This window comes from Dromaius novaehollandiae, chromosome W, assembly GCF_036370855.1.
Source record: "Dromaius novaehollandiae isolate bDroNov1 chromosome W, bDroNov1.hap1, whole genome shotgun sequence".
Lineage (NCBI taxonomy): Eukaryota > Metazoa > Chordata > Aves > Casuariiformes > Dromaiidae > Dromaius > Dromaius novaehollandiae.
Window position 1 is genome coordinate 32,657,326 of NC_088130.1, and position 262,559 is coordinate 32,919,884.

The 262,559-nt window shown below is 38.0% G+C and overlaps 3 protein-coding genes and 1 long non-coding RNA gene across 30 annotated transcripts; 2 read left to right on the forward strand and 2 right to left on the reverse strand.

Annotated features, from left to right (window-relative positions):
* Positions 1–707: 707 nt before the first annotated feature.
* On the reverse strand, positions 708–53,562 carry LOC112992421 (inositol hexakisphosphate and diphosphoinositol-pentakisphosphate kinase 2). 15 transcript variants are annotated; one of them, XM_064500320.1, is made up of 32 exons: positions 53,435–53,562; positions 50,637–50,702; positions 41,518–41,918; positions 39,796–39,991; positions 38,960–39,050; positions 37,586–37,671; positions 36,242–36,396; positions 35,597–35,698; positions 33,167–33,328; positions 31,929–32,050; positions 30,320–30,421; positions 29,691–29,777; positions 28,581–28,656; positions 28,371–28,480; positions 27,220–27,305; positions 26,474–26,599; positions 26,229–26,350; positions 24,553–24,735; positions 22,891–23,032; positions 21,680–21,903; positions 19,916–20,043; positions 19,608–19,722; positions 17,921–18,028; positions 17,720–17,836; positions 16,750–16,923; positions 14,241–14,414; positions 12,947–13,016; positions 10,771–10,890; positions 9,812–9,874; positions 5,776–5,922; positions 4,114–4,242; positions 708–2,546 (listed from the first exon to the last, which is right to left on the reverse strand). In XM_064500320.1, the coding sequence occupies exons 3-32, from the start codon at positions 41,659–41,661 to the stop codon at positions 2,443–2,445; spliced, it is 3,765 nt and encodes a 1,254-aa protein (XP_064356390.1). In that variant the 5' UTR covers positions 41,662–41,918; positions 50,637–50,702; positions 53,435–53,562; the 3' UTR covers positions 708–2,442. The 15 variants fall into 15 exon arrangements, with proteins under 15 accessions (XP_064356390.1, XP_064356394.1, XP_064356388.1 ...); XM_064500324.1 differs by lacking the exon at positions 53,435–53,562 and adding an exon at positions 53,197–53,274 and having other exon boundaries at positions 5,791–5,922; XM_064500318.1 differs by lacking the exon at positions 53,435–53,562 and adding an exon at positions 53,197–53,274.
* On the forward strand, positions 53,311–67,742 carry LOC112992423 (gypsy retrotransposon integrase-like protein 1). Of its 4 annotated transcripts, none has more exons than XM_026115487.2 (8): positions 53,311–53,448; positions 57,264–57,409; positions 58,367–58,560; positions 60,042–60,347; positions 61,036–61,224; positions 61,332–61,499; positions 61,943–62,231; positions 65,442–67,742. In XM_026115487.2, the coding sequence occupies exons 2-8, from the start codon at positions 57,271–57,273 to the stop codon at positions 65,738–65,740; spliced, it is 1,584 nt and encodes a 527-aa protein (XP_025971272.2). In that variant the 5' UTR covers positions 53,311–53,448; positions 57,264–57,270; the 3' UTR covers positions 65,741–67,742. The 4 variants fall into 4 exon arrangements, with proteins under 4 accessions (XP_025971272.2, XP_025971270.2, XP_025971273.2 ...); XM_026115485.2 differs by having other exon boundaries at positions 53,387–53,524; XM_026115488.2 differs by having other exon boundaries at positions 53,387–53,524; positions 61,096–61,224.
* A 7,908-nt stretch (positions 67,743–75,650) lies between these two features.
* LOC112988498 (peptidyl-glycine alpha-amidating monooxygenase-like) lies at positions 75,651–223,728 on the reverse strand. Of its 8 annotated transcripts, XM_064500294.1 has the most exons (28): positions 223,562–223,726; positions 222,640–222,853; positions 163,322–163,836; positions 162,035–162,155; positions 153,262–153,319; positions 145,745–145,832; positions 135,181–135,266; positions 133,390–133,473; positions 123,899–123,947; positions 123,315–123,382; positions 121,623–121,703; positions 121,427–121,503; positions 120,445–120,548; positions 116,739–116,926; positions 115,453–115,524; positions 101,646–101,951; positions 95,953–96,082; positions 90,080–90,196; positions 89,516–89,588; positions 88,774–88,981; positions 87,887–88,087; positions 85,071–85,189; positions 82,171–82,227; positions 81,990–82,089; positions 80,564–80,617; positions 78,690–78,887; positions 76,987–77,043; positions 75,651–76,485 (listed from the first exon to the last, which is right to left on the reverse strand). In XM_064500294.1, exons 3-28 carry the CDS (start codon positions 163,411–163,413, stop codon positions 76,304–76,306), a joined length of 2,970 nt encoding a protein of 989 aa, XP_064356364.1. In that variant the 5' UTR covers positions 163,414–163,836; positions 222,640–222,853; positions 223,562–223,726; the 3' UTR covers positions 75,651–76,303. The 8 variants fall into 8 exon arrangements, with proteins under 8 accessions (XP_064356364.1, XP_064356363.1, XP_064356365.1 ...); XM_064500293.1 differs by lacking the exon at positions 222,640–222,853; XM_064500295.1 differs by lacking the exons at positions 222,640–222,853; positions 223,562–223,726 and adding an exon at positions 173,656–173,774.
* A 26-nt stretch (positions 223,729–223,754) lies between these two features.
* Positions 223,755–232,262, forward strand: LOC112988499 (uncharacterized). Of its 3 annotated transcripts, none has more exons than XR_010385671.1 (4): positions 223,755–223,820; positions 224,299–224,556; positions 224,968–225,046; positions 226,954–232,262. It is a non-coding gene; the product is annotated as an uncharacterized LOC112988499 (long non-coding RNA). The 3 variants fall into 3 exon arrangements; XR_010385673.1 differs by having other exon boundaries at positions 223,788–223,814; XR_010385672.1 differs by lacking the exon at positions 223,755–223,820 and adding an exon at positions 223,842–224,072.
* The last annotated feature ends 30,297 nt before the right edge of the window (positions 232,263–262,559 follow it).

Consider the following 262,559-nt stretch of genomic DNA (forward strand, 5'->3'; position numbering starts at 1 on the left):
CTATTAGCATAATTATATAGAGAACTCAAATTTATGTCTTTATTATAATTTAAGAACATAGATAATACAAGACTTTTAAAATTATATATGATTAAACAAACATTTTTGGATTTCATTCCAGGAGATCTCTGGTAAAGATGCTTCATTTTTTGAAGGAAATACTAAATGTTTCCTTAAATTACATATCAGGGTGGTAATATTTCCGGAATTACAGCCATATTCAAGCATTGACTATCTGTGAACTTAATCTTTGAGACCTCTAACTGTCAAATCTGGCTGGAACAGGGTGTACAGTTCAAAGTTTAATGGGAGAAAGAGAGTCCAATTGCCTAAATAAACTGGACTAAAATAGGTTCTGAAGTTCAGAACACTCAGCCAAGCAGCCAGATACCGCCCACACTCTTCCTTATTGCCAGAGTAAAAAGAGGAAAAAGAAGTGCTCGAAATACTCACAGTTGTTACATACTTAGTGTTACCATGCAAGGCCTTTAGAAAGCACTGCAGAACAAGTGACTGTGTTCTGTCTACCTTTTTGAGGACTGATTTCAACAATAGAGAATGATAAACCCTAATTTCTTGTAAGCTACTTCACCCACCCGCAAAAGAAATTATGGCTTATTTGTATGTTAATGGCTAATTCTTCTTCACTGAGACCACTCAATGTACTTCAAATATATTCATAAAAGAGAAAGCAAAATGGACAGAAGTTGCCAGTGACCTTGGTTTTTATTTAGGAGCACATAAAAAAAGTTATGCCACAGCTTTGGTTGACTGGAATGATATGCATACTTAAGTTTTAACATTTTTTTTTTTTAATTGTAAACATAATATGTACATTCAATTGTGTGCAGGACAAACACTGTCAATAACACATTTACACTACAGAAAATGAAATGTTTTAAGTACAGAGCTGTGAAACCCTTCGTATTTTTGGTATTTAACCGGTATTCTATAGAATTAGTCTGTTGAAGCCATTTCATGTATCATCAGTCTAAACACTCAGACTCTGTGGCAAGGTGAACGTAATTATAGTTGCACTGACTCTGAAGAAGAGCAAGAGCCTTACTTGCTTAAAAATACTACCCTGAAGCTGTCTTCTGCAACTTAAATGTGAAAGGAATTATCTAACTTGTAGTTTATTAAGTCAGTTATTAATAAACAGCCACTTCAACTTACGAAAGTGGACAATATTTTGCATACATTTGGGATAATTACAAACATTCAAACGTTTGTCATGCCACAGATAATCACAAGGACCGCTGAAATAGGATGATTACTCTACATAACCCAATCACTCAAAGCACCACTGACTTACTAAAGCTTCTCACAGCTCTTGTAAGATCTTTAATGACTTTTAATGAGAGCTGTTGACAACCGCCTGAATTAGGAGAGGTACAAAAATCCCAGTGGGTCCATCCTGAAGCCTGAGTATTCTGTTACATGGCAGGACCACAGTCTCTCTCTGCTCTGAAGGGCTAATAATAAAGCACAGATGGGATATTTACAATTTTCAGGATAAACTTACTAGCAGACCAGCTGTAACCATTTCTCTTTTTATAAACCCTGATTTTTAATGTCACCTTTTTGTACGAACATATGGTGAAGCAAATAAAGCTGTCTTTTTAGTAAACAAAAGAATTTTTTTGATAAAAACATATAAAAGACAATTTTATCAGCTGAATGACATACAGGTAGCCACATATAGGCATGAATACTAAACAACAAAAGAGAAGGTATATTAGAATGTTATAGGTCTGATGTAAACATAGAATAAAAGTAAGGAGACTCAAAAGTGAAAATACATTAACTCACTCCATCATGCCTAATTATTGCAGCATATATGATAAAAAAAATCATTCAAACACAGAAAACACCTGCTTACCTTCAAGAACAGGCAGAGTCATTTCTTTGGAAAAGTAGTTAAATTAAAAAAAAAAAAAAAAAAGGAAAAGAAAAAAGCTCCTAGCGAAGACATGTGTTACCTTTCAGCCCCCAAAAGAAACTCACAGGCAAATTATAAACTCCTGAAAATAGAAGTTTATAATGACAACAGATAATGCTTCATTACAGTGGCATCAACAATGCCACCATAATATACCACTGGATTGGTATTTTCTTTTTTCTTTTTTTTTTTTTTGTACAGGTTTACAGTAAATATTTGAAGACACCAAAAAGGTTCTTGTACAGTTTTTCTGTTAAAGTTATGCAGTTTATCAAGCTGATAAATAAATATTTCCTTAAATGTTTTTAAAAAATGAGATCTTTGACCTAGATATGTAGAGTGCACACTAGTTGTCTTTAGTCTGTATGGGATTAAGTGCACTATGAGATGCAGACATGAATGGCTTTTGAAAGCTCAATCATCATTTGGTTTGTTTCTCTACAACCAAATGCACACTAAAGAATTGTTTAAGTAGTTGCTTCAGATTTCTCTGATCAACTTCATTTCTTCTCAGAAAGAGTTTCATCACTAACTTTTACATCTAGTGAGGCCTCTTCAAGAGATAGCTTAACATTAGATATGCAACCAGATGATCCACTGGTAGCTGCAAAGGTAAAGAAAAGAAAGAAATTATTGTATTTTATACATAAGAACATCCATGCTAAAAAGATAACAAGCACAGCAAATGCAACAAAAGTTACCTAGCACAGAAACACACACAATGCTACAATAAGTAGAGATCTTAAAGTAAACAGATCTTAAAATTACAGGTTTAGCAATTCACCACTATTAAAAACTCATTATACTGACACTAAAACAGCAAAACAACCCCCAAACCACAGACATCAGTAGGATAAATAGTTAATTTTACAAAGTCAGACTAAGAGCAGAAGGAACACATTGTAATAGATAAAACAGATGAAAGCAGATTTGAAAACTCTAGAAAGAAAGAAATTAAGAACAGAAAAGCCAAAGCTGGTAGGCGTAGGAAAAAAATAATCCTCTTGGAGTTGCAATAAAAAAAAGTTTTAAGTGTGAGCTGCTGGACAGCATTTTAGAATGATCTATATATCTAAAAAAACCAATGGCAACAAAAACACTTTAGCAAGTTTATATAGGAACTGGACATTAAATTTACATTTTCTTATTCCTAAAATACTAAACTAAAGCTGAAATATATTTATCTGAACACGTAGTTTCAGAATCAAAACCACCTTTGGATGAAACCAATATACCAAGCTTGGGATATTAAAAACAAACTGGAGGGCATCCACAAACAGCAAAACTCAAAGGAAATGAAAAATCAAACAGGGTCATGTTATTAGTTTCAAGTCAAAAAAAGGTCAAAAATTAACTGTAGGAATTTTTTTAAGTTCTTTTTCAAGTAATGTTGCAAATTCCAGGATCATATGCCAATGAGCAGCAAAATTCCAAACTATTCAAAAGAAGAAAAAAAAGAAAAAAAAGAAAAAGAAGAAAGCTTTTAACTGTAATCACACACACACAGCTCATGCGTGTGACGTTTAATCAGTAAAGGAAGTATATCTCGTGTGTGCAGTAAGCTAATGTTATTATCAAAGCATAAAAAACCCAAATCACTTTCTTTTGATCTCACTGGTCTTTTTCTTCTTTTTTAATTTCTGTATCTACAAGCTCTGTGAGGAATCCTGCCTTTCAACAATCAATTTCCAGATGCATGGCAGCAACTATTTGAATTACCTGGGTCATTTTTCTTCCTTTCCCTGTTTTGTAAATAGCAGATCTTCAGTTAGGAAATGTTAATTTTTTTTGGTTCATTACTACTATTCACATTAGCAATTCTGCCATTTAAATAAATACATTTCCTCTGTTCATCTCAGTAAGACATAGCTGGAAATACTGACATACTTAAAAGCAAAACAAGACAAAAAAACCCCATGAATTTTCAGATCATAACATTTCTTCCAAACACTTCAGAGCATAAGAGAAAGCAACTATTAATAAAGTTTTACTGCTAGAAGCACATGGGCAATGCTATGAGTTCTGGATGATTACTAAAACGATCCCACCTACATAGACAGGCAATGCTATGAAATAGCTGCCCTAAGAAATTATGCAATATGTAAGAAAAAAATACTGCTATAAGAAATTAAATGAAGTTAGCTATTCTACTTCTGACAGAAGTTACTTACATATGGTTGGTTTCTCTATTGCTAGCCTTTCAGGCAAAGCTTCAAGTGGTGTTGGCTGAATTTTTGCAGGGGTGTATGTATTTAAAGAAATTTTTCTTCCTGACAGCGGACTCATATAAGTTGGAGAAGCTGGAAGGGGGGGGGGGGGGAGATATACATCACAAATATTAAAAATATGCTTGTATTAGCAAAATGCTAAAAATAGTAGTCACAGAACCACATATCTGTCTAGTACTACAGAAGCCTTAGCCATAAACCCTGCAAGTCAGTCACAGATTTTTGACCCTGTGTCAAAACTTCGAAGCATGAAAGACAAAATCGCCTTTTTACCTCAGCAAGCGACATGACAGCATCTTTGGCAGTGTGAAGCTAAGCCAAGTTTCAGTAATGGCTGCCTTGCCAGAAGACGACTGGCAACAGAATTAGTGTTACTTCTCATGGGTTGTGAAAATGCCACTGGAACTGACATGCAGTCCAATAGGTCTAAGAAACAGGTATATAACAGATTACTCTCTAGACAACTCCCAGATGTGGTAAGAAAGCAGAAGGATCTACATACAGGTGATCTCTACATAAGCAGAATTGTGAAAATTCTGCTTACCAATCCACCCCAATAGTATGACTTTGGGTTTTTCTAGTATTTTTTTTCCTCTAATGAACGGTAAATTCTTAACTGCTTTTAAAAAGACACCATCTTTCCAAATCCTAAGCAGTATAACAAAACGTTTTAAATACCTAAGAACTTTAAAATACATATGAGCTCCCCTTATTTCCTTTTCAATAACACCAGTTTTCTTAGATTATCTTCCTTCCCAGATGTAGGAGGCCTATGCTATCAAATTAGCTGCTGATTCAAATCTAAAGCATATAAACTTAGAACAGCAAAAAGAGGCAAAACCCCTAGCATTGCTATTATTTTTGTATTAGTACTAGCATGCACAAGTTTTCTCATCAAAAGTATGATTCTTTAAACATTTCCTCAAGACAACTGTTCTTCACTCACCTGACACACAAATTATAACCATTCTATTAAATGGTAAATCTAAACCAACTGAAAACAGTTTCCAGAGAAACAGCAGAAGAATCACAATGGGAAAAGCATCTTCCCACACACATGCACATGTACAGAACTCAGTTCGCATCTGATTTCAAGATCATGTAAACATGAAACATGCAGCACAACTTATTAAAAAAAGTAATTGCAAGGCACTCGACATGTGAAACACCAAGTAATATTGAAAGACACAGGAAACAGCAGCATAAGATATAAAAAGCAACACTACTCTGCTGAGGTTACTGCCAGTACAGCAGTACAGTATAAAGCTGGAAGTGCATGCTCAGTGTTAGTAAAAAGCATTCCCTATAATCCAGCTAGATTTAATGTGGACAGTACTGAGAAGTTCTTAATGTGAGGAAATAAACCTATTAATATTTCGTAAAATTTTTGGTTTATTATACCAATCAATAGGGATATTACCTCAATGGATCATGATAATGTTCATATAGCAAGAGAATACTCCAAAAATTAAAATTACAGTTAATCTCTATATTTTTTTTCTTTTTCTCTTTTAAATAAGCAATACTCTTAGTTTATTCGTTTGCTATAAGATACTGGAAAGATTAACTAGACAATATTTAACAATTAAAGATAAGCATAATTACAACTAAAAGCAGTACATGTCTCCTGTAGATTTTCACTTGATGGAGCAGCAACAGAGGCAAGAAATTCATCCACCTGCTTTAAAGACAGGGAATTGTGTAGGGTTTCCAACGGGCAAATAGAAGGCACCATGGAATACAGTTCAAAACCTGCAAAAAATAATAATAAAAAAAAAATTTCCAAACATAAGACAGGATTTAAGCTATTGCATGGGCAAGCATTAATGCATAAAACACAATACTTATCTTAAATTCAATACATGCAGACATAATACTCTTGAAATCATGACATTAATAGAACATGGAGTTGAAAAAAGGTGGGCTGATTTCCAGAACATACTAAACTCAAAGTACCATGTAACATACCATGGGATACAAGTCCCATGTAGACATGAATTGGTCTACAATCAGTAAGCTTTACTCTCAAATCAGTTCATGAAGAATAACTTTCTTTTAAGACTAAATCACTAAAAAATTCAAGAAATTGTAGTATTTCTCCTACTCATTCTCATATGAGGCAGAACACTGAATAGATAACTCATTCATGCAAGTGAAGTAGGACAGCTATGTTGTCAACAGCTAGCTGAGACAGAAGAGCTAAAAATGCTAGAACTCTCAACAAGAAAAGTTTGCAGAAGTCACCTTCTATCATCTCAAGCATTCTGTGAAAACAACTGTTGCCTTAAGTATCCACAGAAAACCACTATCAGCACTTGTGTACTTTGAGGTTACACGTTTTAATTTTGTAAGACAGATTTACACCTACCTTTAGGCATTTAAAAATCAGCACTTAAAACACTAAATGTTTCATATATTAGAGCAGGTAAGTATACCAAACCAAAATCTAAAAATTTATTCGACTCTACTTTTCTACATTAGTATTAATCATAAACCAACCATGCATATTTGTATTACTAACATATCAAAAAGCATTTAAACACATCTTAGCATAAAACTGCACTTCTGTAAACTGATGCAAGTTTGATAACTCAATGAACAGCTCTCTTCATCCAATTGCATTTCAAAAGAGGAAAATGTGTCCATTAGCGTTTTCACATACAGCTGTAACATTACAAGCTTGCAATTCAATACTGTAAATTTATAGTTGCTACATTTCTTTTAAGATATTTAAATGAAGAAACAATAGTGAATGAAATAATGTTTAGAATTTCAGTTCAAGGTACATTTTTTAGAGATAGCAATATAACTGTGAACTCTTCCCTCCCCCCAAAAAGTAAGCATCAATATTCCTCTGATATCCAGTGTTCCCCATTTGCTCCTCATTTAGTGATTTACATAGAAAAAATAGTTTCATGAAATTTCAACCCCAAAATGTCTATATTTATATTTCAATCCACCATGGTCATACTCAAATTTGAGAAAGTCACTCCAGATACACAATCAACTGAAGTGTGCTTATGTCAGCTTCACTTATACTATGAATAAAACATTGCATTTCAGGGAAACTCAGTTTTCATGTGCAAAAGAAACACCAACGCATTCTTCATTTGTATTTTTTTCTTAAAAAGACAGCAGCTAAGCTTCAGTGTCAGCACTAAAAAATGTTTGGCATACATGTTAATATCCTATATAACTATGCATGCATGCAAAGCGCAAACCCTTTCTTTGCATTACACTAAAATACACAAGATTTTATTTATTTACCCTGACATAAGTATTGCCATCAGTTGAATAAGATTTTTTTTTTTTTTTTTTAAATCTTACTCTTGCAAAGAATGCAGTGGGACAATGTCAGGTTAATTTTTTAAATACCTATTAATATTTCAGTGCAATGTTATAGAAAACCAGAAAGAAAATTCAAAACAGACCAACCCCTTAAAAAGAAAGAAAAAAAAAAAGCATTTTCCTTTTAGGAATTCCCTGTCTCCAGGCTTGGGTTCAGATTTGGGAACTCTGCTCTCAGATAGCCATACCCCAGCATGATGTTATAAAACTTTTGCATCTAAGGGATATGACTACAACAGATACCCTGAAAATCTACCTAATGTGTTTTATTTGAATATTTTATGATAAATTATGGAAGTAATTAATGAATTTGATAAATATATTTGAATATGTAATGGCAAAGCAGCCCGACAGTATCCCTTTAATAAAGCAATGTCCTGCAAACTAACAGCCCTGGAGTTTGGGCTGTATTTACTCGTAAGGCACAGTCCCCTTCAAAATGCAAGACAATGAAAGGGTTCACGCAGCGCTTCAGAAAGCCACCCTGCTGCCTTCCGTTTAAAAGCTACCGAGCGGGACCACGGGAGCCTCTCAGAGGAAACGCACTGCACCTGAAGAGGTGTGGGTGTTCTGCACAGAGGCCCAGAAATAAGGTACAGCACTGTCAGAAGATGCTTGTTTCACCATGTTCCTTGAACTAAAGATGAGGGGGAGGGGGAAGTCTGTGAAATGAGTTAGAAGGTGCGATAACAACAGAAAAGTAAGAGGAAGAGAGTGGAAGGGACAAAGAGAATCAAAATGACAGTCCAGAGGACAGACAAAATGATACCTATATGCTGGTATGTTAGTAAGGAACTCGTAGAAACCTGTCAGATATTTAGGTTTCATAGGAGCTCATACAGCATGCATTATCTCGTGAGAGATGTGTGGTAAAACTTCTGTATTAAATGAATCAGAACAATCAATGCATTCGGTAAAAGCAATTTAGATGGATCTATTTTTAAAGAATGCAGTCACAGAAGATAGTGCTAAACGGAACAAAGTAATCCAACTATTAAATATCCATATTCAAATGCAGTTCTTACTTTCTGACTTTGTAATGTTTTGGAAATATTATCTGATTAGATTCTAAAGATAAAAAATAGGTTCCCACATTTCCTATTGGAAATAGGACACTGGAGTTGGCCTTTTTAGATCAAATACAAGCTCACTGCTATTCTTTCAGCCTTATTATACCACTTTTCCTTCAAGAAACACTGCAGTGCAACTCGCTATGGATTCCAAATGAATACAGTAAAGTACCAGTTTGCTTCACGGCAACACAAAGCAAGCACTCACTTTTCTTAAACCTCATTCCTAAACAAGTGCCTTTCAAATCGAACATGACAATGCTGATAATTTCCACTGCAGTTTCAATATCATCATCATCACTGTACTGGGCCAGCAGTCGTGCACTCTAAAACTGAAATTAAGGAATCTGGAAAAGCTACATTAAGGTCTGGTGAATGCTGAAGACCGAGTCTGGTCTCCATGAACAGCATATGTTTGGGGACTATTTAATCACGTAGAAAGTTAAGCGCAAAATATTTTGCTGAGGAAGAGAAAGATATACCTCTGTCCTGTGTGTTAAAACAGACTTTACTTTTTTTTTAAATGCTAGACTGATAACAAGTTAACTCTCACCCTTGAAGCTCAAGAGGTCTATGTAAGCGAGAGGCAACACTCTCACTGTGATTTTTTAGTGCAATATTTAAGTAATTTGCACACCTGATGAACAGAGAAGTATGATCAGGTAAATTTTTTGTTCATTGATAGATATTGCAATTTAGCAGGAAAGGAACCAAAGCTTTTTTTTTTTTTTTTTTTTTTTTTTTTTAATTTAGTGTCACTTCAAGAAGATGGTCATGAAATCCATTTGTCAACTCCATTATTTACTTTGGAATGAGGAGGGAAATAGCTCAGCAGAAGGAAGACAAAGAAGAAGCAGCAGCAGCTATTAAGAAGTGTATGCCCAATAAAGATCAGATATAATTCTGTTTTTGTCTTGTACCATACAGTCTGATCACATGAGAAATTGGGGAGAATAATTTATTAGAGATCATAATTAACAGTAGCATTTCAATTTTTCAAAGATTTTTCTGATGAATGAATTTTGACGTCATATTTATACTAATGAATGGTAAAGAAGAGATTTAAGATATCTAATGATCACAAATATATTTGCAGTTGTGCTTGAAGTTAGGAACGACAGATGGTTGGATGATAGTGTACACCCCATATTTGAAATAAAAATAAAAGGGATGAAGCAAGGAACCTTTTGTTTTTGTTTTTTTAAAATAAAAGCAAAACGTACCATTGGTTGGGTGTCGAGCAAATGAGATAGAAAACCTTTTAACAGCAGAACCGCGTGTGGTGTCTGAGAAAGAGAAAAACAGGTACCTGAAATTCGTAACAGCTACCAAAAGGGGGACATTTTAAAAAAGGAGAGGAAGAGGAAAGAAAAAAAAAAAAAGAGATGAGAAGGTGTTAGAACTGAGTGGCATGCAGAGGGGACCAGGGAAAAGGGCTAAAATCTAAATAGATGTTAAAAGAAGAAAATTTGGGCAGTTGGTAACTACAAGATGTGTAATGAAGTGTATGAAAACAAGCAGAATGAGCTGGTGATTCTGGCATACGAGGTTATATCATGTTAGAGTTGAACATTGAGTAGTGAATTTCAGGGGAAAACAGCATGAATACTGCTTCGCCTCAATGTTATAAAGGTAAGCTATCACATATATACATTCTGAAATCCATTGAAAGAGTTTCTGCTCTACCCCAGATTATACAAAACTGAAAACCTCCTGCTCTTCTGTAAGCCAAACCCCACCAGAAAAGGAGTCAGGAATCCTAAAATTTTCACCATCAGTATTTTTAAGTTATTAGTTTATCATTTCTCTCATTCCTTGTATATGCTCTAAGCAATTTATTTCAAGATGAATAAGAAATGATAAAAGCAGAAGTTTAAAATGAGAAAAAGAATTTCAAAACTAAAATTTTAGCATATTGAAAAAATGCACTTGCTGAAATCTCTTGGCATGTATTACAAGTCTGTGAGCTAGTGTTCAATTCAAGACAGTAACAAGAATTAACTATGCTATTAAGTTAAACATAAGCAAGCTACGGGCCATAAAGAAGCAACAGAAACTCATACAATTAATACTAAGGCAAAGGATTCTAGGATTCCATGAAAATCAGTAACCTAGGATTTATCTTTAGAAGTTTAACGTGGCACATGGGTTTGTGCGTGCATGTGCGAGAGTGTGCACATACCATCTATGAAGCCAGAAGAAGTCAGCTTTTTACGATGAGTACGAGCATAATCCTGTAGGTTAGGTGCACTTGAAGAACCCCCGAGCACTGAGGTGCTAAACAGGCCCGCACAGTGAGACCCTGATGGGAGTTAGAGAAAATACATACAACAACCAGGTGTTCGTCCATTCACATTGGGGATGCATGCAGCATGCAAGCACAGGGCTCTTACCACACAAAAGGCAGCTTTTGGCAGTGCCTTGGACAGGTTCACAATATGCTTGTAATGTCAAAGTGGTACTTGTAGGCTGAAACTATCATAATTTATTGTGCTTCTACTCATGAAACAGCACTCTCTGCTACATGGGCAGAGAGAACTGACTTTAACAAAGTGACTTCATATCCTGTTTTCAAGTTTGGTAAAGAAAAGTTACCAGTTAGCGTCAATGTAAACATAACCAAAACAACAAAACAAAAACAAGATGATGATGTAAAAGTTGTGGGTTTTAAAACTTGCAGTCCTGAAACAAATAAAAACTGGAAAATACTGCTCATTGCTTTCATCCAAATCAACCTTTGAGATGACAGGCTGCAATGAAGTACTCATGCATTTCCACAGATTAATATGGAAACATTTTCCTTTTAGCCTCCATGAAATGTTAACCAAATCAGAAATACTCTATCACTATTTCAACTACCTTCATTGCCAATGGTAGACACTGAAAACACCTAAAATTTTCAGCAAGTTCAGCTCAACTTCCTTCCTAGAGAAAAGACTTCTGTACGTTTCCATGCAATTGAGAGTACTTTTGTTACCACTCGTACAGTCCTGCCACTAGGAGTTTTAACATATCACTGAAAGCCATACGCAGAAATCTATTTTTTATAAACACCATATATGAAATTTACATACACCAGTGAGTAAAATGGAAAAAAATGCTTTAATTTTTTTCCTTTAATCTTCACTACCACTTGAAAGGAGAAATGATTCACTAGAAACTTATCTTTTGTATTTCAGATAAGTAGCACCAGATTTTTAAAGACCAACTATTCGGAGATATTTCCTTTCATTACTTTTGAAGACCCAATGAGGGAAACATTACTAGCACATGTGACCAATCACAGCCAAAATAAATTGGTGCCTGGTCTGTGGCAAAAGCACCAAAAGTAGTATCTTGACCTCCACACACAAATATATCAACTTCCACAAGCCATATTGTGTCACACTGACAAAAGAAAAGTTGTTTAACTTTAGCAAGCACACATTAAAAAATGACTTCAGTAAACAAGAGCACCTGATGAATGCATTTTACTAAGGAAAAAAATATAGTAGGGAGAAAAGTATCACAGAAAGATTAGATAAAAATACAGATCTTTACAAGGAAAGGAAAAGCTACTAATAGCCTAATATATACAGCTTATGCATTTTCTACACTGCATTTTTCCCATGAAAAGACATTTTACATTTACAGAAAAAAGATACAGTATTAATTTACAGTAGTCCAAAATTTCATATTTTTGCATATTGGTCAAATGAATGCCTGTTTCAAAGAAATGACAGAAGAACATCACTTGTATTAAAAGAGTTTGAAACAACTCATTGAATTATAGCAAAATTAATTCTAACACTGAAAGAAAGAAATTGATTTTAGGAAAGGGACTGTGTGCAAAAGCCCTGATACACCCAAGAAACTTGAAGTTTGTTCGTTTTTTTTCCCCAGCATTGGTACCACACCTTCAATTCCATCAACTGCCCACAGTAGGAAACATTAATTATCTTCAATAAAAGTGCTTTAATGGTTTCCACAGTAGGCCTTTTCAATCCAAAAGATTCTGCAAAAACCAACAGCTCAGTCATAAACTAAATAATCTTAAAGATCTATGTTATGCTAAAAATAATCCTGTGTACCTGTTTTGGGCAGTAAAGAGTCAGTAATGTTAACAGTCTCAAACAATTTGCTCTTTTCAATTATAATTTATGTAAAAACTTTTGCTGCAAAAAAAAACTGTCCAGTTCAAAAGGCTGTACTGTTTCAGACAATCAGCAGATATTATTGATTACAAATACTACCTGGTCCTGTTCAATGTAAAAGCTTTCCCCCCCCCCCCCCCTTAAAAAAAAAAAAAGTACAACTGTACAGAACAATGGGCAGAGGAAAAGCTAACGTGAAACAAAACGTCAATTATATGCACATACCTAGACCGCTCTGCTTTTGTTCCAAAATAGTTCTTGGTGTTCGTAAGTTACTATTGCTTTCTGATAGGACCTGGATATAAAAAACAGAAAAATAAGGAAAAGTAGAACAGCAGCATGAAACATCTATTTAATTTGATACAGCAGCCTGTTTCAGACAGACAAGTGTTAATAAGCTGTATGATAAGTGTTAGTAAAAATGTGTAAAGGAAATATGAAAGATCATGCAATATCCCCTTCTGAAGGGAGTCCATTTCACATATGAGTTCCTTGCAATGAAGTGGTGCAAAGCAAGCATTCAGAATGAAAAAGGACACAGACCAAGACATATATGAGAACAGACATTTGAGACAGATTTTATTTTATTTTACCAAATGCACTCTCCTAAACTGCGCCTGTATTGAAAAAAGGAGGGGAGGGAAGGAAAGACAGACAAACTATTGAGGACACCATACAATCACTGATCCATGCACGGGCTCAATCAGTGTAATCTTCAGATGCTCACAGCCTTTACCGATATATACTTTTCCTACATAAATAGTTTTAAGTTTTCCACAATAAAAAGAAATTACAAAAATTTTTATAAAGAAAAAGGGTACGGTTAACAGAACACCATCCATTGCCACATACGTAAACAATATCTTGAAATATTAAACAGTCTTTAGATCTTCATTGATGCTTCAGAAATATTTGTGTCTTTTTTCCTGCTTCTTCCCCAACATTTAGAAAAATCTTCAAAATATTGTACAATTCAATGGATGATGTACTGTGCTGGGAGTTTCAGATACCTCCAGATATAGAAGGCAAGAATTATTAGTGCTAGAGTTTGTTCCCTGCAGTAGTTAATACCAGGCCACTGAAAATATGATATATGCAAAACAAGTTGAGTAGCAATATGAAGTTCCAAATAAATTATTTTAAATGGTATTGTTTGCCATTATAGAAGTTTTTCAATTTACCTACCACCAAATTAAGCAATGCCATTTTCAAAGTCTTAAAGGACAACTAAGCCAAAGCAGAAATCTGTTTCATTAGGCAGTAGACTATGTCTTTTCTGCTGTGTTAACATTTGCATTTCCTATAGAGGAACCAATTCTTCAGGGAGATGTACAACACATTCAGTGGAAAAACAGGCACTTGCTCTTTTTTTTCCCCCCAAACATTCTCGGGAAGTAATTTTAAGAAGTGGAAGAATTTGCTTCAAATGTAATCCATAACAAGGGATTAGATGTCCTTAAAGACAGTTGGTTGTTGCTCGGAATGCATAATAATGTTGAATGAAGTAAAGTTTAAAAACCTGTTGCCATGAGCCAAAAATACTGGATGTGAAAGCCAATGATTTAGGGGAGACAGGGGAAGAAGTGATTTGTTCCCCTGATCTGCGTCTTCGACGCCCAGTACCCACACCACTGGTGTAATGCAGCCAGGTACCAATACACTCTGGGCTAGACACACTCAGGGGGCTCTCTTCCTGGAAGTGAGAAAGGGGGCAAAAAACAGCAAAGCATGCAAAGTTAGATTCAACAGAGCCAAATGAACAGAAAAGAAAAAAACCCAGTCTGCTTGCACCCTTTTATATACTGCTTTTAAAACTATTAAACAGTGACTAGGGAAGAGTAATGTTACAAAATTACCAGTTCTGCTCATAATCAATTATATCTTTAAATACAACGGTTTCATCAAATTCTGGTGGACTAATTACTTAGTAATGGCACGAAGCAAAAATAACTGTGGTCAATAATTGGTTCAAAACTTTAAAAAATTCCCCTACAAGTTGGAAACAACATCTATTATTCTTGACATACTGTTTAATAGTTTCCCCCTCTAAGTACATTAACCTTTTCCTATTTACTATTTAATAGTTTTCATTTCTAGTCTGTAACCTTATCTAAAATTTTCTAATGATTTTTAGAATTGCCTTGGAGATTTTACAGCCGACTGTCTGGTAGTGGCACCATGGGTCTTCCAACTTAAATTATATATATTTTTAATTTACTGATGCTGGACAGCTATAACACTTCAAGGGACAGTGTCAGGCTAAGATTCCTCCATGCCCTACATCACTATGTATTACTATAATGACTAGTAACAAACATTTTTAGTAATACAGAATTTGATTTTCAATGCTGATGAGCCTTACTTTCTCATTTTACTGTTAGAACTCTGTTTGTTTGTTTTCATGACTCAATGCAGAATTGCAATGCTTCTTCTGTAGATTCTGCTGGACTATAACCCAGATTAAAAGTTACATCTAATATTACCTGACAGTGTCCCTTTAATTAACGGACATAAGTGAAAAGAGAATTGTCTATGGGGGGGGAGAAAAAAAAAATCAAGGCAGTTGCAGTTTAAGTTGCAGTAACATTTTAAAAAACACCTGAAAATACCATTTGGGATAAATATTCCAAATACTGGTTTTGCAGATTTCAGTTTGCCAGATGAGATTTCCAATTTTACATTTTCAAAAAAAATTTCATAGTGAATGATTTCTTTAAGTAGGCTATTTCCTTCCCAGAAAAAAACGCTGAATGCTGCAACACATTCTATCTGAACATGCATTAGCAACACAGTCAAAATTTAGCAATTTATGTCATTAATATCTTTTGAAAGTAACTTGTAAATAATTTACAAGAATGAAAATGGTTAAAAGTTGAAAATACTATTAAGTTGTGTGTGTGTGAACTCATAATGAGGAGGGGAGTTTGCATGATCATAGTGAAAGCAGCTTTTAAAAATCCAAAGTACTGATGTTGTAAGCATTTGTTTATGATAAACTTGTAAATAGAAAATGTAAGACATTCACATTTATTACCTTTGTTAATTTATGGAAGTCATGTGAAGTTATAAAGATATACTTGTAGAAGAAAACCATGCATCTTTTTCTCTCCACTCTACTAATAACCAAGTTACTTGCAAATCTTACTTCCATAATACTCGCATAGTGTACAAACAGCCCATTCCCAAAACAAACACAAAAGGAAAAGCATTTGGTGCAGGTCCTAAGTTCTGATGGTTTTAAGCAACAGAAAATGAGGTAACATGAAGCTGTTAGTCTACTTCTAGCATTAAAGTCACAGAAGTGTCACTATGCACCAATTGAAGCTTTGCCACTCAACCACACAAGTGGTACCATGACACTGCTGTGCATCCTCCACTGCTGTGACATTAAAGCCTTATCTGTGAAGCACACCTAGATGTCATGGCCTTCGAAACTGGAGACTAGACTGTTTGGGTTATCTAGAGACTTCCTGAAACGCAAAACCCACCCACTTCAAAAAATACTGCCAGTTTGTTCTCTTACCTTCAAATGCTGGACTACTGGAGCCACTTTCACCCCATGTGAAAGCAAAGACAGCTGAAAACATTTCTCTCACCTCCTGCACCTCCCCTACCACCCCAAACCCTCCTCCCCTCTCAGCATAATCACCCTCAAGGTTTGCTTTATTCCCAATAGCAGCTGTCTTGTAAAGATGAATACAAAAGCAATGTGCGTTAGTTTGAAGGAGATGTGGGCTTAGACTGAAAAGGCCTTCATTTTCAAATAGCGGTTTTTCTAATACGGTTTTAAAAGCGGGGAGGGGGGAAGGAAAGAAGTATTTTAGGGCAAAATAATCACTCATTTAAAAAAAAATTCACTGAGACAGATCACTGCCATGGAAGATTTCCCGTAGAATTAAAGCAATCCTTTTATGATGCATAACATCATTCTGTTTTTGTGTAACCAAAAGCAGAATTGCCTTTTTTTGTTAAAAGCAAGCAGAAAGTTAATTTCTGTAAAAGACGTGCTCTGGAACAGAAACACTTACTTCAACAGAACCAATCTTCCTGGATCTTGGAAGAGGTGACTTTCTGTGTATGTGAATTGGGTCTGATACCATTGGCTTGAACATCACTACTGACCGGTCTGTTTCATCCCTTTTAGAAGCATGTGCCTCCTCATCACTATCATTTCTATGGGAGGTTTTCTTTGAGCCTTCATTCTACAAGAAATAGATAAATCCTTTTCAATTTAGCTACACACTTTGCACCATGTAGACAGAAGTGGTCATTAAGTAGATTTTTTGGGCAAACCAAAAGCAAGTTGATTTTAAAAACACATTAAAAATACAGATTAATCATATATTATTTAATGACTAGTCATAAAAATATATATTGCTTGGGACTTTTATACATCTATGAGTATTTGCTCCTGACTAGCCACTACATATGACAATGAGGTCCTAATGAACCATACTGCTCAACCTCCATATCTTACTCCAGTTTTCTGTTGACACAGTAATACAAGTCTGGCACCAGAAACCAATCGCAGAATTCTCACCAAGCTTTACTTTCATTTATTTCTTAGAAAGCAGGTAACTGTATGGATCTACACATACAACTCTGAAAATATCAATCCGTCCTCATCTATCTGTATTATCAAACATTCCAAACTACCCCATTTTCTTAAATATTTCTTGCATTTGCCATAACATCATTGACATGGCAATACCTGCTGACACCACTTTTATTACAAGTACTTTGCATTTCTAGCAATACAGTTGGGCAAAGCCAAAAAAGGCCCAAATTATGTGTCCATTTCCCCAGCGTCTATCCAAAACAGACCAGTATGTTGGGATTACCTTTATTTTCTTAGATATTTTTCTACGAAAAAAAAACCAAAACAAAAACCAAAGACCACATTTTTATTTTTCATCTAACAATCTTTCAGTATTCATTTTAGGCATATCCATATCTAGAAACATCAATTTTTGTTTTAAAGACAGACACAATTACCACCTCTCGGGAGGCAGGTCTGTATCCATATCCAGCTGGTAAATTTTTATCTTCCTCACAGCCTTTCGCTCCTGGACTAAAGTGCAGCTCTACATGAAAACGTTCCTCTGAAGAAAGTTCCTAAAGAAAAGGATAAATACGTTTACACTTTAATACACAGCTTAGAACTACTCATTTCTGAAAATATTTACCAATTTTAAATACCTTGTTTGGATCCTCATAAAGCATGATAACAATCTGTGTCATGTAATTGAGTTCATTGACAACATTCAGATAATCCATAGCTCGCTTCCATTGGTCATCTTTTGATTCCTTATGGGGGGAGAGGAGGGGAGAGAAAAAAATCCTTTGTGAGCCACATTTAAATCTCGAAAATTAGAAGTCAGCGATTTGCTTTAAAAGGACTGATAATCTCTGTGTCTCCCCCGCCATTTACATGGATTTTATTTTCATAGCAGAAGTATAAAGCTCTTCCCAAGTAATGAAAAAGAAATACACACCCTCATGAACAACTAGAAAAAGATAAAAATGACTGTAAAACACTCAAATGAATAAAAGGTGGAGATCCGAACTTTTCATATTTAATTCATTTTATTTTTCATGTTCTTTTGGTAGTGATAGCATATGTAGACTTGTAGAGAAAAGAAACATTCTAAATTCTCCTGATAGGAATCTTTGATTTTGCTATAAACCAGTTTCAAGCAGTGTTTGCTCGAAAAGTGATAAATATGTATACACACACACACACACACACACACACACACACACACACACACACACACACACACACACACACACGTATCTTTCTTTCCACCCCCAAATTTAGGCTTAACAAGGCAGAGGACAAAAACGAACAACTGGAACTATTAAGCTGTGTTTCTAGATATTTCTCTACTAGTCAAATGGACAGAGTAAATGGAGCCTTTAGAATATAGAGAGGGGAGAAAAAAACCCCTACCATACATTCCCAAGCCATTTAAAATGAACATTCACCTTTTTCATGCTCTAGAAGTGGTCCAGTAATTATGAAACACACTGCATTTATAAATCCATCTTATAAAAAACTTAAAAGTGTATCAGCCTAAAACTAAAGGGTTATCTGCTATACCATCCTGTCACACTGAAGTCTGGGACTAACAGTGCTTTTTGGCTCAATGAGTTTAGTTATCTGCTACCAGAAGCAAGTATATCAATACAACTATTTCAAAAATTAATAAATTAATCAAGCTCTAAGAAGCAGCTATATAGGCTCTAAGGTGCTACATTTATCCTCTCTATGCAGCTCAGTGCCGTCACATGTGAATTTGGGGAGCTTGTCTTTTTTTTATCCTTGGTTTCAAGGCCAAAAAGATGAAGAAAAATGGGCCACCTTCAAGTGCTCTACAACAATATGGGTAAGCAAGACTATCCACTGAGCAGTGCAAAAGTTGCACTGTAGAGTATTCTTGAAGCCAGGTAGCAAGGTCTTGACCATATGCCAATGGACAAAAGTTATAGGCCAATCCAAAAGTGAATTCAAGAGAAATTTGATCTATAACTCAAAAGGGGGGGGGGGAAAATCAGAATTAATTACAGGTGAGAATTTAAAACAAAAGACTGGGTTATCTGCCCTTTCCAAATCCCTTGAGACAATGACATATACAGCTGAACAGGCCAAAGGAACTCGGCATTACTTTAAAAGGTATACTCAAGCCACTGTTTTCCACAGATAAGCATCCTAACCATTTGAAATATGTCCATCATACATAACTAGAAATCAAATGTTTCAAGAAGTGTGACAATTTTCAGAGCCACCTAAGAAAATTAACTGATATAATTTTAGTGGGATCTGGTCATTTAGGTTCCTCTCAAAATACCAGAGTTTTAACAGAAGAAAAAGTCTTCAACTTACATCGCATAAGGCACCATAACGAAGGGTGGATAACAAGGAATGAACATGACTCTCGCTGGTGAAATATAGCCGTGTACGAACATGACGTTCGGGGGACATAACACCCCTGGAGTAGCTTAAAAGTCAAAAAAGTCTTATTAGACCATAATGAGATGTGACCCCACTTTAAAAATAGCTGTTAACGAATAAACTATACTTTTTAAATGACTGTGAGCTGGTAAGACATTTCAAATATGAAAGCTATGCAATACCTCCAGTAAATCTTACAGAAGTTAATGTAACTATATAAAAAAAAGTAAAAGACTTACAGAGGGTGAAGCTTATTTACAGTATCATCATCTTGAGTTCTCTGAAGGTCAGAACGGATTTTTCTAACTAGAGGAGTGCAGTAACCTTTGGCAATCTCCAGTTTCTCAGCCTTGGAAATACCATATTCCTGTATAAGAAGAAACTGACTTTTAAAAATCAAGTTAAAGATAAAACAACTTTGCATTCAAGGCCTGTACATTAAAGTCAATTAGTCACCTATTATTTTGCTTTGGTTGCAAACTGTTTTTTAAAGTGTTTTTAGTACACTTTTATACTAACTTTCCTTCAAGTAAGACAGGGTCTGCCTTTATGCTGTTTGAGATGACACAGAAAAAACCATTCGCTAGTTCACTCGTAAAGTAGCGAACTAGTCATTCACCAGATAAGCCACAAAAGTGGATTAACCTTGGTATGACGAAGCTCTTTTCCTGAAGCAAAACACCTAGAGAATTATTTTTTCCCCACATGTTCAGACATTTATGATGAGTTTAATCTCACCTGATTTTAATTAACTACTCTTTTTACAGTCAATAAAGAGAGATAGGCACATTATCTATTTTAGCTTGGAGTAAACCATCCCACAGGAGATCCTAATTCACCTCAAACAGTACTGAAAACAAAAGATTCTTTTAAAAGACAGACAGACATTCGGTAGTATAACACAATTGGATAATATTGCATTTGTTACAATATGTATAACATTTAAAATCTCCTTTTTCAAAAGCTTCATGCTTTATGCTACATATCAAATGAAAGCATACTCATCATTATGATGGACATCCTGGTTACCTTGTTACCCCAGAAAGCAAGATAGGTGTTTTTCCTTTGCATTGTGCAGGTCCTCCAAGTTTTGTTTTAATTCCTTCAGTATTTATCCTTATTTTATATCCACTCTGCTCTGAAACTCTATTCAAAATTAACCTTTTAGTGTCATTGCTCTTTTGCTCTCCCTGCTATCAGGGAGTTTCAGAGAGGTGGAGGGGAAGAAGCTCCCTCACCTGCTATGTAAGATGTGGATCACACTTCTCCAGCATCAGTGCTCTGTAACTGTAGGGATACTTGGGGACAGTTTTTGTCTGTTCTATACCACAATGTAATTTCATGTCCTGTAGCCCACAACATTTTAGACTAACCTGAATTTAATAGCCTGTAGTGTAAGGAAGTTCAACTTGTCTACCTGTGACTTTATAGTCTGTGAAATTCTTTTTGTGTGTGTGTGCGTGTGCATTTTTATATATATATGTATGTATTTTAAACAAGAAATGTTACTGTTTTAAAACAGCAGAAAGGTCTTTTAAAATTTAAATTACTTAATAAAAGTGAAATTAGATAGATTAGGGATTAACAATCTCTGTTTGCAACAGCCTGAAAATAAAGTTTCTAGAAGCAGGAAGAATGAAGTTAAATAAAATTTCAGAAGACACAGGCATTCACACTGGCTCCACTTAAATCTATAAAGAATAACCGAGATGAACAAGTTTATTTCAATACACTGCATTATAGGAAGCATATATGTTCATAGTTTAGAGATGCTAGAAAAAAAGTCACTCTGTACACATTAAATTTGATGAATTATGAATCAAAACTTCTCTGATGCTAAATAATCTGCTTACTGCCAGAAAATAAGAGGTGAAATTTACGGCTTCTATTACTGCAAAACACAGGAACATTCAAAAAAAACCCCAAACATACAATAGGCATCTTTCACATAATTTGATTAAACATTTATTCTACAAGCAATCTACTTAATTGAAAATGCTTACCTGAGGGATCACAATGTCAGCTAAAGCCTTTGAAAGCCTGTACAATTCCATTGTGTTCTCTAATTTTAAGGAACCATTGTGCTGAACATCATATTTTATACAGTCATAAATATCAGGAATTTTGCTAATATCGTATCTTCCGTTCTTTGTTTTAAAGTCTTTTTCCAGCTTGGCCCACCTGCGCAGCATTAGTTCTAGTGTTTCACTATGGTACAGCTGAATATCTGGACAGACAGATACCTCATGTAAGTATTCAGGATCATCCAAATAACAAAAGCACAATTTTAATTACATTATTAACACTTTAAAATAATTTTAACAGGAATTAATAGAGATTTAGTTTAGTAGAAATACACAACTGGCTTTGTAAGCAAAACTACAGCGCCAAGAATAAAGTGTCCTAGAGCACAAACCATATAAAAAACCAACCAAATGAGAATGCTTCAGAACAGAGTGCATATCCCATTTCTCTCTTTCTTGCATGTGTCAACAGCAGAAGCCAAGAGAGTGGGAAGAAAGGATGGGTAATCCCCATTGACAGGATAGAGGATTGGACCAAACAGACGGAACACCAACAGTACCTATGGGTGAAACGTGTAGTGCCCAGCTTCCAAGTAGAAGCTGTTCACATACTACACCCTCTGGAGAACAGTGATGGAGTATGTTCTAATACTTAGCTAGTATCAAAAAACCCCAAAAAACAACAAACAAAAAAACTTGTGGTCAATCCCAGTACTAGTTTTCCTGTGGTAGCTGTTCACCACCACTAATCAGAGCATCATTCTCTGCAATATTACTGTGTATCACATAGAGTAAGCAACAGATCTTCATCAAAGATACTTAAATAAAAAAAAGTTTCTATCCAACTTAGCTTTACTACCATTTGCTTTTCCCATTCCTTTTGCAAACTGGTGACTCCCAAACTATTATGACAAGAATTTCTGCAGACATTTGAAAGCTACCCTGAGTTTCTAGACACAAGAGCCCTTTCCTCCAATATGACCATGGGTTCTTCCTACTGCTCTCACATAATTTTGAGAGCAGAAAACTTTTATTCTAAAATCACACATACAAGATCAGATGTGAAAATCCCTAAGGTATTGTTGATCAAAGTTCTGCTAAAAGCCAGTTTAATGAAGAAAGGTTATATTACGATTCTTTCTCAAATGTAAATGAGAGAAACTAAATATAATTACAAAATACTTAAGTACCTGCAGACTTTGGATCTTCCATTCTTTGCCTGATCTGAGAAGTCAAGCTCTGGATTAAGGAATAGACCTTGTCACATGTCTTTACAGGATTTTTGATAACCTGCATTGATTTTATCAAAGAGATGCTTCCAGACGGGGTAAGCTGCAATTTCAGATAAACACAAAATTATCTCAACAAATTGGTTAATTTTGAAAGAACTGAGGAATCAAGATAGAATGTACTAAAGATTCCAAGTACTGCAGGAAAGGTATTCAAGCACATTGTTATTTTTGAAAGCATTTCTCAATTATCTACTCCCTTTAGAGGAGCTAACAAAGAGATAAATTGAAAGGTAGTAAGATTTACTAGAGATTCAAAAGCTTACAAGAAATTCACAGAGTAAATAGTTCTATACAGCAGAGTTAAGCAAGTTTCAGGAGTTGATTTAACTCTCTCTTATTCCAAAAAGTGCAAATTCTGAGGATGTGTAAGACTTCATATACATTTAGTAATTTTCCAAAATTTCCATTCAGTAACTATTGTATTTAAAAGCTCACTAAAAATTTTATAAAAAATGTTACAGGAAGCCCTGTGTAATTCAAAAGTAATCCGAAAGAACTGGTGCTCTGATATAGGAAAAAAATACCACATTGTTTCCTCCAAACCGCAGGCAAGTAAAAAGAACAAACCCCAACAAAAAATAGTATTATCACTTTAAAAACTCTAACGTTAGTACGTTTCAGTGACTTTCTTTTAGAAGAGCATGCTCAATCGTTTCAGGTGCCTTTCAAATCCCATACCATTTATACAGGAAAAGAAAAAAATAAATCCTGGTACCATCTACTACTTTCTCCAGCTCCTGCTAAATTCACTACTAACAGTGATTTGGATGACATTTTCAATCTATACATTTAAATGAGTTCACATAGAATATATGTGCAAATTAATAAAATTAATTTTTCAACAATTTGCTGTCAATACCTTTTAGAGTATAGCAGATTAAGCTTAAATATCATTTTGAGGATTTCTTTTTAGTTGTTATACCAGGCAGAGTAAGGGCATTTGAAAATATTAAAAAAAAGTTTCCTAACTATTTTCTAACTGTTCCTAACAAATGATACTTGCATTTAAAACCAGGAATAATTATTTGTATTTTGTACTAAGTCAGAATAAATTTTATTAAGAAGCACTAATTTAGCATGTTAATGAGACATTTCCTTTCACTGTTTAGAAAGTATTCCACTGGTTTTCAGCATCTTAATACTCTCAGAATCAGAAAAAGGCCTTGTAGCAAGTTAAATATTGGTACAAACTTTAATCAGCCAGCAATATATTTTGCAATACCACACACCATCAAAGTAACTATTACCAAAAAAAATAAACATACTTAAATCTCTTGAACAATTTTAAAAAATTTATTGTAACAGTGAAAAAGATTTACTAATGTGGTCCCTATCAACAATTATATTCCTATTTCAAAGTTTTTAACTATTCCAATAACTCAAATTGCATAAAGGGAAAAAATACCTGAAACGAAATTCCTGCAGATTCCTGCTTAGTTCAAATTATTTGCAAGCAAATAATTTTTCAAAATACATAAACAAAATCCCTGCTTATTACTTCAATACAAATATTTGCTTGATCTCTATTTCATTTCACAGAAAAAGTAATCATATTCTAACCTTATCATAATCGTCAGCAGTAAATTCTCTGTCTCTCTGGAGAATTTCATGGAGTCTTGCTTTAACACGATGCTGACAGCTGCTTAAAGAATCACTGTCACTGTCCAACAGACCATTCATATTAGCACTTTTAACCATCTGGACAAGAATAGGAGTCAGCTCACCCTCTAAGGCCAGTAGTCCCTGAAGCAAATAATATAATTAGCCAAATAGATAAAGATGAAAATGTAAAGAGTACCTTAAGAAAACAAAACAAAACACCAACAATTTAAATCAAGGTTATATCACTTGCCTACATGTTTGACATACAGAGACTTGGCAGATAATTTTTGCAGTTTGCCTGCAAGTGACCCCCAAAATGCCACTTTAGTGCATAGGATAGCTAGAGTCAGTGCAACAGTGGTGGTGACGTGCCCTGAGCATGCTCCCCAGCACCAGCTGAAGCGACCCTGGCATGTCAGAAGGGCTGCCAGAGAAGCCCTGGCTGTCCAGGTCTCAGACCGCAGGGATGCCTGGCGCCTCGCCCCAAGGCTGGGAGTAACAGCAACCTACCTATGGGAAACACGCTCTGGTCAAGGTGCTGAGCCATCAGGTGAAGAGCTATGGGAAGAGTTAGCAGGCTGAAGAGCATCAGAGAGGACACACAGAAGATAGATAGGGGCAAAAGACAAAACCCACTGTGATATAAAAGGAGACAACCAAAGGCTATGCTTGAGCAAGAGGTGGCTGAAGACTTCCAAAATGTAAACAGACAGAAACTAGAGATGTTTCTGGCAACAGAACGAACGCTCCTCCTCTGCCTGCAGATGTGCATTTACAGATTAAGGATGGCACACTGGCAGCAGGTGTGGAAGATCCAGCTCTGTCAGAAGTGGCATTGGTGTTGGGTGAGCCTGAACCATGCCTTAGCTCCAATAAATTGCTATAAAATAGTAAGATGTGCACACGCAGTACTGTCAGCATGTCTTACCTATTTGGTGGTTATTCTGAAAGGCCAACTATAAAAGCATCCTGTAACAGCCTTTTATTCTAAGAAATTTTTTCTATTAATTCTAAAAAGCCATGAACATAGAATCTGTATTGCAATTTCCCTTTTAAAGTAGTTTATTAATTCCACATTTGTTATAGCTTCAAGCCTCCTGTTTTCTGTATACGATTACAAAGCAATATGCAAAAGATGGTTTCAATGACAGTGTTGCCTCCTGAACTCCAGACCCTTTGGTCCAAGTGACTGAAAATGGATTTTTTGCTCATGTAAAATGAATGCACAGTTAAATCAGTTCTAATATCTGTGCTTTATGCATCACACACACACACAATTTGTCAAAGAAATCTGCCAAAATATGTGGAAAATAAACCCAAAATAGGCAAGGTAAAACTATACATGTTTCTCTCTTTTGGAAGTGGTTACTGGAAAAGACTAAGGTGTATTGCTATGGTTGCATAAGTTAAACCCGTCTGCAGAGAGCTGCTCTCTCAGAGATTCACGTGCCAGGCACATTAATTGGAAACTTATCACACTGCCCTAAATACTTTTTGAAAATATATTTCTTTTGAAATGCAGCCTTGTTACTCTGCGGACTGTAATAAACCATACAACTCCCCCAGTCTTCAGCAGAACAAACAGTCCTCAGAACATCAGGATTCTAAATTGAAATTGCAATTTCACACCGTACCTTTGCAAAAGCTGCTGCAGTCATCTGAACTCGTCCCTCATCAGAAGCGTAGATTTTGAGATCATGTCGATAAGTGCTATGTAATCTAAGTAAACCACATCCAGGAAATCCAGCATAATCTCCTATCAAACAAACATTCTGCTCAAACTCTCATTTTGCACTTGATCAACTTCAGAAGTGATTAGTATACACCATTCAACACTTTTTTTTTTTTTTTTTTTTTTTTTTTTTTTTTTTTTTTTTACCTTGTCCACCTGGATACATGCACCTGAAAGCCCTTCCAAGCTCCTCTGCTTGAACCCTGCCTGCAGGGGTCAGTTCTCCTCCCCATTTTAGAACCAAAAGCAGGGATGGCTCATTTCTTCTGTTATCTAATTGTACACAGAGAGAGGAGTTCAGTAGTGAACTATATTACAAATCTTTTTTGTTTATAAATAAAAATACTGGACCTACACAGGGCTTTAGTAAAGGATCTCTTCAACATTATAAATTTTTAATAGCATTCTAGCATTAGGAAAACACTGAACTAGAGGACAAAATGGGCACTTAAACAGAGAAACCTGCAGTAGTTCAATTACAGAGAAAACGTAAGTGAAAAATATTTTGTAGGAAATCTGAGGGGGGGAAAAAAAAATCAAAAGCCAGAAAGCTAAAACAAATGGGATGCTAAATATCTAGAGTTATTTCAGTTAACACCCATAAAAGCTTAAAATTTTTTTTAAAGATAATAGTAAACAGTGCGTGGGATTTTCCCCATATCTGCCCCAGGATACCATTTCTGGCGAATCACTGAAGCTTCTTCTGTTACAAAAAAAAGCAACGTTAAAATACAAATTTACTACCTAGTTTTGGGTGTACTACTCAGCAGATTAAGAGACTGAATATCTGCCATCAATACAAACATTCAAAACAACATATTTCTCTTCCTAACATCAAGAATGTAAATGGACATCCTATTAAGACAAGAGTACATGCTAAAGTAATACCATACCTTCCTCTTCACTGGAAGTTTTTGGGCAACCATGAGGAAGATATGTTAACTGGACTTTGCGATTTATCCCTGAAAAATGCCCATACCTGAAGTAGCAATTATTGGAGGAAGGGGGGAAGAGAGAAATAATATTTCAGATAAGAATATGTATTTTTCCAATAAATATTCAGAATTACTGTGCTCCTGTAACAGTTAGGATATAATAAAACTATGCTGCCCATTGATTCATGCATGTGGCTGCCCATATACTGAAGCAGTGCTTGCAACAAACCTTATTCAACAAGCACAGAATGACTACAAAAATAGCAATCATCCCACGATGAAACATTTCAAAATATTACCCACTATTTACTGTTCACTGCACTGAACACAAAACTGAAAAACTGCTTATGCATAGCAGCCTAAAACAACCTACATTTTCAGACTGCATGAGTAATTTATTCAGATCTATAACCATCAGTATCTAGAATCTGATCTGGCAGTGTAGATGGCCAATGAAGTTTTCAAGCAGGACTCAATATATCTGAAGAGTAGAAATCTGCTGCATATATCTCAATAACTATTGGTTTTGCCCTGATTTTTTAAAATTAAAGTTATCTACTACCATGTAGAATTTTAAGACCCCAGGTCTGTAACAAACCTTGCAACTTTAGTTTCAGTTAAAAATGTTTCGTGTTTTATACACAAAGCCTTATCTATTTGGAATCTGCCAAGTCTGCTAAAAGGTGGACAGTATACAAGCAGCGTAAGTGCCTACAGGCTCCAGCAGACTTCATTATGCCACACACTGCAAGAGACAGACCCTACATTCAAGTACTTTAGGTTTAAAAATATACAAGAAAATGAAACTCGAGATCAAAGGAAGTAGTACTTTCATAAAAAGTGTACTGAGACGCATACTAAATTAAGCATTAAGTTCAATAAAAAAAGATAAGGAGAAAACATGGAAAGAGGCTGGGTCTCCTTGATCCCTCCTTAACATCAAACATGAAGCCATCCTTTCTCTTACTAATCTTTATGCTTTAATTAATATATCATTGCATATTATTTGGTAATCATTGCAATTCTAAGCAGTAACTGTAATAGTCAAAGAAGTCAAAATAACAGAAATCTGTACCGCTATGAAGCATTAGACAAAATTAGATACTTACATTTCTAACACAGTCTTTAGTTGTTCAAGTTTTGCTTTACTTTCTTCAATTTCAGAATCATTGTTTTGCCCAAGTTCTACAAGAAGTTGCCTTGCTATATCAAGCACTTCCTAAAGAAAGGAAACAAAGGAATTCCTTAAAACAAATTATTTTCTAGTTATAAAATAGGGGTGGGGTGGGGGTGGGGTGGAAGGATAAAGACAAACTTGCCTGCAACTGTTTTGGTTTTTTCAGTTTTAGTTTTCCAGATTTATATCCATCACATTTTTCAAAGAGATCAAAAAATCTTTAGGAGAAAGCATATTGATTAAAACAAACAAACAAAAAAACACAATAAACCATATTTGGTAAGAATGTTAGATTATTACTTAAAGAAGTCATGATTATTACTTAAAGAAGTGGCTTTTAAAATTAAAGCGGCCTGAAATTAGCATCCTTACATTATAAGGAAAGCATGTGAAAATCTGAACTTCAGAGCTCAAGCCAACCTTTACTCATTCAGATCTTATCTCCCAAGAAAGTCTTCAACACATTAGAAAAGTCAGAGAAAAACTGACTTGCCAAGTGTTAGGGAAAAAACAAACAAAACAAAAACAAAAAACAGCTCCCCCCTCCACAAAACACCCTACACATCAAATGACAAAATATTTTTGAGTATACAGCTAGGTCTAGTCTTATATTCAAGAACAATCCTTGACAGAAATGGAGATTATAAGTATCATATATACAGTTCTACACATTTACAACACATATTGCTGAAAGCAACAATCTAGTCCCAGTATGAAGAATAATTATGTTTTATTGAAATTGCACATAACTGCAGGACTGCTAGGTAAGGCACTTTACAATCTCCACCCTAAAGATGGTATCTACCAGAAGTATCATATAATCATATGGCAGAAGACAAAAAGGTGGTGCAGCAAGACAGTTCATGCAAGAAAAACAGTAGGATAAAAAGAGAAAGCCAAAGAAGACATAGCATCATGGTCAAATGCCGAAACAGAAATACACTTTGCTACAATATTTGGAGTAAGGACACTTATAGAAACAAAGGCATTTTCAATAAGTTTAAACAGGAGCATTTACAAATCACATGGGATGAAGGAAGTCTGCACAATTAATTTGATTGTCTTGTTAGAAAGAGAGGTGCATGCTTATTATTTACCTAGAATAACACTGGTTAGATTTAAAAGAAAAAAAAGAAATACAAACCTGTGTGCATGCAACTTCTGCTCAATTCACCGCATGACCTCCACATGCCCATGAAATGAGCATGGTTCTAAAGTTATGAAACTAATTTTTTATCAAAAGTCAACTTACTTCTGATGTTTTACTTCCATTTTCATTTTTTGTTTTGGTGTTCGGTCCCCATGACGTATTACAGCTATAACACATCTAAGCTCCATCCTGAAATTTTAAGAGTTTTTCTTCAGTTCAATGTATGGGTTTTTTTTCTTATTAAAAACACCGTGAATCAAGACAGTTGACACAATTATATCTGACATAACTACAGAAGTGACGGAAGGATATGCAAGAATATAAGGTTAACTGAAAATGATGGAAGGTATAAAAAATACTGATTTTAAGACTTGGGTAACTACAGAATATCTATTTTAAGTAGTTTTTAAAACAACAATTTTGAGGTTTATTTAATGAAAGAGCATGTTTATTAGAAGCGCATATTAAGTTGGTGCTGAACAATGATTAGCAGTGAAGGAAGCTATGTGTAGAAGATGCTACACTTGAAAATCTGCTGTTCTATACTCAGCTTGACTAAGGGTCAGAAACTCTGATTGCTGGCATAGCAATTGTGATTCCTTCCTTGTTTTCATCACACAAAACAAGTGTTCATAGGCGAAAGTGGGCACACCTTTTGAAGAGAAAAAAAAATTCACACAAAAGTTATATTAGGACTTGACACAATTCAGGTAGAGCTACTATTCTCTTACATTGTTCCAGAGGTGGTTGGCACAATAGGGATGTCTTCGGCTTCCAAAGGAATCGACCATGGAATTTGAAACTGGGGAGCAAGTTCTCTCATTATGATATTTCTAAAAGATGAGGGGGGTGGGGTGTTAAAAAGGAAAAAAGACTATTTAAAGTATGGCTTATACAACATAACAACATATACAAGCCCCAAACCAAATAGACATATGCATATACTTTTAACCAACTCAGTTTTAGAATACTAGTGACATTAAGTCTCTAGACATGTTTCAGTAGTGCATTGTATTACAATTAAAAGAAAAAAACAACAAATTTAAGGCTACTATAATCCTTAATTACATTTGTTATAGAAACAACAGAACCCTAACTTGCTCAGGATTTGTAAGAAACCTCAGTCTATGTACTCCAATTCCTAGAAAAATTCCTAGGCTGTGATTTGGTCTCGTTAATTGAAATATTAGGATACCTGACTCCATTATCTAACTGAAAGTCCCTGAAAACCAGCAAGCCATTCTAATCAAAGATTAACTGGTACTTTTAGCAGTAATTTTATTTCTCAGAAGTTTATATAGTAAGAACTGGAAGAACATGTAAAGTCTCTGGTCATAACTACAAAATGATTACGTTACACCAACATACAGAAGATTTTAAAACTTTGTTAATGTCCTACTGCCTAAGTATTTCGTCAAATACATTGAACTTCAGATTAAAATCTACCAAAGTAATAGTACTGAGCACTTAAAATAATTCATTTTAAATTAGCTGAACCCCAAACATTAATTTCTAAGAAGCTAGGAAAAAATGTTTTTTGTTGACTTAATACTATAACTTATTACTTTTTAACATAATGAATAAATTGATAACTTTTTGCAGAAATCACAAGATCTACAGGAACTTGAATAAAGAGAAATCAAAATGGGTCTAAGAGTTCTGACTCTAACTCAAGAAGTGACCTAAAACAACAGACCTACAGTTATTATCTAGAATTTCAATCTAGCTATAAATTCTTTTTCACCATTTAGATAAGATGCTAGATCATTTGATAATGCAGTAAGGTCATGCTGTATGTCATTAGCGCAATCTTACTGTAAAGCCAGTTTAACTGGCCAAAATAGGATCAACTGAGCTTGAGGGCAACATTTCACTGGCATACTGTTCAGTACCCAATTCCGCATAATCCCTTATTATCCCTTTTTTTGCTCCCAGTGTAACAGACAGAAAATGGCATGACAGGGTATCTTGATGCTACCTCAGCTTGTATATACCATTACAAAATACACAAGTATAAAAATATATACTGGCATCAGATGAAGGACAATGTTCATAAATTTGGGCACATATTAAACAGCAAGAAACATAATCACTAAGTGGTGCTTGCCCACTTGGAGAAAAAACAAACAAACCAACCAACCAACCCTCAAACCCAAACTCAACCACCTATAAGAACTCAGTCCTGCTTTGAAAATATTTTTTCAATTACCTTTAAGTGTTCACAAAACACTCAGCTTAGATGTTTCATAAATAATTTAGGAATAATGGGAAAGTAGCACATGAACTAGTTACACACAATACAGTGAATAGGCAAAATGCCTGAAGTCAATAAACTCTTACCCAAGTATCTTAGCACAATCATCATAGTATTTCATGGAGTTCTTCACAAAACTGAAGCCATTCACATCACAGACATAGGATTGTCCATTAGCACGCAATAAATCAAAGCCACAAACTGTTTGCTGTTTCAGAATAAAAGTTCAAGTCATTTCTGTCAGAGATCACCTTCCTTAGGTTTGCTTATTATAAATATTCATTATATTTTTACATGGTAATTATCCAAAAACGTGACAAAAATGTAATAGATTTAATACTTCATTCCTTTTGCCAATTCCATGTAAGGTTTGCTCACCTTACGCAACCATTTTTCTATTAGCTTTACATCCCCAGCTTTGCTTTAAACTTCCTACATATCCGTAGCAACATCAATACTGCAGGTCAAATTCATACATTCACAAATCTAACCCTCGGGACCCTCAGTGTACGCAAAGATTGGCTTACAAGTTCTCCATTCTTAGAGATTTTTCTCTAGACACTGCTTTTTGAGGGTGGCAGGCAAGAAGAGACAAAGCACCAATAAAACCTTTTTTGTACAAATCTTAATTTGATAGGCTATTGCTTTGACATTGACACGATATTAACATTGTTAATTTAGGATAAAATGCTGTTTTAACAGATTACTTTTTAGAGCTCAAAGCCCACTTTGCTTGGTGATAATGGTCCATACCTTACAGGCTCCTGAATACCACCATAGTTACATGCAGGTAACACATGACAGACTGAAAGGCAACCTTTTAATAAGGCTGAAGGAGGGCAAGAAATTGAGTGAAGTTTTAAAGTACCTTGAACTATACAGAAATGGAAATCATCAAAGATTTAAAACCAAGAAAAACTAGTTGTGTCAATACCAAATTAATATTAATCGGGCCCAGTGTAAACACTAGTTAACAAGAGTTACATAAACTTGACTACTGCAGTTGTGTTTCCTTAACTTAGAAACCATTAACAAAGTGTGCAAATGTATGATGCATAAAACACACACGCTGTGCACTGGCAAACCACAATAGTAACAGGAAACCTGCACAATAAAAGTATCCCACCCAGAACTTTTTAATGCAAAGGAAGAATTCTTCCAGATTAAACAAAGTGTGGATGCAGAAGTTTAACTCTTCTCCCTCTTGGGAGTTCTGCAGCAGTGTAACTACTGGCTCTGTACACTTAAATGCTAAGGAAATTTCATGTGCTAAACAATTAATTAGCACTAAATGTTTGATCAGATAGCAAAGTAATCAGCTTACCTTGAAGGCAAGGCATACTTTCCAAGCAATTAACTTCTCTCTTGCATTCAGGATGACTGGATACCTCACTTCTTTTCCTTCACTATCTCGTTCTACCTTGCCATCCAGAGCTGGAGATTTCCGGGCTTCAGCATGAGCATAGTCTGGACCTACTGTGTACACCTTTATTAAAAAATAGGAACTCTTGATTCAGTGTAATTAAGTTACATTACATGTATGCAAGAACCTTACTAAATTTATCTCAACTGTGGTAGTCCACGCAAAAGATGCTAGCAAGTTTTCATCACTGATGAGATGGCTCTAAAGTAACTTCCTCAATGGTACTGTGTTCAGAGGACACTGATCACTTACTGACAACCTAGGATGAAACAGGAGGGGAAAACAGCCAGAGCCCAAGTGAACAGGAAAAATTAGAAGTTGCTGAGTGAAAATTAATTTCTTATTTTTAAACCAAATCATCTGCAAAGCCTGGATAGATTAATACAAAAAAATATTTGAGCTTACTTGATAATTGAAATTTGGCTGTAGGACTAAGTGATTCCCGTTATTAAAAGATATTTTCATATTTCAGGCAAGATTGAACAAAGATGATCTGCCCCGTTTTACTGTGACAAGACAAGGGATTTAGAAAATAAGAGTGCTGTCCTCTCTGCTAGAATTTCAACTGGCAATACTCACTAAAAGAGGAAAGTATTGGAGCCTTTAATAGAAGAGATTTGTCGAAAGCTCTCAAGACACAGGTTACTCTTACTTTCCTTAAAAACAAATCTGCAAGTTTTGATAAGAAAGTCTTCAACTGAAAAGGTGATTGTAAATACTGTCAAATATCGCATCTATTCTCAAACAGGAATGAAGAAAGCTGTGGTGAGAGCTCTCACAGAATCTCAATACCTTCTTGGTTCTCAGCAGATGGAATAAGTACCTGGCTAAAGTCACAGAAACCTCTCCAAGGCTAAAAATCTAAGCTGACAATACCCCTTCCCTGTGCTACATTTAACAACGTGTGGTTGACCATAAGGCAATACTGACTCACTTGAAAGTCTAATGAGACTAGACATGACTTCTCTCTAGTGGTTTTATCTTTACCAGTAGATTTAAGGGAGCAATTGTAGGCAGTTGCACTTCTTCAAACAGTTCTCAGATGCAAAACCCTATAGGACAACATGTGGAAGAGATGGGGTGACAAGTGTCTTATACCTCTATTGTAAGGCATGGCATGTGGTATTATCAACCTCCTGCAAGACTAGACTGCGTATTTCCTGCTTGACTGATGAATGTAGTATCTCAGCCATTGGCAAGCTGAGATTAGAATATGGGTGACAGAAACACCTGAAAGCCGGTCAACTCAGGTAAGAGGGCGAGTTGGGTGAAGTTGCCTGATACAAAGATGACATCAGTCTTTTTACTTGAAGAAAATCTATTTACTCAGGATGCTTAAGTCCACAGTTGCTGTTCAGTAACTACACTACCACAGTAGTCAAAGCAGTCCCCATCCACCCAAGTATTTGCATCTCTTCAGATGACTACAAACTTTTATTTTTGGAAGTAGATTGTAAAGCTTTTACACAGGCTTCTATAACCTCAGGTTAACCTACTGCAAAGTGTTCTGCATGGTGTTGCACACTAAAATCATCTGAGGAGTATGGCTCATAAAAGCACAGCAACTTAGAGAACAGGGAATTTGTCTGCAAACATAAAAACAGCGTTCCTCTCATGCATCTCCAAGTGGAAGAAGCTGACTGCTAAATGTCAGACTCTGACTTCCACTCTTGGCCTAAATATGATCTCCCACGCATATGGTAAAACAATTGTTTGACATGTTTTGTGATGGGTTTAGAATTGACTTCTGACAAAAAGGGAAGGAAAGCAATTTCCATAGATGACTGGCTGAGTTCCCATTCTGTTATAACTGTATTTTATTACTCTGTTATGATGCCTGATCTTTGTATCTGCTCAAGTAAATGAAGAAAAGATTGAAAATAATATACAGGTATGTTCAATGCATTACCTTTTCCAACTTCATATCATTTTAGTAAGTAACTAGCGTTTATTAATGATAAGATTAAAATATTTGGTAAAAATATATTTCAGGTACAGATTTCTTTGCAACTTGCAGACAAAATATCAAGGTAGCATCTGTTTACATAGGAAAGTATGTGGTGTTCTGGCACTAATACATTACAAAAAAGACAGATGATGAGTCAGGTAATAAACATCCAGTACTTGCTTGCAAAGACATAAGCAAAGATACTCTGAATTACAAGTACTGTGTTTTGCTAGAATAAGAACGACATTCTCTACTTATGAACTGTACCAAAACTTTATTAAAGCTAATCCTTGACACACAGATACACTTTCATCTTTAAAGCTGACAAACTCTTAGAGCACTTGATTGTTCTAAATATAAATCAGAATGCATAGTTGTCATACCTTCACATCAGTGCCATCTGTAGGCATGAATTCCTCATAAATATAGGAGCCTGTTTTTCTCACACTGCTTTCAGGAGAATAAACACTGCTTCTGCTGCCAATCTGAAAAAAATATTTTTCTATTAATAAACTCATAGGCTACTGAGAGACTTTTAAAACTCCTTGAAGTACCACATCTGTACTGATAGAACATATTTCCTGTCCTAAGTGAAGCAAATAGTTTTTTGATAGCTCTCAGAAGATTTTTGATATTCTAAACATGCACTGACAGTGTATGCTTATTTTATCTATAAGAATAGGCAGCAGCTGACAATCTACTAAAAGGAACAGGGGCCTTAATTCATTCTACAAGTTTTCCTGAAACTCATTTTTCTGATCTGCACTACTCCTACACAGGCCGAATGTGACAAAAGCAAAGATGCAGGTCTCAGCTAACATATGGACAGGACAAAATTACTCTGCAATTCTCTGCCGGGCATCAACTTCTTTGGGAGGGATGTGGGGGGAACAAAGGCCGTAACTTTCTTACAGAATCTAATTTTATGTTCTCACACCGGGATACTGATTCCACCCCACAAGAGTTACTTTCACCAAGTTTCCACTTAGCATGACAGAATTTCAGCATTTTTAGTATACTGTCCTCACCTTTCGAAAGAGCCTCTGGCTTCCACCCCCAGCAGATGTTGGATAATAAATGTAAACATTGTGGTCCTCAGCACTAACTGGCTTTTCTACAAAAGGCTTTTGGAAAATTTCCCCATTCACTTCCACATGATCTTCTCCTTCAATCAAACTGCACTCTGAAGAAACAGCGCAAACAACAGAGATGCAATGATATACTCATGGAAAAAATGATTAAAGGTGATATTGGTGGTTGAAATAAAGATTACAATGAATCTTCAGTTGACTGGATCGTTATTGACTGCACGAAGACTTCATCATCACGTGCTGAACACGTTTGCCGTACCACGTCTAAATGGTATTACATTAATCCTGTTTTTCAGGATTTCTGCTGATTCCTGCAGCATTGGAGAGCAAATCATCCCCTACAGATGCATATTCTTGTATATGAGCATGTTTTTTTGTGGGTTTTTTTTTTTTGAAATGTTTTGAAGGGAGGAGGTAGGGCTGTTAGTTTTTCTTTCAGTGCCCTTCTCTGAAATACCAGAGCAACCACAGCTTGAGAGTGAATGTGGGGCCAGATGCAATAGTACTTTTAGTATGCTGAGAACTCTCTCACAATGTGTGATTGGATTAGGTAACTCTGCTGTGTATAGGATTGGAAATCTCTTCACTACAGGTTGGCTGGGTGCAGCAGCTTTCATTTGACTTCAGTAGCATAAAATGAGTCTTTTTTTCCCCCAAGGTTAGGCAGACTTTTTCACCTAGAATTCTCTACCTCTCCTGAGAGCTACAACACGGTAATGCTCCAATTTTCCTTATTGTTTCTTATGTCTTATTCTTATGTCTTGATCAGTCATTGCAATCTCCTAAGAAAAAGCTCTTAGGTTGGTTTTAAAGTAGAGAAAAAATTCATTGCAAGTGATATCCAGAGGAGATCATCTGCAGAATCTCTCTGGACTAAGTTTCCTTTACGTAGTTCCTTGTATTTGAAAGGGAAAGGATTCAATAGCCTGAGTTGCTTTTGCCGATCCTACTATTCTAAGCAGGATTACTAATTATCACGGGTAATGGAAGACAAATCACAAATGCTGCTCTCCTTCGTTGGTAGCATATTTCTACATCAGTTTGAGTTTGGAAGGCCTCATTCTAGCTGGTTTATGATTGCTATAAGAGAATTCTGACCTCAGACTTCAGAATCACTCTTCTTAAATGCGTACTTTAATTAAATACTGGAGAAGAAATCAATCTCTGAGCCACTGAACCAATTCTCTAGGAAGCAAAGTTTAGTTTTCCTGTATGAATCTACTGGTCTCCAATGGAAATCAAAAGATGCCAATGGTTGATATTTTTGTCATCAGTTTTTACCTTGGGGATTATTTGGATCACGGTTTAGAACTGCATAACGAGGAAGTAAAATGCCTTCAGCTTTAAGAATACTGTATACTTCTCTCCTAGAAGAAAAGAACAGAAGTTGCATAGTAAGACTGCAGGTCCTGACAGTATTTGTATTTTCTAGTCCATGAGTGTGTGGAAAGGAAGAGGAAACTATATAACCACACCGCAAAAGATCACGTATATACTGTTAACACTCTGTGTATACAATGCTTCAAAAGGTTGTTGATGGAGAGCTGTACCTTCGCAGGGATCTCATCAGTATCAGTAAAACAATCACATTTGCAGTGCCAGTGCTTTCCCTCCATCCTCATGGTGCAAGAACAACTTGCACAGAGCAAGTCTCTCAGTAGAACAGATTAACAAGAATGGCTGGGAAAGTTCTTACAGTACAGCAATTGAAATCATCTAAAATAACAAGCCTGTTCACTGTTCAGAAAGCTCTGTTTATTTTGCTTACTATTGTTTTGTTAATATTTGCTAAGCATGATTGCAGCCCAGAAAAAATTCGCTTTGGTATTCAAAGATCATGTGGTCATTCAACAACCCCCAAAAGTTTTTACTTTACAGAAAAAGCCTTACATAAGCCATATGAATTCTACAATATGGAATGCTCTACAGTTGCAGAGAACAGTTATGGCCCCAAAGTCAAATGTGCTTTTATTTCCTCATCTCAGAGACAATTAACTGTTTAATATGCTTCCAATTAAGCTTTTCCTGTTTCACAGCTAACATCATCTTGCATAATGACTATCTTAATTGACGCTGCTAATCTCTTTCGACACATACAACTGCAAAATGCAATGCTCGTGTAAAATTAGCACTCTACAAGAAATTGAACATTTCAGGACAACTTAAAGTCATCAAGAAACTCTCCTCTAAACTTCCATAGCTGGCATCAGGGTCTCACTGCTTAAGTTTCACAGTCCCAATGACTTGAATAAGAGGTGATCAAATGCATATCAAAAGTCAGATTAATGAATACCAATAGATAACCAAATGCTATGCCACTTCACGAGTGCTTGACAACAGAGGATTGTACAATCCCAAACCTATGCTATACGTATTTTTCAGACTTTAACCTTTTTTATTTGCTAGGCATTAGACAAATGTATTACCAAATTTCTATCTTGGCAAATCTTCAGAGCCATCAATATGAAAGCAGTCAAGGAAAAAAAGCATACCTAAACACACATCACAAAATTATACATAAATTAACAAAACATAAAATTCATTGTAATTTAAACTAGTGTACAATACATTGAAACTGTTGTGCAATACCAGCAGATTCTCACAGTCCCTCACTTAAAAGTGGTTTGTTCTTGATAGGTAGTTATCATCACTTACCTGTCCTGTATGTGATACTGCATATTCAAGTCATTGATTACAAATGGATTCCTGAGTTTTGCATAGGCAACTGCTTTGTCCAGTGGAAAACCTAGAATATTTATTAAAGAATATAAATTAAAATCATGATACACAATGCTAGTACATAGTTTGACACCTTCATTTTCAAACTTTAGAGTATAACCAGACATACGGCTTTGGGACGATGTTCCCTCCCTCAACTGTAGACATATATAATGTGAGCTTAAGACAATCACGAAATCATAGGCCAATTTCAGTGTACACTGCCAGAAGTAGTGGTCGTGTCTCCCATTCCCTCCTCCTCACTCCATATTCCCTAGTGCCAGAACTAGGGTTTGTGTTGCCTTTGCCTGAAAATGTAATTTTTAACCTTAGCCCACTCACCTTTGGTTCACTGCATAGTCCCACAAAAAGCTTAGAGATTAAGTCCTGCAGAGATGCAGGAACATGTAGCTAGAGACCCAACACGCCCATTGAGAGAGCAGCATGCTTTTGCAGTTATTGGTCCAAATTAGTATTAGATCAATAGCGCTTACCATTCCACTGGCATCCCAAATATTTACTAATGGAACAGCTATTTTAAAAGTCATGTCAGAACACGACTTTCTCACACAATAAAAATAGCATCATTTTAAGAGCTTGCATTTTAAAAGTCAGCTGTATTACATTAAACAAGAAAAGGGTACTGCTTCCTAGGAAAATCCAAGAGAACTACAAGGCAAAAATAATTTAAAAAAATCCACAGGCTGGAAGAAATATATAGTTGTTGAGTTTAGTATTAGTAAAATTGAATTTAGTATCAGTAAAAGATTTACCTTTAGAATGAAAGGAAATGAGACAGTCACATGAAGGCCAGTTTTCTACTGGCTCATTCAAAATAACATCCTCTTCAAATATTACAACAGTTATGTACTTAAACATGGAGAGGCGTTCAAGAATTTCTTTCATTGGTTTGGACTTGGATTTCTTAGCCATTGAACAAATCCCAACTAAAATTTGTCTTTCTGGTGGCTGAAGGGGGTGGGAAAAAAAGCAATTATTAAGTCTTCTCAGAATGCAACAGTGTTTTAGCAGCATAATACTAGTGCAGACGTACTCTGTTAAAATTCACATACATGATTAAAAGCTAAACTAGAGGTAGTAAATTGCTAGCAAGGAATACAATCCGGTATGATAGCAATTTGCCCTGCGTCCTTATGAAACATGCTTCAAGAAATTAAGTTGTTCAACAGCACGATACTACTTTAAAATATTTTTGTGAGCATCTTACCAGGAACAAATGTACAGGATCAAAAATTGAGTCAGAAATGCCACACCAGAGCGAGATCACACTTGTGACTTGCTGTGAAATTAACCAGCAATTCTTTTTTAAACAATTTAATTTTTCTAAACCTATTAGCCACAAGGCTTCTCATTTTACTACCTATTATTAAGAAGTGAACTATGATAATGAAAGCTAATCAAATGGAAAATATTACTTTAGATTTCTCAGAGTTATTCTGTGTATAGCTAGTTTCACTCTTCTTCTGTATAGTCGATATTCTCTTCCACTTTATAAGCCTTTAAAAAATTTTTTACTTTCCCCTGTGGTCTTAACTGTGACAGCTAACCTGCTCATCTGTTTAAAATGAAACAAGAACCCCACAAAAAAAACCCCTTATTTTAAGTTATTGTTCTTTTAAAATATAGCCAGTTACTTTTTCTTGTTAAAATACACTGATTGCATTAAACAGCTTCAGTGCTAACTTTGCAGTACGTGGTTGCATTCCCATTAATCATGATCAAGTATTTGATTAACATTTCATTTAAATTTTAGACATGCTTGCAATCGATGAAAATTTAATCTGACAATTCCCTAAAGTGAAAAGTTACAGACTAAAAGATGAAGAAAAAACGCAATTTAGCAGAGATGTAACATGACTCGCGCAGAATAAAATTAAGAGTTTCAGCCTTAAGCTAAAAAGCGGTAAGTACAGTGTTAAAATACAATTCACAACATTCCGCAAGTATAATAAACTAGAGTATAATTTAAGATTAATTTCACATGCACTTTCTATAGACCAAGATAAGAAAGAAGGAAAGAATAAAAACATGTCATAGCCTCATGAAAACAACAGCAAGATGATTATAAGATGAAAATAGAAATCTTAGGAGTCTGTTCAAACTGAAAATCAAAGGTAATCCCACAGCAGTTGACAATATATACCAAAGATAAACTCTCCATCATCTTATGCCCTGAAATTCAATCCCAGAATCCAAATCAAGCCTGCAAAACTGGCACAACCACCTGAACTGCCCTCAAACTCTGCATTAAGGTCAATCACATCTACTTCCAAGTTCAAGGCATACATATTGTAACTTATTTTTCAAGTGTGCTGCATTTCCAAATGTAACTGACAGGCCATTATCCTAATACGATTAGACATTTCCCAGTTTAAGTCTAATACTGAAATGGTGATCTATGTGAGCTAATATCATTTCAAAGGTAAAATAACACTAGAAAACATACAAGGTGTATGTGCCCCTAAAGTACGTACAGAGTCATATTCCTCCTCCTCCTCCTCTGCATGGCCATAGAAGTGATCATAATCTGTAGATCTGGCTGAGTCCAGCAATTCCTCTCCATCTTCTCCACCCACGAAGAATCGAGGAGGATCGCTCTCTGTTGCACTAACAGACATGGTTACAAGACCTATAGAGATCTAGGTAGAAACTGCAGCCGCTTCGGTAGCTGAGATACTGGGCATATTCCCAACGACTTGGGAACACAGAAGTCCCCCGCTCTTTGATGCTGCTTCTGCAGTGTTGTTACCGTGATTAAGCTGTCTGCCAGGCACAGTTTAACAGGTATCAGCTGTCCATTATTGGTTTGAGTTGTTGCTCCAAGAAACCAGCCACGGGTTACGGTTTCCCTGAGATGATATGGCAACTTTTTATCCTAAAAACCAACACACACAACTTGATAAAGGCACATAAAAAAAGCTTATCAAAAAAGAAAAAAGGCATTTGGATATCAATACACCTCTGATCTAAGACACAGTGTCCAAAGCAAAGAATCAGAAATAAAACCCTGCAGACTACGTACAGTCTACAATTCTACATGTATATTTAGAGCTGGGGAAAGTAATTTCAAGATATTTCAAACTGCTGACTCAGACATTTTAAAAATACCCAGTACAACTCTGCAAAGTAAAAAGCATTAAATGCATTCTTTCCAACTTAGGAAAGGCAAAGCATAGAGGGTATCTTTTATACAAAGATAAAGGAACAATAGCCTTCTCCAGTATTTGAGATATTTAAATACCAATTTCGGTCAGCTGTTTTTTCTAGTTTCCTGATAAAACGAGCAGCGACAAACAACTAAAACTAATAGACAAAAATTCCAAAAAAAAAAAAAACCCAACATATAAAGCCACCATTAAGGCTATTTAAGAAAACTATTCTTTCAAAAACAGAGTAAGACTTTGGTTTGAAAGTAAAACATATATGCCAACTTGATGTTGTGTGCTTATTTAGTTCAATTAAGTGTTGCTTCATTTTCACACTGAAAAAATATTTACAGAGGTACCCATTAGCACTGCCTTTGATCAAAACTACTTCTAAACATCAGCTTTCGATGTCCCAGTGAAACGAACACATATTAACCAGCCACATCAAAAGAAAGTCTTGGCCAAGTAAGCTGTATATAGAAACAAAGAGACTTGATGCTCAGTCTTCTGTTATATTAACTAGACAACTGTTACTTTATAAATTGTGCATGGTTTTATACTATTAATTATAACTCATTATTTGGAATTTTAATAAGCAGTTATTTGTTTAGAAGTTCATCTGATCATGTGGCTTCAGTGAGCTGGAAGAAGCCATTTAAAGGACTGCAAGTACCCAGTAGCTACACAGACTGAGCTGCGGCGTGGCTGTTGCAGTTTGCCTCTACTGCTTCTTAAACAATGGTTTTAGGCAATGAGAAAGAAGTCAGTATAATGCATAAATGTTCTAAATTAAAGAGACAGGAACAGAAATCATTTAGGTTGTTTACTAGTCAGATCATTATGTAAGTGCTGTTGAACAGTGATGTCTCAGCAGAACTGAACTTGTCTTTTAATCTGCCAAAATAACTTTGATTGTTCTATAAACCAAGTAAAGCAATAGGAAATTTCCAATGGTAACCAGTCACTCAGCCTCCTGCGAAAGAGGGTGGCAAATAAAGCAGAAAGGATCTGTCATAAGCCAGAGAGTGACAGATTAAGCATGGATAAACAATATAGCTGCTTCAGATCTGGAAAAGCTGAGGTCTGAACAGACATGCAGGGATCCTGGAGCCACAGCAAGTGATTCCACTCTTAAATTTATTTGTTATGTATCTGCTGTTTCAATCCCACTAATAAAAATTACTTTCCCTTATGTCAAACTGCAGCTGTTTGTGTTTCAAGCAACAAGGACAAAATGAAACTTCAAACAATTCATTTTGCTCCCACATGAGAGTTAGAAATTAGGTATTGAGAGAATTCCATTTATGAAAAGGGGAAGAAAACAAACTGTCCAAATCCTGCCTCAAGAAAGATTCAGCAAGGCAGAGGTTACTGGCAACTAATACAGAATTTTGAAATAGTACTAAAGATTAAAAAAATTGGCAGTCTGAAGAATTGGATCCAAACTTAAGAAAAATGAAAAGTTTAACAGCTCCTCTCAAGACAGTCTGTCCCCCCCCCCCCCCCCGTTCTGTAAATACTCTCATATTTAAAAGCATAATTAATTATGCAGGTGAGTTCCTCACCAGACCAAAGAAAAAAAGATCATCAACTCAGTCAAGAGGAACAGAAGGAGGTACTGCAATATTTTACAGCTATTCCTTAAGAATAAGTGAGGCAACACAGAAGAAAAAGCAGAACTCTTTGTAAGGCTATGGTACAAATCGTGGCGCAACACTGCAGCACGTACAACATGAAGTTCTTGTCACTTCCTCTTTAGAAAAAAAGAAGAGAATGTAAAGAAAAGGATAAATGATTGAGGTATGACAAATCTGCAAAATCACTAGCAATGGAGAAGGAAAATAGGGTAGGACTCTTCATTATCCTTTCTAATATTTTGCTTGAGGGCAAAGACTAGCAGATGGAAGAGACAAAAAGAACAGTTTTTTCCCTCACAATATACATAATTACGTTTTGGAAATCCAGATGGTTTTGATTCTATAAGCTTGTATGGGTTCAAAATGTGATTAGGCAAATTCATGGATGGAAGAAAATAGCAGATATGATACCATCTCTTGAAGTCCCCAAGCTGCTGCAAGATGAACGATCATTCTTGAATGACCAAGAGAACAGGCCACATGTTCCTCCCTAGACATTTCGTTATCAGCTAGACTTATCTTTGGTCTGACTTTAGAACAACAGTTCTTAAGTACTTTTGCTAGCTATACTGCTGTAGTAACTCCCCAAAAGGAGAAGTATCATAGTACCTAACCTTTCAATACATTGGACCCATGCGTTTCCCTGCATGTGAGACATCCAGGATGCAAAAGAGATGGGTAGAACAAACAAGAAAAATACTATACCATACAGGCTGTCTCCTGATGATTTATTTCACTAGCACAAATTTTCATATACAGAAAACCTCGAAAAGAATATGTCAAGAAAAGAAAAACAGATGTCCTACCAAGTTCTTAAAACTTAAGGTTTTCTCTTAAAGAAGAAAAAGCAACCACTTTAAGCAGATAAGCAGCAGGTCATCAAAAGGGGGTTGTTAGTTTTCTTCCCCCTAAATATTCCTGTAGCGCCCTTTGTGAAAGCGGTAGAGTTTGTGAAGTTAAGCAATTAAAGACTAGGCATTTTATTCCTGGTCAGGTAGTGAAGTGTTTACATAGTGTTTGGTAGCACCACTAACACTCAATATCTGTTCCAAATCTGAGCAGTATTTAATGAATTTCAGAATTAACAATTACATTGCAAAAATATCCCACAGGTCCCGTAAAATTTCACAAAGGAAAAGAATTAACTCCTCCTAGACATGCACAGTATTTAGCATAATAAGACCTTAGTTCCCAAAGCAGGCTGTTGGGCACCATTTTAACACACAATTTCTCTTAGAAGGAGAATGAAACATGCCTGGATCTCCTTAGAAAACTGCAGTTAACTCACCTAAAAATCTACTAATTTTGGATGACAAAGCTTATTCAGTTAACTTTAGTATGTCAAAAAGCCGTGTTATTCTGCGCCTAGGATCATGATGATTACAGTATTCCTAAAAGCACAGCAAAGAATCTGACGTTAATATCAAATAGGCACAATATGAGGGTCTCTGGCAGTACTTGAATCTCTCTTACCTGAAGCAATCACTTCTCAAAGCAGTTAGCTAGGAAATCATACAAATAAAGATTGAAGGGAAAAGCACAACCCCTCTACAAATCAAAGACAGACTGGCAAATGTAATTCCCCAACAGGACAGATCAGCAAGTCTATTTGAAACTTAGCGTTTCTTCATTTTACTCACGCAAGAATCTGGAGAGTGTTTGTTGGTCTTACTGATGGCAAGAAGATCTATCAAAGGGAGCTTCACTTGTGGAAGACAGACTTTGAGCAGTCACCTTTGTGGTTAGCAGATTGCTTCCTGCAAGGTTCATCACACTGTTCACCCCCTGAAGGTGGCATCTTTTGTGTCTTCTAACAAGTAAGTTGCAAGGCACCACCTATCTTAACACAGTGCTAGAGGAATTTATCTTACACAGGTGTCTTAGACCAGTTGACAAAACTCCCAAGCTATTAGTCTGAAGAGCAAGCATCCTCTTCATGAGCACATACTTTCCAGCTGCAGATGAGCCCCTCTAGCTCTTGTGGAGGAGTGCATTCAGTGTTACTACAGCAAGACTGGTAAGAGCATGCATTTATAAATCTAGAGAAGAAAAGACAAACTGCAATTGTGAGGCAAACACTGATATATTTTGTTTGGAAAACCATCCTCAGCCTACCCCAGAGACACAGGAAATGCAGCTTGGCAAGATGCGTCTTGCAGGGTTCCAGCTGCTTCTTGGGAGCTTTCTTAAGATTTGAAAACTACAGTTTTCAGAAATATCAAAGGATAGCTGCATTAATGCCAACTCAGAATACAGATCTCAGCTGACCAGATAGGCGATTACGGTTATTTTGTAATTTACTTTCTCCTAAGGAGAGAAAACTAGTGTAAGGACTATGGATGAAGCAACAGAAATCTTGGGATGAACTCACTTTATAAATCAATTATCCACATAGATGAATTGCTAGATTGCTATTCCCTACTACTGCAAATGGGACCCAGAATTTTAAGTTTGTAAAAATAAGAGCAAAGATACAAGATCAAGAAAAGGTACCGACCCTTTTGCAGTCTTATAACCTACTACTGCATGGACTAGCTGAACTGCATATAAATTGGCATTCTGACAGCTGATGATTACCAGCTTATCTTTCAGACAGCAGATGCTGTAAACTACTGTCATTAGCATAAATTTGTGTCATGACAGAAGTGAGTAAATTCTTTATTTTTGGAGTAAATGCTTTTAGAGATAAGAATCAAGATCCTTCCCCTCCAAAAGCTTTGGCTACTATAAAAAAATAAGGAATCCACTTCTTTCTTGCGGTGTGTGACATAAGAAGTCCAAGACAAGGGGCACAGAAAGAAAAATCTGAAGAAATGTGAATAATTTACAGAAGCCTTCTAAAACATCTACAGTAATCTGCAGTCAACAGAAAACGCAGCAACCAAGTAAAGAGACAGTCACTGGATTAATACATGGTTCTCAAATTGTATGCCAAGGAGAAACAACAAATGACAGAGCAAGAAGATGGAGCTCGTCTGAAATGAAGTCTCAGTTCCTCTGGAAGCATTGTCAGCGGTGTCTCGATGCTGATCGGAGAAGCTTCTAACACACCGTGTTCTAAGCAGAATTCCATCTTGCTACCACAGACAGCAAGGAAGAGTCCTTCCAGCTCCCGCTTTTCTGTATTAAGTAGCGAGCAGCAGCAGCAAAATGGAGGTAGAGCTGCTCTATGTCATATCCTCTCATATCGAGTGCATGAGCATAAGCCTCACCAGACAACAAAGATTAAAAGATTACATGCATACCTCAACCAGAGAAGACTGCAATCTAAGCAAGACAAAACCCAAAGCTTTCTGCTGGAACATACACTGATCCGTTTCCAGTGAGGTAACGGCAAGAAGATCCAGGCAACAATCTCCTCCTGTGCAATAACCTCTCAAGGTAAAAACGAATTAGATTGTGTTCCCTTTAAACCTCAGCTGTTACGCAAGGGTTCTATTTTACAGTTTACAGATTAAAAATCTCTTATTTTTGAAAACCATAGTTTAATAGTGTTGTTTCTTTAAAAGAACCTTCAACTAAACGTATGGTCTGTTCATTCTGCCTGCCCTAAAACCTTCTATTCATGACCACCATACTATAAATCTTTGCCAAAAAAGGGGGGAGGGGCAAAAAAAAAAAAAGAAGAAAAAAAGTAACTGCTCAAAGAAAACATCAGTAAATTTGCTCATTGTACATTCTTGAAATAAATCAATCTCAGCTTTTCCCTGAAAAGGTAAATGGCACTAAAACAGCATAATGCAAAGGAGAAAGAAAAAGCCTTAAGTTTGACTCCTATTATTAATGCTTACTAATAAAAGCTATACCAAGGTAACATTCTGAATATATAAAATCATACACAGACAAATTTAATAATAATAAACAGATAGGGTTGTACTTGAATCATAGCCCATTAAACACTCAAGTCCAGTGTTCACTTCAGGGGTACTCTGTAGGCTTTTTCTAACAGAACAGTTCTCTACTTTCACAAGTAAAATCTTAAAGAGGTTTCACAAACCAAGAAGCAGCCCCTACTAAATGTTAAACAGTTATTCTCTCAAATAGTTTTCCTGTCCCCACTCCACACGTTACAGCAGCTCAGGAATCCAGCCTTGGTACTTCCTATATTTACTCAGACCATAAAGATTAGCATTCCAATAACTGTCAGCAACAAATCAGCTCAATAGAGGAGCAATGATCTGAACAGTCATGTATAAACAGCTCAAAGTTTTAACAGCTCTGTATGAAACACTTATATAAATACGACTTTTGTAAAACGAAGCAAGCATTCCTCCAGCTTTTCTTTTGTATAGGTATAGCTACCAAAAAAGCAAACTACCTCTACTGCACTCTAATGAAAAGTAATAGGTCAAAACTACAGTAAAAATGTTTCTCATTTGTAACCTCAAGAAAAAAACATATCATAAACTAAACAGCCATAGAACACTTTCAAATCAGGAGCCACACAAGAAAATTTCTTTTGGAAATGCCATTATAACAAAACAACTCAAAAACACCTTTGCTCCATTTACATTTTGGAATTTAAACAAACAGATAACTGTACAAAAAGTGTAACTGGAGATCATCTGTTATATGATTCTATTAAAAAATAAAACAACACCTTTCCCCCAAGTATTGCCCCTTTTTAAGTCTCAGTTCTTACCATTGTAAGTTTATTCAAACTGCCAGGAGTCTACTATCGGCTTCCTCCAATTCAAATTCAAAGGATTGACAAACTGAATAGCTTTAATAATTTTTGGGTAGTCTCAGTAAGATATCAAAAAAAGTTTGATATCTTATTTTTAGAACTGCTATACCTAACATGTTCATTAACAGCCTATATAACATTAAGCAATACGCAGTATGTTAGATGGTCTGAATAAACATCATCTAAACAAAGTCTTCAAAAGCAAGCTGGAAGTTGGTTTTTTTCCAAGGAATTTTTACGTTTTTCAAACACATTTATGCTTCTGATCTAAAGTACAGAGACAAGGCACATTTAAGAAGCCTGAAAATGGAAAGGTTTCTCCCTCGGCGGTAGTCACTGAATACGGCAACGACAACGTCCGCCTCACGATTGCCGACACATGTTCTGTCTGTTTTGGAACCCCAACTACGCGACGCGAGCACTGGCGGGACAAACCACGGCAGCCGGGCAGCCCGTTGGGTTGCTGCTCATGTAGAAACAACACAGGGGAGGCGGGGGGAAGCGAGGGGGACACAGGAAAAACAAAAACGCAGAGTATGAACGCTGAGACAGCTGACACAAGCAAGTATGAGAGCTGCAAGTAAGGACCCGAGTACTTTATCCATATGTATAATACCTCTTCAGGGATGAGTCAAACAAATTTGGTGATAATTCAGATTTAAATGCAGACTCTTGAACTACAAACAAAGCCCATGTTTGGTAACAACATTTCCTTGGGTCTGACATGTGATCAGGAAGAGAAAGGCAATATGACATGGAGAAGGTGGAAGAACAGGGAAAGGATGTGAAGACAGGGAAATTGCCAAAGACAAGACTGTGAGCAAACCAGAAATTGCTTGTTGGTTTAGTACTATGTCTTACATAGCAACAGATACTTGGCTCTCCAATCTACTTAAATATTCAACGTCTACTGTGTCACATCTTCAGTATTACATAACATTAATATTTACACACAAATGTTGTTCTGTTCTACCATACATCCTACAAGGTGGCCAGTAGCAGCTGTCAGCCCATTACAGACATAGACTAAACCTAAGAAAAGATGTACAGCAGCTACATCGCCAAGTCACAAAGAACATTATAGTTTTAGCCCGCTGATAATTTGCACGGAAGAAGAGGACTACATCAAATGAAACATAACAAACAGAAAATACAAAAGGATATAGCAGTTTCCAATAACTACTGAAACATACAAAGTCCAGTGGCATAAGAGTCCGGCTGAGAATTGTGAAATTACGAAAAGCCTTTAGCTCTCATCATCAAGAGCTTCAACCCACCACAACTTGCTCTGTGCTCCAGCACAGGGACAGCCACAACTTTACCATCTTCCTTTCCGCACACCCTGAACCCTGCACCTTATAGAAAGACTTTTGCCCTGTCCAGACTCCCAGTTGAGTGTGTCACCTCTACTAGCTCTGCCTGCTCATCCCAGTCCCCTTCATTCTGGTGATGGGGTAGGGCAATCGCCACAATCAGCCAGGAAGAGGTGACACAATAGAAGTTTTACAAAGCAGAAGTCGAAGAGTACTCTTTTATTTGTTGCTTTTAGCCAGCCACTTGGTTGCACCTGCAAGCCAAATGTGGCTTTCAGACAGTCAGATGAAGAGCCATAATCTAGGTTTAATGACAACTGTGAACATGCTAAATTTTCTTTACAGGAACATTATAAATATTTTGTAGTGTTCCAAAAACATTCTTATATACTACTTTATGCACTACTTCACCAGAAAAGCTATAGCAGCCCCCTTTCTAAAATTGAGACTAATCTTTCATTTTCACTCCTCTGAACTCTGAGACTTGAAGAAACATTTTGAAGAGGAAGCCTTCCCCGCCAGTTAAGTGCTCGAAACATTTTTCCTGGCCAAATCACTCTTGCACTGTTACATCTTCAGTAGTAAAGTGTACAAGTACTTTTATTCACACTTTTTTTTGGCTTGGTGGTTAGGACATTTTTCTGATAAACAGAAAAGAGGGACTTGAAACCACTGAGACAAGACGGAATAGAAATGATATTTCTCCTGCTCCGGTCAAGCGTTCTCACCGCTAGCCTGCCATGGTCTAGCTCCACTTCCCCCACATGCCAGCAGTTTTCTTCAAAGGAGGGCCATTGAGCTTCTACTTACAGGAGGGGGCTCGGTGCTCTGAATCCAAAGCAGAAGGGACCGAACGTGTAAAATCTTGCCAAAGATCTAAGGAGACAAATTCACAAATACCCATCTTACCAGCATTTACTTTACAGAGGCACTTAAATTTCTTTCAATACTATGTAGCTCAGCTAGCCAACTAATTGCAGTTGCCTAAAACTTTTCCCAGGGACCAGAATTATTTTCCCAGAACCATGCTACCTAACTGGTGCACCTAAAGCAGGGTTTCCATCTGACCCTCCACATTACAGTAGCCGAGCCCAAGGTGCTAGAAGTTCAGAGCAGTAACCTGCCATGTGAACCAGGACTGCGCTAATAAGCCAGCTTTGTAGAGTGGGAAGATACGCCTTTTAAGCTGTGGATGAATGAAATGTCTAGCCTTAAAAGACAACTGTTACATTTTTCAAGCATTAATTACTTGGCTGAGTTTCCCATGTTTGCTTTCTTCTCTAGTAATTCTACAGAGTAAATCAAAATATTTCTAGTCATTTAGAATTACCAAACTTTAAACAAAACATCTTTTCTGTACAAATACCTTAATCTTTCCCGTACAAAATTCTTTGCCTAAAGAAATTAATTTTTTCACCAACATCTCACCAGCATACTCAGTGACATCCACTAAAATTCAGTCGAGCATGAAGAAGCCCAAACACTGCTTTATCACAGTGCTTCATCCTTCCACCCTTTAGCAGTCATAGGGTCTAAACTGCAAAATGAACCATTGCAGACCTCCAGCAGCAGTGTCAGAACAGCTTTAGAGGTCTAAAAAAATCCCAGTCTGGTCAATATCACTGTCCTCCCTTCAAGATGGAAAGGAAGTATTTTTTTAGTACTGGCAAACACCACTACAAACTGACATGTGGCATGCACTGCAAGTGCCTCCTGCAGAGCCACAGTACAGATAACCTTCACGTCCTCCAAGCGCATTTCTAAATCAAAGCTTGTCACGCACATCACATGCATCAGCCATGAAAGATGGCTGTATTAATGGCAAGTCTGAAAGTTTTAAGTAAAGCTGATTTTTGATCTTTTAAAGCTCCCCCTTCAAAGACATCACAACAGCTTCTCTATATTCTCCCAGACAGTAGAACTAGTTATTTCAACCTTTCGGAGAGAAGAATTTTTGCAAAGATGAGAAAGTTGTTGCCAAAAATTCTGTACCAAAGTTCCAACATACTCAGTCTCGAGAGGCCTGATCCACTCTAACCACAACTGCAGAAGCACACTTCCACAAAACATGTCAGCCAAACAGGATAAGCCAACCAGTGCAAAAAATCATATTTCTCCAACGTGAAACACAACAGGCATATTATATCAGTTGACTCCCTCATCAAAAAAAGTTTTACATAACAACAATAGTTTTGTTATGGGTTGAATTAAAACCTCCTGAAACTGATAGGTTTAACTGCCTCCCTTCATTTAAAATAGCTGTGAGACAATCACACATGTTTCCACCAAAGCGAAGGCAGAGTTCTTCAGGAATTTTGATACCTTGCACAGAAAAGGCTTGGCCTGCTACCAGTTTACAAAAAACAAAGCAAAAGGGATCTCGAGAAGATATGACAAGCAGCAGCTCAGACAATGGGAAACAGCACTCAAAGATTCAACGTGCTGCAGAAATACTATACAAAAGACTATACAAAGGATAAGGAGTAGCTTTCCAGCTTAGACAGCACTAGATACAAGCGGTCTGGAAGAGCGAGGAAGCCACTTATCTCACTGTGGTTGTGACACTAGGCTCCCCCAGTCTCCCAGCTTTGTGAGGAGAGTCGCTAAGTACAAAAAGCATCACTGCTAGCCAAACACACACATCAGGAAAGCAGCATACTAATACTCAACACTCAGAGCTTACTAAGACTCCGTAAAGCTCCCAGGTACAGGAAAACACCATTAGCACAGAGATATTACAGAGGCCCCCTACCTATATACCACCCACTTCATCTCTACAACTTGTTCCCAGGTTACAGCTGGAATTCACTGCCAGTTTTCAGTGCATTAACACGGAGCCCCGCGCGGGGCTCTAGGAGGCGTAACACGAAAGCCGCCCCGGGAGCGCTGCCCGCCGCCCCGCGAGCTCCCGCGCACGCAGAAGCTCCACCACCCCTCCGCACAGCGCGGCGCCGCGACCTCGCGGCGGGGCTGTCCCGGTAACGCTGCTCCGGGGAAGCGGCGGCTGCTGCGGAAACAAAGAGCTTCAGCGCTCCTGCCGCCGCGCAGCGGGGCTGAGCCCGGCGGAGGGAAGGCAGAGGGACCGCCCGGCCGAGCCGCTGGCGCCCGCGAGCCCGGCGGCTCCGCGCTTCCGTTAGGGCCGCGCCCGCCGCCCGGCTGCCCGCGGGGCTCCCCCGCACCGCGCGCGGCAGCGCCCACCGCCACCGGGCTGCGGCGGGCGGCGCCGAGCCGGCCGCGAGAGGCAGCGCGGGCCCCTCCGCATCCCCCGCGGCGGGCCGGGCCGGGCCGGGCCGGGCCGGGGGCAGCGCGGGGCGCGGAGGGGAAGGGAAGGGGGGGAGCCTGGAGCGGCGCGCGGCAACAACGGCCTCACCTGCGCGTGCCGCCACGCATGGCGCCGCCCGCGCCCCCGCGTCCCATTGAGGAGCCGCCGCCACCGCCCCGCGGCCCCGCCCCCCCTGCGCCGCGCACGGCCCGCCCCGCCCCCTCCCCCGCACCACTTCCGGGGGCGCCACAAAAGTCCCGGGTGCGAGGGTCGGTGCTCCGGCTCGCCGCGCGGGGAGGCAGTGAACACAGCGGGCTGTGCCCCGGGGGACGGATTGCGCTGATACCTCTGCGGCAGCAGGTGTGTGCTCAAGAGCCCAGCAGCTGCCTGCAGCGCTCGGTGTGCTGCGGCCTCGCTGCCGCGCCCAGAGAAGGGGGTAAGCATCGGCGGGAGGGAGGGAGAGAGAAGCGGGGGGGGGGGGGAGGAAGAGATCGCGCCAGTGTCGCCGGGCGCATGCGCAGATTATGCCGTCCTGGAGACGCAGGTCAGCGCGCGCCCTTTCGCCCGCGGACTGTGGTTGGTGGCTCGGGGGGCGTGGCGCATGCTGGGGGCTGTAGTCCTGGCGGCGGCGGGGCGGGGCGGGGCAGGGCAGGGCCGAGCGAGGTCGCCTGCCGTAAAACCTAGTGAGGGACGTTAGCGGTGGTGTCTCTGTTACTTACTGAGTGTCTGGACACTTGGCTTTTAAAAGATGTATTCAAGAATATGGGGAATTCCTCTGGTACGAATTGCAGAACGAGGAAGAGGAAGGGTTCAAAAGCTGGACTAAAGAGATTTGCAGTTGTGAGTGTATTTAAAAAGGGCAGTAAAAAGAAAAATAAACATCACTAGGTGTGACTACTACTGCTGAGCAAAAGGAGTCCTGCTTATATAGACGTTTGTCTCATTACCCAAATATTTTGTCTGTAATACAGTGTAGTCTTTCCCTATTTCAAAGGCATTGAAGACTTGTTTGCTGACTCTAAAATTCTTTGAGTTTTAGAGAGTATATGCTATGGTTATGATTGCTAATAGCAGCACATGATTGATCTGAAGTAACATGGTTTATTCTAAAATAACAAAAATGGGAAATAATGTAATTTGTTGTCTTCAGAAATTTTTAAAAAGATGAGGCCAAAAAAAATACTTGAAGACTGAAATAAAAAAAAAAAGAGACATAAGAAATATCCAGGAAGGAAACTCATGTCCTTCTGGGCATCAATCTAGCAGTGTATTGAAGCACTTAACAGTTTGCTGGATCAGGATTTTACTGAATATACTAAATGTACATGGATAGTGTGTTCTTCCTTCATCAGCTAGTGCACGTGCTTCCAAATGTCCTGTGATGGAAACTGCCATTACTGGCATGAGGGCAGAATCCCCACTGAGCTGAAGTATAAGCACTGTGGTCCCACTCTGACGTATCTTACTGTTGTGCAACCTCATCTTATTAGAATATTTGTTACCAATAACCATGTACTACATGCGGAACATGCATGGCCTGTGGCAAGATATACATGATGAGTTAAAAAAACCACTGAAAGAATAAAGGCTGCTTTGCTCTGCCACATCTTATTTTCTCACCATATGTGAAAGTCTATGTCAGGCCAAAACAGTCCCTCATCCTGATGGTTAAGACACCCAAGTTTCCACAGCCAGGAAAAGCAGTGGTAACATATTGCCAATCCTGAATTCCAGCTGTGCCTGGGTAACTGCAGGGCTGGCCTCTGGCAGAAGCCCTGAGTGAAGCTTGAATGCCTGTCCCTGATGTATGAGTATGAGGGGAAGAGCAGTTAAGATAGGCATATCCTTAATGCCTTAACTGCTCTTCCCCCATACTCTTGTGCTGTCAGAAATGCTAGTTAATCAACTGCTTTACAAAAACAGGATAAATAATGTTATCATGGTAGCCTAACCTTCTTCCTTGCTATTAGTTATCAAATCAGCAACTTGGTCAATTGCTTTGGCTCCTGCTACCAGATTAAAAACTTCCAAGAAGCCACTGTACTGGTCGAGATCCCCAGAAACAGGATTATGTTCTGGCTCTGCTCCTTTCCCGTGCTGAAATACCTTCTTTCCTGGTGTAGAAGAATGCAGTGGTAAAAAGCTTATGTGTGCCAGTTCTCTGGTCTGTGAGAATTTTGCTTTTGCTTTAAAATAAAATTTTAATGTTGTGTGTCAAGAGACTTGGTTGTTTGTGAAAGCCAGGTCTTACTTGTGCAGAATTAGATATTCTGTGGAGCAAAGGTCTCATCTTTCGTAGAACTGTGAAGTTCCTGGCACGCATTTGACATTGATAACAAAGTGATGTTTAGCCCTGCTAGAATATGATATTCTATAAATAACACTAGCAGAAAATACACATAGCATTTGATTTTTTTTTTCTTCCCCTGGGAAAAATAGAGTAAATGTTCAAGCAGTCATAATCAATATAGAGCTATTTACCCCTTCCCCACCCCCAGTTTAATAAAGGCAGGTTAGAATCTGTAAGCTGAAAAATAAACATCCTGATTTACACACTTAGTGTTCAAATAGTATTGGCATATAATGAAATGATATGGGTTTCAGAGTGCCTGGATACTGTCATTTCCCCATAATCATATGCCACTTAGCAGACATGGCAAACATACTGATTATTCTTTCTAGCAGGCTATGTGTTGTCACATTGTCTAATTTTGGGACATTGCAAGGATAAGGGGGAAATTTGCTTAATGCTGTGGATGACCAGCATTCATTAAGAAATTATGAGATGTCAGTCTCCAAGCCTGATCTTGCTCTTGCGGAAGTCAATTAGAGCAAGATCAAACTGCTATTCCATCTGTGTGTTCATTGCTGCTGGAGCAGATTAAAAAAAAAAAAAAGGAAAAGAAAAAATCACCAAAATATTGAAATATTGATGGCGCCTGCATGAATATTTCTGTCTGTTGCCTGTCATTAATTGGTAATTATTCTGAAGCTATTATTTCCAGACCCAAGCTTTTCCTACACTAATGATGCACTTTACTAATGACATTTTAGTTTATTATTGTAGTCAGGGAAGTGAGCCCAATTAATTCTTACCTTAAATGCAGAATCTGGTTTGGGATTTCAGAATCTAATTGCCAGATGAATTAATGAACAAAATAAATTTCTGTGGTAGTCTCCATCTGGGGAGTTACTTTTCTCCTATTTATGTGTTTTTTTTCCCATCAGAATGACTGTTTGGACACATCTAATCTCCCAAACACCTATGTTTGGGAGCTATCCAACTGCTAAAGACAGGAAGAACAATTTTTTTTTTTTTTTGTCTCTGGTAACTTTTTTCCCTCTCCAAAGAATACAGTGGAAGGCCTCATTGCTTAGAAATGTTAAAATATAAGTTGATGAATCTGAGTCTGTATACAGCTGGAGAGACTGATTATATGCAGCAGATCTTAGTTGTGTTTGGAAGTGAATTAAGAACAGGGTAATAGCATGACATAATGGCCAATAAAAATGGAGTAAAGCAGAACGCTTCCAGGTTGGGACATCAAAGGGGATGTATTAGGGGTGTGTGGGGGCAGGATGTCCGTGCTAGTTCAGCTGCTCTTATGATGGCAGGTCACAGCTTTCACAAGGTGACGCTAGAAGAAAAGTCCGGGTTTAGCAACCATGTGTGGTGCTGGGGTCCGTGCCTGGACTCCGCGCGAGGTATGTGTGTCCCACTTAGCCGAGCACAGTGCAGAGGCCCCAGAGCAGCAGGGACGGAGCGGGCTTTGGGAGCGCTGTGACTCCGTCGGTGTGGTGCTGCACCTGGACTGGCTAAACACGCTTTACTTCCCACGTGTGAGTGCTGCAGGCAGTCTTTCTCAGAGACTGCCTTGTCTCTGGACCGACCTGATCCGCACCGCGGTCTGTACGTGCTGAGCGGAGCACCGTATGCTCATCGGCTGCGCTGAGGATAGCGTGGGGTTCAGATGCAGAAAGCTTAAAAGCACGTGGAGCTATGCATGGGATTAAAATATAGCTGACTTAGGGTTTGGGGAAGGAGAGCTCAATTAGATTAGTGAATGTGCTACGTTATCAGGATGCTTCTCTCTGAACTACAGAGGAGCCAGTAAAAACTGAAGCTGTGCTGCTGTGGCCACTGCTCCATCTAACATGCTGTGTGTATTGTTCAGGTTAGCGATGGTCCGGAGCGGGAAAAACGGTGGGCTACACCTGAAACAGATTGCGTACTACAAACGGACAGGGGAGTATCATCCCACAACGTTATCGAGTGAAAGAAGTGGAATCAGAAGAGCAGCCAAAAAATTTGTTTTCAAAGGTAAAAGATGTTCTCTCAATCTACTTTGGAAGATGGATTTTTAGGTGAAGACTTGCTGATATTAAAAAAAAAAAAAAAAAAAAAAAAAAGCAAAAAGGTGTCTTGCTCTGCAGCATGCTCTCTGATCTTTGTACATATGCTCTATAAAACAAACACCCCTGCCTATCCCTTGTTAATATATAACAATGTTTGCGGAAATAGAAGCTCAATCTGCTTTAGCCCTTAGCAGAAGGATTTATGTATCCATCTGAAAGCCAAACCTTGTTTTAGATACTGGGGCAGCATGTGGCAATTGGACTCCCTGATTCAAGGACTTCAAAGAGAGGAGCGCTGATCTGCAGCGATAGGCGAGGAAAGGTCGGCCCAGCCTGGGGCGCTCTGTGCGCGGCTGGACACAGACGCAAGGATGGCTTTGCCATCTGTCCTGCCTCTGTCACCTCCGAGTCGCCCTGCCCTGCCCGGTTGTGTTGTAGCCCTGTGAAGACAGTTTGAAGTGTGTCAGTCTTTGGTCAGCTCTCCTTTTTCAGCCCCAGCAACCCTTCCAGACTTGCACACGGAGAAGGCAGGGAAGAATTAAGGCTATGGATCGCAAAGTGAGGTTGCTCACAGGCAGGCAACATGCTTTGTCTTACAACACTCAGTACTCCCTCTCCCCCTGCCGCCCCCCTGCATTAGCTTGTGTTTCAGCGCAACTTTCCATGGGAACACAGTCTGCCTTCTGACTTACCCTGGTGACAGCTTGATTGCCTCGTGTCCAGGTTAATAAACTTGTAAACAAATGGTCTTAGGAAGAAATTACAATATTTGTAAACAAAGACACTATTTTTGCACAAAATAAAAAATAAAGTACATTTAAAAAATCCATACTGAATTGTGCCCAATGTTTTAGTAAACTAAACAACTGCAAAAGACTAAGTGCTAGTATATAATTTATTGGTATTTTCTTTTTCCTTTCAGAAAATAAATTGTTCTATGTTGGAAAAGACAGAAAACAAATGCGCTTGGTAATTCTTTCAGATGAAGAGAAGAAAAAGGTGCTTGAGAAATGCCACAAAAATGCTGCAGGCACTCATCATGGCATATCAAGGACACTGACTTTAGTGGAATCTAATTACTACTGGACCTCTGTAACAAATGATGTCAAACAGTGGGTATGGGCTCATAGCTACAGGATTTTTTTAAATGTATTCTTTGTTATAAACATTTTGTAATTTTTCCACAAGATTCATCTCTCTTGGGTGACACAAAAATACCGAAGTCATGCTTTACCTAACATTCGTTTACAGAAGCTCCTGAGGGACGTAGGAACACAAATCTCATCAGGAAAAAGAACAACTTAAGCATATAAGTATTTGTACATTTTGAACAGTCTGAACTCCACTGGCTTTTACTGAGTCATGCAGGGGTTTTGAAAACCATACCCCAGATCAGTGTTTCAAGCCAACATGTATAGTCAGCAGGAGAGGCTTTTAAAATATTTTCCTGAAGTTATGAGTAATTAAACACTTTGTTAGAAGCTGAGTCATGGATAAATACACAGAATCATATATTGTGGGTTTGGCTTTGATACAGCAAGCACCTTTACCACTCAGTAATGAGGAAACACAAGTTTATAATCAAATTTTAAATGGTTGTCTTGCCAATTCATAGTGCTTCCTATTTTTTCCTTTTACTGTTTGACCATGCACCCTGCACATTGCTGTATACTATCCAACAGGGAGGAATCATACTGCCCTTCAGTGCACAGGGCACATTTGGTCTTTGAGAGGGATTTCTCCTGCATGGCCTCTTACATAACTTTGTTAGGATTCAGTTTACCATCCCCAATGTGTACAGCTGGCCAGAATGGCAGCTGGCAGATACAAAGACAAAAACTGTGTCCCTGCCTTTGAATTAGGTATGCTTGGGAAAAACTATCAAAGAAATAACTGCTTGGGACAGTTCCTTTTCCTCTTTCATCCGAAGATACATTGACATACTCCCTGGGCATAATCTGATCCCTGAACAAAATGTGTGTAAATGCTGTCCTTTGTGGCCAAGTTATTGTTGCTATCAGATGGTGCATCACCTGAAAATCTGGATTCTCTCTGCAACAGTAACCTGCACTGAAAATGAATCTTGGCTTTCAGGTCAGACTTGGGCAAAGAGGACCTGTCCTGTATATAAAGCTAGTCTGCAGATTTCTGTGCATACCACCAATGCTTGTCAGCCACACCATATAGAGTAGAACTAAAGTATGGGAATGATTAGGACCTTCCTCTTCTGATCCCAAATTGCTGTGTAATGCCTTTGATATTTACATATGGTAAAGGATATAAATCTATGCTGTGGACTTGAAAGAGCACAGTGCTTTCAGAATGAGGAGAGTTCAGCTATGAACTCCTGTATGTCTCCTTCTCCTGGCTTTTGCTGTTGTTCGGTTGGTTTGGTTTGGTTTTTTTATCCTGGGGCTGAAAAATCTAAGGGTAAAAAATCATCATAACAAAAAATGCTAAAATGAATTTGTTCAGCATAGCCAAGTCTGACCTGACTTACAGAGGAGTAATGGGGATTTATATTATTATCCTATTGACTGTTTTAAACCTGCACCATTACTCTTTACTGAGAGCTTCTTCCCTGCTTTCTGCACTAGGTGTATGCTTGCCAGCATTGCCAAGTGGCAAAGAATACAACCATCACAGCACCCAAATCACACCCTATCAAAGCAGAGGACCCCTGGGTGGCAGTTACTATAGACCTAATAGGACCTTTTAATGCAACCAACAGAAGCCACATGTACATCATTATCATGACAGATTTGTTCACAAAATGGACTGTTATCCTACCATTGTATGATACTTCAGCAGCTGAAATAGCAAAGGCAATCATAAGTGTGTTTTTCTTATATGGACCACCTCAAAAAATGCCTATTGATCAAGGGAGAGAGCTTGTTCATCAGGTAAGTTTTACTTGGATGATCTCTTTTTCTCAAGAAAAGTACAGTTTTGCTTGTATTAACTTTACTTTTTAGACCATTCTTGAAGAATTTTTTTTAACCTAAGTACAGTATGTGAATCTTTTTTCCTTTTAAAAAATAATTAAAGTCAACATAAAAATGACAAACCAATTATTTGTAATTGTAACATTGTTTAACATTCCTCAGGGATGTATTCATTGCATGAAGAATAAAAGCAAAATAACTTCTCAAAGGCCATAGTCCAGGTTTTGTCACTCAGTAGAACGGGCACAGGCTTTCACTCTCGAACACTTTGCTGTACTTCATCCATTCGTATTATATTGGCCCATATAATAGACAAACCAATGTCAAAAATACCCTAAGACATAGTGATTCTGAAGAACTTTACACTTAGTCCTCTCAAAGATGATGAAATAGCAATAGAAGAGACTACGATATGGAGGTGATGACAAACTGAGTGGCAAAACTGTGTTTAGAAACCATCAATTGCTGCTCCTAAGCCATACTTTCACTCTTAAATTTGGACTGTTATGTGGGTATTTGTATATAAGACTTTTGCTCAATCACTGTGTTCTCAATAGAGTAGTGGAAAGCAGTACTGAACTTGTTTACTAGAACTGTGATACAGAACAGGGGAACATTCAATAATTATGTTCTTTTATTTTTAAAGATAAACAAAGAACTGTTTGCGCTCTTTGGAATGAAACAAGTAGTATTGTCTTATCCTCAGACAGATGATGTAAATGAAAGAACATGCAAGACAATCAAAGCTTTCCTTAACAAGCACTGCACAGAGCATCCAAATGATTGGGATGAACATTTATCTGCTATTGCCTATGCTTTTAATTTGACTAACGTGGTATGTGAAGGCTCTTCCTCTTTTGATGAGGTTGGGACTGAAGTCCCCAAAAGTACCTGCAAAGCTGTATGCTAAATGTGCTTGCTTTTTGCTCCCCACTTAAATAGGAGCCAGATCAAAGCATCCCGTATTTCCAGATGTTTAATCGTAACCCATATGTGGTTGAGTCAACAAATGTGTGCGTGGAAGGAGAAGACAGTATGTTTGCCAAAATATTTGAAGCAACTAAAAAAGCCAGTCAAGCACTGGAGGAAGAGAACACCTCAGACTGCCAGGTAAATATTATATAGTCTAATGTTATTGGCAAGAAGACTGGAGAGACATCAGGTGGAAAGATTTGAAATGTGAAGTGAAACAAACCTTTTAGAACAGTGAGGGTTTTTTTCTCACAGTGTGATCCCTGGATCCGAGTGTACACGTGTGTACGTGGAAGGCCTAGACAAGAAAACGGAAGGTTTTCTCCTTTTGCCAGGATGTTCACGTTTGGCTTAGAGGTCTGCATATCAAAGGAGGTTTAAAACCGTTGCCTGTGGAGTGTTGATTTAGAACATGAAAATAGATAAAATCAGTTTCTTGAAAACTTTTCAGTTTTACATGCTACGAATTACACATATCCAAAGACTTTTAGTGTTACGCTTCTGCATTGTTATTCAATGTTAGTAAAATACATGGTGGCTCTTAGGAAAAGGAAATGCAATTCATTTGTTTCTTCTCGCAGATAGTGAAAATCACGTCAGATGAACAGAAAACCAGAAACAAGATTACTGTCAAAAGGAAGCCAAAACAGTTAAATCCCCTTCGCCTTAAAGTTGGGCATGAAGTCCTCAGACAAAGAAAAAACTGGTGGAAGGATGGTCGTTTCCAGTCAGAATGGGTTGGTCCTTGCATTATAGATTATATCACAGATAATGGCTGTGCAATATTAAGAGATGCCACAGGATCCAGGTTGAAAAGACCCATCAAAATGTCTCACCTTAAGCCATACATAAGAGGGTCCAGTGAAAAAGGTATGCATGTTTGTGTGTGTATAAATATATATATTTAACTTTTCTGTCATGTATTAGGTGAGGTTATGATGGTGAACAAGTATCACTCACCAGTGTGAATTACAGGGACACAGGCTAATAACCTAATCTCATAAGGAGAACAGTGAGCGTGACTAGCTTGAAACCTGTGCAGAGCAGAGCTAATGAATCGTGTTTAAAGTCTCTTTAAAAATAGCTTCCATTAAAGTTGCTTCTGCTATGTGGTTTGGCCCTATTCGTGCTGTCTGGTAAAAACATGCTAAAAGCAGAGCTAGCCTGAACAGTATTCAAAGACTGTTTCCTGATTTTGTTCCTGGCTTGATGTAGGTGGGAGAAAAATTTCAGGATTCACCTTTTGTTTCCTTGTGAAATGGAAACCTAATTTTTTTCCGCTTAGTCTGACTAGTGCAGATCGTGCATGTTTACATCCCCGCTCCCTTTTTTTTTTTATTTTGGAGGGTAGTTTGTTGTTGTTTAAAAAAAAAAAAAAAAACTTAAAATGCAAAGACTACCTCAAAGAACTGATTTTTGAAGAGTTGATTTTAAATTGTGGTACTGAAAAGGTAAATATGCTTTTCTTACTGGAGTAAATAAAGTTACACTCAGAAGTAGGATTTCTAGAAATTCCCAAATACTTACATAATCAATTGCCCCTCTCTCTCTTACACATTCTATTTTTTTTTCAATGGTGGCAAATTTTTAATCAACATTTTAATCATTTAAAAATAATTTTAATTCAAAATTAAACTCAAATATAATCAAAAATTTAAATCCAAAAATAGCAGCCATTTCTTTCCTGCTAATGCTGTCTTTAAGTCACTTCAGATATGCAGAAAAAAATTAATAACTCAGTATTTGGAAGACCTCTGTCACAGAACAAACTACTTCTTGGTTTAGGATCCTTGAAAAAAAAAGTAGACCAGTTTTCTCCTGTATGACGTATGGGGTTAAGCTTTAGTTCTTGAAAATGTATTATTTGTACTGGGATGGTCATCTCTTCCATTATCTCTTAAAACTGAGGGATTTGCAAAGCTAAAACTAATGCTGGAACTTATTGGGAGAAGCAAAGTTGTCAGACGCCGTTGCAGATTACACAACCAAGACACCAATTTCACGTCATTTCTCCTGGACAACACTTGTACTGTTACACAATCGCTCTCTGGCTTTCAGTTCTTCATAGAATTGCAGAGCCATAAAGAGAAAGTTATGTGCATGATTTCATGCATGCAAATAGCACTTCTAATTTCCAGCTGTTACGAGAACTTTGGTAAAGTGAATCACAGCATAAAAAAGTTTACTCCAGATATCTTTGTAGGATCAGAGTCTAATATGTTCACCACTACTAATGGATCGTGTTTGAAGTAAATGTACATTTTCTTCCCCTTTCCCAACAAGTGGTTAAAGATTAGTTGTCTCATACAGGCAGAAAATTCAATGGATTATAAATATTTACAAAGCTTAAAAATCTAGATTGATGTTCATACATATTTAAATTGTGGGTGGAAGTAAACCAGGCTTTGCTGAAGTAATTGTCAGCCTTTATCAAATGGCCTAACAGAATTCAAGAAAGCAAGCATTATTTCACTTGAATAAGAGAAGGGGAACCTGGCAGCGAATGACAGCTTTTTCATCCAGAAGGAAACATGCATGTCTTTATAACAAAGAACTTCTCTGTGTTAGCAAGGGTGGATTTTTTTTTGTCTGTTACTTATTTACCGTAACTACTACTGTGGCCTAACAATCTGTTGGCTATCCCTTTGCACAACCTTGAATGGGAAGAAAGCATTTGCAGTGCTTTCTGTGCAATAAATGTGAAAAAGTGCATCTTGGGTGAGGATATTTGTCATGGCCTTGCTTAACAAATTTAAAGGTGTTGTCAGTACTTTTACACATATGATTTTGGAGCAGGGCCTCTCCTGTATGTCATACTTTCAAAGTGTGGTCTCGCTTTTTTGAACAATAAAGACAAAGCCTGAAAATGCAGTCCTCATTTTTTAGGTGAGAAGTGCTGATACTAAGGTAAGAAAGGGCTAATAGTAGCAAGAGGTTTTTTGTTTTTTTTTTTTTCTCCCATAAGCTAGTCTAAATGTGAAGCCTAAGTCAATGCACTGACAGAGCTCTTGGTACAGGCATTGCAGATTCACAGTCTGGGTGAACCTGGGTTGCTTGCTACCTGGCTAACTCTGTAGTTAGAGAGAGGTTACAGGACCCCTTAAATCACACATACACATCTGTCTGAAGTAGCATTTTTCTTGTTTGAATGTGGGTTAGTTTAATATTAAACTCTGGGTCAGTGCTTAAATGTTTCAGGAGTGCAAATAGGCAGATTTAGGACACATCTATTGAGAAACCTAGCCAGAGAAGTGCAGAGTCTGCTCCCACAAAGGTGCCTCTTTGGACCTACATCTCAAAGGAATTTGTAGCCCCCATACAGAGATACTTACCTGCTTAATGGCTCTTCTGATTTAATGGAACACCTCATTTTACCCTACGGTCCTCATGTGCCCAAGAAAACAGGCCCTAACATCATCTTGCAACACAAGAAAGTGTTAATCCTGCATTAACTATTACATTTCTAATTTGACAGGTCAGACTATTTTCATTTTATTGGAACTCACTTGGAACAAATCAAACACTTCAACACCTATCAGATAGACATGTCCAGTAGTACTATAGAGTGCCAATCAATATCATTGTTTCTAATTTCTAAAAAACTGTGTTCTCAACACATACAGTTCATAATTTTATGTTTCTTAATTTCTAAAAATAAAAAAACAAACACCCCCCCCCCCCCCCCCCCATACCTGGGACTTCGTAGCAAGAGTCTGGAGTAGCTACCTTTTTCTGTGTGGGGTGCACAGAATAAAAGAAGCTACATATCCATTCATTTAAGGTTCAGTAGGTGACTGCGACAGACCTCAAGCTAGTTTACTGACATTGCAAAGAAATACTGCTAACATGAAGCACTGCAAGCACTATTGTGTGCATGTACCAGATGTAACTGAACATTTGATGCTTAGTGAAATTAGGAAATCTGTATTATCGGACTGCTGTCCCTCAAGCATTCTTGCCTTATTATTGAAATTGCTTTGGTAAGTAAGTTAACACTTCACTATCATTTTGTGTTTAAGTACATCAATAACTTTTACTGAACTAGAAAGGTCTGCTTTAAAAGCTACTTTTCTTTTACAGACAACCATTACTTCTTACAAGGTTCAATAGTTGTTGACCACGACTATATTGGCTTTTCCAAAAGATCATATAATCCATGCCAGCAAGATTCCACTGTTGAGGGGGAAATCAATGCCTGTGCAAGAGGTGTCATGTCTGCTGTGCAAATACCACCTTCAGCCTGCAAAGACCAAGAATCAACAGAATGCAAACATCAGTCTGAGCTAACGAAAGATCACAGCATTGAGCCGAACAACGCAAATCCAGAGCAGTGGCCTTCACCTTGCTGGACACTTCAGACCAAGATAGAGGATACTTAAGCAAATAATTGCACATTGTATTTCATTGGCAAACAGTTTTAATAGCTCCAAGTTCCTCAGACAAATTCACTTCACTGCTGTATGTATTTAAGAATACTGCACGTGTCCAGTGGTTAATTGAAATGAGCATTAAGAAGCAATCACCCTGTTATCCAAAGTATGGGCACAACCTAGAAAAGGCACGTTATCATCATGCAGTTGAATTACAGTATGTTTTACAATAGCAATATGGCCCTACCTCACTGTTTATCGTCTCAGGGCACATCACACCATTTCATTCTGATGACCTTTTCATTAATCCTCAGATGACTCATTCCTAACATGCACAGATACTGTGGGATGAATGTAAGCTAAGCAACTTAACATAAATTTTGCCTCCAGTGCAGAAGGGTAAAGAAGCTCATGTCCTCCTTTTTGTTGTAAAACTGTTTCCCATTCTTTCTGAGAAGTTGCAAACTTTGACCCTTACAGCTTTTATTCTCTAGTTTAGCCCACAGCCCTAAGATCTCGCAGAACAGTAAAGCTGCCAGAATCAAGTGCAGGTAATGTTCTGCATATGAAACAACAAGGCCTGCAGCTGCTCCCTGCTCATCAAAACTGTACTAGGGAAAGCAATTTTAGTCTCTCAGGCAAATCAAAATCTTAAGGGTGCTCAGCATGTGCTTGTGCTCTCTTCACAAGCCTCTGATTTCCCTTACTGTTATTTCTCAGAGCTACAACAGGTTTGGATGAGGATTCCTCTTCTTCCACTGACAGCGCTCTAGGAAAGGTGAAGGACTGATGTTATTTATTCTCTGAATTCCTTGACCAAGTTGGTATTGGCCTGGGCCTCCTGGTAAGAGGACTGCATCTCAGAGTAATAGCAAAATTTATCTACTGTTGAAGTCAGTTGAACAATAATTGATGAGAGCAGGAGTTTTCAGTTAATCTTAGATAGAAAGACTTAGTCCTCAAGGCTGTTTAGATACTTAATACCTGTGTTATGGGTTGGCCTATCACAGGCCAAGGCTATGTAAGAAAAGAACTCGGTATCATCATTCTATTCTCTGATTCCATCCTAAAATGCCTTTGAAAAAAATACTTTTATATTAAGAAAGTACTTTGTGTCTTCCAAAAATCTAGCCCTACATACACACTTTTTCCCCCACAGAGAGAGTGTTTCACAAAGAATGTACCTAACAAAGACACTTGGATATTCTGTCCTAATAGGCTCCTCCTATATGTCAACTCCACCAAACACAAAGATGAACAAGGTTTGTGTTATTCATTGACAAATATGCTCAAGCTTGAAAGCCCATCTTTATATAAATTGCTTTTACCCCCAAGCTATAGTGTCCTCTGAGGCAAGTAATCTTTATAATGATTTTTCTAATGCAGTTGAGCAAGTAAGTGGGCTTGGTGAAATACATTTTTCTCACTTTAAAAAAAAAAAGACAAGACTTGCCAAGAAATTCCATCAAACAGCATTCTGTTAAACTATACGTAAAACAAAAAAGACAAATAATGCATGCTTGTAAATAGGAAATAGCCAGTAATTGTGAACAATAGTCTCACCTTGATTTTCTTCTGTAATGAGCTGTGTGATCAGATAGTATTCTTCTCTGGGAATACGGATTTAAGATCTTCCATTTGGGAGTTGTGGTGAGATCCACAAGCTCAGGAGGCCCATGTCATGGTAATGACCTGGCAGGTAATCTCTTACTACACTAATCCTTCTTAGCAGAGGGCCCGATTCTTTGAGCCAGCCCTCCTGCTCCCTATGAACCTTTAACTCTTTCATTGGGATTGCTACCCTAAGGGACATCTTCTGCTAGGATGGACTTGTTACGACTTAGTCCTGTCTAATAGTACGTCTTTAGCACAAACTGGCACGTGGCCATTTCCTGCTAAAATGTGGGGTCTTTCAGAGTCAGAGAGAAAATCAGATAGAGAATAAGGGAGCTGCCTCCAAGATACCCATCTGCTCTGTTAGACCAATAAAAACCTACCCCATTTGGTTTTTTCCAACTGGTCAGTTCCCTATTTGCACACAGCACAACGAAGCTGTAATGCAGAGCAGGGCAGAGGGAGGAGGAAGCTCTAACGTAACATAAGTGATGTGTGCTGCTTCTAGCTACGCTGAGAGAAAGAAAACGCTAAGCTGACTGTGGAATAGGAAAAAACAGCAAACATTTAACAGACCGTGTAACGCTGTTTCCTAGTAATTGTCATCTACTGTATTAGCAGGCAAGCATTTGTGCCTCCTCAGTTCACCTAAATGGGGCCTTCTCTGCATATAAAAGGTTTATTGAGATAAAATACAACAGTCTCAAATTAATGATGCCAAAAACCACCAGGAAGAAGAAAAAACACAATAACAGGCAACCTGAGAAGTTGCAAGCAGCACGACGTGCTCAGGGAAGCTCACGGAAACCCCTCGCGCCCTTGCTGTAGCTAGGCATTGCTCAGCGGCTGCTCGTGATGGTGGGTGAGTCCTGGCTCGCCCGCTTCTGGTTTGTATTTTAACGAGCTTGGATAAATACACAAATGCCCATCTGTCATCTCCGTCACTGGTACACGATGGCACAACGGCAAGAGGCTAGTTCTCTTAACAAAAGTCTCGGGCATTAGAATAGAGGCTGTGCCCCCTTGTGGTGCGTTGCTTAGGGAGGAGGAATAGGAGGGCGTACAGCGCGGAAGAAAAAGTGCAAGTTTACTTACACCTCCCAGCACAGAAACACAAACATTTACCCTTTGGGTTTGCTAGAGAGATTAATTACCAGGTCATAGTCAGTTGAAAAGTGTGCCCCAAAAAACCACCTTCTGTCAGCAAAAAGCTTCTCTACAACCATTGAGGGTTAAGTATGGAGTAAAAACCACAACGCTCTTACTTGGCTACTTTCTGAACTTTTGTGTAGCGCTTGCCCATCCCCTGCTAAGGTGCTCTTGCTTTTCAGGTTAGACAATCTATGACATTTTAAAGTTTCTCTCTCCTTCTTCACAGAACTAAATGTTCCCTGCTGGAGGACACTGATGAGTCATGATTTGCTTTTCACAGCAAGCAGTTAACAAATCTTCTGGAAATGTCACTCTTGAGGACTAGATGAGTTTATTCATTTGTTTGGGTGCAACGTCCATATCAATGACCTTTTGCAGCAGACATCATTATTTTAATGACCTGGCATCAGAACATGTTCCCACAGTAACCTTCCTGGCATTTTCAAAATAGATAATGGAATTTTTTTTCTCTTGGGAATGCAGTGGAGGCTTTCAATTAATTTATTAGACTAGCTAAAAATAAAATGTGCAACTTCTAGAATCTCACCAGGCAGTGGAAACTCAGCAAGGCACATCAGCAGCTGTCATCTGTTGGCCTAACCTGAGAGCACACTGCCAGCCTCTTACTTCAGCAGAAGGAGACATCATTATTGTTCAAAGTCACTAAGAACAGATGCTGTTTTAAATTAGAAGGGTAAAATTGACATGAATAAACAGGATTTAGCAGTGTCTTCAGGGCAATAGGTATTACACTGGTCTACCCATATTAAGAGACCTGCAAGCCTACTGTGGAAACTTTGGTACTCAAGTTCTGCAGACGTTTGGAAAGAAGAACAGTACCAAACAAGCTTTAATTTAAAAAGGAAGCATCTGCTAGAGAGAAGTAACAGCAAACTAGACAGTAACTTAATTTTAAAACATTTGATTCAGCAACTATTAATCCCGAGAGATGCATTCCCCGGTCAGTTCTCCCTTCCTCCTGTCTGACTGCTTGTATGGAGACACATGCTACATTTGCAAGCAGAGAACACCAGACTCAGCTTGCCTGAGCTGCCTGTTAATTTGTCCCATCGTAATGGGCATTACTGCAGGCTTTGAGGATGGGTTCACGCGTCTTTCTTCCGACAGGGCTCCTGGCTGCAGCTGGGTGCAGGCCGCGTTACCCTGGGGCTGCACGACATGGTACAGCGAAGAAGCGGTCTGCAGGAATCCTGCCGCGTTGATAGCAGAAATAGGTATGCCATAAAAAAAGGCAGGAAGATTCAAGGTTGTAGGAAAAACATCATTCTGAGTCTGCCAGGCGATGTTGCCGCCACAGATTTTCATTGCAGTGCTCCACAAATCACTTGGATAAGGCCTTTCATAACTTACCAGTTGTTAATCGCCAGGGTGTTTTCTGACTGTTTGATTTGAACCTCTGAGCCTTGATCAGCAGAACTGGAGTAGTCAGAGCTGCAGCTGATGGCAGGAACTGCCTTGAACATATGAAGTGATATTTAAGACTAAGTGGGTTAAAAAGAATAAATCAGATTTCACAAATTCAGTACTCCAAGTTAGTTGACACTTTTGACAATTTATGCCTGAAATCTCTTCATGCCTCACTTCCCCTTCTGTACAAGTGAGCAGCACTCTGTCAGTTCGCAGGCATGCTGCAAAAAAGTACTCATAACTCTTTACGAAACTGGCAGGCATAGCAATGAAAACCCCATAGAAAAGCCCAGAAGAAAATGAGTTCTATATTTAGTGCAGAGTTTCAGCGATATGCGGTAAATAATGCATGGGATACCCCATCCAGTGGATAAACTGAGTCTTGAATGTTTGTGCAGTCAGAGACATTCTCTCACCACCACAAATTAAAGACCTAGAAAAAGAGCAGACTAAATAGCAACAGAACCGAGTTTAGCAGATAGTTATGGTGTTACACTGGCAAACTTCATCCTTTAGTTTCATAACTGCCAGATGCTTGACTCCACAAACTTGAGGGATTTTTCTAGTATACAGGTACCTAAAACAGCTTGCACTTAAACGTCACCTTTGCTTCCCTCATAGCGTGGTCACAGGGTGGCAGTGTCTCCCTGCAGGAGCTCGCTCCGCACACCAGGCACTGGGTCGGCCACCGGAGACCGTGAAAATGCAGTACCTGTAGAAACTGCTGTGCCGTGGTTTGTTTTCCTAAGCCTTTCTTTGCCAAACTACATTCTCAGCAAAGGTACTTTAATATTTTGGGATTCTTTGTATAGTTCTCAGCAATTTTTAACATGTTAGCTAAAAAGAAGTTCTGCTCTTTATTTAGCACATTGATTTCGAGCCTACTTATAACCCACCACACAGTTTTTGGGTTTGGCCATTTCAAAACGTTTCTGATTTTGTCAGCAGGTTGGATTAGAAGAAACAGAGAAGGAAAATCCTTTAGAAATGAGGAAGGAGGCAGAGGGAGGATGGTTATGGCCAGTACCAGCAGGTTAAGAACAACCTAAAGCGTTCTCTTTCCTGAGGGTAGATTTGCCAATAGGAGCTGAGAACAGCTAATTCAAGGGCTAATTCACAAGGTGTCTTCATTTGGAGGAGTGGGGAGAAATATAGTATGTCCAGGTAGATAGAAAGGTTCCTTGAGAAATAGCACAGGCATCTGGCCATCAATTTTGTGATGCTGGCTGTTTGCTTCTTTGGATAGAGAGGAAATTAGTATAAACTTTGGTGATGGTTTGGGAAACCAAAACAGAAACTGGAACCAGATGCTAACTGTGGGAGTATAAATGCATTTCTGAGAGCCCTGTTTGAAGGCTGTATGGCTGGCCCTTCATTTAAGGTACGATACAAAACAAACTGTGCATTAGATAGTTTGTACCGTCGCTGCCAATTGCTCCAGACACTGGCTATAGTGTTGCAGTGTCCCTAGCACCCTGGTACCTGCCAGTGCTCACTTAAGCCTCAGTTGCTCTGAGCAAGGTCTCATATACAGGTGCCTGGAAAAAGGCCACCCCTCCAGCCTGATATGCGTGGCACAGTGTCCAACATGAGAGACCCAACCAACTCAAGAAAAAATGGCAGCATTGTGAGATTCAGTCCTTTTCATTGCAAATAATTGTTTCTTGAACTGCAGTTTTAGGATATGCCTTGGCTGAGGAGAACAACAGTAAACATGGGGACAGTTTTAGGATACACCACGGCTGAGGCAAACAATAATAAATGTGGGGGTGGGTAACAAAACGCTGTGGAATGGAACTGAAGCGAGTGGAGCAGCGTTATGCTCTTAAAATCTACATGACGATTAGTACCAACTTCAGCCTATTACTGTTACGGCTAGGAGGGTGGGTGGCCTAACTCCGTCTTATTTCTTACACTCTAATTTAAACAAAAGATTTAGGTTTAGTTGACAATAATCATTTCCCATTAACAAGCTTGCTCGACTGCTATCACTGGCTATTTGCTAGGAACAAGAGGTTCTGCTGCATCTTCAAAAAGATAGCTTTGGCCCCGTCCTCTAGAAGACTTTGCTCCTGCATCTCCTGTGTCTTTTAAAGCTGTACAGTGCAATCAGCCAGAACTTTGGTTGCAGAATGTGCTGCCTCAGATGCAATTAATTAATAAGAAACCCTGGTAGAAAGGAGCTGAAGAAAGGGCTAGTTGAGGGAAGGTGCCTTCGTGACCAGTAGCACTGAAATTCTAGTGCAACTCCCACAGCGCCTCCCACACACCTCTCCCAGGTACCTCTCCACATGCTTGTGCAGCAAAGCCAGCTGGATGCTCCTTTCAGTTTTCCATCCACAGTGTCCAGAAACAGCAAGGAGTTTGCAGTTTTTGCTTGGCTAAGTAGCTGTCTTTGCAGATTGAAAATCCTCTTCCATACTGTTAGCTCCCCTCTTTTCTCCTGCCACTAACGTTTAGCTATGCAGCTAAATTTTCTCAGGAACTGGAGAGGAATTTGAACAGCAGTTATATCACAGTGTAAATTTTGCTAAAACGTTTTGATAACTCATAAAAGAGCAAAAATATTTTTGCTTTTAAGAATTAAAAATACACTTGTTTATAAGTAAAGGAAAAACAGGGTACTAAAACCCTGCTGTAGGGTTTACTAGTGCCTATTGTAAATAGAAAATACAATGGCCTTTTTTCTGCTCTCAATTTCAATTGACGTGAACATTTTTGGTACTCTTTGTATCATACATTAAAGTTTCAGTGTCACCAGCATTAGTTTTGCCTCCCAAGACCTAGATTCAGAAATCATTCCCCCATTTCAGGTTACATCAAATAGTCAGTACATTACAAGAGTCCAAACAAACTGTGCAATGTGTCATAACACACTATTTCAAAATTAAAGCTGTGTCATAAGTTAAATAATAAAGTTACTTTTGAATTGCTCAGCAGTGACCTCAACCCCCCCCCAAACTGTATTACTAATACATAAGTAGTATAGTTCACACACGTGTATTTCAATGGCAACGCAGAAATCCCTGAAGTCCCTTCTCTGTATTGCAACCCACACTTACTCCTAATGCTCTGTAGCATGACAGACATAACTGACCTAAAAGTTCTGATAAGACACAAATAAATCTAGCTTTGGCAAGCAAGAAACTGTTGCAATTTACTGAATTGATCTATAAATCTTCATTAACTACTACAGTGCACTGCTTAATTAGAAAACTCTACTTCATCAAGATGCTTCCTAAGGAATCAATTTATACCTGATGATACTTATGGCAAGGACAGCTGCTTAATTGGGATGGTAATTCCATTTAATTGGGACACCTTCAGATGACTTAGTGTTGCTTAGGCCTACACACGTTAAAATTGAGTTTGTCCTCTTCATGGCGTTTTGTATTTGTCTCAGGCTGCTCTCCCATATAGCTGCTTCAAAGTGAGCTCCTCAAAATTGCCCATTGCCAGTGACGGGAGGATAGCAGCCACCTTCCTGCCACCCTGGGGGACTTCCAGTATGGCAGACTGTTCAAAACGAAGAGATGCTGAATACAATAGATACAATGAAAGATTTTTAGCTACTTAATCAGCTTAATTTTAATGAAAATATCCAGCCCTTGCAACAGGGCTTAATTTCTTCCAGTTTATAGAGGCTTGAGAAAAGATTTTTAATTGGCAGTTCTTGAAAGTTAGTGTCATGACTTTGAAATGTTAAAATGGGCAATTAAATGTTGCCTGCTAAAAAACATGGCTTTCTTTGGGAAAATTGCTGTAACTAAAATAAATACATTTGCTGCGAATCCACTATCTCAGATCAAATAACTAATATTCAACATTTAATATGTAAATAACAACATTAGCATATATAACCTGCTGGGATAGAAGATGGTCTGCTAGCTTATTAAAATTAGAGCGATGAGAAAAGCAAGCATGTGCTTTTCTTTTTATGCAAATTTTCTATTGCATTATGAAGTAACTGGTAGATTATATTCTTAAATACAACTTTGATGAGAGTAGAAGATGAAGAACACTCGGTGCCTTGAAGCACCAGGTGTTCTGCCATCCTACCCATGTGAAATTAGAGCATACGACCTACCTCCAGAGGCACTGAAGTGCACTGCTTGCTGCTGGAAAGCAGTTGGTTGCCACTCAACCAGGTTGTCTCCCCATGGCTTCTTGCAGAGACCAGCTTCTGAATCTTAGAGAGCAAGGACAATGATTAATGCTGAATTAGCTTGTACTTAGCTTGGACTTGCAGTTAAACTGTGTTCAGCTCCTCCCACTGTCAGTAAAACATAGCTTGTTTAAGTGGAGATAAGGATCAAGGAAAGGAGGAAGGAGGCAGCTGCATATAACCTTCATGGACCTAGTACACCAGAAGCAGAGAACACCCAACATCAGATGGACAGACCATGAGTTATTCAAATGCTAGAAACATCGACCATCATCAATCGCATCCGACCAAAGGCTATGATCTTATAGAGCTGATGCCCTGCACCACCACCTCTGGTAGCTGTGACACTACAGCTTTCTTAGAATAAAGTTAACTGCTTAACTGCTCTCATAGAAAATTTCCTGTAGGCTGACTTTCTTCTTTAAAGATCGTTTTAAAAGACCCTTCCTAACTGCCTCATTCCCTTTTATTCATATACAACGTGATCAAGTCCATAGCTAAAAATAACGCTGCCTTTCTTACACAAATGAGACAGAAACAGGATGCTTTCCTTGCAACACTAGGAAAATATAAAATAGCCGGAAAAGAAAAAAAACTGTAGAACATGAGCTAATGACAAAAATCATGAAACAGAAACTGTACTCCAGCGTTTTAGAAAGCTATCTGGAAATTTTGCTATTCTTGAGAAATAACAACCTGCCATGGATTTTAAGTTTCATCCCCAAAAGAAGAAAGTTACAAAAATCTTGCTGGTTGGAGGAAGAATCTTATCTTTTGCTCCAGTATCCCTGCCCTTCTTCCCCCAAAACCACCTGCTAAAGATCACTGTCCTCTCCCCCCCCAAGAAAACCCCAAACCTATTTCTCCAGCTCTTTTCAACACTAGCAATAGCCTGTTAAACACCTGTACTGACAATAATGAAAGTCACTTCATAAAACCCTGTAGCAATTGCAGCTGTATACACTGCTCATAATACAGGTTTTTAAAAGGAGATTAATCATGCTCTGATCCTCAAAGTAGACTGATAAATCATGCTGATGTCACACCATGATTCACACTTCAGATGACTCATACAGCCACGGTAATTATCCAGCAGGTCTTCTGCAAACCTCCTATTCCGTGAGCGAGCGTATTACTGAAATGAGGATTCTGGTGGGAATGAATAAGGAAGTGCGGAGAAACAGGAAAACCAGTACTACACATCAGGTAGTATTAGATGCCTACCCTGACTACTTTGCATATGTAATTTGAGACACAGGTTTCCTCTTAGCTGTGACCATGTTTTATTAAAGTAAATACCCTGCAGTTTTAGTATACAAGTAAAATTTCTTTTTAAATGTTTAAGCTTGATTTTGTACATGTATGGAAATTATTAGTCTTGCTTTAAAAAAACTTGTGACATAGGAAAATATTTTCCAGCTTCCATACAAAATAGCACTTTTTCTCTGCTGGTAGAAGATATTAAAATTTTCACTGTATTAAGTGGTCCGTGCAACTTTTACAAAAGTTGTATACAAAAACCTTAAAGTATGCAAAAATTCCAAAGTACACTCTGACAGCTAATGCTCTGCGAACACTTTATTACACAAATTACATTCAGCTTCTGAAAATAGTGTTCTAACAGTGATACCATCTAAAAATAAGACATCCCGGAAACACATCAAGTCAGAAAGAAGAAAAAAATTAAATAGATACTTTTTTCTTTCCTTCAATGCAATATAACGTTAGTGATTTTAAAAAAATAGAAGAAGATTTAGCAGCTTCATTTTCTTGTGGCACTGTATTTTCTCTGTACTGCAACAGGTTAAGGACATTGAAGAGGAAAGGCACAAAAAAGAAACTGGCAACTAAAGAGTTATGGGGAAAATATCTGGATAAAGCAGATAATGGGACTTATTTACAAATACAGAAAAGGTCTCAAAATTGAGATGAGAAAATACTACTGCTTTAAATTAGTGCTGCAATTAAAAGAAGACTGTTTGCTTTATTAAGATGTTCACATAAAAACAACGGCACTGATATGAAACTTCCATACACTCCTCCACTTAAAGAAACCAAACTAAAACCAAACAAAAAAATAAAGGAACCAGTGTACAGCCCCACACAGACTAGTACAGTTTACAATTAAATACACAAAATCTTAAACGTGCTTTAGGAAAAAGGAATCTGACATTCTGGGTGGAATCATATAATGGAGAACTCAAAGGCTGCTTTCAGGATGATGAAGGTGCTGGGGGGGGTGGAGGTGCCGAATACTCTTCCTCTGAATCTGTGCCATCATCTTCATCTTTTTCTTGATCACTTCCTTCAGTGCTGAGCCGGTCAAACCCTTTTCTGCTGTAGCCCTTGTGACTTGCAAAGAAGTTACCAAGGTTAAGGCCACCACCACCTTTCCCTGTGGAAAGGAAATACTTGTCATGAGCTTTGCTTTATTGTGCAAGGGGGGAAAAAATGTATTAATTCAGCACTATACTGGAAATTATTCTAAGTGTTTTCCTACAAATTGTTTTAAAAGGCCAGCACATGAGCCACAAATTCACCTTTGGGGAAGGAAATTTACCTTTGAAGTAAAAGTTTCAAAGGATATTTTTTCAGCATCCATGATTTGATTAAAAGCTGTTGCCCAGGCTATTTGTGCTCCCACCAGTTTGCCCGTATTCAGTTTGCCCATAATGCCGAAGTTCTTCATTTCGTTCACCAGACACACAGATAAATCATTACAACAGCTATTGGTCTCCCACCAGCAGGGACATTTCCTCAAAGTATCTGAGGTTTGCCCCTCTCTTTGTTCAGAGAAAGTTTTATTTCCAGATCTCAAATCTCTTATCCAACTAGAACCAAACACAGAAAGAAACTCTAGTTACTGGGTTCTTAAAAGCCCTCAAATGTTACTTACCCCTAAGTCTGCCTAAAATTCTGCCTGAACTTGAATCAAGTTTGTGTTCTGCATCGGCTGAAAAATAAGGAAGATTTCAGAAATAAATTTAAAATCTTATTCTGTGTTTAAATAATTAACTGTATTTTCTGATACAAAGAACGGACACTCAACAAATTGATCAGCAGTTCTAAGAAACAAAATTGATACTTTCCAGCTTCTCTGCTAAGGTGCGATTATGATTCCTAACAAAAAATCGTACCATGAATGTTCAGTTTATGCTGCTTCAGCCTTAAAAAGATTCACATGTAAGTTATTTCTCAGAATGTCACTTTTTCAACCGTTCACTTATGTTACGGTGAAGATTTTATGGGGAGAACAAGAACCTTGTCATTTATCGTGGACAACTACTTTCCAGCACACTGCAGAACAGAGCTTTGCATTTGAAAACAGTACAGTTTTGCTTCAGAGAACATTGGTTTTCTGGAAGATAGTGATTGATGATTTTCTTCAGGTAACCTGGGGGAAATTCCTCTACTCCCCCTCCACCCCAACAGACAAAAAGACCCCAAAACAAAACCAACAAACCAAAAACAACCCAGCCCCCCCCATCCTGGTAATTCCTCCCATCCTTCATCTGAAGGAGGAAAAAAAAAAAGCCATGACCAAACTATCTTTTTCTATATACTACTCAGCTTCTGTAAGTCTGTGCAAGTAGTTTACTTTTACCAATGTAACTATATTACGCTCTTTCACACAGAAAGCTCAGGCACTGCATGGTTCAAACTGGAATGCAAAGATGCTATTTTAGACCATAACTATGAATTACAGTACTGCAATAGTTTAGAGTGTTAGCACATTTGATGCTATACATGTTTGAACTTGAAGAAGCAGGAAGCTACACACTGAAATCTTCAAGTAAAACACATCAAGTTCAATTACACAATAATATTACAATGTTGAATTACCTACTCTTTTATATTATGTCCCAGACTATGATATTGGCAGAACTAATTTGTTTATTCCCTCTCCATTTTTTCCCTTCTTGATAACAACTTGATAAAGCTATTTATGCCATACAAAATAACAAGTGCAATGATCAAAGTCTTACTACAGTCTACCAGTTTCTCAAAAAGTGTATTATTATATGATATGAATTAAGGACAACTTTACATGCTTAGCACTGTTACTCATAATTAAAGCCATCACAGCAAAGGATGAAAGCACATAACGGAAGCATGTTTGACTCATAAAATGCACAAGATAGTAGTGAACAATAATTCATACTCCCTCAGAAATGTTAAGTTTGCATTTTGCTTATACCTTGATAATACCCATACAGTAGGGTCCTTTGCTCTCAATGATTTAAAGATCCCAAAATGAAAAAGCAAACTATGCACTGAATGTTAAAATGAATACTTTAAACAATAACATGACTCTACTGTAGTTGTTACCGAGATACCGATTTTTACCTTGACACCAAATAAGGGAAAATTTAGGTACAAGTTCTGGAAAGGTGGTGGCTTGAGGTGCAGTGATAAAGGCACAGGGGAATGCAGCTGCTTTATGCACACCGAGTCTTAATTTGCATGTGGTGCCGCGGTAACTGTATCCAAGAGTAAACACACAATAGGGCTCTCGCTCCATACCTTCATCCCTTAGTGTTCAGTGATGTGGTGAATTGGGATAATAAAAGCCTATTCTCTAGAGTTACTCATTGTTACCTCCATAGACTGCTGTCTTCCTCCACCGAATAAATACTAAAATTGCCAGCAGGACAACGACAGGGATAACCAGAAGAGTTGTAATAAGAACAAAGGAAACTCTGGTGCTGGCCTGTTGGACCACATGCTGTTTTTCCTCCTTCTTTAGAGGCTCTTTTGATTCTGGATTGTTTTTCAGGCTGGTTTCTATAATTGTTTCTGAGGAAAAAAAAAAAAAAAAACAACCCACATTAGGATACCTGAAGTGTTGAATAAGGAAACAAAAGACAAACATTTAAGGAGATAGTTTTAATTCTTGCTGATGTTATCCCCAAAGTAAGGCAGAGAGTCTGAATGATACCACTTCCTAGCAAGGATGCCCTCTCCTTTCCTCTAATGAGGAACCATCATTTAAAGTATGGCCAAATCCTGAAAAAAAATTCATTTTTGCAAACAGGCATATGATTTAATATCAATTAAATATCCCCTTTTGATAATAATACTGCCACAAGAAATATAAAAATCCAGTATGTTGTATCATCACAAACAAAAAGGAAAGCATTTATAGTTCTTTCAAATAAATTTGTGACAAAGGGCTAAACCTCCAGAACTGCTACATCCCATGGAAGAACTTTGATTCTTGAAGTCCCAAGAGTTTTCAAAAATTGCATCCAGTGATTCCTGACTAGCTTAACTTCTTTACCCTAGGCAGTTTCAGAGATGGTTATTTACAAATTGTTTCTTATCCATGTGGTACTATTGCATTACTCTGTATAACATTACAAGTGTCAGGTAGCATGGTATTGTCCTAAAGAAAGCTCAAATGCATTAATCTATCCCTAGATTTGTTCTACCGCTGATGCTGTAATACTTCTCTTCTGAGTGCTTCAGGAAGACTCATGTACCAATAGAGATGAAATAGAAGGATAATAGTTTTGGCAATAAGAATTTCACTGTTTTATACTGTCAGTCTACTTTATTCTACTATATGCTTGCATTTGGCAATTTGGATCTTTTCATATATTTCTCTGCATCTACATGCCTAAAGCAAACCACAGAAGCTCTGAATTCAATCAAAGAAAAACAGTTAAGAACAATTTAACATTTTACAAAGGCCTCTCTACAGCCAGGTACTGCTTTTCTGAAAGGGAAATGAACATTTCCTCTTCCACCTAAGAGACTTATGAGACATAAGATTAATGGTTTAAAATAATTACTTTTCATCTTCCTGAATTATCTTATCCCTTTCAACCTCATCTATACATACTTCCTTATCTCCTTTGATTAATTCCCAACACGTTTTTTTGTTCTTTTTTCATTTTCATGCAGATAAATTGAAAAAAGAAAGTAGTAAATCTCAGGAAATAAATCTGAATATAAATAATGTTTTTTTTTTTGTTACACAGTATAACTGGCAAGACTGTGCTGAAAGATCATGCAGAGAGATGAACCAATTGCTGTTTCAAATAAACTTGGGGGGAGGGAGGGAAGGGGGGAGGGAAACAGCCCTGGGGAGTAACTATCATTGTCATATTTCAGAGTTATTTCTGCATCTAAGGGAGCTGACACAGATACCAATCTGGACATACCAGATGGTGATACGGAAATAATGCACTGGTTAAACTTTCATTTTAGTGTCTGTGAAGCACTAGTCACCAATAGAAATGAAATGTTTGGATTGGCTGTAAAATAAGTGTCTACAAGGTAACACTGCAACAAGATGCTTTCTATTGCTTCTTATGCTCATTTTATCTATAGTAACTGCATAAAATGGTGACAAACAAAAACAATAGTCAAACTAGTCAGCATTTTTCCCTCCAACAGTCCTTAGTGCAAGCAGTCATAGTATATGTGAAAACAGTGGTTCCTTGATTTCCATTATGTATCATACTAACCTTTTACCTCCTGCACCTCAATGCCAGCCTTTTTAACTGACCGATGTTCCATTTCTGTAAGACACAATTGTTCTTCAGGACAACTGACATTTCAGAAAAACATTCAGTGACATTTTACTGCTAGCTTTCTCTAATGTACCATACAGTCCTACAGTAAACAGTCAAGTTAGCATCTGAATTTCACCAAGAAGAATCAATATAAGCCATTCAATAGCTCAGAACCCCATTAAAAAGAAAAAAAAAAAAGGCTTGATTCACAAAGGCTGTTTGCAATAATAATTAATTCTCATGCTGTAGACAGGTTTTACAGGCATGTGTAAAGGCTCAGGGAGTCCCATAAAAATAATACTGTTAATTGCAATCGGAATCATGATGGATTAAAAGCTAGCTGAATAAAGACCACTTAGCTACTGCAGTTTTATACGGCAGTATATGCTAAAGAAGAAAATAACACACAAGACTTCTCATCTAATCTTTAAGTGGTGAGTGAATCCAGTATTTTTGTGTTCTCATATATCTTTGAATAAAAGCCTAGAAGTGTTCTTGTTCACATCACTATATGCAGAAACAACCACATCCAGACAGACTTACAGTTTATCTGGTCCAGTTTCTTTTTATCAACAGTGGCCGATACCAGATGCCTCAAAGCAAAATCCATGAATTATAAACAGACAAATATGGAATAACTGGCTTAGCCAGAAGTTCATTTATAACAGCAGACTGTTCAACTGGTTGACTAACGCTCTGAAGCCTGAGGCTTCCTCTCTCATATGTTTTTTTTCATATATAACTTAGCAGTGGATTATATTTTTATGCCTATGAAAGGTCTAATCCCTCTCTGAATCCTACCAAGTTGATGTCTGACTAATCAGGTTCCTCTCCCTGAAGTCAAGCTGCTCAGTTTGGGGGTTACTAGATTAAACTGGGAAGTACTTCCAATTAATGGGAATAGGACTTCAAATTATACTGGATTCATTTTCTAATGATAAATACTCCCAATGAGATGAAGATCTATTTATGTTGACTTGTGTCTTTATTTCAGCCTCTGAGAGTTTCCTATATGGCAACTCCTAAGGAAGCAGTGGGCTTGACAGCAAGCGATACATTAAAAAAAACCCTAAAAAGCTAAAGAGTCATGCTTTTGTTTAAACATGTATTAGCGACATGATAAGGGATACTGTGAAGCAAGCGCATTTTGATCCCTCCTTCTGTGACAAATCAGTTTATGTGCCTAGGACTCTTTTTAACAGAACGCACTGTTATGTAAAGAATGGTCCTTTAAAGAAAACTGAGCTGTAACATGCAACTTATGGCAGAACTCCCAGTATACTAAAATTATCATTAAGCCACCAAGTTCTTTACAGTGTTTACTTATCTGAAGCTATATAATGAGAAGTAGTGACACTTAAGAGCAAAAAGAACACACTTTCTGTGGATGTGAACTTCCATACTGTTCTAGCATGAACATCTCCAACAAATACTGTTTTATCTTCTGAAGCAACAACATCATGTGGCATCTCAAAAGTCTGTAAAAATAAACAGTCACAGATTACTGCTAGGAGCCTACACGTTCACAATCAGACAGACAATAAAAAGGCTTGCTTAACCTTGAACTTGAGACTGGTCCTTAGACTGGAAATCATAGGAGATCCTGATGTGAAGGCCTAATATGAGCAAAGGGAGAGGAATTTCATATCTATTGTGCGTGTTTGCCTTCTCTAGGGACAACAACATGGAGATTATTAGGTATATTCATGCTAAACAATTAATTCTTACAATCAATTTTATCCTTTGAAATACTCAATTTAAAAGCTAGTAGAGATGCACACACAGATATAAGTTATAGTGGTAAACAGACTACTACTATGTAGATAAAGTATTTTTATTTTATAGAAATGTAGCTTACCAAAGGGGGATTTTGTGGTAATCAGATATGGCTATGCCCATTGTAAAATGACATTTTTTAAACTTTTAAGCAAAGAAAGCAATTTTAACATTCTTAAGCATCAATTTTCCAGAGGTAGCATACAAATATGCCATCAGGATAGCAGCTGTAAGCATTGGTACACTGATACCGTACTGGATCACTCATTCTCTATCAACTCTAGCACAAGCCTGAGCTGTTCCTTTTTCCAAAGCAGCTTGTTGGCATTCAATGGAAATGTATCATTGCTTACAAATGTTTCACATGGAGTAGATGAACAGAGGATCCTATTTTGCAAGCTAGGAATTTAATGGATGACATCCCATAATTTACTAAAGACAATATATTAGACTTTTTTTAGGGCATATTGTACACAACCGATCATGAGAAATATCAGAGACATAAAAGACTTTTATTAAAATCAGTAACTTAAAGCATTATATTATTAATAGCCCCTTACTCATAACCACAAAAGCTACAGACAAGTTTGTGGCACAGGCTGGAGAGAAGCAGCTAAAATAAGAGGTGGGAAAACAAAGGGTGTCCAAGATACTAATAAATTTGGCCACCTATAGCCTTTAGTTTTTGCAGACTGGGCTCTTTTCTTGGCTTTATACTTCAAATTCACTTCTTGCCCTGAACCTTGGTATCTACAACTAATTAAATGAGGAGCTTCCACGAGAAGCAATAAACTGCTGTTTGCTGAGTAAATTCCAACGTAACTCCTGTCTGTGCTGCAATTTAAAATTAGTTTACTGAAGACCTCAAAAATATCTACCTTTATTCTGAAGGAATGTCTCTTCCCAACTACTAGTGCTGCTCCCCAGAGCAAGGGTGAGGAGAGTTTCACTTTCCTAGCACTGAGAAACCAAGGAACCTGGAGTAAGAAATCAACCCATGAAGGTGGCGCCTTTATAGAAGCATGTTTCGTTCTGGCCCGAATACCTTTCCTGAAAATCTTCTGTATTAGTCTAGATGTAGGAATTAATAGATACTTCCCCCAAACAAATTTCCTATCACCTCCAGGTGCATAATTTCTTTTACCAATGACTGAGGGATGCTCTGACTTATAACAGCAGACCTTAACAAGAAACTAGCTCTAGATTGTGTTAAGTAGGACTGCAGTATTAAGAATTTTTCCTGCTAGTAAGTAAACCTTAAATAAGGTGAACTAACTTGTCCTTGTAAGTTATAATATGTGATCTGTTTCAGACCTCAGAACTGAATACTGCATCCTTTATCACAGCATTATCACAATGAGTTGTTAGTTACTGAACCCCCTCCAATACACACCCCCCAAAAAAATAACCAAATAGGCATTTCTATATGTGAGAAGCTCTTCATAGACCAAATGGGACGTAAGTGATGCAGTAGTACAGATAATAAATACTAACTATAAGTTCAGTGTAGTCATCCTTTCAAAACACTAGTAAATGAGATAGAGTTCCACTGTTTCAATTTTTCAAAGTATTTTTCAGTGGAACTGCTCCCAGATGAATTAAAATAAATGAGTATTTTACTTATGTATATATTGCTTTTTAAGAATATGAAAAAATAAATAAGAAGTTTGAACATGAACTGTTTTCATTTATCCAATCTCTGAAGATATTCCTGGGTTCAAGAGTGATATTACATCACCCTGTGAAGGCTGTCCACCTGGTTTACCTTACAGCCTCAAAACTCAAGTTTATAGCAATTTTTCCTAGAAATATCTAAAACTGTGCACAAATACTTGAGAATATCTAACCCCCACTAATTCTGAAAATGATAACAAATATTTTGGCAATTATAAATGAACTCTCTGCTAAAAACCATTAGAGACAAACCCTCAGAAGAACTATTATGTATAAATGCCATGCAAAATTTTCTTGTATGACTTTATATAGAACCATAAATCTTGGTTTCAAGCCCATATATTTAGTTTCTGCTGGAGTTTGTATGCAATACAACAATTTACAATACTTAGAAACATCCTTCTCTGGAGTGGCTTAAAACTGGACTGCAAACAGCAGAGTATATGTGCTACCCAGAATGGGATGCCTAGCATTCATTCTTCAGTCTAACACAATTTATGGGAACTTGCTTTTTTTTTTTTTTTTTTTTTTAATAATAAATGTAACTTATATTTACTTTTATGCAATACTGTGCGAATGAAGTTTAGCCTTAACTTCCACACTAACATTCTGCAAAGAAAGGATGTGGCCATACTGTTCAATTTTATTTCTGCTCAGGAATACACTCTTTCTTTTTTGACATCCTACTAGCATCTAAATATAAGAATATTTCCAGACCTTCATTCTTCTCTTAAATTAGCTTTTAAGGAATGTCTGCCAACAATAAAGTAGACTTATCCTGTCTGAAGGGTTATCTTGAGGGTGGTGTAATTTTCAAACATGTAGCACATGTAGAATGCAAGACTAAGTTCAAAGGTCTTTATCAAGTTCATATTATAAAGAATTCCTTTTGCACACCATACAATACATTATGAAACATCTCATTTCCTTAAGTGTCCTAAAAAAGGTGGAGAAGTAGGTTGTTACCAGCATTAGTTATATGCACCAGGCAGTCTATGCAATACTCTACCTTTCTAATGGGACTGAAAGTATCAATTATTTCTCCAGTAGAAAAGTTCATCACAAATCCTTGCACTGGTTCTGTCTCTCCAGGATAAGGCATTCCATTAACTGCAAAGAGAAGACCACCTGCAACAACAACATTCACATTTACTTTAACAACCCATACATTGCAAACTACAGATGAGATGAACTGTAACAGTAGAGATGAAAGCAGCCATCTCCAAGAAAGACAGCGAGTGCACCAGGGGCAACTCAGTAGAAAACCTAAGCACAGTTGGAAAGTCATAGGTGTAACTTTGGCCTTTAAGAAATGGAAAGCTTGCCAAAATGAGAAGAACAAGGAAGCCAGTGTTTTACAAATTGTCCAAATAAAAACAGGAATGTAAAAGGATTAACAACAACAACAATCTGAAGAACATTTGGCTGAGGATGCTTAAGCTAATAATTAAAAGTTCTTTAAATGCATAAAAAGTAAAAAGTCAACTAGGGAATCAGTGGGACCACATAAGGAAAAGGTGTGAAAGGGGCACCCAGGCATGATGAGGCCACAACAGAGAAGCTCAGTCTTTGTGTCATTTTTTATTGCTGAAGACACTGGGGAGATTCTGCCACTCAATTTTTTTTGTAGCAGAGAGGTCAGAGGAGCCATCTCAGTTAAAAGAAGATATACAGAAACTATTAGACAAGTTAGAGGTTAATATTCCACCAGGACTGAATGGCATTTGCCCGAGTCCTGAAGGAACGCAAATGTGAAATTACAGAACTCGGGCCAAGCTGAGTAACCCAGTACTGCAAACAGCCACTATTCCACTATAGTACCAGACTGCCAAAGTAATTCCTATCTATAAAAGGGGCTCGAAAGAGGCATCTGGGAGCTACAGACCAATGATTCTGGCTTCCAGCCCCAGTAAGATGGTAGAGTCCATAATGAAGAATAAGATTCCTGAGCACATGGGTAAACGTGGTCTGTTGGGAACAAGTCAGCACAGCTTCTCTAAAGGGAAATTCTGCCTTGCCTCTCTGAGGGGTTAATAAACACACTGATAAAGGGGTTTCAGTAGAGGTATTTGGATTGCCAAAAAGCCTTTGACAAGGTTGTGCAAAGGTTATTAAAGAATTTGCGTTGTCACACGATCCATTAGTGAGCAGGAAGCAAAGGGCAGCGCTTAATGGTCACTTTTCAGGATAAAGTCCCAACAGTGGGGTCCCTCCAGAAATCAGTGCCAGAAACAATTTTTTTCAATACTCTTCATCAGTAACCAGAAGAATGGGGTGAACAATGAAATCTCCCAGTCTGTGGAAGATACTGAAGTCTGTGGAGTACTTAAAAGCCTTGATGACAGCAAGAAGGTCCAGAAAGACTTTATAAAAGTAAGTTGGAAAAAAGGTGACAGAAGAGCTTCAGTGAAGACAAAGATAATGCCTCCAGGGAAAAATAATCTGGATCACACCCCTGTAATGTTTAACTTGGAACTGGCAGTTACAACTCAGAAGAGAGATCTTGGAGTCATCACTGAAAGGTCTCTGAAATCTTTGGCTCCACATGCAGCAACACCCAAAATTCCAAAAAAACGTTGGGCATCATCAGCAAGATAATCGAGACTGGAGGAGACAATCTTGCTGCTATGTAGAAACATGCCCACATCTTGAGTACTGAGTGCTGTTTTGCTCTCTGCACCCCAAGAAGGACATACTGAAGTTAAAGATGGTACAGGAGAAAGGCAACTATAATGACCAAAAGACTGGAACAATTACTTGGCTTGTGAGGAAAGACTGAGAAGGCTGGATAAGAGGCAGCAGATACATGGAACGTGGAACTGTTATTCACCAAATCCCACAATACTAGGACTGAGAGGCACTCAGTTAAACTAGGAGGTAACTTTAAAAAAAATACGTTTTGGTACAGTGGTTAGTGAACTTTCGGAGTCTGTTGCTGCAGGAGGTCAAGAAGGCAAATAGTATAAACTAGTTCAAAAAGGGATTAGACAAATCGATGGACAACAGGTCTATAAAATGATACTAGGAAGAAGAGGCAGGGCGCTACTTCCTAACACCCCCTAATAAAGTGGTGTGGATGCTTGGAGAGGAATGGACCACAAAATGCAGCCAGACTCACACACTCTCCCTAGACCCCATCTCTTGCTGCCTCTATCAGACAGGGCACTGGGCTACGGGTATCAAAAGCCTGACCCAGTATGGCATTTCTTAAGTTCTTGACAGATGCAACGGAGATAATCCTGATATTAAACTTGATACCAACTACATAGTCAGGAGCCGGACATTCCTGAGTTACGGTCTAGTTCTTGAAACGTACGCCATCTTAGTATTAAATGTATAACCTAATAACTTAATACCGTAATTCTTAGTCAGGTTTTGATAGTAAAAAACCACAACTTTAAAAAACCATTTACTTTCAGATTTTTTCTTTTCAGAAGCTCAATACTTTCCTTGACAGTTTGTAAGCCTTTTATTTTGCTTTCTTCAATGGAGCTTGAAATGAATATTTTAAAACATTATTATTAACTAATTATTTGACTGCGTAATCACTAAGAAGCAAAAGAGTATCATCTATTGTTGACAGCATATTTATGGAGTCTAATTAATCATTTCTCAGGAGTAGATGTTATATGCTAAGCTTTTTTTTTTTCCTTCTCCTTCCCAAAATAAGATCTAAAATTTTCCATTACATCAGCACACCTTTGAAAGAGAATAAATATCTTACGTAAGATACATGATAGCACTCTTAATGGAATAACATTGTATATTGTGGTATACTGTCAGTAAACAAGTGCTAGAAATCCGAAGAACATGAAAAGCAATTACCTCGAACATATGAAATGGCAAACAGCTCCCTTCCAAATGAGTTGTGCTTGATCTCTCTTATGAACTCCCCAGTCTCTAATCTAAAGCACTGGATTCGACCATTTTCCCTGTCTGCGACACACAGCTGACTGAAGTCAGGGATCAGGGCTAAGCTATGAGGGATATGGAACTGCCCAGGTTTGGCTCCATCTAAAGAAGTCTCTGTAATACAAAACATGCAGATTTGTGTTAAGGTACACACTGAAGCTATCATCTCTGCCTAGAAATAGCAATATTCCACATAATGCAACATAATTGTGGGAAAAGAATAAACTCACTTGGTTTGCTTTTTTCCCCTTAACAATTTTATTCATTTAGGTAAACTATGGCACTCTTCCATGTTGTCTTTGTAAAATCTGAATTTATGAATTAGTTATTTCTCTATAAATACTTGCAGTAGCATAATGCCTGATACATAAGTCTAAGTCAGGCAGAAATGTAATCATTCACAAAATTTTAGATGGATGCCATCATGGCATAAGCCTAAAGGAAAAAAAAAGTTAATCTCATACTATTTCATCCAATTTTAAAGAAAACAATTAAAAGTTTTTCTGAAAGTCAAAACATTTTATTGATAAGCTAGGACATGCCAATACTTGTGCTGAAAGCAGGCCAACAAACTGTTCAAAACTATTTTTTAGGGAATATAAAAATACCCACTATGTCTATCTGTATAACCAGAAGCAAGAGAATTTGAAGGCAGAGACAAGGCCAAAACTCAGTCAGGGCCTTGAAGGTATTACAGTAATAGATTTAAATAAGAAAAACATCAACAATCTCGTGGTTCATGATAACACGATTTCACGACAGCAGCAGTATCAGTTAAGTACCAAGAGCTCTGACCGTACCTTCTCCCCACTGCTGGATGTACAACCCATTCGGAGAGAACCGAACGATTCGGCTGTTACAGTAGCCATCAGATACGTAAATACTGCCAGTGATCGGATCCACAGCCACATCAGTTGGTTGACAGAAGTGATTTTTGTCACCGCCCGGTTGCAGAGCAGTTCCTAAGATCAGTAATGGTTCTTTATCATCTGCTCCCAATTTGAAAACCTTTTTTAGTCAATGGGAAAAGATAAGAGGTTTCACAATTGTGGAAGATGATATACAGGAGGGATGACTGTTTATGGAAAATATATCTATTATTTTGTATAAAATAAATGTATATACAAAACATGACCCTAACATATTGACTATGAAATCTACTATCAGCTTTATAATAGTGTCAATTCCAGGAAATTTCTGCATAAAATAAAAATATCCTGTGATTACTGTAAATGGCTTAGCTTCACATTCAGGGTATGTGAACGCAGGAATTGCCAAGCACAGCTGTAGCAGAATAATCTGTTCTTTTACAGAGGAGAGATTGTTTTAGAAGAGCAACTTTTATTTCTGTACATCCACGTAACAAATTACTCCACACACCTCTATTCCACTAGGGCCATGAGGGTCAATATCTTCAGGCATATTCTGAATGTGCATCTTAACAGCCCTAGCTAAATAACCGGTATCAAATCTCTGGGAAAATGTAAAAATTTTCTTTGGCAAAAGTTTTAAGGTCTTGGCATCGAAGCTTCAAAAACGTACCTGATGGAGAGCTACATCAGTGACCCAGTAGTTACCATTTTTGTCTATACTCAAACCATGTGGTAAATAAAATCTGCAAACACAAATAGAGAGGGATCAAGTTAAAAACATGTTTCAGGAAGAATGATTTAAAGGAGGGTTTTCAAGATTTCACTTTTTAATCTACAGGTCACCAAATGCTCTACATGCTAACAACATGTAGCATTTAATGAAGACACCTCTATAAATATAATTTTCTCAACAGGAATCTCAGCTCTGGAATTCCCTCCATCTCTGGTACCTCACTGGGGCTAACATTTGGTATCTTTAAGGACAATATACAATACTCATCAGATCTGTGTTTCTGTTAATCTGGCTAGCAGATGAAATTATATGAATTGCTAGAAAGCAGAGGTGGTGAGGATGCCAAATGAGTTTTATTAGTTAGTCATTGTTTTGTTTGTTTGTTTGTTTGGTTTTTTTTGACTGAATAAAGTCAGAGGCTACAGTCATGCAACATAACTTACAAACAAGAAAGGCGTTGGGGACTCTCCAGGGTTAAAAATAACAGCAAAAACAACTTACAGATTTTTGCCCATGGAATGAAGCAGTTGAGCATTACTTGGATTCAGCACCAGAATGGTGTTCTGTTCAATTGGTCCAACTCCTCGTTGCTGATAAACAAATTTGTTGTCAAAAGAGCTACACAAAAACATTGGAATACAAAACAAGTGTTAGCATGTTCCACTGATGAACACCACATACAGCTTAGGCTTGAGTTTTGTAGACTAATTCCAGTACGTGCGTGTGTTTTTTTTTTTTTTTTTAAATAAACCTTATTATACTTTTGTGTGATCATGCAAGAGTTCTACTGTTGGATGCCCAATCTTCCTACCGAGGTTATGACTTCCGCAATAAAGAAGCACCAAAGCAACACAGCAACAGTTAAGACAAAGCTAAGTTTTCTCTTATTAAAGCAATCAAACAAACAATCCTTGAATTCATGAAACAACATAAGCTAACTAAAAACATAGATAATCGTCAAGGCATAATTATCAGTATGAATTAGTAAACTTAGTATTACCTGAGGTTTTGGGGTTGTTGTGTTCCCCTCCACCTTTTTCTTTTTCTTTTTTTTTTTTTTTTTTTTTTAAAAAAAAAAACAAAGTTCAGTATTTTGCCAGAGCTTCCTACAGTAACATCAAGGTCCCAAGGTTCTTACTCTTTTCAGAGTACACTTGGAGGCTATGGGATATGATGTGTATTTCTTTCCCCTACAACTCCATGTACAATTTAAAATGTACATAAGAGATATTAAAAAACAATATTTAGTTAAACACTTTAGCATTTATTTCAGAAGTTAAGAGCTCGGTTTTCTTAACTTTCCAGAAGACATTTTACCTGACATAAAATTATCATATACCTAAAAAAGAATAAAAAATTCAGTCATCTGTATCCTACAAAAGAGTTGGCTGTTGTTCCAACCTGTTGAAATATGCATTCGGCATTCAGTGAAAGTAAATATAGCACATGTAAACACATTTTGAACAAAATTTAAGTCTAAATGTTAGAAAATGGTATTTGATTGTGGACTAAAATGCCTGAATACAAGACATGCTCCCCCTCTCCCACCCTCAATTTCTTAATCTCCTAAGAGAAATCCAACCATGATTGATGCAAGTTGGTAAACAAGAATATACTTGTTGTAACAGCGAAGGCTATGAATAAAGCTTTTAAAACTTTATATCGTACACTCCTAGCAGCCTATCCTCTCCATAACATTAAATATTCATGTGTTGAGAATTTTCAAAGTGGAAAAGCAATTCTGGTTTCATATATAACCAGCAAAATATATGAAATGTTTAAGTTTCTGCAGACTACAATTAAAAAGCAATGTTTAGACATTACCATTATGTACAGTAACTATCTACTGCTACTTAATTTCTGATTGAAATCAATAAATCCTTTTTACTATGAACGGTTATGCACAAGGTGATAGCTACTTTAACTCTCTGCTAAGCCCTCCTCAGAACTGTTTGTCAGACTCTTATAAGGAGATGCAGGGTAAATAGTGCTGGCTCACATTAACCTAGTGATGTTAATTTGCTTATTTGACCACGGTTCTGCAGTTATTTCATTCGTTATGATTATTGAGAGTCACTGCCTATGACAAGGTCTCTTGGTTTTAAATGGCTTTATTAAAAAACACATCCCCTTCCCCTCTGCCCGCCCCCCCCCCCCCCCCCGATTCCATGCTCGATTTCAGTAAATGACAGGGATCCAGGGGTTTAATACTCTTAAGGACTTATTCTAGGAGTGGATGGCAACAACTGGAAATCCAGCACTGGACAGACTAAACTCATGTTCGGTAGCAGTACATAATTTCCTAAGATGCTTAGCTAATGTTGTAACTTTATGGATGTTTGCAAAGAACTAGATTTGGGGCCAAGAATTTTCTTCCAACTCACAGATGATTTTCTGCTTTCCACAGCAGCATGACAGATACTTTTGCAAACCTGATTTATCTTTGCTAAAATGTTTCAGTCTATCCCACATTAATGGAGTCACTTAAGACAAAACTGAGCGAAAATTCATCCTATCTAGCCTCAAGCTATGTGCAAGCTACATATTACTATTAATCAGCACAACTAATCACAAAACAGAATCTTACCGACTGACAGGTACTGTACAAAACCCCCAGAAAAGAAGACGGTATCTCTTTGGAGAAGTGACTTGCTAAACAGCTTAAAAACTGTGTCATCTTTCCTTGTTATGATTTTGGATCTTAATAACAGCCCTATTCATGTTTGAAGCATTCCCTGTTCACCATCACCTACCTTTTCTGGGAACTGAGTGCTTTTAGTATAAATGTGAGATGATGTAGTATTTTCAGAAAAGGTCTAGCGATTTTCAAATGAAGTTACGGGAGAGGTCTTTCATATATCTTCTCCCTGTGAAATCTCCTTGTCCAGGAGTAGCATGCTTCCTTTCTTAAGAGTAATGTGCTAGAGAATCACAGTCCCTCTTTCCTTCCTCAGGTTTGAGACCAGTTTCCAAAGCAATCAGCGTTCCTCTGTTTCAACTGATAAAGGAGGACACAAACTATGCTGACTACTGCTAGTTTAAAAAAAAGTAAATAAAAACTGAACAGCTCATTATTACATGCCATATTGTTCTGCTCTCAGCATGATTTTCTAAAAGGTTTTGCAGTTTGAAATCAAAGCACATCTAAAATATGCCGCATATGTTACTACTTCTCATTTCAAACCTCAGTATATCTCCCTTGTTATTTTTCTACCTTCTCAGCTGGTGGCTTACCACAATACAAAACCTTTATGGGCTACATATTAAATTTAGACAGACCACCTGATCCCATAGCCCTGGAAAGCACAACCCTGAGCTCTGTTCTTGATTGATATCCATCATTGTTGCGGCACTGTGCTCAGCCTAAATTATCCTGTCTAGCCGTTGCTTGTTAAGAATGCAATAGCAGACTTCCAGGAATGCAGTTTATATTCTTTATTATGTCTTTTATAGATTGCATAAATAACATACATTTTTCATCACAAAATCCAGAAGAACTTTCAACTAATTCATTGCTCAACTGGCTGAATAGTTCTAATTTTTTTTCACTTTGAATAGCATGTGCTGCATACAGCACAAAACACTGTTCTGTAATGGAGGAGACTGTGTGGTAAAGGAAAATGACTCATTTAAAAGGAAATTTTTTTTTCCTCCTTTAAAAATCATTCACAGGAGGAATGTTAAAGCAATTGAAAAGCTGCTACTATATTATAGGCCTGACATTGTATAACTGTTTTTGTGTTCTATACCAGACTAAAGATGCATTATAAAACAGCACAGACCATTCACTCAGCTACATTTAGTTGAATAAGGATCCAGCTTTTATAGCATGTATTAATAATGCATTGGCAACATTTCTGCAGTGTCTAATAGCACAGATAATTTGTTTACTTATTTCTATACTGTGTTGGTGAAGCACTGAAACAGAAAAAAATTCTGGGCCTTGGGGCTAGATTCATCACATTTATGATTTGCTAAGGAATATTATATACTCACTTAATTGCGTATTTGCAAGCTAATAATAAGCATTAACTTACAAGGCTGATATCTTCCTATCCCTCCCCCAACCAAACTCAATAGTCACCCCTCGAATAACCATTTCTTATTTCTTTTTACTGAAAAATACGAACAGATATACTCCTTCCTTTTCAGCACAGCCCATGAAAAGGTCTCTAGCGTATTTCATGCACCCACGTCATAGCTGAAAATGAAAAGGGAAGGCTTGCTGACTGAGCACACAAAAGGATGCATCTTCTTTGTGCCACAAGATCTGGAAGACGAGCAACATGGCTTAAGCACAGTTGTGTTTACCAAATACACTGTTTTAAAGTCACAAAACTCTAAAATTTCTGTAGGCCACTTATGTAGCCTATCAGATCTAAAAGTTCTTCCTAGCACTAACTCTCCCATATATTTATCAACTGTGCTCCACAAGCGGAAGGGGAAGAAGGTAAGACTTGTGGAATGAAACCTGCCTGAGAAGAGTCAGGGTTTCACGTATGGATGTCTTTACGGAAGGGACATAACAGACATTTACTTCAGATAACAACAGTTCCTTCTCCATCTTGGTTACATATCTGGGTCTGAATGTTTCTGATCATATTCACAAGGTCAGACAACTTCACTTTCTTCCAGCCTCAATCACTGCATCATGGCAAATACAGCAAGCTTCAAGACAGAGTTGATGTACAGACTAATGTGTGCTAAATCCACCCATACGGTTATAGTAAAACAACAACGTTTCAGACAGTACTCAGGATAACTAACAATTGACAGAAAGAAGCTTCTTAAACAGATCATGTTTTCATTTAAATAAAATTGTTTTTTTGATCTTGCTTTCTGCCACTGACTCCTTTCCCCAAAGTGAGTCTCCTCACTCTGCCCGCTCCCTTCCCACTTCTAATAGTTTCAGCTGTAAATCTTATATGGGGTCAGCCCGCACTACATACGGCAGAAATAATTTACTAATAAATGCACTCCAACTGTTTAGAAGGTTTGGAGGGGGGAAGGGGGTTGTTTTTTGTTTGTTTTTAAACTCTAAGTTTTCCACACACTGCTTGGTCTCAAATTCCAGTTTTGTGCTCTGGGCTGTAGGTATCTCTCTACTGTCAGACTCCCAAAATACACATTTTAGAAATGAGAAATAAACACAATTGCCAGTCTATCCTGAAACATTTCTGATTCAGTTCTTTCTTCAATGACACAAAGAACAGCATTTATGTTCATGTGCAGGAGGATGAGAAGAGCCAAATCAGTATCAGCTTTTACCTGGTCTGAGTAATACAAGTTGCAATATGCGTCATCCTTTCAAAATTGTACAGTCTATATTTGTATACACTTGAGCTGGAGAGATTGCTGATATAATGCACAAGAGACGTAAACGACTGCCTTATCTCCTGCATTATGTTATTTATCACTCCCCCTCCCCCCACAAAAACCAACAAAAAAAAAAAAATTACCATAAAACAGTACTCTAAAGCATCATTTGTCATTATAAATTTGAGAAAACTGCCCCATTTTTCAGAAGTTACTTTATGAATTAAATAAATTAAGATAAAAAAAAGTAGATAAGTACGAAGATAAAAAGAAAAAAGCATATTTAAGAGGGAGACTGCATAATATTCTCTTACAAGCTAAAATTATTCCCTCCCAGTGTTCTGTTACAATTTCATGGCATTTTTTCCAAAATGTCCATCTAAAAGTAAAACATACTGTTTTAAAATGCATAGATAGAAGGGCACTATATAAATCATACTTATTTGGAATCTATTCTTAAAATAATATACCTTTGGGTATATTATTTCATAAACACTAGAGAAATCATCATTATAATGTCTAGACTTTTTTTTGAGATACTGAATGTCGTCTCATCAACTGAGTACATCAAAATCTTTTTCGAGCAAGTGCCCTCTAACATCCCAGTTCTGTTCAATGAGAATAAATGTAAGAAAAACGAAACTATACTAGAGCTAGCTTTGCACATCACAAGCTCAGGTCCTTCAAGTAGTATACTATACTAAACCATCATTCTTCCAGGCTAATTAGTCCTGCTGAAAGATATAGAGAAGCAAGGATAACTAACTTAGGTGAAGATCACATTAACACGGTTCTACAGTTTTGGGACCTAACATACTACGTTTTCTCTGGAGACACATTCTTACTGTCTAAAGATCTAGCAACCCCACAATCTTCAAACTGTCAGTCACCCCTTCTATTACAAGTTTCCCGAAGGCACTTTCAGCCAAAGTACAAATAAATCTCAACTTAAATGGAAAAGGAACTGCAATCTGTATATTCTTTTCTTCAAGAAGAAACACAAACAGCATACACCAATCTGATCTTCTAACATGTCACTCCACGGAATATCTACTCACTTTTCATCCCAAACGTGATCACCTCTGTGGAAGATAACAAGGTTATTTTCAGGGTCCACGGCCAACCCAGAAACTTGGCCCAGTTTGAGGTTTAACCCAGGCCAGTCGACAACCTCTTCTATGTGGAAATCTATCAAAGAAAGAAAGAAAGAAAGAAAGAAAAAGAAAAAAAGAAAAGACACATTCATATGATTTATTTACATAAAACCATAAAATTGGTTAACTGGCTTTTGGTGCAAAGATTGTTGGGGAACGTACGGACATTTTATTACATGCAGTATTTCTATCAATGCATTGCAATTTAATTCCAAGCATTATTTTAACATAATAAAGCATATCTCATGCACAAGCACTGGCATCCCGATATGTACAGGGTGACAAACTTCAAAACCACTTTTGACTGTTCTTTTCTCCATCTTATCAGCATACAGGTGCACAGACTCTAGATGTCTGTCTTAGGAGCTGTGTGAATACTTTCTATATTGAAAGACTGTGGAAACATACAATTACCATTCAAAATCAGCAGGCAAATCTAGATACTTCTATTATTAACCTATCAGTGTTTATTTAATAATAAAAAAAATGTATAACAAACTAGGAATCACTGAAGCCCCTAAATATCAGAAGGGGTTGATTCAGGACTTTGCTTTTTTTAAAAAGCTTTTAACATAAAGAAGAAAAAAAACACAGGAAAGCAAGAAAAATTTAAAAACAGTGATGAGAAACAAGTAAAATGGTAATTCTGTGAATTTTGCCTATGACATTTCTTACAGCAAACACATCCATTAGCTCTAGTAAGTGTTCATATCCTAAGTCAAATAATATTATATACATAAATAGGAAATAGATGTCTAAAGAAGAGATCAAGCAGGGTAGAACACCTGCCATTGCTTATTTCTTAGCACACTATTTTTAAGAACAAATATTGAGTAGTTTTTGAATAACACATATCTGATTTTTTACACTATATATCAAAAGCACAGTATTTAGCAAGTGAACCACTACTAAAAGGTGGATACTTCTTGTGTGTAGAGTCCTTAAACCTTAACACTCTTTGAGGAGAGGAGAAAAGTGAGACGAGCAAAACCCTGAAAGCCTTTCTGCTTCTTCCACAGCAGTTCAGTATTTCTTTTACCTCTTTATTTGAATAGGGAAAAAAAGGGCATTCTTTTCCCTTGATGCCCCCACCCCCCAAAAAAACTAGGGTCCAGTGCTTAATAGTGATGGCAAGTGAAAGGAGAAATTTGCAGTTGTGGAGACACAACTCTGCTTCTCCCAAGGCTACAGTTTAAAGTATTATAGAAACCAAAAGTACTGATGGCTATTACTATTATTATTGTGAATCTTCCCTATAGTCTTTCAAATGTTTACTAACAATTTCGAGGGAGAAAGGAAGAACTGAGCTGGGAAGTGAGGAAGGAAGACCTAGTGAGGGCACAGGACAAAAGGCAGCTTCCTTTCTCTCAAAGTGGTTCATCTAGTGCTCATGTAAAATGATTAAAGGTCCATACAGAGAAGGCTAGAACTTGAAAAAATTGCAAAGTTTTGGCCACTTCACCCAAACAGACTGCTTAACATGCTGCTTGGGGGAAGTGGGGGTGGTTTGCTCTGGCATTTTTGAAAGATAGCTGGACTGTATCCCCCACACACACCCTCCCCAAAAACCCCCACCAATGGCAGGGCTAATATGGTCATATCACTCATTCTGGTAAAAGAAAAAAAAAAAACAAAATCCAAATAAAGTCTTCTGCGTGTTAGAAAATCCTTCACTTCTTTTTTTTTTTGACGCAAGTTAGTTCAGATTAATTCAGGTATTTCTGACTTACAGGCTTTTTACATAGGTATCTATAGTAGTATGATAATAGTATTCGTACAGTAATAGTATTCCACTAGCATTCAACGTGTTTCAGCACATGCTGCACTTTGCGCCCTTTGGTTCGGCCCTGAGTTTGTGCTTTGCTGTGATCCTCAAAAGCAACCACGAGGGCACCACCTCACTATGTGCAGCGTGTATCCCCTTCTACACCTCACTATGTGCAGCGTGTATCCCCTTCTACAACATGCCAAAACACCTGTGCTTTGAAACTAGGCAAATCACAGAGGTTAAGACATAGCACCTGAGCAGTTTGAGGGGGCTCAGTTGGAAGTGATCTTCTAATGAGAGGAAAAAGGAAAAGGGACACGACACCCCCAAATCTGCAGGTCACATCATGCAATCCAGCTGCTGTGATAACCATTCCCCCGCTTCCGTTTTACTCGGGAGAGAGACAAGCTGAGGACTGCAGCAAGGATGGGGTCAGGGAAAGCTATTTCCCACAGTCTACATAGGGAAAGACAAAACAGTGCTGAAAAGCTACCATGGACTAGAAGATATATTTCACTCGTGTAGTTTCACATACCATAGGTAGAGCAGGTGCTAGAGAAACTCCTTAGCTAGCAACAAACCTAAAATCAGCATCTGTAGTGAATCCAAGGCAATTATCAGAAACACCCAGAAGAAACTCTACTGTGTAGTGATTTTAGTAAAACAAGAGTTCCAAGCTAGAAGAATCATTAAGAAAAAAATCATACATCTTCATAAAAGCTGCAGTACTTCTGTACAGTTCAGTTGGTAATGGCAGGTGCAATACCAGGTGCATTCACAGACAGTGTCATTTTTGAAAGGAGCAAAAGGATGGAAATTTAGTGTCTGCTTGGTAGCTGCTCATCCAAAAATCGGTCTAAGCTACCCTGCATAAAACTTTTGTACATGTATGCTACACTGCTCCTCAGCCTTTGAGCCTTTACCAAAAAAAGAAAAAAAATTAAAAGGCTAAATGTAGAAAGCCAAAATTTTGGCCTTTGTAAAATTCAGTTTCCCAGAAGGCATACATCACAAGATGCGAAATCCTTATACTTACATTGTAGGGAGGCAAATATTTCTGATAGCTTAAATACAATACTGTCACAAAAATCCCAGCCCTATTACAACCTTTGTATTTTCTCAGTTTTTCAAAATTGGTTTATTATTGTTATTTTTTCTTTCCCCTTTGCAATTCTCATACTGAAAGTCCTTCCATACAGGTACAACTTAGGGGAATTTGCTATTTAAAAAAAACTTAGTTATTAAATTCAGACATCATATATCTACGACTGATAATTAATTCCCTATAAAACTGAGCAGACCATGAAACAGTTACACATGGAACTAAATAGAAATACTTTTTCCCATTAAAATGATTTACAAATACTGTTTTTTTTCTTTAAATCACTGGTTTTGTTGCTAATGAGATTTCTAAACCAAGAACCAGGTCTTCTGTCTTGCAATTTAAAGTAATTCCTTTGATTCAATAAAGCTACATAGATTTAGAACATGCAAATCAGCCTCTAATCTCTGTACAAGTGAAAGGATAAATCCTCTATTTACTGATAAATTATAACTTACTGTCCCTAAATCCCTGGCAGCTCTTGTTAGCTCTTGACTTCACAAACTTCATTCATGTTGGTTTTTATTCGCGCCAGTCAGAATAGTCAGTTAAATTTTGACAAATGTAAGTAAGCACTACACAAAGGAGTTTTTAAAATTGGAAAAAATCACACTGCTTGCTGTAACTAAAAGGTATAATCCCATCAATTGCACCAGTGTTGAACAACCTACCAACTGGTTAGTGGCCAGTCACAGAGTCATAATATAACAACGCTGCAGTAAGAGCAGGAGTACAAGGTTATAAACGTAAGATTATAAGATTATATATATTGGTCGCTTGTTATTTCAGGCTAGCTAAATGAGAAAAACTGGGATATTTACAAAACTAAACTACTTTAATTCTGGTAATTTTTAAACAGTTAAATAAATGAATGCTATACCTTAACAGAAACTAGGATCTGATCTTCAAAGATATTTAGAAATCTTTTAAGTTCTTGGTAACAGAAACTGGTATCTAGCCTACGAATTTAATATATCAAAGACTGCACATACAGTCTCATGAGAGGGCATGATTATTTTTTTTAAACAAGTTGAAACAACTTTGCATTCCAATTCCTCCTCTGAAGGAGAAGGTCTGTTAGAGAAGCAGAGTTCTTTCTTCTAATATGTAAATATTTCCCAAAACAGAAACTGAACATGTGCTTGAAGATTTTTTTTTATTGCTATAGTATCCTTTTGCCAAAAGATGGCGCCGACAGCTTCTGCAGTTATGAATTTCTGTAATGTTAACATTACAAAAATTAAAAAACAAAGTTTTCAGTGCTAAATATTTAAGATCATTTCAGTTCTGCTTTTTGCTGCAATTTAAATAATCTTTTAAATGATGTACTTTTATTAGCCTTCCCCTCCCACCCCCCTCAAAAAAAAGAATATCTCTCTACTAGGGTAACATAGTAAACTGTTCTTTTCTACAGTCAGGATTTCTGCCATATTGTGTGCCAGCTAAGGCATTTATTCAGCTCACTGACACTCATTCCTCTCAATGAGTTAAAACAGAAAGGCAGTTTCTAACTTTTTTCCCCCCTTTCTCTGCATCACATTTTTCAGGCTCACCTTAAGAAACTGGTCTTGTAGAAATACATACACATTACTCTTCCAAACATTTGGGTAATGCCAGTCGCTCATGGAGTTATTTATGATTTACGCTTATGTCAGGCACATGACAACATCCCACTTGTTTTCTGCCTCTATGCCAATCGCTTGGCAGGCTCTCATTTAAACCAGCTAGCATAACGTAACATTGGAAAGTCCTCATCTTTGGTCTTTGATTAAATATACACCCAGAATTTTGCCGTATTTGAACACTACAACAGAATCTCGTGTAAGCAGAGATGCTACAGGTTAATACCTAGAACTGAAATAAAAATCAAATGGATGATGAATGATACATATTTTTGCAAAACACTTGGAAACATCAAGCAACATAAAAGCAAGCATGTGCTGCTACACCTCACATATACTGATGACTGCCATGCATGCATATCCGTTTCTCTTATGAGATACTTGTCACATGCTGTATTATCTGGCTTTCCACATTAGCGAGTAAGACTAAGCACAATCAATATCACAAAGACCAAAACGCAAGTAAAACAAATACAATACTTCTATGGTTTTTGCTGTCATAGAAACCTGAAGGGAACGAATTATTATCCTGGTATAGTAAAACAGCCAGTCAGGGAATATTAGGCTAGCCAATATGAACAAAATATTATTTCTGAAGAATATTTCAGTATTAACTACCACTCTTCCTAAATAAGAAAAAAACAGCCTATAGGATTAGAAAATATAAATTTTACAAAATCTGTTATCTGACAAACCGAGTCATCAGAAAACAACTTATAAAATATAAAAGGTTACCCCAGTGAGCCATTTCACAATAGCTACATTAAGAAAATGCCTCCCTTTCTGTGACAACTATATCCTTCTTTGTTTACCTGGTTTGAGCATAACTGATATCAAATTGTTAAGCAGAAGTCTTGAGAGTGGAAAAAATACTCCATGTTCCAAAATGTAGGGGGATTTTCCCATCTGTATACATTCTTTCTTCATAAAAGGGGATAAAATCTCCCACTAAAATACCTCTAAAATAGAGGAAGACCATTTTCATAATTAGGAAGACTCGTGTAAAATACTTTCAAATATCAATTGATATTCCCTTCAGATTTTGCTAATGTGGATCACAGCTCTTACACTGAATTTCATTATTTCAAATTAACTCCTAACCTACCTCCTGTATGTTCTTTTTCCCAGCTTCCCTCATCATGTTTAGGCTGTTGTAAAGAGAAACGTCTGTTCTCTGATGGCCTCAAGGTAGATTCTAGTCTGTGAAATTTGTGAATTCTGTCTCTGACAAGAATAGCATTGCCCCTCTCATCGTGATTTGTGACCTCTCTGGCAAGATCCTTCTTTTGGACTACATTAGTAATCTCAGCTACAAGATCTGATTCTGCCTTTTCTGTAGGGTTATACTTATGCACATGAACAACATCTTCCCTTTCTCCTAGCAGCTTGGAAAGGAGTGAATAGAAATCACCTGCACAGAAAAGAGAAAAGATGAGAGGAGAGGGGAAAAAAACAATTATAATAGATTGCACAGTTTTCTAAAATTTCAGCAAAGTACAGTGTAATAAAGTTATTCAAATGGTCATTGTCAGAAGCAGTTTAAGAGGGGACTGCTTCAGTCTCATGAATTTGAATGAGCCAAGGCTGTGGTATGAAAAGATAATATCTAACCTTCATCACGTTTGATTTACATATAAATGTCCACTTTTACTTGACATTTTGACATCAAAAAATCACAACCCAGCACAGGTATTTTCCAGGGAGGGAGCACCCAAACCCCCCATATGTGGATACTTTCTGAAAACAGTATTTATAATGAGATTAATCTGGATTATCAGACTACTGCAGAGCTTTTTTAATACAACAAAGAGATAAAAACTCTACAGTTTCATCAATTTATTCACTTATAAAAACAGTAAGAGGCAGCTATACATTTGAAAATATATTTCTTTAAATCTGTCATCACACATAAAGCTTGGGCTACAAGAAAAATCCTCACACTTGCAAATAGATTCCATACAACATGCTGCAGAGAGAAGACTGTTAAACACAACAGTGGTCTATTACATTTTCAGTTCATGAAACTATCATAGAACCACCCTGCTTCCCCCCAAAAATAGTAATAGCCCTCAGTCACAACATCAGGTGGGAATGCAGGGAACAATATTTTCTCAACTTGCTTGTGAGCAAAGCAGTTATCACTATTGTTTTCTTATAAATCAGCAGGTATTTCAGCAAGAACAACAGTCCCCCTCCCCCCCCCACCCCCCCCAAAATTAAGTGCACAAAATCGACAAGCCCTACTTTCTTGACAAAAATTTCAGACTGTCTGAACTGGTTTTAATCAAATCAGTCTCCCTTTAATCCTGGAAATAGGATTTAAACGATAACAAGTATATCCCTCACCTTGGATTTTCTACTAACCAGCAGGTGTCCAGCTTGCATTTATTAACCAAGTGTCTTGGCTGCCTTAAACTACTAAACCAGCTGCAATTACACCATCTGAATGGAAAGAGACATCCAATATGCACTTGCAGCTAATCTAAATAATTATACTTTATTTTATTTCAAGTACAAGTTACTCATAGCTAAGAATTTGTATTATTTCATTATAGGGTGTATAAAAGTTTTAATAGAGAAGTAAAACTATAAACTTTCACCAAAAAAACCTCATCAAAAAGCAAAAACAAACAAACAAACAACCAAAAAGACCCTCAAAGCAAACCATCACTAGCAGCTTGGGAGAGAGGATATTAAGTCTTCTAAAAATGACCGAAAGAGGTTCTGTCATGTTTATAAACAGTCCTAGTTCAATGATTTTGACTAGGCTTCCACTCCTTGCCCTTGAAAGTGAAATATCCCTGGTGAAAACTTCTGTCAGAAAATAATTACAGAAGTAATAGGGCCAATTTCAATTTCAATGAACAAAGCAAATTAGATCAGAGAAAAATTTGTTAAGCTAGTATGCTTCATAATCATAATACTGGCATTCAACTAGTCCAACTGCTGATTCAGAACAAATCCAGACATTTGAAAAGTATGACAGGCTAGAAGCTTTGGATGCAAACCATAATTATTCTGAGAAAGGTTTATAATTACTTTAATCAGGTTCAGTAGTCTCTATTTAAAGCAGCCAGGAATTGGCGCTGATGTAGGAACATACTTGGAATTTCCTTTACCTAGAGTACCACATGCAGAATTAAAGTACTCTTCACTGGCCTTATCTGTTTTTTTGCTTTATTTTAAAAATTAAACCAAGTTCATAAGTGCTTTGGTTTCATTCATGAGTGCAGTCCAGCAGATGAACAAAGCCTACTGACCTCTCTGCATGCCACCATTTGCAGAGGAGAGGTCTGAATGGTAAAAGCTTAACGTAACCAGAAAATCTCCCTAAACCAGCAAGCCTGGTGGTATTTTAAACATTGCACCTTTTTAAAGCAACTTGAATACTTTTTGCACAGTTCACTCTTGGTTCTGCATCAACAGCCAATTCAAATGACCAATTTGTTCGTCATCCTTGGTCTCAGTAAGAACAACTTGCTGTATTTTGTACCTAAGTATCAGGTTCCTAACTCAAACTCACATGTTCATTTTGTTTGAACAAAAAAGTTTACCAGCTTTCTGCTTGAGCCAACGACATTGTACCTACTCTTTTTTGTGCAGTGGCTGCCACAGAGTGATTGACTTACCATTAGTACTCGTTGTTGATGTAAAAACAAAAAACCCAAAACAAAAACAACAAAAGACCCCCACCGCCAACCAACCAACCGACCCATCCCACACACCATTAAACAATTGCAAGGATAAGGTACTTCCAGGGAAAATTCCAGTGGTCTTTAAGGGAGATATATTAATTGGAGATTGCTCCTACCTGTCTGCAGGCAGGCTGATCAGACTTACTTTTCTCCCAACAGTGAGCCTACCATCGTAAGAGATAAGAACTTCATAAATATTGGAGGGTTGAGTGAGGTGTTTTGAGTAGGTTTGAGGTGGCTACAGATGAGTCTCTGACAGAAAAAAGATAAGAACCTGCTGCAAGCAAGCTGTCTTCCAGTGCTCAAATGGAAGTAATGTCGCTGAATTAAACTTAAAGCTTGCAAGGGAAGATTAAGGTTGAGCTAAAGGAAAACATGTGCAAAGACCTTTCATATTTTATCCCTTTGCTCAGAGTATGATGTACCTTCAAGCAATGAATAAATAAGACAGACCTTGTTTTTTCTGAATCACTTTAATCATAGACTATTGGCAGGGCCCAAGGGAAAAGATTTTCCAAATTGGGCTTGCCCTATCAATGCTTTTAGTAAGCAGGGGTGCTGTAACCTGGATACTTCGGAAGCTTTAGGAACTGTATGAATGCATGAAAACAGGTGTGCCTGAGAGACTGAAAGCGGTCTGAGTGCAGCTACTCTGCAACTGTGCTGTAAGTAAATACGGTTCTTTGAGAAAGTGAATTTGGCATCCCTACATCTTAAGTTCATAAGGTCCATGAGACCTATATATCTGCCCAACAGCTCCTCATGCTTGTACAAACAGGAGGCTGAAGTCCTCTGCCAATTTCTTGGCATCTTGACACTACTCACAGTAGTTGCAAAGCAGAAAGGATGGATTTGGATCCAAAAAGGGGAAATAATGTCTTGAAAACTGCTGATAACTGAATGTAACCAACTATTCCCTAAACTCTGCACATCTGAATGGAGGCTCATATTATCTGAGGCCGACTTCTTTTAACTGCCTTTGTGATCCCCAGCTGGATACCAATACATTTGTGAGCAGCATTTTTGCAAGAAGTAGTTCAAAATTCATCATCGATAACTGGAAAACAGCAGACTCATGTTGCCTCTGATTAACAGTTACTATCTGCGGAGCAATATCCAGCAAATATCAAAACATGATGCTGTGTTACTATCATACAGATGTCTCGTACTAGCTGGAACAGCTGTTGCTTGCACTCTGGTGAAGTGAAAATACTCACTGGGAAAGGAATACCAGCAAGACATACTGCGTTATTCATCTGGTATTGTCTGAGTTGAGATAGCTTGACCTTTAGAATACCTGGATATGACTAGAAAAAGACATGGGGGAATGAACTGCTTACTCCTGTTGAAATAATTAAAGTTCTAGCACGCATAATTTATTATCTTCTGGTACCGAGTGCCATCTCAGGAATAAAGCAGGGAAGCTGACTGACTCTGATAGTTTTAGAGAGGCTACATACATGAACTCCTTATCTTGTGTTAACTCCCAGGATTCTCCTCTATGTAATACAGTATAAGGTGATCAGCTACAAATAGCTAGAGTTTACTCTCTGTTCTGGATGAAGCAATAGCTATCAAGACCACCATCTCCAGAACACGACAACACAAAAACATATTCCAGTAAGTTTAAACTTATGTTCTATTGTGGTATGTTCTATATACTAGGAAAATTCTTTTACAGAACAGCACTTTGAAAAACAGCTATACAACGAAATAAAATCATATTATCAGTGACTTCATCACAAACTGAGCTGAACCTCAACCTGATAAAAGTTAGTTACCTGATTCATTTAATGGCAGTACAACAGTTTTGTAACTTGACCACCAAGGTCTGGCTAGGAGCCAGATGGTATTGAACTGTCCAGATCTGGAAACAGTCCACATTCTTCAGCTCTCTACTGTGATTTTCCCCATTTGGAGACAACAGCCCCTGTCCATGGTTTTCACACAGCCAGCAGTTACACTGTTCGATGGGTCGATTCCCAGCCTGGGTGAAGCATGTGGCCACAGTGCTGCAAGATCAACTTGAGAGGTGGGGAAGTTCAATCAAAGCCAGCCTGGCAGAAGCTGACAGGTTTAGGCCATGAAAATGGTATAGGTTTGTCTGTTCTCACCTAGGAAAGCATTCTGGAAAATAAGCAGCCCCCGAACTCCCATAAAACAGGAACATTTTCCACTGCAATTTCCCTATGGAAAAAAAACCATCTAACACTTGCTATCATCATTAACAACACAACAAACATTTCTTACAGGAGTTTCTAGTAGTAAGAGTATTGCTCTGTTACAGATCGGTGCAAAGACTTTGTTTGGTCACGCACTGTTTCCGCGGCAAATCTGCTAGTATCATGCTAGAGTAAAAGGTCATCAGGATTACCCCTTCTGATGGCCCCAACTACTTAATTCTGTTTCTTCAATAGGAAGGCAAAACAGGTAGTCCAGACATCATATATACACATATCCCCCTCCTTTATACGCATAGGCAGGTATGAATGCACAGCCGTCAATATACAGATGTGAAAAATAATTTTACCGCCTTTTAGGAAAAAAGACTGGAACACCCCTGTCGGTCTGATAACCCTCATCTCCAGAATATGCATTTGTCTAACAAGGCCTATGCAGTGCCTGAGATAGTCTAGATAGGCTCCCAAGTCTGTCCTTGACTGTTTTAGGTTTTTGTCAGGAATCAAACCAAATGGGCTTTCAAAATGCCAAGCCACCACTGCAACCTTCTGACCAGAGACCTTCTGACAAAATGGTATCTTGCAGGGAAATAACCAGAACTGACAGGGTCCTGAGCAAAAATCTGACAGTGCTCTGCGTTGACAAGGGTCCCAGTACTACAAAGGATGTTTGTGTGTTGCTGCAGCTCAGTTGGTGTTAACTGGAGTATGAATGCTTCTGTTGAAAATCACCTCTTTGGAGCATGACTGATCTGACATGGAGGCAGTGTGTTGGTCCCTCCAAACTAAACTCTGTTGTCTCAGTTCTGTTATGATGGAAGTAAGGGACAGTTTTTCATAGTTAGCTTCAAGCTTCCTAACTATCCAGGAATAAAAATGGGAATGCATTCAGAGACAGTATGGTTTTTTTTCCTTATTGGGATGTGCCTCTGTGTAGCCTGTTGTCCAGGAAAGAATAGCAAGTACTTTGCCTTTTCAGATGGGCTGAAATCAGGTCCAAATGACTTGGGCTCACCTAAAATCTCAGGTAATGCCTACAAAATATGTTAAGAATCACATAGCAGAATATGTCCTTCAACTGGAGAACATCTTCCTGATGAAGAAATGGAAATCCAGCTGCAAATATCTTGAATATTTTACCCTTACATCCAAACACCCTGCCCAAATATTTATCAAAACCAGAAATTTCACTTACTGTGTTGTTAAAGACTTCTAGAGCTCCTAGATGAAGCTAGTAAGCTGATCCTAACAGGCATATATAACACAACACTGCTGATATGGAAGAGGGGTCAAAAACATGGAAAGGCATAACAAAAGTGAATAAATTCTACTATCTATTTATTGGAAGTAACATTGGACCAAGTTTGACATAATGGGCCAAAATAACTTTCAAAATGGCGTCTAGTCTGCTATCATTTTTCATGCAAGTCCTAACCATACTGATTTAATCTTTTGCTTCTTTTTTTTTTTTTTTTTTTTTTTTTTAAACCTGCTAGGTTAAAGGATCTCATAACTAGCAAAGAGAGAGTTAAAAGTAGGAGAGAGTATGAAATAAAATTCCACTTGAAGAGTGAAAATATTCACTTAAGATTACTTTTTGGTATAGATTTGAGTTCTTCATCAACCTTAGGGTACGTTCACAATCAAAACTTGAGGATCAAGTCCCAAGCCTGCTTGAAGTTCAGTCTGCAGTCAAAAGTCAGTGCTTTCTCAACTTCAGAAGTGTATTGGCACAGCAAGTTAAGCTTCTGTTGGTTCTTCACAGGATTAGATTTTTTTTGTAATGTATCCTTGTTATTTGGTCAGGAGAGGTGTATTTGCTGTATATTTTCCCTGCTTTCTCTATACTCTTACCCTTAGCTAAGACCTCCTGTACTATTTCAGAAGTTGTCTTAGCGCTTACTCAAGCACTGAAAAACTAAGTCTCTCTAATATTTTAAATTAAGAGTTAGCAGGCAGCAAGAGATTATATCTCTCTGTGGCTATGTACAACCATAATGGTTAATACATTATTGACTGTTACAAAATACAGACAACAAGTTTGCTAATTTCCCACCTGCCCTATCCTTTCCTTTCCTCTCCTTCCTCACCAATAACAACAAGCACTGATCATTTTGTTACAATGCAAAGTATTTATCAGCTCCTTCTAAATGATCAGCAGTAAGCACACTGGTTTTACTATATGTGATTTTGCTGTCCTCATTCAGGTAGATTACACACTTCTGCAGTTCAGGCACAGAGTATGCCCATTTCACCTTCAATTTTTATTTCATGCAGTATGAATATACCTGCAAATATATTTCTTCACACAAAGCAACATATCTGAGACTATGTTTATTAAAGAGTCATTCTGCAATCTTCAACATGTTTCTTTCAAAGGTCTAGCACCATCATGCTTTAGTTTAGAAATGACATTTAAATTATATAAAACAGAAAACATTTTGTCCAGAATAAATTTTTTTTAAACATATTTTATCTATCTATCTATATCCATCCTTGCTGGTGTGTTTCATATTTGTGCTATGATTTCACTGGAATATCCATCAAAACCACAATCGTTTCTCAGAACCCTTCCTGTATTAATTCAGTGTCAACTTCCATTTCTCCAGACAAGTTATTTATATCACAAGCAGTTTTTGCAGTTGTTCATTGTTACCTAGCCTTTTAACATCATGGAAAATAACCAGGGAAAGTCCATCTACAATATAAGAATGAGAGAATATAAGTCAGATGAAAAACAGTGAAGACTGAAACATTCAAATTGAAATGTCTTCTTTTCATGCCTATTCTGTTCTTCTACTGCTTAGGCATGCTTTCTGCAATTCTCAGTCTTCCCAATTCTACTTCTTTAAGTGTAAATGTTGCTTTTAACATCTTTCAGTAGCATGTTTTTCCAAGGTTTAATTCAGTCACATTTCTCTTACTTTTATACTGTTTAACAGACCTCATCAAACCTCTAGCACCAAAAAAAGCATCCCAAGGTGGAAAACTTCCAAAAATTTTCTCAGGTGTTTGCCATTAATCTAAAACTGCCTCTAACACTTCAATCTAGGTATCCCACGTCAGTGCTGGAACACAAATTTGTCTTCCCTTTCAAGCCTCATTCTTTCTCCATCAACAGAAGAAATTTTAACCATCTAGCATAATGAACTCCTCTCTTTTCCTATGACCACACACAATAACGAGCAAAGCTAAGCCTTTAAGATGAATTACGCCAAATTTATTTCAGAAAGCACTGTAACTCATGGCTATATGTGCTGGCACAAAACATACATCAACTCTAATGGTTTGATGCTGCTGCCTTGGTCTTGCTATTTAATACTACGACAGGAATACACAGTATCGCTATATTACACGAAGGAGAACAAAAAACCAAGGACTCTCTTCCACTTTTTTTTTTAAGATACAAACAAAACAGAAATGAAAGAAAGGGAAGGAGAGCTATTCCTCCTCCTCTCATCTTAATCAATGGGAAATTCTATCCCAGATGCAAAAGGCTTTGTTCAGTACATTTGTGTTGTAACAAGCTTTACAGAAAAATACACAACACTGGACAGACATTTCAACTTTCTCTACTCAGATTCAGCCACAGCCTAGTAAAATATTTCCAGCAGTGTTACCAAAATGTTGTGGAAAAGCATATGTACATGTGTACACATACCAACTGAAAATAATTAAATATCAGTCAGGCATCTAACAGTTAATAAATAACACAATTATGTGCAAATGTAATTCTGCACCCTTTTTGTATGCATTATGCTATAAGTTCTTCTTACACGATCCATACTATTTTCCAAAGAACCCCCCCCATACAATCAACAGGCAGTCACTATATATTTATTTAACCTGATTCAAAGAATATCCTCAAGCACTCCCGAACAAGTGTTCAAATGAACAGAAAGACTTCTCCTTTCCATTTCTATTCTATCATCTTTGTTTATGAAACACTTATGCTAAATTACTTCATTATCGCAACCTGTCCTGTGAAAGCAAGGGCCATTACTACTGCTATTTTGCTAGAGATTACAGCCAGAACTGTCATTTAGCATGCATTAATTTTGGGTACCCACCTTGAAACATCTCAAAGTGTGATTTTACAGGGTACTTAACATTATTTTACACCCCATATGTTCAAATCATAACTACAGCCAGTTTCAGTAGGAACCGTGTATATGCAGCACTACAACAAGATTTAGCTTCAGTTGTTTTGTCCATCCTGAAAGATGAGCACAGATCAGAAAAATAATCAGACTTCTCACAGGTACCCAGTTACCTAGAATCATTGAGTAACTCTGCGATGGAGACTAGGGAAACATACACTTTTTTGAGATGGCATTAAACCGCCTTACACCATGGACACTTTCTAATCTCTGAAACAATGAAGCAGACAACCTATGGGGTCTTTCTCTATACCACCCATCTCACCACCTGGACACCAGTAAACAAACATACATACAAAACATACAAACTAAACTTCTGATTGCTGGTCTCAAACTGTAATATTAAACGTAGGCGGCTTAATGAGATTTCAGTTAAAAAACATGGCTGTGGAAAGCGGATGTCACATGAGCCAAACTGGGTTATTCAAAAAGACAGATCTTAAGCATACCTGTACTGAACTCCACCATTTGATTTCCTGGGATAATTTGTGCTCATGCAAATCAGGAAATAGCAGGAACTGAGAAAAAGTATATTGCCGGTACAACTGGCCAATACTGACAGCAAAAGAATGGCAATCCTGACTTCTGCTTCACATTCCATCACAAGAGGCAAAAATATACAAGCTGCTTTTTTGGTAGTAACTTAAGTATCTTAAGCTGGACACAACCAAGAGTGTACTTTTGTTACTGTTACAGTAAACATTAATAGCACAAGCGAGATGAAAATCCCATCTCTTTCTTCCTTGTGTATGTGTAAATAAATAACAAATGGATGTGTATGCACATGCCTTTCTGAAACAAAAGTCTAATCTAATTTTTGGTTAGCATTTTTGCTTTCTGTGCTGCAAGCAAATTTTCAGTTCAAGTCAGCCTTGACAGTTTTTAAAAAACTGTTTAATTACACTTGCTTTACTAGAAAAAATACTTGCCCTTTCTGCTTCAAAAGAAAGTTTGTGATTACATCTAATGCACAAAAATGAGATACAGGCAATAACGAGCACTTGATTAATCATCACCTATATCTTCTGTGTTTGTCATTAAGACACAGTTCCTTTCATTGTGTCTATACAGCTTTCAGGTACAGCACCTGACTATCTTGATAGTAAAAGGTGCCTTACTGCTTGTCTATCAAAACAAACCTAGCTCTTTGTAGTATGTGCTAGTCCAAAAAAAAAACAAAAAACAAAAAACAAAAAACAAAACCATGCCATTACAATAAATGTTGGTCAATTATGTACCTTATTTTTCACTTAAAGTAGCTAGCATATATTATTCAAATATGCAAATGACTGAAAAAAGTATTTTACTGCATACATTCACATCTTTTAAATAAATACTCTTCTACGGAAATTGTGTCTTGGCAGTGTAACTGCTGTAGCCCCTTTGGTTCAGTACAGCACACCACCTATAATTCTTTAGTTAGCATAACACCACTGCTGAATTACTCTGCTTCACAGAAGGTGTTTGCAGACCTTTAACTACCAGAGGTCACGCACTGTTTTCCTTCTACAAATTGTACTTTTGTCATATCCACTGCATCTTGGGAATGTAGTAGCTCGCGTTAACCTTTGAGAAGAAAGATTGATTATACTATGCCACACAGACTACAGCAGGGATAGTTTTGAACAAACAGAATGAAACACATTGAGGCCTTTTTTCCACAAGAAGAGATAGCTAGCAGACAGTACGGTGAATGCCATGAACAGATAAGTTTTTCAGTACTCTATTGAATCCAATCTATTCAAGCTTGTATTGATGAACAGAAAATAAATATAAATAATATCCACTTTGCTGAAGAGAAGGCACTTCGTGCTTCTGCAGGAACAGGGAACACTTAAATATGCACAAATGTCTCCGTCAGTTGCATTTGCTATAATAATTAGCTTTCTATCAACAGTTTCTCCTCATCTGACAGTGTCATTGATGCTTCAAAAACCATATAACAAGGTCGGCTTCATTAAGGTAAGTTTTGTTTAATTTTAACATTAAAGGAATTTAGCTTTGTCATCTTTGCTCATGTTGAATGATGGCTCTCTTTGTGATCACTGCCATTTATTTCAACATATTTACATGGCTTATTAACGTGCTTTTGATTAGCAAAGGTGGCAGAATAGATTCACGTGTGAATTGAGAATTCACACTAAAAGCCATGGTAACTCCTGGAGTTGTCAATATAACAAACTGACTGTACACAGAAGAAAATATATCTTTTAAACCTACACATAGGTAATTCTACTTTAATTTTATGTATTATATACATACTCATTTCATTCAATATTCAATATATTCTTTCATTCAATTATATATGCATTCTATATAAACATTCTTAGCAGAGAGATTTTCATATAGCAGGCTTTGTTTTTTCTCTCTCCTTTTTTTTTTTCCTCCACTCAGGGAAAACTTGTTTTGAGGCAAATGCATAGATTTACTACCAAACTTTGTCTCATTGATCATCCCTTTATCTTTTCTATTCACTAGATTTGTAAGTATTTCCAGGACATTATTTAACAGTATTTCAGCATTTCAGAAGTAACAGTGCTTATTTCAGTTATCTGAAACTAAGAAGGCAAAAATGAAGTTGCCACAATGAGTCATCAAGGAAAAAAAAAAGAGAAAGAAAAAAGAATCTTCTTTTAAATATGTGAGGCAAAACACAAGAGTTATGGAAAAAACAATCATTGAAGTGCTATCTCCAGAGCTAATCAAAGGCTGAATTTACTAAGCAACAGCTCAGCAGCAGTAGAACTAATCAAAGCCTGAGTTTTCGTGGATTTGTGTCTTGAAGATAAGCTTCTCATATGGAGTTTTTCATGCCAGACCATAAATGGAAAATATATTCTATAGCCTTTACCTCAGCAGAAGTATTTATTTGCCTCTGTGTGCGTGCACACACGCACATATGGGTGTGCACAAAGGTTGGGGTTTTTCGCTTGCTCCCAAGCTGGGGAACATTCACGTCATTAAGACCTCTTTCAAATTTGGCTGACACTCATTAAGGTTACTGGAAGATATGGACAAACTGGCAATGCAATTACATAAACCGCTTTGCCCCACGAAAGTATCCTAGAAGCAGGACTCCAATTTGCATGCAATTTTTACAGGCAGTCACTAGCACATCACTTTCAGTGTCCTGATTTTCCCGGTGTACCTTGCCAGCTGCTTATGTGCTCATAGGGCCAAAACCCACTTTCTTAAACAGTAATAAAACTTTCTCTCTTCGAAAACAAAAATCACCCCAAAACAACAACAACAAAACCCCTGATCTGATTTTTCCTTCGCTGTATCTGCTTACATGCACATAAGTCAACTGAAGTCAGAGCTACAGTGACACAGAAGCAGAGCTAAGGTACTATAAATGATGGGAGAATTTACCTTGAACTAACAATTAAGAACACGGAACAAAATTGTCTCATTGAGACTACTGTGTTTTCACCTCGCATCATCAACCCAACTAACTTCAAACGGACAACACAATGAAGCCCGTTTCCATAGAAACATGTTAGATGAGGATGTATACCAAGTAATGGTCTCAGCAAACAGGACTGCATTGCAGATACTGGGCTTTGAAACACCTTTTAAGATAACCAAAAAAGATTTTTAAAACAGAAGTTTGTTTTAAACTGATTTTGTTTCAAACATTAATTACTTCAGTCAAATACACTGATAACAAGAACTTCAACCAAATACTAATGCACTTACCAGTAACATAAGGTTGAAGCTGCTTGTCAGCATAAATCTTGATATGTATAAGTGGGTAGCTCATTCTCCACTGGAATGGGCTTAAAAATCAAAGATAGTATGCACTGATTTTTGGAATTACATTTATTTCTAGAAATATTCATCTTGAGTAGACTAAGGTAAGTTTTAAATACAGAGTTGTAAATATTGTCTCTGATAGTTCAAGATACTTTTAGTTAAGATACTCTAAAACTCAAGAAGCTAGACTTTGTGTAACTGCAACTTAATTATTTGACCTAACTTTATACAGTGGCTAACCCCTTTGGGAGAAGTTATCAAAAACATTAAACACTGGCCTGATCTTTGCTCTCACTAAATGCAAAAGGTATTTTACTATTTAAATACCATGAGAATAAGACTAATACTGAATATGGTTTTCAGAATATGCTTTTCATAAATATTTTATGAATCCATTCTTCCTCGGCAGTCCAGACTCATCATTTTCTTTCAAGCCCAACAATGTTCAGTTAAAACACTATCAAACCAGTATCAAGCAAGGTCTTCTCCTGGTGAAGAAAAATCTCGATACCAAGCCAGTATGTACCTATTGACATATAATCCAGAAGAACTTTAAAATGCAGTCATATTTTAATACATCTCTGAAACCTAAATAACATTCAGCATACTCCTAGAAGCATTATAACAAGAGTCACGGGCTTTCTGCATTTATGCATCTATGTTTATGCATATACATACGCAAAGATAGTGAAAAAGGATATAAACTAAGAAATGGCAGGAGAAGAGCTAATAGCAGATCATATAACTCATCACATTAGAGAACAGTTATTGAATTCTCATTCCATAGGACTGCCACTACTTCTATGTGCCCATTCCTTAGGACATCTACAGATAAATTATAATAGTCTTCAGAAAATTAAACCAAATGCAGGAAAATCTAATGAGATTAAAAGGCACAAATAAATTCTACCTACAAGGCTAGAGACCAGTGGTAGATTAATTTTTGATGAATTATTTGTTATATAACATTCAATATCATTAATTGTACAGAAAATTTTAAATTGTATCAGTTAAAGGAAAACAGATAAAAACTACAATGATTGTTAACAATCAGAATATGCTTTACCAGTATTTTCAATTTATGAATCCCTTATTTGACAGAAAAATAAACAAATACATACCCTGATCCAAAACCTCCTCTTCTTCTCTTTTGGGCTGCTGCAGCAAAGAACTTTTATCAGCATCCTTGCTTTCTAAATTAAAAAAAGAATATATTGTTAACCTCTTTGCATGAATGGAGTTGACCATCTTTCCTGTAGGGAAAAAAACTCTTCTGTAATGAACATTTGCTATTTTTGTCTATGTGTACTAGGGGCACCAAGCAGTGCAGTAGCAAAACAACCGAAATAAAAGATTTGTATATTTAACAAGGAAGCAGGAAGGGCATGGATATAAATTTAGATTCTACAACTACGTATTGATCTATCTCTATGTAGGTAGACACATTTTACAGCTGGAGTAAAATATGTATGAAACTATTTATCTGAAGTCATTAAATTAACGCCAATATACATGACATAATTGCCAAGAAATTTTGCGTAAAGCACTAATTTTCATAAAAATTTTTGGAAAGGGTAGCATAAACCAGTTTGATCAGTGGCTTAAAACCTAATTTAAATGGCAATCTCAAGTCAATAAAGTCAGTGAAAAAAAACATAGTGTTTCTGTGGTTTTCGATGGTCCTACAATTAGGCCCTACCTGGTATGAGATACATTCTGACCTTTAGGAGTCTTAGCACCTATAGTATACAACGGACTGCCCAAAAGATATCCCCAATGATGCCAAGAGAGTTAGTTCTAGAATGAGCAGCAATGTAGTTCTGTCCCAGGCAGTATTTTGCCATAACTACTACTTATTTTTCTAGGCTGTTGATGCAACTGCAACTATACTGTCTCTGATATTTAGTGCTCTGCATAGAACTGTACTTTACTACACAGATATACCAGACAGTTTATTTCTGTAAAATACTGCTGAAGCAACATATATGCATGCTAGTTTTTAATGTAAACAAAATCTGTTCCATCAACGCAGCAGGACCCAGGATATTACAAAAATGTCATGCTTCAGGTTCACAGGAAATAGATAGGAATTAAAAGTACTATGAAGAAGTTATTAATATACTGAGATTTGGCATAGTAAAGAGGCCAACATCTTGGGTAAGTAGCTCATGTAGCCATAAAAATCTGTTATAAGTTGGAAGATGACAAAGGAATGAAAAGGACAAAAGATAACAGCAGACATTTTCCCCATAAGAGAAGCAGGATCCCGTGATGCTCTATCATTAGGAACTTGGGTTTTATTCACAACTGCATTTCCTGTCTATGAAAATTTAGCACACTAAAGCAATACAGACAAACACATCAGTGAGAAAAGACTTAAATAAAATGGATTCCGAATTTTTTTCACCTTCATGATGTCCATGTGTCATCTTTAGCATATCAGACTCGACCAAAATAGGAATATTTGCCTCCTGTGGTATGTTCCTGAACATCTCAGGGTTTGCATTCTGTGTACAGGTCATATATGAGACAGCATGTTTGGCTTCCATATAGTACATAATGTAAAAGTTGCACATTTCATCATTGGCTGTTCCCCTAAACAGCACAAAAAAGAGCAGAGAGGAAAAAAAAAATACAAAAAAATAGCTCTGAGTATATCTGTTATTCATTTCTAACTTGTTTAACCTAGTACTAAAAAGTTGCAATGAAACATTAAAGTCTCATGATAAAATACTGCATAGCTTCATTGAAGGGAACCATAACCAAAGCTGCTTTCGATTTATACTAGAGAAGACCAATTTAGAAGAACTTCTCAGCTTTCTCAGAAATTCTTAAGATTTAGGTTTTGATTCTAAAGCAAATGGCATCAGCATGTATTTGGATTGTTCTTCCTTCTCTTTTCTCCAGCGCAAGGCTTCCCTTGGTGCCCTGTCAACTATGCGTATGTTCTGATCGAAGAAGATGAAAGTGTATCATTCATTCTTCTACCATTCATATACCTCTCTGTCAATCTGGAGCTAAACCTAAATTAAAATCCATGCAAATAAGGTCTACGTTTAAATTCAGCAGCTATCATTTAAGATGGTCTTTTTCCACATTCAAGTGCATCCATTTATTGCCTGGCCACCTTGGTTATAATGCAGCAACACTTAATTTCATTACGTATTAAGACACTAAGTGTCTCCTAATAAGGAGATAGCACTGCCATCCTGACGATAACTTCGTCACAATCTTCTGTGAGGAGAAACATTGGCGTAACAGGAATGATTCAAAGCTAGCAAAATTAAGCTCTGTGATATGTGTTATGTATGGACTTGAAACAGAAAAGGCTCTTCTGTATTGCTACGTAATCCTGTCCTTAAGGGAAAATACAGCTGGTGTGAAATAGAAATTATTCTGAAAAATATTATTTTATGAAGCAGACAATACATGGCCTCTTTATACATGCGATTTGTTTCTGTTGCTTTCCTGTGCCATATAACTTGGTATCTTTTATACATAGCTACAACCCTGGCAATGGAATAAACTAGGTCTTATAAAGAAGGGTTCACAAAATAAAGGGTTTTACATTAAGATTTTTAATTAGCTTTCACAATTAACCAGTAAGCCCACGCTCATCAGATACGGGGGTGGACTATTAGCTGCTTGCAAAAGACGTCAATGCTGACTTTTCCAGCAGCATCATGCAGCATTCATTTATTCTCCATAGCAACAATAATGACACCAGCCAGAGGGAGGGAGGGGGGAACACGGGAGTGGAGATGGTTTCAAAAGGGGAATTGGTTTTTTTCCAGGCTTTGAAAATTTAGTGTCCCTTGGAGACCAGAAAAATCAGTCTCTGACTTGGCAGGCTCTGCTTAAGCTTTTAGAAATCATTCATTTCACCGCTGGACTCCAATATCTGTCAGCATAATTGCCTCCTCTTTAAAACACCAGTAGAAAGGGGATGTGCAATTCAGATGAACCGTGGTTCACCTGACACATTTTGGTTGTATCTAAACACTTCAAAGTTGATCATTTGAAATTTTTACAGTTAAAAAAAGACTACTCCGTCAACAACAGTTTTAGTAAATCATCCTAGACAGACATCCTAGATTCTTTTCCTTAGATACTGAACTACTGAGAAATCCAAAGTTTTGTGAATAAAAGTGTGTAATGAATAGATATGATGATGAGTAAGTAAAAAAAATAAATAAAATCCCTGTCAACCACCTTCACACCACAGCCACAGAAATCTAGAAGGGTGTCTAGATCTTGGTATATTATCAACACAGAGTACAGTATAATGAAACAGAGGATTTAGCATCCAAAAAAGAGATAATATTTAATCTTAAATATTTAAGTTTTGTTGCAGGCATGTGAATCTAATATAGGGATCTTCTCTTGAATGTGCAATTCTTGTTAAACATATGTTGAAAGGGGAATATGCAGCTTGCGCTGTTTCCAGCCTGTTGGAGCTTCAGACAATACATTACATTCCAACTGGATTAACAAGCAGCTACTGTGGCCGGGGTGTTTTCCTTACCAGGTCACATACTATTTGCATTTCCTGATTTTTCACACTGCTTACATTTGGGACTCTAAGGTTCTTTTAACGTATATTTTGGATGGATAGTGACTCTCCATGGCAATAAGGCAACTGCAACATCAGAGCAATATTTTCCAGATTTAAACAATTTTCATATGTTTTGTTTCAGCTGTATTACTGCATCTTTCCATACATCCAGCAGTGTTCTGAATACAGCTGTATGGATTTCATGCATCTATTTCATATTATGGTGATACCTGTCTTGACATATTTTCCATCCATATATACTTCCGCATTATCCAGTCTGTAGCGTAATACTTTAAACACTTGCTTATAATGCTCATGTTTTTTTCCTTAAAAAAAAAAAAGGCAGAAATTATGTAATAAAAGTGTAAAGGTCTACTTGCGCATTTAACTTCTCTTCCTGCCACTTCTTTCCCATTGAAAGTATACTAGCAAATTGAAAAAAAAAGACTGTAATCATCCTAGGACAGTTTTCTCAATTGTAAAGATTATTTGGCAAACAGGATGCATTTTGGGGAATGTCACAGAAACAACAGAAACTTCTAGAGCTTTTTAAAAAAGGTTTATGGTTAAATTAAGGTTTCAGAAATATTTTTATTAGTTTTATGACCTTTGTGAAAATTTGTTTTCAAACACTTGTTTCTACTTCAGCTGCTACTCATAAGTACTACGAGTACTACTCACTGAAAGGGGTTTCATTTGTGTCGAGCCCTTAACCCTCTATTGAGATGTAAGGCAAGGGTGCTCAGCAGATTACAGGATTTGTCCCTTGAGCTGCTGCAGCATCTTCTTTCAGAATGGAGCGATTTCTGCAGGGTATCTTCATATCTCTATGTATCCAGTAAGATACAGTTTAAAGAATTGGGCTCATTTAAGAGAAAATTGCATCTATTTTTACTGTAATATGCAAACTTTATCTTGTAGAGGTCTGTCATCTTCGACTGAATAGCATCACTGACTAATAACAGTTCAGATTTTTCTATTTATTATCATTAGTTATTTATGGTTTAACTGTTCTCCATAAAAGCCTGTAGATTGTTATATCGAAAAAAGGGAAACTGGCACTTTATTCTGATTTTTTTATGGTTAGATTTCAAGATGGGCCAAAATTATAAGAAATTTAGAAAATTGCATAAGCTTTCTTTCTGAAATAACAGAAAACAGTTGAGGATTCATTATTTTGTTGTTTTAAGCAGTCAATATCTTCAACTTATTAAAAATACATTTTTAAAAACTGAGATTCTGAAACCTACTCTAACTGCAGAATAGTTCAACTTTTACATATCTGAGCACAGTGTTTGGCAGGACAGCTTCACGTGAGAAATGTTCTGAACATTTCAGAAAAATGATCATTCACTAAAGTAAAGGTTATGAATTTTGTAGAGAGTAGGCTTAAAAGTTAAACCTTCAGGGACTAAACAGCAAAACAGACCATTCCAAGAGAACAGAACAGCTTGTTATCATTACCTTGGCAAAAGACAAGAAACACCAATACATTTCCACACATACTAAATACTTGAAAAAAGTGACTAGAAGAATGGAGCAAATAGAGAAAACTTACCCTATATGTGTCTCTGTAGTTCTGCCTTCACCACTGAACACACACCTAGCTGCTAGGATATCATCAAAGTGAACATCTACAGGATGCTCCACGGGATAGAACGCCTGAAAGACAGCACGATCCACCAGCATTAGTGACAACGTCTCACGTTATTTACATGAATATACACACAAGGACAACAGTGCTACAAGTCTGAAAAGTGATTTCAAAAGTTTTACTTGGACTACTCAAACTCCCTCTACAAAACCCTGAACCACCCTCCTCTTCCTTCAGCCCAGAAATGTTAAAAGACAAAGCTCGTGGAATACTGAAAACTTGTACTTGTGCATTACCAGCTCTTACCCGATCCAGCACCCTAGCACTAACCCGTCTGACAACATGGATTAGTTTGTCCCTCCTGAACATTTTTATAGGTCTTCTTTTGTGAGATAAGCATTTGCTGTTCTTATGTTTAGTCTTCAAGAGAGCTTTACAAAATGCTACAAAATGTACATGGGGTATAAAATGGAAGATTCTCAATCCTGCTCACAAGGTTTTTCTTCCTGCACTAGCAGCTTTCTAAAATGCAGCACCAAGCAAATAGCACGCAAGTAGAGGGAGTGGGAGAGAGCAGCTAGGATACTCTTTCATTTTTCTAAGCAGTCAGAGAAGTAGACCATGAAGAAAGGAAAAAAAGGGGAGAAGGATGCCTCTTTCCTGTGTCCTAACCTCTTAGCTTCTTAGGCACAGAGAGTGAGTGACAGAGGAGAGTATAACAGCTGTAACAGTTACAGAAATTGATAACAGTTATGAAAAAAGTATCATTATTTTTGGATCATAATGTCACAATACTTGGCAGTACTGTAGTCACTTCTAGTGGCACAACACCATACACCAGAGGAAATGTCATGACACAAATCCTGTGGTATATAAGTGCTAGTGAAACTGCTTAGTTTTAACTAAATATAATTAAAGTTAGAATGAAAAAAAAAACCCAACTAACCTGTGGTAGTTGTGGACTCTGTCTACCAATCAATGTCCATTGACCATTTCTCACTCTGTATCCACTTACTACTTTACCTATGACATACAAATGTGTTAATGAACATCAGATACAGTTCAGCAGAAAGCCAATACTGTAGGTTTAGTATTTTTCTAATAAATGCTTGATATTCCTAGTATTGCAATAAAACTCTTACCTAGTCTGTGTGTATGAACTCTGTAGGCAAAAAGGTGCATTGGAAATCTTTTGTAATGGCAGGCAATATCTGCATCAACCACTGTTAAAATATGATGGCAATAAACAAGTTTAAAATACATTACTTGTCTTGGTTCGGCAACTACTGTATTTCATCCAATGTGGAAGTAATACACAAAAAGTATACCTACAGTGGGCAACAGACCATTTTAAAAGATGCTGAATAGTATCTTGCATTTCTGTAGTCACTACCTCAAGACTTGTTAAGAAAAACTAATAAATATACTACAAGTTACTTGCAAATAACTTTCTGCGATGATAAACATTCAAAATGTGGCTGAAATTCACAGTGTTTTTTCCAGTGTACAATACCACTAGTAAACAAAGTAAGACTTGCTTACAGACTGTGTTGAGGGACACTTAACACTTACACATGACTGATAGTCTAATCGAGAGGAACTCAAAATGAACTGATACGGATTATAACGAACGCCTGATTTTAAGTTCATGTAGTCACAAGCCCAATCTTAAAGATTCAGAGCGAGATGCAGACTTGGGCAGGCAAGTGCTGCGCAAACAACGTCTGCAGGCCGGTTGTTGTGTTAGGTGCAGAAATAGTAGCGAAGGGAAAGTCCAGAAAAACTCCTCCGCAGATACCTCCCAGAGATATATCTGGAGACTGGCTGACTCATTACTGATCTATCAAACTTGATGCATTACTTAAGAATAGCAAATTTGATTGAACATCAAAAGACAGAGCTATCAACAGGTACGGAACTATTTTTGTTCCTCCTCCTTCACATACCCCCTACAGCTTAAATGTAATTACTGCATGAATCAAAAACTTCTACAGAAAAAAAAAAATCAGTTTGATGTTTTTATATGAAAGAGCAAAATATGTTAAGTTTCAACTCAACTTAAAAAAAGACTTCAAGGTGCTCAATTCACCTAACAGAGTCAGTTGGGCATTTGACTACTTTTTCCTATTAGGCAGCTAAGCTGTACCTGGGAGAAGTGGAGTCCTCAGATATCTAATTTAAAACCCCAGTATAGCACAAGAAGATACAAGTTACTTAACTTGCTTAAAATACAACACTCCAAGCCAGTCTGAAGAAGTGATATTGGGAATATCCAATCTCAATTTCAAATAAAATTTTGTTCTACAATATTTTTTCAGCATTTTGACCTTTTAACCCAATAGGAACATGGGGACAAAATTTTTAAAGAGCCGATCCTTACTGGCAGAGATTCATTTATTAAAACCGAATCTTTAGAAGTCAAAATTTACAGCACAAATAACAAATGCAGATGAAGAATCAAAAAACATTTTACAAGTTACACACATCCGTATTTTATGGCTTTTAGGGGGAAAAACAGGGATTTTTTTTGCAAAGTATTGTTGAAGAAAATAAATCAAAGAAATACTCCTAAAAACTTAAAATTTTCAATATTAACAGGTGATTAATCTTTTATGCAAAACTGACAGCTGCTGTAGATCTAATCACCTGGAAACATGATACCATTTATAAAATATAACTTTTTTTTTAATCATTTGTTTCATTCAGCAATTAACTCTTCTGTCAGCAAGTCTCAGCTAAGTTTTCTTCCACAATCAGCAGGTGAAAACAAAACAAAAACAAAACAGAAATCGGATGCTCAAATTACATAATCACTTTGTAGGATTATAGCTTACCTTTCTCACCTGGTGGTATTACAGTGTTCACAGACATCATAAGATACATTCCAGCAATCAAAGGCTGCCTGTAATTCAAAACCCAAGCTCTGCTAAACAAGTCCTTTGTAAGAGCAAACTTCTGCTGTGAGTGATAGGATGTGCAATGCTACTTAACAACACCAACTTTTAAATGTTGCACTGTTTCTGACAAACAGAAAGGAGCTGTTGCATAGTGCTTTTCCTTCCCTCCTCCTTGTAGCTCCATTGAGCTACAATTTTTAAAGCATCTTCTACAAAGCATGTGAATTTGGACAAAATAACCATCTACTTAATTTCTATACTTGTCACAAATTTCTAAATATGAAACTTCCAAACTGGTTTAATTCAACACTGATAGCATTGTATCAAAGTTTCTTAACGTGAAAGAAAACTTTTTACCAAGAGATAATACATGGTTTCAAAAACCGTATTACATACATCACAGGATTAAGCATTATTTATTATACTTTTATTTCACATCTTTCAAAGCAATCTAAAGGGGTTCCAATGCCTTCTGTTCTGATGAAAAGAATCAAAATAGAAAAATTTTCATGCATACGTACTTTTGACGTGTCAGATGTAAAGTTACACCAGAGCAGTCCTTGTGTTTATCTGTACAAATCATGAAACAGTTTAATCATTAGCATCTGAAAGTCTGCCAAATTATTCCACATTAATGACATTTCCCGACTGGATTAAAGAAATGCAGGAAGACTATAGAAGTTTTATTCTTGCTGTTTGCAGTAAAACTATTGAACCCTCATATGGTGGAAACATTACCTAAATTTACACAGACCCGAACATCACAGTGCTTTATTTAAAGTGAAATCTGTAATATACAGGACAGCTCTGGTAAATGAAAAACTAACTGCTCTTTTGGCACTAGAAACTGCAAATCTTTATTTGCATCTGGGAATACTGGCATCTAGGAAATGAAACCGTGTCATTTTTACATCAGCAGAAAAAGTGATTTTGCTTCAAACAAATTTGTATTTCGACACAAATTAGTAAAAATGAAGGATCTGTGGAAAAGCATTAATTTTAGCCATTAAAAATGAATCAGCCAGCAATCCTTATAACAAAAGTCAGCATGTGAACTTGAGATATAAAATAGTCTCTCTAATGAAGTTGGATATTCTAGAAGAATAGTAAAAATAGCTATATCATTTATTAATGTACTATATCACCATTCTCTAATGTTTGACATTTCAATTTACTGTTGTCTTGATAGCCACTCAATTTCAAACACTGATTTAAAAGCAATCTTAAGACTTCAATTTTCACTAAAAAAAGCTTCCTTTCCTTTTATGTTTTATATCAAAATCAGCTATAGCTAGACAACAGATACAACTCTAAAGCAAGTAAACAGAACAAACTGAAAAAAATATCCTTTAATCACATTAGCTTGAGGTAAGAAGGAAAACAGCTGCTGCAGTTGACAAGTGCTAACTCAAGAGAGATTTTCCTCCCATCAGTACCTAGATTCAGACCTGAAACAAATGGTGTATTTGAACAGAAGAAAGGATTATGACTAAAGTGGGACAAAGTAGTGAGACTTAATCGATTAAAAAAAATCAGCTTCTTTTTTTTTTTTTTTTCTTTTTTTTTTTAAGATAGATATTTTGATCATACAACATTTCATTAACAACTGATAATCTTTGGTTTGGCTTTTACCACATTGATACTAGACCTTACTTATGAATATGTTCATAAAGTAGACAACAGTTTAGAACAAACAAACAAAAAACCAAACAACCCTGTCACTATTTTTACATAATGTATAAATTAGGTGAATAAAAAAGTTGTTAATCCATTTTTGCTAGGTTCTCATAATGCTCATCATCATGGCATCTGAGAATTCTTATGTTTCTCTAGCTCTGCCTCACCCGAGAGACACTTCCATATTCAACAATTTGATTCAGTAAATCACAGCAGCTGTACCTGTAAAAATAGCAGCAAAGAAAGAAAACCCTTCCCTGTATGTGCAGAAGAAAAATTTGGATGTAGCTTCTCATTTTGTGACCAATACTACCCACGTACTGTAGTCGCACTGGATGTTCGGAAAGCATGGCTAATGCGAATTTTCGAAATCAAGTGTGATGAAGCAGCAGGAAAGCAGATGAAAATTCAAGTTGTAATGCAGAAAGAAAAGCATTTCGATTCCATGCAGATGGAATTCCCAACTCTGTCTTAAGCTACATGTAATATTACCTCAAATACAGAGAATTTGATACATATATTCTGTATAATGTATTGAATACAAGTTTGCTAGTGTATTAACACACACGAAGGTCACTCATAATCAAAATAAGAGTATTTTAAGACCACAAATGCAAAAACAAAGTAACGGTAGTTAGCCAGTTATTGTTGCCCTATTTTCCACACTATGCCTGTTCTATAAAACAGCCAAATGAACAATATACTGCAGAAAATAAACATTTTCTGTAAAATAGCACACATTATTTATCATTTTTTGTGCACACATACATGCTTGTACTAGACATAGAATAATTAATCCAAACATTAAGAGCCAAATTCTCCAATTTAAATTATGACACATTTAAAAATAGTCTTCAAATGCCTTTTTTAAAATTATTTTTTAACAATAAAAATAAGTCCTTCCATAAATACATTCAGCACATGGCAAGCCTGAATTAAACTCTACATGAGACTCATCCCAATCACCGAGCTGTGCCTCAACAGCTATATGGAAAGACACCAGCTGAGAAATGGTTTTATGTAGTATGGAGTGAGAAATACAGACACAATAATCACTCAAGCCATATTTCTCCGATGTATCGATCATTTCTTCAGTAATAAATTTTTTTTTTTTTCTGGGAACATTTTTAACTTCATCTCATGATTTTTTTTTTGAGTTTCCATGCAAGAAGTTTGTGTTGCTTTCTATGTTCCATTTGAGGTGAGAAGGAGGGAAGCCAAGAAAGTGGTGAAAAGGTTGAAGAGGAAAAGGGACAGGACCAAATAACAGACCACGGCAGGGCGGGGGAGAAGGTGAAAGAAATCAAGATATGGTCAGCACAGTCTAGATGGAAAGAAAAAGAAAAAACAAAATTATGCCAAACCAGAATAAGCACTAGCTGTCAGTCGCAAATAACAAATGCTGCTTCCAAAGAGCCAAGTCATGGATCAAAAAGCAGCAGAAAGACTAAGGCATTACACCAAAAGTAGGAAAACTGTAGAAAAACATTTGAGGAAAAAAAAAAAAATCAGTTTCCATCATTTTAGAAAAAGTTCATGATAAGGAACTGTTTGCGCTCCTCCCCCCTTTACTAGGAAGCTTCCCTTACGGTCTCAGTATCTCTGTTTTTGAGATAAAGGTCTTTGTGATGTCTCTTTTGCCTCACCTTCCTCATTTCCAACTGTGCTCTGGACTAAGCTTTTGTCTATTAATATAGCACAGATGTCACTGCAGAAGTTGGCTTTAAGGACAAGTTTGACATTGGTAGAGAGTTTGCACTACTTCAATTATTAATGAGAGTTGGGAAATATTTGCTTCCTTTGAGAACATTTTACTTACTTCATTATTTAATGTTATAATTTAAAAAGCAATTTGCAGTTTTGTCTCTTTCAGTTTTGGAATTTACAATTCAAAACATCACTATGCTGTCCAACTTTTAAATAGTGCTGACCACCACCCACCCCAAAAAGCAATAACAATAAACCTGATGCACCCCAAACATGAGTCATTTTTGAAAATGTAAGCCTTATTATATTATCATATCCCTTTTAAAAATGGGGGAAGGAGACTCAAATATATTTCAGTTTGTCTGTATTCAAGCATTTCCAGACTTTTAAGGTTTTCAAAGTACTAAGAAGAAAAGGTGAAATTCCTTTTTTTTTTTTTTGGGGGGGGGGGGCAGGGGGGGTCCCTATTGGAGCAATGTCAAAATGAGCTGAAGACTACCGGCGGGAGGTCTATTATTGCTACTATAGAGGCCGATCATATCAATTTGTACCTGCAATTACCTGCAACAACATAGTCAACTTCTGGCCTAAGAATCTGACTCGCGGTGCTTATTATCAAGACTAAAGTAATAGGTGGACAGATTGCACTAGATGCATAAGAACTTATTACAGTATGTTATAATTTTATCCATAGCTGTATTTAGCCATGCCTGAGCTAAACATCTTTTTGTAAACATATGCTGGAAATTCTGCTTTCCTTGCTAGTCTTTCCCTACAGCTCACCTCCTTGAAACATCGAAGCTGCTGAACACTATACCAAAGTGAGCTGACGACAGTGGGGCAGTGTCAGCCCCCAGTGCAATCTCTCTTTTAGAGCATCACTGTGAGGCTTAAGTGGAAAGATCCCTAAAAGTCGCACAAACCAAACAAAATCTTCATCTTCTTTCCCGTTTGTCAGCCCAGCTTGCCTAACTACTTTGATTTTTGTATTGCAGCTATCCAGCAAATGTATGCCGACCTAAGGCAAATAAATTACTAGCTTTTATTTGCCATGCAGCAAAGAGAGGGAAACACATTTATGTAACTCAAACACGTTTATCTCAAAGCTAATTCTCCATGAAAAGTTTCCATCAGAAATCAATCCAGCAGCAGTGCTTACCACTGCCTTTTGCAGGCTGTATGCATATAACAAAGTCATTTTAAAATATTCTCTGTCCTTATTTACCAATGTCAAACAAAATTAATGGTGCAAGTTAATGCCTGACACTGGCTTCCAGTATTTTAAATGCATCTTTTGTTTTAAAATTTGAACATGATAACTTGATAATGGTAATTTTAAGTTCAACAGCCAAAATACATATAGATTAATAACAAATAAAACAACAACAAAAAAAATTGCCTATGCTACTCCTGTTAGGAAGTTTTCTAGGAGAAACACCACAAATACCAGCCACAGTCACAAGTTGTCAAATGAAGCACTTGTAATCGAGGAAAAGCCAAATTATCCTAAACAGAGATGCTCTCTTTCTACAGGCCAATTTTGATACGCCTTGCAGTGCAAATCTGCCAGTCTCTCTATCCAAACGCACGATCCCAAGGGGGTTAGTTACACCAGGGATAATCCACCATAAAGGCGGAGGCTCGGAGGGCTGCCCCACAGCTACCGAGCTTGCTCCCGCGCAGAAGGCAGCCCCCGAGGTTTTCCAAACGACGGCGACAGCCTGGCGCAAAGCTCAGGACTCAGCAGCCCGCCCTCGATGCTTGACTCCCTGGCAGCTCACGCCACAAAGCCTGACTGCTGCGAGTGCTCCCACATGTAAATACTTGAAAATTCACAAGAGGCCGAGAACTTATTTTGCACAAGTGATATTCAACTTGCCATCACGTTTGCCTAGATACCAAAGAAAATCCTCGGTTTTTAATTTAGAACTAGAAAAATAAAGCCCTGAGACACCTATTTTCTTTGCACTCTGGGTACATGGATTCTGAATGACGGAGCACACTATTTAAACTCTATATTCAGTTTTTTCATTGCTTTAGCTCTAATATTTAACAGGCACAGTATAGAGTTTACAAATGGCTACCAGAATACTTGCAAGCTTTCCTGTAGCAGAATGCTGCCTTTTCTTAAGTGCCAAACCCTTTGCTATTTAAAAGTCAACTTGTTGATTTTTTTCAGAATCTCCACATACGGTCTCAAAATTGACTTTGCCTCATCAACGATGTGAGGTAGCCTCAGATTTGGAGCACAGGCTCTATCTGAGCTAGGGAATGCCTATGCTAATGCCCACTGGGAATTAACCCCCTCCAAGTTATATTTAAAAGACAAAGGAATACAGTACAAAAATGAACCTAATCCTTTTAAAGAAAGCGCCAAATTCAATACACTGCATTTGATTTTGATACCTAATATTTGACACCAAAAGAACACTAGCTGAATTCATTTTTTCATGCAAGTCAGGGGATTAGCTATTGCTGATCTGTTCACTCATCCAAAACCAGTTCAGCAATATTCTTTTAAAAATCTAGTAACAAACAGAAGGGAAAATATATCTTTATTCAGTTCTGAGTTAATCATGAAAGCTGAAAAAAAAATTTCCCTCTTTTAAACTAACTGGTTTTTTTAGAAACAAAATGTAAGCACAGACTCCCCACTGTCATTTTTACAACCAACTTTCCAAGCAGAAAAAAAGAAAAAATATTGTTGATCCTGGTCACGCATAATTTTTTTTTAAATTGAAATAAATAAATACCCTGCAAAAATCACAAATGATTGATTTGTTGATACAATATCATGGACATGACCATCTAAAATGGCAAATATGCAAACTGAATTAAATCAAGGCACTCTAATGTCAAGCCTTCTTGTTATCAGAGAAGCACATTGTATTCAGTGTTCAAATAGTACTAATACTCAAATGACAGCTTACAATTCACATTTTTATGAATAAGAGACAGCTAAGACAATTCCCAGTTGGGTAGCCAAAATTAGACTCCCCAATCAGAAAAAAATCCAGGTGTATCTGTTTTTCATCTAATGTTGGTAACATAAATCTTGTGAGGAATGACAGGTGGAAGAATTTATTTTTAGCAAAGAAGTGAGTGGATTAAGAGAAGGAGCTGAGAGCACAAACGTGGGCCTTTTGCTTAAACAAACAGCACCCCAAGATGAACAGAAACAACAGAACTCCCCCCAAAGTCTGCTCCAAGCATACTGACAGACATCATCAGCTGCTTCAAGCACAGCACCCAGTTACATGCACAGAAAATGACACAATCTCATTATTTTTCTTTCAGAAAAAGTAAAGACATCACCACTGATATGTCTACTTTACCTAGCTTCTGACTACTTTTAATTACTTCAGTTCTTGGAAAGGATTAAGATATTGGTATGGCAGGTTAGAAGCAACATTAATCTTCGCTGCAAGGAGGACAAGGGAAAAAACTCTAGAGATTCGAAGAAGAAATATATATATACATATATTTTAATCAGATCTGAAGCCACTTATACTAAAGAATAAACCACGAATAGCATGACAACTGCACTGCATATCCCTACAGGCCAAACAAAGTTATTTGTGTGCAGTTATAGATCTTAGGATTTACTTTCAATTGAATCTGAACCCTGAAATACCTGGGAGTATATAAAAAAAGACAGACAGTTTTCTGACCTACTTTTTACTTGTAACATAATTGTACCTACTATCAACCATAACTCCAACTCAAAATAATTTTTGCTTTAGTAATATAAGTGAAAAAAGTCAAACAGAACAATTATTTTCCTAGAATGGCTCTTCAAACATACCTCAAATTTCATTGGTGAATTCATTTTTGTTTTTCCAGCTTGTTTTATTTTTTAACCTATGTGTATTTTAGACAAGATATAATATGCTTTATTTTGATATTTGAGCATTACATGCATATCTAAATGTGAAAACACTTAAATCCGGCTAAGGAGGGAAGGAAAAGTAAGCATAATTAACTTAATAACTGGTTAATGAAATGAAGAAATATCCTTTCTACAAATAGTTGAAAATGAGTTGACAAATTTTTCCTAGGACATTTTTTCCCCAAAATTGATAGGAAGCAGAATTGGATGCTAATACATAAATAATTATTACTTCAAGTCAAATATTTTATATTTGCAATGACTTTTAAGTCAGATAATTAAACTCTGAACAGTGCTTCTGAATCCTTGATGTGCTGCTGAAAACTTAGTATTTTTCATCATTTTTCCGCTATTCTAAATTGCGACAACTGCACGTACTTACGAAGTATAATGATTATATTCTTACATTCTGAAAAGCCACAGTTATCAGCTGACATCTCAGCAGATATAAAGAAAGCATCTTTTAGATCATTCCTGAAGTGTAAAAACATCTCTAAGGTTCTAAAGTTCTGTATTAAATAGCCTTGAATATAGCAATTAAGGTTTCAGAGATTTAAATTATATTTTTCTCTACCCAAACCGGAGTTTTGACAGCCAGAAAAAATTAGAAAAACATTTTCTTCTCACAAAAATGATACAGAAGATAAATTATTTTTTTCACTTTAAAAATAGAAGATCTGATTACCAAGTAAAACAAGATAAAAACAGAGGGCATTCTGTCATATTCTTTAAGTGTTGAAATAACATATGACAATAGTATTTCCTAAGCTACAGCCGCCTTAACAGTCCACACCTCTTTAAACTCTCATCATTTCGCGGGTTCGTTTCTATGACATCCTTCCACCCCCCGCCCCGTCTAAAAGAAGGTCTGCTGAGGGGGCAGTGGTGCAAAACTTTTAATTTCAGGTGCTAACTTATTTTAATACAGCTTCTGTTATGTGGACAAGGTTGGGTTGTGTTTTTAACTAGGAGATTTGCATACCAAATTAATTTACAAATTAAAATTTCCCAAACACTTCCTCAACTAATGAGCAACAGAAGTTATTCATCTCATGTTTCTTTTCCTCCCCCCCTTTTTTTTAAACTATATACATACAAATTGTACTTGAGTGAAGATTAACTCTCACTGTCCCCAAGCAATAACGAAGAGCAGGCTCTCACCTAATACGTTTTCTTTAAAGGTTAGCAGCTTTAATTATAAGTTATTTTGGCAGGTGAAGAAGCTCATGGCTGTACTAGTCCTCTGAATAGTCTCATGAAAACTCAGTCTTTCTGATCAACCTCAGTTGTGCGTATGCCCCCCTCCCATGTTAAGAGTTGCAGCACGCTCACTCTGTTCCTTCCTCCACCTCCCCGCCACTTAGTGTTAGTGCCATTATGATACATTATATTTCGTGTCACAATAGAAACCTTACTTTCAACTTTAAGCTAAACTTCAAGTTATTAAAGATAGTAGGACACTGCTGCTGAAAAGCCAGGCGAATTTTGCCCAAACCTGCAAGAGGCGCACAGAAAAGAGGTGCTGTGGCCCAGGGGAGGTGCCAACTACAGGGATACTCGTGTATTGAGAACTCGTACAATCTGCAGATCTTTTATCACAGCAGCACCGCAGGATACAGAAGCCACTGGCACAATTCAGGAATTACTCTCATGTAACGCATATCCCTCCTTGCTCAGCACACGCGCTGCAGTTTTCATTTTCCTTTTGTGACGTAACTTCTATCGGCGCTGGGCTGGTATTCTCTTTTGTAGTAATACTACAGTCAAAGATTTTTAAAGCTTATTTCTTGCTATGCGCATTTTGAAAAAAAAGCTAAAACTCTTGCTGTTAGTTTTTTCCTATTATTTTACTTCCCCTTTCTTCTTCCAAGGCCAACATTTTCATTCATCACTCAATCCATGAGAACCTCCACATTCCTGTTTCAGCTCTATGCACTAATGAACTACAGCAGAGCTCAGTAAGACTGATGATGCAGTTTTTCTTCTTTAGAATAAAACAGAGGCCCTAAAGTGAAGATGCCACATGACAAGTGATTCACAAGAGTGGAAAAATAGAAAAATTCATGCATCTGAAAGGTGTCAGAATAAGGCATTTCTGATTTAAAGATCATGGTACAACACAAAATATAAATCAGAAAAGCGGTAATTAAACTTGTCCAAAACAGCCCTTCATCAGATCAACAACGTATCTGCATTAATGAAATCCAAACACTCATTGACAACAACAGAAATATTGCCATGCTTGAGAGGATTACTTTTCACGTTGTTTTAAGATATCAGAAGATACCATATCCACTAGTTACAATTTTTAGAACAGATACTGTATCCAAATACAGATACTGTAATTGACTGGCAAGTATATCTTATCTTTCTCACCAGGTAAGACAGAGTAAGGGTGTTCATGAGTATTTTTTTTCCATTCAACTTTCTTAAATAAAAACACAGTATTCTACAGAGAAAAAGAAGTTCCTCCCTCATCTTAAGATTATTAACTTGCCTCTTCATTAGGTAAAGTCATCTGCCACAGATTTTTTGAGGAAAAAGATATCCTTGTTCACTTTCAGACATTTAAAGATAAAGCAAAGTTATAAAAATCTCGAGTCAATATATTAACTTTATTACAAGTATGCCTTTATCTTTACCAGTGAAATTTATTTCTTCAGATAATGAACGTATTTTTAAATGCTCTGAATTTCTGTAACTGATATGGTCAACAGAATGAAGTTCCAAAATACGTACCTCTAAATGCACTGATATCACCATAGTGTACCTGGAGCACAAAGTATTTGCTACCTGTTTCTCCTCCAACTCTGAATCCGACACCTTAAGAGAAGGAAAACGCATTAAGATTTCAGAAATAATACAATGTAAAATGGTTCATCATTGCTGACAGTATCTAAAAACACAAATTACTGTAGTGGCTTACAGTGAAGGCATAGAAAATGTCCCTGAGATATCAGTGAGGAAAATGCTGCTCTGAAAACTAGAGAAAAACACCACCATACATTCCCAGACTAAGAAGCTAGGACCATAAGTTAACTATTACTGAATAGATTTATACTTTAAGCAAAGAAGTCTCTCATTCCAAGAACCTGAATGCAGATTTGACACAACTATTAAAAAAATTAATCAAAAAAAAATAATAATAATAAAAAAAAAAATCACAGTATTGGCCACCCCTCTAGGATTTGGTAGAATTTTCATTTCTTACACTACTTGGGAAAGATAGTATTAAAACTAACCTAAGAACACACTGAGAATGAAGAAAAGAAAATCTGCAGTACAAAACTAATTTCCATCCCAAAATATCTAACTCTGGAAAAAAAAAAGCCTTGTGGAAGTTATGAAACTATGTCATTTTTTGACAAAAGTAACAATATAGATAGAGGAAGAATTTGAAAAAATGAACACAAATTGCGGAGTATCACTACCACCAAAAGAGATTTTTCTACATTGATTCTGTAATGAACACACTTGGAAAGAAGCAGAAAAAGCAATTTCTGCTTATTCAGCCAGTGAATCTCACTAGATTAAAAACTGCCAATGCTAAAGCCTATCTGCAAAGGCAACTGCAGCATCTCTGTTCGCAAATGTAATATCATTATAAAATAACCCATTATATTTATGGGCATCTTAGAGACAACAAAATTATTACTTGCTGGAGTTTAACACCAGAGTAAATACCAGGCCTCCACAGAGTCCAAGCAACATTTTTTTCTTTTTAAATTAACATGCCAAAAACCAAATCAAATAACATTCCTGCTGATAAATGTGTAAATGCACAGTGCACTGCTCCAGGTTATGAAAAGTAGTAGTAAAAATGCAAGAAAAAAAAAATCTCAAACTCAAGGTATTTTCAGACTTAGGCTATATAGTCGGTAGATATTCCCCGGACCCTTGGGAAATTAGAAAGAACTACTTCTCACTGTCTTTCAGAAGTACCATTCCTACTAGCCTAGAAAATTTTGATCACATTCAGCAAAGTCATTTATTTATATAAAACCATGGGTATGAACATGCTGCTGTCCAACTGCATCAAAACATCAAGAAATGAAAAATGGGTAAAATTATCCAATATACTTAAGAGCACAGAAAAATTCAATGATCGGATGAAAACCTTTATGTGCTTTCCTGAACACATGAAAATATGTTAACAGTTTCAGAGGGATGATACAAACTGTGCCACTGAACAATGTATAAATAGCGCACTTTTAGTAATACATTGTAGGAAATGCAAGATTAATGCTATATAAAAATCAAGCATTGTATTATTATTCTCTCCTTTCGCCTTTTTTCCCCCCTACTGAAGCCCATAATGTTACAGCAAGCAGGATGCCAAAAAAACCCTCCCTAATATATTATCTAGCATGATGTATTCACAATTTATGAGGTTACAGTTTATAGAGTTTCAATCAAGTAAGACTTAATAAAACATTGCAGGAGCTTCCCAGAGATGCGAGGTGCTTACTTCCACATCATCTTCTCTCCCTTGCCCCTGCATGCAAGAACTTCACATAAAAGGCACCATACCTTTGGGCAGCCTGGTAGGTGGAGCATTTCTTGCCCAAGCATACAAAATATTAGATTTGTCCTTACATGTTCCTTCATCACAGTCCCTAAAAATATGAGGAAAGAAAACAAGAGGGAATATGATTTTTTTTTTCCATTTTGAGATCTGCAAATGCCAGGCGAATTACATGCATAAAATGTTGATTTTAAGGCGTATGAAGATGTTTTTGGATGTATTTTGTTTAAACACAGTTCTCCTAATTTAGGATGTATTCCTGGCTGTCACTAGGTCCTCTGTCTTAACCTCTTTCTCTCCCCTCCCTCTGTCTTAAGATAATTTTAGGCAAATGGTATCAAATCTATAGAAAGTTCTGATAGTCCCTGTCAGTCTAGTTAGTAACCAGTGGTGAGAAAACAAAGGAAACTTATGAGGATGAACCACCAACTGGAAGTTTCTAGTGCCTCAAAATGACATTGGCTGCCAGATTTGCACAGAGGGACAGAGGCCGTATGTAAAGCAGCAAAAAACAAAAACATTCAAGCTTTTTGGTCCAAGTTTGACATTTAAAATCCATCTAAAAAATAACTGGATAAAATAAATAAATAAAGTATATCACAAAGGCTCTCTATGAAACCACAGATAGGAGACACTCACACTCTTCCCTCTACTAGACCCAAGCTTACTGCCTCAAACTGAGTTTTCATTTCACTGCATTGTTTTTTTTTCCTCAATTTTTCTATTTATGAAAAACAAAGTGTGTGCCAAGCTGCAGACCACAAACAGGTCACGGCCACCTACAATAACCGCGAGCTCCAGAGCTGCTGTCCCCAGCCTCTGCAACTAGAAAGCTGCAGGTGACATGCAGGGTTGTTTTCCTTTGCCAGAAGAGCTACTCCAGGGCTGAGGCCACGGAGCAGACACACACATGGTCACGGCTCCTTCTGTGTGAGTTTGTGTGAATTTTGTGCGTGTTTGTTTTAAAAGGTACTTACAGAGCTGTGTGGATAAATGGTTACCAGAAAGCAACAGCTTGTGTGACCTGGACCACTTCCATGGGGGTGTGGACTGCTATATGCGGATGTGGACTCCAGGATCATATACACAGATGAGGAAACTAGGGACTCCGAGGGCCTTTTCAGACACCTACCTAAAAGCCACTGCTACATCAGCGTGACCCTTCCCTTCCAAGTAAACAGTTGGGTTTGGCCTCCCAGATTGGGAAGTCACTTTATTTTTGTTCACTATACGAATGCGTTGTGTGAGCGGAATTAGTAGTAAGGTTTGAGTGGCTGCGACCTGTGCACCCTCCCTCCCTCAATCCTCTCTTAGGAAGAAGGGTTATTTGCAGGGTGCATTTGCATCCTCTGCAGTGGCCCAGCAGAGCTGGGCTCAAAGCACTGGGGGCCTGAGCACCGCAGTCAGGTCATGAATGCGGCACCACGGCTTCCTACAGATACGAGCTTGAGGAGGCCTCAACCTGCAACTGCACTGAACACACCAACCGATCCAAGACAGATGCAGTAATGGCTGATACCCAAGCCAAGGTTTCAACCCGAACCAGAAGCCTTCCGTCTTTTGTACTACTGGTAAAACAGGATCTGAGAAAATATTTGTACACACAAAATAAGCCCAACTTAAATAGTGGGGAAAATAAAGTTTCACACAGCATGAGGAAGGGAATAAGAGCATAAAAGACGAGGCCTTTTAGGAGATGCAGGCTCAGTAACCTGTCTGTGGAGAACACCTCAACCATCCATGTTAACCCTCAGCACAGCGGTGACTCTGCAGTCCAGTCCGTGCTCCCATGGCATAGGCATTTAGGTGTAGGGAAAACCACTTCAGCAGAACATTTAGAGCTCCTATGATCCCTCAGAGCCTTACTGTAACACAGGTGTTGTGTATTCTTCTGGCAGGAGGCATTGCCATAATCATTAGACTACGGAGGGAAAGGGAACACTTCACTTCTTCCCCTTCACCAGTTTTGCTCAGAACATCTACTGGTCTGCTGGTCTTGTCCCTCCCCCCCTCCCAAAAGAAACATGCCATAAAGAGAAGCTGCTACCTGGACAAACTTATTTCAGGATAGGTGAAATGTTTCATAATTAATGATTCATACAGCTGCAGGCAGAACTCTGCAGCTTTCAATTGCTACTGTCTAAAAACACAAGAGATTTTAGGGATCTAACCAGGTATTAAGCAGCACGCTCCAGAAGTACGCTGAAGAGATTGGTTAGGAGGAATAACAACAGAAACCAGAATTGCAGCCTCACTTTTATCACAACATACTGGGCCCGCAACCCTTCATTTACACCACAGCATTTGTTAAAACCTTAGGAAAGATATTCTATCACATCAGTTAGGTTAAAAAAGAAAAAAAAGTAAAATAAGAATAATTTAGAAAGGTATGTAGGCTGTTCTGAACTCTGTTTCTCTCTTCTCTCTGTCTCCCTGAGATAGAAACGGGGTAAAAGATAGCGAGGGGGAGAGAGCTAAAATACACACACTGTTCTTCCGTGATGCTTAAAAAAGTCTACTCTCATACAGGCATCAACACTGACCTTGAAACTTCAAGCTTTCTCAAAACAAAACCAAAGCCAGAGCAGATTACAAAAAAGAATAAAGATGACTCATGAACACATGAAAAAAGCAGGAAGCTAGTAAAAAGTGTGAATTTGCAAACCAACATGAAATATTAACCACTCACTGAAATTCATAGCTTCTATATGGTATATGCAGAAAATCATGAGATCAGAACAGAGCAGCACCAAATACATATAAATTCAATATAAGTGTATACAACATAATAATACTAATAACTATAAATCTGACTGTTGGTCAAAAAATTTTTTTTTTTTTTTTTTTTTTTTTTTTTTTTTTAGCAATATCTATAGTCAATTTTTCATTTTGGGTGTTGCGGGAGCAGGGCTTACTGAATGCTTCTGCCTATTTCCTCCCAGCTCCTCCCCTCTGCTTTCCTGTAAGCTCTTTTAGCTCCTCTGAGCCCACCCGTGGCATTCTCCTCCACCTTGGGCATGCCAGGGAGCTGCGTTTCTATGACACTGTGGTTCTGACTCATTACCTAGATTGAAGGCAAAATGTTCCGCCATGTCAGCGAGAGAGGTCTTTCACTATTCTTTTAGGGCTGCGTATACATAGTTAAGACTTTGAAGTTTAGGAAATATACATCTACGCTAAAACACAGAAATACATGTCCATGCGAATACAGCACACTGAAACTTGCTGCTCGTGCCCAAAATAGACAGACACGCCAGCCTTCAGAAATAAATGATAGCCAGACCTTCGATGGCACATTTTGTGCTCCTGGAAGAAGAGGAGCTTAAGTTTTGCAAATTCAGGTGCTGCCACCTGCAAGATCTTGAGTCCATCTTGCAGCACCTACCCTTCTGCCTCCTCCAACCTCCCCCATGTGGTTCTGAAAAAAGTCGAGTCCAAGGGGAAATCTAAGGATAATCCATCCTAGTTACAGAGGTGGCAATATGGAATCAGTTAAAGTGCCTAGCATGCCAGAAATAGCTACACAGAACATCTATTTAGCATTACATTAATAAAGTTATCTGTTTCTTATCCCTAAGTGTCAATTATTAACTTGCCCCCAAATCCTGATTAATGTTTCTTGACTGCTGTAGCCTCCTTTCTTGCACTATCCCTTTTCACATCCTATAAATTGACATGTAGATAAACCTCTTCTAGTTTCTTTGGAAGATACTGATAACTGTTGTAAGCTATACCTAAACAGCATTAATAAATCTAAAAAAGGACAAGAATAAGTCCTGTCCTCCAACCCCCCGCAAGAACCAAAATTTACTATGTCTGAGAAAACTAAAATATAGATTCTTTGAAATGCTGACAGACGAACTTTAAGATTTTATTTTAAGAAAATCAGCTGAACGTGAAAAAATTTGAAAGTATGTGTACAAGCCACACCACAGGATTGAAGTATGCATACTCATTTATGAATGAAAGAAAAAAACCGAAACCATGCAACTAGTAAACAGCAAATGTACTACACAAATCAAAGCACACTTCACATTTAGCCTAAGTTATTTCATACCAGAAGAGGGATTATTACAAAACAATAGGAAAATAACAACATTTAAAAGCTTAGGACAGTGTAAATCACTTCCCAACGCTCATTCCTGGCAGCCCCGTTAGAATTTCTGGTTGCTACATTAGGGATTCTGTGCTAGATTGTATTTTTCAAATATTAATGTCCCCATCAAATTGAGAAGGTGCTTCAAAATCCCTTTTGACTCATCAACATCCAAACCACACAGATGAAAACCAACATCTTCAAATTTAACTCTTTTGAACCCAGGCCCATTGATATACAACCCTTTAACCTCCAAGTCAAGAGAATGCAAAAGAATTTTTTTAAAAAATAATTCTGCATATGATTCAGAATTGTTTACAGTATACTCAACTGGATTGATAATTTTGGTTTTCCATAGGGAATGACCACTAGGATGCACACACGTTAAGATGTATTAAAAATTGTGGTTAGAAAGGTAAATGAAAAGCTAGATGAGTTTAATAAACCTATCATGACATTTGAATGACCTTATTTGTGGCTGGCAATAACATTTAAATATTAATATAGAAATAAGACGAGACTAAGGGAAAAACAATATATGAAGTTTCTATGGGAACAAAACACCAGTGTTTTAAGACCAAATATATTTGCATTAAGAAAGCAAATAATTTTTTGTATTTCTGTCTCTATTACACTCTTCTTCATCGATTCTAGCCAAGACTTGTAAAAGAAAAAAAAAAAGATATTTTAAATGTTAAGAAAAATGATTTTTTCTTCTTGAGAACTGGTCTGCTATATCTTTGCTAGAAAGTTTGCCCAGAAATGAAAATTAGATTAGTTTAAAAGACTTTGGGAAAATCTAGAAGTTGTTTTAATATCAATTTTTTAAAGAAGTTACACATTTCTGAGTATATTATTTACATTTGAGCATACTTCATTACTAAACATACTTAGAAATGCTTGAGAAAACTGGGAAAATTTGATCTGTACGACAGAGATTGTGTGAATTAACACTCTTTGTTGTCAGAGCTGAATGGTGCAAGCAATTCTGCCGTAGTGACAGTGGTGGGAAACTACACTGAGAAATATAAATCTTTAGATTTCCCCCTCCCAGGTAGAGAAATGTGTCTGGCTGTTCCCTTCTCAACATCTTTGGCAACCTTTACGGGAATGAACGATACCATTACTTCCAATCAAAAGCTTCCAAAAACATGCCCTACTTCCAACAGAAGTAGCTATTCTGATGGAGGACTTAGTGGGTGGTAACCTATGGCCTGTTTAGACAAGACAGCTATTTAAAATTATTCCTCCTGATCTCAATAAAGGCTTTGTCTACAAATCATCTGAGATGGGAGTTCATTTCAGGGGCAGTTTCGATGCAGGGTGAGACTTGTCCTGCTAGGAAGCTAAGAAGTTCCACAAAGTTCACTAACCCCCCCCCCCCAGTTTATTCAGACATTCTTGATTATCTATGGAGAATTTATTAGAACTTTTGGTTAACCATTTCAGACATATATACTTTGGTTTGAGCATGGTTTATCAACTCAGACAAAACTGCACGTGATAGTGGCTGAATTGTTTCTAGGGCCAATTGCAATCAAGAAATAGAAGCAGCTACAGGATTTTTTTTTTTTTTCCTCCCCACTGGGCGAAACCTGAGCCCTGTGAATCTACCTTGTTTCTGTGGAAAGCTCTATGGGCCTGTGCTGTTTCTGTGTAAAGCCTGGCTATTTCTACAACGGACACGGGCATGCATCCCTTCAGATGGGACGTTCAGGTAGAGATCATCTCAGCAGCTTAGCAGTGGGAAGAGAGTTGCAGGAAACACGTCATTCTGCGCAGAGCCAGCTCAGGTCCAGCACCACCACACAGCCTTTTGGAAGGCCAAACAGCATAAAGTTATCAGAAAAGGAGTGTGGGGGTGGTCATAGCTTTAGCTCAGCACTGCCATGACCACCAGGCAGCTAACTCCAGCAGAGTTACTTGGAAGCTGTATCCTTCCCTGCTCCATTCTCCCATACTCAAAATAGGCCCAGATAAAACTCCACGCCCAAGAGAAATCAATTCTGTCCTTGCATTCTGAATGCTACTAAAGGCTTACTTCTCCATAATATAGCTAGTGCAAATCAACACAGTTTGAAAAATAGCTTTGATTTCGTATATTTTAGTGTTCTTACAATTCTGCAAAGCAAAGGCTAGTGCTGCCCAGAATTTCGCTGAAGAAACTAAAATAACATAAAAATTAACACTGCATGCCTCAAAAGAATAAAAAAAGGTGTGATACGCTGTCCATGTAAATAGTAAAGGGAAGGATCCTTGCTAAACAAATCTAATGGTGAACTTATATGTCAGTTTTTAGACAGCCATTCTTTCCCCTAGTAGACGGAAGAGCAAGCAAAATCATCATTGTTAGTCTGGAGGTAAGAAAACAGAAGGAAAGAACAAATCAACAGCACAGAAACAAAAATATACATTACAGAGTCAACAGAATAACAAAATTGTTTCCAACAGTTGGAAACTAAAGCTAGCAAGTTTAAGCTAGTAAGAAAACATCTGCTTTTAAAGGTGATTCCAATTACTCTCTGAAACAACTTAAATGTGCAACAGATGCTCCACGTCTGAAAGTTTAAGTATACACATTCACATATATACACACACAATATTAACTACATATACACAGACACAAAATAAACTTAAGACATTTACATAAGCGTGTGTGTGTGTGTGTGTGTGTGTGTGTGTGTGTGTGTGTGTGTGTGTGTGTGTGTGTGTGTGTGTGTGTGTGTGTCAAACAGGCATAAACTCAGGAGATCTCTAAAGCCTGTTTCATATAAAACAGATGTGACGATCCTTCTAGCCTTACAGATGGCTATGGGCAAAGCAAGATGAACTGTTCCAATCTACTGCAGTAAAGGAGATGTGAAATGGTGAGCCCCTCGATGAAGGGTTTGTATTCTGAGAATATAAAGCATATACCATAGCTCAGAAATTGTTTATAGAAAAAGATAGTACAATCTAATTGAAACCAGCATACAAAAAAAATCAGGAAGGTCAGATTTAAATATGACATTAATTATGGGTCTCAATCTGACAGGCAGGTGATAGGTACAGCCATCAAAAACAAAAGCAACATTAACTGTCAATTCACGCACACTCTCACTGACTGGGTGATCGCTCTCATCTGGGAAAAATGATGATACAGCCAGTGAGATCACACTACCTGAATCCAAGTCAAACCTAGGATTCAAGTCTGATCCAGCCTGGAAGACCTTTATGATTTTCAAGCTATTGACCTGCCTCTTCACATCTAAAAGCTCAGGAACCAGAAGTTTCACATAGACTCTCAGAACAACTGAGCTGACAGCTGAACTGACAAGTTGCTTGGTCTGCCATCACTAGGCTAACAAGTCCTCCCAAAATACCTGCCAGGCTGTTAGACTTGCATCCTGATAAGCAGTTTGTAGCTTTTCCTCGATAGTGCAGAGACCCCACCAATCATAATTTTTGAGGCATGGTTAAGGTACTTCTTTTTCCCTAGAGGACTGAGCCTTAGACAAAATAATCCGTATAGTGCCAAATGAAGAGAAACTAGAGGACTTTTCTTTTTTTTTTTTTTTTTTTTTTTTTTTTTTTTAGTACAACAGAGGAATCAATTTTCTCCTCAGACGTGCCTTGAAACAGCCTCATGACTTTATCTGAAGTATCTGATCAATCTATAAAAGGACAATTCTATCATGTACTGAACATTTCAGATTAACAAAACTATTTCCAGACATATGAAAGCAAAACACATTAGAAATAAAACCTACTCGGTTTTAAATAAGACATTCAAGGTGTGAACTAATTTGAAACACATGCAAACAGTTTTTATCTTGGTATATTTTTCACATAAGTTTAAACTATTCAAGAAAGTATACTCTAAACATTAGCAAAAGACACACTGGAAAGAAGAAAGAAAAGCAGTCTGCTGGGAAAATAAATCAATAGAAACTCTGTGCTTTCATCATTTTATTTTTATCTGCTTTTCTTGCAAGACAAGATCACAGCATTCATTATAAATATTCAAACTCCTCGTTGATGAGTGCAAGGGAAATAAAACTTTCGACAGAAGTTTGTCGTATGTTTAAATACTGATCAAATAATTTCCCAAAAACCTATAGAGCTGATTAGGAGTGCTAGATTTGTATTTTTTCTGAAAAACACATTATACTATCCTATTATCTCTAAATTCCATTTCTAGTTATCTTATTGGTAAATTTTTAAAAGATAAATTCAGAATTTAGAACTGCATTAGAAAATCTGTATTAAAATTGTTCCACAGATCAGATTAAGTTACATAAGCTTTTATAGCGTCGGTAAAGCTTCACAACAGGTTCACTCTCACAAACCTCTTAAGGACCAGTAACCTACCCAGTTAACCCCAAATGCAGCTTCTCAGCACTTTGGCTCCTCACATCTATTCTAGTGGCATGGTGAACTTCCCTCTGCCTTCACAGTTTTGGCACTTTGAAAGACAAGTTAACTACCAAACCATCTGCCACAGAGAACCTTCTTTAGCTTGCTCTTAACTCAATTTTCCTCTAGACACCTGATACAACACTTCTCCATACACAGAAAAGGACAAACTATAGAAGAAGAAGCTAGGTCTCTGGTCTAAAGCTAGCACTAGCAACTACCCTCTAGTAAACTTAGGGATAATAAAGATAAGAAGAACAAGGAATGTACAGAACCTCTTGCTCAGAAAAACATAACAGAGGAAAAATACTAGATGGAATGGGTGAACAAAGCCAAAAGCAACTACATCGCTACTTTCAAAGAACTCAAGAAATGAGGTAGTTTGGTTACTGAGACTGCCGACCCAAACTGTTTGAAGGATGAATACAAAAGTCAGAAACAATTCCAAGAAAGCCTCCCTGAATGTTTTTTTTTTTTTAATCAAATACTTGACAATGCTTTATATCCCTATCCTACTCCAGTTTTCAATTCACATCCATGTGCAAACTATGATATGGATTTTGGTTTATCAGAACTGCCTAGAATTTGGATTATGAAGTGTCTCTTGAAGTCTTTATGACTGATATTTCCAAGGTACAGTCTGTCCTCAGTAGAAGATTCTTAACTTCAAGAATTAAATCACATCCACTCCCTAGGAATAGTAGAGACTTTACATCTTGTCCCAGTCTACAAAGTCTTTTCTATAAAACAAGATTTCTCAAGCATGACTCAAGGGACGAGATAAAGTTTTCCTGCAACCAAAAAAAAGCTTATTATAAACATCATCTTTAAAATTATAAAATAGTACCACTTGCATTCAGATTATTCAATATTTTTGCTGTAATTTCATCTAGATATTATAATTAGCTTGTCTGTCAGAACACAAAAAAATGCTGCTAGTGTCTAGTAATTTTGCAAATAGGAATATTTCTTTTCCTCAAAGTTTCTTTTCTTTCAGAAGTTTCGTATATTTGTCCCTCATTCAGCACAATATCTTTTCTAAATATAACTATATTTATCTCATTAGAGGAGCTACAGCTGCATTAAAGTTAACTGGCAACTTGACTTAGAATAAATATATGCAAAGCTTAGCATTTTTATACTCGCTGTCAACTGAGCATCATGGTAATTTTTTTGGAGAAGCTATATCCTGCTTTTCCATTCTCACAGATAACTTAATTTCCTCAAGAGCTGCAGAGACAGCTTCTCAGTATTCACTTTTGAAAAGTAGGTCATTTATTTGGGCTTCTAAATATGAATTAGAAGTCTAGATTTCTTGGTATCCAGTAGTACCAGGCCAGAACAGCTCTTCGAGTTTCAGTGCTCTGAATTAGAAATAGTATTCACAAGGTTAGTGCAAAAAGGGCATCTCAAGTTCCAGGTCCTGTCAAACATCTGGACTGTCTTCATTTTGGGCAATTATGGCAGAAATACGCACCTTTAAACCTTCTTTAAGATAGTCAACTATGCATCGAGAAGCAGAAAACAGACCACTTCCCCTTCCTTACAGAGGGCTCAATTAAAAATAAATAAATAAATCCAAGACTATGCTGTGTTGCAAAATAACAGTCATATATATCACAGCTCTAAAAGTCTGACAGCTGCATACACCAACATATCGTTCACAAATGTAGTAATTTTTTTTGGTCTTTTCTCTCAAAAATGGTCTTTTTTCCTCTCTCTTTGGAATACTACACTTCATTCTTCAATTTATTTGAATTCACTACAGAACACAGAATATAGACATAATCCGTACACAATCTGGAAAACGTATGCTGACCATCACACTGAGAAAGACCATCCAAATTATTCTGTGATATTTAAGAAGTATTGCTGATGTATTTTTAGTTACAGTTCTTAAAGCTTTAACTAAAATTATCAAAACAGAAGCGTGGGAAGATTAGAATGTTACACATTTCTTCTTCCTTCAGTTTTTCCACTTTTTTTTTTTTTAAAGTGACACTTTAAAAGGTTTATTTGGAGGCAACCAATACAGGAAAAGTTAGATACAATAATAAATACAAGCCTGCAACTCTTACCAGTAACTTTCAGTAGAAGAGGGTTCATTACATCCAAAGAGTAACATGTGATGGACAGTGTCCATGCTGGCATGAGGTTTAAAGTCAACTGAAAGACAAAATGATAAAAAGAAAAAAAAAAAAAGCTATCTTTACTCTCACCATGTATTACATAAGGAAGAACATTTTGTGCCATCACTGCACCTTGTGTGGAGTGTTACAGAGCATGTACCCCAGTCACTTCTTATTTACCTTCTGCGTTCCACTTACAATTTTACAAGCTTTTGACACATTTCTACGCGATGGCCTTTCTGCCAAGCTAAAGTATCACATCTCATTTAATAATTAAAAATAAAAAAAATCCAAGTTTCCACACAAAACTGTTGCATTTTTCTCCCATGTTAAATATGACACTTAGTAAACATTTCAGTGTAACCCAACAAATTTTAGCATAACCAGTCTTTTGACTACTAGCTTCAAAATTTGCACTGGTGACTGAATAGTACTTTTTTTTACTTCTTTTTTTAATTTCTTGCCTCCATCAAAAATTCAAAGAAACAGTAACTTAGAGTTAAGAGCCATGCATTGGTTGGAGTGATGTCTTCTTGCCATGTTCCACTTGTAGCAAAATTTTGCTACAACATTCTTAGGACAAAAGTTCCAAAGAAAAGTATTATGATGTATTCTCACTCACATGTGAACTCCTTTGAAATGGAAACCAAGACTAAATTAAAGTTAACACAATCACATTGACCAAATATTCCTCATTACTAGAAACTCGGATGAAGGTGAATGTTCAGTATTCAAACGTCTCTGTTCTTTGTATGATGCCACAAAACCACCAGTTTTGCTTCTCAAATGTTAGTACTCCTGTTCAGTATAGGAGAAAAGTTACTGACATTATACTGTAATAATATTGACTACAGATGTACAACGACGGTGTTTCTAGAAATAAAAAAAGCTATATCATAACTTCCTTTATTCATACTGAAATATGTCAGATACAGGGAATGAGAAGGAGTTTTCCTTCATTTGAGATAGGGATGGACCTTGGAGGGTTTTTAACCTTATTCTTCAGCAGAAATTCCAAAACTTGGTAACTGAGCCACTCCTGGCCTTACATGTGCATAGACACTTACAAGGTGAGTGTCTTCTAGCTCTTGTAAAAGCCTTACATAGGCAGACCATGAAGCTGTAAACCACAAAAACACTATTCTAATGTTCACAGATTTATCTGCATCCCTCAGTACGTGAGGTATGTTCTCAGTACAGCTGAGGAAGAGTTCCTGAAGTGAGTGACAATGTGAATTACTGTCCCAGTCTTACAAGGAAAAAACAAAAACAAAAAACCCACAACAGGGTAGTTTCTAGCCCTGTTTTCTGAAGGCGAGGCGTGCAGTGAGAAATGAGGAAAAGCAGCCAGAAATTTCGGCACAAAACTCAAATTCTAGCTTGAACACATACAGCATGCAGTAGATTGTAAGGGTGTGAGGACATAAGAGGGGCACCCATATATCCTGGGAAGCTGCTGTAACCATCGGCAATGTGAGCTCAAAGGCAAATTCAGTCTGAAAGCCTGTTAAGCAGCAGGCTTGCTAAAGCAGGTGGGAGGAGCTGAATGATGAAAGCTGCCTGCCTCCCTTTGGGACTTTGGGTCACAGGAGAGATGCTCCAAAAGAAGGGCTGAAGCAAGGTTATTCTGCACACTGCATATCCTTAAAAATGGATTCAGAACTGCTAAGCTTGCCAGTATAACTAAAGTCCAAAGTCTACGTAATTTTTTTTCCCTACCAGCAAATTCTGCTCATTCCATAGCCATAAAACAAATCTGTGTTACAGCAAGACCTTTTGTTTCAACATTTTTATCACTAATATTTAATAGCAAAACTATGACTAACTTTTGCATGGGATAGACAATGTGTCATTTGTGTGGACTTTCTGTCTTAGTTTATAGGCTTTTTAAGCTGCTGTTACCAATTTAAGTGAGAAATGAAATTTCTGAAGGAGTTCATAAGCAGTTCATAAATGTGAAATATGATGATCTTTATCACAGAACCTGACACCTGTACGAAATGGACTGTAAGTAACACCTACAAGGACAGCCTTGAAGAAAGGCTGCGTTAAAGGTTAGGCCCCCGTCCGCCGAAGCCACTGCCCATCATGCTGGTCAATGCTGTCTCATTGCTTCTTTTGACGCCCTCTTTTGTACTTAGTTGGATGAGCGAGCCAGGAAGGCTTTAGCTCTCTCTGCTCGGCATCCATTACAACAACATTCTAGTGTATGGATGTGACCTTCAAACACTATTGTAAAATTTATTACAAGTTACAAAATACTACTACTGCTACTAATGGGAAATAATGCACCCCAATTAAAGCAAAATTAGGTTTGTGTGTGAAATATTTGTATACAACTGTTTTAGCTCACATATCTGATCATTCGCACTGAAAGAGTCTTAAAAACCTCTCAGTCTGTCTGTGAGCTTGAGAGCGCTCTGCAGAGTCAGTTATTCTTCTCTTTGTATAGTGATTTTCTTAGCAACCCTCCCAGGCTTATATCAATCTTCCACAATGGGGGGGGGGGGGGGGGGGGCGTCGTCAAAGAACGTCATTAAAAAGAAAAAAAAAAAAATCTGACATTGTAACTATAGAACCATACAAATGAGCATGAAATTCAAGGCAAATGCAGTACTTGTCACTACCAAGGCAAAAACAAATCAACCAGCCCACACAAACTATTTTCCTTTACAGCTACAGATACAGACAATTAGCCAATACCTGTATACCGTGTAGGATAGGCGTCGGGCAGCACATGAGAGCACTTGGAGGCTTCCAAGAACTCTGGACTACATAGCAATTGTTCTCTAGATCAAAGAGTTTGTGAGATCTTCAGGTATGCGGCATCACAAGGAAAGAATGGATGAGCCAAAGACTGCTGGCATGCAAATACTCTTTCCACTTGTATCTTATAAATCCTAAGCCATTAAAGGACTACTAGAGAGCAGGAAAATACCAATGAAAGTCTCGTAGACAGGTTCTTCCTCTTTCAGCTTTTTTGCCTCCAACTCAAAGCTCCAACAATAAGACTGAACCTCAAATTTGACTCAGACGTGAGGAGTTCAACACAGATACTTTAATTTTCAAAGCTTTAAGTCAGAAAATATTAAGATGGTAGTGTACACTTGCAAAAATCAGAACAGTGAACAAAAAGCAAAAGGAATCCACAAAATCCCCAAACCACTTCCACTTCAGGTTTGTTCACGTACAGATGTCACTTAAATTGGAACCTATTTTTTAATGCATGGAAAAGTGGCATAAAGTGATTACTGATATGATAGAAGAGTAACAGTTTTAGTGTATATACTAAACCGGAATAAGGTTTGACTTACTTGCCTAACTTGAATTATGAACTCCGTGAGAAACAGGAATGAACAGATCAGAAATGGATGAAGAGGACATCAATTTAATCTTAACAGTGTTTAGTTAAACTATGTATTTAACCAATTCATTTCTAACATGTTCATCTTTGCAAATAACAACTCAGTCATATAACGTCAACACCCTTTTTTTAATGGCTTCCTTCTAGATAATATGATTAAATTCACTTTAAAGAAATATATCAATACATCAATGTTCAGTATAATGGATTAGAGAGACATTAGAGACCGTCAGTTCAGTGAAGCCATTGTTACTACACATTAAGGAAGTTTATATAAGCCATACTAGGCTAACAAACCCACAACTATCCCACAGTCATGTATGGAAGAGAAGCAATAAATCATCTAATTACTACCATCTGTGCTGCTGAATGTAACAGGCTCCCTCTCATTTGTAGAGTACAATTTGACAGATAGGGACTTACCATCAGTCAGTAAGAAAAAGACATTTATTTACTGGTCAGCCATGTGAGTGAAAGTAAGGAGATGAAGATGACAGTCAAATTTCTTGGCTGAGTGGCTTGCTGTCAGACTCGATTCTTATGAGTATCTGTAGAACACCCTTTAGCTATCACTACAGCTCTGTAGTCAAAAGCTGATTTTTATCAAAGCCTGCACCATTAAAGACTCAATCTACTTTCTGGTTTAGCTATTTATCCATATACGCTAATCAAACACGAGGAGGAAGAAGAAATTCTGGTATGTTTTTTTTTAAACGTGACTGTAATCATACTTCCTTAAAAATTTACATATTAATCTCATTCACTGATATCTTTTACATATTAAATTCATAATTGTTTCATTTTAGAGGAGCAAAAGGTATGTATCTAACATTAATGTTAAGTCTGTGGCACAGTTTATCCAAAAAAGCCCCCCCCCAAACAAACACCCACCCCCCGCTTTGTCAGCATTTACAGCCCTTTTGGAACAGAAAAAAGGCTAGTTCAAACAGAAATCTCAAACTTGACAGTTTGACCCTCCACTAAAGAATTTCATATAGTAAACAAACAGCATCTGCCAAAACGTACAGATGCATCCCTGAAAAAGACCTCCAGCGTGCTCTACTCCTACTTTTAGTTGGTAGCAGTTTATCAAAAGAAGCAACTAAGCAATGTTACGTACATAGCCTTAAAATTGATTCTGAACAAGTTGGTCAAGTCTGGTACAGTACTACCCCAGACGTATGGCATAAAGTTATACCCTCTGTCCCCGCGCAAGCATGACTGTCTGTCTACTGGTTGTAAATGCTCAGTGGAATAACAAAACTAATTGTCCATAACTCTTTGAGTATTTTTATGGAATTTACATTTGTGAGCTTTGAATTAACAATGTTTTCTACTTATTAATGAATGTAGTACTGGCCACACGCAATGTTAAAAAGAAGTTCCCTCTTCCAAGGTATTTAAATTTCATCAATACGCAACAAGGGGGAAAAATAGGAAAATAAAATAGAAAAGGGTAAAAATCACAGAAATGAGAAAATATTTACTTGGAAGCACCACATGCAAAGACCTGAACTGGAGGCAGAAAATGTGGGTCCTGTTCTAAGCACTACCACTGACCCATCACCCACACTCAGGTAATTCACCCCTCCGTGTTTCTCCTTCCCTTCCCATGCTTATTCTGTTTTCATCCTGTGTATTCACAGCTGTTCATGGTGCAAGCTCTTCAGAACATATACTGTCTTCTCAGTAGATGGCTGAAAAGCAACCCAGAGCAACAGAAGCTCGTGTTTTTAGTTTCAGAAGCTTCTATCATAAAGTAAAACAGTAATCAGTGAAAGTCAATTCACACACAGCAGTTTCCCAAACAAAACCAAGTTAAAAATCCTTCTTTCAGGCCTTACCTATTTAGGTAACATTGACTATTTGTATAATTTCCCTTGTATTTTTACACTATTTATTGGAAATACAGTGAATGCAGAATCTGCTTAAACCAGATAAAAAACCAGAAGCTACCATTTTAAAAAGAATGATTTCATTCTATGTATATCAATCTTTTATGCTTATTTAAACAACACAAAATATAGGTACGCAAGCAAGCTAATAATTAGTTCCACAATGCTTAAAGATATTAAGAAACAGTTAAGGAAAAACTCCATTAGGCATCTTATTTCTTAGATGATACGTACTGTAAAAATCTCTTACTCCATTTTCGTTCCTGAGAAGTTTTAATTTGCTATTCATGTATTTTATGATAGGTCATTTTGCACTTTTATGTATTCTACAATTGGATAAGTTTGTGCCTAGTCTTTCCAATCAATACACAACTTCTGCTGATTGCAAAAACTCCAATCTGACAAATCATTTTCCACTGAGATCACTTTCCAGTGATTTCACTGAAGTCAGATGGAACTGATCACATGCTAAAGATTAACCACATGCTTGTGTTTTCCTGGAAAATACCAAAAAAAGCATAGGCAATTTTATTTGTTCTGTTTTTAGGACACACAAATATAAGTTTCTAAGTAATGCTATTACGGGAAAACTTTATGTCCACAGAATAGGATTCTTTTTAATTTGCTAATCGAGTTCTTGCTCTCCCCAAAACTCCAACTGACAACTGGAACAGTTTCTTCATGCAGACCTTGTATTGTTTTGTGTTACGTGTACCCAAGCACAGTGATCAATGGAACAGTGACTAAACCTGATAAAAGTCTGATGAAGAACATATAAGCATCTAAACTAAAAGTTTCTCAGTCTTCAGAAATATAAATGGGTTGCCTCACATAAGTCACATTCAGATTTTGCACAAATTCCACTTTTTTTAAGCAAACTCTTTAGTAGGTCATTTTAGATGTATATACCACTGAAAGTATTTCATATGGATTTAATACTGCTAAACACCAAATTACAGAACTACATGTGCAGCCTAATAAAGATTTGAACTGTGGACTCTTGCAACCCAATGAAGCACTAAATATAAACTGCTTAAACAGCAGGTTAGTACACCTTTTTATGAATTACATAAAAGAAGAAAAAAAGCAGAAGAGTCCACTGCAAACACTGCATAGTAACCATAGGCGATCAGACACTGAACACTCAATCCCTTTTATGCTAATCTTTCTTCCCAGGGCCAAGCTCATAGCCAAAATGTAATATTGCAGTTAGGGCCTGACTCTTTTATTAAATAAATATATATATAGAAAGCTTCAAATAAAGTTTACCTTTTTTTCCCTCCCTTTTTCTTAGTTACCACCATACAAATGTAAACAAAACACTATTTTGGGTTAAAATATCAGTTTATGCAAGGAGATTCATGTGTAACTATAGTCTCATAACATACTACAATAAAAACTATACAAGATTTCCACCGTATTTGTTGTATGTGTAGACAATAGCCTAAAATTTACTGTCAGAGTCAAAGGAGAAAAAGAATATCTATATTTTTCACTGTATTCTTTTATTTCATTCTATAGTATGTTATGATAGTGAAACTACCTTCAGTAAAATCAACCATACACAAGCCTTCTCTCTACCTAAACAACTGGATGTTCGTAAGCAAGGCAAAAATAAAATTAAGAGCACCCAGACCACCTTCTGAACAGATGGCGTTGCTTTCCAGATCTATATGACCTAAGCACGGGCACACTATTACAGTGGATCCTGTTCTTTGCCTGTCATCTTATTCATGCCACAACACTAAAAAAAAGGGGAGGGAAGAGGTGTTGATTGTTTTTGTTTTGTTTTTTCCCCCGAAATAGGTAAGATCTTACTGCATTCAATACTGACTGTAAGCGTGGAGGATTTACAGCCTATACCAGCAGGTAAATAAACAGTCTGCTCAGCAGAATGGAATTAAGCATCCAGCCAGAGACAGAAAGCCAATACTTTACAAATGCGACTGTTTGGTATCGGCTGCCAGAGGCATCTGCATGCAGCTCCTTAACTACTATTACTCATGAATCTCTCCAGACACAGTTTGTTATCTCGACTTTAAGTAGCTCTCTCTAGTTTGTTTCTGCATTAGTCATGATGAATGCATTTTAGAAACTGACAGGCAAAGATTAAGTTGAAAAGAGTCAAAAAAAAACCCAAAAAACAAAAAACTTCTATTTCACTCTTCAGTGGCTTACTTAGGTTTTTCCAGTCAACCAACACTCACCTACATAGGCTTCATCATCCACCAGGAGGGGTAGTGACATGCAGAGGTAGGTATCAGACTATTAAAGACACAAAAGAACAGAAATTACCTTAAAAATCAGGCATTCTTAGAATGAACAGAAGCATCAAAATTCTGTACATTTTCTGAAGATGACTGTGGTAAAACTAAATAAACTGGTATGAAGATTGCACTCTTATGAAACTTAGCACTGAATTTATTTTGCAGTGGTTAAACAGTCTGCTCCCACCCCCAAATTTGAAGGGGGTAACAGCACTCTCCTGATGGTTAAAAATATACAGGATAAATCAATGGGCATGCTATATAAAACAAAAAGAACTATTCAGCTTCTGATTTAATTTGCTCAAGATTGGTATGCTCCACTCTCTCAGTATTTATAAGCTCACTGCATTCTAAAAAGAAATGGCATTTAATTGCTAAACACATTTTTACCTAAATCAGTATTTCACCCTATTCCAAGATCCACATCAACTAGCCCATAAAAATGTAAAAATGTTGTGCCATTGTAACAGCAATCACAGAAGTATATTTATTTTTGATTAACACATCTAACTCCAATTACAATCAACAAAAATATTCTTCACCGGACATTCTAACAAACTTCACATACCTCTTAAAATAAGGAAAAGGAGTAGAATTAGTACAAAAACTAATTTGATTTGTGATTGTCTTTGAACAATATATAGGACTATCAATTTCCAGGGGCAACTGCACAGATGATCCCCCATAGGTATAGTGTAATGGGCAGTCCAGGCAGAAAACATATCAAGAATACTGTCTTCAAGATGCTACAGTTGCCTTGGTTGGCTAAAAGGCTTTTGGCTTGAGTTTAAAATGTTCGACCTGTCAACTCTAGCAGTGTTTCAGGATTAAAAGATGAATGAATTAAAATGCAAACACAGTGAACTCTGACCAACGGCCACAAAGAAAATCCAGGTTTTCCATGAATAAGCACCATGACTCTTTAGGAAAGAACTCACAATACCAAATACAGTCCTTGAAAGCAGTAAAACCATAACTGGGCAATCCTATTGAAAGGCTCTTATGCTGTGGTCTTCGTCCATCAACAAAACAGTCAGTAATGTGCTGGTACAACACAGTTACAGTTTGCAAATGCATATGAACTACCTGAAACCAAGCAATGAATATCTTTGTCTCCTGAATGCAGAGCAGGTCCTACAGGAGTATCTAGAACACCATCTGCTTTACTAGGACATTTTGCTGAAGATATTGTACAATATATGGATTTCTATTAAATGAAATTAGTTCACTGCCATGTTGTGTTTATATGCAACAGAGTAATCTATAAGGCCAGCAATATGGCTTTCAGGGTAACAGCTTCACTATTAACTATTTTAAACTTTTTTCAATCTTAAGGCTTTTAAAGAAAAAAAAGATCATCAGTACTTGCATCAGGTATAGCACATCCACAAACTGCAAATCTGATAGGACTTTCACAAGGTTTGTGCAAAACAGATGAAGTTCTTGCTACAAGAAGCTTCAAACCTAATTTAGAACAGGATGCTGTAAATAGACTTAAACAGTTAGATGCGACTGAGGGGGAAGGACAGGTACAATGGTGATAACAGTATGTGATTTCACAAAGCAGTGATGTACACAGATAAGAAGCAGTTTTTTGTGTTTCTTTGCTAGAAGATGAGAAAGATGAGCAAAGGTCAGTAGACAATTCATGTAAATGGCTTTGTGTACCCTAGATATATGCATTTACAGAATGAAAGTTGAACATTTGAAAGCTTTCAAAGAAACTGAAAAGGAAATATTCTACCTTTTTTATTTTCTAGGTTCAGAACTACATTAAAAAAAAAAAAAAAACACACATTTAGGACCCAATACCCAAACTTTGAAAGTCAACAGCAGCAATGCTTGGCAGTGTGGTAGTAATAAAATTGTAGATTTTCTATTTTTATCATAAATTGAGTTTAGTAACGGAGACAGTCTAGGCTACAAACAAGGACTAGATGTATTTTTGGAAAGTACTGTTTGCCCAAATAAGAATTAAATTAGTTAAGAAGAAGGTATAAGGGCTTAACATAGGTGTGATGAAATGAGATTCTATACCTTGTGTCATAACATCTGCACAGGTAAGAGCCTAGATCAACTCTTATTTTCTTCTCTTTCATTTTTTAATCAAAAATTGTTAATGGGAAATTGCAGGTGTATTAAAATAGGCATCATGCTACTCATTTATCTTAGCTATTACAGAAAATCAATGATGCATCTCTAACCAAGTGCTCTAATACATTGACAAGTAGTAACTGTCCCAGTTAAACTTTTTTCTTTCATGTTCTTTCTCCTCCCTCTTTCATACTGAAATACTCTATGTTGTATAGCTTAGAAAAGTGCTCTTAGGTAATCTGATGTGTGTTTAGGAAGGTTCAGATTTTAAAGAGAGCGAAAAACTAAAAAGTCAGTTACACCTGCTGCTCTGGAGAAGAAACTGAAAAAAAAAATCTAAGTTTTTTACTTTCCCCCCATTCTCTATCACTTGTATTGCCTTATATCAGCTAGTTCCTGGCCAGCAGTTCCTTTAGCATAACAAGCCTACAGATGATCAGCACAGGCAAACCACTGAACTGCTACAATTGCACATCACTCAGTATCGTTCCATCTCCCTCACCCCCTTCTACTGCTCCAGCCTGCCAGCCCATATTATTTCCCAGCAAGTCATCTCCTCTTCCTCCCTATCCAAATGTATTTTTTGAGACCAGAGAAACTAGGATATAACCCCACAAAATCAACCTAAATGTATTTCCTTTCAAAATGCTTCCAATAATTTCTAAAAAGCCAAGGAGCATATTTGAAGAGGAAAGAAAAAAAGCCAAGATTATAGATGGGTTAAAAAAGGAATCTGATAGATTGATGACCCAAAGAATGACCAAGATCTATTAAACATGATTGTCTGGACCAAACCTCAAAGCCAGGAACTTTTCTTATTATTGGAAGCATGAGAGCATGTTTTAGTTACTGCAGTGCCTACTCTCTTATCCCACTTCTTATGCTCTTTCCATAAATATCTGCTATTAGGTCTAGTCAGAAAAAAGATTGCTGGGCCAAATGCATAATGCAGTCAATCAACGTGATCATTCTGAAGTCTTCACCGATACCGACATGAAAGCTTGCCCTGGCATAGTCAAGCGTTTTCAATTTTATTTCTGATGTATGAGCCAAGTACTACTTAGCTACCAAGATAAGATAAACAAATGAGTAATCAGCTACTGGATCCAGCAAAACAGATTCTGATAGTTGATCTCAAATTGTCAAAATTATAGCCTTCACACACAAAAAGAACACAAACATCCTAACATTAAAGCATTAGAAGAGGCATTCAGTCTAGAATCAACAATAATTCTGCCCCTCTCTCTCTACCTCATCGTACGTATGCCTGTGAGCATAACGGCACATATTTGATCAGCCTTCAGAAAGAAATTACTGCTATGTAAACCTCAAGTATTTAAGAAACAAGCAGAAAAAAAAATTAAATGCAATTGCTCCAGTATGCACAACTCCACCCCATTCAAGCGTTTTCAAAAAACATGGAAAGAAAGTGAGCAGAACTCTGAAAGTGCCACAGTCTGACTTTTAAAAGCATACTGGCAGAGGAAGAGGAAAAGAATGCAACAGTATTTCCTTCCCATTTCCTGCCACCACCACCCTTCTTTAAAACCATTAATCATGGCCATCACTAAAAATTGCATTGCTTCTTAGAAATTGCTGGTATTGATATTTGCTATACCAGCATCCAAAAATCAGTCAAGTAACCAAATTTATTTTTTGTAGAATTTCACCAAGTTATTCACACAATTTTCTCCAGAGTCAGTGCAAGTCTTAGGATCTTGGGATAAGATCCCCACTTGTATTTTGATAGTGAAGGGAAAGAAAAAGGTGCCAATAATTTCTCCATGCTTGACAGATCAAATTTTCTCCTTGTTTTATTACATTTATATAGTACGCATCTGTATTATAGGTATTATACAAAACAGTTTTAACTGTAGTTTTTTATAAGTATAGTATATATTTATGCTTTATAATATTTATTATAAATTGTAGTTTAAACTAAAAAATGAAATCTACAGGTATTCAAATCACGACCTATGGGTGGAAGCTCAAATCGAGTAGTTTATAAAAGACTTGCAAAGCCCATTAGACAAGAACTTCCCCCCAACACATACCCTTTCCACACTAACAGTATCCCACCAAATAACATCTTTTATCACTTTTTACCAGTTCAGTAACATTTATGACATTTTAACTGTACATTTAAGAACTGAAACGATACTGTAACAAACTAATTGAGCAAACTGAGTTCAAGTGAAAGTAGTTTGTCCAGCCTCAAATACATAATAGTAATTAATTCAAAAAAACCCCACCCCTTTTAACCAACACAATAGCTTGAGATACAGTATCCACTGCTCTACAGTTTTTTTTAATCATTATTTCATATCTGATTATTAGCAAACATATTCACAACAGCAAAACAGCGTTACTGGCTTGCAAAGCTGCCAGAGTAAACGTTTTCAAACTGAGCTGATCGCGTCTCTTCTGGGAAAGGAAAATGCTATCACTTTATTTTTAAATAAACCATCCTAGCGCACTATTAAGCTAGTGTGCAGAGGCATAATTTTCTTATAACTATCTTAAAGAATGATTATAGAAGGTTTTCCTCAGAATTGAAGGAGGCCTCTGGTTCTCCTCTCCACAGCTCCTAGATGTGCTCCAGCGCCACAGCACCCTGAAACTATTCTTTGCACTATATACTTTGCTGGATTTTTCCCACTTTGTAACTGGAACAACCATTAAGAAAAAACATAAAACATTTAAGTACTGCGGATATTTTTTCGCCACTTAAGAGAGGTGGTACTGTTCAAAAGCACCAATGAACGTAAAACACATTTATTTACCAAGCCAGAAATCTACTTTACTGATTTTCAGATGTGTATTGCTTGAATGCACACTTCAGTGACCCCCTGCTCACAAGGAGCACTTGGGACAGTTTCACATGACTGCTCATGTTGGGCACTTCTGCTGAAAGAACGACCTTCCCAACTCAGGGCCAGATTTTCACAGCTAGAGGACTCTTCTCAAGCCACGTAAGGGGGCACTTCTAATGGATTCCCCCAAGGGGTGTTTCCAGCCATAGAACATAAAGCAAAAAACAGAAAAATCAAAACCTAGAAAGGTCACCATATTCTATAAGCTGGAAAAAATTTGAATTATTTAAGAGAGGGCACAAAAAGCACTGCAACCCCTGCCATGCCTGAAGTACCAACATACTGCACAGATTGTTTCACACACCTATTAGCTCTAGTGGTCACTGGAAAAAAACAAAACAAAAAAACAAAACAAAAAAACCCCACATTTATCATAGCAATCTTCCCCACAGCCTAGATAACACGTGATACATATGAACTGAATTTAATGCAGCTTTAAAAGATATATTTGAAAAGCTAGACCACAAATTCTGTTAACGTAGGGGTGCACAGATAACCCACAGATACAAGGGCAGATGTCAACCTTAGCTCTGGCCATGTTCAAATCATCAGGAATTATACCACCATCACCATTACATGGTGTTCTCTAAGCAGGTCATACAAAATCTCCTCCTCCCCGCTTCTCCTGCTATTTGAACATTGCCCATATTTCCTTTGAGGACCAGGCTTACATTTTACAGAGTTGAAGCTGTAGGTTAGCTGTATGCCTCTACACTAGGAGAATTCAGTGATCCCTACAGTAATCCTTCTGAAACAACATGAATGCTTGTAATACAGAAACACCCTTACTGGTAGGGCCAAAGATTCATCTCTGTTTCCAAGGAATACACACAGATGGTTAGGCTTTTCAGAATCCAAAGAGGTTAATTTTCAGTATCTGTTTTCAACCCACAAGAATTATCCAGGAAGCTCAAGGGAATAAGGCTGTGCTGGAATATCAAGGACTTTGGAAAATAAAATTAAATGTGCTTGCCTACAGTGATGCTATGGAAGCACTCAACATAGCAGTAAGGTTATTTCAGTACTGTCCTTTCTTTTTCCAGCTTGGAGCTATTTTTGACTAAACAGCCAAGAAATTAACCCCTTCTAGAACAACTGATGTTCACGTGACCCTTCTGACCACGATTTCATGAATTCTTTGCTTGAACACTACATTGACTTGTGCCCAACTGAACAACATACATTGTTTACATACTCAACATCTTCAGTTACACAAAACAGCATCACAAATGAGCACAATATTTTACTGTATCTTTGTATAATTTTCTTAAAAGATAAATTATTAAGATATATAGACATTAAATGAGCAAGTAGATGTTTTTAATCAAATAGGAGACTAAATTTATCTTGATTTAACAGATTCGCTAGCTTTTATAATGAGTTTAATCTCAGTAATCAATACAGCCTTGTTTTTTGGCACTGTAGCTATTCAGTTGTCCTCTTGAAGCCTTTTCCATCTGCACTATTACTTCTGTATCTTTCATGCAGAACATTAAAGAAAGTTCTTTCCCATCACATAAAATACATCACTCCTGATTCCTCAGATTAACCAGTTGCTGATCTGAATAAAACTTCTACTTCTCTGCATCAAATTACAGCACAGCAATACAACCAAAACACCAGATATTCTCTTCACAAAAAATGCAAGGGAAGAACAGATAGCATTAAATATACTGATGTGATTCTAAACCTACTATTTTTAATTCATTCTCATATTCAGTAATTTATGCTTTCCTTCCCCCCCCCCCTTTTTTTTCTTTCCTACACAAATAGTTATGATTGAGAACTCAGGAACTGGAGTTGGGTATTACCAAATAGTGACACGTCTCCCAAGAGCTCACAATAAAGCACTTAAAGTGCCCCTGTCCATTTCATTTCATGTTTAATTTTGGCATCTTTCACAACGGGAGACAAACTTGCTGACAGACCCTGGCAGTATGAACCCCTCCTTTTCCCATATAGGCTCCTATATAACAATCCATACGGACAACTGGAACTCGCAGCAAAGCCACACTCACTAAGCCCACACATCTGTCCTCAATTAGGGCCAAGAGGTACACAAAAAAGATAGCTAACAAGCAAGAAGGCACTACATAAAAATTTCCTCTGTCAAGACAACTGCTTCCCTTCCATGATTTTTCTGCTGCAAAGACAAACTAGCCATGCTAGACCTATGAAGCTGCCGGGAACTCCCTGCTGTGGAGTGCAAGAAAATGAAAATCGTCTTTTCAGCCGTTACTTCTTGTTGAGCATAACAACATTTAACTCATCTAAATAGGAGATAACTTTTCTGTGTAGTTAGTGTGTGGCACTGCGTGGGGGGCAAGGGGGAGGATAGAAGACAGAGAGCACGTGAAACATGAGCAAAACTTAGAATATATAAAGCTAGTTATTCATTATTTCCCTTACCTGTTTAAATTGTGTCCTGCTGCTCTTTTTTGCCATCCCTCCCCCAAATCTTAACTAAAGCATAAATGTTAAGTTGACTGTCTGCATGACTTCTTTTGGATACAGGTCCACATAAATGAAAAATTTTTTTTCTCTTATTAACCTACTACAGTTTTCTCAAAAGAAAAAGGGGAGGGGGACAAAAAGAAAAAGTGAAGTAACCTAACTCTTCATGGTTAATCGTGTTCTTAGCTCTTCAACTAATGGTTCCTAAGGCTGGATCACAAAAACACATGAAATTCCACATATGCAGCCTGATAAATGGAGAATAGTTTTCACTCTTTCTGAAAGATGATTAACATTTTGTTGCAGATAGAGATTTTCTAGCAGAAACTACATTTCTGTTCTGCACTCACTGGAATGACACAGCTTGCTCCAAATTACGTTTCAGAGGGGTGCTCCCCAATAACCAAACCCCTCATTTTTCCCTTCTGTTTTTTTTTGAAAGTGCTATCTGCAACAATGAGTCATCAGCTACTGCAGCACAACATCATGTTCTTTCCAAGCCTCTGCAGCCCTTTAAAAGAAAAGTAAGGTCTTTTAATGACATATGTAATTCCCTGCTTTGCCAGGCTGTAAAAAACAATCATTTTCATCTCACTTAATGAAACTACCTGCAAAAGTGACACTAGAAACTCAGAATTTTATGTGATTCTTAAGAGATACTCATGTTAAAAATCTCAATTTTCCTCATTCTTACAGATTTGGCTCAGTAGAAGATAAGCAATTTAATATCAGAAAGAGTATATTGTTCTAAGTTGTTTACAGTAGTTTTCCTAGGATATTTTAAGAGTTTAAAATGCTGGGTCATAATTATTATCCTAATGAAATGCTTTCATCAGTCTCTCTCAACTTGCCTAAGCTGTGGCAATGTTCAGTTTAACGTAACTAAATGCCGAGGCAGCATTTGAGATTTGGTGTCACTGACTATAAAAAAGAACAACTATGTCTTAGTAGCACAGCTGGAGATATTTCACTTTAAAAAAGTCATTCTCCTTGTTTTAACATATTCTGCATTGCTTTCAATATTATTCCACTGCTATGCCCTCAGAATAAACTTCAGCATTTCAGTTTATGAAACCAACATACTACAAAAAGTTAATCAAGCGAAAAGACTTTTCTTTCATTTGAAGCAACTTTTCTGATCTCTGCTCTTCTCTGGCATATACTGGCATATCTACGAAAGCTACCCTGTTTTATCCTGCTCATTTGCTATTATTGTAGGCAAAGTTTTTTTTTTTTTCCTTGCTTACAAAATGAAGAATAAGTGGCAATAAGGAAAACTGCATTTGTCTCACCTGCTTAGGAGTCACCCCAGGCATACGAACGTCCAGTGCAAAATCTGACAGACCAAGTGAAATCACTGGCCTGTTGCTTCCGAGGCATTCATTGGAAAGAGACCTAGTGGTATCTTTATACCTTAAAAAGAAGAAGGAAAGATTTCAAAAATACTGACTTTTGTTATATCCTTCTAAAAAGATGGGGCTTCAAAACAAAGTTTAACAACTCTGAGTGACTCCCAAAGTGATTTGGGAACTTCACCCCTCCGTCAACTCAGGAAAAACATCTTCGTTATCAAGCATATTTTGAAGCAGCTCCGACGAACAATCAGAGAGACTAGCTTGGAAAGCATTAGGTTAAAAATAACAGAATATTAAATGTAACCTGGCAGCTCATCTAAATAATAGTCTGAGATACATCTGTGTACAGATAAAGAATCAATTCACAAAAATATTTCAAATGCTGTTAATTATTCAAGATTTTTTTTTCTTTATGACTACATACCTGATGTAGAATTCAATACAGATTAAATCTAAATAATGTGCAAAGGGGAAATTTTTAATTCCAAACACTATGTCATTAACAGCAAGTCTGTCTTCCCATTAAATGCCAAAGTAAAACAGTAAGTTTTACAACTTCACATGATTGTTAAGGAGGTCTGTACTGAAGGCAGCATAAAAGGAAAAAAAAGTAGATCACTATGAAGAATAAAAGATCTGAGACATGATGCAACCCCAATATCAATTCTGAATAAATACATATAAATGACACTAAACTACAATGCACAATGTACCTCATACACAATAATACACTTTTTTGAAGAGTTAAGAGGCTATTTCTCTTGTATGTGCTACCTTCAAATTTGTCTACGCAACTTTACATTCAAGACCCCAGAAAACCCCCGGAATTCTCTCATTTTAAGCTAGTTAATGCTTTCTCATTAAAGCGCCATCAGTTTATACTGCAAATTAACAGGGTAGGTGACATATATTTACTCACTGTGTAAAGTCTCAAATACACCTGTGGGGGTCTATGAAAATTTCTGTTAATTACTGTTTAATCATTCTAATACAGAAAATTCACATTTTAGAGAGCAATCTGAGGATAAAACAATAGACTTCCTGTCTTTCACATGACAAAAGAACGCCATTTCAAAATTACAGAAAAACTGTTCAGAATAAGCCAACAAATATCATGCACATTTTTAGGCAGGACATACTTTTTCATACTTCCATTATATAATAACGGACGGCAGCCCTAAGAAAGCATGCATTCAAAACACAAGGTCTTCCTGCATAACCCACCTCTTGAAGACAGAAAGTGGGCTCCTGAACCCCAAACAGCTGTTTTGAAAAACAAGAAACAGTATTAGCAGGTTGTTAACGAGGCCAGCCATGTCCACCCTGCTGTTCCTGGCCCGATTAAGGGAGCAGAAAAAGGGCAGCGCAGCTCTCGGCTGTGATCCTGACAATTAGGCAGCAGCAGCGATATCAATTCACTACTTCATTATTGTGTGCTCTGCAGGCATCCTACAGCTTTTGACAGACCATCTGTCTTGGAAGGTGATGCACTGTAAATCAGGAAGGTGGATGATGCTATGTTGTCTTTATTATTAGCTGTAAAAATCTGTTGAAGAATCTTCCCTTGCAGATAGATGACACTGTACTTTCGTCCACTTAAGGAGCTGAAGCGGAGTGGCACTCCTGATGCTTTCTCCCCATGTCGTACGTACAGTGAAATCTGCAGGTTACTTATCAGTCCAGAGTGACAGAGACTCTAAGTGGCATCACAGAAACCCACGTCAGTCATCCTTCAGAACCTGCAAAAATAGAAGCAGATAAAGGATGACTAACACATTACAGCATTAGTTCTCAGCAAATCCCTGCTGAGGCTTTCTAATACATTAGTACTTTCACAAGCTTTAGCCCAGCCCAGTGAAGAATGCACCAAGTCTGTTGATTCCTCCCTCTCCTCCCCTCCCACCCATAGAGACAGAGAGACTGATATGTTTAATATTGATAGGCAAAACTCCCACTGGAATTCCTACTCTGCATGGTAGGAAAAACATCAGAAAGCCTAATACGCAAAAGCGAAAGCCTGGAGTATTTCCACACACACAAACTGCAATGTGCCCTACAAGCAGCAAAAGCCAGCCAAACAAAACACCCCAAGAACCACCACCCACTCGCAGGGCAAGAAACAAGATTTCTAAATTCTATCAGCTAAGATTAAACGTTTCAGCACTTCTTGCAGGCTGACAGAATATTTTATTTTTAATACAACTGGAAATGCTGCACAAAAGCTACTACTGAGATCAATCAAGCAGCTTTACATATTAGTTGAATACTGCTTTTATCGTTTGTGTATTAAGGTTACTTCAGCTTAAGCCATTACTCTCCTCACTGCATTAACTTTAACCTTAGCTGCCCGTACATCTCCTTCTAGTTGATTACGCCTTTTGTTTTTATTTTTAAATTTTTAAATTTTAAAAATTTTAAGTATGCTAAAAAATAACACTGCAGTAATGAGTGTGTTACCAATGACATATACTAGTGTTTTTATTAAGCACACCAATTCTGGCAGGAGACAAATTTCAGATCGTAAGTAAGATCAAAATCTTTAAAATGTATTATTTAGTAATTCTTATAAAAATAAATACTTAAGGAAAAAAACTCCAACCCTATCTTCCAGTCCCTAGAAACCATGGTCAAAATACAACTAAAAGATCAAATAGCAAAGAAGAATCCTGAAATGAAACAGAATTATCACGTTTAAGTAAATCTCTTCCATCTCAATGTGAGGGCGCATGCACTGAAAAGGCTTCTAATGAAACGGAAGTGCTCAGATCTATACTAAAAGCCATGCTGGCAACTCACCAACTGTTTGGCAGCTATACTAGATCTGCATTCAAGTATTCATAAAAGATGCACATAAAAAAAACTTGATTATATTAATCATCATTAAACTTGGATATTTCATTAATTTAAGGATGACACAAAAGATTCCATCACAAACAACTAAATATAGACTTCATCTTTGTTTTCAGCTTGTCAAAAACAGACCAAAGCTGTCCAAAATCATTCATGCAAGCAGTGATGCAAGACTCATTCTTTCCATTTACATAGAATTGAATCTCTTCACTTCTGTGATCTATTGATCAATCAATGAAATTGAATTCAAAAATGAATTCTGAGATATTACAGTATGCTATGATTTGATTCATTGGTTTCTATGCAACAATTTTGAGGGTTTTTCTGTTTTTTTTTCCAATATGCTTTTCTTTTACAAGCATAACATGGCTGAAGTGCTTCATGTTTCCCCAGACATATCTAACTAACTTTCCAGCTATTTAGCTCTTTTCTTCAGAAGAAAAAAAAAAACACCTTGCACAAAGTAGAAATGGTGAAGAAACTTTAAGACTTGAAACCGTATTTAACACATTTACTAAACAGTATGAAATCAGGAGCTGCTGATGCTTAGAAATCATGCTTTCTCTTACAGTACATATGGTAGGTGCATTTGACAGGCAAGAGCTCTGAAGAACAGTGGCAGAGAGAACAGATTACATTGCAACATTTACAGAGTTACAATGCTTTAACTTAAAGTTTTGGAATCTGAAAATATATTTTTGAGTGACTGAGAAAGAAACAGGTGCTTCCTATTTTGTCCAACTTCATGGAGTCAGAAATCATTTATACCGAGTCTCTTACAAACATCTACTTGGCATGTGCATTACCAGAAGGAAGCTACCGAGAAACCTGATCATTAATATGGGTGTTTCCATGCAGCAGCTTTCAATTCCCACTGTAGAGTTAAGCATGGTAACAGCCAGAACAAATCACCAGAATATAGCTTAATATTACAGGGAAATGTCTGGTGATCCATACCTTTCAGAAGACTGCTTGCAAGAGTAAAAAAGAAAAAAAATAATAATAAAAATAACCTGAAATTTTCTGACAAAGCAAAGAAATTAAATCTCTAATGAGATCATTAGGCATGCATGCTTAACATCGGTATATTCTACTTAAATATAGGCCTACTTCATCTACAAATTTTGTTTTTAACCACAGGTTCATCAATTGGATGGAAATTTTAAATGGATAAAAATTAAGTATATCTGGTACTTAAGATCAGGCCCTTACACAACATAATTTTACGTTTGGGCGAAACAGGGGGAGGGGGGAAAGGTAGCTCAGTCCTGAAGAGATTTCAATCTAATTTTAGATATGATGCAATGAGCAAGAACACCAGACAGTGAGGGAGAAAAGTGAAGATGAGAGATTCAATAATAAGATTACATGGTTACTTAGGTTCATTATATGGACATCTTGATACCACTGTTTTGCTTTCAATTTGGAGTAAGAGATCCTGAGGGAGCAGGAGAAGTGAATTTAATAGAGGTAATTAATGACAGAGACTAGAGTGCAAGGGAGACGAAAATTATTTTGGGCAAGGTAAGCATGTGCTTTTATCTCCCATACCCCGCCTGGCATGAAAGAAAACAATGACAAAAAAGCAGGGATGGACGGACGGGGACACACACACACACACGAAAACCCAGCCATCTGCATCTAGTAGGAAGAGATCTTACTGAATAGGTTGAGAAACGAGCTGGCCAAGCAGCTCAAATTCCAGATACAATGCAAAAAAGTATGCAAATAACAATGTTTCACTGTGATTTAAATCAAACAGCAAGCCTTTTAAAAAGAGAAGCTAACTGATCAATTACCAAAAACAAACTACAGAAAAAGCTCTATATTAACTAGGAGTTCATAGAGCAGGCTATAACCATTTCTTCTTCTCAGGTTTAGTGATTAGAAAATTTTGTGTACAGTACAAATTGAACAAAGTCACAAGCAGAAACCTCACCTTCAGTCATCACTACCTGCAAAGAAAAGAAAAACAAACAAACAAAAACACAGTGGAGTGATGTGAAGGTCTATCACAGGTGATAATTTCTCATTGGCAATTTTTTTTCTTGTTTCTTATGCATCAAAATCATAGGATTGCGCAAGGATTACTTGGTTCTGTCTTCACCTATAGCACAGAGTCTATGTTTCATCTCAGACAAAATTTTCAGCTTGAGCAGCTCAGTTTTGCCATCATTGGATCACAGGCAATGAAATGTATTTAAGCATGCTTAACTAACTTCACAGTCAGAAAGCAAGACTCCCAATTTCTCAAAGAATGCTAGTTACTCTTAGGGTCTCTGCTTCTTCCCCCACACTTTCCAACCCTAACAGTCATTCAATATCAGGATTAACAAGCAGCACTAGCGGTACCACAGCATGCTCTAAATGGAATATCAAAAACTTCACCATCAGCTGAGAAGCACATGGGTACGTGGCAATACAGGAAGGCCATGTAGGTAACCTTTCCAACCATCAGTACAGCATAGTGAAGAGTTGATGGAAAAGGTGAAAGAAGAAAAATCCCCCAAAAGTGAGAAGAATGTTAAATAGAAAACTAGACATTGTATTTGTCAACATGTGAGAAGGCAAAGTTAAAAAAAATAATCCTCCCCAGACTGATGTATTCCAATTCTTAAAATACATAGAGATATGGTTCAAGTGCATGTCATAAATCTTTGGTAAGTAACTTCAAACTAAATCAGCCCAAACGTGACACTGGATAAGATAATCATAATTTCTGAACACCTGCCTATTTGATTAGCAGTCTGTTTGGTGCCATCCTCATAAAGAGCAACGACGATATTGTTTGCAACCCTGTAAGTTCTAGCATGTGTTATTTAAGAACTGGGGTAACTACAACAGAGTATTTTGATTCCCTGAAAAATCAAAGCAGATCAGAAGTGTATCTGTGACATCAGGCATTTGTATTTTATAATCAGACATTTATAGTTTTTCTACTTGTATGTCAAGAGGACATGTTAGGCCTTCACGAATTAATTACACAAGACATCAAAGAAGATATCTGATGACTGGATATGCAGGCATGTTGTTGTACCCTGGGTACACAAACAGCAGCCAGTTCAGCCACTGAACTGTAACCAGGCCTCCGGTTTGAGGTAATTTGCTTCTAACAACACAGCAAAATCAGCATGTTGTGGGATCAGTTTGGGCCACATTTATTAATGCACAGACTACTGCCACTTATGACACCTTGGTCAAAGATGAATAGAGGAGCAATTTGGCAAGAAGCCAACAAATCAGTCCCCATCAGAGCGCAACATCAATAACACCCCACAAAGCAGTCAGGGTAGTCAAAGGGTTGGGAGAGCAGTTATCACAAACAGATGTTTAATAAACTCTTTCATCAAAAGAGAACACAAAACAAACCGCAGCTCAGCATAGAGGAAACAGGCACGCAGGACAGACCGACCAAGGACTCTTCCCTTGGACTGTGGCAGCAGGTGGTGGGAAACTTGTCTTTGCAAACTGAGGTCTCTTGGTTACTGTTAGCACTCCGGAGGAACAAGTGGGTAAGAAAATGTGAGGAAAGCAGGGAAAAGCCTTCCCCAGGTAATCTACTTTTACAGTATAAATTTTTTTGGAAACCAATGGAGCTATGACTACAAAGAACATACAGCTGCTTTAATGTCACTATGTAACTTTTAACGTAAGGTATGTCAGCCAAATGGAGCACTGTATGTAGTTTTTTTAAAAAATTATAGAAAAGAATATCCCCAGTTACAACAATTTATTAACCAAATGTTTCCAAAAACCAAGAGGAATTTATTACAGGAGGAGAAGTGGCTTCAATCTGCACTTCTGCAGGACTGTTCCTCTAATAAGAGCTGAGGAGGAATTTTCACTATATGCCCAGTCTGTTGTGACAGGTGGCTCCCTTATATTTTCCTCTCCGCCTTGCTCTGGATCTGCAGAGCAAGCAGGGGCCTCCCTCCTCCTCCCTCGCCCCAGCAACGCGTTAGTTTTCCATCGGACCAACTGGCTGACATGTCTGCCTGCAGCTGCCCAAACCGCACGTTACTCCAAAAGAAATGGTGCAAGCACGCGGCTGGGACGGGAAAGCACACTCCTGCCTCAGCAGCAGTCCATGCTGCATTAGGTATAATATGAAAACATACTTTTTAAAAATGAAAGTAATAGTCAATGAGAGTTCGTTTCTTGGTTTAATTTAGATTTTACAAATTTGTATCTTCTATTGCCATAATCCTTTCAGATACAGATACCAAAGAGAAATATGATTGCTTTTATCATTCTTCTTTTATGAACAATCTTTTCTACAGTTTGATCTGTTGAGCATACACATATGGTGGATATTTTTAAAATAAAAACTTCACAATGAAAGGAAAACTATTATCTCTTCCATTAGAGGAAGCACAGTATTTATACTTGTTATGAAAAGTTGCGACTTGAATTTTGTTGCATATATTACAACAAACTAATTGGATGCTTTGTAAATAGATTTACTCCTTTCATGCTTTTAGAATATATTGAAACTGTACAATAAATATGTATCTTTTTCCTATTTCACTAGAAGTGTTACATGAAAATTCACATTAAAAAGTGCTTACAAAGGTAATTTATAAAGGGCACAAAATTTGCAAGAGAGGTGGATAACTGAAGAGTCAAACTTTCCTGATGGATATTGCTGACTTGTTAATCATTTGTGTGTTCTTTGCTAAATGGAGCATTACTTGCAGGTTTCCCCCTGGGAAGAGAGAGTAGCTTTAGGAGAGGGCATAACAGGGTACTGCACCTATCTGAGAAATCCACTACACAGGCAGCAACAGTATGAAATCTTTCGAGGGTATTGAATCCAGACGTATAGTTCACAGAAAGCATTGCCTGTTAAAACAAGAGGGTGTTTGTCTCCTCTGGAAAGCATGTTCATGCATACTTTTGGTATAAAAAATTATGAAATAGGAGAAAAAAACCTAGTCCTATTAGTTAAATTAGATTTTGCAAAAATTTTTTTTTTTTTTTTTTTTTGCTGTCTGAATAGAAACGGTATCTTCAGACAGCTCTGAAGACAACTCAATACAGTTACTGGCATTGATACAATTGCCTTTGAAATAAGTTATTATTATATTTATGAAGGACAGACAAGCACATGAATAACCCCCAAATGATGCAATTTTTAAGTAGCAGGCAGTATTACACTGCTTTGAATAAAGACAGAAGCATGCATGCCTCACAGATAGGTGCAACTCTGACAGTCTTCAATTGCATGATAATTACTATTTATTTTTCAGGATATGAGACAAACTGGAGAGAAAATGGAGATTCTGTAGAAGTCCAGAGTCTAATTGCAGATATGGGAAGGTGAATAGAGAATAGGGTAGGCCACTTGAGGGAAGGAAAAAACAAAACAAAAAACAAACTAACCCCTGTGTAATTAAGGTAACGTGGTATCACCCACAAATCCTACTCTTCTCCTAAAATTTCAATAAGGGAAGCCTGTGCAGCTGGACAAGCCATTTAAATTATTTTCATAAATAATTCTAATTGTGAATTCCACATTTTCTAAATGAGGAACTTGAGATGCTTAGCACCAATTTTCAATACCAGCATTCAGTATTCACATGCAGGTGACTACAGACTCTACAGAGCTAGGGATTTTCAGCATTACAGCTTCAACAACACAGTAATACAGTGAAACTGGGAAAGAGCCAGAAGGTCTAAGTTCAAAACCTTTTTCTACACAAATTCCCTTTGTGGCTTTTGGCAACTTGCTTGATCTTTTTTCCTCAGCTTCCCCATCTAATAACAATACTTGTTTTTTCAGTGAGTTGAAAAGATCAAAATCATGAATGTTTGGGAAACATTGACACAGTAGCTGCCAGGAAATCCCAAACGAAAGAAACAATTTTTTATTCAGAGTACAATGCAGAAGACAGGTAATAGTCCTGTATTCAATTAAGATTAATAAATAAATATTCAACAGCATCTAACACAGGCAGTAGTGCCTTCAAAACAGAGTCAGAGATGGAGTACTACAGAGTTGTGCTGCAAACAGTGAAGATTTGAGAGCTGTCATTTAAAAATAACTAGATTTCAACGCTGGAAAATGCTCTCACAACTGGGGCTGGAAGGAGATAGAAATGCAAACACCAGAGTTGTCAAAGGATGGTGAGGTAAATGCTGATGCTGACTGTTTGGGTATTTAATGCCTTTTTTTTTTTTTTTTTTTTTTTTTTAAAGTAGGCTTGCAGCAGTCAAGACTGACGACCATTCAAGCTTAGTATACTCTTCCCTTCCATCACAGTTTTCTCCATGAAAAGCCTAACCTGTACCTGAATTCTCCATCTATATCATTAAGTTCTCTGTGCCTCTGCTAGATCAAAGAATTTGCCTCTTCACGCAACTTTCAAAGTTCTCCGATGATGAAAGACACCCAACCCCTCCCATGCCAAGATGGCTGGCAATTTAAAATTCTTAATTTGATTCATACCAATCCAGTTGTTTCTTGCTGTGAAAACCTCCATTTCACATCAACCACCATATATGGAAGCATTTTTATTTAACATACATTTTCCTTATTTCCACAAGAAGCATTTTGCTTTTGAACACCGATTCTAGAAGAACAAAAATTCTAAGGTAAATATAAATGTACCTGTCTACTAAATCACAACAATAATAATACATCTGGTGCATTAACGTTTCTCAGATATCTGCACCTCAGATGCAACACTATGAAAACACTAGTACAGAACATCTCTTTCCTTTCAAGCCCCAGATAAATCCTTTAAAATCTCAAGCCAGATACCAGAGAAGATATGCAAAATATAGTTCTACAGAGATGAGACTTTCAGAGAACTAGATCTACTGGTAAGTCATACAGATACTGAATTTGAGAGGCGCTGCAAGGAACGAGGTATAAGAATAAGAGGGATATATTACTGCAGAAACTTCAGTGGAAGGACAGCTGAGCAGCAGGACGGGTTGCCCAGAGGGGCTGAGCCATCTCCCCCACACAAAGCTTTTCCAGCCCTGGCTGCACAAAGTCCCAAGAAAGCTGGTCCCACCTCGGACCTGACCCTGCTGGGAGCAGGGGGTTGCACTGGAGACTTCCTGATGTCCCTTCTGGCCTGAATCACCCTGTGACCCTAGCCTAAAAGTAATGGAAAACTGGAGGGGAAAAAAAAAACCCATGGGAAGTGTATTAATCAAATCTGATGGCAATTCAGTGTTGCCAAACATAATTTCATTGTGAATCTCAGAAAGGTCATCAAAACTATAGTTCTAGGAGCCATGTTACTAATAAAATGAAATAATACAAAAGTTGAGATTATTATTTAAAAACATCCTGCTCTCATGTTGTAAGAAAAAGGTAGGGAGGGCACTTCATCACAGGCAGAAAATAATGTGTACTACATCTAGGAAAAAGTTCCTCTCACTGTCTGCAGGCAAGCTATCTGTACTGAAAAAAAGAATAAAAGAGAAATCCTTGGAAAGCACTGTCATTTCAGTATGTATGGAGAGTTTTACCTACTGGACAGCTTTCTTTTGAGATTAATTAAAGTTTTCTACAGCCAACAGATAAAGAATTGCCATTTATATTCTGCTCTTTGCTTTTGGAGATCAACAGGTTCACAACATTACATCAGTTGGGAACCTGGAAGTTAAGAGCAAAAATCTCAAAGATATCATAAACCCTATTACCCAAGCCATGAGCTAAACCCTCCTTACTGAACAATTCAAATCGTACTTCGTAAGCAACTTCTACAGCAAAAGCAGTCTTGGAAAATAAAAATAAAGTGAGCTAAGAAAAGGCTATAAAACATGTTTACACAGAGAAAGAACATGGGGAGATTTAGACAAAAGATTTATTTTCCTCTAATAATTTTGCAGAACAATCAGTCATAAAAAACAACCTCAACATCCTTTTGTGAACATTAGAAAACACATGAAGAAAAAATGGGAAATCTAAAAGAAGCAGAAATCATACATATTAACTTTTTCATTAGACTAAAGCAGCACATTCAGATCAATACTATAGTAACACCAATTAAGCAAGCACAAGTATTCAAACTATACTCCCTTTTCACCTTGACATCTTCTTGACATGGATGCAAAACACTGAGCATTAGAAAGGAGGTTTTCTGGAAAAGGAGTTGCAGGTATACATCACAGTGACAAAAATAAAAACCTGCATACTGAGAGTATCAAGTGAGAGTTATCCTGAATTTCTCATCTATAAAAATGGTCTTCACATGGTAGAAGATGAGTAATTTGGAAATTTTGTGATTAGCCTGGCATCATTAAATTCTTTGATGAGAGACAGTAACATTCAAGAAGAGAACGCTAACAGACAGTGAAAGTTGAGCACACCAAAAGGTTCAGATACAGCCTGGGCCCAAGCACAACTGGTTCATGACTCGGAGCCACCCAAGGCTCCAAGCTCTACATACACTAGTGCTGTGAGCTCCTCAAAGGAGGCTGAGAGGCAAATTTTTCAAAGCCTGAGTAAGCCTGATTTTGTTAGAACAACTGCTAGAATAGTTAACTTTTTACCAGTGAAAACTCAAGATCCTGTATAAACTGATGAAACAGTTTCAATCTCTGTGAAAGTAGCGAAATGCAAAAACTCCTTTCCTTTTTGCAGGAGTCACATACCTTCTTCAGAAGTTTAAAGTGCAGAGAGAGTGTTTTAGTTCTCCCATTCTGTAATTTAAAAGCGTTTAAATAGCATTTTATTCGTAATAAATCACCTTGTAATCCTTCTGCTTTGACCAGTAATCAAAATAGCTAGAATTCTCTTGTCAAGGAAGATCAACACTCTTCATTGAAAGATGACATCTTGACAAAATGTTAATTTCATATTCTGAAAAAATGAACAAGTTGAATTGTACTAATTATTTGCTTAAAAGGGAAAACACATGAGAAGCTTCCTCTTTACATTTTTATATCCAGATCACTATCAGTAGCACAATGTAATAAGGATAAAGGTTCACTGAAGTGCCCTTTATTTTCCCTTTGTCATGCAAAAAGGGAAAACACTAAAGGGAGAATATTTGACTGAGTTAGGACTAGCCTCCAAGGATAAGGCAAATGAGAGATCATTAAAAATATTTAAGTTCAATTATGCAGCACACACGAACAATGAATTAAATTCACGACATGTTCCTTCACTAAAAGGACTTCAAATCATGCTCCCTGAATTCTTTATGTACAAATTACATACTCAAACAAGAACAAAAGCAACCATTTTTCTCCCCAGTCAAAACGTGTAGAACTTTGTTAATGCAGCTATTTAATCTATCATGAACTGATTCATTCTGACCAAAACACATGAGGGAGCGATGGCGTGAGCGGCTCAACTCCCGGCGCAGAGCACCGGAGCAGGCACGCAGCTGCAGCTAGGAGAGCGGCCGTGAGCATCGCCGGAGGGCATCGCTCCACAAGATGCTGGAGGCTTGTCATTGGGTAGGATGGTCCTTTTCCCTCCTGTTTTCCCATCCCTGGCCCCTGCAGGAAACTTTTTTTTTTTAATTGATAAACTTTGCTAGTTTTCTGTCAGATTAGTGAGTTGAACAGGCTCACTAAGATATCACATGAATGGACACTGGAAAAAAGAAGGAAACAGGAGCAGGCAGCGGGGAGGGAGGACAGCAGTGGGAGCACAGCTTCTAACACTGCAGACTTTCAGCTTACCCACACAACTGCAATGCACTATCTTCAATAAAAGGGAAAAAAGTACAATTACCAATATTTGAGAATGTACTTTGAAAATAGGCTAATCTTATTAACAAAAGGTGTGGGTTCTGGACAAAATAAGAAAATGCTTTTATTAAATGAACTATAGAAATACTAATTCAGTTGTAACTTATTTTGTTACGAGTGGTCAATCTTCTAGAAAAAGATTTTCTTTAAGAGAAATCTAGGGGAGAAGGTTCTTGATATTCTCCCCCCCCACTCCCCTCAATTTTTTTTAATTTTTTTTTTTTTTTAATTCTAGCAGGACTGCACTCTTAAAAGCAATTCCTGATCAAAATCTAAAATGTACTCCCACAGATGCAGCTTAAGTGATGGCAGTTAAGCTGAGGTTTAAAGCATGTTATGTTGGCTCCATTAAAATTACAAGCAACTTCAATTAATAAAAACAATTCAACAAAAGTTTGAGTTTATTACAAAACTAATCTTGTAATCTTTCCTTGTTCCAGAAGACTCAGATAGCAGCACTTTTTAATTAAAGAAATGATAACAAGAAGAGTGAAAGAGGAAAGAAGTTATTTCTGTCCAAGTCAATTTAGTATTAGTTAACAATTGAGCAACAAAGGATTCACACAAAAAGGAGATAAATGAATTTTCAACTATTAAGGTTCCTTTTTTACAATATAAGCTTTTATTTTAGTTGAACACTAGATTTTCCTCAAAACTAATCCTGAAGAAAGGAAAAAAAACCCCAACTGTAGTCATCAAAAAATGCCAGAAACCTGATAGTAGGAAAGAGTTCCAGATTCTCAATATTACAAAATACAGCAATGCTAGTACTAAGGAAACTGCACACAATAAAACAGCTTAGTATTTCAGCCAAACACAAACATCAAGCAGAATTTTTTAAAAGTACAACAAGTACAACATAGTACTTGTGTTCATAAGTACAACACAGAAGAACTGCCTGTGATTACAAATACAAAGGAAATTTTTACTTTTGAGATTTCACAACACACTGCTGGATATACATTATTCTTTGTAAAAAATAACTTGGACAGCAACACCCTGTGATTTTTTTGTCAGTTGACAGCTAAAGAATTGAATGCACACAAAAAAAAAAAATTGCTTGATGCTAGGCATTTCTGTTCTCACAGACATCTAGGCTTTTCCTTGAAAATATCTATAAAAAGACATAGGTGGAGAAGCAAAGAGGAAGCATAAGTTTTTGTGCTAGCAGCCACTGTTAAATATGCGAAAGTAAGAGTAGTTCACAGGAGAATGTAGAAGAAAAACTAGGCACAGGGGGAAAGGAAGAGTTAATAAATAAATTAAGAAGCTCACAACAAACCAGAAGCCAAAAACCAATGTGAGAAACAGAACTAGGTTGAGAACATGCTAGGATCTATTTCTTAGCACCAAACATGCAACTCCATGGCAGGAGTCAGTATCTATTCTTTTCAAGCAAAGAGTAAGTCAGATAAAATGATCATCTCATGTTAAGGCACAATCAAACTTAACTGAGCCAATTAACACTCACAAAAGGTCAAACTTTTCATAGAAAAATGTTTATCTCATGGATACCTCTCACTAAGGATGATCTCTGAAAGCACACAACTGAGATTTTGGTAATTCAGAGTTTGTGAAAAAGCAATCTACAATATAACCAACCTGCCATAACAACAGGCAAGATTTATTTATTAGAGAGCAAAGTCCCATGAAAACTTATAAAAAACAACAAAACAATAGCTATCAATTACCTGGAAAACATGCAGGCTGGTCTCAAAAATCCAAGCTTGAAAATTAGAGGAATGCAACAGACTGCATCTATCGGGCACATCCACATAGAATTAATACAAAAACACCTTGCCTTAGGTGTGGGCAGGTTAGATACAGATAGTACAAAGAAAAATTGGTAAGAGAATCCACTAGGAACACTGCATACTAGTTAAAAAATAATAAATAAGTAAACAGTGAAGTAATCTGAACCAGGTTTTAACCAATTAAGAAGTAGTTGTTGTTGTTTTTTAATGTAATGCAACTGTTTAAGAGTGGCTCTGTAAAGCTGTTGATTATTCTCCAGAAACAAAAGCTTGTCAGGAATCGCACAAGTCTATCACAAGCTTTTCTGTATATGTGCAAAGAAAATGCACAAAGTAAAAATTTTTCTTCAAGCCTGTGCAAGTCTTTGGCACAATTCCAACTCCCAGCCAACTTGATCACTACACAGACAACACTATAAAAGCTATGTTCAATCACATTGACTTTGTCTTTGTCTGAAAAACCATACAGAGTGGCAGAAAATTAACAGTAATTTGCCTTAATAGAAACTAAAAAGAACCTGAAGTTCATGACCCATACTGGTTGTGCTGTATTTGCCATCTCAGTGAAGCACAACAAGGCAAAACAGAAACAAGCTTGAGAAAAAAAAGCAAACATCAGAACTGTTATCTCAATGACTCTCAACACTTTCCACCCCTGCAAAATCTTTATCTATAGGGCCCTGCTGAAGCTTCCCTGTAAAAGTGTGCCGTACTCTGGTTACTGGACTATGAAGGGGGATTCCAGCATATATGTATACATATACGGTGATCTCCAATTCACTGAAGCTTGCTCATTTGCACAGTAGTGGAAACCAAATATTCCCATTTGGCAAACATCATTCAGCTATATATCAGTAGGAATAGCAAAGATAATCCAAGAAAAACAGTAAGGTGCTTTGTTTTTTTTCCTCAAAACACACCTGAATTTTAGGCTCAATCCCTATATAAATGGCATTGCTGTCAAAAGGAGAGCAGGGGGGAAAAGGTGTAATACTTGTAGGGGAAAAGGATATGAAATTAGATGTATCCAGGATTGGGAAAGATACCTTATTCTTTCTGGATAATGGGATTTAAAAAAAATGTTTTAAAATCTATTTATGTAGAAGAAGTTTTTTCAAAATCTAGTAAGTCTCCAGAACTCAACTGAATGACAGTTCAAACGATATTTTACCTCCCTTTGCTCCAAAACTAGAAAAGCCTCTAAATCCAAGATTTACTAGCAACTCCATTGCCTGTCTTGGTCCATGTAATTGTAATGTTTGCCTTCTGAGGAAAAGCATTTTGCCTTACATTTCTTTCACTTTATTTTTTCAGATGAAAGCGCATACAAGGAACAGGGAAGATGGATGCAATACCTACAGTACCTTGGCACGATAAAACAAACTATTTATCTATCACATACTTGTGAGATACGTGCCATTCTAGCAGCTTGCTGACATACCAGTTACTCTTGCGTCGTTACGTTTTGTCATCTTAGCTGACATTAAAAACAAAGGAGCCACCCCCAAAACCAAACACCACACATTCCCATAGTTAAAACTTTTGCCAACAGCCATTTAGTCACATGCTTCCTTTCTCTTCCACAGCCTGTTCAGTAACTTCTTAGTCTACAGGTTACCGCAGTTTTCAGGATCACCAGAGCTAATTCATTATTGTCAGTTTACTTGCTCCCTGCAGCGTAAAAGCAGATCTATCTGTGATTACATTGAACAGAAATCAGACACCTTTGAGCACAAGAATGAGAGACAACTACCAGGGCAAGTCTTCCTCGCATCAAGAGTAGGTCCTTACAAGTGCCAAAATTAAAGACATACTCTTTTACACATTGACTCTCCATTAGATTAAAAAAAAAAAAAAAAAAAAAACCATGGAGGCAACATATAATACTCTAAGCTTAAAAATGTACTAGCTTTCTCATTATCAAGTTCTTAAAACAAATCTGTGAGTACACATTTAGTCAGTTAAATTCTGAGTCATAAAAGAAAAAATCATCATAACTATTTCATTTTGACCCCTAGCGGGTAGCCGTTAGCACCCGAGCCCTTGCTGTGTGACAGACCAGAGCGGCCTTTGCGAGCACAGAGCTGCAGAAAGCACTGCTGGGCAGGGGGAACAGATACGGACATTCACCCAAAACACTCAGTGTCCAATTCTACTCAACAATCCGCAAGAACAGCTATTTATTTCTCATAAAACCATAGTTTAGCTCTAATATACACAGAAGAACCAATAAAAACAATGAGAAGACAGTAAGGATTTAAGAAGTTTCACTGCACACCAAAGTTGCTCAGAACCAGGCTTTGCTTAGCACATGTGCTGCGAGAGGGTGTTTCAGTTCAGCTCCTGCCAGCCTGGTCGGGGTACGGTGTTCACAAAGCAAATTAAAGCCATATGGAAAACACTCACATAACTTGCATGGGGCTGCAGGGTTGGATGAGAAAGGTCTATGAAATCACCTGCTCTCATGCCCTGCACAGCAGTACATTTCACCTGCTTACCTTTGTGTTGAACTTAGTAATAGCATTCCCTGAGACTATTTTTGTTAAACCATGTTTTGAATACAAATTTGAATAGGCACCTGCATGCTTTGTACCAGTTGCACTTAATCACAAATGGATCTTTTCAGGAAAATATCTCCTACAGCTTAGTTGGGCTATCACATATACATATTCTTTCAGTTTATCTGAAAACAGTTAGTTTTTACGTAAGTTTTTTTTTAGGGGAAGGGTTCATGTTTTAAGAGAGAACCTTGCAGAGAACATACAAGAACCATAGCACCAGATTTAACAGCAACAGCAATATACCAGCATCAAGAAAAGCTATTTACCACATAAATACTGATAGCGGTAAAAAACTGGTTCTCACACTGCCTTTCCTATATTACTCCATAGAATGCTTTATATATAAACACACACATGTATTTTTTTCAGTTTATTTGAAAACAGTTACTAAAGATGTATATATTCTGGAGTCTAAATACTGAAAAAGAATCTTAATCGACTTCATTTAAAACCCAAATACGGACAAGACTTAGAACTAAGAGAGGACATTACACAAATGATCGGCTATTATCAATATCATGGCTGAAAAACGCGATGATAAATGTGATGATTCAGCAGATGTAGGTGCATTTTGTTTTGAATGACAAAATACTGAAGATAAAAATTACACACACAATAAACATCTTCAATGGGATTCATGAGGCATACTATTGCTCTGTTTTTCTTTATTGTTTACAATGGACAGAAGGAGCACTGTTGTGATATAAACTTTTAAAAAGTGCAATGAAAGTCTTAAAATAAAGGAGGCAGAAAGCACTGATCAGTTCCCTGTATCAAATCATGGCACTGAATAGCAATGAACAGCAAGCTGCTGCCAGGCAAGCAGGGTCATGGGCTTTGAGAGTTAAGAGTCTTCCAGCTACCAACCCAACCCTATGAGGCAGCACAGGGCAGGAGGAGCTTCACCTTTTCCCTTTAGAAAGGGAAAAGAGACTTTATGACAGGCATGTGCTTAGATTCCTACCTCAGCCTCCATCCTCAAGGGGGTCATCATTGTTTAGAACAAAAAAGTCCTGGAAGATTTCAGAAGGCACAGACGCTCTGAAAGTCAAAAGTATGATGGTGTGTCTAGAAAGATCTCATCAAAATGTATTTCAACCCCTCCCCTATGGATATCATGTTTCCCCCGAAACCCAGGCAGCTTAATCTTACCACTCAGATGCGGAAGCAGCGCCTCCACCTGCCAGGGCGCTGCCAGGGCCCTACAGCCCAGCTGCTGAGCAGGTGCCCCCGGCCGGGCCTTGCTGGGGGACCTGGCAAAGCCCACAGCATGGTGCTGCCCTTCCAGGCTGGCTCTCCAAGAAAACCCAGAGGCAGAAAGAGTGGACAAAAATCTCAGCTCTGAACACAGCTGGGAGTTGAAGGCACTTCGGGAATACACAGCTTAGACCCCAAGAATTTTAGTTTAATCCCTTTTGAACAGCATATCAGAAGGCAAAAAAATTATGCTTAGCAAGGGAGCTTTTGTAGTCAAATGCTAAGATCTGCAGACATCTGGCGAGAGGTATTGGAGCAGGCTGGGATACTCTTAGGCCTTCTTAGCTCTCAAAGTACAACTACTGCTCACTGAAAATTAAAATAAACTCTAAATTGAGACATACAGGAATCTCTTGGGAAATACCAAGGATTGCTTGCTTCTCCTTCCTGAGTACATAGGAATTCTACTTATCTCAGGGCTCTCAAATTCTGCTATTATAGGGACAGAAACAGAAGAAAATTGAAGAGTTGTAATAACGTCTCTTCAATTTTTAAAAAAGGATTTAGTTCTTTCTGATAGCTGTCTCATTGTTTATGACTATTGTTTTAGGCTCCATATCGGTATTGCACAGAAGTCTTCCCCCCACCAAAAATTCAATACAATGCCAGCTGGGTAAGTAAATGCAAAGTTTAACCTACTCCTGCATAATAATAGCCAGAGTCCCAAACTGCAATAAAATAATTGTCATGTAGTCTTACTTTTTTTTTTTTGTACGTTGTTTGGATTTTTTTTGGAAGGTGATTTCTCTCCTGTCCTCTTGCATTTATCAGGTGATTATTTTGATTCTCTGAAAGAGCAGAAATTAAAACAACTGGTTCTCCTGAACAGCCTCAATTTCTGTAGTGTCTTGTCACGTCAAAACACTGTCTTTGTTAAGTGCCATGTAACCGATTTATGTCAGTACTCCACTCCGAATGACGCTTGTTAACTAACAGCTGCTATAGAAAAACAATCGAACCAGACAAGAGTCGGAATCTCCAAATTTACCAGGAGGGTATTAAAGTCATTGACAGGAGGAAGAGAAGGACGGGGCTTGACAAACAATCCCAAACTAAATGTCACAGCAAGCAAGCGCTTAAACACCCATAAGCCTTTAAATGATTGTTTTAACAATTGGTCAGGTTTTGAACAAAACCATGAGTTTTTCCCCCGAATACCATTCTATATAGAGAGTTCATTTTATAACACAGAATTATGAATAGCCTGAACATAACACTTTACCGCTTCAGCTAGTGGCTACAATGAAGTTTTATCTTTCCCCTGAATAGACTATTGTTCTTACTGGACATAGCAGTGTCCTTCCTCAGTCATGAAGTACACAATAAAAGCAGCAAGGCAGAAGTCTATACTGCTAGAATCTTTTACCTGTTCTTGTATTGGTATTCATCTAACAGTAATAAATTATTCTAAATATATAAACTGTAAAATAACCTCTTAAGGAAAAAGAGAGAAGGGTGTCTTCAATGATGATTAGCCTTGTTACAACATCACACGCAAAGAGAAACACATACACTTTTCAGAACAGTAATAAAAAAAAAAAAAAAAAAAAAAAAAGAAATCCTTGAGCTCTAGATTTCCAGCACTGGATTAAATAAAGCCTTTTATTATATTCAAGGTCAAATTAGTTTGCTCCTTCAAACGAATTCTAGAAGCAATACTATAAAGCTTGTTGAGATTAATTACAAAACATACTGGAATACCATACTTGAAACAATACAGAGACCAAAGAAATTTTCACCTTGAACCGTATCTCTAAGAGAGATTCAAAACACTTTAGCAATAGAAACAGCAAACCAGCAAACATTCAAGAAATTTAAAGAACACAACTCCCTCGTATTTGTATATACGTCCATGATGTAAAACAGCTTTCTTTTACAGCAGATATTGCTACTAAGTTAAGCTTTTATGAACATATCAGGGCTACAAAATTGAAAACAAAAAAGCAGCAGGAGGAGGACATTCATCTGCATACTTGACGTGGCTCCTTTTTCCACATATGCTTTATAATATAGCCTTTTGTCCAGCTCATTGAAAGATATGGAAATAAAATGTACAAGTACTTAATTCCATTTCTGTCACTATTCCTCACACAGAAGTGCTATAAACTAGAAATACACCACCACTGTTTCATAAATGCATGCTGAAAATCTCACTTGAGGTTTGCAAAAATTGAAAGCTGCAGAAGAATCCCATGAATGCAAACAAGTTAGTCCTAGTTTTACAGGGTAGAGCAGACTTCAGACAGTGCAAACCCCAGCAAAAATTACATTGCAGGCTAACTGCTTTGTACTTTTAATCAAAAGCCTGGCCTTTGTCCCCAATCCAATCATCAGTTCTTTTCTTCCCTTGTGATGCCTTCAGAAGATTTATGATGATACAGTCTCCAAAACCTCACCTTTTGCTATTTCATGTGTCACAGCATTATTTTCTGAATGATCCAAATAGATTGTCAAGCAGTAAATAAATAGACAGCTAGAAAGCAGCCTCGTAAATGAAACTTCAAAGGGAGTGCCTTTTGTGAAATAGGCTGGAAGCGTAGAAATCAAAGTGATATTACGTAGGAGGCCTTTAGTATTTACACTGGTAATTCAACAAAAGAGTCAGGCTTTTAAAAAAAATCTGTGCAGAATTTCACACATTTAAGTTACAGTCTCTACCCTTGAGGACCATGAATGACAGAGTGATTGCAAACTGTATGAGTCTATTGTACAGTCACATAAGCTGAAATTTAATTTCACTCCACTGGTTGCCTCAGTATCACCTGCAGCCCATGCAGTATACAGCTACTTGAGATCCCGTTACACACTAGTCCAATTGCACTGTTAACCCCTCCTTCCACCCGGTGCCTTTCCAAATGCAAGCACGAAGCTCTGCCTCTCAATATCACTGACTTTACAGCCTCATTCTTACCCCTTTCCCTAGACTCTCCGAGTAATGCCACACACTTCGCCTCTACACATCCATTCTTCAGAGCTGCCCATACACGCCAAGTTACTTGCTCACAGTCAGAAAACACGTAAGCTTCCTGCTTACACCTCTTCTGCAGGTTAATTTGCTTTTAAACTCCATGAAGGATAACAGAATAAAAGCTTGATTCAGAACAAAAACCAGTACTGTCCTCAATTTCAGCAGGCACTAGATCAGAGCTGTGTTTACTTACTTGAGCATGCAGATTGCCTCAAAAAATAATGATCCTTATAGGAAAAGAAATGGATAAATATCAAGAGGGCATAAGGCCACCAGCACAAGGCTGATTTAAAAATTACTACACCACTGCACAGTTGGATGGGTTTTTGGCTTGTTTTTTCTTTTGCTAATTTGACATTCTGCAAGACTAAAAAACACACCTCGCTATCTCATGACGGTCAGTCTTACCGAGATCTAGACTGAGGCTTCTCTGGAACAGAGCAAGGACCTAAACCTAAGGAATTAGGACCATATGGCATTGCAATATCTGTCAAACTGGTCATGGCAACAAAGAACGCAATCTCGCATAATCTCAAAAAGATAGTAGCCCAGGAAAAACAATCTCAAGTAGGATAACAGTGGAGTGGGTCATTATTTTGCTTAAATCAGAGACCCAAAGATGTTACCATGCTGGAGGAATATATTAAAGTCTTCTGGGATGCCTGCAAAATATTTTATAACTCAAGACATCAAATAAAGTTGTTCAGCACACAACAGATTTCCAGCATATGAAAAACTCAGCAATAATCAAACAGTAGTCTCTCATACACACCTAGCATTGTGTTGAATCAGTGTATGTTGGAACAGTACTGACACTGCGCTGCTAATTTGAAGGAAACAATTCTGTGCAAGGAAAAAAAACAAAGCAAGCAAACAGATAAAAGCTGTGCCAAACTTATTTCCAAATAAATTCATTCTGCCTCTCTGCCCATCAGTCAGGAACACCAGAGGGGGGCAATAAAAGCAAACAGCTGATTTGGTTGCTCTCCTCTTGGTGCTTTTAGAGTATCGTATACATTCAAAGCATAGCTACCTATGACTACAACTGGTGTTCCATACTGCCGACCACCAAACTACAGTGTTTGTAGGTAGGAACAATTAGGGACGACCGAAGCACGTGTAATCAGATGATTGTCCTGCATTACTAAAGAACTCTGGAGAACAAGTTTGACTCGGACTCAGTCACAGAGCAGTAATAAAGCTGTGGCAAAACCAGCATAAAACTGAAGATATAAGAAAATAGCGGATACAAAGAGCTGATTTACACACTTTATTCCGGCACTTTTCTTATATTGAGGTTGAGTTTACAGTCTCTGCAATACTGCAAAGAGCACCATAAGCTAGAGTTAGAACTTCTAAGCAACTAATAGTTAAAGTCAGACAAAATACATGTATGTAGTCACAGATGACTAATTCCATTTACAGGAATATTACATGCTGGAAAATAATTAAATATAACATTTAAAACAGAACTTTAAAACCAGAAAATGAAACCATACAATTCTTATGCTCGCTACTATCACAGACTAAAACAGTAAAAACTTTTACTGTTTTACTGGTTAAGAGATAGCGTTATGCAATAGCATTGTATGTCTACTTGTGAATCGCCTCACAAGTTTGTTTGAATATGGTCAAATTGGAAGTAGTTTCAGAACTGTCCACACAGAAGAGAGGGATTCAACCATTGCTCCCATTCAGGGGAAGGCGCAGCACGGTCCTGTTTGGCCGACTGGTCAGCACATGGTAGCTCAGCCCCAACAACACCCTGCCCTGCCTCCGACTCGGACAGCAGTTAGGGGACAGCATGGGGACCAGTCCCAGAAGCGACCTGGGACTACTTTATGGGGAAGGGGAAGTGAAAGTACTATGGCAGTAGCCAAGCTATTGAAAAGAGAGGAGAGCATGGTGACAGGTGAAGACAGATGCACTTTCAAAGGAAAGCAGGGTATGCTATTCAGCTGTTCACAAGTTCATTCAGAAAGTTATGGCCATATACTAACAAAGGGAAAAAAAAAGGTACGATACTAGGCATTCAGAAAATATGGATGTGAAAGTTGATGAATAATCCATATGCAAACTCTTCAAATGCACAAGATTTTCTGCATAATAATCAGTAATTTTTCCAAGTTCATTTTTGAGTAGCATTGCTCCTCATTTCCCATCACATTTTTCTTGATTAGTTAATATACCTGGAAGACAGTAATCCAATAATACAAATGCATTCTTCCTTTTCTGCTTCAATTACAGCCAGCTTTACCTGAACTAATCCTGAGGAGAAAAGCAGTCTGACAAGCCTTGGATAGAAACAGAGGCAGCTTTCTTTTACCTGGGCATTTACTTGCACTGTTTTGCAGACCTAATCTCTTTAAACTTTATTTAAAGTGAACTATGAGAATAAAACCATCTAGCCTATTTTTTCTTGATCATATTAGAATATCTTAATTATATACAGGCTTATTTCACAGTTTATAATGAATTTCTCTATTTTATCTTTATTCTTATACATAAATTTTTTCCTGACATGCAAGACATTTTTACATAAGACAAAAATATCTGGCATTATGGCCAGAGCATTAATTCCCAAGCCAACTGGAATATCTTTAATAGACAACTGCGCCTGGTGGCAAGTCCTAGAGACATGAGAAGGAACAATGAGATCCACCATGTTCCCAGGCTTGTCAGAGATGACAAGGACAAATTTTACTGAGATTATAACCAGTGAATTTACACTGGTGATAACCGGTGAATTTTTATTTTATTTTTAAAATCACAACCCATGAAAGGCTACTACAGGTACTGCATATCACTGACTCATTACTTTGTCACATAAGAAAAAAAAAAAAACCTACTAAAACATAACTTTCATCACAAACTTTTATTTATACATCAGATGCCAATTGTTTTGCGCCTCTATTTTCATAGTTTAACAAAAGAAGGCCCAAGTGTAAGAATGACACATCTACTAGCCAAATTTCAAAAATGCTCATAATTTCCTGATGCCAGATTCTTCAAGACAATCATCTTATTGAATGCTGAATACTTTTGAAATTACAGTCCATAGGGCCTAAAAATCAGCAAACACAGGATTTGCCCACATGAGCTCAAGGAAGATCCCATGAACTTAGTGGGATTACTCAGGAAAAGAATCCTTCATGGGCATCCACGCTACAAATCTGGTCATGATGCTAGCTGTAAAATCTTCACAAGGTGGTACACACACACACGTATGTTTGTTTGTAGGAAAGTTGGAATGATTTTTGTTTATACTATAACAAATACTATTGTTTCTATTCTGTATTTTAACAATCAAGTTCCCATTATAAAAGTGTTTTGGCATTAGTTTGGTAAAACCTAAGAAAAATACTTTGCTATCAACAACTTGTACCAATTTGTTGTTATTAACATATTAATTATATATTAACATAACAGCATGTGAGAAATATGCATTACAATTAAGAGACAGCCATTCCACAAGTTATGAAGAAATTCATTGACAAAGTTGCACTTTGTTTATCTAGTTCAACTATAAAAGCTTCATTTTAAGTCTGTAAACTTTCCAAACCTGCAATAAAAGCCAAGTTTTAGACTGGAAAAGGGAAATATTACTTAAATAACTGATTAATGTTTATTACTAAGGGCATACTACAGAACCGTTTGATATTGGAAAAGTGTTTCTTGGAAGGTTTTTCAAGTGCAACACTGTCTCATTTACCACCACGTGACAATTCAACTTAGTAGTACTTTGGTTCCTCCTAGCAGGGCAGTACCCCTTACTATCGCTAGATGTAGCAAACAACCTTGTGAAATGAAACTACAACACAATAACCCCCCGTCCCAACTCCCAGTTCCCCCCTTTGCAGAACAGCTTTTCTGAGAGAAGATCAAAACTTTTATTTTTAAATGGGGCAAAGCGGAAGTGCCACTCACATGAACAGAGTATTTAACATTTTTAGCTTCTAGTAATTTTCAGATGTCTACTACTCCATAATATATGAAAATGATATTTTGTTTTCCTACATAAATTCCATCTAGGTCAAGAACACCCATTTTTGCAGGGGAAAGAAAAAAGAAAAAAATCAAATCAGTGTAAAATTTTCCAAAAGACTCAATAAAAAGAAAAATAGTCTCTGATACTATGGACTGATCTAGTTCCAACAGTTTTTCCCTACGCCTAACTCTCAACTGTTTAACAAAACATGACACAAATTTTTAGCATAAAAGCTTTTACTTTCAGACATGTATTTTTACTCAGAAAGTAAATTATCCAACCTAAATCCACAAAGATTTCAAAGATGATGTACAGTTTAAAGTACAGAGACGAAAAAAGAGAGTTGTGAGCAAAGTAGAAAATTTCAAAGGCTAAAGTTTTTACAACAGTATTGAAAATTGTGCATAGAAACATTTCACTGTCTTGTTGCAAGTCCTGCTTTACCATCGATAAAAAAGACCTTGTCATATATTTAGTGTGAAATAGTGCAATAATTTTGCACAAGAAAATTCATTCAGTTTGTGGTATAAAAGCAGCAGACTAACTGTCAAAAAGACTTCAGCGCACTATCAGAAGAGCCCACATCTTCATCAGTTACTCAGGAAACTTTCTGGTTTTGAACACTATTATTATCTCAAGAGAGAAAACACTTTTTTCCAGTGGATTACAATAATTAAATAGTTTAATGTAAGGCAGGTTATTTCACTGATTAATAAACCAATATAAAATAAAAAGATATAATGTAGCAATTGCCATAAAACTTTTGCAAAAATCTGACTGCACCAACTAGACCATAGAAACTAGAAAGCCTAAAAACGGTAATGGGAGTGGTAGATAAACTATCAGAAGAGGAATAGATGCATAATACTGATTCTTACAGCTTGGCAGGAAACATAGTATAGCACACAACACTCCAGCCACTCCTTGGAGTACAGTGCTTACCTGCACTTACCATTTCAAATTATATTTGTTACTTCCAAATTCCACTGTCAGTTTTATCTGAACAGCGCTCTGACACTATCAGGTTTGAAATCAAAGCACTAAAGAATCTATTGTAGTGAGGCAAAAGATTATGTTCTAAGTCAAAGATAGAAGCTAGGTGACAAAACAACAAGAAGAGACTGTAATTCGAGATTAAACAATCAGATTTTCCTAATTGCTATGGCATTTTTCAGCCAAAATCCTCAAGATATTCCACATGTTAGAAATGGGGGAACAGCTCGTACAGCAGAACCTCCATACAGGGGAAACTACGTTTTGGCATCCAAACTACACACATTTGGATTTTCCTATTCATCCCTTTTTCAAAACAGGCAGTTCAAATAAACCTTTTATTACTAATTAGTTATCTAGGTTACACTGGGCATAAGTGTTTTGTATCTGATGAAAAACAGCTGCATCTTCCCCCCCCCCCCCCAATTTTGGTGTTGTTCCAGACAATCAATTCTGATTCTGCATTAAATTGCCAGGAAAAATAGTCCGCGTTCTTAAACTATTTAGCAGTCAGAAATCTGATATAAAATAATTTGATAATTGCTCTGATGTTATTAAGAAAAAAATTTTTTCTTCAGAGTTAATACAGGTTATATCTGGCACTCTATGAATGAAAAGCAAAATATTGTTCTCAACATCAGCTACAACTGCCCTCCCAAGATACCTTCTAAAAAGAATGGAAGCATATGGTTGAAGGTTGCTTTTCTGTTGAGCTTTTGTTGGTTTTAAAGAGAGGAAACAGATCAGTCAGTCTACAATCCATTATTATACAGTGTTAAACCAAGTATTCAGCGGTAGCTCTAATTCCAGTTTTGTCATTCATAATGCTGCACAGACGAAGAACCAGAAAAGTAAATAATAGTGTTCATAAAATGAACAGACAAATTAAAATTTGACAGCTTTCTTTTGATTCAAAGGTAGAGTTAAGCCATACCTGACATTCAATCACGATACAAAATATATTTACACAAGTGACACGAAGATCACTTAGAATAAGGTCAAGTGGCTCCATTGTTTGAAGCAACGTTTCCAGAACAAACATTTTCAATACTTTATCTCCCTAATTGCTGAAGTTATTCCTATTAAAAGTCCAAAATCAGAGGTTGCTTCATACTCTATTGCACTTCACTCAAAGCATGAAACATTTGTTTATATTATCTGAGAAACATTATGCACAAACATCTTCCATCCTTACAACAGCTAGCTGAATTCACTGAAGAATTACTTTCGTTTTAAGTAGCAGTTCCTTTAAATTTAGGTAAGTCCATTTCTTCATCCTGCACAGAGCGCTCAGCCTAGGAGGAAACTGTTCCCGTCCCCAGGACTGCAGAGAGGACACCAGTAAGCTGCAGAAGGAGAGCACAGTTAAACCGCTTCATGCTGTTTGAAACAAGATCAAACGTGGATCACATTTAAATAATGAAAGCTATCTGTCTGCAAACTCAACAAACCCAAATTAGAACTATCCAAGCTGCAACTCTAAATTTAAGTCAGCTAATTTGTACAGTACAGGGTACGGGTTTTCCTACTTAAATATTTCATTATTCGTAGTTTAGCCCATTTTGAAAACTGCGTTAGAGAGCAAGTAAAAAAATTAGTAATGGCAAAGACTGCTTTAATTTCTATAGCAAAGACAAGTTTGTAATGACAGTGAACATGCTTGAGTTGAGCAAACTCAGGCTGCCTGAGAAAACAAATCTGTCCTCCCAGTTCCTCCTCCCCTAGCTCTAAGCTAAAAATCTACACAACCAATGACATTTTGAAAAGGGAAAACACAGCAGCTGTACTGCTTGAACCTTTGCCTACAGCATCTATCTTATGTCTCTTCTGGTCAGCAATGAAATCGAACTTTTGAAATTTTAATCATTACACTTCAGAGTTAATTCAGCATTTGCTTGAAATGAAAAAACAAATACTTCAGAGTTGTCTTTTGTTTCAGGCTGTCAACTTTAACAGACACAACTGCATTGTTTCCACTTAACTCCCAGTTTTGTGCTTGCCAGGAGATCCTTAAAAAGGACAGAATCATATTACATAAATGAAGTTTGCGTTTTGACTATGTGAAGAAATTAAGAAAAAAAAATCTGACAAGGAGTAAGTCTAAAGATAACTAAGATAGTTCCTGACTTAAGGAGGAGGGGAGAAGAAGGAGGAAAAAAAAAAGCATTTCCCCCCCCCCCCCAGGTAAAAATGTAAACATACTTTTCATTAATCTGAACTTGATCTTAAAATATCTCAAAAACCAAAAGTTCTCTTCCATAAAGAAATTACATTATTCCTAAAGTTAAAAACACTCTCATGGCTACTTTATTGTACTACAAACTTTACTTTTATTAGATGCAACAGTAGATATAAAGTACTAAAGAAAAAAAAAATGCTACCACTACTGTCACTAAATTGCCACCTTAGTAAATGCTATGACTCTAAAATTTCTCACATATCCAACAGTGCAGTCTTGTTTCCCAATTATCTTTAATATCTTTTGGCAGGAGGTTAAAATTGCCTTATGATAATCACAAAAAATTATACCAAGACCACCCCGTACAAGCAGGCTTAGGGCAGCTGGTGCCTGTGTCCAGCACCAAGTACACTGACCACAGCTTGGCTGTCACTCAAAACACTGGAAGGAGCTCCGTCTGCGTTTCAGTTACTACAGCAAAATCATTCCTATAGCAAACTCATCCATTTTATAACATTGAAAGATAAACACTTAATTAAAAGAGGTTACCAGGATTAGCTATTGTGCAGTATTTGCAGTAAAAAAAGATAAAATATTACAGTATGAATAAAGCTGCACAGCTTCCTGGAAGAAGGAAAGAAAAAAAAACAGAACAAAACTGAAAGTGTATATTGAAGAGAGCTATTTAAATAAATTCTCTCTCACTAAAATAAAAATGAAAATTTTAGGTTTAGATTTTACACTGAAGTACTGAAGACAATATTATGTTTGGGAAATAAAAAAACCCCTGTATTTATTTTCCTTTCCATTTTTCAAGCATTCTTCTCTAAAATCCAGCATAAAGCTTTTAAGGATACATTAACACTGAAGAGTCTCATACTCTGCTGTCATACATAAACATGACAAAAAGAAGCACAGGAGAAAAGATGTTACCTATTTGTATTAAATTCAACATAGCACAAAGAACTGTGCATTATTAAATCATACTTGAGAAGTAAAGCATGCACATTATGGAGCCCTGAAATAGCAAATAAAGCTAAGGTGTGTGTGGGGGGGTACTACACTGACTGTTATGAGTCTCGAAAATCATCCCTAAAGAGTACTCTTGAAGAAGGGTATGAAAGGCTCATGAACAATTTTTTGGTGCTTCTTTACGTATATGGATATCCCAACAGCTATCTTTATATCTAACAGACTATTTCACACGCATTACTGAATTTTACTCCTGGTGCTTCTGCAGCTCTAGGAAGTAACCGATTCACTCGACAGCTCGGCAGCTGAAGCCCAAGCTCACGCGAGGCATCATGTAGCCATGCAAAGAGCTAAAGCCAGGTCCACCCGCAGCAGGGCTCTCCCCAGCCAGTCATCATCACACCACTTCTTGTAAAGTCACCTTGCCTTCAATAAAGCTCACCACAGAGACAGCAAACTCCACGATTAAATTGGAAGCCTTTCATTTTCTAGAAGCCTGTATTTGAACAGTGAGTGACCAGTGCAGTATTCTCCTCTTGGAATATTACATTTGAATTGCAGGCAAACAGAAATAAAATATTCACAGTTCATAGTTTTTACATAGTAATTTCCATTAATGTTGGGCTACTGTAGCTGATGAGTAAAGTAAATTGCACACCATGTACTTAATTCCTTGGAACAGGATAAATTTATATAACGTCACGTATTGATCAGAACTGCTCAAAGTTTTCATGTTTTAAGCTGATGAACTGTAAAAGAGTTTTCATCAAATCAAGCTTTCGCCTTTTCCAAAGAAACAAAAAATACCTGCGGCAAAAAAATCCATTTGGTCAAAGAAAAAAAAAGTTGATTCAGTAAGCGATTCATATACGAACAAAGGGAAGCACCACTTACAATCTTCAGCTGTCTCGGAAGCAAGTCACTTTCTCAGGATGAGAGAAGTGGATTCAACTTCTTTTACTGCCCCAAGTATGAAGGCCTCTCACCTCCCAGGACACCACCTGCCTTCCCATTTGACACAACCATTTATGAAAGCAGACACTCCTCTTCCTGAGATTTCCTGAAATCTAGGGTATGCTCAGTTGTTTGGGTCTCTCTCTCCTCCTTCCTCCCCATTTTTTGCACAACATTCATTTGAGGATGGAAGATGACCTTCAGGTAGGAGAGGGAGCTGAACCAGCCTCCTTCCTCCGAGGCAAGCACACTGCTCAACACACAGCCAGTTAAGAGGGGGCAGCTACTGTTATTAGCAGTTTTAAAATTTTCTACACTGATATACTTTCCTAGTCCAGCCAAATTCATCAATTGTTTCAGGATTATTTAGGTGATTAAACTACATTAGATACTAAGCTATTAACATGAAAAGCACCCTGCTTTGGTCATGCGTGAAAGAATTTTCACATTCAGAAAGACTGTGGCAGTGGTTACATGGACGTAACTGCTGGGCAACCTGCGAGTTGTCAGCCAGGGCATTTCTGCCTTACAGAACTGTTGAACCATCCCCGCTTCCAGGTATGTTCTTCGAAGCAGCAAAGGGAGCAATGCCATACTACTGAACAGGGAATTTCACAGCTCTTCAGATCGAGGTTTAGGTCCTCCAGGGCAACCTCACATAGGCTGTAAGGTCAGGGTCTTGCTGTTTGAATGCAAAACCCAATTTCAACACCAAGTTACTGCAGTACTGAAGCTCTATAGTACTTTTTTGGAAGAAGGTAGCACGCTCCTTTCCTGCTCTTCAAATCAATGTATCCCTCCCCTTAAGAAATTTTATTCTGTCCAGTGCTAGGAAAGAACTATCACCCTCATTCTTCATCTCTTTATCAATATGGTGAAAGTGTTTAATGCACAGTTCTGTTAGCTACTAAAATAAAGACAATACTGTGATCATAACACTACTACTTTAATTATAAAACCCTGATCTCCTCCTCCACTAGCCCTACAGCAGCATTTCTCTGCTGTTGCAGCATTGAAGGAACAAGTGTGACTGATCTTTCTCCACTGTGCTCTTCATGCACTAGGGCTTCTTTCAGGTGTGCTTATGTAAGACCATAAGCAGTTTGTAAGAGACTTCTTGCAAACTATTAAGAGAAAGGACTCAGCCTAATTCTACTGCTCGACCCTAAAAAAAAAAAAAAAAAAAAATTAAACAAGCTACTAACTTGTTCAAACAGAAGTCAAACATGGAAATCTTGCGGAGATATAAGACTGCTTCGTTTCTGCAGAAATTCAAGTCTGATTTAGTTCTAGAATTAAAGTACCTTTTTGATCCCTCCCCCTTTCACATTGGAAATCACTTACAGAGCTACACTGCAAAAAAATCAAGTCAAATTCTTTCCCAGTATAACCTGTACACCTTTCACTAACGTCAACATAATTTATTTTCAAAGAAGATTCTTTGCAACACCTCCAGCTGCAATCTATTTACCTTGATGGAATTTTAGTGTTAAAAAAAGGTACTGCTTAAGAAGAAAAAAGAATAAACCCTCACCTACAATCTCTATGAGGTAATAAAAGATATAACTACAGAAACAGCTATACTTAATTGAATCATAAATTAACGCCTCTGCTACAAGCATAGCACTTCTATTTTGAGGTTAAACAGTCAAAAGACTGAGAGCAAGATGGCAAATTAATGGTGCAACTTCATGAATTTGACTTTTGTTCTGGAAAAGATATATATATAGAGATAGATAAGATACCACAATGACTAGATGACTTAAAACAAACACACACACCACCAACAAAACACCACAAAAAAAAAACATACAAACCCCAAAAATCAAATCGGGGGGGGGGGGGGGGGGGGAAATCAGTAAAGTCCTATCTCCTCCTCATGCAGAACAAACTAAAAGCTGTTTGGGAATTATTTTGCTTTTTAAAAGTTTCTCCAAATTAGGTGATGTAGTTAAACATTGTAGTCACAACATACCCAGGTCAGGGTAACACAAGCTCTTTAGAATACTAAAGCATTTTTCTTGCTATTATTACTTTTGTTGCTTCTTTGCCTTTGTATTTTTTTCCTCCTAAAGAATAATCAGCTAAGCTACCCACCACTGCAAGATATCCACATTTACAGTGTATCACAGTACTCCTGAGACTCGAAAGCTATAGGAGAATATCACTTTAGAAATAAATGCACTAGCGGAAAGAAAATAGGTTACCAGTCAATATGTAATGTAAGTATTTCTAAAAAACTCAGATCTTTAACGTCCTCTTTAAAAAGAAAATACCACTTCTAGCTACAAGTTCTGTTTTCTTTACCATTATTTTAATCTATCTGACTATTATTTTGTTAAACACATGTAGACAAACATGCACATGGTCCTGGGCAAGAGAAACTTAAAAGAACTTGAAAGAAAGCCTGTTGTAAGAATTTTCTGTAGACTGTTCCTCATTTTCCTAAGGCTACAGAGAGGAAACTCAGAGAAAGACACACAATGTGTTGAATATTGATTTTTCTACGTTTGTGACCCTCCTGATTAAAGAATCCAACCTTCCAGAACCTTGCACTTGCTTATCTTTAAGTAATTTCATTTATTTTGACAGGGCTAAAAATATTCTGTGCATCCAGTCAGCAGATCTTGGCAATATTAGCATACAATTCCTCTCCTATTGACTGAAATGTGAGCTGCATGGCCTTCTTCTCCACATCCCACATATAATTATGCATAAAGTCGTAAGAGACTGGAGGTGGTTGAGTAAACAGCATTGATTGGTTTCTTCCATTGTAATTAACTTGGGGGGGGGGGGGAAGAGGTGCTCCAGGCTTTAAAGATCTAACTATGCAAAACAGCTTAAAGCTTTGGATTTTCACCAAGCAGATAAAAAAATAAAAAATATTAATATTAATGTTGCTGCAGCAGTCTTCCACACTTTTTTTGCATACTCTTGATGTCAGAACTGCTGATGTCAGATCTTGAAATGAATTCTCTCATTCCAACAAGGTCAAAAATTCCTCCAAGATTTCTATTCTTTATAGTAATTTTACTAAGTTTTAGGAAAAATATTCAGAAATTTGATTCATATCAACATGTTAACTAAACCTTCACATGCCAACTAAAAAGTTCTTCTACTTAACAGTTATCTTTAAACAAGGAGATTTTAAAAAACATAAACCACCCACACCACTTTAGGATACAGCTTCATGTTACACGTAAGGCAATGACACAGGGCAGTGCTCAGACACTCACACCCTGCAAGTCAGTTGATCCTGTCAGACTTCACAATTCCATAGCTGCAGATGGACTAGATGCATCTCACTGATTTGGTTGAAAAAATACTCTTTTCGTCACAGATTTAGCTTTCCATCACATCAGCCAGCTGGATCAACTGGCCCTACAACTACTGTAGTGGGCGAAGGGCACCAGGAGAATGAGGTCAAGGAAAGCAAGAATAAAACTACCCTTTTCAGCTGCCGCCAACCCTTAAATTGACTTAGCATCTTCAAATTTATTAGCATTAGCTTATGTAATCATGTTCTCTTGTTATATGATAGAAACAGAAGAGGTTCCTAGTTTACCCTTTCCTTCCTCTTTTGTTTAATAACTTCTTCAGGACATTTCTTTTTAAGGTAAATATCCCAACCTCTTCATTCTCACTATCCTTTTCAAAGTCCCTCTAACACAGTAATGCCATTAGACTGCAGGGCCAGTATCTTAGATCTGGAAGAAAAACGTGCATTTTTAAACTGGTCTTCATCCTTTTCCTCAGGCCCCCTAACATCTTGCCTCTTTTCTATTCAGGTGCAGAAAACAAGCCAATGATTAATAACGCCACTTTATTAGAGGACCTCAAGTACTTTTACAAGTATTACAATATAAATAGAGTTCCCTCAAACATGTACGCCTATAAAAGACCTAACAGGATTTAAATGGAAGAACAAATACAGATCTTGCTCTGCTTAAAGAACTGTTTGATTGTGAAGTGTGAATATAGAGTCTAAAGCTCGGAAAAAATCAAGATCCTCCTGCCTAGAAAATCCACCCAACACCAAACCACTGCTATCTCAGGCAGAAAGAAGGCATTAGAGAAACAGCTGTGCATAGTGTAATTACTTCTCTCTTCTCATAGGTATTACTTACTGGCAAATTTGGCACAACCATCCAAAGTAAAAAGCTTTCTCAAGACTGCTTTTCAAAAAAATACTACTACGTAAGTTACCCTGGATACAGAATTTCATTCTGCCTCCAACACCAAGGATACAAAGCAAAAAACTTCTGAAGAGAAAAATCAGGAACCCTCATACAATATTTCCCAGATATCTGCCACTAGCAAAACACGGCTTACTTTTCCTCGCTTTTTTAAAGTCACTTGAAGAACTACTCAAGATATGATTTGCCAGAGCTAAAATTAACTAGACCTGGAATTTCCTCTCCAACTATGTACACAAACCATCAGCAAACTGTCCACGTGAACTCTGGCCAGATCATCAGCCTTTTCAATAGCATTCACTGACAAGAATTTCCTTCAAAAGCCAGAACGACCTCTTTTTTTTTTTTTAACTGTGTTTCCTCTAAGTGATAAGCACGTAACATTGTTTGCATTCACAAGTTATTATGATCAAAGCAGTTTAAAAGCAAATTTAAGTAATGACGACTCTTCAATAATTAACTGTTGTCTTAACAACTTTCAGACCTGTAGCATGCTACTTTTAATTGGGACTGTAGTTACAAGTAAATGCATATGGCTTGAGAGAAAACACAAAGACAAAAAAAAGGATTTAATACAGTGGCAACAAACAATCTTTTGGGATAAGAAATACAGTCCTAAAGACTACAAAAGTGATTGTTATCCCTGCTACCACATATTACAAAAATAAAACTTGAAAACTGCTATTTGCATTGCATGGGTTAAATACACTACAACAGTAATTGTTAGTATTTGGATTACATAGGATGGAATTATAAACTGCATTTATAAGTCATTGTCATGATCTGAAAAAAACATTTTGAATAACTACCTCATTTTTATAACTTTGCAAACTTTGTTATATTCAGCCTCAAACATATGACTGGACCTGGACCCATTTACATTTAAATGCGATAGGCATTCAAGGTTTATTAGTGTGTAAAAAGATTCAGTATTTATGTTAGTATGTAAAGTTTGCATTTCTTTTTCCACATGTAAAGTGGTTATTCAAGAAAGGTAAACAGGTTACACTTCCTGTGATGTAATTAACATCAGGCAGTAATTTTCTATCTCAAAAATGACAATTATACTGTTTCATGCTAAATTTAGAATACGGTTTTTGTTTTGAAGAATTAGACTCCTTTTTTCCTAGCATTTGGTTTCTTCTTTCATATATGACATCTTAATTTGTAAACCACCTCTATATCAACAGGTTTACTTTGGCCTGTTGAAAAACAAGCCAAAAAGTACACAGAAAATTGCTTTATGGAAATAATTTACAAATTCACAAAAACTGAACACATGGTTTACTGTAATCACACAAAATCCAGAAAAGCACCCCCTTCGCCCCCAGCCCCCTACTGAAATACTATTCCTAATTTCCGGGATCATAATCTTATTTGCACATAAACCCACTTAGCAACCTCCTTCTTAACTTGATGAGGAGCTGCATCAAACACACACACACCTTGGAATACATTCTCCATTTCCCTTTTGAGTAGTTCCGTATTATAGAAAAATGGAAAAAACCTAGAGATTCGTCAGAATCAGCTTTTTTGCCACCACTGTCAGGAGGGGAAGTTATGCGTGGATCTCCAGGCAACTTCAACTTGAGCATTCTACTTTTTCTTGGCCTTACCTGCCTGCTAGGTAACCTGTCCCAATTAAGACTGAAATAGATAATAACACCTAACACCATGAAATGAAGGAGGATATTGTGACCAAGCTGAGATTGCTTTTAGTACTTAAACAACCCTTTGTAAGGATCAAATGCAACACTTGAGGGGGAGATGGCTTCTTCAATTTATCAAAAATGTTGTTCTGTATTAATATCTAACTAATAGTTAGGAGGTCAAGTAGAGGAGAAAAAACAGCACATGTACTTTTCATTAGAACAGGGAAATGCTTCAGTCTACATGGACTTAAAATAAGCAGAAAATGCCCCCAGAAGACTGTCAATAGACATTCCTCTAATACATCATGTCTATTGCCATTAATATCACTTCCATATCTGATCTCCTGTGTACTATTAGCCTGGCCAAGTGCCTTATTTAATATCCAGCACATACTAAATACTTTGGTGAAGAAATGTCACTACAGGACCCCAATTCCAGAAGATTTACAATCTAAACAAACCAATGGAAATTGTAGCCAGAGCATGTATAATCCAAGCAGGTAGACTGAAAGAAAAACTATCATGCCTTATACTATAAGCTTAGCAGACAAACAAAAAATGAAGTGTAAATTGATGGGCTTATACATTTAAACCTGTACAACAAAATGGCTGTTTCAAATAATGTACCTTAACGTATAACTTCCTGCAACACTAAACTCCTTTTACAAACTTGTTTTCATTTGCACTGATAGCTCTTTCACCATTCCCCTACCAATTTCTTTTTTTCTTTTTAACTTGTAAATATTAAATGTATAGATTATTATTTATATAAAACCTCACAGAACTCTCAAGGCAGAGAAAAAATATAGTAAATCTAAGTTTAAGTTACAAGGCATTAAAAGATTAAAGGACATTCATTAATTCTGCACGTCAGCTCCTGCAGCTGTATATCATGTTAACGACAGAATCAAACACACTAAATACTGGCACGGCCAATTGCAGTCATGATCATCTAAAACAACACGGAAACTGGACTGGGAAAAGGAAGGAAAAAAACAACAACTTTGAAACCAAATAGTTAACAGCTTAGCATCTCATGCTTACAAAGGAACTTAGCTTGCAAAGCCAAAATATGACTGTAACCCCTGTAAGTTTCTCATTAAATCATTTTCTTCAGTATTTTGTATGTTTTTCCACTACTCAAGATGTGAAACAGAACCTCTGCTTGCTAAAGATTGATATAACAGATTTCAATAAGAATTCACAATTACTTATATAAACAAAATTGCCTGCAGAACAGTTGCACATAAAGCATATTTTTCCACTGTTCCATTACCCAGATATTAACCCCGAACTCACATGTTTGCTTGAACATGCTTCTCTGGGGGTGGGGAGAACTACTTAAAGAAAGTAAAAGCTTTCGGAATTTTAATTGGTAAGAAACTAATTACTTAATAATCCAGTTTTTAACTTCGGGAATTCTCAGTTTGCATGTTCTGATATTATTGAAGATTAGCTAGACTTTGCTAAAAGTCTAAATTACATAAGCCATGTAACTCGTTCAAGAAAAACCCACTTTACTATGTATTTAGTGCACGATGCAACAGAGGGCACACAAAAAAAGAGCAACCCTCACCTCACAGCATAAGCACAGGTAAAAATTACTAAACCTGAAGCAAAAACCACTTACCCTCCAGCCTCATGAATCTCTAAAATGATACTAGACAATAGAACATATGGAGAGAAGCTTATGATCCCAAGCAAGGGCTGAATCATCTTCATGCAGATGCTCTGAATAACCCCTGTATGCATACTGACATCAGCAGGAAGGACTTGGAGGCAGAGGATACTATGGTAACCATGCAATGTGCTCAGAGAGAAGCCTTTAATTGCTTTAACAACTTCCTGAGGCTCCAGCTACCGGGCTTCGATTTGCTAAGTAGGAAATGAAGGTTGTCACAGAAGCCCCGAGTGTGACACTGTGCAGAAAGAACTCAATGAATCCTCCATCTATTAATTGCGATGTGACTTTTTAAAGTGACAAGTGTCATAGCCTGAATCCATTACTGGTATTTCCTGACATCTGCAAGCTCTGCCAGAAGTCACAGGTCAAGAAATAATACTGTCAGGTAGCAATTTTATAAGCATTCATATTTTGTTTCCTCTGTTTGCACATATTGATATCATTGCATGAAGGAAGACACTCTTTTCTCCAAGTAATGGCACTGTTTTAAGCACAAAGTGTACTTCTATGTTGGAGGGTCAATAGACTGATCACAACAAACTGAAGTCCAAATACTAGTGGTCAGGCAGAGTATACACAGACATGCTATAAAATCTTTAGGCCATCGCATATTTATCCAAGTGTCACATGTCTCTCAGCTTTGATGACTATCTGCCAACACACCACTTATGAAGGACAAAGCTCAAGCAAATATTTTGAGTAGTGAGATATACAGCTATCCTTTGGATTTATCAAGAAGTTTTGGCTAAAGTTTTAAGAAAACTTCAATATTATCTCTTTATTTTGCATACAAATAGCTCACCTGGGATTTATTCAGTTCTTCAAAATTGTAAATAACCTCATGACTAAAAAGCAAAACAAAATTACATAAAAACAAGACAGGTGACAGATGGGGGGAAGGCAAGAAAAGAAAGAAAACCCTCAAGTCACATTCATTTTAGTTTTTAGTTATGGACACTTTGGCTCTTTCTTGGGAGGGAGGGGGAGAGGATCACTTCCTGTAGCTTTGCCTTAACTGTGATGGCATTACTGGCAACTGCAGTCAGTTTTACTGCTTTAGTACAAATATGATACAAATGACAGAACAACGTAGCAGGCATCCTTGTGAATCTTCTGAGCACTCAAGTTCTCTGCTTAAGCAGATACGATCAATTAACAATTCTTCTAAAAGATGCATTACTATTTCCCACAGAAAAGAAAGGGTCAGTCATTTCATCTATTGCTTTTGACTCAAAACTGCAAGTTAGAAACATAAAAGTAACTTTATTTTGCCCTTAAAGATCAGACTACTGGAGAATTTTTAATAGTTTCTATTCCTGTCTAATCTTAACCTCCCCTTCCCCACAGGTGCGAGATGTTCACTAAAAAATGAAGGCAGTCCTCAGTGTCATGTTATATATTATTGAATGTTATATATATAATATATTAAATGTTGCAAGAGTATTGTTATTGTAATTCCACTAAGTTTTCAGAATACTTAGTGTAAAAACTTGACCGGGAAACCCATTCCAAGGAAGCACTAGTTCATAGGTCTATTCTGGAACACAAGTTCTTGAATATCATACCAGGGACAGCCTGGGTTCCTACCCCGAATCTGTGGGAAAAGAACAGAGCGTACCACACTGAAGCACATGCATGGCCAGCAGCTTGACATCCACATGGACCATATTGTTTGGTATCAAGCACAAGTGGCTGATAAAAATGCCCAAACTTCTGTTTAGCTTGCAGTCTGTCTGTGCAAAACTATCCATTTCTTTCTACTGAAATGTAAACCACCTCCTACAGCAGAGGCTGATGCCAGCTTCCTACCAACACACAGAGACTCTAGACATATGTAATTAGTTAGGATTCCCATGGCTTGGAATATCTGGAAGAGCTGCCATAAAAAGGTCATGTAAATGAATAGCATAGTTTCAATTCTAACACAGGACCAAATACTTGTGAAGAAGAAACTATATTTTCCGTAAATAGCTGGAAATTTCTGACCATGACATGGTAGACTGAGAAGGCTGCTAAGCCTCACATTCCATCTATCTCCATTTGTCCATCCATCCGTTCCTCCCTACCTTCCCTCTCCTCTTCCAGAATTAGCTGCCAATCAGGATGACCAACACTGCCGATTAAATTTTGCACATCTGTTTTTAAAAACTTGGTGGCTCCTTTTCAAATAAAAGTGCAGAGCCCTTCAGAAATTTCACATACACAGGCTACTTTTCATAGCAAGCTTCCTGCAAACTCTCTGCACAGATAGCCAGTTTTAAAACCACTGATCTAAGGTACAGAGGAGTGTATTGCTCTCCATCAAACTTTTTGCTGCTATGCATATAATATGCACATATTAGGGAGGGGAAAAAAAAGGTAAAGAACAGAAATAAAACACAGTTGAAAAGTCATTATCCTGAAGTTGTATATTTTCTCCAGTAAGTTCCCTCCAACAGCAACAATGTAGAAAGCAGTAACTAGTTGGGGGTTTTTTCCCCTCTTTTTTTCCTTTTTGGGCTTTTTGGTTTTCTGTTGAGACAGTTATTAGGACCCAATAGCACTCATCTCTGCAGACACACAGAGATAGATAGCAGCTCAACAGAAGGAGAAAGCTGTACAACTATTTTACCCTCTCAACTTCACCTTTACAGAATGACATAAAAAGCTAACAGAAAAATCTGGATGACTCTTGTAAAGGTGCCCAGAAACCAGAAGGGCCACAGCACTGTGTTGTCAGTGACAGAAAGCGTTCTTTCCGTTTTGTTCGCCGGCTTCCTTGACAAGGTAGTTACGGATATAAGCCACAAAGAGTATCACATGATGTGAAGCACAAGAATTACTTCTAGTATAAGAAAGTACACAGTATTTTTCAGAAAAAAAAAGAAAAAAAATCAGAAAGTGTCTTTAACAGAGCCAGCATCTATAATTTTCACATTTCAGAAACTTTTAAACTATCATGCATCTACATGTTTCTATGTTGATAGCGCAATTTTGTTCTGATTATCTGAAGTGGATAGCAAGTTTTTCCTCAACACTTTCCTTTTTACTTCCAAATTTGACATAATCCCTTGCTTTCTTCCTTGCCTTCTCTTCAACCCAGTCCTCTCATTTCACGAATAAATATCACAATTACTACATTATTGGCCCTTTCTTTCCTCTTTATGTTTTCTTTCATTCTATTTAGCCTTTTTATCTTAGCTACTGTATCACGGCAATATGCTACCAGGTAGGAGTTTGCGACACCTTTGACAGAACAACTGTGATGATGAACAAGGAGCTGCCTTAATCAAATGGCTCCATCTCAAATTTTCACCACTTACACAGTGATAATTTAGCAGTATCTAATGACCAAGCATCTTTCTACCAGTGGCACACAGTGAAACTTCTTCTAAAGCCAGGGTGTGGAAGATAAAAAGGTGTGTGCCATTGCCAATTTCTTTTCAAGTGAATTAAAAACAACAACAAAAAACTCCACGCAGACCATCCTGAAGCCAAACATAAAAGCTTACTCTAGCAGAAGTGAAGCATTAATCTCTTGACTACAAAATTGAAAATATAGTTACAAAAGATAAAAATGAAAACCTTTACCATCTTAAATTGCTAAATGACACATACAGCTTTTAAAGTGGCATTTATCCAAAATGCCTTTCCCACCATCTTCTTTCAGTCTTGGGAAGGGAAGGAATATAATATTCCAGAGCAAACAGCATCATGCCTCTCTAATAACTCCCACCCATCACCTCAGAGGTCTTGGTTTAGTAATCAAGTGACTGTCTCAGTTTCTTCAACTTGTATCTCAAAAGAAAGTATTTCTTCGGGCAAGTTCCACAACTTCCTCTTCCATCTCAAGCTCACTCACTTGATTGCTTTAAAAGAAAAATAAAAGGAAAGGCTAGCTTGTTCATTCCTTGCACAGTAACTTAATTTGCTATGGGAAGTTTGTACTGTCAGGCAACAGTGCTTGCTTATACAATGCTTCTTGCGAAATCTGAACAAAAATCCACCCAATTTAGGTCAAGTTATGAGCCTACTGGAAGTCTGGCATGCTTCTTAGAGCCTTGATTTGAACTGAATAAGATATGGGTTCCAAGACTAAAAAAAGACTAAGCAATCACATTATTTTAGACTATGACTGTAGACAGGCACAGGGTCAGGATTTCAGCATATGCTAATACAGTAATTTGAAATTATGACAGAAAACAGCAGCACACATTTAAGATCAAAAGTCAAGTATTGAAAAGTTATGGCTAGTGTATTTTAAGATCAAACTTGGTTTTGTTTTCATAGACACATATAGTGGTGGTCTCATATGCTCTTACTCATTCTTCTAAGACTACTTCACCTTGATTCTCCCCTCCCCCTCACTTCCGTGGTAATATAAAGAATGAAAAGAAAGAGCAGGAGTTTAAGCAACGATGGCATATTCTAAAGTTCTGTTCATATTAAAGACACTTCAAGTTATTTGCTCCCATTTACTTCACAGACCTCTCTCCCCCTTCCAAATTTCTGTAAAAGAGATGGGGGGAGAGTAAGCACAAAATTCACCACTGTTTATCCAGGTATTTTCAACAACTTTTACCCTCATCCATACTGAAATCTGAGCTTAAGCCATTTCATGTACTGGTGGATGAAAATCTTTGAAATCCACCATCTTCTAAAGTGGAAACATTCACCATGTTAACACTGTGCAATAATTAAAATACCACTGACAAGAATTAAATAATTATTTAAATGGGAAGCAATAAATTTGTATTACGTGAAAAAAATACTATTAGCATGATGGTATATACGGCATTATTGATGGAAAATTCAATTAGAAGGTAGTTTGAACTAAGAGATCATTACGCTTTATTTTACACAGGTGTATCCTCTACTGAAGGGTTTCTCTAGCTCTCCATAGCAATAACAGTTTTCCAAAAAAGCACTGGGATTCTTGCCACAAGCGGTGGTGGTGGTAAAGAGGCGGCAGCAACTCCCTGCTCCACTGTGGGGATTCCTGAGCTTGCCCATATCATGGTACACATATATATGTAAATAACACACTCAGCAAGCTTCAGGCCAAGCATCTGATTCTACTACCAAACCTAAGCAAATCTAGTTCTTATTTGGCACCAGTCCCACTTCAAGACCATTATGAACTGAGTAGTCCTAGAAAGTGTTCGCAGAAGTATCATAAATAGCAGAACGCTGATACAGCTTTTTTTTTTTGCACACCATGTCCAGAGAGCACAACTCTGTTTTCAACAGGTTCTCTCTGTAGCTACCCAGTCCTTTTTTTGTTGATACACTTGAAATACATTATGTTTTTCTAAATCTATGCATTTTTAATTAGAATTCTGCTTAGAAAGACTCCTGGTTAAACACATTTGCTTTATACAATACCCAGAGATTAGCTACAAAAAAGTGAAATCAAAAAGATACAGAACTGCACTACTGTTTCTAAAATAGTTATGGTGTAATGTATTTACAAACAGGGTGCACCCAGACACTTGCATTGATATATTTATGTTTGAAAAAAAGCAAGAGACACTCAGTAACACAGTTCAAGCACAGCTCTGAAGATTAAAGTCATCATATAAATACAGGACTACAACACCCACCCGTACTTTATTGCTTGTAAATACTGATCCTTGAAACACACAAGCAGTAGAAGACATTATTTCTTTAAAAGGAATGCCAATGCACACAGTAGTATCTAGTTACATGTGGAAGGGTGAAGCAGTTCACATTACATTGTTTGAGATTAAAAAGCAGTGCATATTCCAAGAGTACTGCATTTCAGACAAATTCCAAAGTAAATCCCAATTTTCCATTATCTAAACATCCAAGTATTGCTCTGTCCAATTGCTCCCCCCAGAGACATTAAGAAATGCATGTTATTCTCCTCTAAACCCCCATTCTTGATTTTATGTATATGCATGCTTAACTATCAGATAGCATCCACAGCCCTGACACTGGCGTGACAACACAGCTTTTCATAAAATATTCACAGCAAGATTTCCTGCTTTGCCCTAAAAAAGGGTTATCCCTCAGTTATTGAATGCCAGTCTTTCTTTGCTGCTTTGCTGGCATGAGAGCTGACATGCGTGCACTGAGCATCAGCAGGATGTTAGAGAAAGCCAAGTATCTATTCTTTTAGATTCCTCATTCCACTGCACTGTCCCCCAATAATTTTAACATCACTTCCATTCCAAGGAGCATGCTGGATCTTACACTGCTTCGAGATCTCAAAAAGGCCTGCAACAAAAGTTTCTCTCTAGAACCAGGCACCCACACTTACAGGTGACTCTAGCTTTTTCAGGGCAAAGTGAATTAGGATGCAAAACACAGAGCCTCCAGCCCGCTCGTGGCACACGAGTTACCTACTTGCTATAGATGCTCCCAGCTGCAAACACTATCACTGTCAAACACTAATAAGACAGCCACTGTCTTGAACCCTGTGGATTATTCTTCCAGATAAGCAACACCCAACTGAAGAAAAACATAAGAATTTTACATGGCAATTACAATTTATTTTCTGTAACCAAGAGAAGACACAGAGAAAGAGATGGTAAAAGGGATTAGAATATCTATATTTATGCTGAAGAGATTTGTTGTTTCCTAGCACTTTACCACTGGCAAATCTCTCCACTGAGTATTTTAAACATGGAGCATGTTATGTCTGTATTTTGCACTAGCTCCTGCCTAGTTTTTACACAGAAAAATGAGAGGTAAATTCTGATTAAGAAACATTCATTGTTTAATTAGGGTGGAAAGGTAAGAGCCTGTTTCCAGAACACCTCGTGGGCCAGCTCGCCAAGGCGAGCAGCGTTCCCTTCGCTCCGTTAGCTCAGCTGAGGCAGACTTCTTGGTGAAACAAGCACCTTACACAGCCATTTGTTCTTCCATTTTGGCCCTACAGGTGAGCAAACACAGACTGTGTTGAAAGGCTTATTTTTGTTTAAGGATGACTCACAGTGACCAATTTTATTAAAGGAGGACAGACATGCTTGAATTAGTCAATTCAAATAAGGGATTTGTACATAACCATTAATAATGACATGATAGCACAAAGTTATAGCAGAGATCTCCACAAAACGGTCACAAGAACAACAGCTGTAACACTTACCCCAAGAAAGGATGGTTAACAGAAAAACGGATATAAAAATCAAAGAACCACCAGTTGTCATGTATCATATTTTACTATAGGTTTACTTTGCCATGTGCATAGGAATCTAGTTGTGAATGAATGTGAAATTATAATTCTGTACCAGAATACAGAACATTTAGAAAATTGATTCTGATGGGGATTTTTTGCTTAACTGGAGCTTTTTGGCAACATGCAGAAGAGTTAACAAAATTAGTAAAAAGATTTTCTTAAAAGTAAACGGAAAAGACAGAGCATACGGAAAATTAAGAAGCAGGAGTGAAACAGGTCATCAAACAAAGCACTTTTTTTGCTTATCTGCGTGCAAGTCTATTAAGAGATCTTCTCTGGTATCTGTTATAATCCTAAATCCCTACCTACTAGTCGCACATGCAACTTCTGTCTTTAATACTGGTTTAAATAAAAACAGAAAGCCCTCCGTAACAACCAATACAAGTTTCACCAAGAAACAGCAAACAGTTCTCAAAAGTATAAACATACAAACAACAGATATAAAGCTATAGCTCCTAAAGATTATCAGGAATCATAGACTGTTCTGAGGGAGGGGAGGAAAACAAACAAAAAAACACACACGCAATGAGCCAGACATACAACACGAGCTAGCAGATCTAGTCTAGTACATGGTATTTCAGTGCTGTTTCAGAGCAGAAGAGCAGCCCCATCAGGTAGTGCTGTAGAGCCGCTGCTGAACACCTCCCCTGACACCTGAGCAAAGACAGAACTTACAGCACAGGCCGTCGTTGTCTCCTGCTCAAGGAAAGGAGGAGGACGCTTGAGACATTTCTTCAAGCGGCACGCACCGCACCAACGCCCAAATACCTCATCTCGGTAACATTTCAGCATTTATGCTTGGGATCTGATGCTGCCAAGTCAACACAGTACTCCAGGGAGCCCCAAAAACATGAGTACCGCCTATGCAGATGCTGCAATTGGCCTACAAAATGAACTTCGAGAAGTATTACGTGGATAGATAAGCATTAAGATTTTATTTAGCAAGACCAAAGGGATCAAAGAAAGGACAGTTTGACATGGACAGAAGAACTCACCCAGGACAAACTGACTTATGTAGTTTGATACAAATGAAAAAATGCATGTGAAAGCAGCAGCACAGTATGCACCTACTAGGTGCATCATACTCTTCACATCCACAGTGCAGCACAACTGCTTTGTATTTTACACAGCTGTTAAAGTTTCATTTTGCTACCTAGCAAAAAAGTTTTCCTCAATACGAGTGCATGACAGGCTTCATTACCAGAAGTGCTGTTGTGGCTTGTAAATGAGTCAAACATGTCTTAGTCAAAGTTGGATATCCCAGGCCTAACCCTCTCTGATACTGCTCCATTAAACGGAAACAATCTACTTCCTTCTAGTCCTCCTCTGAAAGACAGGAGGGACTTAGGGTACAGTTCACTGAAGGTTAGAACAGTTAGGATCTGCTAAAGACACCTCAAAATTTAAGAGCAAGAAAAAAAAAATCCTGGCAGCTTGTTGTACAGCAAGGGCAATGGCCTCAGAGGATTCAGATATGCAAGATGCTAGAATTGTTTTAAGATGAGATCTAGTTTGCTCCTTTACAGAGTCTGTATTATTTCCCTTTTTTGGAAGCTACGTTAAGTCAAAGATAAAAATCCGGAGTGTAACAGTATTTGTTTTAATTGGGCTCAGAGGACATTCTTTGAGTACGTACAAATAGAGTTCATATTTGAAACTGAAGGGTAGGCAAGGAGCAATTCAGTTATCTCTGTAAAAATGCAGCTGACAAGAGCTGCAGGCATTGAAATAACTGCCTATCCACCTGCCTAGGACATGTGCCTTGGCCTAAATATCACATTTTCTTTAAAAGCATATTCTTCCATTGTCAGATCAGCACTGGATTGACAGGCAGAAGAGACTGCTCCAAGGCAGACAGCCAACTGCAGTTGCACTCCCTCACACATTAGAAATAAGAACGCTAACCCAGAGCGAGAGCTGATACTGGTAACAGCAGCAGCTGCCACCAGAATAAATACAGCCTGTTCAACAATTGCATAAAACGCCTGATGTCCACATAAACAGGCAAATAATTAACCCTAGAGTCCTACTTGAACCAATCTCTTGGCCTCTTTCTATATTAGAAAATGGGGGAAATATCATACTAAAGAAAACTAATGGCTATTTTATCTTTCAGCAGGTATTTTCAATTACAGGATGTGTGTGCGCAACCACAATCAGGAAACACTGAACTATTTTGTCCCAAAACCAGCACACACAACAAATGTAAACAAAATGGATTAGCCACATCATTATTTTTAATCCCACGTGTTGAAGTTTAAATGATAGGCCACCAAGATTTTAAAAGAAACAAGCCATGTTCATGGTAAGTGATCGACAGAATTGCTCATAGACTTTGATTTCGCTGAAGTAGCGATGCGGCAGTAAAACACAGTAGGTCAGCTTTAGAAGAAGTGACTATGTCAATGCATCTCAAAGTGAAATTTCAGCTTGCAATGCGTATCGAGGACGGCAGGTGATAATTCCTGCCCCCAAGAACTACTATTTATTCATCAATAAACAAACAAACAAACAACCTCTAACAAAACTCATATGCCAAAGACTGTATTGCTCGATGACAAAGATCTTACCTCAGATCAGTTTCAAGAGCAGTGACTCAGTAGGTACTTGGTTGCAACTGAAAATATGGTAGTTGAAAAAAATTCATTGAAAAGAAACCATACATATTCAGTTCGAATTCCAATTCAAAATTATTTTCCCCAACAAACCTGTTGGCATTTGAGTCAAACTGTCTTGACAGGGATAAAAGATGATGAAATAAGACATGGAGGGACATCTTCACAATTAGAAGATCCTCCAAGAAAGGGCCTTACTACTTATGGGGGAGGTGGGGGGGAAATCACAGTAACTATAGAGACAAAGCCTTGTTGTACGTACAGCTTCTCAGCACTGACTGAGAAAATAAATCTTGCGTATCACTGGAAAACATATTCCATTCTTTGGAAAAACTTGTTCCCCCAGTATCCCCCAGTCCCCAAGTATCTAATAAGAACATAAATTTGAAAGTTCAAGTCAGTCTAAATAAAAAGCACAAAGTCTTCAAAGGGCTTCCAAGTTTCAGTAAGTACTTCCAAGTATTTAAGTGTTGATTTCCCTAACTCAGTTGCTTAATGAAAAAACGCTTAGCATTAAATGAAAATACCACATGATAAAAGTAAATCAAGTGTAAAAGAGGGCACAAAACTCATGAATTATAAACAGACTAGAAAACAACAACAAAGCTATAGAAAAGCAGCCCAATTTCGAAAGCCAATTTTAAGTAAACAACTGTTCTGAATTAATATTTTGAAAATAACTATCAGGCTAGGAGTTATTTTTAAAAAAATCAAGGAAAAGAAGAAAAAGAAAAAAGAAAAAGTTCTCAACAAAGTAGTAATGTCATCGTCCTCTGGTAATATTCTGTACTGATAAGCAATTTTTTGAAAAGGACTGGAAAAACAGAGGCATCGGCTGTAACAGCTCTAACATCTTCATACTTGAGAGCTGAGACAGCATTGTCACTCTAGCACTTCTTTCTTCCCACCAGAAAATACTCACGTTTCATTGAGATAAAAGGCTCCGAAGAGACAAGATCAGGTTCCAGAGCCAGGTATCTGATTTGAAAACAGGAAAAATCTTCCTTCCTGTAATTTTTAGTAACTTCTTTCCCAGAGTAACACAGAAGAAATGACCAAATTTAAAATCAGAGCGGACAATTGTGAGATTAGAGAGGTGGTGGTGGTGGGGCTACATCAATAGCCGATGGGTCAAAGAAATAAGAAATCAGGACTGGTTAAACAGAGAAGAGAGGACAAGATATAGGAAAGGACAGCCTGGCTAAGAGCTACAAAGGGAGATGAGGATCAGGAGCCACAGGGACAGGAAACAGGCAGCTTTGCCTGCAGCCACAGGGTCCATTAAGTTTTTGCCAAAAAGATCTTGACAGCATCAACAACTTTAAGGACAAAAGTGCTTTAAAGGTGGACATTTGTCCAAGTTTACCAGTATACCTGAGTGAATACAGACAGTATCTTACAGCTGAAGCTGCTAACATCCCAAGAAATGTGAGCTGCGAGAAACTGATATTACATTCCACAGTGAATAGAAATTCTAAAAGAAGTATAATTAGGTAATTCTTTATAGTCCATTTCAAAGCCATTTTCGATACAAATACAGTACAAATATGAATACATAAGTACAAACACACCCACTAAAGGTGATAGCTTAAAAAAGTTCATGCAATCATAATTATACACTTCTTAAAACTATGCCACTAAATTTTCTACCTATAGCACACCGTAACATAGTTACAGTTATGGGGTCACCTCAGCAAGTTAACAAGTTTATATCAACAACACTATAAAATCCTTTTAAAAAAGGTATGAGGATATTTTTAATAAAGTAAAAAATCAGTTACATAGAAATACTTATTTAGACCCTAAAGGAAAAGTAACAAATAAAAGGTAATTTTCAAGTATCCTCCTGAAGCTCTAAGCTGTAAAATACAATAAGAATAACACAGTCCCATTATGAACCCACAGTGAATACCAGCAAGTTTTCTAGTACTTTATTATGTAAAAAGTATGCAAACTGATGCAAGAAGCTAATTATTTACTCCCAAACAGTAAGAACAGGATAAAGACAAATCTCAGTACAAATCAGAGCTTAGCTTTGGGATGACCAAAGAACCAAAGACATTTTGATGAACCAAAGATCCTCTTCCACGATCAAGCAGTGGTCTGGCGTTAAGCACAGACATCACTTCAAAAAATTTTTTCTAGAATAGATTGCTTCCAATCCTTTATTTTTTTCATTAAAGGGATGGCACGTCAAAAAATCATACTTGTGATTATTTCTTGTAGTAGCTGCTGGTTCAGAAATGAGTTGCAAGTAATCAAACAGACAACCTCCTTGCTGCATTAGATAACAACAGAATTGCTTTACCACTAAGTCACAGGATAGCAAAAACCAACATACCAACAACACTCGTTCTTACAATGCATGAAGACGACTGACAAGGTTATCATAATGGTAGAACTGTATCTAACAAACTGATCTGAATTTTCCACGTGGCCAAAAACCATTCCCAGTTCCTTAATACATTGCTAGTTCAGATCACACCCATAAAAACAAGACTGAGTAATAAATATGCAATTCTGTTTCCATTCTGATTAGATTCAAAAGAAAACTACACCATGTGGAAGGATTGAATTTATCACCGAATTCACCACAAGTCCCCCACCTTTGCACTGAAACACATCATTAGTGCAGCAAGAGTAGGTGGCTTGACATAACATTGTTAATATGAGACATTATCTTTTCCAGTTAGCCTCACACAGCCTCAAGAAAAAAACATAAAATATCACATGACACAGACTATTATCTGAAGTCTACCCTGAAAATCAAAAACTATATTTTGAAGACCACATAAAAAATAGTAATGGGTCTCAAAAAGCACCTCTGAATATTTAAATGTATTGGTAATCCCATGATAAAAAGGCACGGGCAAAACCAAAGAGGAAATTTGGTAGTTATTCACTTTGTTTAATTCAATTAATTCTGAAGTTGAAACAGATCACTTTAGAGAAAAGCAGTGAGAAAGAAGCAACAGCCATTCTATATATCCTATGGAGTGGGAATAATAAAAATAATAAAGAAAACGCTGGTATCAAACTTCTCAGGCTGAGAGCAGAATAGGGACCAAAACTGAGGCAGACTAATATGATGTACTTCTGGTTGTTCATTTTTTTTACCCCCACAAAGAAAGATGAGAAAATTTCAGTGCAACATGCTCAATTTCATCACACCTAGTCATTACTGCTTTTGTTTCAGGTTAGACAGAGTCACAACTGCATTGGCATTGTCACCATATAACACCTATGGATAAATACTCATTGTGTGCATTTCTGCTTTCAGAAGTGATGCGGCTATCAGCCTGAATGAACTCTTTTTGTATGTATATATGTATATAACCCCCCCCCCCCCCGCCTGTTCTGTAAAATGGCATGCACTCTCTCCCTCTTTATACTCTGGCCCAACCACTTCAAATCCAAGTCACTAAACCATGAGGTGTCCTGTATAGGTGAAGTCAGACCAGGGACAGAAATAGGAGAGGCAAGTGTTCCAGACACTTCTTTAGAATAATCCTCAAGTATTCTACTGGCAACTGTGAGCTGCTACAATTACATCAGCTTGCATGCTCATTTAAATATTAGGCAAGTTTTATACCTCACACCTGTAAAATCACTATCAACCAGGCATGCTATTTATGCATACTGCAGTCATGAACTCCTGCTTACATTTTAAGATTAAAAAAGAAGCAAAAACACATGAGAAAATTAATCCCCAAAATAATTATGGGTGTTTTTCTTTTGCATCTTCATTAAGATTCATATTCTTATCTCAAAAATATGATTAGAAATTCAGTGTATTTGTCTATCTATATGCTTGGGACCCCAGTTACTTGCATTGTTTCACAAACAGCTCAAACAATTTTGCTGCAATTCTTAAAATACAAAATGACATCTTACTGAAAATCTTAATAGTTTACTTAAGAAAAATTCACAAAAATCTGCCCATTAAAAAAAACAACAACAAAAATAGGCATTGCCATATTAGGTGGGATATAAAAACTGATCCAGTTCATTTAAGAGTTAGTTTCACAAATCTGTTAAGGTAATGGCATTATGATTATTCATTTTCAAATAGGCAGAGAGAGAAGAACAATCTCAAACCATTCTTTTGTCTCCTGGAATTATGTTAAACCATAAAACAAATAAATAAACCAATCCCAGAAATGAAGCAACTTAAAACCTGAGCATAGGCAAGTATGAAGTTTATATTCTGAAAAGGTGCTGTTCAGATATTTTCCCCCCATTTCACAGCAAAACAAGAGATTGCTTTGTGCCCACTGCTGTGAATTACTGAGCGCTTACAGACAGAAATATAGATTATTCTCATCAAGAAGAGTTATTATCTTTCTTTCATACAATCCATAACTTTAAAACATCTTTGGCGTGATAGAGTTATTAAGGTCCATTCCACAAAGGAAAGACCATAATAACTCACTGCCACTACCATCACAGCTTGTGAGTTATGGATAATACAAAAGATAATTGCCCTTCCTGAGTAAATTATATGGGCAATTTCTTATGGGAATTAGAAGGCATTTTTGCATAAATCACTGTACCTTATTAAATAACAATTTAAATGCGCTTTAGATTTTGAGATCGCATCTTAAAGGAACATGTTTTTAGGCCTGCAGTTATTTTCAACAAAAAACAACATCAAGCATTGCTAAATCCGACCTTTACTGTGCAGCAATAGATGCATTCAAACCCCCTGGATAAACATTCTCCTTTTCCATGAATTTCCAAAGTAACCATATAAATAAAGCTTCAAAGAACTTTTATTAAAATAAAACTAGATTAAATCACCTAACTATGCATATTTCACATAGCGTCTCACAACATCCTCACAGACAAACTGACGAAGTATGTGCTACATAAACGGACGGTGATGTGGTCTGGCTGAACTGCCGGGCTCCAAGGGCTACGGTCAGTGGCACAAAGTCCAGTTGGAGGCCAGTCACCAGTAGTGACCCCAGGGATCAGTACTGGGGCCAGTACTGTTTAAAGCCTTCACTAACGACCTGGATGACAGAACCAAGTGCACCCTCAGCAAGTGTGCAAATGATACAAAACTGGCAGGAGCAGGCAGCAGACTGGTGGCTGCGCTGCCACTCAGAGGGACCTCGACAGGCTGGAGAAATGGGCCAACAGGAACCTCATGAAGTTCAACAAAGGCAAATGCCAAGTCCTGCCCCTGGGGAGGCACAACCCCATGCACCAGTGCAGGCTGGGGGCTGACCCACTGGAGAGCAGCTTTGCGGAAAAGGCCCTGGGAGACAAGTTGAACACGAGCCAGCAACACACCCTTGCAGCAAAGAAGGTGAACAGCCTCCTGGGCTGCGCGAGGAAGAGCACTGCCAGCAGATTGAGGGAGGTGATCCTTCCCTTCTACTCAGCACTGACAAAACACATCCCAAGTGCAGGGTCCAGTGCTGGGCTTCCCAGGGCAAGAGAGACATGGATATACTGCACTGAGTTCTGCAAAGGGCCACAAAGATGGTGAAAGGACTGGAGCATCTCTCATATGAGGAAAGGCCGAAAGAGCTGAGACTGTTCAGCCTGGAGAAGAGCAGGCTCAGGGGTGTCTCATGGTGATTAGGGAATGAAGAGCCAGACTCTTCTCAGCAGTGTCTAGTGAAAGGACAAGAGGCAATGGGTACACATTGAAATGCAGAAAGTCTTATTTAAATGTAAGGAAAAGCTTGTTTCCTGTGATGGTGGTCAATCCCCGGGACAGGTCGCCCAGAGGGTACATCGAGTTTCCATCCGCAGAGATATTCAAAACTGGACTGGACACAGCCCTGAGCAACCTGCTCAGGGTGACTCTGCCTTAAGCCAGGGGTGGACTAGGCAGTCTCCATCAACCATTCTGTGATTCTGTATCACTCTCACAGGGAGAGAGATATCCCTCTATGAGGCGAGAATACCAGAAAGACTGGATTTGCAAGCCTGTTTTTGCTGAAAGAAATACATGACTCCAACATTCTCATCAACTGTCACAAGTAATAAAAGCTAGGGTACATTTCAGATAGCTTCTCTAAAATTAGGCATCACAGAAAGGTCTTCTGAAAGGACTAGTCTAACATACTTAAAAAACCCACACACACTAATTTTGTGATCAAAATACATTAACACTGTTCCATCACAAACATCAGTAAGCAGGCAAAAACCAAAAGCTATTTTGTTTAAAATTATGATGGGAAAGATGCATTAAAATCCACAAACATTAGGAGATCAGAAATCCTAATCTTTTCCATAATGCAACTGGGATTCTTTGTACCATGCAATCCAGCTCCTTGAGTTCAGGATACAACATGTATGTGAAAGGATTTAACCAACTGAATTCGACAAATCTGAATTTAAATAATTCACAGGAAACCAAGGGGTATTACACAGAAGCATGGAACAGAGTATTGCTGATTTAAAACAAACTAATTTTTTTCTTTTCTTTTCTTTTTAAAAGGGAATGTCGTAAGCACACAAGTTTGATTTGATAAATGATAAAGTTCCTGTCTCCACTCTTGGAAATATCCAGCTTTAGGAGTATTCCCTGACTGTGACCCAAAAACTATCTCAAGGAAAAAACAGCCTCTATTAAGCAAGCTAGTTTATGGAGCAAAATAATCACTGGCACTCCAGAATCAAAAACAGTCCCAGAGCAATAAGCACTGGTGATGTGGATGAAACACCGGGCTAATACCAAGTTCAATATCTGAAAAGATATAAAGGTATAGTTTGCATACAGTTGATTCCAGCAGGGTGGGGGGTGGAGAAATCACAGATCACAGAAAAGTATCTACTTCTAAAACAAAATATTGTGGCTTCCTGGAGAGACACAGACAGAGAAGGTAATATAACTGTGTATCAATGATGTTGGATTCTGAATGCATACCAATGCACCTCAAATCAGAGCATCCAATTATACCAAATAATTATTGATAGAATCTGCAAGTGCGAAAGTAAATACCTGGTAAAGAAGGTCAATGAAGAGATATATTTCTGGCAACGCAGGGTAGATACACGACCCATCCCACTCTGTCCTTATTGCCTCACATGGTTGCCTCTAACCAACCTCATGTTAGCCTACTCTTCGCTCTCCAGTGTTTCATTTCAATTGCTTGTTCAATAGGCCATATAAACCCTTCTCCTATTCCAGTTTACCCTCTTATTCCGGTTCCTCACCTGATCTTTCTCCTTATCAGCCCATCCCCAGACTTCACAGAATTTCTCCCTCCCTGGTCATACATCCCCACTGGCTCACATCCCAACAGTAGCTACAGATGTCATATTTCTCTGCACACTGACTTACCACTTCAGTGAGCTTGCCTTCATCTCAGCTCAGCTCTGTTTTCCTCAACTCTCCTACTTTTCCTCAGCTTCTCCTCTAGTCAAAGTCCTCATCCCTACTCTCTTCACAGCAAAACAACACCTCAATCCTAACATGGAAGAGTTCACCACCAATACCTAAAATTTAACAAAGTTATAAGCAGCCGACCTCAGAATCTTATTGTGGGAAATATCAGACAACCTTTGTAAGTACACAAGACTGACAGTCATCCTGAAGTTTAGAAGTGTACCTTAGAGCTACTTCTATTTAATATCTATGCACTTGTACATGAGTGCATTTCAGTTTTACTGAAGGCATTTTTAATAAAACAGAATTAAAGTGAAGGAAAAATGAAACAAGTTCTGAAGAAAATAATCATTAGAGACTGAAGTAAATGAAAACTGGGGTATCAGAAGAGATGAAACATGAATTTACTCAGGTCGCCTTGGCAGATTATGACCTCTTCCTTCAATGAAATAGAAGATTCTTCCCTCCCCTACCCCAGACAAAATAACGCAGGTGAGTCTGCCTGGGGGTAATTCAGGATAGTTTAACATATTACACCATGGAACATCATCGGTTAAGCTAGAAGAAACTGGATTAGAAGATGTACAAAAATCAGTATGAAACCGGTTAAAGCAAAGACAACCGCAGGTAGCATTCAATCAAAAGTGAAGTTATTGAGGTAGTTTCATTAACTGAGACTGACTCAAGAAAAGATCCTTAATATTTTTATACATGAAACTGGCACAGAATAATAGAGTGCACATGTAAGATCTGCTGAAGGAGAGTTGAATAGGTATCACGTATTGACAGGAAGATCAGATTATCATTAAAGAAAATACATGTATAATTTTGAGGATCAAAACAACATTCAAAAATAGGTATATTAATGTCAAACACCTAGGAATTTTCTGTTCTTAGCTACCAGTTTATCAACAGAACAGACATATCTGGTGATGCCATGATCATACTTATCATGATGGAGCCATAATAATAAAAAAAAAAAAAAGAAAAAAGAAAAACTTTAGTAATTTCCAACTCCTCTTCATGAGAGATCTAGTAATGCTATTGTCATTGTCTTCATCTATAACATAAAGTATAGCCCCAGTCACTATACAAAAAAGAAATAGGAAAAAAGGCTACTAAGCTTACAACAAGCTCTCAGTTTTCTCAATATATAATGAGGCTAAGACAGCCTGGCTTGCTTAGCCTAGCAACATAAAGTCTAAGAGTAAGTGTGACTGGTACATGCTACAGTTTATTGGTAGACAGCAGCTACAAGAAATAAGAATTAAGCTACAGGATGATATTAAATAAGAGCAAACGAGTATATGAAGGCCATAAATAACTGTAGGATGGAAATCAGAAGGATGCTTTTTGAAACAAGCTGGAAAGGGCTATGGATCACGATTTTTAGGATGAAACATGACTTATCATAAGGACTGAAAGACATGATTTACAGGCCTCTAATAGAAATGGAATGCACAACTCATTAAAAAAACCACTCCTACATTGTGGGAGGGGAAGAGATAAAAAACAAAGTAAGACATGATCTTCTGTAGTTTTACAGTAGTCCTCCAGGGTTAATTTAGTAGTGTGTCTAAAGAAGCAAAGTTTTATGAATCTGAAATGCAATATACGCATTTCCGCTTTTAATAAGCCTTCTTGTTCATACGCATGAGCGCTGAGGAGTACACAAACACAAAAAATCCTGAAAATGAATAAGTCACTTTCAATATTCAATAGGAGTGTCACAGGCAAACATTTTAACTTCTTTGTCTTAAATAACTCTACACACTAGTGACCAAGACAAACAGATGTTAAAAAACAAACGAAAAAGAAACCCCAAAACCTACAAACCACATTTTAGGATCCCTAACATTTTTCTTCAACCTAGCTCTTCAGATGTGGGATTCTGCTCTGCTCCCCCACACTTCTTTTGTAGACATTTATGAAGTAAATATTTCATTGGTATACACCAAAAGCGTCAACATGTACAAGCAGAAACAACAGAGCAAGAGTAAAGAGACTGGCAAACGTGCTGCAAATCAAAAGACCAAGAACAACCATGAAATCCAAGAAAGAAGTTTGACAATGGAAAGAAACTGCCCAGCCCTGGGTAGAGTGCTGACTGCAGAGACCACACCACAGACATGGAACAACAAATACACAACAGGACTAAACCTCACCCAGGGCCTTCGCTGTCAAAAGAGCACACAAACGCAGCAGAGATCATGCAGCATTATCACCAATGAAGAAGAACCCAAGAGACATGATGAGGACTTCATAGCCAGCATCCCTTGCTCCCCTTATCACTGCATGCCAGACTGCCGGGACACCCATCTGTCCTGGTACTACTATATGGGAGTAGCATCAGTAGTGCATCAGTATGCAGGGTCATCAGTATGATGATGATATTACGAAAGCATCAGTATGAAAGGATTAAAAAAAAAAAAAAAAAGAGAGAGAGAGAGAGAGAGAGAGAGAGATAACAAATGTGAGTGACTGAAGTCAGTTTTGTTCGAAGTAAGAATCCTCTTCCTTTCCACAGATTATTGCACTGAGTTTTACTACAAGAGTGGCTGCACTTCCAACTGTTTCACTTTTACGTGGTTACACATATTGTTTAGTTGTTGCAGAAAAATGTTATCTTAAAACAGACATTTTCCTAGTGACATTTGTTGCATAAAATGTAAGAAGCTTGTTACACACAGAAAACACCTAAGTTACCATTTATTTCTTTTGGTCTCTGCAAAACTGAGACTTTTTCCTTGTCTAAAATTGTGGATTCCTCTTATTAAATATTTTGATTAACAATAATAAAATACATTGATGGGTGGAGGCAGCGTGAGGAAATCTCACTGTAAGAACTACAGCAAGTACAAGGACGCACAGTGCAACGAGTGCTGCAGAGACAGCTCTGCCATCTAACGACTGCTAAGTTTTTTCCTTAGCTAGAGGCTAGGCAGTTTACTTCTTGTCACTACATCAGAAAAGCTCTCTTCCTTTTGGCATCTCTTCATATATAAGCTATGCATAATTTTCTAGAGGCTACTTTTACAATTCATTCACACTTTCAGGTACAGAGAAAAAGGAAGATGCATCCTATGTGCTACCTGTGTTTCTCAACACAAAAGCGCAACGCATTCCATTCAGGATATATACCTGGGGAACATTAAGTTTCAAAAGCTAGCACTGACCATTAATTATACTCCCTATTTATACACACACTACTGTTCTGTGTCAGTACTTGTTCTTTGCTCATGTGACTACAACCTATTTCTCATAATCTTGCTTGATTTTAACTTTTACTTTCAAAAACTCATCATAATCTTTCATACAAAGTGGGTCTCCACATTTTTATTCCCACATATATCTAATATGCAAAAGCAGATTGAGGTATTTGTTTTAACCACAAATTATAAAAAAGAAAAATATTTTGATTCAGTAATTCTTAAATAAAACTTTTTGATCTTCCTCCATAAAGACGTTGAATCATTATTCTAAAATATTTTGTTTTAATTTCCTTCAACACCCCTGAGCAATACTCAGGTAAAACCTTCTCCTTTCTTCAGCCATTGGCAGAAAAATGAATCAAGTGAGCACAGATAAGGCAGACAAGACAGTCTTCCATGTACCACGGAGAAAGGAAGGGGGTTATTTATTAAAGAAAAAGATAAGAACCCTCGGTCTCTTTTAGCGGCCAAAAGCATTTAAGTTTAATGTATTGTCACTGGGGGGCGAAAGGTAAAGTGCAACACAGCAGAGGAAAACTACAGTTTGGCAGAGACTTAGCCTACAAAAATTAAAAGTCTCAATAGTTCTGTCTCCTTCCAAATTGCAATTTTCTGTAGTCAACCTTATACTTAGCTCTGTCCCCAGCAAAACCTTGTATTTGACTGACGCAAGTTCTGCAGCATGAAAAAAGCAGAGCTTTAGCTAGGCTTGGTGTTTAGAGTACGTCCAATGTTTCTTTTGTTGCTTAAAAAAAAAAAAAAAAAAAAAAAAAAAAGATATTTGTAGCTATTCTCAAAATGAAACTGCAATTTCAGTTTTGAGTTGGACTTGAGAATACTCCAGGTATGCTTGGAAGTGCTCTGTATTCAACTGTACTATGATGCCTTAACTAAGATTTTTTTTTTTAAATTCAGATTACTTTGACCTGAAACATACAAGCTGTCGTTCTGGACCAAACTTTTAAACTATTCTAGCAACCAGTTGCTGGCAGAAGCTGGCCCCAGATAGCCTTCAGAAGATGCAAGAGCTATAAAGGCACACATGCTATGATCTACTCCACGAAAAAAATGTAATCCTAATTATTAGAAATTGTTTTCAGTTACAAACCAGAAACACCTCTCTAGTGTGTTCAGCTTGATTTGTGATCCCTTTCAAGTCTTTGTATCAGTAGTTGTAATTGTGGATATCACTATTATCCATGTAAGCATCCCAAGACCTTTACTAAACTCTTTAACTCAAACATCATCCGTGATGGTTAGATTCAATTAAGTGTGGAATGAAAGAGTGGCAAATTACTAGATGACACTTAAAAATATTTTTATTTCATTGGACATATCATTGTTCTTGTGTTTTGAAAAAAAACATTGGTATTTCTGTCAATCTGTAAAACAAGGACACAGAACGAACTCTAACTCTTGGCTCCCCTTTGTGCCACGGTTACATGTAAAACAGAATGAATACACTAAAAATAATTTTCTGTCTTTAATACATTTGTATTTTTCACCGAAGTCCCTTGGGATTTTTATGTAAGGAATCAAGAAGAGAACTTCTCTCAAACTGAGCATTTTGTGAAATCAACCACACGCAGGGAAATAACTTCCAAAAGACCAGATACAATCATCTAGTACTCTAATTTGGCTTCAGCAGGTTGGAGGTTACCTTACTCTGCAAGGAAACAAACAAACAAAGCAATGAGAAGGTGGGTTTGCGTTTTGGGTTGACCTCCGAGGTGATCTGGCAAAGGCCTGCACAGACCTCTGCCTCCATGACCTACTGCAGCAGAAAGGCCTCTGTGTCCCATAGCTGTTTTTGGCTGCTGGTTGGCCCTTACCCCTAGGATCGCTCAGCTCCACCTGCGCCAGCGAAGCGCCTGTGATGGGAACGCTATGTCAGAGAAACCGGCACAGCCATTAGAACAAACCTGCTTTCCGCTTCTTATGCGTGCAGCAGCTAGCAAACATGCATCAATCTTCTTTTGAAGTTAGCTTTAAAGCTATCTCCTGATTTTAGATGCAGGGTACAAAACAGCAATATAAAACAAAAGTCTAAAATATAAGTCTTCTTAAAAAAAAAAAAAAAAAAGAGTTAAGTTTGGTTTAGATTTTGGGGTTGAACTGTAATCTTCTGAAAGCTGGATCTACCACTGATATTTTTAGCACTGCAATACCTGCAAAGACATAGGAGTACTCCAAATCAAGCAGGAAATAAAAAGGCCTTATTTATACTAAGCAACACATCATCAAGTAACACCCGGTATCATGGGAAGAAGATTTCAGACTCAAGACACTGAAAAGCTTGTGTTTCTATAAGACTTCCATTTCCACACTGAACATTTAGCATTTAAATAGCAGGTTAAAACTCCTAGTTTACAGGAGTGATTTCTTGCTTGCAGAGCCAGGACCCAGCAAACAGTACCTATCCCACGAGCCATCCAGCAGCGGTCTCGGGTAAAACCTACCGGTACCCGCGGGCTCCGCGGGGCCGTGCCGGCAGCCGGGGGGACGCAGCGGCTCGCCGCTGGGCTCGGCTTGGGGACGGCTGGTTTATACAGCGATTTCCACAGCTCGGCCACTCGACTGGTGAACGGGCATCGCCAAGAGCAGGCGCAAACCCGAGTTCTGGGGCACCGGGCAAGCAGATTTGACGTGAAACGCACGCCGGGCAAAACCGACCTGTGAGGTCCAACACAGGCGTTTTAGACAAATAAATAAGTAAGTAAATAATAAAAGGCCACGGGACTAACGGGAACGGCGACGCCACCGCTCAGAGCAGCCCGAAGCCAAGAGGAAGAGAGCGCCGGGACCCGACGGGTTTCCGCCGCCGGGCGCCCAGGTGGGCAGAAACGGCCGCCCGCACGCAGCCGGTGCCGCCGCGGCTCCCGCCGCCCCGGGCAGGGCAGGGCCGGTCAGCGGGGACGGGGGGGAGGGGGGGGGGAGGCGCCCACGCGGCCGTTGGCCCCTGCAGCCGCGCCACGCGCGGGGACCGCGGGAACTCGGGCGCGAGGCGCGCGCAGAGCCGCGGCCACCAGCCCCGCCGGGGAGCGGCGGCCCCGCGCCCTGCCGCAGCCGCGGCCCGCCTCTCCCCCCCCGCAGCGGCCCCGGCCCCACCCGGAAAAGTTGCGGCGCGGCGCGGCGGCAGCCCTCCCGTGGGCGGCGGCGGCGGGCGCCCGGCGCGCAGAGAGGCGCCGCCGCGCCCCGGGGAGCGCAGCCCGCCCGGCGGAGAGCGGCGCCGCGGAGGAGCGCCCGGGCAGGGGCAGCGCAGCCCCACGCGAGGCGAGCGCCCACCGCCGAGCGGCCGGGGCCGGGGCGGACCCCCGCAGCTCCTCCCCCTCGCACCCGCGCCGGGACCCCCGCGGCCACGGCTCAGCGCGCGAAACTCACGGAGCAAAACGCGCCGCGGCACCAGCTCCCGGCCGCGCTGCCTGCGCACTGCCGGCGGCCGCCCCGCAGGCTGCGCTGCGCTGCGCTGCTCTGCTCCGCAACCGCCGCTCCTGCCGCCGCGACCCCCTTCCTGCCGCCGCGCCCGCCCCGCCCCCGCCGGGGCCGCCTGCCCCGGGCCCGGCCCCGCCCCCGCGGCGGCCCGGCCCTGCCCCCGGCCCCGCCCCGCCCCGCGCGGGGACGAGGCGCCTCTCACGTCTGCGTGCGCTGCTCCCGCGGGCCGCCCCGGCCGGGGGGGAGGGGGGCGGCGCCGCGGCGGGGGGCGCTGGGCGGGTCCGCACCGCCCCGGGGGGCGCCGGGGGGGCGGGCAGGTCTGGGCGGCCCGGGGGGGCGGCGCGGGGGAGCGACGCGCCCCGCGAAGCGCGACGAGGCCGGGTGGGAGCCGAGGTCACAGGCGGCGGGGCCGAGCCGCGCAGCCCCGGCGGCGGCGTGCCGCGAGCTGGCGCGGGCGGAGGTGCGAGCAGGGGCCGCGGGGAGCCCGTCGCCTGCTGCGCGCCCGGGGAGGCCGCGGTGAGGGGCGCCCGGCCGGCTGGGCGAGGCTGGGTGTTTGCGGCCCCTCCGAGGGGGCGGAGGCTGGAGCCCCCCGAGGGCTGGGCGCTGAAACACGGCCATGAAACGCACGGGTCGGACGTGTCGGTTCGGTGCCGTTGGCAGCTCACGTGCCGTTGTCGTCTCCGCAGGCGGCGAGGGCACATCAGCGAGTCGACCGAGGCCTGGTCCCGCACGGCGTTGGCACCATCCCGCGACGACGACGGAGCATCTTGCAGTGCGCCCACTGCGCGTGGAGGCCGCCGGACATGCCGGAGGCCTCGGGGTCTGGTTGCGCCGCTCGGCTGGGGGCTGCGAACCTCTGCCGTGCCCCAGGGACGCGGGACTGCAGCGTTCGTTGTTTGTGGGGCACTGTCTTCAAACGGTGCTTTAAAACCTAAAAATATATGGTAAGACATCATTCTGCCACCTTCAGGTCCAAGTAATGCCTTATTTTATAAGCAGATCCACTGACTGCATTGTGGGAACAGATTTGGGTAGTCAGGCCTGTGATGGATATTTCCGTATTTTTGCAAAGGCCAGCAGTGTTACCGTTATGGAGGACTCTTCTTATTCATATAAAATCAGAGATATACAGACAGCATGAATAAACTTTTTGAAAGCCTATTCACATTTCCTGAATTAGAGCACGTCAGTGGGTTTTTGGTTTGGTTTTAAATGCCTTGTCCTTTTTCCTTGGATGTTGAAAACTTACTTTGCCTCTGCTAGGTATAAGACACATTTAGCAATTAGTAATTAGTCTGTCCCAAAGATGTTTTCCTTCTTCGATAACTTCTCTGAACAGGTGATCTTCTTTTCAGAAATGATGACTTAGCAGCTCCGGTTACTTTGCAGAGGCACCTGACGTTTCTGTGCAGAGCCGTCCATTATACTGTTCGTGTAAGTCTGTGCTGCGCTCCCCTCCTACAACGGATCTCATTTGTGAAACCCAGTGCCATGGTTGCAGAAGCCTGGTCTAAGGATTTTAGGGAGGTTAAGTAAGACAGTTATCTGGAAGACAGCCTGCACTGAGCAAAGCGATTCAGTTGTGCCTCTCTGAACTGTTATGCTAATATACAGGTCTGTTGCAAAGGCAGGAGAACTGCAGAAGTCTTTCCCTGCCTTTCATCCTGGCTGCTGCAGTGTGGCAGAAGAAGAGGCTGTAGCCTCACAGTCTCTCCCTCGCATTGGGGCTACCTGCTCTTCAGCAGTGTTTCTCATTTTGGCTCCTCTTATGTAAATTCTATGCTTGGTTTAGATTAATTTTTATTTTCAAGGCAACCTCTGTAAAGGGAAGAATGTATGGGGAAGAATTTGGAGAAGGAGCTCAAATAGTCAGATAGTTTGCACATGAACATTCCCCAGGTTAAAAGGGCCCTATTTTATGAGAATGCTATGACTGTCAAAAGCCAGTCCTGCTTGTTTGTAATTGTTGAACATCTGACTTACAGATATGACTAAAAGGAATCAAAGTCTTTGAGAAAGGAAAGAAAAAAGCACGGAAGAATTATTTTACTAACTCTTTGAAAAGTTATTTGGAAACATGTTACAGCAAATTTTGGGTCTACCATGGGGATTTTCTTTAAAATTTTGTTTGAAATTTTTAAAATTTTTGTCTTCATAATTAGGGAAAAGAAATTAAAATCTCAGCTTTTTGTGAATACCTTAGTTCAGCAGTAATGAAGCCATTAATTTGAGTAGACACTGCCAACTCTTTTATTTTTCATTACTGTAAACATATGGCAATCTACCTTAGATTTCATCTTTAATGGCTCTCTAAATAATTCTACTGTATTTACTTCCATTTGCTCATATTGCTTTCATTACTTTGAGTGTTGTTTGAATGCTTTTTGAATTTAATCTCACTTATATTACCCACCTGGTGATCTCTGTGCCAAGTGATTTCATATTGCTTCACAAAGGCAATAAAAATGAATACATTAAAATGTGGTGTTTAAGTTTTGCCGCCTCCTCTTCTGAAATCTGAGGTTAGATTTACAGTGCCTTTTTCTCAAATCTGATATTACCTTGCATTAAAAAAAAATAGTTTTGTTAACTTTGTGATTTATGCGGTAGCCTCCTAGCATGAAGGCATGCAGAAAAATAAATACACCAAGCACTAGATCGTGTAAAGTACTACACTTCCTGCAAGACCGGCTTCACGGAGATTATAAAATATTTGGCATATGATATGACTGGTTAGCTACTTTAATGATTTTCCAATAAGAACAAAGTATTCTGAACGTTCTTTTTCATAAAAGATAACTTACTATAAGGCTTTTGTGTGAAATTAAATAGTGCAACAGCATACAACAGTTAGTTTGCAAATCTGTATTTTAAGTCTCCAGACTTCTGCACTAGGTCCCAATTCAGCAAGGAATTTAAGCACTAGGAAATCAGATACATGCTTTAGTAACTAAATCAAGATCTTTGAGATGAAACAGTTGCATGAAACTAAAAGGTGTAATTGGTCTGTGGTTGCTGTCTCACAAAAAGATTTTCAATATGAGTTCCCCAATGATGCAGACAGTTGCTACCTGCCATTTATAGATATACAAGGAAGTATTGTATGAACTTGTCCAAAAAGCTTTTGAGTCATGCCATCGCCTTACTTATACTTCCATAACATAATATTATCATCACTGGCAAACAGCCATGAAAAGTATTAAATCATAAAAGGCAGTAGCATATATCTTGATGAAATATTTTAGATAGCTAGATAGATGCATCTTTTAAATTTTTGGCTTCGAGCATCATTTACTCTATATTGCCACAGATGCTTATTTCTTTTTTTCCCTCTTTTTCAGGCAAAACAGAATGCTACCTTCCTTTTTTTTCCTCTAGCATATATAAAAGCACAGACTGCATCAGACACTGGAGAGCTGCATGGAGATTTTACTTTGCAAATGGAACAGCATGCTAACAGCATGCTAGCAGCATAAAGGATGAAAGTCTTTGAAGAGCTCTTTTGAGGATAGAAATCAGCCCATGAACTCCTTCAGGCTGCAGTCTTATTCATTGTTATTTCCGAGATTTTTTTCACACACTCACCAAGATAAATTCCAATTTAAAAACAGTCCCAGTGAGCTGGTATGTATTATATAGGTATGTAGCACAGCTACAGTTAGTGTACTTTTATACCTCAACATTATACAAAAATGCTACAGAACAAATACCTATACATCGGAGGTTAAATTTTGTCCCTGATAAACAGGGAAATATGCCACAAAGCCAGTTAGCACCCTCAGCTAAACTTTGCTTTTAACTTGTGCGTGCAATAAATGGTTTCTGTGGATCGCAGATGAGGTAAGCTTTTGGGGCACTGCTGCTTATATAATGCCTTGCCTGTGAGCAGAAGATTTTCATCTCTAGCTCTGCCAAGCTAGCACGTAAATAACAAAAGAATAAATTATAGCAGTGTTGTAAGGAAAATTATTGATACCACTGTATTACCTAGAGCAATGCCATATTTTACATACAACTGAGAGTGGTTTCTAAGAAGACATAGCTTTAGAACAGAAAATATTTGTTGTCCTTTCTATCGGTATATTTGGGTGTTACTATCTTACATATACACTGGCCTTTTGATCTTAAAGCATAAAAGAAATCTGATATGGCTGAATGTATGTACTGCTAGTGATTACTGGTGCCCTAGTGCAAGTAATTCAGTTAATTGTCATTAATCTGAATATGCCAACTCAAATAACAGTCCTTGAAAATTATCCAAATTTCTCCTGAGGCTTTTCTTGTGTCTTTAAAAAACCTTACTCTCGCCCCTTTGCCTCTGGGATCTATATGCATGTCTTAGTTAAAGGTTATTTTTTCCCCATATACTTACCATTTTTTTGTTTTGAGAAAAAAAAATTATCAGACATCTATGGTAATAATGAAAGGAGACTTACCAAAAATATTAAGTAGGTATGAACCAGACCTTAGACTGCATCTTTAAAACTTCTGAGAATTTAGTGCAGGAAAACAGTGGTTCAACATTTATTGTTTATACTTAATGTAATTACATTAAACAGTGGCTAATACTAGATCCCAGCTTACCACTGACTTCTGTCATACTTAGCTGAAAAACCTCATGAGTATGCTGCAGGTATGGTCTCTAGTGAGATACATCAATCTAAACGCTTTATTTTTCCTAGTGCAATAATACTTGCATATAGAAGGGGAAGTAGCATTTAAATTTAAAAAGTGTTTTAAGAAAGTATTGCAGTAGTCTTTTATATTTGTCAGAGGGTTGGGCTGCTGTTGTGTTTTAAGTATTTAAAAAGTATTTCCATTACTCAATTTCATGACAAAATTCCAGAATTATTAGTCCCAGATTTCAGAGGACTCACCACAGGCACACTGGAAAGAAGGGAGGAGGTCTGATAATTTTTGTTATGGAACCTTGAAATAAGAATAGCTGCAGACAGAAGAGATGAAATAAGATTGAGGGAGAAGACTAGAGGTGATGCTGTCTCTTACTCTGCATATACATCTCTGATTGACTGTACATATAAATGATTGTTTGCATAGAGCAAGACAAAATCTGCTAGTAACGTCTACTGAGCAGACAGTAATTGTTTAACTAACTTTCAGGGTCACTTTATTTCATGCTAACATCAGTTTCTAAAGCTAGCTGTGGCCAGGGGCACATGAACAGAGAGGCAATTTTTGAGACCGGAACAAATCATACTATGGCAGCTGTGCATAAATAAATAGATTTATGTTGCGAAGTGTGAGAAACAAACACTGAAAAACAAGCAATTGAAATCATGGCAACATATAGCCATGATTTATCCAGGGGTAAATTTACCACTGTTGGACCAGGATTAAAGCACTTTTATGGACTGAGTATCCACAGCTTTTTAAAATTCAGATAGATGGACTTGTCATGGGCTAACTCATGGTGGGTCCATGGCAAGGTAATTATTACCATGCAGACAATATAAAATATCATGAGAGTTAATGTTCTGGGTGAGGATGTAGCCTTGGCATGAATACTGGGGGAGATTATTCAGTCACAAGTATATATCACAGCCAAAAGTGTGTGTGCCAAAACAAGCAATGGGATGCTGGATGGACAGCAGCTTACTTTGCTCCACCCAGTAAATTCCATCTTTCTTTCAGAATGGATGAAAAAGAATGAAATTACAACACTGGTAAGAAAGACAGGTGAAAGAAATGAAGTGGTTCTATTTAACATTTACTTAGTACTTTAGATTTATTAAGCAGTATTTAAATATTAACTAAATAAGCTTCACAACAGCACTATAAAGAAGATAAGGTGCTTTCCCCATTTCTACCCTGTTTCACAGTATTTGGACAACTATTCTTTTCTCTAAGGCTGTAAGTAAAGATAGCCAGTTGTAGATACACAACTAATTGGATAATGTGCCAAACTCATTGAAGCACCTTTATTAAACTCAACAAGACTTGGTTAACTTATTTTCCTTATTCCTCTTCATTCCAGAATTTACTAGTCCCAGTTCTACAAATCTTAGTAAAGGGCAATAGTCATTAGGAATCATGTCACAAAGTCAAGGTCTCAGACTATCCCCCTTTTTCAGAGTGAGGGAGGCAGGGTCCCACCATCATGAAATGTTTGAGGATGGTGGCCAGACTGCACTTTCTTGAAAAGAGATCAAGCAGTTCAGACATTTGCCTTCACTCTGTGTGAACAAAAGAAACCTCCTTTAAAGCCTGAGGTCTTGAAAGACAGATATCTCTCCATTTATCAGGCAGATTTGCTCCATCTTCTTTAAACAGATCCTTAGAAATGCATTTAATCCTTAAAATGGGAACTCATTCCCCTTCTTGTGAAGTATTTGCTCATTTTCTGGTTCACTTCCTCCTGTCCCTGACTGGTCTTCGCCAGCCAGAAGATTCCTTCTTGAAGCACCTCTAGCTAGAGTAAGAAAACAGCAGGAGAAAGTGCTGAAATCTGGCAGATGTCCTTTAGCTTAATGATTAGATTTTGCTTTGTGGAGGTCATTGTCCCTCAGGTGAACAATGATCACCTACGGAGAATGACAACAAGCCCTTAAATCAATTTGGAGTATGTGGGGGAATGTGACTCCATAGCATGCCACCAAAACTAATTCTTTTCTGGCTCTCAGGCAGAAAGCTGACAAGGCATGTGGGCCTACCTGAGATTCCCCCATGCATGACATGCTTTTGTCTGTGTCCAGTGAAGCCAGATTTCCAGAAGCTGAATCTTTTCATTTGATCCTGCAACAGAGCAGATAACAAGATACAAGACTAAAATTTTACCTTGATATATGGTTCTTCTGAAATGATTGAACATAGTATTGCTAGAGCCAACTAAGCTGTTTCTCATCTATTTTCATTTGTGGCAAGTGTAGCCATTGCTATTATGTATGAATGCATCAAAGTCCCCAAAATACAAAGAAGTTTAACTTGATTCTCTATTCCATTTTAACGCTAATGTTAACTTTACCCTGCTTATAAATTGCCTGTTTCCTTGGGGAAATGCTAGACCTAAATATTGACTAAACTGCAGCTAATGCTTTTAATGCCTGCTCTAGACAAAGACACAGAATGGTTTTTCAACCACAAACAAGCCAGTCTTCTTTTAAAATGACATGAAATCAAGATACCTATCCATTGCTCCCAAATTTCAGTACTTTCCCCTCTGATTTTTCTCATCCTTTTGGTAATGCTTCCAAGAAATATTTGGTGATCATTTCCTCTCCTGTAAGATTCTGCTACCAACCTACCTTATATTTGGTGATCATTTCCTCTCCTGTAAGATTCTGCTACCAACCTACCTTATAGTTTATAAATTAAAACATTATATCTCTAGTTCTAAAATGTAAATTCACTCATTGGCAGGTGAAAGATTTGCTGTATTGTTTGAGAATATTCATATGGCAATGAAGACCTAGAACATTTATCGAAACTTAGTCAGCATTCATAGTACCACATGACTTCAATCCCTGTTGAATTTCTTCTGGCATGTGGTGCAAATTCCTAAAAGTGAGTGAAAAATGTTAATGTAGGAATGTTTCAGCAGTGCTTTTAAACATAAATATTTTGTATATTCAGGGCAGACACATTACTGTAGCTGGTTGTACTAAATTCCTTGGTGTTTGTGGCAAAATGATATTTGCTTGCATTCTGACAAAAACATGTCTTGGATAAAAAGAAAAAGTAAAGTATGGTATGGCTGAAGCTTCTCTGTGTCCAAGCAATTTACAGCTGTAGTAAGAATCTCTAGGTAAGAGGTCTCTTGGGAAGTAGTCTTACCACTAAATATGGCAACAGCACCCCAGCATCTATGTTTAACAGAAAGTTGTGCCATGGTCCGCTAATTTAAGAATTTTTGATATAGATACTAACCTCAAGAGCGGATTCCCATCTCTGCATCCTAAGTGTCGAGATACATTAGTCTTCAGCACTGACTCGGGTATATAGGTCTTGGAGAACTGAAAGGTTCAAGATGCCTGTCTGTCTTTCCTCCTTTCCCAGTAGTCCGTGTTAACCTGTGTTAGAGGTTAAATTTAGCAGATTCCATACTCAAGCATGTAGATGTTTTAAGTCAGCATTTCACTAAAGATTTTTAGGACACCTAACTGTTTCCCCACATTGTATATGGAGCCCAGGAGACTAATGCTAATCTTGAGTTTTGAATTCCACTAAGTGAAGTGCTGCACTTAACCACATAAGTCCTTTGCTGGATCTGGTCCTAAAACCAAAATAGTGCATTTGTATGCTTTCTTTTCAGCTAGCCTTCCCTTCCTTGAACTTTCCTTCATACCACCGGTACAGTGATAGTTTTAGGAAAGGAAATATTAGTTCTATTAAACCACAGTTTCTAATAGTGGACCTGTTGTTTGGGATGGCAGAGTGACAAAACACTCACACAGTCAGTCTCTTTGTGAACTGTAGATCATAAAATAAGTAGCTACATTTCCATTAAAATATTAACAGCAGGGGTGGGGTTACATAATTTAAACAAGCTACCATTAAATCCTTCATTTTAACCATAGGGGAGACAGCAGTGGGAAATACGGTGTAGAGGGATAGATACTATTCATAACTATAAATTAGTGTGACTATTAGTATGGCTTGTATATGAGAAATAAAAGAGAAGTGTTGCCCGTAGTACAGAGTCTGCTGTCTTTATTGAGTAAATATGCAAATATCTATTCTAGGAAACAGCATTCCTGTTAAAGAAAATTACTAATTGGTTTGTGAAGAAAAATCAGAAATAGATGAGACACTATATATACCTTAACATTTTTGCAAATATCCTGAAAATATATCTGAAAAATACTGATCAGTCCTTAAGGGATGACCAATCATTTCTTCACTATAGTTCTGTAAGAGAAAAACTCCTGAGGAACTTCTTGTGTCTGAGTTTCCTACTTTATTATAGTGGATTTCCCTTAAGGTGAAATAAGTAGTTCTGTTCACACATTGCAAAGATTTCAAGAAAGCCTGGTCTTACAGACTGAAAACACACAAGCATTGCACTTGATGTGTTAGGAATCCTGACTTATTCCCACCCACAACATTTCGCTAGTAAAGACTCCTGAAACAAAGAATTTTGCAAAGGTATAGCTGGCTTCAACATTATGAATGCGAATGAAAAGCCATGATTTTGCCAATAACCTTCCAATCACTTTCATGTTTTTATCTCTTAAACTGTACTAATGCAATTGGTGCTAACTTTTATTATTTATTTTTGGCAATATTTTTTTAGATACTTTTATGAAATTATAAATTTGTCTCATTTCAATGGCATTGCTGTCTCAGAAGGACCCTCAAACACTGTAAACATTATCTTGTTAAGGAGAATGGAATGTGGTATATTTGTGTGTGTCCTATAAGCAGATCTTTTCATTATAAGCATTTGAAAATTCTTTTCATTAAATAAGATCAATAGGCTAACAACTATAGAAGGTAAACAGCTAGTTCTTCCTAAAGCTTGGAAGGAGCAGAAGGGGTGGTTAAGGCCAGCTCAGACTCCGTTAGTGAGTTATCCGCTCAGCTAAACTGAGCTGTTTCTAGTGAACTCACTAATGGGACATGGCAATTCACTATTAAAGGCATTGGCTCTAACTTGTGATGTTACCAACATCCCTAACGTGTATATGCCTGCTGTCATTCAGATTTTGTTTTGTCTTCACAGGTATAACCTGTGCTGGGAGAATTTAATTCCAGAATCCTATTATACAATTCTGTGTGACTCTATATGGTTATATTACTGGATTATACTGAGCTTAAATTAAAATTTTTACTTTCTCTGGAAATGAATTGGACAGATTTCTTCAAGCATCCCACTAATACAGCTGAATAAAATCCATCACACTCCAAGTGCATTTTTAGAACGTATTCTTTACATATTTTATGGTATTCATTACTGAAACATTGAGCAGAGTCCTGATGTTACATATATCTTATAGACACATCAGTCAATACCGCTTATTTGTCATGAAGTAGGGAAGATAAATGAAGAAGAATGAAATTATTAGCAGGAATAAAAATGTAAATATATAAAAATAAATATAAATTGAATATAAAAGTATAATTTTCAGTTTGTTATACTGGCTTCTATTCACTGAAGGGAAAGAATTAAACTACTAAATATTCCTTGAATAAATATTCATACCCCAAATAATGCAGAAAGGCTGCATCTGGATTACCTGCTGGTATGCCTTATGGTACATCCCAAGACTAGGATTCCCTGATATCTAGATTGGGGATCTACTGGAAGATGCCATGACTTCTGGTGGTAGATTTTTTTTTTACCTAAAAACAAGGATAATGTTTGTGCACAAAGCTACCCTTCTAGATCAAATATCAGGGAGCACTTCCAGGTTCCTGAATCTGGGCTATAGAAAGCTACAGAAAAAAAAAAAAAAAAAATCATTTTTTTGGGGCACAGGTCTATCCTAGACAGATTCATTGCACTTATTTACAGGGCTACACTGTATAACTGTGATTACTTCGTGAATGTGAGCAAGCATCTGGAAAAAAAAGTACAAGTTGTGTGCTAAAAGCTTTTCATATGGAAACACAAACATAATTTTTCATTCTCCCATTATATCTTCCTCATTTTTTATGTTTATATTCCCAATGTCTCTCTCTCCATTGTAATTATGAACATTTATCATTGGTAGATGGTAACCCATCCTAATACAGCTGCTTGTATTTGTACATAGGTTTGTGGTTATGTTTGCTAATATCCAGTTTAAAAAATGTATAAGCTAAACATAGTGTAGTTATATGTAATTCTAGAATGCAATGTTTTTCATGACTGAGCTTCATCTGAGTAGCTGAAATGTATTTTAACCTTTAAAACTGGACTTGAACCTAGGAGAGCAGTTTTGAACTTAATTATTTGATGAAGTTCCTAGTACTAGTTTTCCTAGTCAGAAAAAGTGAAAAAGTCTCAAAATAACATGATTTTTCAAGGGAGAAAAAAAGCTTCTACCATAAGCTTTGTCAGCAGAAAAGAAGAGGAATCTTTTGGAGATATTTTCTAACTGCTTCTCATTTTTCAAAGTGTAGTTTTCTTTTTAAATATCACTTTTCTGTCTATTCTTTCTGTTAGCCTCAGACAGACTGAGGTCCCACACCGAGTCAAATATAGGAGAATTTCAGCAAGCTTAGTGAGCAGAATAAAAGCTTTTTTTTTTTTTAATTTATAAAAAAAGGACTGAGTGAAACAATTTTTGTCCTTGTCGTACTGACAGGCTGCAACATTAATAACATTTCTGATACACAAGTGAAAGAAATCAGAGGCTTGACTGCATCTAAAAGTGTAAAAACTTATGCAATTGCCAGATTGCAGTAGTCGTTCTAAATTTAAAGAGACAGAAATGGGCAGTAAGTTTTCTTGCAGGAAATGACCTACAGCAAACCTGCACCTGTAATATCCCTTCTACCTTGACTGGAGCTTGCTCCAAAGACCCTCAAGATTGGCCCTATTAACTAACCTAAGGAAGGAACATACGCAACAAAGACCGCTACACAAAGACCATTATTCCCAATTCTTTTTGTATGGTTAGCAATTATTATCTATTGTTTCATATATACATATATATATACATATATATATATACACACACACACCCTCCCCCCCCATATATATATAAATTTGAGAGACTGCATGTGCTAGGAAAGAAAAGAATCCAGAAGAAGACTGAGCCATTGAAATGAACATGGCCAAAGGCTTCATGGATGGTTAGTTCCACTGCAGCATTTAAGAAAAGGAATGTGCCTTGATTAAGGCCATATATTTGATGTGCAAGAGCAAAATTCAAACTAGTTAGGAATATGAACTAGGATTAATAGTTCTCTTGTGACTTAGAAACGGAGAATGTTCCTGCTTTTGGGGCTTTGCCAGTTTCACATAAGCGAACAACTCTGTTAGCTGAGAAGTAACTCTTTCTATACAGGGACTTACTGGGTGAATATCTGCACAGAAATTTTAATAGTTTTCTGGGGGTTTTCTGTTCAGCAATTGCACTTGGGAGTGTGTATTTATTGAAAATCTTACACATTTATTTTAGAAAGGCTGTGTATTTATCTTCCGTAACCTACATCTGGAATATTTCAGAATATTGAAATAACCATTATCATCTTCCTTCAGAATAAATGATTTTGGAAAAATGCCTCTTTTGGTAAATTATTATGATTCAGTAATACACATTTAACTTGTTCCATTTACATTTTTGGTTGGCAGTATACAAACAAGCAGTATTAGAATGTTACATTTATTTAATTTTATGTCTCAGGGGCCAGCACCATCCTGGTCTATTCTAAATCAGTGTACAGTTTTAGTCTGAAATTAAGAACTGCAACATCAGAGCCTGCAGCATTATATACACTACTAGACATATACTTTGCATTTTTTCACTGATAGCATATAGCAAATGAGGCCGTAAGGCAGCTCTGTGCACATTTTTGACTTTAGGTGACAAAAATTGAAAATCACATACCATGTTTCTAAAAGCAGTCAGCAGGTTATCTGAATTTGTTTACTCTTGATCCAGAGGCAAGGATCCTATGCCTCTCCCTGATGCCTCATACAGTGGGTTCCCAATCTTGATCCATGTGTAAGGGGGACAGCTATGATGTGTGGCCTATATCTGAAATTAAATCATCCTAATTTTGCAGCCATTGAAAGTATTTTTTCTTCACTGAAAAATCTTCATTGGAAATACACTGCTCCTGGGAGGAGCCTTGTCTCAGGCTCTCTTATTCATACCGACACAACACAGACCTGTGGTCTTCGTTCTTACATTGATTCAAAACAGTGGGGCATGTCTGAACTCCTAAAATGACTTCCTATCACACCACTCTCCTCTGAATACATCGCATCTCTCTGAACTTAACAAACTGAGTCGTAGCCAGTGCTCTGTAGTGCTGTGGTCTGTCTACAGGCCAAAAAAAAAAAGAAATTGCAACCTTAGAAAATACTTTCCTCCACAGTTGACTCTCCATCACTTTTCATGCCAAAATGTAATACTAATTTAGAGAACAACTTAGCGCACCCATAAAGACTGCATGTGCTAATATTGGTGCTAACATTACGATGCTTACATGAATCCTGATTTTTCTACCACAGTTAAAATTGATGCAGGAAAGTTACCTGGCTTGTAAACTGTGCGAAGTTTTCCAGGGCATGACTCCAAGGAAAGCTGATTGCTTAGAGGCTTATCGGACGGAGAAGCAAACCTGGGCCGTACTGGAGCACCTTCATTTTCATTCCAACTTGGAAATTAAGCATGTTCCCCAACTGTCAGTTATAAGATGCCTCCAGTATTTCTCACTCTCTATTGCTGCTGCTGCTTCTCAAGGGAGCCGTGAGCTTGGCTGAGCAGATGGGTCTTCCTCATCCTCTCCTTGTATTTGGGTTCGGACTCAGAAGTCATCTTTCCTGAGCAGGAGCAGTAGCAACCCTTTGCAGCTGCTGCTTCGCAGTCCTGCCCTGGAGCCCACTGGTGGTCACTGCACTGTGCTTCTGGTACAGTCGGGGACTGCGGAAAGCACTGGCTTGAACAGAGAGACTCGGTACCTGTTTTAAGAGTATTAGGACGTAGCTGGATATCTTTTGCATAGGCGAAGCAGTTTGAGTTATTATTCCCAGTTTGTTTTATTGCTTCTCAGCTAGCAGTTACCACCTGCCTCATCGGAGAGTCTATAGGTACCTGAGAGCTCATAGCTTATTTCAAGGTGCAGTTAACTACATTGCCTTAAATCAATAGCATTTTTTTCATGGGTGTTTATACCAGTGATGTATTTTACACTTTGGATTTTATAATAGCACACAATTACCTGCTAGGGAGACTACAGCAGACCAGAAACAGCACTGCCCTTGGTGGTCTGTGTCGGAAACGTGCACGTGGTGGGTTTCCTGTCCATGTGAGGTGGAAGAGCACATGAGGACACATTTAAAATTGACGCTGAATGACAAATATGATGCTCGATGCTTAGCAAAATTGTAGCCCAACTTAACAAACATTCTATTAATGCTGATTTAAATGGCAATATATTCGCAACCTTAACATTACAATCGCAAAATTATTTGCCTTGGAATATGTAAGTACCCATCAGATTGACTCATTTAGGAATTTGGTTCATTTAACAGATTAGGCAGTAGTTCAGTAATTACATTACATCATTTACTACATGGGGGTTTTCATTATATAAAAATTTAATTGTTTTTATTTCATATTTAAGAGGTTTTTATAGTGGGGACATAATTTGAATAATCTAGGAAAGTGGTCTGCATAACAAACATTTCTTAACAAGTAATTATCTCTCTGCTATATTGCTGGCATGCTTACAATGTATGGAAGAGACTGCACATCATCAAAATCTCTGATCCCCTTCTCAGTCTCTGCGACTGAAAAACTGAACTCAGCCTTGTTGAAACTGCACGCTATTCAGTGCAAGAAAGAAGCTGAAGAGCAAATTAATTGCTCGCTTCATCAGTCAAATAGATCCGCTCTTGGAGGGGCATAGCCCACGGTGGCAACCGAGCTGGAGCTCATGGCCGCAATGGGAAAGTGTGCCCTCAGGAACATGGCAAATATCTCTCTGCTGAGCCATCCGGCGTCTTTCTTCCTTTTGGAGGCTGACAGGGAGACTGCGAGCGGCACGTTGCTTCCAGGGATCAGGCGTAACCACATGCTGGTGGGAACAAAGCAGAGATTGTTCTGCAGGGAGGAAGGGAGGGGAAGCAAAGGGCGCGGAGCATGAAAAATAGTAATACAAAGAGGAAGCGAAGTCTTGATAAAAGGCATGAGCAACAGGTAGGGGTACTTCTGGGACTGGGATGAAGTGGGGAATAAAGTGCCAGCTGGAAGTTATGTTGTGAGCTTATCCTCAAGGTTGGAGCGGACGCAGCTTTGTTTTCTCCGCGCGCTGCAGGTACAAAGCTGCGCAGGACACACACAGCGCTGCGCCTCCGGTCTGACTAGGCTGCAGCGCGGAGCTGCCCCACCCCCTGGGGCGGCCGAGGGAGAGACCGTGTCACCAGAGGCCCCACATGTCCCCGCTGTCAGGATGGTGCTCGCCGCAAAACCCAGGCCGGCGACCAGCGCCACGTCCCCTCCGACTGCCATGACCTGCTCCACCGCTCCCCTGGGGGAGGGCAATCCGCTATGGGGGCCGTGTTCACATTTTGTCTCTTTCTTTCCCTCTTCCCCCTCATCTCAGCCTGTTACAGACATACGTCCTAAAGGAAGAAATCATCCTCAGCGCTAGTCTTTAAAGCGTAAGGGATTTGGGACAGCTGGTTTATTCACCCGTTTGATCCCGGATGGGATGATGTCAGGATACTGCAGGATGAAGGTTGTTTACCCAGGTGGACACGGAGGATCTGGTGGACAAGATTACATGGAAAGGCCCCGATACTCTGCATCTTAGTGTGTATGCGCGTGCGAGAGAGAAAGAGACAGCGAGGCAGAGAATAAGTCACACCTAAAGGGAAAAGCTTTAAAAAAAAATCTTTGGTCACATCAGTCATTCCCGGGTTGGAGAGTTCTCCTAACAAGCTGCAGCTGCACCTGCAGCCAGGTACGCTCAGTAAAGTATACATGCAGAGAATGAATTATAGCCCTGCACGTAGATGGAGCATTTCCTCTGAAACTAGTTTGCTGGCTAACGAAGTACTGCAGTAGCAGATTTCACCGTCTCAGAATGGATTTATTTTGTTATATCTTTATACAGCCTTTTCACACAGCTGTCTTTTGGTCAAACAGTGCACATAGCAGGCCTGTCTGCTAATGCACTTTTGCCCAAACACACACACATTGCTGAACTTTCTTTGTTTTGCATGACACATCTTAGCTGTTTGGGGCATAGGAAGCTCTTGGCGTTGGAATAAAGCAGATGAGGTGGAATTATTTCAAATTCAGGCAGAACCATGCCACAGAGATTCCTGGGCAGCTTTACTCCATTGTAGCCCATTGGGGTCATCCTCCAGCCTTTTTTTTTTTTTTTTTAATTATAGGTGATGTGTTAGAGCACTAACAACTTGGTGCTCAAAGAATACCAGCAATCTGTTGCTTTAAACGGAGGAGACAAAGGGGAAAAAAATGAAACCTTACACAGCAAGAGACTGAAAACTAAAGAAATGAGAGGTTAAACGACCCTCCAAAGGCCATGCAGCTTCCAGTAGTACTGGTGTTGGAACCAGTATCTTCCCAGCCTTACAATAACATTGTAGATGCAGGGTCAATCTCCTTCCTGCTTGCTGTAGCTGTCATGACTTATTGCTCCCCTTTAGAGTCTCATGGCAGGCAATTCTAGCATCTTCATTTTCTAGCCTCCTATTCAGCCTTGCTGTGCCTTAACCAATTCACTCATCCCTCATAATTATAGCTCCGGGTGGAGCTGATAAATTAACCTTACAATTACCCCCTCCATTTTAATAATAATAATAGTAGAAAAACCTTGCTATGTTTGCAAAATTGATGTAAATGGAAAATTTCACAGCTAGGAATAAATTAGACCAACAACTACCTTCATAAAAAAGATTTAAGGGGAATACAGTTGGACCTTATGCTAGTTACAGATGCAATGTGTGGAATAGTTCATGAAAATTAAAGTGCTGCAAGGCCAGAGGCCAGACTGATTTTTTCCTTTTTTGACCTAGAATCTTCTTAATTGGTCACTTACAACACAGTATTTTGCTCAGGCTTCAGCTAATTCCTCTCTCTTTCCCTGAGATGCTGTAAGCACTGTGTGTATTCCCATATCCATAATTAAAGTGATTTCTTCTGAGAGAGTAAGTGGAGCCAATACAGAGGCCTGTAGAAAGCCCATGTCACCACAGCTGAACAAAAATATTTTAGCAGGAGGCCAGGTCTGCAAAAGAAAAAGAAAAGTCCCCCCAGGGCTTCTTGCTTTATTCACAGCTTGAGTGACCTAAAAATAAAATATTACTGCATAGAATCACAGCCATATTATTCCCCATGCAGTTTTACCAACATTTCAAGCTAAATTAAAGAGGAACTATTCTAATTTTAGTTTCCTGAAGCTGTTTTCCAGCTCATCTTTCCATTGTCTCTGACTTCTGCTTTATAATTAAACAGAAAATGAATGCAGATTAAGGAAATACTGCTTTATGCCCCACACAACTGGCTTGATAACGAATACCAGCATTTTTCCCTGCTCCCAAAACCAGAAAGACATCTCTTCCCACACCCGCTCTCCTAAAGTTCTGCTTCCAGAGACCCACGAGACTTGTCTAGGATCCAAATAAGAGTTCAATATTTTCTGGATCTCTGAGCAGTAGCTGAAGAGAGTAACTTGAAACATCCCAAGGGCATTTTAGGGGATCATCGGGGTTTATTTTCTTCTATTTTGATTCTTCGGATTGGTTCACTTATTAAAAAGAACAGAGCAAGGTGAAACTGCACACCTTTGGTCAAGGTTAAGATTATTCTGTAATAGAATTAGTCGCATGTAGATTTTTCTGCCTACCGAGCTCCTTCCAGTTCAATCACTGTCACAGTGCCGACGGCAGGTAGAGAGAAGCGCCTGTGTGAACTAACGCTCGTTGGACTGGCGTTGGCAAGGCAGCTTCTCGTTTCCAACCCGCAGCGTATAAAGCTCCTCAGGCAGTGGCAGGAGGGCTGTGCGCGGTGGCAGCATCTGCTGGCACCTTAGCTGCCGCATTCAGTTACCGTGCGGTGCACGGAGCCCGGCCAGCCCGCGTCAGGAGGCGGCCAGCCTGCGCCGTTAGGCTGCGAGAACGTCCCCACGTGTACGGAGGTGGTGGGTATGGAGAGGTCTGACCAACAACTGTAAGCAAAGCAAAATACACCTTTTGTCAGAAATCCAGGGCTAAGAAACAGGGAATAAGAGCTTCCGAATTTTCTGCAGTGTTCACAGCTTTTCTCACTGTGTTGTTTCTGCACGTGTGTTTCCTGGTTTTAAAATGGGCTTAAAATACCTTTAAAGAGGACCTTAGAAGAAGAAGGGTATAACCTTTTCCCCAAGACAGCAGAGGAGGTATCTCGAGTTCTGCCAAAATTCAACACACGCTTCTGCCGAAGAAGCGCAGAGGCAGGTGTGGGTGAGGCTGGCGGGGAAGGTGTGCGACTTCCTCAGGTTCTGTACAGCAGCCTCTGTCAGAGCAGGTTGCCAAAAATACAGAACTGCTAGCGCTTACAGAACATAGCGCAGCCATAGTTGTTTGTGTTATACAAGCTTCCTGCACTATATAAGCTTGCCTTTCCTTCAGGTTATGTCCACTCCTATCATCTCCAGCGTTGCATAAGCATTAGCGCTTTTTTTTGCGAGGGGGAGGGGAAACATGGTGGCATCCCTCAAAAAACAGCTGCTTCTTGCACCAGCATGAGACATCAGTCACCCAACTGAAAAGACTGGGAAGGAAAAAGCTAATAAAGTTGATGTTTAAATAATCATCGCTAAGCAAATCATTAATTCCTCGTGGAGATGGATGAAGCGCATTACGCCATTTCCTGCTGGTGTTCCACATTCATCCCTTATTTGGTCTTGTTTGCAATCCAAAGAGCTGCAAATTAGGAGGGTGAGAGAGAGAGAGAAAGAAGCTGAAGCCGGAGCCTGGAACAGTATATGCTTATAGATGCCTGTATAGCATATATTAACTGTATCAAAGCTCAGCGTATCACAAGGCTGAAACATGATCTGAGACCCCGTGTGCCCGAGCTGTCATCAGGCTTGACATTCGCAGCACTGCCTGAAGCCCGGATTAATTTGCGGCGCCGCACTCTGCGTTGGTGTGGGCTAAAGGAGAGGAAGAGCGGATACAAGGGGGAGAGGGTGGACGGTAGGGCGTTATGGCACATCGAGCTGATCCGCGTTCCCTCCGGGGGCTACATGCGCAGGAATTTCCTAGAAGAAGCTCATTGCGCTGATCTGCGTGGAGATGACAGAGACGTTGGAGGATTTTGCAGCAGCAGAGTCAGTCTGGGAAATTCTCTCTCGCAGCCTCCCTCCAGCCTGCGCTGCGAGGGAGCTCCGTGGCACGACTCCAGCAGTCGGACTGTTGTTTTCCCCTTCGAGACAAGAATCTGGGAGCACCTTCCTCATCCTGCTGCTGTTTATTTAAGTTGCTGCCATTACAGGCGAGCGTTGCTGCTGGCTGTTTTCCGCTGCAGACGCGTACTGCTAAGCTCTGCCTCAGCAGTTCACAAGAGTTTCTGGATGCTATTAAAGAAACTGGGCTCGTCTGTTTTGGCTTGTTTCCCCCTAGTCGCAGTTAGTTTCTATTAGTTTCCTTTTTATCTGAAGTCGATTAACAGTTCATTCTACAGGTTCTCCTTAAATTTAAGCAGTTCTGCCTCATTTAAAAACGCGTTAAGAACAACAGCTATCGAAAGCAACTGTATCACCTAATGCTTTCATAAACTTTTCTGTGCAAGCCAAATCATGTTCCTGCATAACTCACTTCCAGGACACTCCGTGCGGGTTCAGGATTCGCTCAGCCCGAGTGCTATGGGAGCTGCAGGACTTCATTTGTGCACCAGATACTTACAAAGAATTTGTTTTTCCTTCTCTCATTCTCAAATATTTAGACATCCATCCTAAACAGACACATTTTGGACTATTTGGCAGATAAACATGGCTTGAAGAAGGGCTGGCCCCCAGATGAAGTGGATATGAATCCTTGAGAGGCAGTTTTTTTACCCTACTCCCCCTCGTGCCATCTTTTATGTAGGATGCTATGACCCTTGAGCAGGCAATAAACACTGTAGAAACTTTATGAAAACCTGAGAAACGAAGTGATTCTCATGTGCAGATGCTAGCAAGAGTTGTTTCAGTAAAGTCGCTCAGCGAGTTGTAAGATTATATTAAATGTTGCCCATTTCTCTACTGTAATGCAAGCAAATATTTCACCCAGTTTGACACAAGGCTTATATGCTATGATACCAAAAAAACTCCCCTAGATCTCAGCTTTATAATTTCCAAGAAGCAAACTTGAAATATATTAGCAAGAATATTAGCAAGAATATAGAACTTAGGCTTTGAATTAAGTATGTTTGCAGTATGAGAAGATCACATTTTATTAAAACCTCTCTGCCAATTTCCAGACATAAAGCTCAACAGGGCGTCAAGCAAGGCATGTAACAGTGCGTCTTTGACAAGGTTATTCTGCTTTAGAAGAGAGATTACTCAAAACACAAATATTTCAGAGTTTTTCCTTTTCAGTGACAGAGCAATCCCAGAAACTCGAAGGGTACCAAGCTCCTCGTAGGCACAAAATGGCTGATGCAGAAGAAAGGAAGACATGGTCTTTCTGAGAATGTAAGCAAAAAGACTTCTTAAAATTGGAACAACCAAATAGCCATGAGCTGGAATTAAACAAGACTGAGTTCTGAAGCTGAACTGATATCTGTGCTCAGTGAGAAGACTCAGATTCAGAGACTTTTCAGCAGTCAGTTTTCTATTGAAAACTCATCCGAGCTGGTTTGAGACGGAAAGGGAGCTTCTGAACAGAGAATAGAAACATTTGATGCAGGTCGCCACTCCAGTTTAAAGGCATTGAAGGAAGAAAGCGAGGCTGTTTCTCAAGCATGTGAATCAGTGAAAATGCAGCTTTAAAAGGAGCTCTATCCTCTGGCTCTCTCAGCATGCGTCCTCCTGTGCGTGCCATCTAGATAGTAACTTTATCAGGGAAGAGACCTTGGCATTTGTATTTTTTAGCACAGAAAACACTGCTGGTATTTAACTAATAAAAACACTACAAGTGAGGTGCTCTGACTTTAGGATTGTGTCTTAAAATGTATCAATCCTCAGCTAGAAATAGATGTTAAGTTCTGATATTTCTTTGTTTCATTCTTTCAAAGCTGTGGTTGGGACTGCTGTGATCATCTTTGAGGAGCAACCAAGAGGTCTGCAGGTCAAGCACAGCAACACCAAGCCCTCTGAAAACCACAGATATCAGTCTCTAGCACTTTTTTGTCTATACCCTGCATAATCAAAAGGGCATGAAGAACAAGCAGGACAAGATTTATCCAAAATATTAATGAAACTATTGTTTATTCTTCCCCTGCCTCTGGCTACCGGGTGCAATGCAGGTACCTGATTACATGAGAGCAGAGCAGCTCTGCAGCCTCTCTCATCCATGACAGAGGGTCCTGACAAGCACATACTGTCTGGTGGTTGCCTTTTTTTTTTTTTTTTTTTAAATTAAACTTCAAATCTGATATTTCATTTCAAATTTTTTCTTGAATTATATACAACTAAAGCAATAGCACATTAAAAAAAAAAAAGAGAGAGAAAGGAAGGTTTGAGGGAGGTGGGAGGTGCCTGTTGCCTAAGTATCTAAAAAGTGCTCTCAAGATATTTCAAAATGGGTGCCTGAGGCTTCCACAGCAGAAAAATCAATGTGTGGACTAGCAGCAATCAATTTTTCCTGGGGAACAAGATATTTTGCATGCATCTGTTTTGTACGTGAGTCTGCTGGCTTTTTGCATTGGGCTAGAGGAAGTACAGGCAGAGCAGTACATGCACCTCTATACTCATGACATGGCCTTTGCTACCTTTTGAAATGTTATCCTGGAAAGATTTAATCAACAAAGGATTAAAGAAACTGCTCAGCCACTTCAAATTGATACTGGAGAGTTTATAAGCAGGAGATAGTGTAATGGCAACACTGTTAAACACTTAGTTTGCATCTCTCTTTACAGAGAAACACAGAAGAGATCAGTTCAAGTCAGAGATCAGTTTACAAGTAATGACAGAGAATGAACTAGACCATGTACAGATTAGAGAATTACTTCTTGAAAGCTTAGATCCACTTAATGCAGACAAAGCATGTTGTCCTGATGGCATGAATCCATGAGTCTTAGAGGTCATAAGCAAGGAAATAAGCAAAGCATTAGCTGACTTGAACACGCCTGCCTTGGGATTTATTTCAGGGGATTGGAAAGCAGAGAAACATATCTCATTATTTTAATCTATTGAGGAGACAGGAAAACAAAACAGTAACAGTTACTTAAGAGTTGGTTGTTTCATTTTGGGGGAATCCTGGTTACTGTCTTCAAGGAATGGAAAGAAAGGTGAGGAGATAGGAAGGGGAAACAACTGTAAAAAAATCCCAGAGAGCTTTAACTTAATAACCTACTATACTACTTTGAAAACAATAAAATATCTGCCGAGTATTTGAAGATCAGTGAGTATGACAGACTGCAGATAAATAAAAACGAAGGTTACATACTAGGCTCTGACTGCATTTAGATTTCCTGCTCACCCCTGGAAGGTGGAGGCCAGCTCTCTGTCTGGCATCAGCATGAGCCCACGAGCTGGCCTGCCAGCTGCAGGTCCTTTCCCAAGCAGCCAGCTCCACCCCATCCTACCAGATCAAGCATTTATGACACTGTGCTATAACTGATGGGCAGGGAGTCTCTAGCAAACTCGATGAACAGCTTTTAACATTTTCAAAAACTACTCATCAGGCTTATAATGCAAAATGATGACTCCTGGTGCTGACCTCCTTGGCATGAGAAGGCAGTAGATGTTTGGATGGGCAGGTGAAGAGGGCTGGGGCAGGCAGAGCCTCGTCTCCCTGCAATCTCACCAGCTTTGCAGCTGCTCTGAGTCCTGCTGGGGGTAGGGGGGAGGCAAAGCCAAGTGCTAACCAGCCCATCCATTTTAATGGCATTTGGAGACATGGGTGAATGAGTCATGAGGGAAAGCAGGTTTCTCGCTAAATGACCAGATTTTGCATGTGAGCATTCATACCCGCTGTTATTATGTTCTCATTTTAATTTTATTGTCACGGTTGCATCCTCAGTGTTTTGTTGTGGTGCCTTGGTGCTTTTCAGATGTTGAGGAGGAAATGACTCAGGGGTGCTATGAAAATATGAAAAGGTCTGTTTCCATCCACTACTTGATTCACTTCCAGGTTTTCTGCTCAGCTTCAGAACAGCAGGGGAGACAGCAATAGTCCAATTAATAATTCTTCAAAACTTGTAATTTACACAACATTTTTGAAGCTGTAGTAGTAACAGGAGAAATTGTAAGAGAGCTGTTAAACTGTAACTATGTAAAACAGAGGCAAATGGATCTTACTTAGGATGACATATATTTGCAAGAATATGAAGAATTCAGACAGCACTAGGTATGAATATTGTAATTAACAGAAGCGGAGCACTTCACCTACTTCCTGCATTTCCCTGATTTAGTCAAACCAGGGCAATATCTAGAGGCCATATCTCTGGGTTGACAGTTAGAAGGATGACGTATTTGACTGGATCTTTAGGTCATCCATTTATGTTTGTCACAAAAGCTAATGCTAGAAACGACTCATGATGGATGCTGAAGCAGGAACCTATTTCATGTTTCCATCACAGTCCTAGATTTGTTCTGCACAGAAGGACCTCACGTAGCTACACTTCGATAAACCAGAACACCTGGGCCCAGACTGCGGCAGCTACTTTGGTTGGTTAGCTTTCAGCATTGCTGGCTTTTCTTGCACACCTACTCTCTCCTCTCTCCTCTGCTGTCCCAGCTCCTGCCCTGTGCTGCGTGCAGCACGGTCACAGCCAGGACGAGCTCACACTTCCCCAGGGACCATGCAGGCCTATGCCAGGACAGCTGCCTAGGCTGGTACCACCCATGAGGCGTGTGCCTGAGGTCTCTCCTGCGTCTGCCACTCTCTTAATGCTTTGACCACAGCAGCAGAAGGGTCAGGTTTCTCAAACTGTTGTATAATGGTATATTTAGTGGAATGATTCAGGATGCCTAAAAAGCCATGAGGCAAAGCGATGCAGTAAATTAAAAGTATGTTCAGCTATGTCCTGTTTCATTTCTTATTTTCTTCTTTTCCTTGCATTGAGCTCAGGTGGGTGTTGGGACTGAAGCAGGCATATACCTTCACAGCCTTTTAAGCTTTCCTCTTGCAATTGGAGCTGTTCAGATGCCACGCAAATGCAAAAATTAACCCCTGCTAATCAGGCTTCCTTCATAGTAACTGGATAATATTAGCTGAATAGTATATGAAGATTATTTGAATAATATACTGATGCTGAATGCAGTGTCTTACTCCCTGATTTTGCTAATGATGCTGTCTGCTCAGGTATGTCTTATTAAAGGTAGGTTACACTGCAGAACCATTAATATCTAAAGCCCTTTATTTTTTTGGATCTAAATATTTAGTCTATGTTTCATGGTGTCATTACTGACATAGGGAAAATTGTGACCCATTAACTCTTCATTTGTGCAATTGCTCATGAAATCTATAGAAGTGGTTTGCACTAGTCAAAGAAGATATCAGTGGAGATGGACCTCTTCTTTCATTTTTCCTTTGTTGCCTCTACAAGCAGGGCTGCCTGTTCTTACACGAAGACACAACTTAGCTTTGGACAGCAAACTAGGTGTCACCAGAGCTTACAGCCTGGAGAACTAAGAGTCACAGATTAATAAAAATCCTGCAGGGAGAATTTCAACAATGTTTGGTCTCTGTTATTTTAAACATGAAGTCTATCTCTTTATTAAACCTTATGCCTTAAGTAGAGAACACTAAAGAAAAAAGAATACTTCCAAATTATTCAACAATTTTTAAAGCAGTAAAGCTAACTAAGCCAAATTCAGTCACCACTGAAAAAAAATAAGATTTTCAATTAGCTGCCTACCTTCTTGTAATTACTTTGTATAGACTGGAAAAAAATAGAAGGGGTGGGATCAATACCTGCAGTCCATAATTAATACGATAATATTCAGAAAAATGCAAAAATCAAATGTACAGTTATATGATATTCACTCAGCCGCATTTTTCCATCTGAGCAAGTACTATGACAGCTGAATAAAGCAGTTTGTGCCTCAGTAGAATAAATGAAACACTAAAATAGCATTCAAAGGAAAAAAGCACGGGGCTGTGCAAGCACGTGCACGCATACACGTGTGCACACACACACACGCGTGCACACAGAGAAATATGCATCAAATGTATTATGATATTATCTGAAGGAAATTCAGACAAAATTTCTGTCTTAAGAGAAATTTCTAACTGGGTTTAGATATTTGATCGGGCTTTGCCGTCTTTATCATGAGGTAACATGGATAAAGACCTGTTAAGCCACTGAATCCTGGCTCAGAACGAGATCTGTGTTTTAGGAGTAAGCCCCAAGACACCATCTGGCTGGCTCTGAGCAGTGCGGAAAAAGTCAGCCAGGGTACCGGAGGAAGAGAGGGCTGGATTCGAAGATTCAAGACAGAAAGAGAAGAAGGGCGTAAAAGGCACGAGTGCTGTGGCTGAATTTATCAGCAGGACACTGACTGCAAATTTAAGTAGTTTCCCAAATACTTTCAAAGAAGCAATGAATGATTACATAACAGTAGTATTGCAGAGCATTCCCACGTTCTTCACAGCGTACGTCTGTGCCAGGAAAAGTTTCCTCAGAGTTATTAAAAAAGTATCATAAAAGGCAGACACTGTAGGCACATTCCTATTTGTATGAAATATGCTTTATTAAACCAAATCATCTGAAACAACCCTCAGCAGCTCAGCTGCTCTGGAAACAACTCTTTTTATTTGCCAGTCCTGACAGTCTCTGGTAGATTGGCGCAGAAACTCCTGAGCTCTGACCGCCCTGTGCTGACAGCCTTCCTTTCCAGTATCCATTCCACCGAGAAAGGTTTCTGTGTTGAAATGAAAGAGGCTAAGACCTAATCGGTGGCTTATCTCCTCTGGGTTTTTGTCTGCTTAGGAAAAGGGATTATAAAGTATCAGTATTTGTGTAATACAAAATTGAATTCTTGTTATTTAAACTAGACAAACAAGAATACAAAACTACTGAGGTGGAGAAAGGGGATGCTCAGCATGACTGTATGTATTTCCAGTTTTCTGGATTTTGGCATTAGCCAGGAGCAGGCGCAGCCCGAGGGCGGCTGCGAGGCCGTGCTTGGCCGCGGCACTTCCCAGACCTGTCGCAGCAGCCCGGAGCCCCCAGGACGCAGCAGAGGGGGCCACGTCCCCGAGCTGGGACACGCTGGCAAATACGAACGGCCCCCAGGCCTGCTCGGCCGCTGGTTCAAATGGCTTTGTGCCCTCTTCGCTGGCAGAGGCCCCAGAAATGAGCCACACTGGAAGGCAGAATTAACAAAAACGTGTGAAATTTGGTCATGTTTCCCTTACTGTAGAAATGGGAACTTTTACAGTTCCTGAAATGCTTTTATCTTGGTGACCAAGGCAATAATTTGTAATGAGGGAGACTTAGCCAATAAGTCCAAGGAAGGAAATGTGGTTTTGTGGTAAAGGCGCTGGACTAACATCCAGTTGCTGGTTGTACTGCAGGCTTCCTGCGTGACCCCGAGCAGCATTCTGGCTTCGTGAGTCGGGTTAAGACAACTTTCTCCCAGTTCCCCGGCTGCTCCCTCGGTTCTTTCAGATCAAGACTTTTTGCATCGTTTCAAGCGTACCGATGAGCTGATCCTACACGAGGGGTCTAAGGCTTTTGACAGGGCCGAGAATCCCTTAAGGAATGTGATAACATGAATAAAGTAAGGTTAGCAGGTAAGGCTAAGGACACCGTATCTTACGAAGCTGGACTTTTTATCTGCAATACTTGAAAGAGAGCTTCACGAAAGGCAACATAAATGCAGTGGTCAGCAATTGGCATAAATCCAAAATATTAGGTAGGCGATTTCTTACGATAAAAAAGGAAGAGCAATCACTATTTGTCTCGTTTGAAACTGGGAAAGTTTTCTCAGGAGCTACTTTCCGAATTCACGGAAATCAGAGGAACAGAGAACCTGTTTTCTCACATGCCCTGGGCTCCCTAAAGTGCCCCGTTTAGGCAGAACAACGAGCTTACTTAGCAGTAGGAAGTAGGAGAAAAGAGCTCTTTTTCTTTTCAGTTCAATGTGAATAATACCAGAGAAAACTATTGCTATATGCAACCCATATACTGCAGTTGTTACCCAAGCTGCTGCCTCACATTGTAGAGTGCACTTGAACTCATTGAGCCATATGAAGCAAATTTTTAAAATGCCAAATGTGTACTACTGGATTGTCCCTGGAGGCAGAGGGGGTGACATTTGCGCTGTCATGCTAGTGTTATCAGCCTGGGAAGGGGAATATATCCAGCATCACATTTAGCCTGATAAATATGATGATAGCAAGAAAAAAATTCCTTAAGCATTGGCAGCATGTATTTACTCCTCCAAACCCATCATGGCTGTCAGGTCATATAAAGGAAGCAGCAACAGAAGAGTTGCAGGGAATAGGCTACGTAACAAGATTAGGCCAATGAAAGCCTGACTTGCGACTATGATTCCTTTAACCATACAAATTGTCTCCTTATCCATAAGATTTTTTTTCCCCCTTAAATATACACTATAATACCTACAGCTACTGTAGGAGCCACCTGGATGTGAGGATAAATCACAGCACTCCCAGGCACTGCAGCACAAATCACAGAGGATTTCTTGAGGTAAATCTGCCAAATAGAAGAGGACTGTGCTCGTGTTTATCCTTCCTGGCATTTACAAAAACCAATACCGCAAATATGAACCCCTAATGTTTGAAATCACTCAGCTGATGGAGGGATCAGGAGCTAATGAAGCAGGAAACTACTAAGTACAAAAGAGATTCAATGGATTTAGTGTCATAATTGGACACAACAGAGGTTATTACATAGATACCTAGTAGCAGAGCTCTGCTTTGGGATATGCTAATATTTCCATTATCAATGACATTTTTCAGGGGTCAGCTGTTTTACCATCACCACTTTTTCAGGCAGAGATTTGCTTTTGATACTTTCAGTTCAGTAGGGTACTTTTGTGACCCATGAGTTAGAAAATGCAAAGGACCGGCACCCTTTACCAGCATCTGGAGATGCTGGTTCAAATCCTATGCAGTTATTAATAGCAGTAAGCACTTTCATGATAATTTTCTCTAGCCAAGATAGAGAATTGTTTTGCAAAGATTAAGGGCAAAAATTTCAAAAGCTTATCCTAAGGTAAATAATCAGGCAGACAGCCAGCTGGGGACACAAACAGGCATTTTCAAAGCATGTGGACAGGTGCATTTTCATTGCCGCAACATGCTTGTGCTTGTGTAATCTCAAGGAAGGATAAGCTGTGTGTGGGGCATATCAGCAGGCAAGTTATAGCGAATATAATTCTGGCACAGAAAAGCAAGACACACTAAACTGACCTATCTGGCCAACAGTTGGCTTCTGCATGTGTTTCTCATGTTTAAAGAGAAGCTGTCATGGGTGATAGGTGTTTATATCTCTCTGTTTTCCTAATTTTGATGAAAGGAGAGATGTTTAAACCTTGTTAGAGCATCTTGTTTTTGAATGGCCTAAGGTTCCTGGGTAAAGGACAGTTATGGGTTTTTTTTTTCTATTTTTTCCACATACTGGTAATTCCTCTGTATGGTGATTTGTAGTGGCAGGTTTACAGCCTTGTTGGTCAGCTCCATCGAGCAGTTTGGAGCTGTGGATACTGTGCTCGGGTAACTTAATTCTCTTGTCGCAAGCCAAAATGCGTTGTTTAGCAACAGACAGCTCTCTCTGCCATGCTGGACTTGAAGAAATACACTGCTGATCTCACCTGTTGCCTGCCCTCCAATCTTTCACCTGTCAAAAAGAAAAAAACTGGCTAGGTGCAGGAAACCGTAGCAGAGAGTGCTCTGTGTACCAAGAATCACGGATACTGATGCAGGAATTTTAGCCATATTGAGACCATGAGTTCAGACAGTAACAGCGGAGGTCAACTTGCAGCAAGCACTTTTTCACCAGAGGATGAAACCTCAGAAAGGACTAGTCTGTGACATAATTTAAACAACCTCCTTTTCTTCTTATAATTAGGGTTTCCTTTCAGCAATGGAAAAATTTTTGGTGGTAGCTGTCCAAAGTATGGACGTATGGACAGTAGGTCATGCAGCTGTACAAGGAAAACCTTTTGACGGCAGCTAGACAAGCAGCAGAGTCTGTTTGCATGCACAGTGAATACACACAAACACACACTTCTACTCACACACACACAAAAATCTCCATATTTTAAAGATCTGAGCAATCAAAATCTTAAAAATTCCTTGTCTTGTGAAACTCAAGTTTACAAATGCTGGTTAAGGAGGTATACGTGAGTATAGATCATTCCTAAGATGCTTTGGCATATGTTTGCAAGATGACTTGAAGATCACATGTTGTATCAACTTCATCTAATCTCATTGCTTCCTCCCTTTAATAAACCACAAAAGAAAAAGGTTAAGATAACATCTAGAATTTAATCGCTTCCTAAAATTTAAATTAGAAAGGAAAAAGGGAATATTTCAGGAAAATCATTTACAATTAAAAAAATAGAAATAAATTATTTGTACCTGTAGAACTTAAGTTGAATCTTTTTAGTCCCTGTCCATCAAATCATTTCTTATGTGAAGTTTAAAGGCAAATTCAAATATGTGCCTAAGTGTGCAGGACTGAGTCCTTAGAATTTATCATTTTAATTAAATCTGAAAATTAATTATTTCAAATGCATTTTAATTTGAGTGCTATGCATGTATAGTACACTTAATACATCTTTTTAACATCTATCTTTTTTAGCATCACAGTGGCTCCACTTCATAAACTGATTATATTGCAGTAGATGCCTAATCTGATAAGAGCTTAAATATTACTTAGATAAGGACAATTCTCTCCTTGCTTGTAACAGTGCAACTCTAAATATATTTTGTTTACTTTGACAGTCTTTGAATGTTAATTTCAAAGTCTTTTTCTAAGAATTGCTGACATCTCAACAAATACAGTACCGTGACTAACCCCGGTATGAAAACTCCCATAGTGACAGCGAAAGGGCAAAAACTTAACAACGTGAAAAAGGGCTGAGCAGGATTTTCAAACATCGGTTCTGGACTGGCTTTAGTGAATTGCAGTGAAATAGAGGGGTGCAGAAGTCCAGGACATTCTCACGTGTGGAAACATCCCTGGAGCCTAACGGGAGGCAGAGTACAGAAATGGCTCTTAGTTTCCATCACAGGAGCACACCAACATATAATAAAAAGGTATATTCATGTAAGCTCCTCCAGCTCTGGCTGCTCTGAGTCTTGAGCCCTAGATAGCAGTTGCTTTTGATATTCTAACTAAGATCAAAATAAGGCAGGCCTATGCATAAGCCTAGGATCTGAAAGATCTTTATGGCTGTGGCCTGCTCAAGAGAGTCAAGTCAGCCTGGGGAACTTATTTTTTGCCTTAATATGTTATGTTGTGCCTAGAGTTTGATCTCTAGGGTAACTCAAGTTATGACAAATAAGAGCACATGCTATCTTACACAGCACTAAAACCTAATTATGCTGACTGCAGATTTCTTTGAAATTTTACATTTCCATCTATGATGTTCGTGTTTTAATGAAACATTGGCATAAGGAGAAAGGCAACATCCACACTAAATAAGAGAAGCACATTTAGAAGCCAAATATGTAGCATCCGTCCACACTGAGCGGCAACGTGCCCACTGACATAAGTCTGTTTGCACAGCTCACTGTATTACAGACAGCAAATAGGAGACATATGCATTTTTGTGGAGCTCCCAGCTGAAACTTCATGCAGAAGAACAAGCCTTAAAGTAAATGGGCAAAGACAAATTAAACAGAAGACAAAAATATGTTTCTCTGGCTTGAAACCAAAACCATACAAGAGCCAAGAACAGTCTGAAAACCAATTTCATGCTAATGGGCAAATGCTAGTAAAGTATGATACTTTATAAATGATTTTTAGTACAATACTTTTATATACCTCAGTGGCTTTGTGAGATAAATATTATTTATCCCCATTTCACAGACCCTGGAAGTGAAGGTGATTAAGTTGCTTGTCCTAGAACATGTGGGATTAAAACAGAGTTCTTCTAATCCTCTCTTTAGGCTCCCATATTAGCTGTCTGTATGTTATGAAGTCCTGGGCAGAACTGAGATATTTAGTCTCCTGGGCAATACCTAACATTTGACAAGTTTCTGTGTTGACTTCGCTCTTACCAAAGGCAGTTTGTGTCAGGGTGCTATTACCACGCCAGCTACTGCAGACAGCTGTGAACCACCCACCTGGCGTACGGGAGTAATGAGCCTGATTCATATTCAGCGCATTTCACTGAGGCCTCTGGAAATCAGATGCGCTTCAGGTGTAAATTAGGAAGGACGAGGGATTTGGGATCGCGGCAATCTGAGGCAGCATCCTGTCCTGAGTGTTTGCAGGAGCAGCGAAGCATAAGGCAATGCCGATCCTCCCCCGCGGGTACTGGCCGTGCGTGCGGCCCGCCTTTGCGCGTCGCCCTGCGCGGGGTCAGAGGAAGGAGCAGAAGCAGCAGTGCTACCGTGAAAGAACAGGCCACTCCTGAAACAACACGGCTATGCCTTGAGGCTGCTGCCGTACCCAGGACAGGCATACTGGAAAGCCTGGTTACTACATGAACAAACCATTGAAAGGTTTCTGCATCAGGGTTGCAGAAACTCATTCCTTTCTGCCCTTTTTAGTCAATTCTAGTACAAAGAGGAAGTACCTCTTCATGCAGCCTCCTTTTTCCTTGGCACGAACGTTAAGAACTTGTTGAAATGAAGACATAACTGCTAAGTATCTGTTCTGCAAGGCAAACCGAAAAGAAGTTACTCAACTAGAAGCTCTGAGGAAAAACACTGAAGCCGCTGTGAGGTAAGGCCTGATGCTCTGAAGCTGCAGAAACAATTGTGCACCAAAAGCCTATGAAAAAACCTTCATTTCTTCTCCTGCGGTTCCTGATTAATGTCCATAATTACTCATTCAGCCTAGTGTTGCACCAGCCACTTCCTCAAGGGCTCTTGACTTAGAAATGCCAGCAGATGGCGAGAAGATGCCCACCTGCTCTGCAGAATCAGCGAGCGGCAGAATATGTTGTGTCTATAAGGACTCCCTTTCAAACAGATAGAAATAATTTGCTAATTTGTAGTCATTTGTCAATCTTTTTTAGTGCCTGCTCTGCATGTCTAGTAGCTGCAAATTACTGCCATACAAATTATTTCCTTCCCCTTCCAAGTTGAGATTGCAGCAAACAAAGTGACCAAAGGACAAGAATACTCCTGGGCTAATGTCATAACTTCAGAGTGGGCGTTTGATTCATAAGCCTCATTTTGTGTGTTAAACAAATGCATCCATCATAATTGCCATGGCTGTTTGCTGGGAAAGCACTCTGAAGTTCAGAGCAAACTTTCTCGCAGAGAATCAGAAGTGGTCCTGGCAGATAATACATCTGCATTTTTTTAAATATATGAATATTAAATATATTAAAAGTCTACTGCACTAAATAATTCAGGATAGGAAAAGATCATCCATTTAATTTGAATGAATTTTCACTTGAATCACTGAAAATGTAGAAAATATCTGAATTAGATCCTTTTGGGTGTATTCACTGTGGTACTATCCGACAGGAGTGGTTTTACTTACACACATGCAAAACTGGAGCAAAAGAACAGGGGTGGTCTCATTTAGAGTGGCTAGAATAGAGCTATTGGGCACTTACACAGATATTTCTATTCTTTGGGGATGCAGAAGGCTCTTTAAGCACTTATTTTGGCTAGTACTCCTGTCCCTGAGCAATATATTTTGGTTTTTGTTGTTGTTGTTTCATTTTGTTTTGTTTTTTGTTTGTTTTCTCACTCATATCTACTCATCTCATGAATTCATGATTCTCTTTGGAGAATAAGCCAAATATTATGAAAAGGTACCAGAGTGGATGGTACCGAAATGGTTGTGCTCAAATTCTCTTCCTGCAGGCATTGCCTTTCACTTAAGTTAGGAGATTAGCCTGAAAATATCCATTATAATTCATTTACTGATACATTTAAAATAGATATCTCTCTTACTGAAAGTAAAAGATGCAAAGTGCTTCCAGCCAAATTTTTTGCTGTGTCCAGTTGCAAAGAGGTACAAAGTGTAGAGCTGCCAGGAGCCTGCTTCGGTGGCTCTCTGGCCAGTGCTATTCTTCAGGATAAATCCAAACTCTGCAGCAGCCCAGGGATGGCTGCAAATGCCCCAGCTGCAGGTGGCTCCCAAGAACCCTTTGTCAGCTGAGAGTGAGCAAAACACAGCAAAGCCACCCTGTTACATCCTAGCCCAGGCCCCTCTTAATCTGATTTAGTTGAACTAGGTGTTAAATTTACAGCTAATTCCCAAATTCCCAAATAAACCCGCCCCCAAAGCTTCCCCCTCTCTGTTGTGAGGAATTGAAAGCAGGGACTGCTAGAACTGGAAACAAGAGGCTGCAGCGGATGGCTGTTCTTGGAGGTTTCTCATACAATTTTCCTGCTTCCTCCTAAATATAGCTTCCCCTGTGCCTCAGCTTCTTAATATTATCTCTGAAATCCAGAATTTTGATGCTGGGATGCAAGCCAGTGAAATGGAAACTTATATCCACTCACCTTTTATTACAGGGGGCATTTTCAGAAAGATAAAATAAGTCACATTACTAATAACAGAACTGATTGCTTCTAAGTAGGTATATAATGAAAATCCTCTCTCTGTCTAAGTTAAAACTATATAAGGATAACCGTGATTTTAGACCTGGTGATCTGGGAAAGTGCAGCTAGAAATTTTCCAGCACTGCTGGAAATGATATGCATCTTCAAGACAGAGGATTTTACATTAAAACTGAGCCTCACATTATGAAGAGGAAGCGTTTGCTACCTGACCAGTTTGAAGACTGACCTTTCCACATTTTGGGGTGTGTTGAGCTACTCAATAACATGAAATAAAAGGAGAATTTGTAAGCATCTTTCACTAAGATTGGGACAAATTCTCTGTATACAAGGCTCAGTTGCTAATACTTCAGGAAAATAATTAATTCTGTGGTACTTTGTGGACTGATATTTAAACTACTCTCATTGCAACAACCTTTTAAGGCATTTTTAGTTTATGAAATCTAGTATAATAAACCTAATTGTAAGTTTAATTTAATTGGCAGTAAGTCATCTCTCATTTGATTTGCTGAGAATTTATTGTCTTTTTTATTTGCTTATATATTTAGTTTAGTTAATAAACTAGTGAAATTTGTAAATACATGGTTCCAGAACCAAAGTTTGGGATACTTGGGCTAAGTAGAAGAGGTCACTCTTACTGGCAGTCTATAGTCTGTTCTCTGATCTTCTCATAAGCGGTCCAAACAGGATCATTATTAGCTTTTGAAGGACGAATGACTTGTTTCTTGATATTTTCTTTCAGTAAGCAATACATGTTCCAAAATTTTGGAAGCTTTGGGTGCCTAATGTTTACCATTTTAAAAGCTGACCGCTTTTCACTAGTAATGTGTACTCTAAACATTTCTAAAGCGCAGTGCCTTCTAGTGGTCCCTCTCTTCCTTCTATCCTATAAACATAATCTGGTCCTGCTGGATTTCTTCAGTTGCATCCTAAAAGTAGCACTGCTAGCTTAGTGGAGCTTAATCTTACTTAGCAGGATGAGCTCATCTGCCTGCTTATTATCTGTGGGAGTTAGGTCCTTATTCCTTAGAAATCCAGAACATCCACTGAAGAAGATGGGAGTTATTGTTGTGGAGGCAGCGGTGGATCATTGCCTGGATACCTTATTAAAATTCAGTGAAATAATTTGCTAAAAGCAAAATGTTGGAACAATATTGTTTCAAACTTGAAACAGCCTCAGTGGTCCTGTGGCCCTAAGTAATGTGTTTATGTATTACATGCAGAGTAAAGCTTAGCTGTATGAACAATCTTGTGAAAAGAAAATCCTGCTAAAATTAAACAATCACAGAAGATAGGTGAGATGTGACTTTATGTAGTAAACAGTGATTGAGGAAAGAAGAGAAAACAGCAGGACTCTGCATGCAGCAAATTAATTCATGCTGGAGTTTCACGCTCCTGAAGAAATTAAATTGCCCACTTCCTAATCAGCACAGCTCCCTGCCACGTCAATTCTTTCCTTCATATTTCCTCTCTCATGTTTAGCATAATTTGTTCTGTATGAAAGCCCCCTAATTTATGTTTTTACTGTATTTTAAATATTTTTCTTTTTCAATTATTCTATGAGAGCCTGTCGTATTACTTTGAGGAACTCACTATGCAGCTATGACATTTCCTTTCTCTTCCTGTTGTTGAAAATATGACTTGTTCTTGGCCCTTGGTTTCTTTATTTCTTCTTTCTTTACTTTCCATTAAAGTGAGATATGAGGCTATGCCACTGCTGCATCTATCAAACACAATAATACTTTGTATCTTTTGTGGGATGAAGATATCAAGTATACCGTACAGTACTTGAGAAGTAAATCAAGACCATCCACGTCTAAACTAGATATAGATCTAAAATCCAGTCAAGGGTAGAACTTCAAGAGCAGAGATATAAATAGATAATGAGCTAATCTAAAACATTAATTCTAAACACTCCTTGTTTTTGAGGAAGTTTGGAACTGAAAGGTCAGTTCCAGATCTTAAATTAGCAACTCATTAATACAAAAATATTGTGATTGGAGTCGTGAAGTATTATTTTCCCTCATCCAGCTGAGTTTCTAAATCTGGCAGCATGAGTGTCATCCATTCTTCTGAAATGCTAGCAGCAACTGCAGAGAAAATGTAAATATGCATTATATGCTGTAAAGAGAGTCTGGGGTAAATTACAGAGCTTTGGAAATGACATCAGTATCAGTAAAACTGCAAGCTACAATGCGAGCTTTATACTGTACACAGTTCTTCCAGTCTGTTTTGTTATAAGGTACTCTTAAAATAAACCTGGCACTCAATTTCCTTGCATTAATTGTTATGATAATTATTTGTTATTCATAATCCAAAACCTCTGTAAAACAGGCAATATTCTGGGTGAATGGAAAATAGAAAGCAACTGAGATAGTCTTGCCAGAACCTCTTATTCCCCCAGAATCAGGTCCTGATTCAGGAGAGCACTTTAGCAAATGACTGAATATAAACATGTGCTTAGGTTTGTGCTTTTTCGATTAGGGATCAGCTTAAGCATGTACTTAATGTGTTTTGCTGAGCTGGGGCCAAAGTTCTGTCCGTGAGCTTTAACCTCTGTGCTGTTTTCAGGCTAGGAGTACAACCCACATGCAGCACAACTGGCAGATATTGTGAGATTTCCATTATTCCAAATGGCTGTCATTTTTAGCTGATATCTTGTGAGAAGAGCTCGTCAGATTTATGTCTCTGAATATGAACCCTAGCGTGATCTGGCCTTGAGCCCAGACACTAAGCTTCAGCTTAAAACCTGATTCGGATCTGGCTCTGAACACCTCGTCAGCTCATTGCTGATAATACACTATGGAAAGTGAATTATCTTTTAGCCTGAAGAGGTGGTTCATCGAGACAGGGCTGACATACTTTGTGGGGTATCACTGGAATGTTTGATATGGAAAAAAAGAGGAATTTTCCTTAGGATTTTCACAGCTGCATCTTTCCCTAGCACTACACTTCTCTTAACACTTTGTATTGTTATTTTAAGGCTCAGCATCATCAGTGTGAAATGCACCTAAAAAGTTTTAAAGCTACTGATAAAATTCTCACTCTGATGCATAGCTGTATTTGAAATTTCTAGAGATCTATTCAAATTTTTGCTAATACTTGCTAAAGGCTGGCACGGTGTTTGCAGTTCGTTTTCAAGCTAATTCAGGTCAAGCCTTTCCCTCATGTAAACCTTTTTTTTAAATTTATTTTTCTTAGCCAAGAGAATTGCTGTCACCACTTTTTCCCTCTTTCTGAAGAAGAACAAATGAAATCACGATTCTGCATTCTAGCCACAGCATACTCCTGCTTTCTACTTTATTCTTCTTTTGAGAAGGTAACATGTGGATGGCTCTAAATCCTTGCATTCCCATTACTCATGACATGCTGAGGATCACTTCAGGTAGTGTTTCCTTTTATTCCGACAAGTAAAAAACCAAAAAGGCCAAATGATAAAATTTGCATTTAACACAGTCACAATGAACTGACAGTGAGTATGTAAGCCTTCTACTCTCAGTTCTGCTTCTGAGTGAGTAAGACACATGGCTCGCTCTTTCACTCACTGAGGCACATTCAAAACTTGTGTGTAGTATCTTGCAGTGCATGCCCATCCCAAAGATAATAACAACAGCGCTAGCAAATGTGTGTCATAACAAATTAACGCACTGAGTTGTTATTAAAGAAAGTGAGCTTATCAAGTCTTTGTCCATTGCTAAACTTAGTTCATCTTTTCAACCCTGATGCCTTAATTCAACCAGACTGGTCAGATCAAATGGCTAGCCGCAACTGCTCTTTCCAGCAGCAGGCTAGCAGATGCTTAAGGAGAAAGCAGAAAGAAGAGGACAAGCATTGAGCTCACGCTTCCAGTAGCTGAGCTTTCAGAGCAAGGGGCTGCCTCCAGACAGCCGTGTTTCATAGCTTCTGACAGACCTTCCTACATAAATTTGTCTAATCCCTTTGTGAACTCATTTATACTTTATCATGTCAGAGCTTCCCTATCATGTTGGGTTTTTTTCTTTCTGTAATACGTAATGGGGAATTTCTGGTTGGGTTATTTCTTTCTCTAAGGGCTAGTCTGCCAGTTGTGCTCAGAACTAACAGTATCTCTGATGGCATGAGATTTTTGCACTAGGATTTTCTTTCACAGGTAAGATGTTTCATGCAATGAGTGACCAACTCTACAGCTAAACGTCATTGAGCCCTCCCTCATAGATTGAGGAACAGGTTGTTATGAATGCATAGCACCATCTCTGACGGCTAAAATTATTTAGTATGCAATTAAATCACAGATCCTGCCTATTCTATGAGGAAGACCTTAAGGCTTTTATGGGTGCTATCTCATATTAGCTCAAGCAGTGGAAGCTACTATTCATGTTAGATATGCTTGTAATGCGCCCTGTGCTGGCTTTAGCAAGTACCTTGGTCTTGGGTGTATCAGCCCATTCCCTCTCCTCAGGAACAGTGTCTTTACATAAACTAGTTAAAATGTCCATATTTGTCATGCCAGTGAGATCTGTAATACTAAGTCACTCTTGTAGAGAGCTTTGGGATCTATAAATGAAATGCTGCATTTCTGTGACAAAGTAATAGATGTGTTTTTTAGCTTACTTTAGAAGTGCTTTCCTTTACTCTGTGTTGTATGTACATGCATGGCGAAGGAAAGAGACACAGTGAATGAACATGTTTTGTCAGATACATATGGGATAAAGCAGAGCTTATCAGGAATTTTATGAGGTTGGCCAGCACCACTCACTCCTTTAATTTAGCAGTCTGGTGACGTGTTCATCCCATTATTTTAGATTTAGAACCATATCATGATTTATCTGTACAAGAAGAGAAACACGCATTAAAAAAGAAAATTGGAGTGTCCCCAAATGTTTCACAATTAGCCAAGTTTACAAAAGGAGAAAAGTGTGTTTATCTTCTACATTATTTACAAAGCTTTAGATCAAGAGAATGAATATTAAATTCTGCATGGTTCCCCATAATAAATATTCTTTTCATCAAATATAAAGAAATGCATGTTCCATCTCAGTGATCCAAAAATGCAATTGAACATTGCCATGGAATCAGTCTCTGCAGCTTAGACAATAGCATTTTCACTCGATTTCCAACAAACATTGCCCAGAAATATTTGAATTATTCTGTGACAACAGTCTATGCCACTACCTGCTCTTAACAAAATGCTGGGGGTGGGGGGAAAAGTGGGCAGCTGCAGAGCTTGGAAGTTCATCAGACGCAATGCATACAGTCTTAGGAGAAGCAGGGGACAGAGTATCTTTCTTGGGTTAATTGCAAGCTTTCTGGCTGATTAAGAAACACTATTATCGGAAGCATTTGCTCACAGTCATGAGTCCAAGTGCAATGCTGCGTATAGAAAGACATGACTGCAAAGAGAGTCTCTGTTTTTACTGAGGTGTTTTTGTATAAGGATTACATAATTTGACACTGTGTTTATGATATCAGATTCCATGTCTTAATAAGAGAATTTCTGCAGGCCACCTGTCACAGATACCTCTGTTT

Excerpts from the sequence above, each read along its gene's own strand:
- LOC112992421 (XM_064500320.1), bottom strand. The coding sequence starts at position 41,661 with ATGTCTGTTAGTGCAACAGAGAGCGATCCTCCTCGATTCTTCGTGGGT. Across the intron at positions 29,778-30,319 it reads CCAACCACCTCTGGAACAAT|GATGGAGCTTAGATGTGTTA; the intron begins GTAAGAGAATAG and ends TTAAAATTTCAG. Across the intron at positions 19,723-19,915 it reads GTAAATAAGCTTCACCCTCT|CTACTCCAGGGGTGTTATGT; the intron begins GTAAGTCTTTTA and ends TTGACTTTTAAG.
- LOC112992423 (XM_026115487.2), top strand. The coding sequence starts at position 57,271 with ATGGTCCGGAGCGGGAAAAACGGTGGGCTACACCTGAAACAGATTGCG. Across the intron at positions 57,410-58,366 it reads CAAAAAATTTGTTTTCAAAG|AAAATAAATTGTTCTATGTT; the intron begins GTAAAAGATGTT and ends TTTTCCTTTCAG. Across the intron at positions 58,561-60,041 it reads CAAATGATGTCAAACAGTGG|GTGTATGCTTGCCAGCATTG; the intron begins GTATGGGCTCAT and ends TTTCTGCACTAG.
- LOC112988498 (XM_064500293.1), bottom strand. The coding sequence starts at position 163,413 with ATGGCTGGCCTCGTTAACAACCTGCTAATACTGTTTCTTGTTTTTCAA. Across the intron at positions 162,156-163,321 it reads CCACTTTCTGTCTTCAAGAG|GTATAAAGATACCACTAGGT; the intron begins GTGGGTTATGCA and ends CTTCTTTTTAAG. Across the intron at positions 89,589-90,079 it reads CATTCCATGGGCAAAAATCT|ATTTTATTTACCACATGGTT; the intron begins GTAAGTTGTTTT and ends TTGTGTTTGCAG.